Source organism: Vitis vinifera, chromosome 18 (genome assembly GCF_030704535.1).
Source record: "Vitis vinifera cultivar Pinot Noir 40024 chromosome 18, ASM3070453v1".
Taxonomy (NCBI): domain Eukaryota; kingdom Viridiplantae; phylum Streptophyta; class Magnoliopsida; order Vitales; family Vitaceae; genus Vitis; species Vitis vinifera.
In genome coordinates this window covers 3643413-3874488 of record NC_081822.1, presented here as the reverse complement: position 1 = coordinate 3874488, position 231076 = coordinate 3643413, and the positions used below count along the sequence as shown (strand labels likewise).

Below are 231076 nucleotides of genomic sequence, written 5' to 3'. Positions count from 1 at the left end.
TCACCTAAAGCATCTCCAAAAAATCACAAAGTAATAGATTTAAATTATGTTTCACATTATCTTTATTCAAAGTATTTTTAATGGTTAAATGTTTTCTTTAAAAATATTTTTAGGAAGATCACCTATTAAAAATAAGTTTGAAGTTGATTTTAAAAAACGTTTCTAATTTTTTTAATATTACAAAAATAAAAAATTTCAAATATTAAAAATATTAGAAACGTTGGTTATATTTCCTATGATTACTATCAAACATATCTTAAAATAAAAAGTATGTGAGACAGTCATTTTATGAAATATTTCTAATTTTTTTAATACTTAAATAATAAAAAATTTCAAGTGTTAATGCTTCTTAAAATCATTATCAAATGGATTCTTAAGTGTTTTTATTTTTTTAATACTACACGTGGTTATTTTCCAAAAACTCTATGCACTCTTATGATCCTGGTGCAATCTATGCAATTATACTTGTATAATTCTTTATTACATGATTAATACAACCAATGCAATGATATAAATACAAATGTTTATTATATGATTAATTAAATCCTTTAGTAATTATATTTGAATTAGATTGAGTTGTACCAATAATCTTGCTAACTTATGTATAAAATATAGTTTAACTAATTTAAAAAAATTAAATTAAAGTAATTTTTTTAAAAAAAATATAAGTTAATGAAAATTACTAATAATAATTCTATTTTTTTTTTCAGTTCTGAAAATATAATAATGATATCCACGTGGTCACTAGGTTGAGTTATCACAAGTTGTGCAGCTGGATGGGCTCGTTCATGGGCTTAGGGTTTAAGCCCATCCCAGCCCAGTCTTATAAAATATCTCTTTCTGAGAGCCCACTGAATTATGAAGTTGGCCCTGATCAATCTTGGAGCCCAACCTTCCTTTTGGGTCTTCGGGTATAATGGATTAATACGGCTTTATAATAATTTTATAAATAAATTTAATTCAAAAAATAATATAAAAGATACAAATTGCTTACTATTTAAGGATTGAATTAAGTTTGGTATACTTAGTGGCATTAAAGGTCCACGAAGGTGACCCAGAAAAGTGGTTGCCTTGCCCTTTTTGGAGACGTGGGGTAATCAGATTGCATGAGTGAGTAAGCGGAAGAAGCTCATAGATTTTGCAATCATGAATAGTGAGCCACAAAGGTGAAATTGAAGCCTTGATGGCACCCCCTCCTCTGTGGGAGCGCAGAGTATTGGGCTATTGGGGTTGTTGAGAGTGACATTTCAGTGGAAATATCGATCCTTCCCTTTGGAGCGGTCAGCTTTGAAGTTGGGTCTCTCCAAGAATAAAGAACAGCAACTCATTGCTCTGAAAAGGCCACTTTGGCCGCCAGTTTTGAAATTCGTCTTCTCCTTTAGCAAATTAATCTCCCAGAAGGGTAGTGAGAGGATATTTAATTCCACCCATGTTTGATTGCAAATGTTGTATGGAATCACATCCCAAAGCCACCTTTGGGACCCCCAAATTGAGACTCTACTAAGTGGATTACCCACTTTAGAGTGCACCTTAGGCCACTCCCACGTATGGGAACAAAAGCAGGTTGATTTGAATGGCTCCTAACGTTTCCTTCTCCGTCACCACCAAACTCGGCATAATCATATAAAAAAAAGATTACCCAACTAGAATATGTACATGAATACACGACCCAAGAATATGATAAAGAGAAAAATGATATGTCCATCAGAAATCAACCAAACATTGATTACACCAGACTTCACATTCCTCATTTGCACCATCACTTCCTCGAATAATGCATCTCTAGATCCCTACACTGTCCTACTACCACTCAACTACTCAAAACTGCTATTTCTATATACATATTATCTGTCTATATTCACTTAACAGAATCATCACGTCAAGACCTTGGCGAGCTCACCTTGCCGTGGCCTCTAGTGGCGGTGGGATGGGATCATCCCTGGAGTTAAAAAGAGTTCTTTCCATGCAAGCAAAGCCCTCTCCTTTTTTCCCACCCCAGGAAAGCCAGTTAAAGTAAAGTACTTGGAATGCATATAGCATATTAGCATGGACACAAACCGTAAATATTTTGAAGGCTTTTTCCACAGTACCCCCCTGTGAACTTCTTGGATGACCACCTCTCTCTTCAGCTCAATTATTTCACACGACATGGGACCTGATCAATGTGTATGATCTTATCTAATTTTCTTTAGTGCACTTTGCGTGTACTTTGTGAAATCTAAGGCCAAATACTTGATCACACACCATCTGAAACTAGAAAAGTGTGTCGGGACAAAACGCCTTTTTATCAACCGCGTTCTAATAAGATTCATTTTACCATTTTAAAAGTTTATCTCTTGAATGGGGAGTTGGATGATGAGCAATAAAGAAACTGCTCAGATTCTGTGAGTGATGGGAGTTAGGAAAGATTATGCCATTAACTCGATATAAAAAAATTGAGGTGAAAGATTCCAAATGCCCCACTTGAAAGCTTTAAAGCAAAAGCCAAACTCTCCTCTTATATAACCTGTTTTATGATGGTGGGTATCTTTTCCATCTACATAAAGATTCTATTTTTGCGCACACACACAGATTCCTGAATCACATCTTTTCACCTTGGGCCAATTTGGCTTAACATGACCCAAGCAGTCGTATGTTAAAAGGCAGTAGTGAAATATTAGTCTACTCATTTTGGGGGCAATTATAACGCCATTGGTGTCGGGAAATCTTAGTTGGAATCATTGTATAGCGTCATTGTTTTCGATCAAAATTCCATAATTTCCAAGTGGTGATCATGTACGAAAAAAGCATGCCAATATTTTCAAATGATGAAGCCCAAATCACACGCTCACCACCACCCACTATTTTTTCTTTTTCCTCCTTCCTTTCTTTCTCAAGTCGGAGTCGCAAAATTTCACATAATCCACAAATTTTCTAAGTTTTCTTTACAGGTAGGAAGAGATGAAAAAGTGTGGAGAATGCAGAGAAAGTGAAGGAATTTTGATGTGTTGGTGATAAGGGGTGAGATCTTGGAGTTTCATTTCACCCTCTGCTTACACGCGTGCATAGCGTGGCGCGAGTTACCCACACGCAAAGGCAATAAAGTGAAAATAAAATAATAAAAAAGGAAGTCGAATTGAGATTTAAGCATATCCACAATTCATTCCAAGCAAGCATGTGGAGGGCAGAGACGACACGGACTTTTCCCTCTACTCTGACAAACCCTTCTTCAATTTTACCTGCACTACCAAGTACCATCCCTGGCTCCCAACTGCTTTGTACTACCCTTTAATTTTCTTTAATTTTCCACTTTTTTTTAAATATATATATAAATAAAACATGGTTGTGGTAGATGTTGTTACTATGAAAGCTACTAGGTAATCTTATCTCCTTATCAACGTGTTTAATTTTTATGATTAATTTGCCTTACTTTATTTAAATGCTATATTATTATCTTTTTACCTTCTGATTTTGGGTAAAACATGTTGTGTATATTATGAAATTACTACTTGTGGGATGTCTCAGCAAGGTGTCCAACAACCATTCATGCTTGTGACCGTATGTCAAAAAGGCCCTAAGATCGTATGATTGGTCTATCCTAAATTTAGGATGTAGATGAGCGATCTTAAATGAAAACAACAAGATTGACCTCCGATTGACCTTCAAGCATTTACTCACCTTCAAAGTGCAAATTGTGCACCACGTAAGCTCTATTATAAATGTAGTCATTACGAGAAAACATTTCATTGTTGATTAATCATCAGGGCAAGACAATTGTTATACATTGACATTCAATACCATAATATCGCATAATAAAACGTAATTAAAGTATTATTAAGATGTTTGAAAATGCGTTACATTTGAACAAACACAAATAACCATGCAAAATCCAAGAAATGTATGTTGTCTTCTTTCTGCAAACACCCTTTACTTGCTTAAGACAATTATTAACATAAACATTAGAGGAGTATGTTTGAACCATCTATCTGAAACATCATTTGTTTAGAAAATAAAGTCATTTGTATCTTGGGTGGGTTAGATGGAGAGACACAATCGATCGTTCTATCTAGCCCTTGAGGTCTAGATGACATATTATGTATGGACCGTACACGAATACTATTTGTAAATTAATTATTTTATTTTATGAAAGTGTTTAGTATGCTAATAAGATACCTTTCTCTTTTATATTACTGAATATGTTTGATTTGTTTAGTATCCATATATTAATGAATTAATTATTATAATTATCTTAATTAATAAAGTTTACTTTATGACTTAAGGAGTGTTATAATTACCATTTATTATTGTACTTTTTTGATAAATAATTTGACTTCGAGATTAAATCTAATTTTTTTAAATTTGTCTTTTTTTTATAAGAAGTGATATTTAGGGTTATTTTATTTTATTTTTAAAATAAAATAAAAATAAGTGGATGAATTTTTATATATTTTACGTTACAATTGCGTTAAGATTTAAGATAAAAATAAATAAAAAAATACAAGCGGAGATAAATGATTGTGGTTTCAAGATACTCGAAGGAGGCAGAAAAATGAAGTCAGCGAAGTGGTTAAGCGTGACGACAGCAGTGGCGTAGGTTAAGCGGAGGTAGTGACTAGTGAGTGACCTGGTGCGCATTTTTTCCTGAACCATACTCTTATTTTCTTTATTTATTTATTATTAGTGGAAACATGACGACGTTAACGGTTGACTGTAGCATTCAAAAAGTTGTTTCTATTTCCCCTTTTCTTTTCTTTTTTCCTCCTTTCTTGGTTTTTTGTTTCGTGTTTCTTATTATTAAGGTTGTGTTGCCTGCTAGTCTTTGATTGGTAGAAGCCAGGGTTTCAGTTGTTAGAATTAGGGTTTACTGGACTGAATAATTGCCGGATTACTGGGACTTTAGTTGAAATTTGGGCGAGGCTTCCTGTCTTTTCATCAGAAGGTTAGTTTTCTGTTTGGTTGCTGGGAAACGGGGAAAGGGACTGGAAAAGAAATTTTCTCCGTTGTCTGTTGTTTTTGGTCTTAAAAGGTGAAAAGCACAGCCACCTAAGTAAAGGAGTTGTATTAGGCTTAAGTTGAGTCCATAATACAAATAAATTCGAGATTTTTTATTTTATTGTTTTTGCTTTGGGTTGTACCTGGCCAGTTTCTTTCTCTGGGAGCACCCTTCTTTAGGACATTTATTTGGAAAAACACTTGCTAATTCGATTCTGTCTTTTTTCGTTTTCGGCGTGAAGTTGTTGTTCCTTCGATGCCATTTTTGCAACAGATTTGTTGAAGCATGTTGCAAGAGGTAAGATAATCTTAGCTGAGAGAATTGAATTTTTGGATGCTTTTAAGACACTTATGATTTTTAGCTATCCTTTCCCATATGTTTGTTCGATTAGTTTCCAGTGCAGTCTGTGAACTAGTTCACTTGATTCTTTATCTAAACTGCTTGGTTCTTTAGGAGTGGAGTTGCAATTTTTCTCATTTCTGTTGCTGTATAAGGGCCATAATTTTCACATGTTCTCAAATTTGCAGGTTGTATAATAGGCTAAAGAAGTTGGAGGTAGAGCATCGAAAACCTTTGCCTCATCTTGCCTTTCCTTCTTTCCTCCCCCACTCCTGCCTTCCCTTTTTATTTTTTGGTTGTGCGTTGATTGGTAGCAGCAGAGCCAATCTTCTTGGAAATTTGGTGGTATGAGTAATCCTCATAAGTCATAATTGGTCCAGCTTGTCCTGGCGTGGGCTTTGCTGATGTTTCATAAGAGAGCTTATTTTATTGGAGGTTAGAAGCTTGGAGGCACTATATAGACATTTGAGTAAATACTAAGTATGGGTTATAATGTAAGATAGACCTCTAAATGCAGAGTTGACAAAAGCCTCATATTTAATTTGGGTTTATTTCCAGTTTTCAGGAGGATAAGCTCAAATAAAAATTGATGACAACTTAAAGGAATTTGGAAACTTATTTCAGTTTTATGTCATTCTAGTCTGTATCCACCACCAATCTTGTTTGTTAGTCTGGTTTCTGAAATGGAGTTATGCCATCATATTTGTTGGCTTTACTCCTGGTGGAACTTTTAGAGAGCGATATATCTACATATCAGGAGATGATTAGATTTTTCATATTGATTCTAATCTAGTGAGTATCTCAATCTATTCACAAGTAGTCTTAAGGTGGAAATAGGCTTCAGAAATTTTAAAGAGATTTCATTTGGTTTGAGATGGCGGAGAAAAAAAAGAAGCAAATGTTCTATTGCTAATTACAGTAGCTTTTGTATGATTTTGCGGTCTCTAGTAACAAAGTCATCAACAGAGAATTACCTGCTGTTATCAACCTGTGCAGTCAACAGTCATTTTAATCCAGTATGAAAGTTGCCCTTATGGGAGCTGGGGAGGGGGTAGGTATTCAGATATTGTAACTAAGAATGGAGAGCCAACCACTGGTGCCCCATGAAAGTCTTTCATTACTCTTCATGTTTTCTTCCCTCGTGTTCAGTAAAATGTGGGTCTTAGCTTGAATGAGGTATTTATGCATAGGCTTCTTTCTTCAGCCTGTTTTGTCAGTCTCAAATTGCTGCCACTATTGTTGCTTCACAGAACAACTTTCTTCAGCCTGCTTTGTCAGTCTCAAATTGCTGCTACTATTGTTGCTTCACAGAACTTTAATGTTTTGATTTCAAATTAGGTTTTACAAGTCATGAAGTTCTTACGTTAGGTTGAGGTAAAAAAAGTGCGCAAGCTTAATACAGATTTACCTTTTGTGTGGTTCTATTTACAATCACTATCTAGATCTAGCAAACAATGGTAGGTTTTTTTTTTTTTTCTTTCAAATAACATCATTCCCAATGTTTTTATTGATTAATTGTAATTTGATCAAAGCTAGCCATTTTGTAATTTTTCTTGAAGTTTTGTTTTATATTGTTTGGTAGCTGCATGCATTGAAATTTTTAGTGTCCAATTTCCAAGTATCTTGATTTATGTCATATTTGTCAATAAATAATCTCGTAACTTTATTTGCTTTCTTGTTTCAATCTAGGCTGACAATCTTCTGAAAGTTTAGAGAGAAAAATTGTTCCGCTATATCTTTGAAGTTTAGGATTACAACACTATATATATATATATATATATATATATATATATATATATATATATATATGATTACTCTTGAATACCGAATACCTGCGAAAGGAAAAAAATAAAAAGATACATCCGTGCGAGTAATCACTACCCTGAAAACAGAAAAAAAAAAAAAAAATCTAAATTAGAAACATTGAGTCAGCTGGTTTTATCCCCTAATTTACTCCACCAAATTAATTCACAACATCCTATTTACAGCACTAAATCAAATCTCCCACATCTTCTTTATCACTGCATTTGTGTGATCTATCAACTTGGTAATTATGTTTGCCTTTTTCATTAGTCAATAGAATATGAGCTCTTCATCAACTCAATTTGCCACCTCAAGAAGGATCGGCATGCATGAGCCACTCCACCAGATTAGCATGTGGAGAGATACCTTCAAAGGTGATAGTAATCCAATTACGGGTGCATCCACAATCATGCAGGTGGATACAATGCTAGACAACAAGGTGAAAATGCATGAATTTGCTGTCTTGGCTTTTTGAAAATTGTGTTATTTCTTTTGATTGGTATGCTGTAACTGATTATCACTTTTTTATCTTCTTCAGTCGGAAAGTACCTCTCATGACTCACTAGGGCCTTCAGGAAACAGTCAACCAGAAGACAGAACCACTGATAAGGTGATCTCCCACTTTCTCTCTGTATGTATGTGTGCCTGTGCTAGCTAAGGTTCATGGAATGCCCCTGTTGCCTGCAAGGAAATTGGCAAGAGTTCAGAAAAAGGTTTGATGTGATGCTGAGAACTGGTTGTGACATAAATCCGAACCTTGATGGAACATACTCTGATGTATAAGTCATCACAAACCTTGGTGGAACATACTCTAATATATAAGTCTATCTTTAGAATGGCTGGGATTAGGCTGCTTGGTTCTATTGGCTGCCCTTTTTTTTTTCTTTTACATTTTTTTTTCTCAATTTGATTTGGTTATATCTGGAGCCAAAATGTGCTGTTTAAACCTAAAATTTTCTTGAATATTTTGGTGGGAAAAATTGCTTCTAGTTCTGCTTTCCTTAAATGGATCATTATAGGAGTTCAACATTCGTATATTGGTTTTGCATATGCATCATTCTCTCTTTCAAGATTGATATATTGGTTGACACCAACATTTAAAACCTTTTACATATGATATGTGCACTGCTTCTCTCCTCAAGACTACTTGGTACAAGTGGTACCACACATCCTTTTGCAAATGTCACTTTTACACTGTTACTTGTACAAGTTTATGCATGTAGCAGTGTAGTATTACTTTATATTCAAACTATATCAGGATTTGTGGTTTTGTATATAAAGTATCATAAGGTTTGAATTGTTGGTGGATGCTGTTAGGAACCTTAAATAGAAAAGAGTGTCCGCAAAGGGCAAATATATTATATAATTAAATTCTCTACAAGTTTTACTTAATCTAATAATCAATTTCTGTGCATAGTGGTAATTCTAATAGTACTTTATTGAACTTTCCAGTGGTCATGTAAATGATCTTGAATCCTGACCAATACTACCCTAGTACAATTGCTACAACCACCCTAAATTTCATCATCCTTTGATCACTCTAATTTATCACCACTGTAGGACTTAGCCCGCCACCTCCTTTTCTACTACTACCACTGCTGCCATCACCCACAGCACTGCCAACCCAGTACCATCAGTGCCTTTGTGGGTTTGTTATCCCAACCCTCCAACTCCATCTCTTTGATCTTTCACCAACACCCTCTTGTGGATATGCAGTGTGATATCCATTCATCCTTTTACGAAGGAAAAGAACTAACTTGTAGCTACTTGTCTTGAGTGCTTGTCAAGAATTAGTGATTTTGTTTCATCTTAATTCAGTTCCAACTTTAATCATTATTAGGTGAGAATTGACTAGGTTTGGTTTCTCCCACATTTGTATGGTGTTTACTTTGATCAGGGCCCATAGAGGCACCACAATTCAATGTGGTTATCTTGGATATAGATCGTATCTAAGTAGGCTATTTCTCCATGCATCTTGGGTGGATTAGGCATTTTGTAGACCTGCCATTTTTTTATATTAGTGAATTATATAAAATGTATCTATCTATATGCAGACACAAAGGCGATTGGCACAAAATCGTGAAGCTGCCCGTAAAAGTCGTTTAAGGAAAAAGGTAAAAGAAAATGCGAGCCCATGCAAATGTCTACTGATGAAAGATATTTTTATTTTAAATGATATTATGTTAATTATATTTGGATTTTCTTTTATAGGCTTATGTTCAGCAATTAGAAACAAGCAGATTGAAGCTGACAGAACTGGAGCAGGAGCTTGAGAGAGCCAGACAGCAGGTGAGACGAAGACTTTTTTTCTCTCAAAAATAAAAATAAAAATTCAAAAATTCCTTGTTATTATGGAAACTCTTACTGATCAGGCGTTGGGATTTAATTTGTTATCTCATGAACCAGTGAATGTCTCATTGCAGGGTTTGTACATTGGGGGTTCCTTAGATACTACTCGAGTAGGTTTTTCTGGAACTATAAATTCAGGTTTGTTAGTTCAGGTTCTGGCAATCACTATTATTTATTTATTTGATAAGCATGGCAATCACTACTCTTTGTCTCATTGATTTCCTGACCCTCTTGATGCTGTTATTCTTACTTATTGACTTTCTCTCATGGATGTATTGTTTAGCTTATGCATTGCAAAAGCATAATAATCATGACTAGGAGTGAATTCATTAATCGCTTCTTATCTCCCCAATGATTTGCTAGCCTATTTTAGGTGATCTATTATTCCTCAAGTTTCCAAAATCATTAATCGCTTTCACTGAGTGACAAGGTGTGTCACCTTTCCTACAACAACAATAGCAGCTTCCCCACAAAATATTTGATCTTTGCAGACACTTATCAGAGCACACCCGCACATGCATGCACACAAACAGAAGGATTGGGAATCCCCAACGATTTATGAGGAGATCAGGAGACTTATTGTGATGCTTTTAACACACACACCCCCACACATGTGTCCATGCACACAAAGGACTAGGAATCCCAGAGAGATTTATGAGGAGAATAGTAGACTAGTAATCAATCTTTTAACATGATCTAACCTCCCAGGTCATTTTTTTATCTACCGATCTTCCTATTTTCTGATCAATAAACATTCCACAACTCCAGCATGTTTATTTTAATATTCTACTGCATTCTTCAAGAAACTGTTTTACCCTCTCTTATTGTTTGTCTTTCTAGAAGGTGAATGTGCACTTGCAGACATCCTAATGTGTTTTGAAAGTTCATATGCATATTCTTGGATCTAGCTCAGTAGGTAGAATATGACATTTATCTTTTTAATGCCCTCATTACCTGTTTCCTTGTAACATCCTGAGTGTTCTAATAGAGTATTGTGCCTTTTTTTAGTGAAATTTCTTTTGCTTGCGTCTGGTTTTGTTCTTGAAAATAGTCCTAAAGGGTGTATGTTGTAGGGATTGCCACGTTTGAGATGGAATATGGGCACTGGGTTGAGGAGCAACATAGACAGAATTGTGAGCTTAGGAATGCTCTGCAAGCTCATGTAACTGATATAGAGCTTCGTATACTTGTGGAAAGTGCTTTAAATCACTATTATGAACTTTTTCGCATGAAGGCTGATGCTGCAAAGGCAGATGTCTTTTATCTTATGTCTGGCATGTGGAGAACATCAGCTGAACGATTTTTTCTCTGGATTGGAGGATTCCGCCCATCAGAGCTTCTAAATGTAATGCTTATTTCAGTTTAAGTTTTCAAAAACTGCTTATCTCTTAGTGGTTAGTGGTTACTGATAATGGTTTTGGCTTCTCATTTACATCATTATATATCATCTAAGTAAAACTGTGGTATAAATTATGAAATACTGATACTGCACTCAAGTGTGTGTGCATTTCTTGTCAATTCTTTCTCTATAGTGAGTTTCAGTTTCATACTTGGATTGTGTACTTACAGGGAGACTGTAACTGATCTGGGTATGCTATAAATATTGTTTTGTGTAATATGGTCCCTACCAAAATCTGAAGGTCGGTAATAAAACCAAGTCCATATTCTTCAGCCCATGGGGAACTATGCATGACTGGCATGGTAAATTTTTTACTTCGAAGTTTAAGAAGTCCGGGGTGATAGACCCTTTGGATGTCAAAGTTGCCTAATGATTGCAACACCACCTAGTAGGAATTACCTGTTGAAATAAATTGATTCATGAGAATCCCTGCATGCAATTTTTTGGATTATTCAATCCTTTCACCATAATATGTTAATAAATGAAAAGAGTGTGTTAGATTGACCCAATCCTTGAGCTGTTTGCTGAAAATTATCAGAAGGTGTAGTGAGTTTGTCCTACTGAAACAAATATTTCATTGCCATATTTTACAATATCTAAAGTATTCATTCCATTAATCTAAGATTACTTAGTTTGTCATCATATTTTTTATTAAAATCTAGAGTTCAACTTCTGATACATGAATGGTGAGACTGCTTACTGAGTTTTGTCTTTATAGGTTCTTATGCCACATTTTGAGCCTTTGACTGATCAACAACTCCTGGATGTCTGCAACCTACGACAATCATCACAACAAGCTGAAGATGCTTTGTCTCAAGGAATGGATAAACTTCAGCAGACTCTGGCCCAGAGCATAGTTACTGATCCAGTGGGTGCTGGAAACTATAGGTCTCAGATGGCTGAAGCAGTGGAGAAGCTGGATGCATTAGAGAGCTTTGTAAACCAGGTAATACCCTTGCTCTAAATATTGTCGACTCTCCAAGAATTCTTTTCTCCTGTAGTATGTTTTCTTGGTTTTTTGATTGTTGAAGAAAGGAAGACAAAAATTAAAAAAAAATAAAAAATCTGATTCTTACCACTACTTGTGTACAGTGGTTGTTGCAAGACTCTAAAATTTTGTTTCTTCTTATGGCATCCAATTTTAGTGTAATATTGCAAATCTTTTCCCTGTGTGATTATGATTAACAATTCAACTGTATGAAACCCAAAGCAAGAATTTATCCAAAAAGAATGGGCACCTTATGTGGTGGCAATTTTGGGACCTACATTAAGCGTGTATTTGTGACTATGGAATATGGAAGAAGTTTCACTTGTTTCTAACTTGTTTGTTGGACATTGTGTTGCTTCTCTCCAAAACAGGCAGATCATCTTCGTCAGCAAACCCTGCGACAAATGTCTCATCTACTAACAACCCGTCAAGCAGCCCGAGGCCTACTTGCTTTGGGGGAGTACTTTCATCGTCTTCGAGCTCTTAGTTCTCTTTGGGCTGCTCGTCCCCGTGAGCCTGCCTAGTCTGTAAGGGAGAATGAACAAATCCATAATATCTAGGTTGTAATTGCCTCCACCAATTGGCCTCAGCTGCAGAGAGAATTAGTACTTATAGCTCTACCATATGTAGTACAATTTAATCTGCTTATATTTTTTCAAAGCAGCTTGTGAAATTTGAAAAGGTGTAAATATGATGTCTTAATGCTATGTGCATCAAGGGGACTTGGGTGATCAAGTTGATGTTCAATGCATGGTGTATAGTGTATTGGTCAGAAAAGATACTTGATCTGAAATGCAGGCGCCTGGTCTCATGTTTGGGTGGAGAGACATTACTTTCTATTGTAAATTTATTGGTTTAGCTTCTATGCTTGTTAGGCTTTGCTTGGTGAATATAAATACTTGTTTAATAAAAATTATTCGAATATTGGATTATTTACCTCTGAAAATGTTGCAAAGGTTGAGTGATTTTATTGTATGGCTACATGGGCTTCCATGCCCTTATTTTGCAAGTCTTTATGAATTATGACCTGTCTCAAAGCTGTTTGGAAAAGAACACATTTTCCCTTGATGTCTGCCCACCAGATTCAGAAAAAATGAGCTTAATTCATCAGCATAATGATTCTGTTCTCTAGAAATCCCTGTCCTGTAATTAACCTGAAAATATGGTCTATTTTAGTCATAAGATGAAGAAACTCCGAGCAGATCATAGCTCTATAATTGGTAAGTTAGGGCTGCAGTTTAATGTTAGACATGCAAAAGCACGGCGTCGTCCTGATCCTTAGGGTTAGGCGCAAAACGGCGCCGTTTAAAGGTAGAGATCCAAAAACGGGGGAGCATTTCCGAACAGAAAAGTCTTTAGTAAACGGAGAAAGAAGCAACGGAGAAGTTAATGGCTTGGTAGGCAATACGGTGTCGTTTTAGATTAGCGGTTTAAACCGAGGCCAAAGCCAGACCATCCACAAAATTGCAGGTTAAAATGAGAGAAAAGAAAAAAAAAAAAAAAACAACACCAAAACACTAAAGTGTAAATCAAATCAAAAAAATTTCATTATCAAACACACCATTTCGGTTGCTTGACGTCGTCTCCAATCTCTGAACACACAAACAACGTGAACGAAACCCTGATTATTATTGTTTAGAGCTGGAAAAACTATGAGTAATCTGAGAACGATTTGTAGACCTCACATCCACATAGTATTCTTCTCTTCCTTCATATGCTGCAGAAGCCAAGCTGCCAAATCTAGGATTTCTTTTCGAAACCCTAACTCCCAGTCCCGTGTATCCTTGCCTTGTGCGTTCTCTCCTTGGTTTGATTCCAACAGAAATGAGCCGTGGTTTCGTGTGAGTCAGAGGAGAACGCTGGTTAGAGCATCCAAGTGGACCGACGAGAAGTCTCCCTATGAGACTCTTGGTAAATTTTTACCTTATTTTCTGTTTGTTTGCGGTGAAAATTGTTTAGGTAATAATTGGACCGGAATTAATTTGAGTTTATTGTTTTGTTTTCCTGATTCTGGAATAGCGGAAATTATGAGATTTCAAATTTTTTTATCCTTTATTTTATTTTCATTTTGCCTTTTGTTTGTCAGTAATTAAACATTTCTGACGAGTATCAATTGCCTGGAATTTTAGATGCGGGGATCGTATTTACTAATTCTGTTATTGATTTTCTTCTTTCTTCTTCTTGCATAGGTTGTTGCCATTGCTATGATATATAATTCCTCTCCCTTGTCGTGTTATTTTTTATTGTATTTATGTTGATCGTATCCGCTAATATGTCCTGGTTTGTGCTTTTTGAATTTCTTTGTTCTGTTTTATACTTTTGGTTTTCCTTTTTTGACCTGATCAATCTTCTTTTAAGTGCAAAAACATATTTGCAGGTGGTGAGAGCGATTGAGAATTAAAAAATTAGCTGACACTCTTTTGTAATAGTTTGATCAATTTGAATGAGGTGACAAACCTACTCCCTGGCACTTGGTGAGAAATTGAGGTTGTTTTTTCTTTCTTTTTTTTTCATTAAGGCCATGCTTGGCATGATTACAACTCAAGGGCTCTAGAATTGAGAAATCAGGATTAATTTTTTTTTGGATAAAACTAAGTAGAAACCTCTTCTTTATACTCATTTTTTCATAGAGACTTACACTAGAAGCTACTGCACCAAATGGGGCCTAAATATGCTAAGAATTGGGAAGTGGTGTTGTTACTCAGCCAAAAAAACACCAATAGTCAAAAAACAGTAACATTTTTCTGGATTTTCTACCAAATTGGTAAATTTTGTATTTCTCTGGTATACTTTGGTAAACTTAATATTTTTTTTACACTTTTACACATAATTTTTTTTTTTAAAAAAAACTGCATGAATACATATTACATATGTATGAATAGTTGCAAAGCAAAGAATAAAGCCTAGACAGCTATTTGTTTATTGGGAGAAGATGTATTAGCATTAATGTAGGCTATTTCTGAAGTTAAATCATCCATATTCATGTATCATCTGCAGAAATTTTATGGTTTGCAACAGGTTTGGAGGTCAAAATAATTAGAGATGAGAAAATTTTAAAATTTGTAAAGAAGAAAATTAAAATTCGAGCAGGTATTTCTAAATTCTATTTACTTATATTTTATTTTTGGACATTTCTATGTGTATGAGCTTTAGTACTTTTGGAGTGCATGGTGGATTTTCCATGTTTGTTATGAAGTATCATGAATTCCTTTCATTGTTTTACTACCAACATCTTTTAGGAATTCCATGTGAGCCTTAATACTAGTGTTGACAGTTATTGCTTATAAGCATTTCCCTTCTAAGTCAGCTTATGTTTCTCCCAAAAATGTTAAATGCTGTGCTGAATCAGAACATTCATCAAAATTTTGTTCTCAATGGTGCAGAATCTCCCTAAACCCTGAGGGGTAGTTCAGTTGGTCCGGCCTTGGGTTTGCTCCCCAATGGTCACCAGTTCGAGTCCCCTCAGGGCCACTGGAGGTTTACCCGGTCGTTAACTTCAGGGCCTCGTGGGATTAGTCGAGGTGCACGTAAGTTGGCCCGGACATCCACGATTATAAAAAAAAAAAAAAAATGGTGCAGAATCTCCCTAAAATGTGAAACAAAGATTTTGGATTCATGCATGTTTGTATGCACTAGTGATAGGCTTATCTTTTATTGCTGATAAAGGAGAAGACGATTTCTTCCATTTTGTCTGTTGTACTTAATTTGTTATATGATGACTTGATGAGTTATTTACAATTTCCACTGCAATTTTATTTTAAAATACAGAGTTGGACAGGGATGCTGATGAAGAAAAAATAAAGTTGGCTTATAGACGCTTGGCCAAATTTTATCATCCAGATGGTATGTTTCTTCATCTCATCCTTATGATTTTCAAAAGATGAAATCTTTTGTGAATAATATCTGCAGAAACAAGCTTATTTGGGATTTTCCTCCTTCCTTTTCCTACGTTCCCCTCTATAAAATGTTTTTTGTTCAATATATGCACATGCGCATTGATGCACATACTGTTATAGAGGGGAGAGTATGTGTAGGATTTCTTACCTTCTTTGTGTTATTGCCCCTGCAAGTCTCAAGTGGACTAAACTTTCTAACAACAGTGTGCAATATCATTTAAAGGAGGTAATTGATTCTCCAAAAAATTGTCTAAAATTTCTTTATTATCTCCATTTCACTTAATTTATAATTGCCCTCATTTTCTTGCTTCTAAAATCCCTGCTATATAGTTCTCAACATTTTGATGATGTACAAATAAATCATGTATGACCTTTAGTCAATGAGAGTTTCAGTATTCTATTTTCACTCCTCTAAAGATATGGGATTAGTTGAATCAATTTTAGTTATATCCTACGGTGTAGAGAGGCATGAGAGTAATCAACATCTTGAAAATATTATTTTTCATTTTTATTTATCTTTTATCTCTTATACCTCAAAAGTATGAGGAGACTAATAATGAGTTCTTCTTCCTACAACAATGTTGGGTCAGTAACACCAATTTAAGAAATTCAATGGTAAGCCACTTTAGAGTTTGTTAACCATTATCCCACTTATAATAACATTATGCATAAATGGTAGGTTATCTTTTGCCTATCAAAGAAAGAAAGAAAGAAAGAAATTAACTGGTTATATTGTTTCATGGATATGTGAGATTGGAAACTTGGCATATGTATCTTGTATGATTACATTGTATGCAGGTTTTGACAAATCTCATTTCCTTTTTTCACTCTAAGGGGGTGCTATTAGCTTTATGACTTATTGGCATGGAAAGCATGTTAATTGGAGGGATTTCAAAGCTCTTTTCCGATTGTTGCCCAAAAAGAGGGGAAAACAATGAGTTACAACCTTATGGACACTCGAACTGAGCACCTTGTGTATGCATGTATATCTTGACTATTGGGGTTTGGGACTTGACAACTAGTAAGTTCCACATGAGCAACATGCTGAAATGAGAAAAATGATTACAACATGTTCCTATTTTAATTTATTTCTTTATGTAGTGGAACTTGTTTAGATAGAGTGAGTGGGTTCTCATACTGCATTTGTGAAATGGAGGCAATCTTAAATCCAACTCTTATTGCCAATGAGGCTATTGATTCAAGATTAAGAAGTCATAGAGGAGAAGTTGTTTGTAAGTTAGATACTGAAAAAGTCTTATGACCATGTAAGCTGGAACTTTCTCATGGAGGTGATGCAAAAAAAATAGGCTTAAGGTAGAAATTGATTCATTGGATTCAGTTTTGCGTTCCAACAATAAGGTTTTTAGTTTTGGTGATTGGCCCACCTTTTGGATTTTTTCATAGCTCAAATGGTTTGAGACAAGGAGACCCCTATCCCATTTATCTATTTGTTTTGGTGATGGATGCCCTTAGCATTCTCTTGAGAAGGGCAGAGGAGGCTTCATTTTGGTTTCCATGATAGGGGGTGGAGGAGGAGAGGGAGTGGAGATTTCACACCTCCTTGTTTGGAACCTTGCTCATATCAATTAAACCATGAGTTGGGTTTTGCTTCGGTTTGAGGCTTCAGCTTCACCAAGACTGAAAATAAACTTGAATAAAGTGAACTAATTCTAGTAGGGGAGGTCCCTAATGTGGTGGAAGTTGCTTTGGTATAGGGTTGTGGGGTGGGAAAGCTACCTATCACTTACTTAAGCCTGCCTCTAAGAGCTCCTTTTAAGTCTTCAGCTGTTTGGATATGGTAGAGGAGAGATTTTCCAAAAGATTAGCACTATAGAAAAGGTAATTCCTCTCAAAGATGGGAGGGAGGGGTATGATGTTAGTTTGTGGAAGGCGATAGTAAAAGGATGCGGAGCTTTTAAGCACAACACAAGGTTTGAGGTAGGCAATGGGAGAAGAATTAAATTTTGGGAAGTCGTGTAGTGTGGGGTGATGTTCCTTTAAAGGACTCTTCTCCATTTCCATTCTCTTTGCTGCTGTCAAGAAGGCTTGGGTGGTAGAGGGTAAGTAGGTCTTTGTGGACATTGTGTTTCCAAAGAAATTTCTAACATTGGGAGATGGATAGCATTGAGGAGCTACTTCGAATGCTACATGTGTTAGGAAAGTGTAGTAAGGAGGATAGAATGGTTTAGAAGGATAGTAAATTCTCAGTGAGGATTTTGCATTCTACCTTGGAGTTAAAGGGTGTGGTGTCATTCCCCTAAAGGTAATGTTAAGCTCTTAGGCTCCAACTAAAGTGGGTTTCTTCATGTGGGAGGCGCATGGAGAAAGATCCCAACCTTGGAACAACACAAGAAAAGAGGATGATCATTAGCAAGTTACTGTTATATGTGTAGAAATGCAAATAAATCGGTAAACCATCTTCTCATCCATTGTTAGAAGGCTAGGGGGTTGTGGCAGTTTATAGGTTGAAAAATATTTTCACTATTTTTCCCTAATTTCGGACAAAAAAATTAAAATAAATATTTTTTGGGCCCAATTTTTTTTTCCATGGGTTCATATAATTATTATAAAGAGATTCTAAATAAAAAAAATGAATTAAAAACTCTTTTGTAATTAAAAAATGTCATTATGTCTCCTCAAGTATGGGTAATGTCCAATGTTTTAAAAACCGGACCGGACCGGCCGGTCCAACCGGTTCAACCGTCGACCGGTCATAATTCCGGTCCGATTTGCTTATTGAACTGTTTAAGATTTAAACCGGCCACGAATCGCTGAAATCGGCGGTCGGACCGGTCGACCGGACGGTTCAATCGAACCGAACGGTTCAATTTGAACCTCCATTTTAAAGGCTCCCTTGCATAAAAAAGTTTTGGCAAATGCCCATTCTGGGCCTTGTCTCATCAAGACAAAGCCCAAATCCCACTCAACCATATTGTGGGCTTAGTCTTGAGCCCACCCAATGAGGCAATACATAGACCTTCAATGTGGATAGAATTTATAGGCACCCTTGGCATCCTCATTTCTCTTTGAATCCGATGTGGGATTCCTAACCAACCAAATGAATGAAAAAAATAATAACAAGTCCCCCAGCCAAGAGGAATTAAACCTTGGACCCCAGATTCGGAAGACATCCAAGGCACCACTCGGCTACACAGCTTTTGTTAGTTAAGATGCTAAACAAAATAATATATATTAGATTTTAAATTTTTTTTGTAATGTTAAATAAAAATAATATAATATTTTTAAAAATGATAAAATTAGTTTAAATTTTCATTTTTAATATATTCATATTTAAATATTTTACATATTTCATTTAACAAAATTAAAAATATTAATATGATTTAATTTGATAATATTATTGATTTTTAATTTATTCATATATATTTTAAAATTTTTATAATTATTTTTAATTTTAATAATATATAAATTATATATTTATGACGTCACCGGTTCAATAGCGATTCGACCGCCGGTCCGACCAGTGAACCGTGAACCGGTAACTTTTCCGGTTCGATCACCGGTCCGGTTCTGAAAACATTGGTAATGTCTCCTCGAGGCATTTCCAAAATGGCTCAAAATGCTCTTTAAGAGGGGGTGAGGGGGGAGGAAGTGTGCTTGCCTTTGTGGGTTGGCAGCACCACCCGCCTAGGCACGCTACAATGTGTGCTGCCCTTGGCGTGTGGCCGCCCATGCCACCCTAAAGCCCACGACACGCTAATGCGAAGAGAGCACGCCCACGACACTGTTGGGAGCTTTCGCACGCAACTGCAGTCACTCCGTGCCCCGTCCATGCTGCTTCCCCGACGCATCCCATGCCCATGTGGACATGCCTCTCTCCCATGCAATGAGTGCCCTCCCCATGCACTTGGCCCCATCCCTCCCCGTCTCGGCTCGCTGAGGAGCCCTCGAGCCCTCAAGCGAGCATGTTGCCTCGGAAAACCATGCCAATGGCCAATAACGCGGCTCACCCATGCCTCCCACCCAACGTTGCCCATCAAAAGGCACACGTATATCCCTTTCCCCATGCAATGAGTGCTCTCCCCGCGCACTCGGCCCCTTTATCGGCTCGTCAAGGAGCTCTCAAGCCCTTGAGCAAGCATGTTGCCTTGGAAAAACGTGCCAATAACCAACGTCACGGCTCGCGCTAGGGGCTCACCCATGCCTCCTGCCCAACGCTACCCATATAAAGGCACGCGGATGTCCCCCATCCCCGACGTTGCCCATCAAAAGGTACATGGATGTCTCTCCCCCCCATGCAACGAGTGCCCTCCTCATGTGCTCGGTCTTGTCTCGGCTTGTCGAGGAGCCCTCGATCGGGCATGTTGCCTTGGAAAAACGTGCCAATGGGCAATGTTGCGCTCACCTCGGGGGCTCACCCATGCCTTCCGCCCAATGTTGCCCATCGAAAGGCACATGGATGCCCTCCCCTCTCCTCCCGTGCAATGAGTGCCCTTCCCACGCACTCGACAATGACAATTTTTAATTTGAAAATGAATCAACGTGCCAATGACAATTTTTAAAAATATTTTCACTATTTTTTACTATTTTCCCTATTTATTGGACAAAAAAATTAAAACAAGTATTTTCAAGGGCTTTAAAAATAGGGAACCCATTGTTAGAATATGCATGGACCATCTTCTCTTTATTTAGTATCTCATGGATTCTTTCTTTTGTAGTGAAAAAGTTGTTAATAGGTTGGCATGAGAACCATTTAAACAAGAAGAGAAGAAAGGCATGAACAATAGCTCCACTTTTCTTATTTTGGATAATTTTTTAGGAGTATAATCAAAGATTCTGAGGGGGTGCAACGCTCATATCAATCTTTTATGCTATGTTTGGTTCCAAGAAAGTGCTAAAGAAAAAAAGATGTTAAAGAAAACGATTTTCTCATGATTGGTTATACTATGAAAAATATAAAAGAAAATCAAATATAATTAAAAGTAGTCATCTTATTCATTTTTGAATTATTTAATTTTTATATGGAATAGTTAAAAAATGATTTTGAAATAGCATATAAAAATAATTTGTTTCCTTTAAATTTATTTTTTATTTTTCTTTACTTTTCCTTTCCTTTTTCTTTCCTTCTACCGTTACTCTCTATTTTCTTTCCTCAACATTTTCCTTCAAATAATTAGGGAACCAAACATAATCTTAAGGATTCCCTTATTTGTAATCCACACCTATGATCTCAAAGGTCCATTCAATATGGTGTTCAAGCTGGTTTTGTGTCCTTACTAGATTTTGCCGAGTGGTTGTGCTCTAAAGTAATTAGAGTGTGGTTATGGTTCTTAGCTGTATCTCTTTTGGGCCTTTTAGATGTATACTACCTGTGTATTAGGCATGCACCACCTTTTTTTCATTGGTGATTTATATTCTTATTTGCCTATCAAACCAAAAACTTAGGGGGGGAAAAAAAAAAGAAAAAAGAAAAGAAAAGAAAGAAAGACTGGAGATTTGATGGCCTAATAATTGTCTGGTCATGGATTTCTTTTAGAGTAGTGCGACGTTTGAAATATTGCCTTATTCTTGGACCAGGAACTGATGGATCATTTTTCTTGATTTAAAGTTTATGATGGTAGGGGGACCCTTGCAGAAGGGGAAACAGCTGAAGCTCGATTCATTAAGATTCAAGCTGCCTATGAGTTGCTCATAGATGATAAGAAGCGGAGGCAATATGATAATGACAACCGAGTTAACCCAATGAAGGTAAAATCATTTCTAAGTTTAGCTTGCCCACATATCATGAATTTCCAGATTTGTGATCCTCCAGTTTTTGTTTTCTCACTAGATGTCACTTTATTTACCTATCAGGGGAAAAAGAAAAAAAGGGGGTTTTCTCACTAGACCTCAATTTAGTGCAAAAGGAATTTAGTTTGCATGATATCATTCTGAGTCCTGGACCCAGATGGACTTCAGTTTTTGATAGAAACAAGTCCTTGAAAATCTTGGAGGAGAATGGAAAATTCTGGTTGTACAGACATTTTCAAGTGAAAGATATGTATTTGCCTACTAATTTTATTGCCATTCGAGTCACTTAAGGCATGTGGTTGTCACTGGTCTGCCAGGCATCTCAAGCATGGATGGAGTGGCTAATGAAAAAGCGAAAAGCTTTTGACCAGCGGGGTGATATGGCCATTGCAGCTTGGGCTGAGCAGCAGCAGCGTGAGTTGAACCTTCGTGCACGCCGTCTTTCCCGTTCAAAGGTATTGTATTGAATTAAATATCTCGACAAAATAAATCATGCTACAAAATGAGTGCACAAAAAGCTGTTGCATGCATCATCTAACAGCTTATTCACAGATTCCCATTTCATGTATCACTGGAACAAATTAAAACAAATGGAACCCCTGAGTCACAAAATTGTGGTCACATATCTCGATGAAGAAAGTTTTTGAAGTTTGATGCATTTGGAGGAATTTTCAGATTGATCCAGAAGAAGAGAGGAGGATCCTGGCAAAAGAAAAGAAGGCATCCAAGGAGTACTTCTCTAATACCCTTAAGCGGCACACACTAATCTTAAAGAAAAGGGACTTGATGCGAAAGAAAGCTGAGGAAGAAATGAAGAAGTCTATCAGTCAGCTTTTAGCTGCAGAGGGCCTTGAGCTCGATACTGATGATGAAGCATTGTAGCTAAAACTCTTTGCACATGTTGACACATCCGCCTCCTTTCTAATCTACAATACTTTGGAACGTTCCTCTGAAATTCATACCCATATTTTATTGTACAAAGAAACTGTATATATGATTTCTTCCAGATTATAAAGAAATGAATGAAAATTTGTCCTTGACTTATAAAGCTCGAAGTCAGACTTCCGTACAACATACAACAAAATTGTCCTCAAATGTATGCGACTTTGTGCAACATACAAGTTCTTCTCGACAAAAGGTACTTCAAGAAAGAAAAGATGCACCATGTTCCCATTGAACCCACCCTGTGACTTGGTTTAATATTGTTTTAGGTGCCTTTATTGTTTGTTTAAGAAAAATTCGCCTTTCAAGTAAGCTTTCAGGCACCATGGTCTGGGCCAGCTTTAATATAGAGTGAATGCCTATCAACAAGGAGTTTGATCAGATGATTCTCAACATCATCACCAGCCACAGCCTTGTCCCGTTTAACAGATATCCTTTCATTACTTGTAACAACCACAACCTCATCTTTACGAGTTGAAAGCTCATTTGCTACCACAGCATGCATCTTGTACTTCTGAAGAGCCATATCAGCCTTTTGTAAAAGGATATTTGAATCTGTCTCCAGCTGTTAAAAAAATTGACAATGTTAACAAGAAAAATTTGCCCTCCTCTAACTAAACAAACATTGCCATTTCAATCTTACATATTTTTTTGTTTTTTACTCTCTTTTTTAAATATATATATATATATATATATATATATATATATTGGGATTGGGTTTGGGTTTGGGCTTGGGGTGGTGATAAGTGTTGGTTGGTGATAATTGGGGACGAGGGAGAGTTGGTTGGTCTGGTTGGGAACTACAATTTAAGTTAATGTTGCCTGCCATGCAGGCTTACGAGGGCACCCCTCAGGTACTAGGAAGATATTTCCTAATTTAAAGGATAAAGTTGAAACCTATCCATCTCATTAGCAATTTTTAAATTAACGACAAAAATATAACACTATTAATTAAAGGCAGAAAAATAACTAACCTTGAATGATATGCAGAAGGCCAAGGGAGCCCATATTTTCCTCAGCATTGAGAGCATTTTTGGTACTTGAACGAGCCGCATATCTAACGGGCCAGATGCTGACTGAATCTTGTGTTCTGCCTGTACATGTTATGCCTTACTGAGCAAATTCACATAAATGACAATGCATTCAAGTGACTATTTCAGATTTTTGAGTTTCATGAGAATGTGTATGTGCGTGTCCTTCTGCATCCATGACAAATGAGTAGTCTAACATTTAGGAAGTAATTCTATTTTCCAAGTATGGGAACTTCGAAAGTTAAATTCTCTTGGTCTGCCATTTAGTACTTCAAAAAAGTATGTCTAGTTATGATTGCAGAAACTCCCACCATCCACATGCTTTTGTTGCCATTGCCATTGAAATCTCATTGTTACAGGATTACAAGATGAGCATAATTCACCACAGAAGGCAGTAATTTTTCTCATTTTGGATAAAAAGGAATATATATTTAAAAAAGCTTAAATTTCTCTGCTTAAACATTATAGCGGGAGAATTTCAAAAACATTTCTTGGATTTCTACTTTTCACTGACTGCAGCCTTAAGCTCCATTTGTGTAAAGTGTTAATAAATGCAGTTAGAAGATGTGTGTATCCTTATGGTATGCAACTATAATTGTAGTGGTGCATGACATTAGGTGAACATGGAGTGTATCCCTCATGGTCTGCAATTATTACGTTAATGAAGCATGATATTAGGTGATTGTGGAGTGTAATGGCTAGCCTATTTTCCTCAGAACTAGGACAAACTTTGAGGCCTCAACCTTCTTATGCTCCAAACGTACCAAAGAGAGTTCTCATAGAGGCTTGTGAGATATAATCTTATATTTTTCAAATAAATTCAACCATTACCATGCTGTTCCATGGAACATAAAAGTCTGATACTGCAGCTGCAAGGTAAAACATTCCTTGTCCTCCTAGAGTCCTCATTGGTACTGCAATCTTGTGTAAAATCTGCTCCAATGCAAAGATCAAATATTTAATGGACAGAACTACTTGCTGAAAAGGAGCTTCTCATAACTGTTGACAAATATGAATGAAAATGGCAAGAAATTAATTCCCAGAATTCCAAGATTGTATAGTTGTATACTTTCTTGTTTTATTTTTCTAATATGTAGGGTAGAGAATTTCTAGGTGATGAAAAATAAGGCTTCCAGGTTACCTTTTCAAATGCCCAAGAATCCTGATTGGTTGTTTCATTTACCAATTTTTTCGCCTCAAATCATGAATGGATCGATGAATATGAGAATCATTCTTTTCTCACAGTACAAGGGCCTCAAATCTGATTTTTTATTCAATCAAATTATCAGAAAATGTGAGGCTTTGCTCTTCTTTTGGTTCTTCAAGAACTGTGAACTTATCAGGGATTCTTCCTTGTGGCGTTCAAACTTTATACCTTCGGTTCGTGATTCCATTGTAATCATTGGGTCAAGGTCTGTTACTTATACTTTTGGTTCGCGTTTCACTTATAAACGTTGGATCAGGGTTCTATCAAAAATCTGTATTTTAGCTTTCTTGGGCAATTATTCCAATACTGTTTGTTGGGTTTCAAAGCGTGTCAATTGAGGTTCACATCAATATGCTTCATAATTTTTGTTTTTAAAAATAGAAACTTCTACATAAAAAATAGAACTCGTACAAAAAAATATATACTTAAAAATTACTTAAAAAATTAGTCAACTTGCTTAATGTACTTAAAAATTACTTTAGAAAAATTTTAAAATTTAAGGTAATAAAAATTATATAATCAGATTTTAAAAATCATAGTATTTTTAAAAACAGAAAACAAGAGGCATATCCAAATGGATACTTAGTTTCCTAATTTTGTAGGAACTAGTCAACTTACTGAATTTGCAACTTAATTACACAGTTATGATACTTCTTATGATTCAAACTATTCCTCAGAGGCAAGTCAACCATGCAATATACAGGAATATGCCAAAGGGAGCATATGCACAAGAAAAGATGATCACCGATACCAACAGATAAATAAGCCCATAGATGGACACAAGAAAACATGAAAAACATCATGTTGTACCTGCATTTGAGACAGAATGTGGATTTTCAGAAAAACATAAAACGATCATCTGACCTGAAGATACTCAAATATGGTTGTATAGGGAAGTTTCAACAACATGCCTTCCGCTATTGCCTGCACGATAAATGAAAAACCTAAAATGAAACACTGTTATATTGAGTTAATCTTCCGCAATTAAATTATGAAATCGGGAGAGCTAAGACAAAGAAACAAACAGGATCAGGTTTTAAAACTCTAAGAGATTGAATAAAATTTTGGCACTTTACAAATAAATAGGATAAAGATGGATGGCCCATACAGCATGATGATTACTGATGGCCTTCTTCACCACTTCAAAATGTGACTCACTAACTGAAATGTGAGATAAAGCTTAATCAAGTTAGTAAGAATCATCAATAGTTTATGCAACACAATTTGAAATTGATTATAAAATTCTTAAGGAATAGATAGACTAATGTTTATCTACAATGAAGTTGCTACAGAATGTATTTCTAGAACAAGATTTGCTCATCCAATTTATTTCTACAATAAAGTTGCTATGGAATATTCAATGAATATTAAAGGTGTTTTACCCTCCATATTAAGCAAATCATTTAAATAGAATGAAACAATTAAGTTTAGGAAACTAAGGGGAAAAAATTGATCAGCAGATTAGAAAATATATAAAGAAAATAAGTGCCTGACATCATGGTACTTGTACAATGGGAATGTACAAAGAGCACCCAAACGCAAAAACATCAATTACAAGGACACAAAATAAAAATAAAAATTTCTTATGGATAACCAAAGCATGAATCTCAAGCATTTGAATTATTCATAGCAAAGGCCTACATTGTCAGTAAAGTTAATCAAATCAAATTCTCTTCTCAAGGTGCAGTGCAGTTTGCAACTTCTACAAGCATGGACAGAAGGAGTATTCACTTTTCAAGATATCATGTTTCATGTCTATGGATTAAGCCCATGGTTAACAGAAACCACAAACCTTGAACATTGGACTCTTGGGTGAACTCAAAACATTCAAGGAATGGATCATCAGGGAGGAATCTGCAATATGGCTGGCAGGATCCCCTACATATAAGGCCGTTTATTACCCTCAACATATAGATAGAAAAATAAATAAATACAAGGAACGAGCTTCTTTTAGACCATGTTAACTTCTGTAAGGTAAATTTAGAAAATGGTATGAAACCTTCGATAGAGAAAAATAACACCATATCCAGCCTTCAAAAAATACCTGCCATCAGCAAGGCCATCTTGTTAAAATAGGATTAAAACTTGGAATATAGCAGATCAAGTAACCAAAAAGATGTAAAATTACGTACTCTGTTGATGCTGCTCCTCTATGGCCAGAGCTGAAGTTATCAATGAAGCGAACACATCGTCGCTCCAGAGGAACTGTGGTACCACCAGATGTCACACATACAATTCTTCTCTCTCCTAAATTTCCTGCAAATACACATTCCAAGAACTCACATTCAACATTATAAAATCATGAACGTGAAATAAAAAGGGACATAATTAAGGCTAATGAATAGAGGAGAACTTGCCTGATAGTGGAGAATGCCTTTCAATAAACTCAGTTATCTTTCTATCGATATCAATCCCATCCTTTAGAGGAGGAGCTGAGTCAAAGAAGGATGTGATTTCCATATCCAGCAGCATATCTTGTGGAGCCTCTATTTCATTTGTTGAGTCCATGGAAAGTGTCTACAATCAAAACTCCACAATTCAACGATATGCATGTACCTCTTTGGGGACTTCGTAAAAATTCTCAGCCATTGATAAAAAAAAAAAATATAAGGATTAAATAAGAAAATTTAGCATCACAGAACCATCTTTATACTCTATATGAACTCAAAAATTTAACCATCGTCACAGGACTTACTTGAAAAAAGGAAAAAAGAAAAAGAAAAGAAAATGAGGTACTAAAACAATTCCATTTGGTGCAGAAGGATCCACAAAAGAGAGAGACAAAAAGAATAAAGTGAATGAAACCACATCAAATCTGAATTGAATTTCGATCCCTCTAAACATAAATCTATTAACCATTTAAATCCTATGGCCATATCGATCATGACACCTGCGAGATGTCGAATTACTGAAACTCAAGGCCCCGTTTGAATCTCCAAAAGGACAAACGAAATCAAGGAAAATTATTAAATGAATTCATTCCTATCTCAATCGATTTTCAGCATTTTCCTCTCCAAGAATCCAAGCGATAGCCTTACAAGAATTTGTAAAGCGATCGAGTACGCAGATGTAAAGCGATTCCTATCCAACGAACTAGGTTTTCAAGAAGAAAAAGAAAAAAGAATCCAAAACCCTAATTTTTCAAAATTTTCCAAAGGCAATAGAGATGTACAGAGCATACCTGGAAAGCAAAAACAAAAGAGATGGAGACGAATGAATTTGCGAGTGAGAGTAGGTGGCTCCAGTACTTATAGTGGAAAAAGTTGACGGTCGCTGGTTCCCGCCAACACCACACACATTACTGTCGTGCCCCTCACCAGAGGCCGCCATCATACCTTCCGCTTTGTTTCTGAAACAATTAGAAGATTAAAAAAAACAAAACAAAACAAATTTTAGATGCAGAGCTTAATTATATTAATAGCATACAAGTATTAGGTATACCAAAACCTTTCTTCTATTTATTTATTTTAAAATTTAAAAAATTTAATATTTATTATTTAAGTTTATCTTAAATTAAATTATATATAAATTATTTACTTAAAACTTATTATTGAATTTTTATTTTTAAATATTAATATTATTTAATAAAATTAATTTATAATTTATTTTAAATCATTAAATTAATATATTTATCTTTATAAATTATAATTAGGATAAATGGGGTAGAATGTAAAATAGTAAAGAAAATTAAAATAAATAAAAATTAAAAAGTAAAATAAAGATGTAGGTTAAGGACAAATTAATTATTTTTATTTAGTATTTAAAGTTTTTTTTATTTTAAGTTATATTATTAAATTATTTTATTAAATATAGTTAATTTATTTAATAACTTAAATTAAATTATTAGGTTAATTTAAATTATTAAATTGATTTATTAAACTATGTTTAGAATAGAAAATAATAAAAATTTAAAAATAAGAAATTAAATAATTAAAAAAATAGTTTTTGTTAAAATAATAATAATAATAATATGGTAGATATGTTAATGGGCTTGTTCCATACTCTGTATTCCACAAAACCTTAAAATAATGGGGGTATTTATGTAATTTTATTTTTATGGAACGTTGAGGAAAAAAAGAAGTGGATTGGGGGATTTGAACCCGACGTGAATCGAACACGCAACCTTCTGATCTGGAGTCAGACGCGCTACCATTGCGCCACGGATCCACTTGTTATATATTGCTTAATTGCTTTGTAATAAATTATGTTACATTTTTTGAGGTGAATTGAATTCTCATTCTCGAGACACGCATATTATACTAAACCACAAAGATTATATATCAATTTTCTGTTATTCAGAGTAAAATAAAAAATATATTTGATGATTAAAAAATAATATTTCAAGTTTCAAATAAATTTTTATTCTATTAAATATTTTCAAAAAAAAAAAAAAACTAATCTTAAAAATGATTTTACAAAACACTGTCCAGAGAGCCTACAAGGCATCCGATTCTCTCGTTATTATTCCTTTAGCAATTTGGGTTCATTCATGATCCTGTAGAGCAAGGCTCCACACGGTCAGCTAAAACCGACCCAACTAACTAATTCAAAGATTTCCCTCGCTCAGCCCAACGGTTTCTCTTTGTAGATGACACTGATACAGTTATACCCCAAAACTACCAACTTCACTTCTTTGATTCTTGCTCTGCAGCACACAACTCTATCTCTCTCTCTCTCTCTCTCTCGCTTTGTGAAAACTGGAAGAAATCACATAATTGAAAAAATACCCACTTGCATTTTCTTGCAAAATCAATGGCAGAGCAAACCCAGATAGAAATCAAACCTCCACAACCCGCTCACCATTCCGATGCCGGTGATGATCAAGTGCTAGAGCAGCAGGTTCGGTTCTTCAAGTCTGGCACTCGAAAGAGAGAGGACAGCTGGGTCATCTCCCTCTTCGTGGTCCTCCACATTGTAGCCTTCGCAGCCACCATGTTTGTCAATGATTGTTGGCAAAACTCTCACCGTGATTGCGCCATCAAAGTTCTTGGACGCCTGTCCTTTCAGCCACTTTGGGAGAATCCGCTGCTCGGTCCTTCCTCGTCCACGTGAGTCCTTTTCCCTTTCTTTCTTTCTTGGGAATTTTCTCTTCTAATTCTAATTGCTGTTTGGTTGCTGCGAAAGTCTGACAAAAGGAAAAATGAGTGTTGGAGGAGGGGAGGGGGGTTCCTTTTTTTTTTTTTATCTTATATTACAGTGCTTTTGGGTAATTGGTAACGTGATTCTTGAAATTATTGTTTTATTTGTTCTGTCCCGTTGATTCCTAAGAAGGTTTGAAAGAGAAAATGAAAGATTTTGGTTCTCTGATCTTGATTTCCTTTTCCCTAATTGGCCCGTTGATTCTTAGGGTATTTCCTCTTTCTTTCCTGTTATTTTAATTGGTGCCTCTGTTTGCTTGCTGTGAAAACTTTAGGAGAGAAGTCTGGTTTTTGTTTTCACTGGATTAGGGCCTTCCATTGATAATTAGGGTTAGGAGAGAATTTTGTGATCTTATGTTTATCTTATGTTTTTGGTTCATTTCTTTTGCGTCTATGATTCTTAAGAATTTTGAGCATTTCTTTCTGGTTTCCAAGAATGATTGGATTTTTCTCCTCCCTTGCTTTCACATTTGGGACGTATATTATTGTTTATAAATTCAGATTGTCTTGCTTTGATCTTTGTGTGATTTGGTTTTATCTTGAATCCATCTGGTTTGCCTTTCCCTTCTTTTTGATTGCTCTAGAAAACCGATTAAAAGAAAAAGAGTAACAGGTTTTTGCTTTCTTTTCCCAAATTGTTGTTTCTTTTCTTTCCCACACCCTTTTTAGCAACCAAAACTCAGAAATTCCTTTAACTATTTCTTGAAAATTTTGTGTTTACCCATTGGTTATTGAGAAATTTTGAGAAAAGAGAGGAGCAATTTGGTATCATGATATGCTTTCAGTTGATTGTTCTGCTACATATCTGGTATCTAACAATTTGGAGAAGGCAAAATTCTGAAATGTAGTTTAAATGGGATGCTTACCTAGTGTAGAAAATCGCCGTTATCGCCTGGATAAAAAAATTGCCATACAAGGTGAATTTGAGCTATGTTTTTGGATGCTTAAGAAAACAAAAACCTGTCTCTTGTAAGCAATTTAATCCAGAAACATGGTTGAGTTGTTTCATGTAATTTAAAAGACTGTTTTTTATCAGCACAAATGTTCCCTAAATACTTTTCAAGTACCCTGAAGATGCAATTTATAAATGTTGTTTTCACTCATTGGCAAATCTATATTCATGCTGCTGCAGTCTAGATGAAATGGGGGCTCTTCAACAGACATTTTTGGCAAATCATCATCAAACTTGGCGTCTTTTCACGTGCCTATGGCTGCATGCTGGAGCAATTCACCTTATTATTAACCTTTCTAGTGTTATTTTTGTTGGAATTCACTTGGAACAAGAGTTTGGACCACGTAACTAATTCCTTCTTTCTTGTTTTATCTTGAATGAGAAAAAAAAAAGTGTGCAGTGACAGTTTGGATTGTTTAACCAACAACTTACCTTCTTTTTTTTCTATTTCTGCTGGACAGTGAGGATTGGTATGGTATACATACTATCTGCTTTTTTCGGTAGTTTGGTAGCTACCCTTTTTCTTCAAAAGAGCCCTGCAGTTGGTTCATCTGGTGCTCTGTTTGGACTACTAGGCTCCATGCTTTCCGGTCTTATATGTAACTGGAAAGTTTACACTGATAAGGTCCTTGACCCTTTTTCTTTCCCCTAGATTTCTCTTCTCCATTTGTTTTATTAAGTGGGTTATATATTGCTCCTTTCTTTGGTTGCAGCTTGCAGCTCTGTCTGCACTTCTCCTTGTAGCCGTGATCAATTTTGCACTTGGCTTGCTACCTTATGTTGACAACTTTTCAAACTTGGGAGGGTTTATATCAGGGGTCCTTCTAGGATTTGTTCTCCTATTCAGCCCTAGGCTTCCAAGAATGGCTGAAAAAAAAGGTGGCTTCTTTGATTACAGTGTCAAAAAATCCATCAGATTAAAGCAGAAATTGGACAGGCCGGTGCTGAGGAGTGTTTCTTTTGTTCTCTTTGGTCTTGTGTGAGTTTATGTTTCATTTGTATGGCTTGCTATGTTCCATTGCTAATTGTTTAGATTTTAATGTGACGTCTTACAAGGAGAGCTTTTTCCGTATGCAGATTAGCAGGAGCCATTGTTGCTGTTCTTCATGGCATAGACATGAACAAATACTGCAGTTGGTGTCAGTATATCAATTGTGTCCCTTCCAACAGGTGGAGCTGCAATACCAAAGTAACAGCTTGTCAGGTAGAGTTGTGATTCAGCACTTATACATAGAGTTTGAGGTTGTAGCACAAAGACAATGGTTGATGATTGCTAAGAAGACATAAGAAAATACGTGAAAACTCGAATTTTTAGCATTTTGGAATTGGAGTGGCTGAATAAACATCCAACTTTCTTTGCCATTAGTTCTCATCAATCAGACCAAACATTAGATTAACACAACCTCGCATGACTTTAAAAAGATTTCTTGGCATCTATCACTTACTCATGAAATCTACTTGTTTCTAGAGGTTGCCACTAGAAACATGAGTTTTTGTCACTAAATGATTTTCACTGAAATAGAGTCAATAAGGAAAGTGCATAACTAAATAACCAAATAATATTCTTAAACAAACCACTGCAGCAAAAACTTGGAAGTAAAAACTATGTCATGCATAGAATGTTATTTCCTGCAAGCTCATGTAACTTCAACTTGGAAATATAACAGTTCAACTCCATGCTGACTGTAAATATTATCATATGGTAAATGCAGACAATGGAAAATGCAGGACGGCTGACTGTGACATGCATGGGGAAGGACAACTTTCGGGTTTTTCCTTTCACCAGCTTCTCAGAGACCCGCTTACATGACTTGTGTGATTTGATATGCTCATAAAACCTTGTGAATTTTGGTGAATAGAGACAAGAAAACTGTATGCTCTTCAGTGCTGGTGCTACATTGAAATTCATTCATTTTGAATATTTGTGGCATTGTGATCTTGTCATTGATTCATTTATTTCTAAAAACTAGGGACTTGTGCAGTCTGATATAGAAGCTTGGCCAAGTTGGAAACACTGTTTTTGATATGGGAAAGTAATACAAAGTGTGAATATTGACACCGTCTGTTAGTGATAATTCATTTCGAAAATTTTCAGTAGCTTGATCTTCTTTTTCTTCAACCAATTCTTGTAGTACGAAAGAAAGGATTTCATGAATGTGATACGTTGTGCTCATATATGATCATTCATGTCGAGTTTTCAGCATTATGATCTTGTCATTCCCTCAACCACATATTATCTAATAGCACAAAAGAAAGGGTATCATGAGGCAAGAATCAAGAATGGGCATGGGGGATATCTGTTATAGGTAAGAACTCAATTTCATGAACCAAAATCAAACACCCCCCCTTCCCTATGGCTCAGATTTGCAATATGAAGTTGAAATATGCTGGCATGGCTTAGCATTGGCATAGCAGACCCCGTAGTTTTTAGTCAGCTGGGAGGGGCCGGTTATGTGTTGAGACTACAAGGCTTGTGAAAAGTGCTCGAGGTTGAGGGGCTTTAGGCCTCGCTCCTCTCGAATGTGAAGTCGCTCATGAGAGAAGCCTTTTTGTTTAAGCTGAAAATCTTATCCTTTCCTTCTGGTGGTGTTTAAGCCGCATCATGTTACATAAATCAAAGGACAGGAGAAGCCTTTTTGGTCACTCTCTCTCAGCCAATAATCCTTGGACTTCTGAGAATAAGGATTGCCCGTCTTCCATCTTGCTGTGCCCTACACAATGTGATATTCTGAAGCAGTTGCGACTTGGGAGTATTTGTACCCACAGGAGAACTAAAACAAGGACATAACTTTTTGATGCAGTTATGGTCATTGGTCAATGGACCACACTACAATGAATCCCCACCAACCAGTGCCCCCAGGTTAATGTTAGCTTTGAATTCATCAAATGTTTCAGCTTCTTATTTCTTGCTTCAAATCATGTCTTTCTGCCAGGAAATGAGATGCGTAATTTGGCTGCTTTTTTCTGTAGCAACCATTTTGGTGGTTCCTGTCTCTGTGTCTGCATCAGCTCTCAACTAGTTCCCATGGATAAAATAAAGACAAAAAATTTAAAATAATGTACAAAAAACTATTCAATAATGGTTGGTGAGGCCAATGAATTAATGTACAGGGACCCTGGTTTGACTCGTGGATTTTATCGTATATAATTTATTTCATCGGTTCCTGAACCACGTCATCTATACAGCTAAGATGCAAATGAACTTAAAATCCAACATACACTGAATTCATGATTCCACTTGAAATGATTTTATTACAGGTAGAATCTTGACAAATTAAAGAGGCATGCAGCATTGTGTAACACATATTCAAGCTATTATCATTGAAGTGTTGGCCAGCTTAGCTTGAAATCCCTTGACGTGTGCCCACTTGTGTGTTTAGACTTTAGAACACTAGTTGAAAACAATAAGAAAATAATAAAGTTCCAATTTGGATCTTCCATCATGAAGCGCCCGTGGCCTAATGGATAAGGCGTCTGACTTCTAATCAGGCGATTGTGGGTTCGAGTCCCACCGGGCGTGATCATGGTTATCAAACTATTTTAAAATTTAAAAGTAATGGGCTTTTTGAATTTTTAATTTCAGAGGCCCACAACTGCAAGGCCCATGAGAGATCGATAGAGTGGCCTACGCGCAGCCCAGAATAAATGATTACTAAAAAAACTCGGCCGTTCTCTTTTTGCTTTTTGGTGGTCACAGGGATAATGATGCGGTGCGGCTCTGAGGGAAAGCAGGGCCGTCCGTAGAGGGTCGGCTGCAGCCGCAATAGTTTTAAATGAAAGGGAAGGGGGGGGGGGGGGGACTGAGTAGTTAAAACTTAAAATTAAACCATTTTATTAATAGAGGCATATACCCAATTATTGATTGGGTTGAAAGGCAGTTTGGGACCAGGACCTGGCCCAGAAAGTAATCGAGTTGGTGAGACTCCAATTGCCCCCACCCAGCCACTGTTGCTTTTGTATTTACTAAGTTGGACCCACTTTCTCTTCTTCTTTATTTATTTTGGGGTGAAGGGGGCACTAATTTGAGCACAAGTGTATGAATGACCCCATCCCGGGCCAGTCCACCTTGAGCTAAAACCATTAGTACCTTAGTGCCCATTTTTCATATTCTCCAAACATTGATTCTAAAGTGGCTGCCATTGGGCCATTCCATTCCCCTCTTTACCACTTGTTTCTCACGTGTTTTCAATCAATTGCCAGGTTTTCTCTAACCAGGTGATTTAAGAAACGGGATCATCTTTTTTGTGTTATGCGCACATTCAAACACGAAAACGAGAGAGAGAGATTAGGACCCTTAAAAATGAATGTACTTGGAGGTGATAAGACTTATTAAATACAAATGAAAAAGGCAAAGCAGTAAAAGTGATATGTACATGTGTGGACTATGGAGTGAAGTCATTGTCAATAAATTCAATGGCAGTGAGATGAAACGGTGGACGTGCAAAAATTGACGGGAGACAAAGTTTTTCAAAGAGTTTAGCTGGGCAAAGCAATTGAGATGTGGACGAAGAAACATGTCAGCTGTCAAAATTTATATCGGTTAGCATGGGCACAGCCCACGGGGGCATTGAGCTACGGACATGTGGCATGATCCCACTTGGGCACATGGTGAGGGAAGGGGTCCTAACCCTTTTGGACCTGCAAATTCTAGATCCAAATCATAACCATGAGAAAGGAACTCAATTTCTTTAGACACCAGTTGTGAAAAGCCTACAACCACTACAACAACATTACTATAAATGCTTAGGAGGGGGTGGTTTCCGGTTGCTTGCCAATTGGTATAAATTTAGAGGCATCACCCCATGTTTTTTTATAGGGGCTAAAAGTCATCTATAGTGGGAAGGAATCCTGAAGTGGGTTGTGGATAGTTGAAGGAGAAAAGCAAAAGCTTTGGAACCCTCTCTCACCATCAATGATAGTCAAATTGGGAGTAATGGGTCATATACATATATAGGGTATACACCCCAAACCATACTGTAATGGACTTCAATATGATAATTGGGTCCTTTCTTCTCATATCATCATTTGAAGTTGTCTACTTCTTTTGTTGCTTTATAAAGGCTATGCCAATTGGTTGACTCTCACTCCTCCATTCTCTTATCCTTGCTCAGTTGCTCCTCTACATGGATGTGGTTGACTCTCTCTCACAAACTCTCTCTCTCCCTCTCTCTCTTTCACAACACATTGGGGGAGAATTTTTCCTTCGACAACCATCTAGGGGCTAAAACACATATTCTATGGACAATCACGTCATAAACAGCAGGATTAGCTTCCAAAAATTATATATATATATATAGCAGTATATGAGAGAGAGAGAGAGAGAGAAACTAATTAAATAATGGAAAAAAGAAGTAAACGAAGAGAGAAATGGAAAATCTCAAGCTAACAGTGTGTGCCCAAGAAAAGAACAGAAGGCCCAATGAGGTTGCATGAGATGGATGATATGTCCAATCTTGAGTACCTTTTTTCAATTGAGGATGGGGGTTGTGGGTGGTGTTTGACTGTCCAAAACCTGAGACTTTCAATGCTAGAATAGAAAAGGGCATTAGATGGACCAAATGAAAGCAAAAGTATACTTTAGAAGGTTGAGGAAATGATAATTTTCGAGTTGTGTAGTTATTGGTATGCCACCTGTGATAGAATATCTAGGCATATAGCATTAATCTAGCTTTCTCTCTTTTTACTTTTCCTTTGCCTTTTCCTGAGCAGGTTCTGTGATTGGATGTCCAAGTTGATGACAATTAGGAGCACCCTCCTTCATTGAAAGACAATATTGGCCTTTTATTTTAAAAAGCCTATTAGTTTGGGTCTTTGGTAAACGATCAAACCTCAGTTGTAGTTTTCATATCTAGTCACAATTATTATAACAGAAGGGTGTGCCAAATGTGAGACCTCTTCTCCGTGCTATTGTGCTTTTGCTTGAGGGCATTCAATCATGGGAGGGACAAAAGGACCAACACTGCTAATGAGGCTTGCCATATTTTGAAAACCCTAGTGTGATTATTCTTCAAAATGCTCATCCTCTTAAGGAAACCATATTAATCACCATCTCAGCCCTTTCCATTTTTCATCATTATTTGACCACTAGCTAATCCAGAGAAGCCATTTTAAGGTTTCACTATTCTCCTGAGTTGTAATAACTTCCCTCATGCCTTCAAACATAGAAAGTAAAATACTTTTCCACTACAAAATATACATATATATTTTCATCTGAAGAACAACCCAATTGGAAAAATTAAAAACTAGATCAACTGACTCCTGCATTGGCTAGCCCTGATCATCAAGAGGTGGTGCCCAATTATCAAAGAGGGGGAGGTTCCCAAACCACTTCCATCTTAAAAACAAAGCAGGCTTTTAGGGGTTCCTTTTATCTTCATTAAACATAAATCTGAATGATGAAAAGAAGTGTCAGTGGTCCCCTAGAACCCAAATTTAATTGGGAATTAATATGATAAGCAACTTGTCAAAACTAGGCATTGCAAGGCCGTCCCCCCACCATCCTCACTTGCTCAGCTGATTGGAATGGACATGCCTTTTTTTTTTTTTTTCCCTTTTTTAAATTCTACTTAAACAGAGTATAATATATATAATACAATATATAAATAATATTTTCTGAACCATTATTCTTCTATATCATTTTCATTTGTTGGGAGGCTCTGGACCATCCAGTTGTATCCATCTAAGATAATTAAGAGGAAAATGAAACATTCTCCTAAAGAGAAGTTGTGGAGTTCTAGCTGAGAGCATGAAAAAGATGTGGCTGCATCAATCTGGCCCTTCAATGCTTTTACTTTCATTTCAATGAATGGACCCACTTGAGCATAACCACACATCCTCTCTTTACCCCCATTCTAAGCTCTTCCACTGGGTGTCTTCCTGGTTTAAGTTCTAGCAATTTTTTTTTCATCAATGCCTCTTTCTGGGAATATTTTTATTATTATTATTTTCTGTTTGGTACTTTTTGTTCTTGTACTGCACATTCATAAACTATCTTCATCTCACCCTCCAACCCTCTTTCTTTTTCTGGGGGGGTAAGAAAGAAAAAAGTTACAGCCAATGAAGTAAACAGATAATATTTTTTTAATATTTTTTAATAATTCCAAAAGGATTCACTTGTTTGCCACTCAATACCAATTTTTATGATTTCATATATTCCACATGATGATAACTACTTAAAATTTTATTTTATTATTGCTGTAGGTGTACTCTAATCAATCAATTATGTCTCCTTCAAAAAGATAATGGGCTGTCAATTACATTTAATTATAATTATGTCCATGTACTTTTACTAGAAATTTCACCATTCCTATAGACCTATTTTATGTAGAATTAATTGATTTAAAGGAATAAAATTATTCCTATGAATTTAATATTTTTCATATTTTTATTTGAAAAATAATTAATTTTTTATATAAATATCCTTGATTATTTTAAGCATTTAAGTATGTTTTGAAAAAAAAAATTTATTTTTACAAAAAAAAAAAAAACATAAAGGGTATTTTTGTTAAAATAAGATTAAAAAAAGACAAAGGGTTATATCTCTAATATTAGATTTTTAATGATTTTTTTAATCAAATAAATATTAGATTTTTCTTTAAATTCCCATTTTTTAAGGATTTCAATTTGGCCAATGATTCTCATTCATGAATACCCTAGAAAACTAGGTATGCCCTCTCAACAATAATTGGATCTGTAGTCCATTTTCTTTCATTTTCTCTCTGTAGTACTTTACTTTCACAAAAAGGAAGTATATACAAATAGTAAAAAAGATCAAAAATAAAATCATAGGGATACCATGGTTAAGGGCCTTTAGGATTATTTTTAGTAAGAAACCACCTTTTACCATAGATAACCAAACAACCCCCACCCACCACATCCTATATGGCTCAATTCACAGCTACCCCATATCCTCTTTGCAAATTTTGGATTCATAGAAATTGATTAGCTTGTTGGGCTACAATGGGAAGTTCTTCCTCAATTTCCAGCTACTTTTCTTTGAACTCTTTCTCTCTTTTTCTTTTTCTTTTTCTTTTTCCTTTTTTTTTTTTTGGCCCTAGACAGAAATTGTTTACCAGTGTTGAGTCATAAAATATGTATGTATTTTTTAATTTATTTAAAATCTATACGATGAAATTTAATTTATTTTGTATAATTTTCTTTAAGAAAAGAAAGAAAGAAAGAAAAAGTGTCGGGTCCCATCTATTAAACGAATTATTGCCTTGGTACACTGAAACCCACGTCATATTAAAATTACCTCATAAGGAGGTCGTCCATTTGATATTCAAAAATTATTCAATAACAATGGGATAGGCAAGAAATGTATATTATGAAATTTAAAAATTTTTAAAAATCTATATGATGAAATTTAATTTATTTTGTATAATTTTCTTTAAGAAAAAAAGAAAAAGGAAAGAGTGTTGGTCCCATCTATTAAACAAATTATTATTTTAGTACACTGAAACCAACTATCACATTAAAATTATCTCATAGGAAGGTCCATTTGATATCCAAAAATTGTTCAATAACAGTGGGATAGACGAGAATTGTATATGATGAAAATTTTAAATTTTTAAAAATTGATATGATGAAATTTAATTTATTTTGTATAATTTTTTTAAGAACAAAAAAAGTGTTGGGTCCCATCTATTAAACGAATTATTGCTTTGGTACACTGAAACCAACCGTCATATTAAAATTACCTCATACGGAGGTCTATTTGATATCCAAAAATTACTCCGTAACAATGGGATAGGTAAGAAATGTTCGGAGAGAAAAATTTGGGTAGAGCCCACTTTTTTCACTTTATAATAATACATAAAAATAATGTAGGGATTCCATATTAGTTCTTAATGTGAAATTAATACTGACTCTCTGCTGTGGCGACAAAAGTATAATACACTCATCTTATTGAGTTAGGTTCCTATAGTCCTATGTCTAATCTTAAGAATTAGATTTGACACTCCACTCAAAACACTTTTTTTCCACTTTTCAATAATTCTCCAAACCATAATTAATTTAGAGGCATATACGTATCTTTGTAATTATATTTCGACTCATCCCATTCATACCATTTATTTTTTTCAAAAGGGGTTTTATTAATTTTTGACATTTTGAGGTGTTATTTTCTTTACAATTCTCATCATTTATTTTAATTAGGTTAAATGGGTGGATTTTTTTTTTTTTTTTGAAGAATAACTAAAATAATAATAAAGTAAAATTATTCTTAAAACAATTTTTGATTTAAGTGCTTGTACTCTAAACATAGCCAGTACATTTCATATATTTTAAGTTAAAAATTATCTAGACCCCAAAAAAAAAAAATAATGGGAGGGATTTTAGATAAAATATTATCTAAATTTTAAATTTTGAATAAAAGTTTTTTTTTTCATTCAAATAAAATATTTAAAAATAAAAATTAAAGTTAATTTCATTGACCTCTCTGAAATTTTAACTAAATACTCGTAATTTCTGTTTATTTGAAATTTCATCAAATATGTTTTCTCTCATTCTGTTGTTTTCGCTTACCTTTTCTTTAATTCAAAATAAGGAAAATATTTGATGGATTTTTGAACCAATAAAACTTGTTGTATTTAGCTAAAATTAGAAATTAACCCTTAACCCTAAAAATTACCGAATAAAAAGAGGGTAGAATTATTAGAGTAATAAGCGATGCACTAAAAATCAAAACATTTACCTTTGTATTAAAAGTCTCTCAACCTTAATCTATTATAGTAATCTTGGTACAAGTATTTTTACCTAGGCTATAGTGAAAATCCCAGAGTTACCAGATGAGTAAACTTATAGAAGCCCAAGATGAAAGGTATAATAAATAAAGGGAAACAATATCAAAATTAGGCAGACAAAGGCAACCTTATCTTACAATTAGGTGGGTGGATCTGTACATAGAAGATAAGGGGAGGAGGGTGGGGGGCGCCCAAATCAATGCCCTTAAATTATGGTCCTTAGGTTCTTCTTCACTTTCCAATGAGATCTCAAAAGACCAACATACTCTCAAGTGTCCCAATCTCCAAAAACCCACGAGCACCCTACTAAACCCAATTAATAAAATCAAACATAACCAATATAAATAAGATTTCATGGTCCCCCAACCTCAGCGACAAAAAAAAATAAAAAATTAATAAATAAAATGACAGTTTGTATAAAGAAATAAATACTAGGACTTTGCTTTTATCTTAAAAAAATTAAGGGCAAAAATATAATGCTCACTAAGACCATAAAGCAAAATGGTCCCTTGGCTTTGTAACATTCCCTGGCCACTCATTGGCTACCAAAGCCAAAGGATCATTGAAACCCATTACTAAAGAAAAAATAATAGTAATAATTTTGTTTATTGTTTTTTGTGAAGGAAATTTGTGGAAGGTACCAGATCAAGAATCAAGAAAATAGGGTTCATGGAGTTGATATGTATGAGGATGGGTTTGGTCATTGGAAGGGGGGGCGGAGGGAGTTAACATTGATTTGAAGTCTGAACCCAAAACAAAAAACAAACCAAAAAATGGAAGGAAGAAAATGGAAAAGGGGAAGAATGGCCTAAAAAGACTGGTTTTGCATAGTAGAAAGGTACAGAAACACAAATACAAGGAACCCCCATCATTCCATCTGCCTTTAAAAAAATGAAAACAAAAAAGTCTAGGAAAAATAAACCCACAAATTTCAATAGAAAAGAAGGGAAGTAAAGGAGCAAAGTCAGTTGCTCGAGGAAGAAAAAGAGGAAAGAGGAAGCCAAGGAGCACTCAAACCAAAAGGGGGAACTCATATCAAAATGGAACAATTAGTAGAGAGGAGAAGCAGCAGAATCTCAGTCAATCCAGTCAAACATTTTACAGCCCAATAGTCTACACCTCATTCTACCATCATAAACACCCGGTGCCCTTGCCCACAAGTTTATGAACACACCACTTTGGCCTCTCACCATCCCTATATTATAATACTAATTATCACACTATTCTTTAAAGACACAAAAGCCTCATAGGAGAGAAGATGCAGCAATATTACAAGAGAAAAGCTCAACAAAATTTCCTGGGTTTTAATTTTTGGGTGCTCTCTTTCTTTCTCCCCTTTTCCCTGTTTAGCTAATTTCATTTTCTCTGTTTCTGTTCTTTTTTTTGGTTTGTGATATTTTCCTTCTTCCCTTTTTTTTCTTTCTTTCTGCCCATTAAACAATGAAAATGGCAGATTACCAATCATCCTTTCCCCTCCATAGGAAACACCCATCATTGCTCCCAACAATCCTTTTCAACCTTAGAAACCTGAGCTTCTAAGATATTCCCTCCTCCCATCCTTCTCTTCTTCTTCTCCTTCCTCCCAGCGTTTCTTACAATTTAAATATCACTCTCTTTATAACCTTTTTTTTCTCCCCCCCTCTCTCTCACTCACTCATTCACTTCTCTCCAATCCTTTTTTTTTTTTTTTTTTTCTCCTTTAAGTCTTCTTCTCTATGATGGATCCTTCTCCCACCAACTCTGTGAATGGCTTCTACTCCTTTCTTACTCGAGGCATAGATGACCTTGAACGCGTCTTCCTCTCCACTAACTTCATGTCAATTCAATTCCTTCAAAGAGTCCTTTCTCTTCTAAGATCTTTCCATTCCCAATTGACTCTGCTTGTTCAGAAGCTCCACTTGCCTGTTGGGGAGAAGTGGCTTGATGAGTACATGGATGAGAGTTCCAAGCTCTGGGAGGCCTGCCATGTCCTCAAGTCTGGCATCTCCGGCATGGAGAATTACTACTCCGCCGGCCTCAACATAGCTGCATCACTCGACAGCCACCGCCATCTCAGCCCACAGCTATCTCGCCAGGTCTCATCACAATCTTGGAAACCAACAACAAAAGATTTCAACTTGTGTTTTTTGGAGGGTTTGGTTTGAATCAATGAGTTTGATTGTGTTTGATTGAATTGTTGAAACAGGTGATCCGGGCAATTTCAGGGTGTCGCATAGAAGCGGTAGGACTGGAGGAGGGGAACAGGGCGATGATGGAAACCAGAATCCAACCGCTTTCGCTGAGGTTGGATGAGAAGGTGTCGATAGAATCAAAGCTGAATGGATTCAATGGTTTTAGGGGAGTTCTGTATGCAATGAGAAATGTGAGCTCACTGCTTCTTATGATCTTGCTCTGTGGGTTGGTTTATTGCTGGCCTGAATCCAATTTTCTGAGAGGAGGATATGAAGGCTGCTTGCTGTTCGGATCAGCCTTCATGATATCGACAGCGAGGTTGCAGCAGAGGGTGGCGGCTGAAATTAATCAGATCAATGGACGACCTGGAATTCTGCTATATGAGTTCAGGAGATCAAAGGTAGCCATGGATGAACTGAGAGGAGAATTGGAGAGGAGGTGTTCACAGGGAGTGCTGGACTGGGAATCAGAAGTGGGGATTGGGGAGAGAGTGGAGAACTTGAGGGGATGCTTTGGGGTGTTGAGATCTGGGGCTGAGAATATTATTGGACAACTTGATGATTTCTTTGATGAAATTGTTGAAGGGAGGAAGAAGCTTTTGGACTTTTGCAGTCATAGGTAGGGGATAGAATGGTTGGAAAAAAAGAAAAAAAGAAAAAAAAAAAAAAGAAAAAAAAAAAAAAAACACAAGTAGAGGAATCAGTTCTTGGGGGTTGATTGTACTTTTTTTAACCCTTCTCTTCTCCTTTTATTTTATTTTATTTTATTTCTTTTTTACTCCCCTTTTCTCTCCCTTGTGATTTCTCTGTTTCTACTACATTCACAATAGTTGAAGCTTTGAAGATAGCTTTTCCTTTTTAAGAACCCAAAGTGGGAAAAAAAAATTTGGAGTATAAAAAACTCAATATTGAGAATCCAGGGAAAAGAAAAGGTTCTTTTGTTAAATCCAGACAAGAAACAACAACTGCTAAAAAGGGGAAGTCGATGGCCAAGCCAGCATATAATGTATTATATTGGTATTTGAGTATTTGGAGAGGAGGGGGTTGGGGCTTTGAAGTGAAGTTATTTTTGGGCACATAATAGTGGTGTTTACAAGAGAGGGGGGAGTGGTGGTGAGTTGCTGTAGTAAATGACTAATCATTCTAGTTGTGAAAGAATGATGGAAAAGGGGGGCTTAGGACAATAGGGGGGGTGACTGTGAGATTCCTGGGCTAGCTTTAATTTCAAAAGCAGTTTCTTTGCTCTTAGGAAGCTTTTGTCTGATTCGGTTTACTTTGAAAGCAATGGAGTTGATGATGAAAGTTTCTTAGCACATCCCCCTCTTCCTGACATGTCTCTTCTGTGCTCTCTCTCTCTCAAAGATGATTTTATTCTCTTGTCAAATTTCTTCCCCTTTTTTGGGGGTCTGAAGAAAATATATATATCTAATATATATAGATATACATCTCTTAATAAAATAAAAGAGAAATTTGTAGGGGTCACTTTCTCCACCTTCCAACCGTATCTCATGCTTTTTGTCCCTTGCCGGAAATTCATGCCTTGCCTCCCTCGAAGGGTTTATCTTAGATAAAATACTAAATAAACAATAAGATTAAATAATGGTGCAAAAGCGGTAGACAGGGAGAAGAGAGAAGGCAAAAAAAGGGAAAAAAAAAGAGAATGATAGAAGTGGCAGCGGCAGCTGCAACAAGTCCCTGTGGCAATCTTATTATGTTGTGTTCCAACTTCCAACCAACCGATTGGTGGTGATAAGGCGAAGCATCAGGCACCATTACCCCTGAAAAGGGCACACCATTTTTAATTATTTCCATTAGCAATCATGGTCCTTCGATCCTTTTATGAAAAAAGAAAGGGTGGGGGGAACAAAGCAAAGAAACATCTACAGCTGTAATGGAACGATTACAGTTGGGTGTTTTTCAATTTGGGTTCCTCTGCTGGTGTGTTGAAAATAAAGAGAGAGAGAGAGAGAGTCATGCCACAACATGAGCAGGAGAACCTACAGTACACAAAACAGCTGATTCCAGACATTTCATCATATGCACTGCAACCGCAGCAAAAAAATTTTAAATAAATATAAAAATACTGAAACAACTGCAGCCTCAGCAGTCAAAATAATAACCTAAAATATGCATACTTTTATACAACTAAAGCCAAAGTAATCATTTACCTGTTTGTCCATTTCAAAAACAAAACTGGATGATACAGCATAGGTGTAAAAAGGATTCCAGTTTCACTGCAGTATGGCTAAATACACATGTATTCAAAACGGTAAACAATACAGGTCATGGTCACAGACCTGTCCAAATTCCAAGTTTCCTGTGGCATTTTACACAAAAATATATATAAGAAAAAAATGGATGAAGCCCTCTCTATATAATTTTTACAAAACCTTAAACAAGTTGGCAAGCATTTGGGTGAGGGTGAACGATGATCGTAACATCTCAGCACTATTCTAGTGTATAAACTGGTTCTGCAGTAATAGAACGTAGATGAATGGGGTTGAACAGTGGAAGGGATTAACCAAAAAGGATGGGTCACCAAGCAAAGTGGTAGTAATCCCCTGAAGCAAAATGGTGATGTTGCTTCTGTTAACAAATTCAAATGTCAAACCCTGGCATTGCAAACTGGGAAGCAAATGTCTCCACTTGATTTCGGAGCTCAACAATATCCTTGTTGTTCTGGAGACACTTGAAAAAATCTCGCGGAAACTTTCTAAGTTCTCTTTGTGTAACAACTGCACTTGTAATCACAGCTGCTCTGTAGAGAAACTCTGCAATTGTCTCAAAATCAGCCTCCAGACAACCTCTTGTTGTCATGGCAGGAGAACCTGTAGAAAAACATAAAAAGGGAAATTAAAAAATAGGTCAGATATTCTCAGACCATGGTAATGTTCAATGACACAAATTATTCATCATGAGAATTAATTCAGATTTAAGAATTTATTGGAGAATAATGTGAATAAGGCAAAAGAAATCAAGATTTGAGTTTTGAATTTTGCAATAGAAATGCCTAGCATTCTAATGAAATAGATATATATATATATATATAGCAGCCAAAAACAAATGGAATTTGGAAGAATAAGTATCAATTTGGATACACTTCTTACTTTTTGTTTTTTAAAATAGATAGTAATAATAAATTCCATATAAAAACTAGAACCACCTGTACAAAAAATATAAATTTACCTTGTTTTTAAAAGTCACTTTCAAAACTTTTAAACTTTGAGGTGATAAAAATAGTTCGATACCTCAATTTTTTAAAACAATTTTTAAAACCATTATCTATTCAATGTAATCCTTTAAGAGTTTTTGTATCTTATATAAAAGTTACTACTATTTTTTAATTTTAAAAACAGAATGCTTACAAAGTTGTAAGAATGTCAGGAAGGAAGCTCTAAAGTTTTTTCATTTTCAGGCAAAGGCTATATAACAAGATTGTTACTTACCGATCCTTACCCCTCCAGGGGAAATGGCACCATTGTCACCATATATAGCAGTTTTATTGAGAGTAATGTGGCACAGCTCACAGACCTTCTCATAGTTCTTGCCTAAATGAAAAGAAATTATAGAGGGGGAAAAAATCAGACCAAATGGTGCCAAGTGTTAAAACATAGAAAAATTAGGTACAGTTGCATCAGATTTCCAACCAAAATAGAATAATAAGCCACCAGTAATTTACTTCTTTTTTTTTTTTTTTTCTAATTGATAGGCAAAGAAATTGATTAAATAGCACCAAGGAAAAGGGGCACAATCTACATATATCATAAATATACATAGAGCACCCAAATGAATTTGCTCTAAATACACACATGTAATTCCATATGTAAACATGCACTTACCCACAAGCAATTGATGTGGGCATACTTATAAACAAGTGTTGCTTATATAAGCATCTAGACAAAGACATGCACATGTGTATATATATACATGTACAAGTGAAAATTGATGTTTGAGTATTCCCCAATTCTGGGAATGACCATAATAATGATTCATTATTGCCAATACCTATTATAAGGATATCAGTCCAGATATCACATCCACTATCCAGATTATGTGTTTGATATGCAATACTCCAAAAGCTATATTACTTGTAACAGTTAAATACATATACCACATTATCACTGAAGCAAAAACCTAAGCTACTTTGTCCCAACAACGATAAATAGAATTAGATGTCTAATAAAATAAAAGATATATTCATGGGGTTTTTGAGAAGCGCATAATTTGGCTAAATATGCTTGGCAAAAAAGCTGGGGTCAAAGTAGTGTTATAATTTAAGTTGCCCTATATGACCACTTAACCATTTTGGTTTAAAACAAAATCTAAGACAATAACCATAGTTTTAAAAGATGCAAGGTGCACCTAAGGAGCAAAAGTCTCCTACAATTTAGGCACAAGGCGCAACACAAGGCACACACCTAAGCGAAGTGAAACGTGACCTAGGATGCATATCAATTTTATAAAATATAATCCAAAATCTAAATCTAATCAATACAAAAAAAATTAAGATTCCAAACATTTAAAAGAAATATTCAACAAAAAAGTAATGAAATTATATAAATTTCAATATACAATTAGAAATTTCAAGGATAAAAGTATTTAAAAAGGAAAAGTGAAGTAGACAAGACGTGCCTCCCCAACAAGACGCATGCCTTGGCAAGAGAAGCACTATAACTAGGGTGTGGTTGCGCCTTGGGCCTAGGCATGCTTTAAGCACACCTTTTAAACCATGACAAAAACAAATATATTCATGCAGTTTTTTAGAAGACTTTAAGTTCACTAAATTTGCTTATTACAAAAGCTGGGGCCAAAGTAGTTATGATAACAGAAGCTATACTGATAAGCTATAATCTAAGTTGCTTTAGATGACCATGTAACTAAGTTAGCTTTAAGTAATTTGGATGATACCTAGAGACATATGTTTAACAGGGTTTCTGTTGAGAAGTAGATGACAAGTGATTTGGACAAGATGTGGTTTGTGGAAAAGTAAGGAACAGTCATAGGATTGTCTTCCAATTAAATGTAAGAAGCCTAGAGACACTTGGGCTTCTTTCTCCCTGTCGCAGGAATTTTGTGGTTTTTGCCCAGAATGAAGAAGTTCCTTGCATGTTGGAGATTTAAGGGAGGGAATATGAATAGCAAGGCCCTATCAACAATATGAATTGCAAGGTCATTTGAAAGGTGACCTACTTTATCTCATATGATGTTTATGGAAAGACAGGGACAGAATTTTTTCAGGATGAAAAGTTTTCCTCTTTGAGATCATAGGATATTTTTCTCAATTTCTTTTTCTTATAACTCCTCAATTCATTTTTGTGGCCTGCTCTTTGAGATCATAGGATATTTTTCTCAATTTCTTTTTCTTATAACTCCTCAATTCATTTTGTGGCCTGCTCTGTCTTTAGTTTTTGGGCTGTATACACAGGTCTTCACATTTGTCTGCACACACACACACAAAAAAAAAAAAGAAGAAGAAAGAATGAATACCTGTTATGTGTAGATCTGTAAGATCCCAGAGCAACAAATGGTTGTCAGTACCTTCTGTCACCAATTTGCAACTTTTTCTGAGCAAAGCAGCTGCTAAAGCCTGAGCATTTTTTTTCACCTGTTGCATATATGCTTTGTACTCTGGTGTGGCCACTTGTTTTAAGGCTATGGCAAGAGCAGCTATGTGATTATTGTGAGGGCCCCCTTGTAATGAAGGGAAGACAGCAAAGTTTATCCTCTCCTCAAAATCATATTGGTTACTATCATCTCCTTGGCTAAGAAGCATGCCAGGCTTCCTTGCCTTTGCACCTTTTCTGTAAAAAATAATACCTCCCCTAGGACCTCGGAGATTTTTGTGAGTTGTCGAGGTAACAATATCACAATAATCAAACGGACTTGCACACTCCTGCAAACATCAAAAGAAAAACACAATGTTAAGAGAGGATTTATATATATATACCTTCTAATTTAAAGAAGACATAAAATTGTAGAAACAGTACAGCATGGTGCAGAATCAACTTCAAAGGCCACAAATCACAGAGATTAAGAACCAAAATCATCCTCTTAATCACAAAATCTAACCCATGAGACTAATCCCCTTGAAGAACAGCTTAATGTTTTGATGGATGATTTCAAATTGGGATGATTGAGGTCCAAAAAACCTATAGCTTAACACAGAAATAACAGCCTAAGTATAGTTTTGCGATAAACTAATGCAAAATCAAAACCATTAAGCAATGAGATATTAAAACCTGGAGTTTCACAAACAGAACGAAGGGAAATATTGCTTCAATGGGAAAATGCAATAACTACAAACATATGTAACTTTTGTTACTCATTGAAGAGAACTACCTCTAATTTTTATTTTTATTTTTTGATAACCGTGGGTGTCCGGGCCAGCTTACGTGCACCTCGACTAATTAGAGAACTACCTCTAATTGTTTGGATTTTATCTCATTTGTTACTCATCCATTAAATTAAATGAAAAAAATCATTCATAAACAAAAAAACATGACATAATAGATGGAAGAGTTATGATGCCTAATTTCAAATAAAGCCTGATCAATCTAACTTTTCTCCAAAAATCAAAGAGTCTAAAATAATGCCCCTGATGTTGGTCATGTGTCTCATAATTAAATGGATCAATCAATTCACTGTGGTGTTCATCCTCCTGACTGGTTTCTTCTGGCTTTTGTTTGTTTTGTTTTTTTCTTTTTTCTTTTTCATGATAGGCAAAAGAATAATTTATTAAAAACATGGTCATAAGGGCAGAACCCAAGTGGAGTATACAAAGGTTGCCAAAGAGCTGGTTTCTTCTGGCTTCCTGATGGTTACAAATCACAACAACTAACGTTATATTTTATTACAGATCGCTTTTTAAATTTTTTGCAGAATTGTTCTTAATCCATGATCAAATTTTTCTTAACCTGTGTACTCTGGGGGGCTTTTTAGGCGTTTCTTTCTTTTTAATGTATTCTTTCTTTATCCATCAAAAAAAAATGTTGCCTGAAGTTAGAATGAAAATGGATAAATAAAATGTCCATTAACTTTATTTCATAGAATTGGGGGAATATATATGCAGGCAAAGGGAAAACTAGCATTAACAAAGGGTGGCGCAACCCATCTAACCAAATAGAGAATTGTACTAGGGAATCCACAATTGCAGCCTCCCAGTCTGTCAGTGCTGTGTTAAGCATGCTCATGATATTAGGTCAACCGCATTAAGAAACAATGCCTGTAACTCAATGGAAGTTTGGGACTCAATATTAAGAAAAACACTCAACAACCCTAACCGAATACCTCATTTCATCAGTATCACACTTCATAATCAATTAAAAAAATGGGTTTCCGTAATCCTAAAATTATTGTTCCTATCCAAACAGAATCATTTAGCACAAAAATAAAAAATGTCAACTGCCCCAAGTAACCAGAGCATAGGATTAGCATGAGCAACAGCATGTGGGTGAACATTTTAGAAATGGCGTTAGTCCATCTGAGAGTAGCTGCACCATCTACCTTGGTAGATAAAAAACCTAATTTAGCATAAACCAGCCTATAGAAATGGTATACAACATACAATGCATTGAAAATATGCATAAAACAGTAAATAAAACATCTAATTTATAATGGAATCAAATAAATTGTTATAAATCTTAAGATCAAAGAATAAAACAACTAGAGGTATTCACACCTTAGCCGCCACAATACCGCTAATCTGAGCCATGTCACACATTAATACTGCGCCACATTTATCTGCAATCTGCCTGAACCTTGCGTAATTCCACTCCCGTGGATATGAACTCCCACCACAAATAAGTATCTTGGGACGGAAATCAAGAGCCTTCTCCTCTAGTTTATCATAATCAATATACCCAGTTTGTGGGTTCACTTTATAAGGGAGACTCTCAAAAAATATTGATGTACCTGAAACCTTTTTCCCGCTTGGCATGTAATACCCATGACTCAGATGACCACCAGAGGGCGAATCCAAACCCATAATCCGATCCTTGGGAAGTAAAAGCCCAGTGTACACAGCAAAATTAGCTGATGTACACGAATATGGCTGGACATTTACACCCCATTTCTCAGAATCAAGATGAAAAGCCGCCAAGGCACGCCTGCAGCAAAGTAATTCAATCTGATCAATGTAGTCATTACCCGTGTAATATCTTGCACCTGGCATTCCTTCTGAATATTTGTTTGTCAAATGGCTCCCAAGGGCTTCCATCACAGCCCTACACACAAAATTCTCAGAAGCTATAAGCTCAATTCCTTTAAACTGCCTCTTCTTCTCCTTCTCCATTATTTGGAAAACATCAGGATCAGCAACACTAAGCGGCTGGTTTCCCCAAGCCCTCACCGCTACTCGCCTCTGCTCAAGCCCGGACTCAACCAAAGCCACCTTAGAAGGGCTAGAAGACCTCGAAAATTGCTCGTCTCTCGGCCTCTTCAAACACATGGGATGCCCCAAAATATGAAACTCCTCATCCTCTCCGTCTTCAGACTGTCCTCCACTTCCATTAGAAAATTTCTCGCATCTTTGCTCAAACAATTGCAGTGGAACGGATTGAATAGGATTCCCCAGACTGCTAAAATCCGAAGCAATCTGCAGCTTCACCGAATCGTCAGCGAGCGGCGTCATGGGAGCTAGCGATGAATGCGAATGAAACCCTAGAGAGAGACCCGACTGAGCATGAGACGCATCCATAAAACCCTCGAAAAACAAATGAAAATTGGGCGCTAAGGATAAGAATAGCAACAACAAAAACAACGACAACAACGCCGAAAGCAACTGCAATACAAGTAGCGAAGAGGCGATCGATTACTGCGAGAATTTGAAGGATTTACAGGGGTTTCCATGAAGGTGCCACAAACCCTACACGGGAGGAGAACGACAGATAGGTGAAGCGATCGTCCCCAAGAAAAAGGACTGGCAGCTGTGCAGTTGGGGAATGAACCTGGATGCGATATCAGCCACAACCATATGGTCACCGGGACTGGCCGGTAGCGTAGAATATCAGGCAGTGGAATACAAGCCTAGCTGTGCAATTAGGAAATCCCAATGTTTTATTCCCATCGGCTGAAATCACGACTAGATTCAATCAAAGGATTGGGCCCCACGGAGATGGAGACATCGGGTTTGGCTTAGTTGTTGGTCCAGAGGCATGACGCGGGACCCACTCCTCTTGAGATTATGATGGTGATTGGCGAAGATAATGGACTGGTCCACGTGTCGTATGACAACCAGACGTGGAGGCCTCTTTCGACGCAGGATCATCATTTGTTTTTTCTTTTTTTTCTTCTTTTTTTCCAGAAAAATATCATTCGCAGTATGGCGGTTACCCAAGCATCACGCGTTTGGCATGCTTGTCTTATCGGTTACCAATTTAAGTATTAATATTTTCTTTTAAACAATAAAGTAATGAGCTCGTGCCCTGCGGATGATCTCCACTATTGCCGATTTAATTCACAACCCTTTTTTTTAAATAATATTTTGGTTTATGAACCAGCAATTGTTTAGATAATAAACTAGCCAACTCGTGTTCCATGGACAATCCCTTACAATATTGCCACTTTATTTTATGATACTAAATTACTAATTGCATAATCAACAATATTTGACATGATTTATTAATCAAATGTTTTATGAATTACAAACTCACGAAGTCATATTCGAGTTTAATTTTGCTTATTTGAATGGGAAACAACTTTGTATAATGTATTTTTATTATTATTATTTATGTTGAAGCTATTATTTAATTCATTTATTTAATAATAAAAGAAGTAAAAATAAAAATAAATATGTACATACATAAAAAAGTTTCAACTTAAGCTTAATCTTTTATGTTGCACCATATCATTTAATCTATTGATTTAATAATAAAAGAAGTTTGTATGTAGAAACACTGTCGTCCTGTTTTTTTATGAACATCCAATTTGTTTCATTCGGATTTGGGTTTGGTACCTTCATTGTAATTAAACAAAAGCATTTAAAATGAGCATCTTGTTGAAAATAACTATTGACATCCAACAGTGTATAGAATATGCGCTCTATAACAAGTTGGGACATGTCATAATTACAAAGGCATAAAACTAAATGTGTATTTAAAACACATAATTAGAATGTGCCTTCAAGCGTGCACAAAAAAGTCGAGATTATCGTTCATGATATCATAAATATTTGCTTATAAAAAAAATAAAAAATAAAAAATCGATGAAAGAGGGACATAATTTCATTATCTCTTATCCAACATTTTGTGTGCTAACAAAGTTGAAATAAAAATAATTATTCTGTGATACTATTATTATCGTTATTATACTAAGAATACAAAACTATCAAGTTATTTTTAAATTTGACAATTATATGTAAACTTTAATATAGGCTTGCCACATCCTATTTATTTTAAAGACTATAAAATGTGTATGTAATTTTATCAAATATTTAGAACCTTAATATACTTCTAATTGTGGTTGTTAATTTTTTCTTTAATTTATAAGATTGTGCATATAATTTTATGAAATCTTTTATATATAAGCATGTATATTTTGTTGTTATTATTATTTGTTAGTTTGGTTAATTTATGGGATATTTCAACTTATTTTAAAATTGAGAGACAATGTATGAGCATTTAATGTGACACATAGATTCATCGAAGTTATAAAAAGGGGTATATTAAAAAGTGACACATAATTTATACCTTGTAGTGATTTTATTAGCTTTTATTTAAGGTAGTGTTTGTTTTTTTAATTGAATCAAATTTAAGATTAAATAATATTTAATATAATTAATTTATTTTTTTTAATATTTTATTTCTATTAAGTATTAAAAGGTAAAAATAAAAATTTATAAGTTCACTTTAGTTATATCGTTTAAAGCTGAGGGTTGGGTCTTTAAATTGTGTTTTGTCAATTGATTTGTTATGTTGGTTATTTTCAACAAATTACTTTTAACATTTAGAAAGAAAAAAAATATATTTTGATTTTGTCCTAGATAATTAAAAAAATTAAGAAATGAGGAATAAGTCAATAAAAAATAAATATTCCAAAATGAAAGTAAGTCAGAATTTGTTTAGTAGTGATTTTTAACCTAAAAAGTGTTTCTAACAAAAAATTAAGTAATTGACAAAAAAAAAAATTTAAATCCCTTGTAGTATTAGAAAATCATATGTAGTGATTTTTTAGAGAAATACTTGATATATAATTTTCCTAAAAACACTTCTAGAAAAAATACTTCGAATAGAATCACTATCAAATACACTCTTATTTTCAGGATAAAGTTACAAAAACAAAAAACACCTAAGTCTTATTTCTCCATATCTATAGATTAAAATTTAATCATATACTTCAATATTAGATATTTGAAGTTCCATGAATTACCTAATTATAACATTTTTCAAAATAATATAATTTTTTTATTTCTAATAAAATTACCATTTAAGTTACATTTTCAAAGTATTGATAAAATACAACGCATCTTGCCACATAGACACCACTATAAACCTGTAATTTTGTCTTAGTAGCACATGCTATTTTATGTTTTCTCCTTCACTTCTTGTTGTTCTACAGTCATCCAGGGTGATCCATTGTCACTCATTTGATTTATTATTTTTACGCCACCTTTAGAGATTCTTTATCCAGATATTTTTATGGATCTCAAATGTGATCCTATTTAAACCTTAGTTGAAGTCACTTAGTTGCATTTCTAGGTTTAGTTCACCTAATTACATTTTCATCTTAGCTCACTTAGTGACACCTTGACTTAGGTCACTTAATTGCATTTTTATGTTTAGTTCATTTAATTGCACCTTAAATTTAGATTACTTAGTTGTACCTTAACTTAATTCACTTAGTCGCACCTTAAGTTCGGCTCACTTAATTACGCTTTAGTTTATCTCACTTTGATGCACTTTAGTTCAATTTGCTTAGTTGTATTTTAGATTTAACTCACTTAGATGCACATTAAGAAGTTATATATTAATTTAGGTGAGATGCATATTTAGTTTTTTAAATTTAGGTACATTTTTAAGTTAGTTCATTTGGGTGCATTTTATGATAATTTATCTAGATGCATTTTAGGAATTTTTTTTTTTTTTTTTTTAAAGGTACACTATGCATGGAGTTGGAGAGTTGGAGTTATTTGGCATGGCATGTGCATGGAGTTGTTTGGGAAATTAAAACTAGAGATTGAGGAGGATTTTCTAAGGTGTACATGACTTGGAGAATTGGAGATTGACATTTGAGATTTTAGATAGGAAATGAAGACTCATCGGAAGATGGCTTTTGGAATTTTACAAAGGTTAGGACCCTTGGATATTCATGCATTGGCATGAAGATTGAAGTCCACGACTTGGAAAGTTGGAGGGAAGGAAAACTCTTTTGGGATATACATTGTTTAGGAAGGAAAGGAAGATCACGCATAGAGGATTCGTAAAACGTGATTGCCATTAGGAGAAAAAGGAGTGGGTTACCATATTGGATGAAGATGGAGTTTCATGCCAAAGGAAATAAGATATACACGAGTTGTAATATTTGATTTAGAAAGAGATTGACATTGGAGGAGAGATTTGCAGCCATAGAAGTCTTGGATGATTGAAACTCACAGTTGGGGATTTTTTTGGAAAGGTTGAAAAGAAGACTTAAATATATACATACACAAAAATAGAGTTAAAAAGGAATTAGATTTTTTTTTTACAAGTATAGATTACAGGGATTAAGATATCACACCATGAGCATGAGAAAAGGAGAACCCTACTTGTTGTCGCCTCGCGTATCCGGTGATCCACGTTGCTGCTAGAGGGATGGACACGTGATTCTCAACACACAAGGGGTTCTTGATTCAGCGATTACACCTGCAAAAGGCATCCGGACAGGGTGTCCGGACGCACCCTCCGATGGTTTTGTTAGCCATGGTGAAAGAGAGATATATAAATCAGTTGGCCTTTTACTAGGTATCAAGAGGTTACCAGGGGATCTCCCCTTCTTCTTCGTGCGAAGGTATATATATCCAGCTTCAGGGGTACTGTTCCTCTCATTAATGGTGAGGAGATCTTTTCTGTTGTGATGATGACAATAGGTGTTAGTAGGAGCACTATCATCCTACGAATGGCTGTCAGAGACCATGGTAGGTGATGCGGCTGTCAGAGATCGTGGGAAGCGATTATGCAGAATGATCGTGGGAAGTGACTTGCTGTCACTTCCTCTTGTCTTCTCATTCTGCAGGTGATGGGATGTGGGCCATGGCTACTTGTTGTGATTGCGTGTAAGACTCGCTTCACTTTAATTGACCATCCAGAAGATTTATATCCGGATGGCTCATGCTGATTATCCGGATGTGTTGTGGAGACTATCCGGATGTGTACGCTCTGCCAGCGTCGTTTGCTCTTCCTTGGATAGGAGAAGACGAAACGTCGTTTGCCTTTCCTTGAGGCGGTCCGGATAGGATAACTGCACCATGCGTATCCTTAGGGGAATCCGGATGATGATGGTCCGGCTGATAACACGTGCCACGTGTCACTATGAGCTGCGTGCCACGTGTTTCCCAAGGGGAGGGGTCCCTACATTGCTCCCCTTTTTAACTTGCCTATTTTGCCCAAAAGATGGGCGGGTTAAAAATAACTGGCTTTTGAAAACTGAAGAAGTCCCTTCGTCTGACTGGGCCACGTGGCGAGTGGGGGTGCGGAAGCCAAAAAGGCATTTATGACGAGCCGCCGACCCTGCGTATCCCCAGACAATATGTCGTTTCAATGATAACATGGCTGTTGGTTTGGCTTTCCGAGGGGCTGTCCTGCTATAAATAGGGCACTGTACCTCTTTTTGTATTTTTTCTACTGCATTCTCTTGAGAGCCTTCCTTCTTCTTACTTTTTCCTGCGTCCTTTGCTTTTCTGAGAAAAAACTTCGAACGACCTCGCTTGTTTGTTGCCGGTGATTTTATACCGAGAGAGTAACCGTTCTTCTTCTTCAGAGCTCTATTTGGTACGTACCTCTTTGCTACTGACATTCCTTTGGTTGCATTTGCTGGCTCTTTAAATTTGTTTTCTGGCTTGCTTGGGCGTTGTTTTGGACGAGTCGTTTCCAATTGTTGTTGAATGTCGGTACTTTGTTGTTGTTTGGAGGGGTTTTTGAGGGGGTTTTTTCTGACTCTTTTGGGTTAGGGTTTGCGTATTTTCTGACTGCTTGGTTTGATTCGTTGTATTGCTTTTGTATGTAGATTTTGATTTAGCTTTGTGGTGAAAAATGGTTCCAAAAAAAGCTGTTTCATCTGTCCGGGTTAGCGAAGCTAGCGAAAAGGCGATAGACAAATTAAATGCGAAGGAGTTCTGGGAGCGATTCCGCATCCCCCATGACGTATTGATAGACCTGGTGAACGAGGAGGCGGCTATGCCTACTGAGAAAGGTGGAAAAAACGCTATCCTCTTCACAAAGGAACAATTCAACGCGGGGCTCCGGTTCCCTCTGCCAGCCTTGTTCAAGGAATTCCTCCACTTCTCTCAGATTCCACCCATTTTCATTCATCCCAACCTTGTCCGGGTGCTGATGGGATGCAGCATTATCAACATGCTGTACAGCCTCGACCTTACGCTACTGGAATTGTTCTTTGTCTATTCCCTGAAGAAAGCAAAGAATGATATCTTCAGTGTGTCCGCTCACCTGCCCTCCCTTCAAATGGTGACAGAACTGCCAGATTCGACAAAGGGAGGGGCGAAGGGGCTGGTGGCAGTCTGGGGTGGATGGGCGGGGCTATCGCAGCATCCGTCGAGGCCTTTTTCTCCGAATTATACCTTAAAAATTCCGGGTAATCTTGTTTTGCGATTTTTTATCCGGATTTTGCTTTGCTGATTTTTTCTGATTTTTCCGGACGGAATTCTCACCTTTTGTTGCTGACAATGCAGGTTTGGAATTGAGGGGCCACCTTGTGGATTGGGTGGAAAAGGCGTCCTTTGCCTGTGTCTGCAAATTATTTGAAATAGATCCCAAGGAGAGGGCCTACAAAACATTGCTTTCCGCGCGGAACTTGATAGAGGTCGTCCGGGAGCCCCAGGAATATGTTATCAATATTCTTCCTCGGAAACTGGCAAAGGATGAGATAGTGCCTGGGGAGCATTATACTGTGAAGGAGCTCCCCCTCTATCAGGAAGCTAAAGAGGCTGACGCTGAAAGGCGGCGAAAGCTCCTGGAGGATAGAGATCAGAAAAAGACTGAAGGCACTATCCGGAAGGCTCCCGGACAGAAGCGGGGTCCGGACTCTCCTCCGAAGAAAACTTCAGGAAAAAGGGGGAAGCTGGTGAAGAAGCATGGGAAGGATGCGAAGGAACCCACTCCTCCCAAGGAGTTTCCTCCTCCACAAACTACCTATGAAGGGGAAGTAATGATAGAGGAGCCAGTAAATGCTGTTCCGCACTCTATCTCGAGCGGCCCCGGACGCATGTCGGGGTTGAATCACTCAGGTCCCTCCTTAGTCGCGGCTGCGCGTCTGGCCAACGTGGCTGAGGAAGCTGCATCTATCAACCATCCGGGCAACCTTAATCCGGATGATGATGCAGCTGAAACGGCCCCGTTGGAGGAAGCGGGGGCAGAAAGCCAAAGTCAGCCTTCCGACGACCCGGATCGCTTGGCCATAGTCCTGGTGAAAGGGCCTCCCCTCAAGAAGCCGCGTTTGACGCGCGATCTACAGTCCGGACTCTTTGAGCGGCTTCAAGAGCGGCAGCAAGAGATTGAAATTAGCTGCGCTTCTTCCCATGACGCTCGTCCGGATGGAGGCGAGGTGGAGATGGCTACTGAAACCTCAGCCGCTCCGACAATAATTCCGGCTGAGGATGCATCCGGACCTATGTGCCCGGACGAAAATATGGGGGTTCCGATTCCGGGACACGAGCTACCCTCTCCTTCCTCATCCGAGGAGGAATCTGCTGACGATGCCGCTCCTGCTAGCCCTTTCAACTACGCGGAGTTGGAAGTTAAGTTAAAGCAGATTACTTCTGACTGGAAAGCCATCAAGCCCTCTGCTAAGATGTTTGATATGATAGAAACGGTACACCGTTGTCTTGTGTTTTTGCTTTTTGACTTTTTGTTGCATTGATGTGTTTGTTGTAGTATGATTTATGTTTTTGCTTTTCTTGTTTGTGTGTCAGCTGGTGAGGGGCCTCCGCAGCATGTCTCAACAACACGATCTTTTTACTCAGCTGCTGCAGACTGCAGACTATATGAGGACCTTCTCCTCTCGGCGCCAAGAGATTGAAAATCAGCTGCGTCTGAGAATGGAGGAGGCTGAGGCCAATTTATCCACCATGCGAGAGGAAAATGAAGCCCTCCGAGCGGAGCTGGCTGAGGCGAAGAATCGCGAAGAATCGACTGCGGGTCGCCTACATGAGGCGGAGGGTGAGGCAGCCCGGCTGAGGGATGAAGTGAGTCAACTCCGGACCGAGGTTTCGAATGAAAAGAAACAGAAGGAAGACTTGCAGCTGCGTCTGGAAGTGCAAAAAGAGGAACTTGAACGGGAGTTTGCTGTGGAAAGAGAGGAACTTGCAGCGGATTACCAGCAACAAGTGGATGATACGTTTATTTTTGGGTATCGCTACTGCATGAAGAAGAACGGCATTAAGCGAGATACCCCTTCAATTCCTCCGGGTGAAGAAAAGAAGCTCCATGAGAAGCCCGCTCCCTGATAGTTTATCCCTTTTTGCAACTTTTCTGCTGTAATTTTTCCTTCTGTATTTTTTTGTGGTCCGGAGATCTCTTTGTAATTACATTTATTCATATCAATAAAACATACTTCTTTCTCATTTGCACTTGTGTATACTTTTTACTGATAGTACTGCTTTAAATTGGACACATTCCATGGTCTGAGTAACGGAGTGCCATCTAGCTTTTGTAAATGATAGGATCCATTTTCGTTTGCCTTAGACACTATGTAAGGTCCTTCCCAATTGGCTTGGAACTTTCCCGCGCCTACTTCAGCAGTATTTTCAAAAACTTTTCTAAGTACTAGCGTACCATTTTTGAAGTTTCTGGGCCTGACTTTTCGATTGTAATGCGCTGATGCCCTTTGTTGATAATCTGCCATCTGAATGGACGCGCTTTCTCTGACTTCATCTGCCCAGTCCAAATTTCTTCCTAGTTCCGTGTTGGCGTCTTTTTGCTTTGCTGCATCAGTCCGGATAGTAGGAAGACCTATTTCGGTGGGAATGACTGCATCCATTCCATATGTGAGGGCAAAATGAGTATTTCCTGTTGGTCGTCCGGGTGTGGTTCGATAGGCCCACAGGACGCCGGGTAGTTCCTCCACCCACTTCCCTTTGGCTTGCTCCAGCCTTTTCTTTAAGGCATTGACTAGAGTTTTGTTTGTGGCTTCCGCCTGGCCATTGCTTTGAGGATAACGTGGCGTGGAGTATGAATTCCGGATATTCAATTCCGAACAGAAATTCCTGAATGCAATGCTGTCAAATTGTGGACCATTGTCAGCTATGATGATTTGGGGAATCCCAAAGCGGCAAACAATGTTCTTCCATACGAACTTGGTAACATCTTTATCTTTGATGCTTGCATATGCTTCAGCTTCTACCCATTTACTGAAGTAATCAGTGGCGACAAGAAGGAATTTCTTTTGGGCAGGTGCTGCTGGGAGGGGTCCCACTATGTCCATGCCCCACTGCGCGAAAGGCCATGGGCCTGAGACCGATTTTAATGCGGCTGATGGCATATGTGGAATGGGAGCGTATCTTTGACATTTATCACATTTTTGGACATATGCTGCCGCGTCTTTCTTCATTGTTGGCCAATAGTATCCTTGTGAATGAGCTCTATGTGCTAGGGATCGTCCTCCCGTATGATTTCCGCATATTCCTTCATGTAACTCAGCTAGCACATACTGGGCCTCTGAATGCCTAAGACAGCGAAGATAAGGCCCTGTGAAGGATCGCTTGTACAGGTGCCCCCCAATCAGGGTGAAACGGGCAGCTTGCACCCGGATTTTGTGCGCTCGTTTAGGATCTTCGGGTAAAGTTCCTGTCTGGAGATATTCTGCAATATCATGCGTCCATTCTTGATCATCCGCTTGGTCTGCCTCAATGGTGTTGCAAGTGGAATTTTCTGCGATAGAGGGACTGGCTTGTACATGGATAGGCAATAGAATGGCTTCTCTGATGGGGAGGGAAGCAGCTATACCGGCCAAGGCGTCAGCGCGCCCGTTGTCAGCTCGCTTAATTTTTTCAATTGTCCACTCGGTGAATTGCTGTAAGGTGCTTCTTACTTTGGCCAAGTATCGCGCCATGCGTGAGTCCTTAGCCTCATATTCTTTTTGGACATGTCTTACCACTAGTTGCGAGTCGCTGTAGATTCGGAGTTTGGAGACGGATAGCGCAAGAGCGAGGTCCAATCCGGACAGGATGGCCTCGTATTCTGCTTCATTGTTAGACGCGGAGAATCCCAGCCGGATGGCCTGCTCCAGATGTTCCCCAGTTGGGGACTGCAATAAGAGCCCAACTCCAGAGCCTGATGAGCGTGAGGCTCCGTCAACTCGTAGAGTCCACCACTCCTGTTCACCTGATTCGTGGTGCTGGTCGGGTCTTCGTGAATATTCGAGCACGAAGTCGGCCATTACTTGGCCTTTTTTGGATAATCTGGGTTGGAATTCGATTCCAAATTCGCTCAATTCGATGGCCCATTGTAGCATTCGCCCAGTTAAATCTGGTTTGTGTAGAATGCTACGAAGGGACTGGTCGGTCAGTACAATCACTGGGTGGGCTTGAAAATAGGGGCGGAGCTTTTGAGCAGCACTTCGAAGAGCTAAGGCTGTTAGCTCCATTTTTGAATACTTGGTTTCTACATCTGCCAAAGCTCTGCTGACATAGTAGACAGGTTTCTGCTCCTTTGGCGAAGGGCAACGGAATAGAACGGCGCTGATTGCCCATTCTGAGACAGCTAAATACATATATAGCTTCTCCTTTGGGATGGGGCTGCTCAAGATGGGCGGATGCATAAGACAATGTTTAATTCTTTCCAACGCGTTTTGGCAATTGTCCGTCCATCCCTGCGTTCCAGCTTTTTGTATCGCTAAGAAGAAGGGTCGCAACTCATCAGTGAAGCGGGCTATAAAACGTCCTAACGCAACGAGCTTGCCTGTGAGGCGTTGTAACTCCTTTTTGTTCCTGGGAGGAGGTGTCTCCATGACTGCTTTGACTTGATCCGGGCTGACTTCTATGCCTCTTTGGCTGACCATAAATCCCAGAAACTTGCCAGCACTCACGCCAAAGGCACATTTGGAAGGATTTAGCTTCATGTCATACTTTCGCAAGAGGTAAAATACTTCTTGTAAATGGAGGATATGCTGCTTTCGAGTTTTGCTTTTAACCACGATATCGTCAATGTATACCTCGACCGAGCGGCCTATCAGAGGTTTGAAGATTTTAGTAATCAATCTTTGATGCGTGGCGCCAGCGTTTTTGAGTCCGAATGGCATGACTTTGTAGCAATAGAGGCCGTGTGGCGTTATGAATGCTGTTTTTTCTTCGTCATCCGGAGACATGGGAATTTGGTGATATCCGGAGAAGGCATCCAAGAAAGAGAGCATCCCTTGCCCGGAAGTGGAATCCACAATTTGATCTATCCGTGGTAAGGGAAAACTGTCTTTTGGACATGCATTATTGAGATTGGTGTAATCAACACAGACTCGCCATTTGCCCTCTTTCTTTGGTACCACTACTACATTTGCCAACCAATCCGGATAAGATACCTCTCTGATGAATCCGGCTTCCAACAATTTGTTAATTTCATCTTGGATAACTCTTTGTCTATCCGGGTGAAAACGTCTAATCTTCTGTCGAATGGGTCTGGCTGCTGGAAAGACGTTAAGCTTGTGAGAGGCGATAGAGGGATGAATTCCCTTCATATCCGAATGTGTCCATGCGAAGATGTCATGGTTGCTTCGAAGGATATTTTGTATGCTCTGGGTTTCTTCTTGTGTCATGAGGGAACTGATGTTTGTGAGGTGATCATTCTCTTCTGAGATTTGGATTGTTTGTAAGGGATCTGCTACCGGGGGATCCTTGTCCACCGGACCCAATAATTGCTATTGGTCGCGCGCAATGCTAGGTTCAGGGGGAGATGCATCATCCTGGTTAGCGACTGCTTCACGTGCTATTTGGTAGCACTGGCGAGCGGCTAACTGGCTGCCATACAAGTCAGTTTGCCCTTCATTGGTGAGGAAACTCACCATTTGATGATATGTGGAAGGGATGGCTTTCATGTAATTAAGCCATGTGCGTCCCAAGATGACATTGAAGGGTGACAATTCTTGCACCACCGAGAATTGCACGTTGAGAGTGACTGGTCCAGCTCGAACCGGCAGTATAATGTCTCCTAAGGATGTTGTTGATGATCCGTTGAATCCGGATAAGATTCGTCCGGGGTTTTCGAGACCCACGAGACTATGTCCCATATGGCCAATGACTGATGCTTGTACTAGATCGGTTGAACTGCCTGGATCAACCAAGATACGTCTTACATCAAAATCTCCTATTTCTAGAGAGAGGATGAGGGCGTCGCGATGTGGCTGTAGCGTCCGGGTGGGATCTACTGGTGGGAAAATGATTGTCCCATCTATGGGGCGAGGGCCCTCTCCAGTAAGACCCGACCGGATGGAATTAATGCGCTCGCGTATTGACGCGGCCCGCAGCAATTTCTGCCTTTTACGCCTGGAATCGTATTCCTCGTCAGACGGGCCCCCATTGATATAGTTTATGACAGCCTTGGGGGCGACTGGGGCCCTCGGGGCCTCAGAGTTATGATGCTGAGATACGTCCCTTCCTCCAGTATCTGAGCGGAGGTACTGTTTTAAATGTCCTGTTTTGATGAGGCTTTCAACTAGATACTGGAGGGATCGACATGTCTCTGTTGTATGACCATGGTCTTTGTGGAAGGCGCATTTCTTGCTGCGGTCTCTTATGGATGGGTCCGTTTCGAGGGGTCTAGGCCACCTGAAGTCGGACAACCCTTGGATCATTAGGAGAAGTTTTTCGTATGATACGGATAGGGGTGTGACGGGCGGCCTATTCGGACGACTCGGCCCGTCCTGTCTCCGGTCAACTGGTTTTGGACGGTCCGGAGGCTTGGCATGTCTGTCCGCGTTATCTCTAGAAGCCCGTCCGGCAACCAAAACTTGCTGAGTGGCTGCACGCACGTCATCTTCGAGCATTGAATATTTGTTAGCACGTCTGAACAAATCGTCCATCGTTGTAGGAGGCTTTTTTGCCAGTGATTCAAAAAATGGAGTGCCTGGACAAATGCTTCTCTTGAAGATTTGTAGGACAGCATCCATGCTGCAAACCTCTATTTGGAGTACGGCTTGGCTAAATCGTTTCACAAATTCCCTCAAGGATTCGTTGTCTCTCATTTTTATGTTCTGGAGGGTGCTGATATTCTGCTTGTGTCGAGCAGAGCACAAGTACTGTCCCACGAATGCTTCAGAGAGGTCCCTGAAATTGTCAATAGAGTTAGGAGGTAGGCGATGAAACCATGAGAGGGCCTGCCCTTGAAGGCTGGCGGGGAATACTTTGCATAACAATGCATCGTTGCCAATATCGAGCGTCATAAGCTGTCGATAGTGCATGATGTGATCGAAGGGGTCGTTGGTCTCATCATATGTGGAAAACTTTGGTACGAGGAATCCCCTTGGGGGTTCGTAATGAGTGATATGAGAGCAAAAGGGCGTGGAGAGCATGTCATCCAGCCTTTTGCTGATGGAGCCAATGGGTGGCTCGTTTGGGAGGTTTCTCCCAGCTGGTCGTTCCGCTAGGTGTGAGTGAACGTTCCGCATCGCTGGGGTGACCATGGGGTCACGATGCGGAGGTACATTCTGCACCATGGGAGCGATCATAGGATCGGGGCGTGGCGCCCGGGTTGTGGCTGCTGGTGGCCTTGATCTCCCAGGCTCTTGTGGGCCTAGTCTTGCGCGCATAGAACTTGACAACTGTGATTTTCTATCACGTTGTCTTTTTGCTGAGAAATGAGTGGAATCTGAGCTTTCCTCACGGGTAGCTCGAGGCATGGGTGTGCGTGGCTCATGGGGCCTTGCGTTGTACGTTCCTGGGACAGCTCCTGTTGACCCAGGATATATTGATTCTGGCTCTGGCCTTGAGTTTGCCACCTGGCCTTTTGAGCGCTGACGACGAGGAGGTCCTGATGTTGAGGCTTGAATGCGTAACACAGCGTTTTCTTCCCTTAACCTCTCCGTCTCCTGGAGGAGAGCTTTTAGCTGTTTTTCGCTCGCCAACTGTCTTTTTTCGATGGCTTGACGCCATTCGTGATTATCTTCTTCCTCTCTACCAGATGATCGACTTTGGGAAGGTGTGGCCATCTTTGCTAGTGACTGAATCAAAATAAAAAGTAAAAGTTTCCCACAGACGGCGCCAATGTTGTCGCCTCGCGTATCCGGTGATCCACGTTGCTGCTAGAGGGATGGACACATGATTCTCAACACACAAGGGGTTCTTGATTCAGCGATTACACCTGCAAAAGGCATCCGGACAGGGTGTCCGGACGCACCCTCCGATGGTTTTGTTAGCCATGGTGAAAGAGAGATATATAAATCAGTTGGCCTTTTACTAGGTATCAAGAGGTTACCAGGGGATCTCCCCTTCTTCTTCGTGCGAAGGTATATATATCCAGCTTCAGGGGTATTGTTCCTCTCATTAATGGTGAGGAGATCTTTTCTGTTGTGATGATGACAATAGGTGTTAGTAGGAGCACTATCATCCTACGAATGGCTGTCAGAGACCATGGTAGGTGATGCGGCTGTCAGAGATCGTGGGAAGCGATTATGCAGAATGATCGTGGGAAGTGACTTGCTGTCACTTCCTCTTGTCTTCTCATTCTGCAGGTGATGGGATGTGGGTCATGGTTGCTTATTGTGATTGCGTGTAAGACTCGCTTCACTTTAATTGACCATCCAGAAGATTTATATCCGGATGGCTCATGCTGATTATCCGGATGTGTTGTGGAGACTATCCGGATGTGTACGCTCTGCCAGCGTCGTTTGCTCTTCCTTGGATAGGAGAAGACGAAACGTCGTTTGCCTTTCCTTGAGGCGGTCCGGATAGGATAACTGCACCATGCGTATCCTTAGGGGAATCCGGATGATGATGGTCCGGCTGATAACACGTGCCACGCGTCACTATGAGCTGCGTGCCACGTGTTTCCCAAGGGGAGGGGTCCCTACACTACTGCCACATTAAGGAGGAATCCACGGATTGGAGAGATTTAGAGAGAGTAGGAAAGTTTTCTTGTCCAAATAAGTTGATTATTGGAAGTTATGAAAAACTAACAGAAAAGGCTACATTTTATCTATTGACAACTTTTCTTGAATCAATTATTCTCAAGGAGTAAATTTTGTGACAAGGTTCGGGTGAACTTTCTAGTCATATGTTGGACAAACTTTCATTATAGATATCCAAATAAGTTGATTCTTGAGGTAATGAAAAAACTCACATAAAATGATACACTTCATCTGTTAACTGTTTTTGAATCAATCGTTATCAATGAGTAAATTTTGTGAAAAGGTTTGGGTACAAGATTAACCTAAAGAAGGATCACAACCATTTAGAGATTTTGGGAAAGGTGGACTAATGTTCGAGATACCCACAACCACAAAGAGAGGCGGCCTACTGTTGGAGATACCCATGACCATAAGAAGAGGTCTTTTCGAGAGTTAAACTGCCATTGGAGACTTGGAGAAAGGAGATCAAACCATAAAGCGGTTGCATATCAAATTTTTGGAGACACACACGCATAAGAGAAAAGGTGAAGTTTTGAGAGCTTTTTGGAGGAAGAAAAAGACACCCATGACTTAACCATTAAAAGAGGAACATACGGCTGTGAGAAGAGAAGTTGAAGTCTTAACAATTAAGAAAACAAGACTCAACGTATGGAAACAAGAAAGAAGTAAGCTTGTATCTTTGGAAGAGAAATATGTTCTTTTTATTTTCTTGCCTACATTGATTATGATTATCTTTCCATATATCTTTTTTTTGTCTTCCATCTTATTTAGTATAGAAATTATCTTTGTTTCATGTGGATAGTGAAGGTCACTTTCATTGTTGATAATATATTGATGAAAAGTTAATGGATGATTGATTGATCTTATGTTGATCAATACCTATTAAAATTGAGATTATGGTTATCTTATTTTATTTTTTGGAATTATTTTTACATGTTTGAGGCTTGTTGATAATATATGATAGGTGGCTAAGAGATCTTTTATTTGATTTTTATTGCCTTTGGTCTTATTTTTGGTCATTTGTTTTTTATTGTGATGTTTAGATTGTTCACTTTGTTGTTGTTTTGTTTGAATTGTTGAACCTCTGTAATGAAAAGTCGAAATCTCTCTAAAATTTTTCTTATGATTTCATGATGTAGACTTCCTACATATATTGATAGAGTTTTGTTCGAGTCCAAAGCCATTTTTCAATTAAGAGATATAAAAACATATTTTAATACATTCATTTTTCACTTTGTTTTGGAAACCTGAATTCGATTTGTAAAATTAAATTATTTAATGGCCTCTTTAATTTTATTTTTATTTTTTGATATTTTCCCCTTAATTTAGACTTCTTAAATTTAATTTTAGAGAGCCTAGCTTTGTTGAAAAACAATTTCCCAAATAGGAGAAAATAATTTTTTTTTATACACTTGCTGCACTAATCCATTTTGTAGTCAAGGATAGTTTGACTTATTTGAAATTTTCTCTTTTGTGATTAAATCAAATTGTTATTTTTCCTCTAAATTAGACATATTGGGTTCTACATTTGTTTTCTTTTTTTGCTTGATTTTATCATGCTTCTGAATTAGCCAAATAAATCCGATTTCTACCATGTTTTTTATTAATGTGCTTGTGATTAAATTTGGTATTAATCTAAACATAATTTAATGATTTGGTCCTTATTTTTGTTCTAGACACATAGTAGATATTGTATATTTTTTTCATGGTAAAATTTCATTTCTAGGTTTTTTTTTATGATTTATTTTGCAAGTATCTCTATTCTAACTAGTGTTTCTTAATTGAATTAATCTAGTATTAATTGACACTTAATTAAATGTTTTGATCTTTTGGATTGTAATCTAGACACAGAGATGTTGTCAATTTTTTTTCATGATAAAATTCTATCTTTAGATATTTTTTTGGATTTACCTTATATGTTCCCTTATTTTGCTATGTTGTTGGATGTTCAAAAGTATGATGACAAATTTGATTTAATCTAGAGTGATAGATGATTGATTAAATTATTTTAACACTTGGGTTACATTTTGGACACTTTGAAAATGATTTTTTAATTTTTATTTTGATTAAATATCATCTCTAAATATTTTATTCCAATTTGTTTTATGAACACCTCGTTTTTGCCCTATTGCTAAGTACTTTGTCCATTTTAGATAATTCTACTTTTCTTATGTATAATTGTGAGTTCTTTTAATCTTTAGATATCATTTTTTATTTATTTCATTGAGTACGCTTTGTGGACTTATGCATGTCAAATTCATTGTTGCCTATACATTGTTATACTTTTGATTTTTTATTAGAGTTAACTCATGCTACATATGATGTGGGATATTAACACGATTGTTTATACTGTTAGTAATTATTGAACTAACTTTTATTGTTTTATGAAAACTCTTGATTTATTTTTAAGGTACGCACTTTCCCTTCTTATTTGTTTAATTTGGTTTGATATGTATGCCTCGTGTGAATGTTCTTATTTATTATCAATATTATCACATTCATTCTTTGGTATTTATTAATTTACAAATCAATCGTCATAGTTACTTCAATTTAAGTAATAGAGACATTTATTTAAAACTTAGAAGGGTGTTACCTTATGATACATTCTCGATAGACATTAGATTTCGAGCGAATAAAAGACGTATTGATTTAATTTTATATTAAAATCCTAAATGTTATTTTTTTTCTAACTTATAATTAAAAAATAAATTTGATAAGATAAGAATTAAGTAATAAATTTTATGTTATTAAATTGGTAAGATTGGACAAAAATTAATCGAATACTTAATGAAATAAGTTAATTTTAAATTAGTCTTTTTATTTAAGTTGTTAACTTAAGACAATATTATTTTAAAATTTTTAATTGTCAAGGTTTATTTCTAAATAAAAACTAGGCATCAACGGAAGCGTTGGTAGATTTGTCTCGATCAAAGCGTATTTCTGGTAAAGTAAAATCAAATCCATCGTTTGGATCTCTGATGGAGTCGTCGTCTTCTTCTTCCTTCCAATCTCTCGATTCATCCGAATATGTTATTTCTAATTTGGATCATTTCAATCTATTCATTCTACGCCCGTTCCTCGCTACCACCTTCGTCCTATCCTTCATTCTTCTAGGTACGCCGCTCTCCTCTTTCTTTATTTATTCGTGTGTTGTGTGGTTTATGATATATTGGGAATTTGATTGATGCAGGTTGGTTGTTGGCGTGGAAGCTAGTATTGGTTCATGTTCCCCTTGTGCAAGAGATCTTCGGTTTGCGGAATAAATCCCGCAAACCCAAACCCCAGACTGGCCGCCTTTCTCGATTCTATAGCAACATTAATGCCCGCGACCGTGCTTCTGGCTGGTAATTTCTTTCCTTTATTTCTATTTTTTCTTCACATTTAATTATCACATTATAAAGTTAGTGACCACCATTAGTTGGTAGAATTGATTTTTGTATTTTGTTTGTTTTTGGGCGAGGGTCTTGAATTGTTATGGTGGTGATCTGTTTGATGAAATGTCGAATTGGATTCTTTTAGCTTGGTTGATACATTGTGCCAGTTGTTCAATCTATGCCTTGGGAACTTGGAGTGTATACTTTGTACTGGGTCAATTCAAGTTTGCTGATGTGCATTCATGTATCTAATTGAACAGCTTTTTCCTCCTTCTCCCCTAAATGCTTAATGTTTCCATGAGCAGATAGTGGATTTAATTAGATTCTTGTTTTATGTGTCCGGAATATTGTTTCTCTATTGCTATGATGGAATGAAATATAAATTTGTTATATAAATTGTATAAAACAGCTCGACTGTTAGCTATATTTAGTAGATTATTAATGCGAGTTAATGAACTACACAGACTCAATCTTAGGGAAGCCATACTATATTACTAATGTGTGTTTAAAGCGTTATTCTGTAAACAAAAAAAGGTAATAACTGCTATATTGCAATATAAAAGCGATTGGACCAACTTGGTATGCTACGGTTCAAAACAACATACCTATTGACAGGGTAACGCTTCTCTAATCTAATTTCTTTTCATAACTAGTTGTCCAGGTGCACAATCACCTTCATTATATTACCCTTAAACATGCACCTTGAAGGTGCCAGTGGCCTTAATAGTATGTTTAAAGCTGCTGTCTGTATATGCTTCCTTTGCTTACTTCATTGCATGTGCTCTTTCTTATTCCAAAGTTTGTTCCAACTCTTCATTGGGACATGTTATTTTCATATTTGGAGGTCGGCCTACATGTGCTATGTTATCTACTTTGGATTTAGGTCTTGGCAACCAGACTGTCATGTCAAAGAGGTTGACCTACCCTGATTCAATATTTTTCCTTCACGTATGGACTATCCTGGGATGTAGTCCCACTATGCCATCATAATAGAGGACTGCCCTTGTGCCCATGATGCATTACATTCACAAGAAATGCTTGTCCCCTTCTCATTTTCCCCATAAAAGGAGATCTAAATAGGCAAAGGGCTAGACAAAATTTTACATTCTAACAACAAAGCTAAATCTTGAATATAGTACCCACTCACATTAATACCTACCACAAAACTTTTTTCTAGGTTGATCTTTAAGCCTGATATGTGGCAAAAAACCATTAAGGTAAACTTAAGGTTTTGCAACTCCTCAATGTTAGCTTTTGAGAAAAAAAAAATCATATGATCTACAAACTAAATAAGTGTTACCCTTATCTTGTTCTTCCCTACCAAAAGCTTGTATCTTCAGCTCTTACAACCATCCTACTTAAAACATTTGCAGCAAGAGAAATTTTAGTTAGAAAGGAGATGAACTCAAATCAAGTGGGATTCTGGGACTCCAAGGAGAGGAAAGGGGCCCTTTCTCAAGAGGCAGATGAAGCTAGGAGGATAGCAAGGGAGACTATCACAAGTGGGTCCTTTCCAAAGAAGCCGCATTGAGGCAACAATCTAGGGAGGTTTAACTGGAGGAGGGTGATAGAGATACTAAATTATTCTACAAAATGATTAATACACATATAAGAAGGTATGTTCTGGTTAGGATTAAAATTAATGGGGTTTGGATCTTTGAGGGGAATAGGATAAAGGAAGTGGTGGTATTAGTTTTTTGCAACTTATTATCTAATATAGAAGAGTGGAGACCTAACATTCATGAGTTAACTTTTGAAGCTTTGAGTGGGCAGGAAGCAGGAAAATTGGAGTCGTCGTTCTTAGAGGATTAGGTGTTCGGTGTTTTTCATGGTGATAGAGTCCCAAGTTCGATGGGTTCTCAATGGATTTCTAACAATTTAGTTGAGGTTTTGTGAAAGATGAGGAGATGGGACCTTTTCAAGGAGTTTTATGATTCAGGGAGGTTCGAGAAAAGCCTCAACACTAAGTTTTTAGTGTTAATCTGAAAGAAAGAAGGTGCAAAGGATCTGAAAGACTTTAGACTTATATGCTTGGTGGGTGGATTGTATAAAATTCTAGTTAAAGTATTGGCAAAGAAATTGTAGGAGGTGGTGGGAAAAGTGTTTTACAAGTCATAGAATGCTTTCTTAGAGGGAAGGCAAATTCTTGATACAATGCTTATAGCTAATGAGGCCGAAAGCATGCTTGTGGTGTTATGTGCAAGCTAGATATTAGAAAGGCAGATTTAAATGATTGGGGACTGGACAATGTAGAGAAATTTTTCTCCAGATTGCAAGGAAAGGTGGTGAGTAAAGAAGGGAGGATGGGGTGGTGTGGATGGATTTAAGGAATGATACTTTTTTTGTTATTTCTTTATATGTTGTCTTAGAGCTAGAGAGTTCAATTTTTTTTCAGACAAGTGCTATTTGGAATCCAAGGGTTACATCTAAAGCAAGTTTCTTCTCATGAGAAGCTTGTTGGAAAATGGTATTGACACATGAAAAGTTTCAGAGGAGAGGTTGGTTGTTGGTTGTTGGTTGTTGGTTGTTGGTTGTTGGTTGTTGGTTGTTGGTTGTTGGTTGTTGGTTGTTGGATGCTTTCTATATAAAATCAAAGAAGAAGCTATTGGTCACATTCTCTTTCACGGTGTCAAGACAATGGTCTTTCAACAGTTGTTTTTTTCTTTGTTTGGCATTCCTTGGGTGTTATATACTGCATTAGTGAGATTCTTTTAGGGTGACATGAGTCCTTTATGGGAAGAAGACGTAAGAAGGTTTGGAGATATACTCCTTTGTGCATTTTTGGATAATTTGGAAAGAAAGAAATCAAAGATTGTTTAATAATGAATTGTCTGATCATGTTCTGAAAGGCTCTTTCCTTAGTAATTTTTTTGTGTAAAGTTGTACATAAAAGGCTCAATGCCTTTAATTAAATTTGTTGATTGATTAGGTTTTCATTAAAGGAGGAAGTTGTCTTTTGTGTTATTTCTGTTTTGGTTGTGCCTTTAGTGCCTGTTGTATACATCCTGTGTGCTTTGGTGCACTATTAATCTTATCATTTGCCTTCAAAAAAGGTCCATTTTGTAGCATATGTATGGAATTCCTCGGTTTGGGCTGAAGAAGTAATATGAATTGTTTCACTATCAAAAATAGTAGAGGTTTTTTCCTACTAAGCGATTAAATGTTTGCACTCTAGGAGTTTACAACTTTGATTAGCAGTCATGCATCTAGTTGGACTTTATGTTTCTTTATTATTCATTTCATGATAATTTGTGAGAATATTTACATGTTCGGAGAAGAAATCATGCAGAGCAGTCCTGAATACAAATAAAACTCCTAATAGATGTTCTCAATTTTTAAAATGTTCATTACATGACCCTTTGCTATGGCTAGGAGCAATGGCCAGAGATATTCTGCATTCCAGGGAGAGAAATTTTCACTTTTAACTCATTGATACCTGCAGTCAGGAATGGAATCTCAGTTTATAGAAAATAATAAAAGACTTGAATCAGTACTATCTGCCATCTGGGTGTTGCTGGGGTGAACTTGCTCTACTAATCACCTGCTTAACTCCTTTGGAGTCTGGACATTCATTCCATGGAATACATCAACCCCAGGACATGCCAAAAAATAAAGACAGTATAAATAAATGCCCCAGAGTATTAAAAAACTAGATTGGTAAATGATCCTCTATTTCGGGGCAAAAAAAAGTTACTTACCTCCATGTTTGCATCTGTTGAATTATTCTGTTCTTGCTGTTCCAGAATTGCATGGGTTCTAAATTTTGTTTCCTCTTTCTTATTAAAACATCAAATGGTTTTTTTTTTTTTTATATTATTATTTCTAAATATACCAAAATGAGGAGCATTGTATTGTACAGGGCATCTGATGGTGCCTATCAATTCTCCAGGCTGGACAAGTGATTATATTGGATCACTTATTGGGTATTTATTAAATTAAATGATGCATTTAAAGAAAGAAAGATCCGTATCATCATTTATGGTGGCTTTCCTTACTCGAAAATGCTTTGATACAAAACATATGTGTAAAACATGACATATTGAATTTTCATGTGATGTCCAGATGGCGCCTTTAGCTGGTATTTGTGTTTTAGATTTATTTTTAACTTGTGAAATTTAATGGTGACATTGATGAACATTGCAGAAAGGACAGCTTTGGATTGTAGAGGAAGCCAATTTCTTGAAGTTTTCCTCTTTCAAATGGTGGGGAAGCAAACAAACAAAACCATGGTTCTTTATCCACTGATTTGAAGATTGAGAGAGGATGCTTCTTTGTATATAAACTGCTTTTTTTTTTTTTTTTTTCAAATTATGATATAAATCAGATCTGAGTATTGTTTGATTCATACTAATTTTAATAACAAAAGACAAATGTGTGTAGAATTATTGGGTGACTTAGGACTTTGGGAACCAATATTAGTGTTAGGGCACAGCTGCACCTTTATGAGGCCAGGACATTTTCATATGCAATCAAGATTGTTGAATGCTGATCCAGGTGTAGGTGGTGTTCATTTTTCTTACTTAAATCTAATTAGAACTTAATTTAACTTAATACTAACTACAATTTAATAGTATTAAGTATTAATTTATTTATTTATTTATTTTTGTTAAATCTCAAATATTAATAGGATGAGGGTCATATTGAAATTATGATTTAGTTGTTTCAAAAAGTTATTTTTAGTATTGAATAAAAAGTTAAATATTTTAGACTTTTTTTTGGTCAAAAAATTAAAAAAATAATAATAATAAGTGAAAAAAAAAATCATAAAGTTTGAAAGCAAATAAAAAAAATAAACACCAACATAGTTTTCTTCTATGAACTTGATTTACCATCTCTAGCCCTGATTTATGATATGCAGCAAATTCCAAGTTCCAACTAATTAGCTGAATTTAAAATCAAATTGTTTTAGAATTGGGTGGCAAAACAGGAATTCTAGAAAATTAAATTTTGACATAAATAATTTTTTGATAATTTATTTTTGTTTTGATGGGAAATAATTATTTAATAATTTATTTTAAAATAATTAAAAAATAAATAAATTTAAGTGTTTTTATTTATTTTTAGACTCCTTTAAGTAATAATTAAAAATATTAAAAATACATTAAAAATAAATAAGTGCATAGGAGCTTATGAAAAAATTTTCATATTTGAATTCCTCAAAAAAAATTACTCTAGATAACTTTCGGAGTTTGTAGCCAAAACAAGCTATTAAAAAAAATAATAATAATAGAAATAATCCTTCTTTGAAAATAATTACCAACTAGTGCTTTTTCCTCCACAGTAAATCATTTTGGCTTTTTCCTCCGCTTCATCGGCAATATTTTGACCACCCTTTTTTTATCCCTACAGTAAACTTTAACATAGACACAAGTTTATGAATGATTTGGTTGTATTTAACTTTTAATTGGTCTTAGTTGGCTTTGGATGTTGACATTGCATATTAATATTTTGCTTAATTAGATTATTGTATTTTGGACAATACCTATATGATATAAAGGAGATTTTGCATATATTTTTAAAATTGTAATATTAACAATTATTAGTTTTTGATGTTGGTATTGCTTGTAGATAGATATTTTAATTAATCAAGTTTTTTGCATTTTGGAAAATACCCAATTTATAGGAGAAACTGTCCAAATTCTTAAAATTCTAATGTTAACATTAGTTTATTACATTTTTCTTTTGTTATTGGCGTTGGATGTGCATATTGTATAAAGATATTTTGATTAATCCAATTATTTATATTTTGGAGAATACCCATGTGATAGGAAAGATTCTGACAAAAATTTTAGAATTTTAATATTACATTTAATTGCTTTATTTCTTTATTTTTCAATTATAACAATATAGTAATAGAACACGGAGGAGGCAAATATCATTTGGATTTACTAAATCGCTCCATTATAGTTCTATAGGATAGACATAGGTCTCAATTAGTGGACTTAAGGTATATATATTAATACATAATCATAAACCTTAATTAAGTTCTTGTTTAACTTACATTTAATATTTTGTAGTTCAATTTGGTATTGACATGTCGACAATGTTTATGAACATTCATGCGAGAATGGGAGATAGACCTTCATGCTCGCTCATATGTCACACTGTTTGGTTTCTACATGTATACCATGTTAGACACATTTCACTAGATTGTCCATTAATCATAAGTCTTGTTGAGAGATGGTAGCCCAAGGCACATACCTTCAATCTACCTATTGGAAAGATGATTATTACTTTATAGGATAAATCTATAATTTTAGACCATCACATCATCTACTCTCCTTCTATTTCCTCCCTGATGCATCCATACTAGCCCCTTCACCTCAACCTAAGACTATCATACCATCTACCCTTACCCTTATTGAGCATATATACCTACCTCTTCATCTTTACCCATTTATGTTACATCCATATTGACCTCTTCACACTCACCTCCACCCGGGCCATCTAAATCAATGGATGAACCCCCACTTGAGGCTTTTATACTAGCTCCTACACAACACACCACCTTAGCATCCATTGTACATATTATAGAGTCCACTGCACCTCCATATTTTCTTAAGGGAATATCTCATGCTACATGACTACATGTACAAGTATCTAGGGGACATCAGTCTCCAAGTATTCGTCGAGTTCTACCTCCATCATTTCTATCTTACTCAACAACGTATGTAAATGATTTATCACAATTTTTAAAGATGAAGACTTTTTAGATAGCACAGGTGGATCCAACAAATATGGTCATGTACTGCAGATGTTCAAAACAAAATAGAAAGATTTCATCATGTGATACACATTGAGACCTCGTATCATATTTATAGAATTATAATAGTTTGGTTGATACATCTAAGTTTATATAAAATATCAATTTAAATTAGTGATGTTATGATATTCACCCATTTCCTTGATAATTCGAACAAATAAGCCTCAAATGCATCCCAAGGTGTAAATAAAAATTCTTAACTAAGCAAAATGTTATAAGCACAACCATTTTTTTTTATATAATTAAAAAATTATAAATTATAACCAAAACATAAATTAAAACCACACTTAAGCTAGATTCATAAGAAAAAACTTAAAATCATGATCATTGGCTTTAATTTTCATAAGAAAATTTAAAATTTTTAAATAATATAAAAAAAATTTATTTAATTCATGTGACAAAATTTATAAAATTGATAAATATTTTATTTTCCACGAATATATAAAAGTTCATAGGAGTGCATGTGGGTGAGACAATTATTTCAAAATTTTAAGGAATTTTTTTTTGAAAAAAAATTAAGGATAATTTTAAAACTATAATTATAAATTGTGGTTTTATGGATAATATTAAAATAATTTTAAAACCATAGTGAGTAATTCCGGTTTTTTAAGATGTTTTTAAAACCACGGCGATTAACTCTAATTTTTTAAGAAAGTTTTAAAAGCACAGTAGGTAACTCTGATTTTTTGAAAAATTTAAAAATCATATTTATGAATTATGGTTATAAGGTTAGTGGGAAAATTTTAAAACACACACACAAGTTTGGCAAATATGTTGGGAGGGATCTATTTTCATTATTTTTTCCTTAAAAGCACTATTTTTGCCACAAACTCTAATTTTTGTACATATGTCTTGAGGCTTTTTTTGTTGGGGAGAATTATCTTTTGGGGGTAGATGGGCCCTTAAATTAACAAAAGGTCCATATAACTCTTGAAATTGAGTTGAAGGATATGAAATAGTAATGGACAAATATACCCTTTAAGAACACATATAAAATATTTTATAAAATTAAGTTAAATAATTTTTTTTCAATAATTTTTTTTTTCAAAAATACTAAATTAAATAAAAGTAGTTTTCAAAAATATTAAATTAAATATTTTTTTTTTCAAAAATATTAAATTAAATTAAAGAATTTAAAAAAAATATTAAATTAAATATTTTTTAAATGTTAAATTAAATAAATTTATTTTAAAAAAATATTAAATAAAATAAATTTATTTTAAAAAAATATTAAATTAAATAAAAGTATTTTAAAAATATTAAATTACATAAAAGTATTTTTTTAAATATTAAATTAAATAAAAAATATTAAATTAAATAAAAGTATTTTTCAAAAATATTAATTTTTTTTTCTCAAAATCAACAAAGGGCATTTTTAGAAATACTGAAGGATGATATCCTTCAACTCAATTTTCATACTTTTATTGGGTTTTGGGTTCAATTTGAAGAGTTATATGAACCTTTTGTTAATTTGGGGCCCACCTACCCCCAAAACATAATTCTCCCTTTTCGTTGTACGTCTAATTCCGTCATCACGGATAAGCAAAATCCGTAATCCCCATTGTCGAGTTCGAATGCCAAGGAGCAAGCAAGCATGATATCTGAATTTCAAATTTTCAAGAATTTCGTAGGCAGATAATTAAATGATTTGCGCTGCCATGGAAATTCTACACAGTGGTTCTCTTCCTCCTCATCCTTTTCCTTCGAGTCCCTTTCCCGACACTTGTTTCCTTCACCTATCACCACATAACCGCAACTTCTTCCCATTGCCCAAATCTAAATTTCGAGTTTCTACGCCTAGGATTATTGGTTTCAAACACTCAACTGTCTCAAATCACATACACCCACAAACCCTTCTCCCTTCATTTGTTGATACTCTGACCAATTCTTCTCCTACTGAGATTGGTGACTCTATTTCTCTACTGAACCGATGCAGCACACTGTCTGAATTCCGGCAAATCCATGGCCGGATTGTGAAATTAAATGCTTTAAAATGGAAGAGTTCTATTGGAAATAAGCTGGTAGTACTCTATTGCAAGAATCAGTGGTCGCTGGAAGATGCTCGAAAGTTGCTTGATGAAATTCCCAACAGAACAGTACCTGCTTATGCTGCATTGATCAGATCATATTGTCGGTCTGAACAGTGGGATGAACTTTTTTCCTTGTTTCGGTTGATGGTTTATGAGGGGATGCTCCCTGATAAATATCTTGTGCCCACGATTCTAAAAGCATGCTCAGCTATGCTGTTATTGAGGATTGGTAAAATGGTTCATGGGTTTGTGATAAGGAAGAGTGTAGAGTCAGATGTTTTTGTTGGGAATGCACTCATTCACTTTTATTCAAATTGTGGGGATTTGGGATCTTCAAGAAGTGTTTTTCACTCCATGCAGGAAAGAGATGTAGTTTCATGGACTGCCCTAATTTCTGCTTACATGGAGGAAGGTCTTCTGGATGAGGCAAAACATATTTTTCATTTGATGCAGTTGGATGGAGTTAAGCCTGATTTAATTTCTTGGAGTGCACTTTTATCGGGCTTTGCTCGGAATGGAGAGATTGATTTGGCTCTTGAAACTTTGGAGGAAATGCCAGAGAGGGGGCTGCAGCCAACCGTTAATTCTTGGAATGGGATTATCTCAGGTTGTGTTCAAAATGGATATCTGGAAGATGCTTTGGATATGTTTTCTAGGATGCTATGGTATCCCGAGGATCCAAACATCATAACGATTGCAAGCATCTTACCAGCTTGTACAGGTTTGAAAGCTTTGCGTTTAGGAAAGGCAATTCATGCAATTGCCCTTAAACATGGAATTGTTGGGAATGTTTATGTGGAGGGATCGGTAATTGATATGTATTCAAAATGTGGGAGCTATGATTATGCAGAGAAGGTTTTTGTTAAGGCAGAGAACAAAAATACAGCCATGTGGAACGAGATGATTGCAGCTTATGTAAATGAGGGAAAGGTGGAGGATGCATTAGGCCTTCTTAGATCAATGCAAAAGGATGGATGGAAACCTGATGTAATTACCTACAACACTATACTTTCTGGGCATGCAAGAAATGGGCTTAAGACACAGGCATTTGAGTTATTGTCTGAGATGGTCCAGATGGGTTTAAAGCCAAATGTCGTTTCGTTTAACGTCCTAATATCTGGTTTTCAACAATCTGGGCTAAGTTACGAAGCTTTGAAGGTGTTCCGGATCATGCAATCACCTTCTGATGGTTGCAATCCTAATGAAGTTCTAAATTTGTCAATGAGACCTAACCCCATCACTATTACTGGTGCTCTTCCAGCTTGTGCTGACTTAAACTTATGGTGCCAAGGGAAAGAAATCCATGGATACACTTTGAGGAATGGTTTTGAGCCCAATATCTTTGTTTCAAGTGCATTGGTTGACATGTATGCAAAGTGCCATGACATGGATTCAGCAAATAAGGTATTCTTCAGAATTGACGGTAGAAACACAGTTTCCTGGAATGCTTTAATGGCGGGCTATATTTACAATAAGCAGCCAGAAGAGGCTCTTAAACTCTTTCTTGAAATGTTGGGAGAAGGCCTTCAGCCTAGCTCAATTACCTTCATGATACTTTTCCCTGCTTGTGGTGATATAGCAGCCATAAGGTTTGGGCGAGGATTACATGGCTATGCTGCTAAGTGTCAATTGGACGAGTTGAAAAATGCCATTGCAAGTGCTTTAATAGACATGTATGCAAAGTGTGGTAGCATTTTGGATGCGAAATCAGTGTTTGACTCTGAAGTTGAAAAAGATGTGCCTCTATGGAATGCCATGATCTCTGCCTTTTCAGTTCATGGGATGGCCAGGAATGCTTTTGCCGTGTTTGTACAAATGGAATTATTGGGAATTCTACCTGACCATATTACCTTTGTTTCACTTCTTTCAGCTTGTGCTCGAGATGGGTTGGTAGAGGAAGGGTGGAAATATTTCAATTCAATGGAGATATCCTATGGGGTTGCTGCTACTTTGGAACACTATACATGCATGGTTGGCATTTTAGGTGGTGCCGGTTTACTAGATGAGGCTCTTGACTTCATTAGACAAATGCCATATCCTCCTGATGCTTGTATGTGGGCTACTCTTTTACAAGCTTGCAGAGTTCATTCAAATCCAGAAATAGGTGAAAGAGCTGCAAAAGCTCTTTTTGAGCTTGAACCAGATAATGCTACTAACTATATGCTCCTGTCCAATATCTATGTCTCATCAGGGATGTGGGACTTCGCAAAGAACTTGAGGAGTTTTATGAGGGGCCGTAAGTTGTTAACTATAAAGGAGTGCAGCTATTTAACCGTTGGTTCACATATATGCACATTTAAAGGGGGAGAAAGCTCTCATCCAGAGTTGGAGGAAATTCTAGAGGCATGGGACAAATTGGCCAGGAAAATGGAGCTTTCTGGGTATTTTCCTCTTGATCCTGTTTTTGATGATGAAGAAAAAGAGCTGGATCCATTCTCTTGCCTACACACTGAAAAGTTGGCTATATGTTTTGGCATCATCTCATCAAATACTTACCGTCCCGTCCATGTCTCAAAGAATATAAGGATGTGTATCGACTGTCATACATCAGCTAAACTCATATCTAAAATTGATGGAAGGGAAATCTTTGTGAAGGATGTGTGCTTTTATCACCATATGAAGGACGGGATATGCAGCTGCCAGGATAGGTGGTGACTCAAGACTGATCAAATTTGGTGTGCACCCTAATTTTTTTGTTTGTGACTGGAGATCAATGAAGATAGATGACCCTGTTCAAAGGGAAGCTGACAGCATACAGTTAATAGGAAGAAAGTCAACTTGGTAGAAAGAGAACTGAATATTGGTTAGGTGCGCAAAGGTGTGTGCTCAGAGCCTTCTTGTTTTAATCATCTGTAGACATTTATTTAGATGTATATAATATCATTTCACTCCCCAATACTTGGGATAAGCCTCTCTTGAATTCAAGTTTGTCAAATGAGTATAGTAAACATCATCCCCATCTTTGAACTAGGGTGAATATTTACAGATATGAAAGCAAATTTCACTTCATGACAGATCTATAAATTCTAAAAATTAACAGATGAAGGGTGGTGTCACAATGGGGAAGAGAATTCACCATTTCCAATTTGCAGCTTCTCCCAAAAATCAAGTATTTTTACAGAAGAGAAAAAAGAAAGAATATTTCCTATAAAACTGTTGTGTGGACTTTTTGTCCCTTCTCTTGTGATTTTAACCATCTGCAGACACAATCAAATGCTAGTGTGACAGAAGGCTATTCCTCCATTCAGGATTCTATGTACAGTAATTGGTAAACCATGAACTTGGCCAGCACTGGGTTTGTCTTCATCAATTTTGTTGTTCAGTTCAAGTATTCATCAACAAAAATGTAGTAAATCTTCCACAAATACATCTTATCAGCAACACTCTAAATCTAATTGGTCTTTTAGGAAGCATATAAAAGTCAAACACAGCCATTTGCTGTTAGCGGATGATTTTGAAATAGAAATCAAATAGAGAATCTGTTATAGCCATATTAGCAGATGATTTTGACATAGAAAATCTTCCTGTCTTCTGTTTTTGGTAGTACAAGTACAGCCAGTAGTACTTTTCATCAATATCATCAGCATTTTCAGATATGTGATTGAGATCAAGGGTAAGTAAGATGAAGCAAAATCTTTTGTCTGCCATTTCCTGATATTATGCACATCAAAATTTTCTCCAAATTTTTTAATCAATTTGAAAATTAGCTCCACAATCTACCATATTATAGTATAAATATCCATTGTTATTGTTAATGGTTTTCTCACACAAATAGACATCTACAAGAGCACCCCACATTTTATATGTAGTCTCACAACATAGCTATCAAACAAAGATCTCACCATAGCTTTCAACAAGTCCCCTCCATATAAAAAATTCTCGTCTTTCCTCCTTTTAACAATCTTGTCAACATTATGAGCATTTCATTTTACATATGATTGAGATTTAGTGAACACAAAACAACACAAGATCTCACATTGCCACCTTCTAAAATTTGCTATGTTGGACATACATCTAGTAACCATGTAACTGTCAGATATATCGAAGATATTCATTCTAGTGAAATGTCTTATATAATTCAATAAACAAATGAATAACCTCAAATGTATAATATATAAGGCTCATCAAATTGGTGGTGTCAACTGTTGGACAGGAGTATGGGCAGTAAATACATACAGAAGAAATATTCATTGTAATGGATAATAGAAAATTATCCATATGCCTTTGGCCCATTGAGAGTTTTCAAATGATTAATTACAAAATTGAAATCAAGCTAACAATGCATTAAATAAACAAACTTATTTAACAGTACAATATGGTCTCATGCCAATTGGCAAACCACTAGTGTGATGAATGGTAGATGGCCTCGCCATGAAACAAAATGCACCATATAAGCACCTAGATTCTCACTGACTTGAAATTGTTGGCACTAGGGGTAGTCAAAAGAGAATGCTCTCCCCCCTGCTTTATTTGCCCCCTACTTACCAAATATTACGTATCTATTAAATTGAGTATATCTAGAAGTCTTTACTCCAAAAGCATTCATTTTTCTTAGTTGATAAGTTTTAAACAGGAAAGGCGATAAGTTGAATTGTACTATATTAATTATTAGATATATTCGAATCAAACATGAGCTGAGCCCATAAATGAATATAGCATGACTCATGAGTGAATTAGTTCATATTGAAATTGCAATAGATTTAAGCTCAAGTTGCAGGCTAGGGAGCCTTTAAGGATGTTACAAACAACTATTGCCAGTAGAGATGGGTGGCTAATTGAGTAACATATTGCATTGTAATCATATGATTATGCATTGGAATGCTATACACACTATACCTTAAAAATCCTTGCATGTTAGTGATGTTCCCGGTGCATAGGTAAAATGTGAACACTAAATCAGATATAGAAAGCATCTTTTGGCATGTTAACATGTCAAAAGAAAAAAAAAAAAAAAATGAAATGCAATGACAGCTTACCATTATGTCAAGGACTTGGGCCTTTTTTAAGCTCACATGCGGCACTTAGACAATTCAAGACATTTGACTTTACTAAGTTAGTCATTCCCTCGTAATACTTAGCTAGCTAGGCTAAGTTATGCACACAACTTGGAAGCTAGGATGAGAAGTGAAGGCAACACTTGCTCGATGTCTTGGCCAAATGAGGCCTCCCTCCTATTTATAGGCACTTGTGGAACTCTCTAGAACCCACAAAGGTTCCACTCTATCATAAAATTCTCTATACAAAGGCTATGTACAAGTATTTACAAGAGACCTCTGGAACTCTCTAGATAGCTTCATACTCTTCCCTTGTCTTCCACCTTAGTGTAAAGATGTGTGGACATCTCTAAACTTCTCTAGAACCTTCCACACTACTCCACTCGTGTAGATGACTCCAAGAGGATCTAGAAGCTTCATGTTCTCCTAATATAAACTTAAGGGAGGGTCATTTGAGCAGGTTGTGACAATAAGCTAACTAAGAAACGTGTGCCTACACAATTTCCTTGTATCACTGAAATCGGAAGGTTTTATTAGTCATTTTAGAATTCTAGAGAAAATTTACTAGGAAGGAGCCAAAACCAACTAAACGATTTTAGCAACTGTTGAGGTAATGTAGTAAACTGACACTATGCCTTTTAAAAATAAGATAATTACCTCAATAGAAGCATTCTTACCCATCAACTTGATGTTGAAAGGCCATAGTAACTGCAAGGTTTCTTTGTATGATGTGATCAGTATGTAAACTAGCAAAAAGAAAATATGACTAATATGTTCCACAAGCAATTGCACTCCCTGTTAGTTTCTTTGCTTTCTAAAATGTAGAGAACGGAGTTCAATATGAGAGATGTGAGAAAAACCTATGATTTTTCTTATGCATATTTGAGAGAGAATACAGAAACTGCCCCCTTCAATGCAATCTTATTTTATTTTTGATAGGAAAATTAGGATAAACGTATTAAAAAAATAAGCATCTGGCAAAAGACAATGCAATATTAATAAAATATAGGTCTACTAATAAACGAAGTGAATACAGAAAATGCAGTAGGCACCCAAAAACAGATGTTAACAGAGACAGCCTCACTGTAATGAGTGTTACACAGACTTCCATACCTTAGAAAGATTATTGATAATGCGCAATAAGAAGTTAGAAGAAAAAGAAAAGAAAGAAAATGTTACAGTAAGCTAAAGCATGGAAGGCAATGTGAAGATATAATTTCACATCAAGATTTCTGAACTTTCAAGGGTGTCCCAGTAAGCTCCCAACAAAACAAGGAAAATGTAAACCTCTCATGGGTGCATTTCAGGCATTTAAACATAAAAGGATTGCGTCATAGCACTGGTATCCTAAATAAAACTCAAATAGTCAGAGTTGATCAACTGGATGGACTGAAAAAGAGCACATAGAAGAGAATTTGAAATGGAAAGATAGGATTGCAAATGCCTTTGGATAATAGTTTAACATCAAAGACATGTTGCCTCTCTCTGTTTTCACCTTGTGGAAAGACAACATCAGTTGTCTTATCCTGTAAGAAAGAAAAACGTAGCAGCGAAAACAACTAAAATAAGAATACAATGTAAGCCTGGACCAAGCTGATGTAGAAAAATAGTTTGCCATGGTGAGACATTTTTTTTTTTGTTTCATTTCTTTTCTTTTTCTCATAAGACAAGGGTAAGTACATAAGTCTAGAGATTTTTGGGTATTTACCTCTTCAGTGGATATGATTATTCTGGACTGCCTTTATCCTCAGCTAGGATGGAGACACTGCAGTTTCAATTTCAGGCATTGCCATACGTCATACCACCAACACTCCTATGTTTACAACATATATTCTACCCTTCATTTGTTGACACTTATTTGACAATATCAAACACCAACTTGCACATGCTTGAAGTTGCTGAAAATGCTTTGGGAAACGGCTGTTAACAATTTTAGAGTTGGATGAGAAGCTGACAGTGAAATTACAGTTATTACTGTCTAGATGATATAGAATGGCAACAGCAATATAGAATAGGATCATCTAAATAAGCTGAAACTAAATGCCCTTTCAAATTGGAGCATGGTTATTATGATTAATTTGTATCCCCAATCTTATACAACCAAATTAAAAACCCAGAATTTTTATTGCATTATCATAAGTGGCCCCACACAGCTACATCAGACAGTGCACAAGAACAAGAAAAGTGGACAACCCAACTACAGTGACCTAGTAAGTACTAAACAGCAGCAACCAAAACAGAGTAGCAACACAATAAGGCTAAACAACAATGAGGTCTACGTCAATCCAATCCAGCTTCATAGAAGTAGGAATGTTATAGCAAGAAGCATTGCTACCAAATCAGTAAGAGCACCAAAGATGGGGAACCATCATCAGTATTGACCACCCTGCTTTAGCCCTCAAACATCAACCACCCAAAAATGCCTCAAAAAGTGAATAAGAAGGAACAGTGACCCACACTAGCATAACAAACAGCAGCAGCCAAAACAGAGCACCATAATAATAAGGTTAAACAACAGTGAGGTCTTTTTCAATCCAACCCAGCTCCTTATAAGTAGGAATATCATTAGTAGCAAGAAGCATGGCTACTAGGACATAAACATATAACAAAAGCACGAACCAAAGGGAACCATCATTGGTGTCAGCCACACTGCATCAGCCACACTGCATCAGCCACAACCATCAACCACCTAAAAACAGCATCCAAAAGCCTAACTGAAGTCTGAAAAAGAAATTCACTTAAAAGAATGGGTGGTTCCTACTCTTCAAACAGAAGAAAAAGGGGATATCAACTGGATTAAATTTAGTTGGACTGCCTTGTTTTTTCTGCAAGACAAATGCAGCTACAAAACCCTTCTTGCTATCAGCTAAACAGACCCTAAGTGCTAACCATCCATTTTGAATGATTATTATCACAAAAAGGAAAAATAGAAATATTCTAGAATGTTAATCAACCAACCTTCCTCAAAAAATCTAAATCTTTCCTGGGTGTAAACTGCTTCTTGAAGCAATAAATAGTTACATTTCCGCTTGTCCATCCATCACAGAGTTCCACAAGTGGCAAAATGAGAAAATAATAGAAACCATGCAACAAGTAGAGCTGCCAAAATCACTACAGGTCTTCTCTTGGCAAGTGGACAATGCATCCTAATCATGAGTTTAAGTTATGCTTACACAACTTACCACCCTAACAACAGGTTGCTGGAGGGAGCTTTCTGTTTCTATTCAATGACTTGTATATTTATAGGTTCAGTTCTATAAGGCACAACAGACTATAATAAGAGGGATTCAATGAGGCTAGCATAAATGGTTACCGTTTTGGAGCCTCCCCAACAGAGAAACATGCATCATCAGATGAGAGGATATATTGGTAGCAGAATGTGAAAATAAACAGAGAACATGGTACTCCTTCATTTACTTTTTCAGTTACATGATAGACTTATTCCTTTTTTATATATATATATATATATATATATATAGGCAATAAGAAGAATTTCCATTTGTATAGGATGTGCTATATAATATAATTTAAATTTGACATGGAAACACCCATTAAATATGCACTCAAACTTGAGTAAAGAAAGTAATGCAACAAATATTTCCACAAAAATACTAACTAATATTACTATATCAATATATCATTGTGTAGCTTTAGTACTATAATAGTGTGGAATGATTTGGGGTGACTTATTGTTCCATATGGTTAATTAGCCCGGATGTAAGAACAAAATGCAAATGCTATTTGAAATGCTGAATTATAAAACATCAATTATAACTGCAATACATTTTTTGTGAGCATATATTGCATACTGTCAGGTTTGTAGTCCATATCAGCTTCATAGACATTGGTGATCCACCATTCCCTTACAATTTAAGCTATTAGATTAAATTAGTGGCTTAGTATGGTATTACAACCTTGTTTTTCAGATTGAGTGTTGGGATGCAACAATGCCTACTCTTAATATCCCAAGGATAGGTCACTCGAATGACGACTCTTAGAACAAGCCCACGGGTGTGATGTTAAATGCTATAAAACGTTAGGCCTACCCTCACTGGACACCAATTGATTCTCAAATGAAATAGTCAAAACCCAATCCAAGAATTGATATTAGAGCAAAGAGATCATGGGTTCAAGTCACGAGAGTGCCATGTTAGGGAGAGATTGTTGGGATGCAACAATGTTGCTCTTAAGCCTGAAGATGGGCCACCCAAATGATTGTTCTTAGTATTGCAATATTTAGATTACTCCATTCAAAACCCTGGATTGTTGTCATGCATGCATAACAATCCTAAGGATCTCTAGATCTATGTAACAGAAGCATTCAAAAAATTTTGAACCTTAGATCTAGGTGCTCAGAAGATAATACATGTGATATGGATGTTCCCAAATCAATTCTAGTCAATGAAACTAGTGCAAATAACGAGTACCTTGTGATCTTCTACCTAATGACTCTTTCATGGACCTTAGCACATAAGGATGTGGACCCTCTCGATATGGATAGAGGCTAGTGTTCCTCTTTGTGGAAGACTGAATGACAAAACTACAAGCCTTAAACTCTTAAGGTGGTTTATATAGGCTTTTCTATGGGCCTAAGTGATTGAATACATTTTGGGTTTGAGTTACTTAATTCGAAACCCACTAGGTCCTAATATAGTTATTAGCCTATGTTGAAAGAGAGAGAGAGAAAGGAGAAAAACCTTAATTCTCATTCATGTAATGTCTACTTACAATTGAGATATATATATATACAAGGCTAGGAGTCCTAACTACCATACATGTGACCTATATTAACAAGGAAAGATAATATACTATAAATACATTATATTCAACACTCCCCCTCAAGCTGGAGCATATACGTCATATGCACCAAGCTTGTTACAAATATATTTAATCCTAGGACCTCTGAGAGATTTAGTGAAGATGTCTGCTAGTTGATCATTTGAATTGACAAAACTTGTAGCAACACATCCTGATGCGATCTTCTCTCTAATGAAATGACAGTCAACTTCAATATGCTTGGTCCTTTCATGAAAGACTGGATTGGATGCAATATGTAATGCGGCCTGGTTATCACAGATGAGTTTCATCTGTTCATCCTTTCCAAATCTCAACTCCTGAAGAAAATGTCTCAACCATATGAGTTCACATGTTGCCAAAGCCATAGCTCGATACTCGGCTTCAGCGCTAGATCTGGCCACTACATCTTGTTTCTTACTCTTCCAAGATATTAGATTACCTCCAATAAAAACACAGTACCCTGAAGTGGAACGTCTATCTGTGGGTGAGCCAGCCCAATCTGCATCTGTGTAACCAACAACTTGAGTATGACCTCTGTTCTCGTACAATACACCTTGGCCTGGTGTACTTTTGATATATCGAAGAATACGGATTACGGCATCCCAATGGCTATCACATGGTGACTGTAGGAATTGACTAACAACACTCACAGGAAAAGAAATGTCTGGACGAGTAATGGTGAGATAGTTCAATTTACCTACGAGCCGTCGATATCTCCCGGGGTCTCCTAAAGGCTCCCCCTGTCCTGGTACAAGTTTGACATTCGGATCCATAGGTGTGTCTACCGGTTTACAGTCTAACATACCGGTTTCTTCCAGGATGTCTAAAGCATACTTCCTTTGGGAAAGGACCACACCAGAACTGGATTGAGCTATCTCAATTCCCAAGAAATACTTGAGTTTCCCCAAGTCTTTGGTCTGAAAGTGGGTAAAAAGATGTTGCTTTAGTTTCTGAATACCATCCTGATCACTGCCTGTAATGACGATGTCGTCCACATAAACAACCAGATAAATACACTGCCCCAAGGAGTTATGATGATAAAAAACTGAATGGTCTGCTGTACTGCGAAGCATGCCAAACTCTTGAACAACAGAACTAAAACGGCTAAACCATGCTCGAGGAGATTGTTTCAAGCCATATAGAGAACGGCGTAACCTGCACACTAAACCAGACTCCCCCTGAGCAACAAAACCAGGAGGTTGCTCCATATAAACTTCCTCGGCAAGATCACCATGAAGGAAGGCATTTTTAATATCCAATTGATAAAGAGGCCAAGAACACATAACAGCCATGGAGAAAAGCAAGCGGACAGAAGCAATCTTGGCAACAGGTGAGAATGTGTCACCATAATCAGAACCATAAACTTGAGTATAGCCTTTAGCAACTAAGCGGGCCTTAAGGCGATCAACCTGACCATCAGGACCAACCTTAACTGCATAGACCCAACGACAACCAACTGTAGATTTACCAGAGGGTAAAACAACAAGATCCCAAGTGCCATTAGAGTGCAGAGCAGCCATTTCATCCACCATTGCCTGTCGCCAGCCTGGATGGGAAAGAGCTTCATGGGTGCTCTTTGGAAGAGAAACAGAGGATATAGCAGAAACAAAAGCAGAATAGGGTGAAGATAATCGATGATAACTCAAAAAATTGTAAATAAGATGAGGATTACGAGTAGAGCGAGTACCTTTCCGAACAGCAATGGGTAAGTCATTAGGAGAAGGCAGAGTCGGGGCAGGTGAAGCCGAAGGGATAGGAAGTGAGTCAGCAGGTGCCTCAGGAAAAGGGAGAGGAGCAACGACACGAGGGCGACGATGATAAACCTGAAGTGGTCGAGGGGGCATAGCATCAGGTGGGGAGACAATGGGAATGGGCAAGACTTCAGAAACAGGAAGAGACTCAGAAGTGGTGGAAAAGAATGGTGAGTCCTCAAAGAAGGTGACATCAGCGGAGATAAAGTATCGATGAGTCTCAAGGGAATAACAACGATAACCCTTCTGAAGTCTGGAATATCCCAAGAAGAGGCACTTCATGGCTTTGGCGGAAAGCTTGTCCTGTCCAGAAGTGAGAATATGAACAAAGCAAGTACAACCAAAGACACGAGGAGGAAGGAAATAAAGTGGTTGGTCAGGGAAAAGAAGGGAGTGAAGAATCTGATCGTGTAAGACAGAGGAGGGCATACGATTAATCAAATAACAAGCGGTAAGAACAGCGTCCCCCCAAAAACGAAAAGGAACGTGACTATGGAGGAGGAGAGTACGAGCTGTCTCAACAAGATGTCGATTCTTGCGTTCAGCTACCCCATTTTGTTGAGGAGTATGAGCACAAGAAGACTGATGAAGAATCCCATGATGAGACATAAACGAAGTAAATTGGGCTGAAAAATATTCCCTGGCATTGTCACTGCGTAACACACGAATAGAAATATTGAACTGGGTTTGGATTTCAGTATAAAATTTCTGGAAAATAGAAAATAACTCAGCTCGATTTTTCATTAAAAATAACCAAGTACATCGAGAATAGTCATCAATGAAAGTGACAAAATACTGAAATCCTAAAGTAGACGCAGTCCGACAAGGACCCCAAACATCAGTGTGGACAAGCTCAAAAGGAGACTTTGCCCGATTATTCAAACGCTTTGGGAACGAGACACGAGTATGTTTCCCAAGCTGACATGACTCACACGGAAGCGACGACAAAGTGGAAAAACGAGGAACCATCTTCTGGAACTTGGAGAGACTAGGGTGGCCCAGACGATTGTGAATGAGGAGAGGAGCATCAGTGGAAATGCAAACTGCAGGAGATGAATCTGAGGTGAGGTGATAGAGGCCTTGAGACTCACGTCCTATGCCAATCGTCTTCCCCGTACTCCGGTCCTGCAAGGTCACAAATTTATCAGAAAAGGTAATAGAACAATTAAGAGTACGAGTGATTTTGCTGATGGAAATAAGATTAAAAGGACATTCAGGAGTATAAAGGACAGAAGTGAGAGGTAGAGAAGGCAGAGGAAGGGCCAAACCAATACCTTTAGCCACAGTTTGAGAACCATTAGCTAAGGTAACAGTAGGTAAATCAGAGGTAGTAGTAATAGAGGAGAAAAGATCCTTATTACCAGATAGGTGATCAGATGCTCCAGAATCTAGAATCCAGGGTCCAAGAGAAGATGTGTGGGTAAGGCAGGCAGAGGCATTACCAGGCTGGGCAACAGAGGCAATAGAAGCCTGAGATGTCTGAGATGCGGAGGAGCTCGGAGGCTGAGGCAGCGGAGAATCAGAGGACTGGGCCATATGGGCAGTGCGAGGAGGTCTTCCATGTAACTGATAGCAACGATCGCGAGTGTGGCCAAGTTTATTGCAATAGGTGCAATGAGGACGTTGGCCTCTACCTCGGGTACCACTGCGTCCTCCTCGAGAGGTAGTTTGAGAAACTAACACAGAAGAATCTGAAGCGCTATCAGATGGCAAAGTCTGAGTGGACGAGATACGGAGGAGGCGAGCAAACACATCATCCAAGGACGGAACTGATGAACTACCAAGAATCTGATCACGAATAGGCTCAAGATCCGGACGGAGGCCAATAAGAGTAAGGACCATGAAGAACTTGTCAAGCTGTGTTTGTTGAGCCCCAACATCAGGAGTAAGAGGCATCACAGTCAAGAACTGCTCCTTAAGAGAGGCAATCTGACCAATATAAGTAGATAGATCCAAGTCCTGTTGGTTGAGATGGACAATAGCAGAAGCCACCTTATAAAGACGCTGGATATCATTCGTGTATAATCCTTTGGCCTGAGTCCAAAATTTAAAACAAGTTTTATAGGCCTGAAGATGAAGAAGAATCCGGGGATCAACCGATTGCCATAATACACTACATAACTGTGCATCTATCTTCCTCCACTGTACGCGGTCAACCTCAGGGATATCTGCCTCCTGGGAAACCAAGTGATCCTCATATCCTTGACCCATAAACCAAAGTTCAACAGAGGCAGACCAGGAAAGATAATTTTCACTGCCAACCAATTTCTCTGAGGTAATCATAGGAGATCCAGAGATAACAGAGGTAAAGATCTGATTTTTGGTGGTCATATTCACGTATTTGGATCGAAGAGAGCCCTAATACGGCTTCAGATTGCGGCGTGGCACCACCGAAAAAGGGAGACGGCCTCAGATCGCGACGTGGTACCACCAGAAAGGTAGATGAACACTTCCCAAGGCACGTGCAGGGATTGGGGTGGAGAGAAAGTAGCCGGAACTTCGCCGGAAAGGCTGTTTGGAGGGCTGACGGAGACAAAAAACCCCAAAAGAGGTACGTGCAGGGCTCGGATGGGAGAACCAGGTAGGTAGGGAAGCTGGTCGGCGGCAGGCGAGGCTGGAGGAGGAGGCGCGTCGCTGGAAAAGGCCTCACGCGCCCTCACGCGCCGGCGCGTGAGATGCAGTCGCCGGCCGGAAAATGGAGCGTGGCCGGCGCGTGGATCCTCTTTTGATACCGGTGCCTTCACAAAAGTTGGAGATCTCCTCCAAGCGCTCCTTCTGGTATGGTCAGTGTCGGAAAAATAGGTCGCCGGAAATTTCGCCGGAAAGTTCGCCGGAAAATTTCGCCGGCGGTGAGTGGTTTCTAACGATGATCCGACTGATCGGAAAGTGTTGGGAGATGGGGAGGGTGACCGGAAAGAAACACAGTCACCGGAAGGTTTCCCGGAGTTGATGACACGGGAAACAGGAAAGAATTAGGTTTTCTTCCTTGGCTCTGATACCATGTTGAAAGAGAGAGAGAGAAAGGAGAAAAACCTTAATTCTCATTCATGTAATGTCTACTTACAATTGAGATATATATATATACAAGGCTAGGAGTCCTAACTACCATACATGTGACCTATATTAACAAGGAAAGATAATATACTATAAATACATTATATTCAACAGCCTAATTCGGAAAAGCCATTCATTCATAAGCTCTTATGTAATCTTACGTATTTATCAAAATACCCTTATTCACACATATAAATAAAAAACTCAACTATCCCCTCAAATAATGTGCCGCTAAGGAATATGAACTTGAGCGATAACCACTGGGACTCATAGGAAAATACTAGCTCCCTCATAATTTAATTTTGAAGTTGATTCAACATTCCACTTTAGAGTCAATTGCACTTTAGCATCCTATGATATTAGATCAAGACAGAAAACTCAAGTTTGTGACCTACTAATGATTGCATGCAAACTTCCCATGAATTGATGTCCATAATTTAATAAAGTGAACACTATCAATATCTCAAGTACCTCTATAATCCTTGAGCCTTAAATCTTCTTACTATATAATCAACTTACACAACTCTATAAGAGCTTGTGTCCACAAATTTCATGATCACATATCCTTAGGATTACCCCCAAAGGGATACATTGTCTTAAACCCATGAGATATCATAATATCTATCTTGAGAATATTTGTTGCCACCTACCTTAATCAATGATAGTGTGGTACAATCCATATGAAATATATAATTACCTTAGGGTCTTACTTGTATGTTAAAGCCACTGAAGACCTCAATATTCTCTTAAGGTTAAAAACTCATACACCGTAGTAGCTTGGTGAGGTCATGACTACCCAAAAGCCTATGTCATTACTCACCTTAGGTTATGTCCAATGTGTAATCATACACAGTAGTGCAATCACCATGAGAAACTCATTCTGATGATTAAAACAAGTCATCTCTCTTATTAGGAGGGAGCACATTACAACCTCAGACTAATTGCCTAAATCCATGAACCACCTATGAGCAATGATTTGGGTCTTATGTATAAGTAATACGCCCAAGTCATGTACAATGCAAATGATGTCATGACTTAGAACACTTAGAATAAGCCTTTGGATGTCATAAAAGGTTTTGTCTGCCTTATTAGACACCAATTGGTTTTTCAATGAGATGGTTAAAGCCCGATCCAAGACTGAGTGCTTATTTATTTTTTCCTATTTATTGAGTCCATGAACAAGTAGTGTAAAGAAGGTTGCTCATGAGCTTGGGTGTTAAGGTGGTTGTGACCCACTTTAATTAGGTGTTAGGGTGGACTCAATAAATATTATTGAGTTCACAAGCAAGTTTAAAGGAGGCTACTCATAAGCCTGGGTGTTAGGGTGGTTATGGCCCAAGTTAATTTGGTATATATTGGTTCATTCTCTATTATTAACAATCTAAACTTTTAAGTGTAGGCTTGTCTTGGGCCAACATGGTTTAGTTAAAATTCTTGTTATGTCGTGTCAACATTTCCAACCTAAATGAACAACCTAACACAACCCATTAGTCAACAGGCCTTGTTGCGTTGTGCATTAGGCCAAATTTGGGGTTTTTTTTTTTTTTTACTTTTTAATTAATTTATTATTTCAAGTCATTCTATTATCCTAAAAAAAAAATTATTTTTTAACAAGTTAAGTGAACTTGGTTTTTTGCTACTTAAAATATTTTATATAATTATGTTTTTTTATTCTTAATATTTATCAAGTTTGTAAAGCTAAAGTTTGTAGAAGTTTAAAATTTTTATTTAAAATATAGAAAAAAAATCATATATAATAACAATAAATTTAAAATATTGGAATGTAAAAAATCAAATATACAAAATATAATACTTTTATTCAATATTTCAATAAATTGCGAAGTACATCATCACAAGTTACATAAAAAAAGAATTTGTATTTCTATATTTTAAAACAAAATTTTAAAATTTCTACAATTTTTACAATTATAAATTAGATAAATATAACAAAATAAAAAAGTATAATTATTTAAGATATTTGAAGTAACAAAAATAAAAATTACTTAATAATAAGAATAATAATAATAATGATAAAAATCTAAAACAATAGAATAACTTGAAAAAATAAATTAAATATTAACAAAGTGTAAGGCCATGGGTTGTGTTGGGTCACCTATTTGGCTTGCATGAGCCGATACAACACAACACAATTTTCAAATAAGTTATATCAACTCAACACGTTGGCCCATAAAAAACCCACTAAACATTGGGTCGTACCAACTTAAAACGACCCATTGAATCTCTATCTTTTGGTATGGTCACAATGGGCTAAATTGAGCAACTTGGTCTATTTAGCACTTTTAACCCATTGTGACCCATGCCGTGAGATGTCAAAAGTTCGGGCCAGCAACTTGGTTTGCCTAATAACTTAACAAATAGTTTGAGAAATAAATAAGTAAATCACTCACTATTATTATTTTTTATGTCAAATATCTACATTGTCTCTTCCAACAAATTATAATTTATAATAAATAAATTATGTACTATAATTTTATTTTTATTTTTTTGTTATTGTGTTTTTCAAGCTAAATGTCAAAAATACACTTCCTAACAACTATACAATAACTACATCGAGAGGTAAATTTATAAATGACCCACTTTGAAGTACTACAAGTATTGAACCTCTTGTTAAAATTTCACCTCAATCTATCACTCTTTGATGAATATTGTATAGAACAAAAATGTTCTCCTCTTTTTTTTCATCCTTCTCTATTAAGATGATTATAACTTATAGCTGACCATTCTGATTACCAATCCGACCTACTAAAATCAAAAGACATAAGAGATGAAGCTACTTTCAGCACACTACAACGGTGCAAAACAAAGATCAAGAAGATTGATTAAGACTACTTGGAAGTGATTTTATTTCCCATCAACTCTATTTAGGTGGCTATAGAATGAAACAACCAAGTTCGATCAACAATCTCACCATCCAAAATGAAAAACTACAAGTGATGAGCCAATTGACCAAGTTTCAACTTAAACGAACCATATATCATGGAGATTTATTTCTTGGATAAAAATAGCTTATTCACACTCTTCAATTCTTTTTTCTTTTTTTTCTCTTTTTTTCTCTCTTTTTACTCTCAAAACAAGCAACTGGTCTTTTCTCACTCGGTATTCAGAGAAATGAATCTTTTGCTTTTGGGTTCTCATAAAACCTTACACCAAAAGGCAAAAATGATCATATCATGTGGGCTTTGTTAGGTTTGACATATTTAGGTCATCCTCCACATGAAAGGAAAACCCAACCCAACAAATTTCCTCATTCCCAATCATGTGGAGGGGGCTCACCAACCCGGTAATCAAGCAACAAACTTCAATTCTCTCTCTTATGAATGGCTTTGTCAACATATAAGATCCATGTTGCTTGATTCTCATACTAAGAATCTGCTTTGTTGGCCTTAAGTCTTTCATAGCGAAAGATTCACTCAATTGCTTCTTTAACCTATCAATTCTAAAAGCATTCTTTACAACAATCGACATATCATCAACATAGAATAGTAAAATTATAGTCATTTCCAAAGAATATTTGCACAAATACACAATGATGGCGCTGTCATGAAAAAAACACTTGTTTGGGATGACAAACACATATCTACAAAAGTGTTCTCATTGCTTGGCAAGGAAGCAAAATAAAGTTGCTTTCAAGACACACCATTTTTCTTTAAGAAAGGAGAATTTGCTTAACTCAGTCCACTCTGATTTATATGGTCCAATGAAGGTAAAAACACTTGGTGGTTTACTATAATTCATAACATTTATTGATGACCATTTAAGGAAGATTTTGGCATACACATTAAGGCATAAGGATCAAGTATTGGATATGTTCAAGCAATTTCAAGCTTTGGTTGGGAAAGAAATTGGAAGAAAACTAAAATATATTTGAACTAACAATGGAGAAGGATATTTAGGGTCATTTGATGAGTATTGCAAACAGCAGGGTATCCTTCCATCAAAAGACTCCTCCAAAGACACCACAATCGAATGGTTTGGTTGAAAGAATGAATAAGACATTGGTTGAGAGAGTGATCTTGTCTACTGTCATAAGCAAGGCTACCTAGATCTTTCTGGGATGAGGCTTTGAATACGGTGGTTCATGTGTTGAATCTCTCACCTTCTGTTCCTTTGCAGTTTGATGTGAGTCTTTGGATGTGTGGTTCATCTTTGGATAGGTAAAAATGTTTATTATGATCATTTGCGAGTCTGTGGATGCAAGACCTATGTGACATTCCCAAATATGAAAGATCTAAGCTTGATGTGAAGACACGCCAGTGTGTATTTGTGGGTTATGACCAAAATGAATTTGGTTACAGATTGTATAATCCAGTTGAGAAGAAGTTGATTAGAAGTCGAGACGTTGAATTTATGGAAGATCAAACAATAACAGACATTGATGAGGTGGAGAAAGTAGAAGCTTATAGCAATGACAAGTAGATTGACTTGGAAATAATTCCCCCAACACCAATGGCAAATCAACTTGATGTTGAGACACAAAATGACCAACATGGTACAAGTGATGATTCAGAACATGTAGAGGTTAGAAATTCTAATGATGTTCTTAACCAACCACAAGTACCACAAGCCACTCATATAGTCTCACCTAGACGGTCTATCAGGAATCATCAGTCTTTCACAGGACACTCCCTAGAAGAGTATGTGATGTTCACTGATGGGGAGGAACCTGAGAGCTTTGAAGAAGCTACAGAAAGTGAGCAGAAGATAGACTGAATTGAGGTTATGCAAGATGAGATGAAATCCTTGCATGATATAAGGCTAAGCTAGTTGATGAAGCTGCCCAAAGGAAAAAAAGCCTTGAAAAACAAATGGGTGTATAAGGTGAAACAAGAAGGACACACTTCATGCCTAAGATATAAGGCTAAACTAGTTGTCAAGGGATTTGGCTAGAAGAAAAGCATTGATTTTGAAGAAATCTTCGCTCCAGTTGTGAAAACGTCATCCATTCATGTAGTGTTTGGTCTTGCAACTAGTCTTGACTTAGAGATTGAGTAGATGGATGTGAAAACTGTTTTTCTCCATGGTGACTTAGAGGAAGAGATATACATGGAGCAACCATAGGGATTTAGAGTAAAAAAAGAAAAAAAAAAAAAAGAATTATATTTGCAGAAAAGTCAATTATGGGGTCAGACATCTAGGCAATGGTACAAGAAATTGGAGTTAGTTATGGAGAAGCAAGGCTACAACAAGACAACTTCTGATCATTGTGTATTTGTGCAAAGATTCTCTAGAGATGATCTTATAATTTTACTACTTTATGTTGATGATATATTGATTATTAGCAAGAATGCTTTTAGAATTGATGGGCTGAAGAAACAGTTGAGTGAGTCTTTTGTTATGAAGGACTTAGGGCCAGCAAAGCAAATTCTTGGTGTGAAAATCACTTGACACAGACATGTTAGGAAGTTTTATGATAGTCAAAGTGCTATACACCTTGGTAAGAATTCTACCTTCCATGCACAATCAAAGCATATTGATGTCAGATATCATTGGATTAGAGATATCTTGAATGAGAAACAACTAAAACTTGAAAAAGTTCACAAATATGATAATGGATTCGATATATTGACAAAGTCATGAAAAAGTTCACAAATATGATAATGGATTCGATATATTGACAAAGTCATTGCCAAGGGGGAAAATTGGAGTTTGTTGCTTGATCATCAAGTTGGCGAACCCCTCTACATGATTAGGAAAGGGAAGATTTGTTGAGTTAGGTTTCCCTCTCATGGAAAGGATGACCCAAATATGTCAAACCCAACGAAGCCTATATGATATGAGCATTTTTGTCTTTTGGTGTAGGCTTTTATGAGAATAAAAATAAATAAATAAATTTACTTCTCTAAATACTGAGTGAGAAGAAAACAACTGCTGGTTTTGAGAGTAAAAATAGAGAAGAGTGAGAAAGAAAGAAGAAGAAAGAATTGAAGAGTGTGAAAGAGTTGCTTTCATCCAAGAAATATGTCTCTGTGATCTATGGTCTGTGTTTAAGCTGAAACTTGGTCAGTTGGCTCATCACTTGTAACTCTTCATTCTGGACGGTGAGATCGTTGATCAGTTTTGTTTGTTTCATTCTATAGCCTACTAAACAGAGTTAATTGAAAATATAATCACTTCTGAGTAGTCTTAATCAATCTTCTTGATATTTATTTTGCACCGTTGGATTGTGTTGAAATTTCGTCAATAGCTTCATCTCTTATGTCTCTTAATCCTGATTGATCAAATTGACTATTAGAACAATCAATTGTAAGTTATAATCATTTGAACAGAGTAGGATGAAAAAGGATAGAACATTTCTATTCTATACCGTCTTCATCAAAGAGTCATATTTCCGTGATCCCTAGTCTGATTGAGGTGAAATTGTAACAAAAGGTTCAATACTCGTGGTATTTCAATCTAGACGGTTGGATCATCAATTGAAGTTTTCTAGACAAATTAGTATACCCAAATAGAATACCAAATTTGTGACCTTTCTTTCACTTAGTTTGGTGGTTTGTGAAGCCAAGAATTTTTACTCTTGATAATTGCTACCAGTGATGGTCCCTGATTAATGTTGGGACAGATTGTGTAATCTCACTTTTGTTGATAGTGAAACCTTTTTAGTTGACTCCCGTCTAGTGGTTTTTACTCTTCACATTGAGGAGGTTTTCCACATTAAAAACCCTACATGCGTATGGTTGATTGTTGTTGATAAACATTGTTGTGATATTGTGTTGATTTTTCTCCCAACAATATACCCTTTTGCGCAACTCCTCCACTAGTTTTAATCCTGTTTGCAAAATTTGCTGCTTCAAGCAGAATGGAACCAAAATGCAACCCACTGACTAAGACTCAACATCTGCATCCACTTTCCTCGGCCATCGCATTCTACCTAGGACTACATGAAATATCCCTTACTAGTTGATGAAAATTGAAATTTTGCACATCGCTGCAGAAACTTGAATTTGTACCAATGGCAATATGAAGGAAAAACTTCGCCTTGTCTCACGGGCCAATGACATGCAACCTATTACAAGGTCACCTATTTCCCGATTACAGGATTGAAGAGCTACAGAAGAATGAAGGGAATTCTTCCTTCAATTAATTGGCTGAAAAAATGTATGTCATTGCAAAATCAGGATATAGCATCTTAGCACGCATTCACTAGGATAATTCTAGTTGTAATCCAAACACAAATGAGCGTATCAAAGAACATAGGATATAGAAAAGAACATCGGATCCAGAATTCGAAAAAGGACACCTGAAGCAGAGCATGTGGGGGCCGGCCAAAACACGATCAGCGATGACCCTGATCCCGGATAAAAGACGCGAACGGCATACGCTGCGCTGCAAAAACCCTAAAAACTCACATTCCTTTAGAAGTTACAAGCCCTCTCCGTCTCCACCCTCCTCCAGCCACCTCATCTTGTTTTCTTTCCTCCATGTCTTACAGACAACGGCTAGTTGCATAACGGCTACTTTGGCACTGGTATAAATGTCGAATATTTATAGCAAATCTTGGCCTTTAGGTTCTTTTGAAGAAAAAAAAAAAAACTGTGGATTAAATTTAAAAAGATTCAAATCCAGTTTTTCTTTTCTTTTCTTTTTTTTTTTTTGGAAAAAAAGAAAAAAAAAAGATATAATAAAAAATTGTACGATTGTTTGAAACTTTGAATTACTCGTTCGTTCCTATTATGAAACCATAAAATACAGAATAGTTGGATGAAAATCAATTGGATTTACATTTTTTTTATTTTTGTTACTTTTCCTTTTTAATATTCAGATAAACGGTCAGGATAATATTTATTTTTTTTTAAAAAAAAAACTCTTTTTGTGTAACACCCCAAAATTTAATCTAGGGCAAACTAAGTAATTTATAAAGTAATTAAGTAATTAATTAAATTCATTAAGGATAAAAGAGTCCTTTTATAATTAAAAATCCTAATTATAAATTAGACTTTTCCTCTTGTTTTCTTCATTCAGAAAACCCTATCAATCAAAAGTAGAGAATTGGAGATCGTAGGGCTCAAGGATTATAGATTCAGAGTTGAAGTTCACGTTTTTTTTCCAAGTAAAATTCTAACCCTAAATTAATGTATTATATTCGTTAGTTAGTTCTGAACATGCTAGTTATTCTTTAAAAAAAAAAAAATTTAGATTAGGGTTAGTTTATTTTTTTAATTCATTTTAATATCAAAATATTGGAAATTTAGGATTATTGGTGGTTTCATTGTTAGAAATTGGGAAATCTTAAGTTTTTGAAAAAAAAAAATGATTCTCTGAAATATTTCAATTTAAGCTAGTTTTAACATATATAAAACTTTTAGATCAAAATATTAAAATTAGGAATATAGATTATTCTATTGTTGAAAATAGGAAAATTCAAAATTTCTTAGATAAATAGATCTAAGTAATGATTTTTTTTTAAAATAAAAATAAAAATAAATGAGTAAATAAATATATTGTTATATGTGGCTTAAAGGATTAGAAAATATTAGGAAAAAAAAATGCATGTTTGTGAAAGATGGAGAATGGTGAAAAGAAAAAAAAAATATAGTAATATTAATAATAAAGGAAGATGTGTTCGCATGGTGTTTGGTGGTTTATGTATATATTATGTTAGCAATAATGGAAAATTGTTGGGGATATACTTTATGTTTAGTGGAAAAAAAAAAACTGAAAGTGAGAATAAAAGCTATCAATATTATTATACTAACGATGAGTGTAAGTTAATAAGTGGCATAAAATTTAATTAGTAGAATAAATTGTAGTTTAATTAAATTATGTTGTGTCCTAAGAAATAAATTGAAAATAAAATTTAAGTTTTATATGAATTAGAAATTTATTAATTTTTCTAAAATAGGAATAAATTAAATTATCTTTCATAATTAAAAACATTAATTTGAATACCTAAAATTTTAGGATTGTCAAACCTATAATTTTAGATAAATAATAATTGTTATTTCTCTTATACTTTGTTAGGTGAAGAGTAGATTTTTTATAATTATTTTTCTCCCAAGTTTTTGAGGACTTTTTTTGAGGTAAGGGAAATTAATGCAATTGTTTTTTTTTAGAAACAAATTTTTATATACATCATTTGGAAACGTTTTGAGTTATTATTCGTTTTATGCATGAATCAAATATGTTTTGCATGAAAAGTATGTTAGAACCTTACATTTTGTTTACAACAGAAAAATGTGGAACTATTATGTTTTGCAAATTTGAATAATTGAAATAGGTGTTTGACTATAGTTTGTTTGGCCCTTGTCAATGAGATATAATAATTGACTTTTGACTTTTTAGTCCTTGTCAATAGGATAAAATAGTTGACCTTTACATTTCTTGGTGGGGAATATAATTGATTTGGACCCTAGTCTCTAGGGGTTTGGTTAGAAGTTACTAGTACTAGTAGTGTTTGGTTCCGTCCACCTTAAAGGAACAATTTGAGACTAGCCACCTATTTGAAAAGTCCCACATAACTGGGCATCATTTGATATTTGATGACCAGAGTAAATAAATGATTTGAATGTTTTGACTGAATTTGATATGAAAATGTTTGAATCAGAAATGAAAGTGTACAATTAAAAGTTTTGAATGTATTAGCAAAAATAACTCAAAGGTTTATGAAAATAATTAATTATAATATCTCATATTTTGCAAGTTAACTTGAAATATTTGATCCATGGACTGTATTAATGTTCCTTATTGGGCTTTGAGTTCATTCCCTTTTGTTAATAATTTTTCAAGTACCTTTAGTTTGGGCGAAGAGTGATGGCTAGGTCGAGGAATGGTCATTATTAGGATTTTGCTTAGGATGTTAATTTTGGACATTGTTAGCTTATAAGTTTATGTTCATTGGATTATTTGGTTTTTGGAAGCTATTTAGATATTGAACTTTAAAATTTTTTTTTGATAGTTTGAAGTTGAGATTTGGAGATTATGAAAATTTTTGTTAGCACTTGAATTGTTTGAGTTTGCAATCTATTTGGAAAATGGATTTTGGTTGATGGATGCTTAGTTTTAAAGTTAAGTTTTGAAGATTTTAGAATTTTGTTCCGCTACTCTGAACAGGTATTTGGTAATTAGTAACTTCCAGTTACAAGATAATTTTTTGGGTCAGGTTACACTTTAAGCCTTCGAGTTTGAGGTGTGAAATGAATGTCATGCCCTTGGAGTGGGTCTTAGGCCGTGACAGAGTGATATCAGAGCACTAGGTTATGATCTTGTTGGGAATTTGAATTTGTTTAGATTGGGGATAGATGAGTGACGCATTAGTTTAAGTTTTGGTTTCGTTTAATATAAGTTATAATGTTTGAAGGTTGTCTTATGATGATTGGTTATAGAAAAATGTCAATTGACTTAATACTCCCTAACCTTCAAGATTTTGGTGATAGATTTGTTAGCTTCCTACTATGTCTATGTTGATTGTTTTAGGAAAAGTATGATTTTCCACATTTCTAGTAAGCTTGAGTTCAGTTTTGAGGGGAAGCATGTGGATAGACCACTCCGTATAATATCAGCCGTACGAGCTAATTCTTTGCTTAGGAAGGGTTGTCAAGGCTTTTTGGCTCATGTGGTGAGTAATGAAAGTGATTTAAAGTTGGAGGACATACCCGTTGTAAGGGATGTTTCTGATGTTTTTCCAAACGATTTGCTTGGCTTGCCACCAGAAAGAGAGGTGGAATTTACCATTGACTTGGTACCAGAAACAACTCTTATCTCTAAGACTCCATACAGGATGACACCTGTAGAGCTTAAAGAGTTGAAGGTTCAATGTCAAGAGTTGTTAAATAAGGGTTTTATTAGACCTAGTGTTTCATCTTGGGGAGCTCATGTTTTATTTGTGAAGAAGAATGATGGATCAATGAGGCTTTGCATTAATTATAGAGAGTTGAATAAAGTGATTGTAAGGAATAAGTATCATCTTCCTCGAATTGACAATTTGTTTGAGCGGCTTTAGGGTGCTTGTGTATTCTCTAAGATTGATCTTTGGTCTAAATATCATCAGTTGAGGGTCAGAGGTGAGGATGTACCCAAAACTGCTTTTCGAACTAGGTATGGGCACTATGAGTTTTTGGTTATGCCTTTTGGTTTGACTAATGCACCTACTGCCCAAGACCTATTCCAAGGGTGTGACGGTCATTTCACACCTCAAACCCGAAGGAGTAAAGTGTAACCTGACCCAAACAGTTATCTTGTAACCGGAAGTTATCAATTACTAAATACCTGTTCAGAGTAGCAGAACAAAATTCTAAATCTTCAAAACTTAACTTTAAAACTAAGCATCCATCAACCAAAATCCATTTTCCAAATAGATTGCAAACTCAAACAATTCAAGTGCTAACAAAAATTTTCATAATTTCCAAATCTCAATTTCAAACTATCAAAAAATATTTTAAAAGTTCAATATCTAAATAGCTTCCAAAAACCAAATAATCCAAATGAACATAAACTTATAAGCTAACAATGTCCAAAACTAACATCCTAAACAAAATCCTAATGATGACCATTCCCTAACCTAGCCATCACTCCTCGCCCGAACTAAGGGTACCTGAAAAATTATCAACAAAAGGGAATGAGCTTGAAGCCCAATAAGGAACATTAATACAGTCCATGGATCAAATATTTCAAGTTTACTTGCAAAATAGGAGATGTTATAATTAATTATTTTCATAAACCTTTGAGTCAATTTTGTCAATACATTCAAAACTTTTAATTGTACACTTTCATTTCTGATTCAAACATTTTCATATCAAATTCAATCAAAACATTCAAATCATTTATTTACTTTGGTCATCAAACATCAAATGGGGCCCAGTTAGGTGAGACTTTTCAAATAGGTGACTAGCCTCAAATTGTTCCTTTAAGGTGGACGGAACCAAACACTACTAGCCTCTAACCAAACCCCTAGAGGCTGAGGTCCAAATCAATTACATTCCCCACCAAAAAATGTAAAGATCAACTATTATATCCCGTTGACAATGGTCAAACAAACCAAAGTCAAACACTTATTTCAATTATTCAAATTTGTAAAACATAATATCTCCAGATTTCTCTATTGTAAACAAAATATAAGGTTCTAACATACTTTTCATGCAAAACATATTTGATCCATGCATAAAACGAATAATAACTTAAAACGTTTCCAAATGATATATATAAAAATTTGTTTTTTTTTTTTAAAAAAAAACAATTGCATTAATTTCCCTTACCTTAAAAGAAGTCCTAAAAAACTTTGGAGAAAAATAATTCTAGAAAATCTACTCTTCACCTAACAAAGTATAAGAGAAATAACAATTACTATTTGACAATTCTAAAATTTTAGGGATTCAAATTAATTTTTTTAATTATAAAAGATAATTTAATTTATTCTTATTTTAGAAAAATTAATAAATTTCTAATTCATATAAAACTTAAATTTTATTTTCAATTTATTTCTTATGACACAACATAATTTAATTAAATTACAATTTATTCTACTAATTAAATTTTATGTTACTTATTAACTTATACTCATCATTAGTATAATAATATTGATAACTTGTGTTTTCTCACTTTCAGTTTTTTTTTTCCACTAAACATAAATTGTATCTTCGACAATTCTCCATTATTGCTAACATAATATATATATATATATATATATATATATATATATATATATATATATATATATATATATATATATATATATATATATATATATATATATATATATATTAACCACCAAACACCATCCATACACATCTTCCTTTATTATTAATATTACTATTTTTTTTTTTTCTTTTCACCATTCTCCATCTTCCGCAAGCACGCATTCTTTTTTTTTTTTTCCTAATATTTTCTAATCCCTTAAGCCACATATAACAATATATTTATTTACTCATTTATTTATTTAAAAAAAATTCATTACTTAGATCTATTCATTTAAGAAATTTTGAATTTCCCTATTTTCAACAATAGAACAATTTATATTCCTAATTTCAATATTTTGACCTAAAAGTTTTAAATAGGTTAACCCTAGCCTAAATTGAAATTTTCCAGAGAATCATTTTTTTTTTTTTCAAAAACTTAAGATTTCCCAATTTCTAACAATGAAACCACCAATAATCCTAAATTTCCAATATTTTGATATTAAAACAAATTAAAAAAAAAAAACTAACTCTAATCTAAATTTTAAAAAAATTCAAAGAATAACTAGGGTGTTCATAACTAACTAACGAATATAATATATTAATTTAGGGTTAGAATCTTACCTGGAAAAAAAACCTGAACTTCAACTTTGAATCTCTAACCCTTGAGCCCTACAATCTCCAATTCTCTACTTCTGGTTGATAGGGTTTTCTGAATGAAGAAGACAAAAGGAAAAGTCCAATTTATACCTCGAATTTTTAATTGTAAAATGACTCTTTCACCCTTAATGAATTTAATTAATTACTTAATTACTTTATAAATTACTAGTTTGCCCCTATATTAAATTTTGGGGTGTTACATCCTCTCCTCCTTAAAAAAAAAAGTTTACTCCTCTAAACTTGACATAGGTTTTGAAAAAGATGTGGGTGTTTTTCTCTCATCTTCTCTTCTAATTCCCAAGTGGCTTCTCGAATAGTGTGATTGCTCCATTGGATTTTTACTAACTTGACAACATCATGACGTAGTACTTTGTCAATCACATCCATAATCTGAACGGGCACCTCTTCATAGGTCAAGTCCTTAGAAATTTGAACAGGCTCCAACTCCACAACATGAGAGGAATCATAAATATATTTCCTCAAAGTCGAAACATGGAATACATTATAAATCTTGGATAGACTTGGGGGCAAGACCACTTTATAAGCCAAAGTGCCTACTCTTTCTAATACCTCAAATGGTCCCACAAAACAAGGACCGAGTTTCCATTTTCTTCCAAATCTCATTATAGACTTCATAGGTGAAACTTTCAAGAAAACATGATTACCCACCTTGAACTCCAAATCTTGTATGCGATTATCAGCATAACTCTTCTATCTACTTTGTGTTGTTTTCAATCTTTCTTCAATTAAAGAGACCTTTTCAACAGTCAATTGCACAAGTTTAGGCCCCAAAATTTCTTCTCTCCAACATCATCCCAATAAATAGGAGATCGACATCTCCTACCATACAACGCCTCAAAAGGTGTCATCCCAATGCTAGCTTGAAAGCTATTATTATAGGCAATTCCACTTGTGATGTCCCACATCGAATATGAGAGAAAGTTACTAGTGCTATATATGTAGAGACTCTTCTTAACCAAGTAGACGCATTTTAAAGCCATGAAGGCCCCTTTGGGTCCAAAGTGGACAATATCTACACGATTAGGAATGAGTCGTTACAAATGGTATCAGAGTTAGGTTCCGACCTCGGTGTGGGGGTTTGTTTAGCCCCGTAAGGGTGTTCATCTGTTTGGTCCCGCAATCTCATGGGACACAATGAGGACGTTGTGTCTGCATGGGGGGAGTATTTGTGATGTCCCACATCGAATATGAGAGAAAGTTCTTGGCACTATATCTGTAAAGGTTCTTCTTAGCCAAGTAGATGTGTTTTAAAGCCGTGAGGGTCCCTTTAGGTCCAAAGTGGACAATATCTACATGGTTAAAAGTGAGTCATTATATTTTGTATATGAATATAAAAAAATTTGTTAGATTTTTTTTTTTCTTTTCTAAAACAAAATTTTCTTTTTTCTTTTTATAAAAAAAAGTGAGAGATTAAGATAATGTCATGTAACCAAGGATTAAAAAATTGGGATACAAATGAAATCGATCCCAATTAATAATCGGGTAAAAAATCACCTATACATCAAAGAAATCGATAAAATATCGTCGATACTTTGGTGCTGGGCCAAAATTTCGACGAAAAAATCACTAGTGATCGCATGCATGTGTGAGAGGAGCTCGAGCAAAAAATCCACGATTTTTTTTTAATCATCCATCTATCATCAAATTTTTTAACCATTTTGTCAAAAAGGCCCATTTTTAAAATATTTTAAAAAAAAATTTATATATTAATTAAAGACATCCATTAATTTAAAATTTTCCTTTGAACACCGAATCAAATTTGAAATTTCATCCACAAAATTTCAAATTAATAATGATTAAATGTATTTAACTCAAACCTTAATTACATACAATGAAAATTTTGCATTTAATAATCCGATCATCACAAGCTCAATAAACAAGTGATAATATGATGAAAGTACAAAAGGAAAAAAGTTTTTCTTTTTCTTTTTCAATCGAAATATTTTAAAATTCTATTTTTAAAAATTAAAAAACAAAAAGGAAAAATATGTGGAAGCACACTAAAGATGTTTACCATATCCATGGCCATGGATTACTGTCACAGGGTTCTGATATAATATAAAAGTTATTATATACGAAGCATATCATCTATTAGAGAATAAAGGAATTTCTTTTTTTTTTTCAATTTTATTCCTCGAAAATGATCGCCCATTCTTTCCCAACCGCGGGACAAATAAACCAGAGCAGTTAAATTGAGTTGTTGTCTTCCAGTTTCGTTTTTTTTCCTACAATGGAAACAACAGTATATGTAGTAGTTGAATGCAAGGCAGAAGTAAATTTGCCTGAGGGATTGTGCTAGTCTGTGTAGAAAATGAAAGAAAATATTGAACAAAAACTTCAATAGGAAATGGATACCAGGGTGGTCACCGCAAGTGAAAATTCTCACTTGAAAATTTCAACTCATGTTTGTGCAACTGAACTATCGTTCATCTACTCCAGCAGCTGTTGCAGGTTGGCCTGTAGATTTATCAGCAACAGCAGAAGTTTTCTTCCTACCAGGGCCTGTGGAGACTTTAACCATTGCTGGTCTTAGAAGTCGATCACCAAGGAGGAAGCCCCGGCGAATTTCTTGAATTATAATCCCTTCCTTGAATTCTTGAGACTCCTCACGGGCAATGGCCTCATGCAGCTACATCACAACACACAAGCCAAAGGATGAAGTTAAATGACACACCAAAAGACAAGCCTTAGTCACTACTTGTGAATTCATTGACATGAATCAGTAAGTATAATGAAGGACGAGATACTCTTCCACAAAACAAAAACACTTACACAAGCATTTAACCAGTCCAAAAGTCCACAAAAATAATTGAGACAAATTATACAGCCAAGAGACCAAAGGGAAAATGCACAATGCCCACAAGTTACAACTTGTTATTCATCCAATGTTACTCATCACAAATGCCACCCTCTCTCCCACTTTTTATTGAGCCCACCCCATCTTGACCTATTCCAACTAAAACAACATTGTGCCTTTGATTCAATTGATCAGGAAGCAATCTGACTTATTCATGCACTACATAAAAGTGGGTGACTAAGGTAGGAAGGTGAACCAGGAAATCATCTGAGGGGCATTGTATTTACTAATAACATGAAATAAAATGTTAAAATGAATAACAAATTCAAATATTCAAATATTAACCAACAATGCATTTACATACTATAATTAATCATCACTTTCTTTGGAAAAAACTGCATTTTGAAATATTAGTGTGATAAGCTCATTATAATCAAGCAATCAAGCACTTAATGAAAAATATCTTTTTTATGCATGATATATAGAATTAAACAATTGCAATAAGATATTTAAAAACAATTCAAAAAATAAAAATTGTCAAATTATACACAATCATATGTAACACACCAACTATGAATCTATGTAAATACCAAAAAATGTTAGTTAAAAAAAAGTAAGAATTTTCACCAAAATATTTAATAATTTCACTAATTTTTCTACCACATGTTTCTACCTCAAACTTCTTCTAGATACTTCAATTCCTTACTCCTTAGTTCCATACTAACTTATTTAGAGATCAACATTTTCCAAACCCAAACAAGTTAACACAACAAACCAAAACCACCAAACCCCGCTCTCCTCCCATTTCTTTTCCTCTTCCTGCATCCCAAGCTTTTTCCTTTTTTTGATAGATAACCCTTTCCATTTAAACATGGCACCTACAACATCATTATTCCAACCCAAACCCACTTGCCAACTGAGCCAGGCGTCATGATGCATTGTTAAAGCTATAACTTTGACAATAAAATTTTTATATGACACAAATTTTCCACATTAGATTCCAAAGCTAAAAACAACAATGGTGAGCATACACAATATATCCTTTTAGCATTATCCTTGAAAAGTTTCTCAAGATTTCCAAATCTTATATTATATCACAATGGAGAAAAAACAAGAACAATGAAATTACAAAAAAAGAAAAAAAAAACTATAAAAAAATAAAGAAAATGCAAAACTGAAGCAAGTTTCAAAAGGTTCCACTTACTGCAGGATCAAATGGCTTTCCCACTGTTGCTACAGCAGCCACATGACAACTCCTCATGATCTCCACAAATTGCTTGTATATACCCTGATAGCTTGTATCAATTTTTTTCTCCTTTTCAGTTTCAGGTTTGATTTGTTGTTTGGCTCTCTCAAAATTGTCAATCATGGGCAAAAGGCTCTCAACTACTTCTCCTTGAGCATCAGTTCTTACTGTAAGCCTTTCCTTCTCTGATCTTTTCCTAAAATTATCAAAATCTGCTTGTAAACGAATATATTTCTCCTTCCCAGATGTTATTTCTGCTGATAAAGCAGAAACTTTCTGTGCCAATTCAGCCTTCTCACTTTCAATCGTGTCTATCATTGCTTCAATTTCAGATACAGCCTTTTCATCTCCATCTAAAACAGCATCTTTGTATGCTTTAATAAGCGACTTCAAAACAGACAGAGGTTTCTGATCTGCTTCACTTTTTGATGTTTTAACATCATACCGACTACCCTCCTCTTCATTGTTTGTCTAAGAAAATTCAATTAGAAATGACAAATATCAACTACAAAGGACTAATAGTAATATAAATATTTCAATTTTCATCTATGTAAACAAATTTCTAAGCTATGAAAATTAGACACTTCAGGGAATATTTATGCTTCAGTTCTTCTACAGTTATACTCATCCTTGGAAAGGTAAGGAATTATCCAGTAAATTTTCAAAGCATGTTAATGATAAGAAAAGAAAAAAAAAAACATTTTCTTGGAACCAGCAGGGATTCAAGAGAGCGGAAATACTTCTTTATGGTTATAGCACCCAAAATAGGACCAATTCACCGTTAGGCATGTAATATGTATTTATAAATTCAAATAATACAACATATATATTTCGTCTTGTCCATGTTATAAGTTGGTGCCTTGATGTGTACAAAATCATATAACCATTTCAAAATTCAGATGATGATAAGGTCACTAAGTGTTTTTGTGTATCAATTTTATGGAATTTGCAAATGTGCCAGAATGTGTATATACTGTCAATCAGGTGTAGCTCCACAAATGTGTACACAATCAATATTTTGGGATTGTCAAGTACAAAGCCCAAATGCAACCTTGCTACCTGTCAATACTCACTTTCATTGGCCAAGAGTTAAAATCTCATTGTCAGGAAAATGAAAATGTCAAGGAACAAAAACATTATCACAATCATCAGGTGATATGTCAAGGATTATCCAGGATCATTATTGACAAGATTTTACATATCACTTCAGGAGAAATGAATTGCAAGAAACTTTGGTCCTATTTGGGAACTACTCTTGAAAATAGGTTTCTCTTCTTTAGAGCAGTGCACAGTTTTCAAATTTAAAAAACACATTCACCAACTTTTGGCAGAATTTTGGGAATTTTTTCTAAAAGTAAGTTGATTTTTAGAACAAATTTGAGGTGTTTTCATTTTTCTCTTGTGAAGTATGCTGAACAACAATTGAAAATATGGAGAACACTTACGAAAATTTTAAATTATACATTTGAGTATGGTACCTTTTTGGACAATAAGCTGAGAAAATGAGTTGCCAAACACAATTTTTTTCCTGAAACAAATTGAGAAGTGTTTCAAAATACGTTGCCAAACATACTCTTTTATTCTCCTCCTCGCTTTTCCCCCAGTTATTTTACATAGTTTTACAGAGAATTATTGGAATTACTAGGCAATCCCACTGAACATTTCAATGAAACAACCAGAAATACCGGCATTAGTAACACTGACCAGAAAGTACTAGGGAAATTTACCCTAAATTAGGTGCATTAGGGTTCAGTTGCTAACTACAAATCTGATTTGTATAACAAGTGATTGAAATCTTAAATCAAGCATGAAACTTCAATGCTGTATTTACTATAAGAAATGGCTGAAGCAAAGTGTTAGCCATGTCAAATTTCAGATGAACTTAGAAATGAAATCAAATATATGTAGACAAAAATATTTTTTTTTAAAAATGAAAAAGGAAAGGAAGAACGAAAGAGGAAAATTATATAGAAACTCCATATCCTTAGTATAATAATCAACACAAAAATCAAAATAAAACATTTGAATGGTTTTGACAAGTGAAGCAAAAGTAGGGCAAGAGAAACGTACATAGGGAGTAGAATCTTGGAGAGCGAGAAAAGGCTTGAAGGAACGTCTGAGAATTGGGGAGGAAGTAGAGAGACGAAACCCTAGAATGGGTTTAGAGGGATGAGGAGGATGAAGAGCAAGGGTTTTAGAGGGTTTTGGGGTGAAGAGGAGGTGGTTAGAGAGAGAAAAGGCCATCCTTTTGCACTTTCTTCCTTGTCCTAACAACAGTATGTTGGTTAATGCTTCTCGGATTTTATCGGCCCTCTCTTGCCTGCTGCTCCCAGTCTCGGATGTTCCAGTTATTAATCAAATCTCCCTGAATAGTAGGACCCACCCTAATCCATCCATCAAAGTCACCTTTTACCGTCTTCGCTCATGAATTATTTTTTTGGAAATCTACTTAACAGGGGAAACCGGGGTGAAGATGAGCAGAGGTTCATCCAATGTCATAATTACTGCTCAAGGCCCCAAATTTTTTATCAGACCGATTTGCCCTTTCGACTCATAATTTTAATCTTATTAGAAAATAAATAATAGGAAAAAAGGGAAAAAAAAATCAATTTCCACTTCCCCATTGTGGTGCCCTCGTCGCCTAATAAGGAAAAAAAAACAAAAAAAATCCATTCGACATTGCGAAAATTAAATTCACCTGATTCATTTTATAATAATTTTAAAAAATATTTTTAATTTTTATTATATTAAAATAGCTTAAAAATATTTTTTAAAATCATCATCAATTATTTAAAGGGATTTATCAAACTATTAAAAGTGTATATTTTAGGGAGGGCTCAATCGAAATTATTGCTTAGGAAGCTAATTCCTTGACTGAGTTTGATCGTTGATTTAGGGGTTTCAAGTGGACTTTTGGGTTTCATGCGCCCATGGTTTCAAAATTGAAGTCGTTACTAAAGTTTAAGACAAAGCCTCCTAATGTACAAAAATTTGCTGCACAAATTCACAAGGCAATTAGAGAACCTAGTGAACAGTACTTCAACATTCCTGATAAACTAACCTTGAGCATATGATATCCCAAATTTGTAGCCTAAAACTCTATCAAATCTAGCTACTTTATCTATAAATATTTTATTGGACACCATTCGTGTCTACCAGCCTAAAACTCGGACTATTTTCTTATCGTCTTATTGGGTAATTGTCATTTGTCATTATTAGACAATTAAGCTGGTGGTAAATTATTTTCTTGTTGGTCAAGTGTTATGACCTTTTAAGAAGTTCTAAATTTCCATATTTTTTTCTTTTTAGTTTTCAAATTAATTGAAATTTTGAATATTAGAGGTAAATATCCATTAATATCAACAAAAATATATTTAATATTATTTTATTTAGTAATTTTTATTATCTAAGATTTACTTTACTTTTCTGTTCTCACCGACTTCCAAATTAGAGGTAATTTCATTGTAGTGCAACGGATTTCTGGTATCATTCTCATTTTCCTTTTTTAATATGAATATTTTGAGGAAATAATCTTAGCAATTATGAAAAAATAAAAAATAAAAATTGCATCAAATATCATATGGGCTTGTTTAGACATGTTATATACTTGAAAATATTTTATTATTTTTTTAACTTTTTTTAAAAATATTTTTTTATTTCATAAAAATTATTAAATTTTGAAACAAATTTTAATAACACAACACAACTTTTTGCTTTTTGTATATAAGAATTATAGCAATTTTTAATATTAAGAAAAAAACTAAATTTTTTAGCTTTTTCTATATAGTAAATTTTTTTTAAAAAATAAACATTAAACTAATAAAAAGCAAAAAAGACAAACTATCCAAAAATTGAAAGCAAATTATTTTCAATAAAAAGTTCAAAAACACAAACACCCAAGTGAAGATAAGTGAAAATTCAAATCGATCTACTGTTGTGGGGATCTCACCGTAAGTGAAGCATGGACTTGGTTCAAGTTCTGAATAAACAATTAGATCTACTAGTGGTGAAACAATATATTTCCCTGCATTAGTGTCATCAGAATGGCTTTACAGCAAATTTGAAACTCCTAGACGGCAAACTAAAGTAAACTAGCATAGTGAACAGCAAACTAAAGTAAACTAGCATAGACACTACTTCCTGCAGAAGTCAAAATAGATTGAGTCAGCTTCCTGCCTCTAGCACCTACAGAAAAAAGGGCGTAGAGAATGTCAGACAGGTTGAGAGGGCGGAAACATAAAATTCAATATTAATTCTCAGTACACAAAAGTAAAAGGAACACGGGTTTCCTGATTCGAATCGAAGACAAGGTTCCAAAATAAATCTCCCACCAAACCAAAATTAACCCAACATCTTCTTACAAGTATTTAGTTCCTTTCAGCATCGACTCTCCTGTCATTGCACAGTTTGATTATGATGCAAACACCAGAAGTGTAGATCCCAATACCAATTATGACCGGGATAGGCTATTAACACCAATGATTTATAGTTCCCACAACTCTCAGATGTTTCTACAGCAACCTAAAAGATGCTTGGAACTTGTTAATCTATCCATGGCCTTGGTCTTCCTAGTATTTTTGAATCATAAAATGCAACAGGGTGTAAAATGGGAGTTCATCAAAATAATGTTTAAATAACTTTCAGTCCACCCTATTATCACAACGGTAGATCAGAAATTTTCATGAAGGGTGACATTTTGGCATGAATTTTCCAAGCTAAATACCCACAGAGAATAAACAACTGAACACAGCATATCTATGGATATCAAATTTAAGGTCAGCGAAAAAATTAAATAAATATATTGAGCAGTTGGACTAAGGAAATGGAAGAGGGTTAAATGTGGCCAACCGAAAGGTTTAGATCAGGGCTCATGAGCTGAGATAGTCCAATAGAATCTCTTCCTCTTAAAAGCATATCATGCAAAGATGAATCATAATTTAAATTACGAGCTAAAATTTCCAAAATCATAACAAAATTTTGTAAATCTATTATTTTATGTTGGCAACTTCATAATGATTTCATTTGTAAACATTAGCTTAGATTTTTCCATTTGAGTTCCTATGATCAGAGGTATCAAGTTGATGGGTTCAAGGTTGATGTAGTTCTTCATTATGATTTAAAACACACAACTTCATATCAAAGGTAACAGCCAGGTTGACGTCAATTTTAATCCAAACTTGCACAAAACCCTTATACATGAGTATAGAATGTATTTTAGGTGTCCTTTGAGTCCCTATCAATAGTGTCAAAGTCTGCTGCATGTTCGGTGAATTTAGGATTCATGTCTGGGCAAAAGATGGTTATTTTAGTGTGAGAGGGGGTCAGGAATCCATCTAGGTTCACACAAGTGAACAAAAGGTCATAACATGCTGAAAGCATTGCAGTAAAATCACTTTCAGTTCTGCCCTGGCTCACATGTGGACAGGGAGGCCGCATGTGAGGCCACATGTGTGCATGTGTAAATTCACAGGATTTGCTTATAAATAGGCTCTTGGAGATCATTCTAGAAACTTTTTAGATGGATGCAAGGGAGAGAGTTCACCAGGGCATTTATGAGAGAGATCGAGGGAGAACTTTTTCTTTTTCTAAGGTAGAAGTCTAGGGTATGTTATCAAGTCTTCATGATTTTTGAAGTTTGTAGAAGAATTCATCTCAATGAAGATTGGGTATCGAATCCTCAGACTTTATCATCATCTCTACAGTGCGAGATTTTGGAAGCAAATTCCAATTTGAATTCTAAAGCAGCACTAATGGTTTTATAATCTAAATGCATCAACTCAAATGGATCATATAAATCCATATGCGATAAAACTTAAGTGTCTCACATATCTCTAAGAAGCAAAACAAAATACTATTCAACAAGGAAATGATTACAAAGACTTTTCGAAAAACATTAGTTATGGTATATTTTTAATCTCTTTGCTGGTAAGTGAAGTAAAGGTGCATCACATAAAGATCATAATATCTTACCTGGTTTAAGAGACCAACACGAACCTCAATTTTTACATAGAAATATTTTAAGTTTCCTAAAATTTTTAAAGACTTAACTGAGACCTTTTTACGCTTGAGAATCACTCAAATTACTGGTTATAATGTCTTAAAGACGGACTATAAAGGTCGTTTAAAGTTCCTCAAAGGCGGCAAAACGAGCATGAGTGAATAGATGTGGATGCAGGAGTGTGCAAATGTGGACATATGTGGAAGTCCGGATGCTCATGTATCCATGTCCACATGCCCTGTCCCTTTGCTGCATTTTCAAAAATCATGCTAACATGCTACTGCCCGATAATTTTTTGACAAGCAAATGATAATATATTATACATGTCAATTAAAAGTAGGCACACATAGTAAGGAATTATAAATCTAAGAAAGAAAAAGAAACAATCAATGATTAAAATCCCTAACTAATACTTAGTGTTCAACCACTCAATGAAATCTACCAAGGATGGGGAGCCAATGTGAACACCATCCTCCTCAAGAGACCCACGAGACCACATGTAACTTCCTGTGTACTATGTGTAACTCTTTTTGATTGGCAAATTTAGTATATATGGACAATCATGTGGTCGCAAACTGGACCCCACCTGCCCAAGTTGCAGCCCTAGTGATTAATTTGATTTAATTGAATTTTTTCATTTACGTGTCAATTGGAATATGTCTCAACTTGAGAAAACTTCACTGGGTTTGACAAAAGGCAATTCTGATGACAACTAAATTCAATCCTAAAAGTATTTTTTCAAAATTTAAAAAGTGAACAAGTTACAAACAAGTTATTTAATTTTGAAAGTAAACTAACATTAAGATCCACAAATTCAGTAAAACCTAGAAAGAGGCAAGCATACCTGTACAGCTTCTTATCTGCATAAAATAGACACATCCACTTGAAAAGATGAGGATATTTGGTGGACATCAAACCCATCAAGCAGCTTTGTATAAGAGTACGTCAAAGAAAGATCTAGTGAGTTGTTGACACAGTTAGCTTCATTGTATTTTTTTACTACCATCTTCTGTGCAACCATCAGCGCTGCAATTACCTTCAACAGGCTGCTTTATATGAATGACCTTGCCAAACAACTGAAATGAATGAATACCAACTTTTGTTGAGGAGTTGCCATCCTGATTTCCAACAGGTTTGGTACCAAAGAAATGCACACTGCCCTGGCTATCTGGTGATAAGTTGTCAGACAGTGAACTGCCTATGTTCAGCTCAGTAGACACAGTGTTCAACTTTGTTGCCATGTCATCCAGTGAATTGATGGTGCACATCTGATGGGTATTTTCGCTTGTTAAGTTGGATAAACTGGATACATAGAAAGAATCTTGCCTGGCTCCCTGCATGCCAGCAGGAAAAGTGTTATGATTCAACAATGAGGGGTTCAAGATTCCCATCACTGTATCAGCCATAGGAAAGAAGATTTCTCCCTCTCCATCACTTGGTAGCTCTGGACTTTGAGCAATTCTGAATCTCTTTGCTGGGGGTGGTGTGGTATGAAATGGTGGTGTGGGCATAACCAATTCAACTTGCCAAGGACTCACTCTCATCACATTCTGCAGAACTTCAGGTTCATCCCATGTAACCTTGACATAGAGATCAAGAACAAGCAAACCTTCAGGTCAGACAATTAGGGAGAAACAAGGGAACAGAAGTAGGATATATAGGAAATGGTATCAAATTTTCATCATAATACTTCTTACAGCTTTAAAACAAACTATATACAGATTTATATTCCACCACAATTTCACAACTATAAAGGGGGGAAAAATGCTAAAGTCTTATAAATTGCCAAGTTAATCATGTAGCACCTTGAAAAACATCAACAATGTGCTTTATCAGTCAAATCTCTTCTGTTTTTGATTGAAATTAGACAACACATAGTATGTTGGTGAGACCTGCATGGGCCATTATTTTTATTTTTTTTATTACCTATCAAAATAAAAAAAAAAGTTTGTTGGCAGCAGGTGCTACTAATCATGGTTGCTACAACCATCCCTAAAGGCTAAATCCCAAATCCCAACATTTTCCTCCAGAAAATGAATCTCCTCCTCTGCTATCCTATTTCCACAAGTCATTATATTTATTTCGGTTTTTTTCCCACTCAAACTTGGAACCTCCCACAACTCCACCACAATCCCTTACCACTTGAGCCAAGCCTCAAGATATGTATTGTATCTTTCTATAGTTCAAGTAGACACCAGGCTCACATTGGCACAAGGTGTTTATGATGCAAACCAATAATGCCTCAACTGAGTGGGTAACTAGCCAAATGCAAATTTTTTACACTTGTGCAGCCAGCTACATGCCTTCTCCTGGCAAAATTTAACTGATCACCCCCATGCTTATCCTCTGAATTGTAACATCTATTGCAAAGGGATCTTGCTCTCCGGAAATCTAACATGTGAGTTAAAGAGTTATTAAAAATAAATAAAAATGAAAATAAACAATCAAACACCAATGCTCTATTTCGAGTTTAAAAAATCAATTCTTAAAGAAGAGTACAGAATGTAACATTGCTACATAATGATATATATATATAAAAAAAAAAGCATTGCTTCATAATGATTCACCAGCATATATTGTTTCAGAAACAGATTTTAATCGAGGAATGAAAGACTAGAGAGGAATGAGAATTGCTTCAAATTAGAAATGCTACAATTAAAAACAGGAATAACAACAGAAAAGGGAAAAGCATCTACCAGAGAAAAAGGTTACAATCAGGCTTCTCATTTTTGTGTCTTGTAAGTAACTCCAAGTCTACAGAGCACACACAATGAACAAAGATACAACACAAGATGGGAAGTCTAATGTAGCAAACCATTTTTTTCTTAAAAAAAAAAAAAAAAAGGAAAAGAAGAAAAGAGAAAAGAAAGAAAGAAAGAAACAGACAGTATAAGGACACAGAAATCTGTTATGTGCATTTGACACATGTCTGTGTGTGTGACAAATGCACCATCATAATTATTTTGTTTAAATTTCTTTACTCACAATTTCAGAACTTCGTAGGTGACACCCAACAAATATAACATATAACAATATGTCATATAATATTCCAACAGCCACTGCCCTTATTTTATTTCATTCTAACTTCTTCACGATTCAAACTTCCAAAATATTGGTACGTTGTGCAACATGTGAAAATTTTTTCTAAAATTTCATAATAGAACATTTTTGCAGTATTTCTTCCAAACTTATAAAGGGAGAGAACAACAGGATATCCTTCGGTTAAAAAATGAAGGATTTGGTTTATTATTCAGAATTTTTTTTATTTTAATTGTTTTTTGATAGGCAAACAAAACTGATATTAACAGTGCCAATCAAAAAAGGGCACATCAAATAACACAGAACATACACAGGAGTGCCAAACAACAATTTACTCACCTTCAGAATCTGAAAGCAATATTGCTAGAACCTCAAAAACATGTGAATGTTTTACATATACCACTCAGACCAAAAATAGCCAATAAAACTACCAAGCATCCAAAAGTAAAACCATATAACTTATGCAGCTCATTTCTAGTGAGCTTTGTGTGCACATTTTCCCCCCAAAACCAGAAAAAAGGAAAAAGGAGGGAGAGAGAGAGAGAGAGGAAATGTAATTGCTCATGTGCCACATGTCCAAAAGATCCTCACATGGAGTGGTCCTTAGTCCTTTGACTAAGGAAGCATGGAGAAGGCAGAGATGAAGATTTCAAGGATGAATGAAATCCTATTTGATAGAAATAGAAGTACCAAATTTCACTTGTAAATTTAAATGCTTTTCATTATTGCATTGCATTTCCCTATTCTATTGGTATTTATTAAGTTTTTATTTTGAACAATAAAATACGGATGTCATTTCATATATGCTCACCAAGGAGCAACATTTCCCCATTATTCTTTTGATAAATTTCTACACTTTTCCATCAATTTTTTTTTTCTTTTTTTGATGGGCAAAGAACAAATATATTAAAAGGCGCCAACAAAAGGGACACAAAAGTATGCATGGTGACAATTTTCCATCAACTTTGACATCATCCTCCATACATCTATAACAACTTTGTGTTTACAATCATCAGTTTTGATAAACACTGGCACATAAATCCTTGTCTGGCTTTAGAACCAAAGAACCATATACTTCTTATAAGCTTTTAACTGTTAATCCCAAAAAAAAAAAAAAAAAAAAAAGCAAGGGCAAAATACAGCAAGAAACCTGCTTTTCAAAAAATGCAACACAGAATGGCTACAAACATTTCCTCTTACTTTGAATCTAAAAATCTCAATTTAGTTAGCCATCCAAAGTCCAAACATCGTCTAAAAGAACAACAACAGGAAGGCCACGTAGCCATCTATCCAAAAAAAGGAACAATCATATCAGAAATGATCCAATGTATAATGCATTATCAACAAACCATGGGACAGCTTGTTTACTTCTGGTCATTGAACAAATTAAACTTTGATGAGAGTTAACTTTAAAACTTTACAAACAACTTCAATGGCACGAATAATTGAAATAAGTTTCCTCAAGTGTTGTCTCTCACACTTAATCTCCTAGAAAGGCTTGATTGATATAAAAGCCTTAGTAATCAAATATCTGTTGATATGATATAGGACTTCAAAATTATCAAAACATACCTCCATGGCAACATCAAAGGAGAAAAGCTATAAACCTCCCCCATTACATCTTTTTATCAAAATATATATTCCCATATTATTCTTGCACATCCACAAGCCATCTGGCCAAGCCAAAGGGTAATCTACTAATTATTTATCGAGACACCACAGGAATATGATGAGTGTTAAAATAAGATTAGATAACCTAGACCATAATCTAGACCACTTAAAATCTAAACTAGGTTTAAGATGCCATAAAGGTATCATCACTAGAATTTTTATCTTTCCTGAGGTCCAAATCTGTTACCTCCACAGAAGCTATAAAGGCAATACAGCTTGGATGATTTGGGGTCAAAACTGGTTATTTGTATCTTTAAAGCATTGATTTTGTGGCTATCTATGTATTGGTTTTGGCATCATAACTACACATTCTCTAGAGGTGTCTGAAGCTTCAGAACCAGAAAATGCCTGCAGGCCTCTCAAACACCTGAACTACATAAGATCTGATGATACCTGATATTATTGGCATGACTATCACACACCCCACATAAAATACAATGTTAGGAGGATGGAGAACTCTGATGGTTTGATGATGATGATGATGATATAAATATTCCTAGATACAAGGAAGGGATCAAATCTGTGAAGCAAATCCCCAGCCATCAAGGGCACCGTGAAAAGTGGAGTCACCTTTAGAGGCTTGCAATGGATCACCAGGTCACCGTATTGCAGGATTAAAGAACTTCAGGAGACTGCAGAACTTAAGCATTTATACCTCGATCTTTTGTTAATTAATTAGCCAACAATAAGTATAACTAGCGTATCTACACACATGACACAAGTCACACAACAGCGCCTATTAAACGTTTAGAATAATAACAACCAAAAACAATCCAATTATTCCTATCATCTTGCTCAAATAAGATGATGGTAAATTCCACCCAGGGAAAACAGAACAAAGTATACCTGAAGCATGCGCCAGAGGGAGCCCCTCCAAGGCCCATTATCCATAACCGTAGCAGACGAAACTGTCCCTTGGAACAATGAAGTTTTGGATGAATCCTCAGTCTCCATCGCCATTTTGACCCTCATGCCTCCAGTCCAGAAGACACTCAGCGCTTCCTCCACCACCTCCGCCTTCACCACAAAGTCAGATGACCCTACCCGTGGATAGTAAACAACCTCGAACGGCATGCCCTGCGCTGCCAATTCTGCAGCCACCGCCACTTCCTCCGCCCGAACCCTACCACTGCTGCTCCTTGAGAACCCCTCTATGCTCCCAACCTCCTTCGCTTTCACAGCACCCGCCAGTGCACTCCGAAAGCTCCACCTCTCTCCATTCCTGTTCCATCTCGCGTCCCTCCTCACCCCAATAAACAGTTCGCTGTTCGAATTCCTCTTCATAAATACCACCGAATCTCCTGCTACTAATTTTTTATCATTCACAAACTTGCTCCAACCAGTGGTGAGCAAATGCCGCCTCGGCGTGCCACGATAAATGTGGCGAAAATCCCACTTCGTACCACGAAGATCAGTGAACAACAAATGCTGCACCGGCGGATCTGCCTGAAAATTCAAGGGCGGAAATATATAGTCCGCGCAAAACCTCGGCACCGAGAAACCACCGCCATTGTTGGCGTCGCTCGAAGTCAGAATCTTGACAAACGACATAACCTTATCCTCCCCTTCATCTTCCTTGTCATCATCACCATCCCCCACCCTTCTACGTTCCATAGTCCCAGACTCCCAAGATCGACCAACAGGCTCAAGCCTGATCTTGGCAAAGACCTCATCCGTATCTTGATCCGCGAGGAACCAAACGGCGACAACACGACAGAGGACAGAAGGTTTGGAGAAGACTAGAGGGGAGAGGACGGGAGGGGAAGAGGCTTGTTCGACGTGGCCTTGGGGAAAGTAATAAACCCTAGAATGAACGGCGGGGATGTGAACGGATTTCCCGGCGCAGGCTCTCCATATGGATGGATCCAGCGGACGGAGCTCTGTCGCCGGGAGGGGACACATTGCTTTAGGGTTAGGGTTTTGGAAAGCTAGATGGCTGAGAGACAACAAGATTAAAAAGAAAGCACGCGAGATTGAGATTTAGCATAGAGTGTTTGAAGGCAGTTGGAGAGAGGAGTGCCGTCTCGGGGTCGGAGAAACGGGCAGCGCAGCAAAATCGGAGGAGTGGGGATCGGGGACTCAAACAAACGCCCTTCAACATGTCCCGAATTTACCACTCTATCCCAGACACCCCACGCTCAGTAGGACAGTCTGGTGGAATGACCACCTATGGTGTTGCGCAATGTAGGGAGTCCAAAGACTGACTAAAATCGACGCAGCTCATTAAGTGATGAGAGTAAATCAGTTAAGAGAGAATATCGGAAGGGAGAGAGGAGCTTTGAGTAGACAAGAGACAGAAGACAGAGCCAGTGGAGGAGTGCCAAGTCGGCATTGGTCCAGGGTGTCGGGTTGTTGGGAGTGTTTGTTTGGGCGCGACTGAACCGGTCGCACACCCAGTACTGCACCACTCATCTCAATTTATTTTTTATTTTTTATTTTTTAAAGATATTATTAAAAATTATTAAAGATAAATTTGAACAATTTAAAAAAAAAAAAAAAAATTACATTGGGAGTGCAAAAAACAGACATTCTCCCTAGGGCACATTTTATGGACTTGGACTCCTATTAGGCTATTACACTAAGTTTCTGCTTCAATTCATGAACAAAAAGCATTGTTTATTGAATTCTAAACTCCTTGGTAATAGATAGAGTCTCATTCAAACAGAACATTCTTCGGCATATACAACATTTGTTTCTTACCGTCATAAAAAACTCAAAAATTGAAATAATTGTGTTCCATTCAAAAAATAAGGCCCAAATATCTAAATCTTTCAAAAATACAAATATAAAGAGTTTCTACTAATAATTATAAAAGCAATATGAAATTTTTTTCTATTTTCTTTTTGTTTTCAATTTATTATTTTTTCTAAAAAAATATTAATATAAAAAAAATTCTAAAAATCCAAAACAATTGGCAATATGTAATTTTTAATATTCTTTTTTTGTTTTAATAAAAAAAAAATCAAATATACATATCATACATAAATACTTTACATTCTTTATTCCAATTTGCATGGACACTCTGAAAAAATCTTCCTCCAACTCATGGTATTTTACACCGAATCAAGGAGAAGATTAAATGAAGGAAACATGTAGCCGACTTTGATTTTTGATGCAAGAATAGTTGTACAATGGAAGATGTTACCATAATTTTAAATAATAGTTCTCATCAAGAACTCAGATTGTGTCTATACCTAGGCTTGGAATGAATCTCATTTTCGGAGTTATAGAACTCAAGTTGGTATGCTTTAACCCCACATTTTGATTATTACAAGATTAATAAAATAAATACTCTTGTTTCACCTAAAGTCCTAAAACTAAATTAGATTATAAAAAATTAGGTTTATTTTAGCAAATGCAATTCAATTCTACACATTCTCCGGTTTCAAAAAAATAAGATAAAAATAATAATAATAATTTCCAATTCAAGGAAATACTTGACGTACTACAGAAATCATATTAATTTTATCATCGATTTTTCTTAGTCATAATTATTATGTAATGTAAGTTAAATATTCAAGACAATAGAGATTGACAATCAACCTATAACTAAAGGTTTCTAGTTCGAAATAGAGGGAATAAAAAATTTATTGTCTTTCACCACTCTTTTATTCAAATATTATATAATACCTTATTTATAAATAATCACACTTAGCTAAATAGAAATTCTTAATAACAAAACATAAAAATATTCTTTCACTTGACTCTTCAAATATAAAAAACTGAAGCAACCATTTAAAATAAAATATTCTCCTTGACTTTTATGGACTAAATCTAATTTTATTTTTTAGAAACCTTTTAAATCAAGTATAACTTTCTAACATGTCTCTTAAACTTGATTTATAACTCCGAGAGTCATCTTATCCTTCTAAAATCTTCAAACGTTAAAAGTTTGGTAAAAATATCTATAATTTGATCTTGAGATTTTGCAAATTTTATTTATAATTCTTTCTTTAAAATAAATTCTTTAATGAAATGATATCTTGTATCGATGTGCTTGCTTTAGTCATGAAAAACTATATTTTTTTTATAATCTAATTATTGTTATTCATGTAGATTACTTTCAATTCCTTTTTGTAGCAAATTAAGCTCAATTAACAATTTTTTGAGCCAAATTGCATGACATAAACACAATGTTGCCGAAACAAATATTAAAAGTTCACAATAGATTGCTTCTTTGAGGTCAAAATAAATGTGGTATCTCCCATAAGAAACATAAAGCCAATAATACTCTTTTGATCATTCAAGTCTCCACCTCAATCCTTATTACCATACGAACTTAAAATTGTTAGAAAGAGGATAATATAAACCATAAAGAATTCGTTTTGTTGTCATTATGTGAGTTACAATTAGTGTTTTTATATAATGACTAATAAGTCCAACTTTAAAAAAACTATCCAACCTTGTACAAGTCAAATAGCATATGCTTCTGACTAAGCTTTTGTATTGTATTGGATCTACTTTTTTTCATTTTCATGTCTTACCAATTAACTCCACATTCTATTGATGTGTTCACCAAATTACATATATTCATGTCAAACTTATTGAGAATTTATTTTACATAGCCTTCCTGAGAAATAAAAATATCATTTTTAGGTTGTCTCACTTCTATGTTAAGACAATATGACATGAGACTAATATCGATCATCTCAAACCCTCGAGTCATTACTTCTTTGAAGTCATCAAATATAATTAGTTATTTCCAATGAAGATCAAGTCATCCACATACAAAAACAAGTAATATACCACTTTTTTTTTTCGTTTACTTTTACGTGGAGAGCATGTTTCATAAGGGCATTTAACAAAACTATTATCTTGAAAATATTTGTCGATTCTACTATTCCATGTTTTTTATACTTGTTTTACTCCATACAAGATTCTTTTTAATTTTAGAACTTTGTTCTCATACCCTTTCGTCATATAAACCATGGGTTGTTCCACATACACTTCTTAAAGGTGGTCATTCAAAAAAGTTGATTTCACTTCCATTTGAAAAATCTTCTAATTATTTTGAATGACTGAAAAGATGATTAATCTTATAGTTTCTAAATGAGTAATAGGAGCAAATGCCTCATTATAATCAGTGTCGTGTTGTTGTCTGTAACCCTTAGTTACCAATCTTACTTTGTATCTCTCTATTTTTCCTTTTGCGAATTTGTTCTTCTACTTCATAGAGGGAAGAAACATTGTAGTTGTCATTTTAAACACCACAATCTCATTCTTTTTCTTCTTCATTACACTCGACATATCTGCTAATGATGATATTTTCATTGTTTGGATTGTATAATTTGTAACCTTTACAAGTAGTCATAACCAATTAAAATACATTTTTCACTCATTAAAAGAAATAGCACGTTCATTCAACTCATAAGCAAGAAATTAAAACTTTAAACAGGTGAAACATTCAAACCGTCTAGACTGCACTTGGGGGGATGGGAGGGAGACACCAGACCCCAAAAGCACCAATGACGATACAAACAAAGCATTTGAGAAGCCACAGCTCTTAAGCAAGAGACTATGATTCTTAAGCTTAGTCTAGAAACAAGCACAGTAGCAAAACTACCACTACTACTATGTCTTTTATACTGCAAACAACCAACTGCATTCAGCACCACTCCAAAAGCATTATTCATCACAATGACAAGCCATAATAACATTTCTTGCCTATAACCCTTCTGCAGTATATAGCATAAATCAAGCCCAATTGAGCAGAGAAGTGCATCCAGAATCACTCCTCTTCTGATTCAGACTCGGCACTCTGGAGCCATTCAATGAAAGGCTTGACATTCTTCCAGATCTTAGAGTTCTTATTCCCACCAGCCAAGCCCTGCTTATACCACTCTAGTATGAACTCTTCCTCCAGCAAATCATTGTCATACAGCGCTTTCAGAACCAAGCCCACCTCTTTTACTGCCTCAGGATTTGATTTCCCACAAAAGGACTCAATAGCACGCAGCAGAATGGACTGCGAACGATCTTCCTGGGTGACTGCTGCCAGGTAGGTTTTCTTTTTGGCCACCTCTTTAGCAAGCCCCTTCCCAATGCCCATAAATAGAGCTTCAAACAGGGCATCAATGATTTCTTGGGAAGTCCCTGAAAGGGATCCCAAAAAGTTCTTGAGTTTGACTGCAGAAGGACCCTTCTTCAGATACTCTTTGATTTCATCAACAAGCCTTTCTTGATTATTACCTGATTTAGTCCCATTTTGGGCTCCCTTGAGCTCAGATTTCTCTTCATGTTTCGGGGACTTCTTTGTTGATTTTGCCTTCTCTTCATCCATAGACAGCATAACCATCCCAGCGGTAACAGCACTCAGTTGTTCCTTGATTCGTTGCTGAGCTGCCTCCACAGATGGGTCCGTTTTCCATTGGACATCATCATCACTTTCATCAGCAGGTTCTGTTTCATTCTCATCAGCCTGGCTACCAGTTGGGGAACGATCCTCATCAGATACACTGGTGGTCTTCTTTGTTGATGCAACTTTGGAAGTCACATCCTTGGAACTAACTGAAGAGCCCTTTTTCTTCACAGCCTCTTTTTTCAGCTTCTTCTGCTCCTCATCAGCAGCCTCCCCTTCCTTGAGCCGCTCCTTCTCAGCCCTTCTCATTGCCTTCTTGTCTTTTGATGTTTTCTTTTGCTCAGGAGGATTCTTGAGGATAAATGTTGTGAGCTTATCCCTCATATCGACATCTGAAACAAACCCACATGCAGCACATTTCAGGGTAATCATCTGTGTCTTGGTAATGACTATTTCAGTTTCAGGGTTCCCACAACCATAGCACTGAACATATTTCTTGATAAAGTTTTCAAGAAGCCCAGCAAGCTTTGGAGTGTCATGGGCTCCATTGACATGGGAAGTTCCAGTCCTTTCATCAAATTTGGACTGCGCTCCAAGCTCACAACCAAAATACTTGGTTGTGTAAGATGCAGGTCTAGCCAAGGCCTTTGCAATATCAACCATGTTGACCACATTAGTCTTGATTCCATTCCCTCGACCTTCAATCTTGGTTATCATTTTGGGCATCTTATACCTATAGAAGGCATCATCCCTGTTTCCAGCACCAATATTCTGCAAAGCCATCTTTGCCTTCTAACTGAGCGGATTTATCAAAAGGATAAGATAGCAGCAGTATTCTCTCTTACGACAAAAGATCTTTGTTTAATACCGGACAAGTTCCTTGCAGTAGAAAAAGGCCACATAAACCTGCAACCCTGACTGCTGTTGTAATAGCCCTGAAATGGCCCAAGATGCATGCAGCTAATGCTCTCTGAGTGATGTCTGTACTTTTTTCTGGACGTAGGACAGTACTCTCCAAGCAATCCAATTGATGACAAAAAGAGAGAGGTCCGTTCAGACATAAAAGAAGTCTCAAACTTAACACCCTCCACTTTGACAAACTGCAGATATAGCAGATTACACTGCAAACTTCCTGAAAGGAAACAATCAAGTACATCTGAAATAAATAGACATATTCAGAAGAATACCCATAAAAAGCATATGTTCTCAGCAACAGATCAGGAAAAAAACGGCAGTATCATCTTATATTATAGCAATTAGATCTTGTTCATACATCTCCCAACAGAACTAATAATAAGTAATAAATATGAATAAGCTTTTTTATTGTCAATCACAGCTGTGTCAAAGAACCATGTAGTAAGTATTGAGTATAATCACCGAATTTATCAGAAGGTTTCATCAAGGAAAAAGGAAGTGAAAACATCAAAAGAGAGGAAGGATAAAAAAAAAAAAACGAAAAACAAAGAATATCCAATGACCATTAAACTAAAAGAAAAGACATGATGAGGATCTACTGTGAAAAGATTAATTGGCTCTAAGCTCCCAAAGGATTTTATTAAGTAGATATAGAAATTAATATTTGCAAACAAATTTATTTGAGTTGATTCCAGTATTCCAATTCAGAAGCTGGAAGCTCCTCCCACTCACTAATTTGTTCATGTTCATCACAACTTTGTAAGTACAACAAACCATCCATGTGAACTTTGATTGTTAGCAACCAGTTAAAGGGAAATATCAACAAAAATCTGTTACATTAGAAACTTAAGAATAACTATTTCAACTATTGATCAAATCATTTTCAGACATCCATTCTCAAGGCATGAATGGCATGAATACTTGTGCAGATTAAAAAGGATAAGGCATGAATACTTGTGCGGATTAAAAAGGATAAAGCATGAATACAAACATTACTCGTACTCTAGAACATGTACAAGCACATGAAGATAGATGCAGAGATATTCATAAATGCACCTAGACATGCATGTCATACATTCCTGTGCATCTCCCATGCTAATCCCAGCAGATTTTTTATTCTCCCTTACAAAGTTGGAATGGTACACAAGGTGTGCAAGTGAATACTGAATTCTATTCACATTTTATAGAATAAAAATCCTACAGGAATAGATATGAATTATACAAACAGATGTTGAAAGTAAATTGATCAAATATTCCTCCACAGATCACATCAACATCACATTTTTCAAAAAGGGCTGATTCAAGGCATGTCATTTTAATATCCCACATGCTTATGAACTGGTACAAGTGAATCATCAATACAAAAATAAAAACAGAATTGAAAAGCAAATCAAATTAAACAAAAACAATAATATTTATTTCCATCTTAACAACTACAAATTAACTTTTGCATAAAATCCAGACTACTGGATTTACATCCCGGTCAAAAAATTTACTGCTCCCAATATCATATCATCAGAGTTCATTTTGCAACAAAGTTAACAGCCAGCTTATATTCAATTTCTGACATATTTAAGGAGATGTAAAAGTGGATAAGCAGCCATAGAATTATAATCATCAAAATCAGATGGGAAATTGATAACAAATCAAACCAATAGAAAAATCTCAATATGATTATTACTTATTTCCATCTTAACAATTGCACATTAACGTTTACAGAAAATCCCAACTACTGGATTTACATCCCAGTCAAAAATTAACTACTCCCAATATCATATCATCAGTTGATTATGCAAGCAAGCTTATATTTGATTTAAGAAGATGTAAAAGTGAAAAAGCACCCGTATAATTATAATCACCAAAACCAGATGGGAAATTTCTATCAAACCAAACCAATAGAAGAATCCCAATATAATTATTATTTATTTCCATTGTGACAATGACACGTTAAGTTTTACACAGAATTCAGATCCCAGACATGAGCTTCAACCAAATCTAAACAAGATTAGTAAATCAAGACATGGATTCAGATCCAATTAACAGAACCCGAAATCATTCCAGTGAGACGTATCAGAAACCGGTGCTCATGCTACAACCGAAAGAAATCATATGTATTAATAACCGATCAATAGAAAATTAGAGCAAAACCATACAGAACTCAAGAAAACGAGAAAATTAATTCTAAAACAAGAGAAATAACAGATCTATGCCAATTCAGCATTGAGAAACACAAAATTAAAAATATATATATATAAACTTGAGATCTGAACTAACAACAACTAAGGAATTGAGCATACGTGCAATTACAGAACAGATTAAATTGCAAAAACACAATCAAGTTCAACGCCAACAAAATCGATTAAAATCAGAATATGAATTTCTAGATTGAAACGTGACAATAATAGAAACTTAGGCGATAGGCTATACCTTTCTGAGATTGTCGATGAACCCTATGCCTCCGGTGTTGCGTGATGGAATGGAAAAGATGACCGAAAGACGACAATTTATAGGTGTGAGGAGAGGAAAGAGAAGATAAGAAACCCTACGCGTGAAGAATTGGAGTAAGCCAAACGGATCCTTCTAGATTCCGATATTTACAAGATTTACCCGATTGTTGTTCTGAATTTTCTTTTGAGGTGCTTCAATTTTGTGGTTTTATAGATTTGGCGTACAATTTTTCGTTAATTTCACTTGACTATTTTCTTTCCCTTTGAACATTTTGCGATGATTCTTTTACTTTTTGGAATTTCAAGAACGCATCGTTTGAAACTCAACAGTCTAACTACCGTTAGGTGACATTATTCAATACGGTTTTTAAAAAATAAAAAATAAAAAATTTTGAAATTTGAAAGTGAGCGACCTTGTTTGTAAGAATTTGAGATTTCCTTCTGCGCGTGCATGAGTGTACAATTTTGGTATTACTATCTATTATATGACCAAATTTTATTGAATTAATCAAAGAGATCTGTAGTACAATTTTATTTTTTAAATGAAAAAAATTAACAAAATAAATAAAATAATTTAACACACAAAAAAATAATATGAATATTTTCCAATAATATTGTAATATTATAATATTCTGTCTTTTTCAATAATATTATATTTTTATATTATGAAGTAATTAATTTTAATAAATAAAAATATGTGGTAATTGATTATATCAAAATTGTCTATTATACTATAAAAATAATTAACAGAACAAATAAAAAATAAATTTAATTTAGTTATTTAATTATTTTTTAGATAAATTAGTTTATATCAAACAAAATAAAATACTTGGTTAACTCATTAATTAATTATACTATTTTATTATAGTATTAAAATAAATAATAGAAAAAATAAAATAAAAATAATCATCAAATGAAATTTGATTAATTTTTTGAAGTATTATGTAAAAAAACATTGTTTGATAGAGAAAACTTTTTTAATATTTTAAATAATTTATTTGACAATGAATTTAAAAAGCTCTTTTAACTTAAAGAGTATTTTAAAAAAATTAGGTGTTAAAACATTTTTAAAAATCTAAAAAATTATTTATAGTATTGAAATATTACTTATAGTATTTTTTTTATTAAAAATATTTTATAGGTGATTATGCTAAAAACATTTTTAGAAAATGGTGTTTTTACTCCGTGTTTTTATTTTAATTGTTTTTTTTAAGTGTTTTTAGAATTTTCATAAAATACTACAAATAAATTTTCAACACTATAAATAATTTTTTATATATTTTTTAAAGTGTTTTTAAAAATTTATCAAACACTTACTTAAAAAAAAAAACATTTTTAGGTAAAAATATTTTTTATAATATAATTACTAAAAAACATGTTTGATAACGTAAAAAAAGGTTTTTAACCATTCTAATATTTTAAATATATAAACACTTTTCATAATTACTATAAATTGTAACTTAATAATGCATTAGACATATTCTGAAAAACGTTTATATTATTTCTAATACTTAACTTAAATGATAAAATTTTTTAAGTGTTAAACATATTGAAAACATTTTTTAAAATCACTCTCAAACAGATTAAAATATCAAATAAAGTTTTCTTATTTTCATATTTAAAAAAAAATTGGAACAAAAAAAAAGTTATTTAAAAAATGAAAATAAAAAATAAATATTATAAAAGTTTTTCAAACTACAAGTAAATTAAATTTTTTTTATAAATAATTTTTTTAATATAGTAATATTCGTATATGAAATGTTTTAAACTTTTTTTAATATTTAAAAATTTTTATAATTCAAAATATTAAAAATATCTCCTAAAATAGTTGTAAACACGATTTTAAGAAACCTGATACATGGATAATAAAATCTAATATTCAATAACTAAATTTTATCAGTAAAAGAAATTGTGAATTGACTAGACTATCAACAACATAAATTTCGTTCTCCTTTACAGCGATACTTATTTTATTTCTGTATGAAATTATTTAATTAGCTCGATACGGTCTCCGATGCAATAATTTTCTCCCATCCTCGCTTGAAAAAATGGTGGTTGTGGCCCTTGTGGGGTTGGGAGGAGCGGGCGTGACATGAATGAGCGAAAGCGACGGTTGCCATCCTTCCACGTGTGTGGTTTCTATTTTTTTATTATTTTTATTTTTATTTATATCGTTTAACATAGAGTTGATAAAAGGATCATCAATAGTGTATGAGATTGAATTTCAAAAAGATTGGAAAATAAAAATAAATAAAAAATTAATTTTTATTCAAAATAAATACAATAGAAAAAATAAAAGTTGAATGAAAACTTCACCGTTACATGCTATCATATTTGAATTTATTGGGTGGTATCACATGATATCAAATAAGATATCTTTTCATATTATATCAAATTGAGTGATATGGCAAAATATTTAATAAGACAAGAAAATGTCACGCTTATATTTGATTTATAAAAAAAATAAAAATGAATGAAAAATTATTTATAATTAAAATATTTAAATAAAAAATTTATTTATATTAAGCCATATATATACTAGTATTATTTTATGGTATATTTTAAAATATAAATGTAACTGTTTTTAATTAAAATTATCTGTATTACAAATTAAGTAAAATAAAAAATAAAAAAGGAAAAAAATTAATAAAAAAAATAACTTCTATGGTGGTCTTGTATATATTATTATTTTTATTCTTATTATTATTTAAAATTTCATAATAAGCGAATCAAGAAAACATCGACGACACACTTCCGTGACAACTAGAAAACATCGTTTAATTAGGAGTCGAAGCCGTCACGTTAGAACACTACTGGACGCGTTTTGGGAGTTTAAACGGAAGCTCTGGAGCCTGAGATTATCACTGCGCGTGAACAATCTCGAACAGTTCAATCTCTCTCTCAATTCAGCAGCTCTCTTCTCTCTTCAACGATGAAGAACCGAAGCAGCAAAAAATTCTCTGCGAAATGGATTCCTATTATATGCGTCCTCTGCTTTTGCTTTGGAATGCTCCTCACTAACAGGTCTCTCTAAGTTTTTCGGTGAATCTCTTGAAATTTTTATTTAGTTGGACATGTTTAGCTCATTAGTTCATGAAATTAACATGCGGTTTGGATGATCTTCTCCACAGATCGCAGATCTTTAGTGATTTTCGTTTATTTATTTTTGTTTTATTTTGATTTTTTGCTGTTGTATTTCATCGCACTACGTCGGTGGACATTGATGGCGATTTTGATTGTGTTGCAGATTGTGGACTCCACCCGAATCCAACAGCCAACTGATTTCGAGGCGTCAACATGAACAGGAGCTGCAAATAATTTCCGAGGGTTGCACGACCAAGAAGGTTTGTTTCTATTATCAAAATTCTCAATAAAGTTCAAATATTTTGTACCCTTTATTTGATACGAATTTGATTTATTTATTATCATATCACTACAGAAGCCGACGCAAGAAAGGGATGTAATGGAGGAGGTGCAAAAGACTCACGAAGCAATTCAGTAAGTGAACGATCGAGGTTTGTTCTTTGTTGTTGTTTCAATCGCAATCTTTACTTATAGTCTGGTCCACTGTATGGATTTGTTAGATATCTGGACAAGTCGATTTCAATGCTTCAGATGGAGTTGTCGGCAACCAGGAATTCCCAGGAGATGAGGAGCTCGGACGGATCTGGTGCTATCTCGACTTCATCTAGTGGAGTCTCAGAAAGGAAGAAGGTGTTTGTGGTAATTGGAATTAACACTGCTTTTAGCAGCAGAAAGCGGCGTGACTCTGTTAGAGCAACTTGGATGCCTCAAGGTATAGGATTTTAGATGTCCGTCATGGCATTTTTTGAGTTAATTTCAATGTTAATTGAATGGTTCGCATAGTAATTTGCAGAACTGATATCTTGTGTTCAGGGGAGAAACTTCTTCAATTGGAGCGGGAGAAGGGAATCGTTATCAGGTTTATGATTGGCCACAGGTAATTACTTATCTAATTCCCTCTCCATCATGCGGTTGAATTTATATTATATGGAATTGTGGGACTGCATACACATCTTAAGTCAACAAAGTATAGACACTTGAATGAAGGTAAAGATGTGGTCTTGGAGTGCTGTATGAGATGCAATGTTCAAATTCTGAGAAAAATAAAGATTGTGAATGGTGAAATTCTTAGATTGAAGCTCAGAAATGCCAGGAAAGGAAGAACCAAACATGATTCATGTTTTTGGCAGGCCTAATTGATGATTCTTGGTTAAGATAGTATGGTCACTTGCAAATAAAGCCACCAATGGCACATATAAGAAGGAGCATGTGGCTGTACACACATGGTTAATAGGAGGATACATGTGATCAAAATGTTTAAATCTATGCATCTATCGGTATGATATTTGTATAGCTGTAACAGTATAGCTTTGACAAGACTTTTGACAGTGATGGGAATGAGGATGAAAGACTGAGTGGAGGGGGGTGGTCCAGTTATGATTAGAGACTGCAATAAGGCCGTTACTGCAGCACATTGCCTCTAAACATCCTTCTGTCTTCTTTCAAGCTAAATTGGGCATGTACTGCTATTTCACGGCCTTTGATTGACATCGTATGCAACATAATCAAGCAAATTGTTCATGTACGAGGAGATCTAAAACTGATGTTAACTCATTAGCCAAAAGTTGTGTGGTTTGGTGTTTGGGTGCTTTTCTTTGGGGAATCTACAGAGCAGACTTGTCTGGCTGAGGTTAAATAATTTGCATTACTATCAGTACTGAGCTCTGTTTCCCCTTTCCTATAAAAATGATGAAAGATATAGTGTAAGGTATTATTATTGTCTGGCATCACATGTGCGTTTTATTTTAGTTTTTGGAATTTTGTGAGTTAGGCTGCTTTGAAGCACACTTTTTGATGGCTGTCATTTTGGTAAGATCAGAGTAAGTGTATTTTTTAGAAGAGATTAATGGATTGGTGGATTTGCTATAGAGAAAATGTATTCATCAGGTTTTTTAGGCATCTTTTTTCTTGAGGGATCCTTGTCTCTCTTGGTCTTAGTGGCTGATTGTGATCTTTTCTGCTTCTCCCCATAAAATCTCACGCAACATTGCTTGGTGCCTGGCAACCTCCTATCCAAGATTATGTTAAATTTAACTTTGCTAGCTGTTCTTGGGGTGCACCAGCCAACTGGATCTTGGTGATTTGTTGAGGGGTTATTTTGGTACTTCTCCCAGTTTTTTGGCAGGAAGAAAATCTTTTAAGGTTATTAGAAGGTGTCTTGGTTGGTTTGGAAGAAATGCAAGAAATTTCGACAAAGTTGTCACTCATTATTATATTGTTTTCAGTTAGTTGAAAGATGGTCTAGTAGATCCTTGGAACTTTTTCTAACCTTCTCGAGGTTCTAGATATTTGGGGATTCATGGATTGTTCTTTTGTATACTCATCAAGGTAACTTGGAAAATTACCTCATTATGAAGGGATGTGGGGTGGTGGGGTTTGGGGTTAACTTCCAATAGACATTTCTTTGGGGAATGTTTGCTTCCTCTTCTTAGTGTTTGGTTGAGAGTTTAGTGTTCATTGTTGGTTTTCTTTTTGTGTGAGCTTGATCCAGTTTCTCTTTCCTCAATTATTACCATTTTTTGGGTGGGGGTTGGGGGAGTGGAGGCAAGGAGAATTATGATGAATGGCGTTATGGCATAATTATATTATATCATGCATTCAGATCTTAACAAAATTCAAATTGGGTAATACAGAACTTTGACATTTTATGCTTATCTCCCCTATCTTTCTCTGGTATGCATTTTAGCACTAGATCGCTACATCAAGTCCCAAAAATTGATGAACTAAAAGCTACTGAAGGGGGATCGTTCCAGAAATGCAGATAAAAGCAGGGACTCTGTTTCATGAAAATACCATTTCTGATGGATATGACACATGATGGGAACATATCTATAATAAATGCTATACTAAATCTCTCTACCTCTCTATTTCTACATATATCATAGATCTTATGCATGCAATTGGACATTAATATATTATTAGCATAAATGTTCAGCATTTTACTGAAATAGGAACTGATCGGATGAAATTTCCATTGATTCAGTGCAACACCCAACAGCATCTTAGATCGAGCCATTGATTCTGAAGATGCTCATCATAATGACTTCCTCAGGCTGGTAAGGAAGCATAAATTGAGTTGCTCTATATTTATCAGAAGATTTGAGACATTTTATCAAGATGTTGGTTTCTGTACTACATTTACCTTGTAGGAACATGTTGAAGGGTATCATGAATTGTCCGCAAAAACAAAAATATTCTTTTCAACTGCTGTAGCAAAATGGGATGCTGAATTCTATGTCAAAGTGGATGATGATGTCCATGTCAATTTGGGTAATGAATCCCTCTTTCCTTTTTTATCCTCCACAATACTGAAAATTTGGACAAACCATTGCCAAACTTGGGTTTCTCAAGTTGTTATTCTTGTTGTGGTTTTTTTTTTGGTATAGGTATGCTAGTTGCTACTCTTGCCCACCACCATTCAAAACCAAGAGTTTACATTGGGTGTATGAAATCTGGACCTGTTCTTTCACAAAAGTAATCCTCTCAGGCTTGTAGATTGATTAGAATCTCTCTTCAACTTTCTTTTTGCCTTTCTTTGTCATTCTTTCTTTCTTTCCTTTTTTTCCCCTTACACATTTTTTTCCTGCTCGTCTTCTAGGAATGTAAAGTACCATGAACCAGAATACTGGAAGTTTGGAGAGGAGGGGAACAAGTATTTCCGGCATGCAACTGGGCAGATTTATGCAATCTCAAAAGATCTGGCCACATACATCTCGATCAACCAGTAAGAATTGAGTTTTTTTTATATGGAATTAGCCTGTTTGGCCATTTTCTGAGCTACCATATCAAAAGGTCTTGCAATTCATCCCCTGGGCATGATTTTCACAAAAAAATTTTTTTTTACAGATTTTCATTCGAATATTAAAAATGTTGTGCACAAATTGGTTGACTTGGCCGATATTTTGAAATATTTGAAATAAATTTTGACATGCATCAAAATCAACATGCCTTGAAATCTGTTAAAATCTAAACCCATGGGCCATGACCATTACAGTTGAAACTGGCTGATTTTTAAGTGTATAGTATACCTAACCCGGAGGAAAGCCTGATATGGTGAAGTCTTCCACATTAAATAATCTTCTTTTTTCTGAGACATGGTTAAAGCTCTGGGGGTGTATTGTGAATGCAGGCCCATATTGCACAAATATGCCAATGAAGATGTGTCTCTTGGTTCGTGGTTTATCGGTCTTGAAGTTGAGCACATTGATGAACGCAATATGTGCTGTGGGACTCCACCAGGTAATGTTTTTTTGAAGAGAGATTTAATCAGATATATCCATTTCCTAACACCAAATTGATGCATTCTTAAGAACTGTAAATGGAATTGGCTTTTCTTCATTACTGGAAGATCCACCCTTAGATACCCCTACTCAAGATTGTTAGTGCCAACAATCTGTCATTGGATATTATTTTACCTGTTGATACGGATTTCACTGGCAGTTATTTAAGTGTTTCCAGAATCGAAGTAACTTGATACAATCAGGCAGCCCAATATCATCTGACCATCCTAAGCTATTGCTATCTCACTGATCATATGGCATAGGCCTGTTAAATGTTGGGCAATAATCTTTATTTGCAAGTCTGCGTATCTGATTTTTTGACCATCCTAAGCCAACCCATCCCTAATGTTGTTAATGGGTAGGTTCCTCCTCCTAACATCTATTTTCTCTATCTGCTATTGCAGATTGTGAGTGGAAGGCCCAGGCAGGGAATGTCTGTATTGCATCATTTGACTGGAGCTGCAGTGGAATTTGCAACTCAGTAGAGAAAATCAAAGACGTTCATGCAAGGTGTGGCGAAGGGGATGGGGCTGTTTGGAGTGATTTTTTAAATTAAATATGGCAGGAAGGTGTTTATTGGGCAGTGAGGGGGTGAAACCATTGATTTCCAGTCAGCTAAAAAGATAACAAAGGCAGTTGTGGGAGAGAAAGAAAAGCACGCAGAAATAGCAGTCCAGTCTCTTCCACATTTTGGAAAGCCTTGTAGAGTTGATTAGCAAGATGGAAACTATTTCTTTTACAGACTACTGGCTGTTGATTAGATTCGGCATTGATTTAAGAAAATCGATTTTTTTTTTTTTTTTTTGGGAGCAAATATTAGAGGTTTTATTTATTCTTTATTGTTGGAGTTGAATGTACATGTAATTGGGGTGTTGGGTGTTGTAACATACACAAAAGAAAGATGTCTTTAAATTAATCCCTTCTTTGGACTGCCATCCTTCATGTAGCGGGAGGAAGATGACGTTATTGAAGTCAATTTTCTTCTCTGATTGTAACTTCCATTGGTATTGAAGTCATCAGATTTATAGTTGGTAATCCTTCTATTTCTCCTTGTGATAAATATCATATCTTTTGATTTAGGAAGCTGCTACATCTAATCAAACACCCCACACGTTGTGCTGGCTTGCAAGATTCCTCTTCCCATCATGGTTGCATACCTTTCTATTTATTTCTTTTTTAATTCTTATCTGTAAAACAGGTTCTGTGTTCCACAAGCTCATTTGGAAAGGCTGGATCTAAGCTGTCATCCTGAATTTTGGATATTAAACCTCAAATCAATCATACCACACTAAACACAAGTGCTCTGATTTTTGTTTAAAAAAATTATTTACTATCAAGCATGTATTGTATATTCTTATCCTAATTTTATAAAAGTACATATTTATTTCAATATTATTTGCGGAAAATTTTTGGACGAATTAACTAATCATAGACCTTGGTGTTGAGGGTTGTATAGCAAAAGCTGGGCCTGCGGGGGCCCATTAAGAAATGGGCTTGGCGGGTTTCAGGACAGTTTTGACGGACATACTTCTCTTTCTCTCTCTTTCGGCTTCCAAATTTGTCTCTGATCCAACGTCAGTCAGTCCCATTCCCCGGCTAGTTCATCCCGCTTGCGTCCCCTCGGAAGCTCAGACTCAACAAATTCCTGCAACGGAGGATGGAGAACGCCGACCCGTTCGCCTCATCGACCGCGCCACTGACCTGGCATGACTTTCTGGAGCGCATGCGACAACCCTCCGCCGCTGATTTCGTCAAAGCAATCAAAAGGTCGTTCTCTCTAATTGCTTCAATTCTTTCGTTTTTTTCAGTTCACTGTTAACTTTTGTTCTTGTTTCCAAGAGATCGAAACATTTTTTTTTTTTGGTTATTTTAAGGCAATAATTATTGTATCTTCATTTGGTTACTTGCATTGATTGCGGTTCTACAACTGATTTTCTTGGTTTTATATCAAGATATATTAAAGCTGAAAAAATTGAGGGAAAGAAAATGATAAAAATCCGAGGGAGAGAAAATGAGAGGATAGAAATTTCATCCAATACCCCCTTATTTTGAATTAAATGAGAGGTGAATGAAAATAACAAATTAAGAAGATAATCTTATTTTGAATAAAAGGTGAGGTAAATGAAAATAATAAATAAGAAGGGTAAGGAGGTTTTTATGAAATTTCAAAGTAACATGACTAAGTATATTTAGTCCAAACCCTATATATATATTTAAACCCATTTCACTTCTTTTTTTTTTTCTTTTAAGTAAAAGTTAAGTGTCTTTCTATTTTTTTTTTTTCAAATCAGAAAATAATAGTAAATTTTATATAAAATATAAAAATTCTTAAAATCTTACACTAAAAAAGTAACAGTTTTAAAAACTGTTTAAAAAAATTGGGATATTGATGCCTCAAATTTTAAAATTTTTTGAAGTGATTTTTAAAGGTATAAGGTAAATCTATACTTTTTGTATTTTTGTAGAAGTTTCTGATCTTAAAAATAGAAAGAGTATTCAAACAAACACTAAATAATTTAAATATATACGAGTTTCTAACTAATTTTAATTATATTAATTTTTCTTTCATATCAAATATGAGAAAATAAGTTTTCTTATTATTTTGTTTTTTTTTTAGTACTTTTCGGTAACAAAACATAGTGTAATAGTTATAGCTTGTTATTGGGATTAGTGGATGTATTTTTGTTATTGCCAATGTGCTTATTTGTTTCTTAATTTGAAGAATTCCACAGTAAGATTTTTTTTAGGTGTAATTATTAGGTTTTGATTGATGAAGTTGGAACTATATATGTGGGCATACTAAAATTGCCATGTCTTACTTTCTATACAAACCAATAACAATAAAATTTACAAATTTTGCTATTTAACTGTCATATCTTTGTTGAAGTGGCAATAAATTTTCCTTTGCAAATCAATCATCAATGATGTGCAAGTATTGAGTGACATGTTAATGTGGCAGTTTTATCGTGTCATTCTCAAACAATGCACCAGATCCTGAACGGGACAGTGCTGCTGTGCAAGAGTTTCTTGCCAACATGGAAATGGCTTTCAGGGCTCATCCGCTTTGGGCTGGTTGCTCTGAGGAGGAGCTGGAGAGTGCTGGTGAAGTGAGTTACTTGACATTTTCACTGCATTGCACATTTTTGTAGGTTTTTACTTTGATTAGTGGTGTGAAGACGCAATTCCTCTGTGGCTTTCATTTATTCCATCATGTGGACACCTTTTCTTATTTTATTTTATTTTTTCTTTTCTCTTTGCTTGTATTATTGGTAAAATGGCAACTCATTTGTTTCAAAAGTGCCTAAAATTTTGGTGTTTCTATTTTTATTCATATTTTTCCTACACGTGCACCTTGTAGTATGGCATTGTTTAATGGAAACGATTTATTTTATGTTGTATTAACTTTGGAATATTGATTTCAAGTTGTTCTCAGTGTAGTGCTTGTGTTATGAAAACACATGTGTTGCAAAACTTTCTTTTCTCATTAATGATGGTGTATGGCACTGCATAAGGAAGAGAAAGAATAGTTTAAAGGATGGATAGGAGAATCATTACCAAGAAAGAAAACGTTAAATATGCTCAAGGACTAAGGTGGATCTCATCCCAGTGGGTCACAACTCACTGATTCATGACGTTCGTGTGTTTTCTTTCTCTTTTTACACTTTTATTCTTGAAGTTTCTGATTGCATATATTGAAATTTTTATCACTGCACTAGTTTTTTGTTAGATACTCTTTTTAAATTCTTGGATTCTTGAATTTTTGGATTGGAATTTTGGATCATATTGATATGAGTGAATGATAAATGTTTGCAGATCTAGATTTACAATATTTTATAAAATTGACCTGCACCCTAGATTACATCTCACTTTGGTCAGGCACATGCCTTGGGCTGTGCCTTGTGTGTAGGCCTCAAGAGCCCTTTAGGCTTTAGGTATGCTTTGCGCCTTTGAGAACCATAGGATGATATCTACTCTCTAATTCAGTTTTTTCATTATATGTATTCACTTGTTTTTGTTTTAGGTGTCTGTCTCCTAGTAAACTTATGCTGTTAATGGATAATGCTTCTTGCATATGCTGATGTGTTTTCCTCTACCATTTGACATGAATATATTTCTAAGTTCAGGGGTTGGAGAAGTATGTCATGACAAAGTTATATACTCGCGTATTTGCTTCGGTCCCAGATGATTCAAAGTTAGATGAACAACTTTTTGAGAAGATCGGTTTAGTTCAACAGTTCATTCGTCCAGAACAATTGGATATTAAAACAACCTTTCAAAATGAAACATCATGGCTGGTGAGCATTGGAATATGCATTTCAAGTGAATTTTTGTCTATGATATGTTGAGTACTTCTTCCACGAGATTGTTAGCATGTTGAATTTTTATGGAACATTAACTATCAAAGAATGTTGGACTCTTGTCAAAATTATATGTAGACATATGATAATAGGAATTTGTGATTCCTTTCTACCAAATAGAAAGTGTCATGTTGTTTATTTTGTGTTTGTTTTTGTTTTTTATTTTATGTAATCATGGGAGACAACTTAATTGTTCTTAGAAGAGAACATTACAAAAGGAGGATGAGGGGTCTTTCAGTGGATGATCTAATGATCTCTGTACGGCTTCCCTTTTCACTATGTCTACATTAGTTCTATTTTGATCTTGTACGTCATCGTTTCTATCATAATTCGTCCTACATATGGTATAACTTTTAATTTTCTCTAATATAAGATGGTTCATGCTACCATATCTTCCATTTCCAATTTTGGTTAGGATGTTTTGTTTTAGCTTTTAGTTGGAACAGTGATTTTTTAAGTGCCTAATAATGGTTGTTTTTAATTTTGTCTCAAGTTTCCTTTGCAGAAAGTCTGACCCCTACCCCTCCTACTTTGGCAGCTTGCACAGAAAGAGCTACAAAAGATCAATATGTACAAGGCACCAAGAGATAAACTTGTCTGTATTCTCAATTGTTGCAAGGTCATCAATAATTTGTTGCTTAATGCTTCTATTGCTTCGAATGAGGATCCTCCTGGAGCTGATGAGTTTCTTCCTGTCCTAATTTATGTTACCTTAAAGGTAAGATCATTGCATGATTGCTTGAATCTCTTCTGTTGAGCACCAGAATTCTGGTATTCAACCCATGCTTAGTTGGTCATTCCTCTTTTCTATCTTATTCTTTAATAGCACAGTTGCTTAATCTGTTAAACATTGACATTAATTGTTTAGTCTTTGATAGTGAGTTAAGTGTTAAAAGTTCCTGCTGTTTTTCATTCTCTTTATTGATTTTGGTAACAATTTTCCTCTCTAGACACTGTCCCAGTATCCCAATCTATACCAAATTACTTTGCCCTATTTTTATTGGATTCCTTTAGTAGAATTGCTCTTAATTTGTTTGTTTGTTTTTTTTCCCCAATAAGAAAGAGTTTATTATAAAAGGCACCTAAGAAAGGGAGTGCCACCCACTTACACAGGAGGTATACAATGAATGCCCATTAGGACTCAATAAGCTAGCACTAGAATCTTAGTGAGGGTTTAAACCATCTATGAAACTCAACAGAAACAGAAGATGCAAATTGAAATACTTAGACCACCAGAAGAAAGAATGAATTAAAGACTCCTCTAGAGTCTGAACCGACAGTTCCAAAACTTTGTAAATCCCCTGATTTCTCTCTCCATGTTGTTGAGAAGAATCAAAGGGGAGCTACTCTCCAAACTTTTCTGCGATTTTTCCCAACAGTCTACCATGCGACCCTAATAAGACCTTTTTGGATGACCTAGGAATAATCCAAGAAAGTCCAAACTAAGAGAGCTCAAAATGCTAGAGATTATGGCTAGGCTACATTGGATCAGAATGTAATTGGCTGGCTCTTCCTCTTTTTCACACAAGCAGTAAAAATTTGCTAAATGACACCTCTTTTCATCAGCTGATCCTCGGTCAAAATCTTACCCCCAGCCGCTTCCTAAGCAAAAAATCCCACTGTCATGGGAGCTGGAAATTCCCAAATCACCTTGGCTGGAAATTCTCACATAAATGAATCAAGGGACTGAAGTTAAAAAAAAAAAAAAAAAAAAAATTCTTTTAACTATTAAGTTCTTAACTAAAAAATCAGGGCAACATCTCAATATCTTTTAGTCACTAAATTTACAGTTTTTCTAAGCAGCTCAGATGTACCTCAAGAGGGACTTTTGTTGTGTAATACACATCATTGATAGATTGTACTTGCACACATATAGGTGAATGCCAGAGACAGTTGATGCATCCAAATTTACACGCTGATTAGATAGCAACATGACCATGTCTTTTCTTGCATGAAATATCATTTTTTTTTTTCGTCTCAACAAGTGATAATCATTGGAAACATATTCCAAAAGCTTAATATTGATTGGTTGCAGTTGCACTGTTACAAATGTGACACTGCAAATATATCTTGAGTAAAATATTTCAAAAGTGGTGGCAAAACCTTAAATTTCAACGCTGCTGTCTAATTATACTTCTTATATAGAATATGATTTGAAAAGCATAATTATTTGTTATTGTACTTTCATCATGAAACTGGCTTATTATTTGATAATTTCTTGTGCCAGCATATCTGAATCTTTTTTTTTTTTTCAATGAGCAAACAAGAAAATAAAAACAAATTGAAAAGGCCTAAGTTGCCAGCATATCTGGGTCTTTTTGAATCTCTATCCTATATGTGTTCTTTTAACAGGGTTCCTTACCTCTGAACCTTTTGATTCTGAACACTGTACCTCTTTCCCTGTGTCTAGCCAGTTCATCCATCATTAACATGGAGGACAAAAACTGAAGCCCAACCTTGATGCAATCCCATAGTGAATGACAATCTACTCTTTCTTTCCTTTCTTGTTTTGTTTATGAGCTTGTTCTTCTCTCATTAAGCTTGCTTCCCCTGCTGCGGGTTATTTCATTTTTTTTTCTAGCTAGACTTTTGAAATATTCTGAGTTCCCTGTGCCATGTTGATTGGAACCTATTTAATATGAAAAATATGATCTAACGTACTGTGCCATGTGTAGTCTGTTTAAAATGGTTGAGAAAAAGGTGAGCTCATATCAACAAGTATAAAGGCACCCTCATTCTAAGCAGATTTTGTTTGTTACAATTATGGTGCACAGCAAGTCTTAGTACACTTGTCTTTACTTATTCCTGTGTGGGAGTTTGTGTCTGTTGTGTGTAAATTGCTATTTTCCTAATTATTTTTATCAGTTCATATCAATTTCTAGGGAAATTAAGTTTACAAAAATTCTCCATATAATAAGATCTATCTGTTTATTTGTTGCCTTATTTGTTGGTAATTTACTCTTAACTTAGCCTTTCCCTAAAACTTGGAGGTGATTCAAGCCTTCTCCACTTTGGCATGCTGTAAGCAGTAAAGAATACATAGTAAAATTAAAACTTACATTCGGGATGGTAGTGGGATGGACTCATGTAGGATGATTCTTTAAAATGATCAGCCGTTTCTGACCGATTGAATCTCCATAAAATCCATGCTCAAATTTGGTAACTCCAGTTGGAAAATACTGCATTTCCAGTTAATGGCAACCTTTATTGCCTTTGTTTCTTTGGGCTAATGTCCACTTAAAATCTTACATTTTACTATATTCTTTATACAAAGTTGCTCTCCATGACTGATGCTATGCAGGCAAACCCTCCACAACTGCACTCAAATTTGTTGTATATACTACGGTACAGGCGTCAATCCAGAATGGTTGCAGAAGCAGCTTACTTTTTCACAAACATGCTCTCTGCAGAGTCATTCATCTCAAACATCAATGCAGAATCCCTTTCAATGGATGAAAGAGAGTTTGAAATGAACATGGAATCTGCTCGAGCACTTCTATCTGGCCTCTCGTCTGATTTGGATGGTGTGTTGAAGGAACCTCAACAAAAATCTTTGTACTCTACGAAGGAAAAGGACCCTTCAATAGGATCTGATCTATCATTGCTATCATCTGAAGCAACATCTGGGGCAAAGTTGGAACCTCATGCAAAAGATCAGTTAATAACAAAAGTTCCATCCATTTCTGATTTGGAGAATAAAGGGGCAGCTATGCTTCTGAAAGAGGATCAGGCTAGCCTAGCCTTCCGGGAGTACCCATACTTGTATGCCAATGTTGGTGACCTAACAGTCAATGATGTAGAAGATCTACTAAATCATTATAAACAACTTGTTTTCAAGCATGTTTGCCTTTCCAAAGGATTGGGTGTCCCTGCTCCACCCCTTCCATTGTCCATTTCACAAACTCAAGCCCAAAAGCATGCTGAAACCATGAAGGACTCTGCAGACACCCGAGCTGCTGAAGTGAAGGACAACACCCTTAACGATATTGGTAGCACCAATGATGTTTCAAATCAAGTTTCACTTTTTGAAGTGGAAACCTCTGAATCCAAGTTACCACAAGAGGAAGCAGTTGTACCCCAATAACTGGTATTCATGTTTAATTTAGGAGTTTATTAATTTTGAATGGTGGTCCTCTGGGCAATTTTTGGTTTTTTACCCATTGTAACTGTACTATGGATTTCACTGTATTTCAATTTATTTTCAAATGCAAGAAGCAATACAGTTGAAGTATCTTTTCCATGAAGAGGAGATCCTGTTATACAAGATGCAGGTGCGCATAGAGAAGAACATCAAGAGAATTCATTCTTGATGAAACTGCAATTCTATTTCCTCCCGAAGGTAGGCTTTTCTTTGGTTTTAATTCTTTTTCTACTCATTATCTAGCATTTTTGTTTTGAAGCATAAAGCACAACTCCAAATGTTGGATTAGGTGAAGTGAAATGCTGAGATGGTGTCCCGTGGGAATCTCTCTGATCATAATCTCCCTTTTTGGTTCATCATCAGGTTGCAAGTTGTTGCTAGAGTCCCACCTTTTTCTTTTTTTTTTTTGCAGGTGGGCTAATCAGAATGACCGCATCCGAAAAATTTGGGAGGCATGTTTTAGAAAAGGGCCCCAAAAAATAAGAGAAAATAACTGAGAACAATAAGTTTTTTATGGCAGCATAAGTTCTCAAAAATTTGTCTTTTATCAAATAGTTCTATGGTCAATGACAGAAAAACGTTGCCACCGAAGAAAATGGGTGTATGGGTAGAAAAACCTTGGATAAGGTCATTTTTTAGATTTAACTGAAAGGAGTTTTCCTGGATTTTTCTTGGTGATGTTTGAACAATTGCTCTGAGCTCAACAGACTGAATCAATTCTGATGAGCATTCAAACCTGTTTTTGAAAAATTCTTAAAAGACTTTTCATAGGAGTCCTCGGCCGTTATTATGTTTGGTTTATCTTTGAAGCAGAAAGATTCAAAAGCCTGAGCAATCAAGTCCACCGCCATGTCATCGAACCGTTCAGCTCGTCAGGTATGACCAGGCTGTATTTCATTATCATGATTGAGTTCATCAAAGTATGACTAGAGTGCATTTTCTATTAATTCAAAGCTCTACCCAAAAATATAAAAGAAGTCCTCAACGAGGAGAATGGTCAAAACACCGTGGGCGCTTATTTGCTGGCTACAAAATACAGCTCTACAGTCAAGTAGTTGCCATCAAATTCTTCAATACACAGCCTCATTCTGCAGCTTCGACGTGTAATTCTGAACCATAGTCAACAGCATTTATCTAAATCTGTTACTTCACTCTGCACTGCTTTCCTGAGAGAGGTCTCTATCCATTTTTATTTTCAACGAAATGAATGCTGAAGAATAAAGCAACCCACGAAGGTCTAAAACCAAATCATATTGGATAAGAAGGAACAGGCCCAACCCTTCTCAGTTCTTACTTACTATTCTCATCTTTTGGTCACCATTAGCAAGAGCACCGTTACTTTGTCGCCTTCTTCTATGTTTAAAAAGAGAAGAAAAAAAAGCTACATTTTATAAGCAAGACAACCTGCAAACACAACAAAACAAAGGGCGTCATGTAAGGTATTGGGTGTGATTTCTGTGGATCTAGTTCACCTTAATTTGACTTGTCTAGCCTGGCCTCGCATTATATAGTCAAACCAACAGTCATATGAGCCTTCCATTTCTTGAGCTTTTCAACTTCTCCCATGTCTCTCTCAACATCTCTATATATGCTGGAGCTTTAATAATTCAGAGGATGCATTGTATATAGTGTAAGATATATGCACAACCTTCAATAATTTCAACCAAAGTTAGAAGATATGGCCCCCACACTAAAATGTTTTTAACCTTGGCTGTGCAATCTCTTGCCATAAATATATATATATATTTACATTTATCAAATTTTATTTGATGCCTGAGCCAATAAATGTCAACAAGCTACCATCCTACCCCACATGCTACAAGTCATTGAATTCAACATCACTTTTATGCTCTTGTTCTTATATCAACTTTTTTTTTTTTTTGGGCTTTGTCTTCACAGTATCGTAAAATAATTAATTAAAATTAGAAGGGGAAAAAAATAATTTAATAATTATGTGGGTGTGGTCCAGTTAATAGTGGGTAACAAAGAACATGCAGATCTCTGTAGTGGGGATAGAAGAATAGGAGAGGATACCAAACTCACACACCTTTCACGTGCCTCGCACATGCTTAAATATTTGGTGTGTCGGGCGATTCGTATGCATGATACATCGATATCGAAAGTGAAGAAACCTCACTTGTTTTTTTTGACGCATGTGCTGCCTTTGCCTTCCCCACTTCCATTTTCCACGAATGGACCACTTTAGGTTTTCCTAATTGACGTGTTAGAGTTGTGTTAGGTGAATAATGAACATGTCTATCCTTTTTAAGTATCAAGGAAGATTGCATGTGAATCCTATCATTAATATTACCTAATTAGGTTTTGTCATTTAGTTGGTCTTGCTTACCATGATGCAATTTCTTTTAGTGATGAATTTTAAACTTCTTAAATGATTTTTGATAAAATTTTAAAAAATTTAAAACCGTTTTAAGAGTGATTTTACAAGAGATTACGAGCATTTTCTTATATCTGGAAACATTGTTTTACAAAAATCTAAAAATAAACGTGTGACAATTTAAATATAAGTGAAAAAACTATTTTTTTTTGTAAGGGTTTATATAAGAAAAAAAGTAAGTTTTGAAAGATGCATTTAATATTTAACCATCACTTTGAATCAATTTTAAAATTAAAAAAAGTAATTTTTATAACAAAACCACTTTTAAACATTAGGCATATAGTAGAAAACAATTTTTGCTCTTTCAAATAAATAACACTTTTATTTCCACTTAGTTGTATTTCAATTAAAAATAAAAAAGATTTAAATTGAACAATTTTTCTTTTACTTTTTATTTTTACAAGTCATAGAAAAAAAAACATAAAACAATTAATTTTTTATTTTGAAAATTAATAAATAATTTTAAAATAAAAAATAATTTTTGTAACATGTAAAGATTTAGGGCTTGTTGAGTAACTGTTTGTTAGAACAGGTTTTTGTTCTTTAGAACAAAAAAACACGGGAAACACATTTGACAACCAAAACCTACTTTTTATTTTTTGTTCTTTAAAAGAAGAAAATAAAATGTTTTTAGAAAATATATTTTAGTTGTATTTATATTATTTTCACTTGTTTTGTAAGGACTGTTTTAAAAAATAATTATACAAATATGTAAAATGATTAAAAAATAAAATATTACATATAAAAATTATTTTAAAAATATATTTAAAAATAGTCTTAAAAAATTTTGAGTTTCCAAACAAACTTTTCTTTTAGAATGGTGTTCAAAAATTTTTTTCAAAAACTATTTTAAAAAATTGTTTTTGAAAACACTTATCAAATAAACCTCTAATATGGTGTTTAAAAATAAATAGGATTAATGCTTCCATGCAACATTGAAGAAATTATTAATATTTTTTTTATTAATTCTTATATAGTTAATATAAACATAAATTTAGATGTTTGAAAGGTAATGGAAAAAATAATTATAATTTTTGTTCTTAAAAATAGTAGAAACAACACTGACTATTTTTCTACATCCTTCCAATTTATGATGATCAAATGCACGGTAGGATTGTGTGCATGTGGGAGCAGGATAATTACATAGAGCCAAAGGCCCATGATGCATGATGGGCCTTTGGGTCAGGTGGTGGGGGCCCACTATGATGCAGTGAAGTTGTTAGCTTGAAATTTCCGTCTCACCTTGGAGCGTGTGGGCCCATACTCGTTCGCCCAGTTTGTCCATTGAATTTGAAGGAGAAGTAATCACCCTACATGCACTCCTACCGAAATTATCTTGTACCAACCAATCTCTGCCCAGAAAGTACTCGGTGAACCGGCATATCATTTTGTCTATTCATTGTAGGCTATACATAGCCTATAGCTGCCCATCCAACTTCACACCCTTTATTTATTTTTTATTTTTATTTTTTTCTCATTTAATATTTAAAAAATTAAATTATTTCAATTTTATATCAAATATTAAAATTCATTGTGGCTTTAAAAGAGGAAGATAGTGAAATGCTTGAAGAGGAAGACGAAGGGAAGAGGCACGCTTGGTAATACTAATGAGTTCTGTTCATTATAAGAGTGGGCAGGCTCTATTTGCCTTCGTCATTTCTCAGAAAAACGTGGTTCCACTCTACCTTACATTATATGCCACATTCAAATAAAAAGAATCATATCTTTTGACCCATTTCCCTCTGTTACTATACATGTGGAAATGAGAGGCCTACACTATGGGGACTATGACTATGACTGTGAGAGCCTACATTTAGCTGGCAATTTGAAATTTTTTAAAGAATTTACATTTTTTTTTTCTTCTTTGAAGGCCAAACCCCAGAAACACCCAGATGAGAAGTTGTGACAGTTTCTTGAATTGTATGATTTATTTGGTTTGGAAATACAGGGGTCTGGTCACAGTGCCCTTTGGAAATAGTCTTGGAAAACAAAAGGGGAAGGGCAGTCCGTTGTCTATGAGGACCTGGTCTATAATTTTATTGAAGGAATAAACAAAGGGGGGTAGCGTTGTGACAAAGGTACAACACTTTGATGCGCAATTGACAATCTCAATGATCAATAATCACTTCTCTGTTCTCTCCGCGCTCACAACGCATGAAATGATGTGACTAACCTCATTCCCCTGCTTCTTGTTAACCCCGCACCCACCCCTTCTCTCCTCACCATCTCCATCTCCCTCTCCCTCTCTCTGCCCTTGTGAATATAAAGGAGGAGCAAAATAAGATAAGATCTTCAAGAGACTTGAAGAGAGATCTGTTCAAGAAATTAAAGAGATGAGAAACCAGTTCAATCATCATCATCTCCATCACAAATCCACATTCTTGCCAATCTTATGTTCTAGGCCATGCATCAAAGATGTCGCCATTCCCAACTCCGCTTCATCCTCCAACGACCCTTTGTCCCCAAGAGTGGGTTGCATGGGCCAGGTCAAGAGAAACAACAGAGTGATGGGCTTCCCGGCTTCCCACAGGTTCACCGCCACTGCCAACGCCACCGCCGCCGCCAAGAACGCCAACAGTGTCAAATATTCCAAGCTCAAGAAGTTCTTCTCCAGCAAAAATCTCGTCGCCACTCCTGGCGGCAGTATCAGTGGCAGTAGAAGAGAGCTGATTGTGGGTGGGCGTCGTGGGTCGTCCAAGATTGATTGCCATGAAGATGAGAATTATGCGACCGTCATCAACGTTGTTGATTTGGACCCACCTTTGCCGGTGATCAAGCGGGTGCAACAACGTGGAGATGGAGGAGATTCAGAAAGTCTTTGGAAGAGGAGGTCTGGTGGGGTTGCTTTGAAGACTTTGCAGCTCCAACCCCTTCATCTTCCTCCCCATTCTCTTCAACCCAACTCTGTCTGATCACAAAAACTCCATCCATCACTGGAGACTGGTGACAGATGGTTGTCAATTAATTAATGTAGAGAAAATGTAAATGATTTTTAATTTTTCTTCATTTTCAGAATTGTTTGGTTCTACCATGATTCTGTTTCACTATTTCTTTTTTATATCAATATATACACACATATATGATCATAGATCTAGGGTTTTTTCTTTCAGAAATAAGGAGATCCAACCATGGATTAATTTTTCCATCTATCAGGGCAGTAGCGTTAGGTGGATGTAATGTCATATTATCATGTGGGAGCCAACTGGGCATTTAGATCAACCCCCATTTCCCATCGTACACTTTCATCATTGGCAGAATGGGGGCATTTTTGTCCTCTAATTTTAAGATTGAAAATTTAAAAGCGTGATAAAAATGGTGAGAAGCTGCCAGCAATCTGTTGACAAAGTTCTTTAACTGCACCTACTTCGGTTAGCTTAATCAATTAAGTTGTAACTTATATCTATTAAGCGATGATGGGTTATGGTTGTTTTGTGTTAATTGTCATTGAATCATAAATAATGTCCTAATTAATTTGTCTAGTTCTTGGAAAATCTCCCAACTGAACCCAATTGTGAAATGAGTTTCTATTCCCTAATGCTCGTGTCCCTTTCTAGTTGTGGGACAGAAACCAGAAGTTGCTTTAACAATTCTAGAAATTTGGACCTTCGTTAAGGTTTTGAATGGAGGATAACCAAGAGATTGAACCCTCCCATTGGAGTATACTTGATTAATTTGAATAATGCTGTTTCTCATGCTTTTCCCATTAGAAACAAGTAATAATTATTATTATTTAAAAAAAAAAAAAAAGTTCACCTCATTATGGTCAGTTCATGTAATAAAATGAAGAAACAACTGGGAGAAAGCAGCCTTCCGGATTAAATCAGTGACTGGGATTGTGGATAGTGTCGTAGACATGTATGATTCTTACTTTTGTGAGTAATGGCTCACTGCTGCAACTGACTACTGAGATAGACTGACTGAACCCTATTGATTTGATAAATAAATGGAATCTAAAAGGGGAGATGGCTTTTATTGATGGTCTCAAGGTGGAGGTGGCAAACGGTCAATGGCTAGGCGAGTCCAGCTCTGAGAGGCCCCTGTTGTAGATAGGCCTAAGATCCTGATTCTATGGAGAAAAATCTGGAGTGGCGGAGACTAGAGAGAAGGCACAGGGAGAGGTTGGTGGGGGCCTACTTTCATGAGTTCATTCTGGATGCCTTCCTTCCGCCTCCTATTGAATCAGCATTGTAGTTGGTTATGAATTACGATGGCATTACCTGTCTCGTGCCCGCCGCTGATTGGATGGATTTGGGAAAAACATACCTTGCTTACTGAGAGGTTTGAGAATTTTTTTTAAAACTTAAATCATTTGCCGATTATATATAAAATTAAATACAAATAATTTAATTTTTATTTCCTTTTTCTAATACATATAAAATAAAATTTATTTTTAATAAATACAAATAATCTAATGGTTATTTGGTCGAAAAAGGTGAAGTTTAACAATATTTTTTTTAATAAAAAAAATATATACGATTAAAACTGAGGTTATATTTATAATTTTCAGTAAATAAAAATTATTTTTTTCAAAGACATTCACAACGTTACGCGAAAATCATGAAGCCTAACTATTCGAGTATGATGAGAGAGTCTTTTATTTAGATGCTTCCATCCTTTCATCATCCCCGTCCCACAGGAATGCAATCATTTCATTGCTATCTGACATGGCAAGAGGCCAATCATTTCATTCTTTGTCTTAAATGGCAAGCCAACGAAGAGATTCGAAGAAATTAGACATAAGTGGATTCTGATGGAAGGCACGTTGGTTCCAGCTACGTAAAAATTGAATTTCCATTTTCACCTCCCATCATGCGTAATTGGTTTCAAGCCTCTTACGTTACTGGTAGGATGTGGGACAAATTCAAAAGTGGTAGTAAGAGTGAATTGAGAAGATTCAAAAATCAGAAGTTGCTTGCATCTCTTTTTATGAGAAATATGTGGTTTACTTTCCTTGATTCATATACATCACAAATGACCGAACAGTTAGACTAAAAACTTAGCACTAGGAAGCCATATCTTCTCCAGGTTCCATTACCTAATAATACACTACATTTATACAAGCAGAGTCACACATGAATTTACACAGCCTGAGGCCTGTCTCAACCTTGTTCTTTGTAAGGAGTCCAGATCAATTTGCTAACATCAACCTCTAAACCACCCCGGCCAGCAGCTTTCAGATGCCGATCTAAGACCTTGGGATCAGCACAGATGACATGCTGGCCTTTCCGGTACTGAATCAATTCTAGGCTTTGAAGAGTAGTCAATATATCCTCTGCCTTAATGGCTGTCATGTCACTGAGCTCCTGCAGAAAACAGGTAGTTAGAAGAAAAGGCTTAGCATAGATCTAATGGGGAAAACAACCAGGTGATAAGAAATTCCTCCTGAATAATTTTTAAGCTAAAGAGAATGAATATGATGGCTTTTGGAGTTTGGGCATATCCCATCAAAATATCATTCCATCTTATTTTACATAGCACATCTGAAAGAAGTCAACATGTGTTTTTCTTAGCATTTTTAAGCATCTCTTTCATTGCATATATAGAGAAACAACTCTCCTGATGTCATGAAATGATGCCGCATCAATTTTCATTATTATATTATGATCAAGATGGTCTTTTGCCTATCTAATGCTACAAAAAATAAAAGACATGATAACTTAAATGGGTTGTCCAAATATACTCTACATATATAAGTTCTAAGATCATAACCACCAGGCTTCAAACCCAATGATAAAACTTTCTGTCATATGGGGTGGGCAAGGATGTGAATATGGGACATGAAAAGACTAGGCTTTTAGAGTTCCATATGAAAAAAGAACATGGAAAAAAAACAAAATAATTTGTTCTTGGAGAACTCGACTGTTGGAGTAGAACTAGAGCTTGTGTTCATACCTTGATAGAAATATTGCCCTTGTGTTTTTTCAAGATGTCTAGAAGGACACGGGTCCAGTATCCCCGATAGCTCAACAGCCCTAAGTCAGAAAGGGGTCTTTCAGGTGTACCGACTTTGCCTTCTTTCTTGGAAAGTTCATATGCTGCCAAGTTAAAAATCACATATTAAATAATTTCTTTAAAAAACCTTAAAGATTAATCACAAAGACTAAAGATACTTAAATGCAATGCAGATATGGTCCATTAAAATGCACTACGATATTCATATCTGATGGATAATGAAGCAAGGATATAGTATCGCAGTAGGGATATACTAAGTGGGCTCATTTAACATTTTGTTCCCCTTGTGCCTAAGCGTCATAAGAAGCAAGATGGCAAATATCATGGGATATGGTCCATATCAGAAGAAGAAGCTAAAAACTCCATCATGTCTTGTTTGGCAATGCATAAAACTCTTTCTCAAGCAACAAGATATGAAGCTATAGCAGAAAATTAGTCCATGTTGGTGATATGAGCTATGGACCACACACAGATGGTTGGATTCTCTAGAGGGGTTATGAAGTTTATGGCGTTGGGTTTCTTTTCCTTTAATTGGAAAAAATTGAAATATATTAATAGCAATGGAGAGAGAACAGTATACCAGTTACACCCACATCAAAAGGAAAGGTACAAGGCATTAAGGCATTATAAAAAATATACTAGGTTCTTCTCATACCATCAATGAAATTGAAAAGGAAAGATCTCTCTACACTAAACTTGACTGTCCAAATGCACAATTATCATAAATCAGCTGGGTCCACTACTAAGAAACAACTGATCTTGGAAGGACCCAAGCAACATCAAACAAAAAATTCAAAGACCAAAGGTCTTGGGCCACCAGAAAATGCATCCAAAATGGCTAATAGCTTTCTCAGCCTTCCTAGGCACACAATACTAATCCATAAGAGCTCAGCCTCTCCTTAGAAGCTGGTCGGTGCTTTACAGGTGGGCAACAGTGTTCATGACCATTTTAATGGTCGACAGCTATATGAAGCATATGGATGCTCAACCACGAGTGGGCACCAAATAACTCGCATGTACACCAGGTTTAACCAGTTCGGGCAGTTACAAGAGTCCAACATTACCCCAAAAGTTTATGAAAAGAACTAATGCATTATGACTTATTGTCCTAGGAACTACTGTAGAGTTATTAATTTATTTTTTCACATGCTGGATCATCTTCATCTACTTACAGGTTTATAACCCCTTTAAAATTGAAGGATACTAGCTGAATAGTACAGAATTACCCATTTAATCATTAAAGGGCGATCATTATTCTTTTTTTGTCAGTTGTTGATTGAGAAAGACCCTAATTGATCAATTGTCCAAATGGAGAATTCATAACTATTCTAATTATATTCCGATCAAAACAAAGAAAATAGAAAAAAAAGGTAAATTAAATAGCAGAAAGCTTACAGAATGCAATTAGGAATTTCCCGTAACCTTTCCTTTGATATGGAGGAAGGGTGAGAATGCAGGCTAAATTATAGGATTCCTCTGAATGCTTTTCCTGTATCATCCAACAAAAACAGTTAAGAACACAGAGTTCCAGATCTTCTTGAAAATATAAAAAATTCTAAACTGCTATAGAATTTCATAAATTGTACAAAGAGGTTTCAATGTAACAAAATTTATTCCACACTGCTTTAATTTCTGAACAAACTTTAAGCTGATACTACGATGAAACATGTGCAGATTCAAAGAGTTCTTTAAGCTACTTAAATTTGTGGATTACATACAGAGAGAAGACAAATGATGCTGCATATAATCTAAGGGGAGGGTGGAGGTATTACCAAAACTTCTAGGTAGGTTTTTAACATTTGTCCTAAAATGTCAATAAATTACAAGGGCAAAACATGACCATGCTGCATAAACTACAGGACCATCAATCAGGATTTCTGCATAATTTCCATAGAAACAGTGAATATTAATTAGTCTAACACAATAAACCTTGATCTCTGAAAGCTTCCTTTAAGCCTTTCAGGGTTGTAAATGATTGGAAAAGGAAAAATAGTTTTACGAGTAGATTACACTCCATAATTGACATTATACGGAATGAATGAACAATAATCAAGCTATTTAGTATGACTATAATCAATGATTGTGAATCCACGAATTCCTAAAATTTGCATTTCGGCAAAGCAACAATGTAACAGTCTAAAAGTCCTGTTCATCCCTCCTAAGGAATATTATGGAACACAAGTTTAACTTTCTGCTTGTCAGCTAAGAGTAAAAAATGGAACTCACCCATTTGGACACAATGGATTATAATTTGTACTTGTGCATATCTATGCATCTATGATGGACACTGAATGAAAGGGCACTTGCTGCATTTTTTAAAATTTCCTTCCTTTCTTTTATGGATAAATACAACATATATATTAGAAATGCAAGGAGATAGAACCCCTAGTGCACAGAGTGCAAATGGGAAAAACTTGGGAAAAGCAAAGGGAAACACAGAGAAGAAAAGAAGAAATTCTTTATTCAGCTCAAGTCTTGGGCCCACTAGCACAAGATTCTAAAGGCTCAAAAACCAATTTAATTAGTTTAACAGTTAACCAACACTAAACCCACATTCTTATGTTTAATTTAAGTAAAAATATTATTTTGCCTTTGGGACCAAAATACTTAAATTCTATGGGAAAAAAATTCAATGAGTTCTGCATAAATAAAGGTGTTGTGAGATACTACACAGTCATGCATGCTTCATGTCATAATGGTATTTCAGAAACATGTGCAATGACCATTTATATGCTTCCAAATGTTGGATTGTTGAAGGAATTTCGGGAAACATAAGACGAAATGCATTACCCACATTCTTCTCCATTGCGCCAAGGCAAGGACTCTTTGGGTGATGTTTCAAAAAGGCATTTATATGCTTCAAAAGGGCATCTCTCACTGAAGAGTGCATTACCCACTCTATTCCAAAAAGGGCATAAAACTACCACCATAAAATGACAACTTTTGAGCAATGACAGAGGATGTGATCAACTATTTCCTCTTTTCCTTTGCATGGATAACATCTATTCAATATCCTCTATCCCCTCCTTTTGAGCTGATCCAATGTCAATATCCCAGACCACATAGCTTCCCATGTGAAAAAGCCCACCTTGATGGTACCCAAGAATTCCAAATGATACTATAAGGAAACATCTTTATTCTTCTACATGATAAATAGGAATAAAGAGACTTAACTAACCACATTATCTTTAATATCCCTATTAATAGTTTGCAAATGAAACCTCAAATGAAACCTCCTTAAAAAGGCATCCACCCTTTCTAACTCCCAATCATGAATCTATCTTGTAAATCTAGGGTTACAACAAACTCCTTCCCCATTTTGTTTTCACATCTTAGCTACCCATGCGTCTTTGGCAATGAATATTGTGAATAACTCTGGAAAAACCTTCCTTAACGTCACTACTGCATATCCTTCCAAAATTTCACCTTTCTCCCATTGCCCACCTTGGAGCTAGTTCTACTATTAAAGACCTCTCACCCGCTCTTGATTGCCTTCCACACACCCACCTTGTACCCTCCCTCAATCCTTTAAAGCACCGTTGTCCCTTTTCCTCTTCATACTTCCTAGAAATGACCTATTTCCAAGGGGATTCTCTTTCAATCGTGAATCTCCAACACCATTTTCCAAGAAGAGCCTTATTAAGAGTAGGCATATTTCTAATTCCCAAACCCTTACGCCTCTTATCCATGCAAACCACAGATCAATTCACCATATGCAACTTTCTTCCCAAACCCCCCGCCTCCTAGCCCAAAGGAAAATTCTTTGGATCTTTTCCAGCCTTAAGTCCACCTTTCTCGGGATGACAACTTAAGATATGAAATAAATTGGAAAATTGGACAAAGTGTTCAAACTCTAAGACAATCTGAAAGAGGCTCCTAACAGAAGGCACAGATGGTAGGGAGATTTTTTTTTGGGTAAGTGCAACCGTATTAGAGAGAAAATAAGAAGCATACACGATGCAACATAAGGCATGGATAGCTGGTAGGGAGATTGTCCACCCTACATTCCAGTACCTTAGCTAGTTCCTCCACATTTGTGGCTTCCTTGACTAGGATCAACTCATTTTTGTCCAATTTGATATTTAAACCTGAGATTCCTTAAAACCACGTGAACATCAGCTCAAATGCTCAATATGCTCCTTCTCTGCATCCATAGAATAAGTGTGTTATCAACAAATAACAGATGAGGGGCCTCTGATCTAGTACCTCCCCCAACTGAGAACCTTCTATGAAGTCCCCTTCCATAGCCCTAATCAGGATGCAAGAAAGGTTCTCCAGGGCCATGATCATTCGACTTCAGCTTCAACTGTATGGAATCATACCCTCCCCTCACCAGTATCATGACTCTAAATGATTGAACTTCTAAAGACTAACATAATTGATCTTGCTTTAATTAAGCTTACCGACTACTTCATTAGTTCTCAAGTAGCATTAGAATGAATATTTCTATATCTTTATGTGATGCATTTATATGTCATTGTATTTTTTTTTATAGGCAAAAAAATATGTAATAATATGGTAAAAGAAAGGGCACACAAGATATACACAATGAGCACAATAAAGCAAAATCACACAAGGAAGAACACAAAAAACAATTTTCCCTCTCTTAACAAAATCCTAACCAATCAACAAAACCAATCAAAGACATTAAGTTTACCTTTAAGTGCATCCCTACCCATGTTAAGATGTTACTCAAGAATAAACATTTCAATTTTGGATTCGATATGTCATCATTTTCGAATGTCAGTTTTTTTTCCTTTGTGTGTGTGTGTTGGGGTGGGGTGGTGGTGGGGGTGTTTCCAAACCTTCTTTTCATTTTCCTTTTACAAAAGATCCATGCAAGCCTAAAAGACATTCTTTGACTGTGGAAGGAATTATCCAAACCACTCCAAATAAAGAGAACAACAATTGTCGAAGGACCCTTGATTTGACACAGTGAAGAAAAACGTGATCAATTGATTCCCTTTCAACTTTACAAAGAAAATATCCATTCACCATATAACACCCTTTTCTTTGAAGTTGATCTATCATCAAAACTTTTCCCAAACTGGCCTCCCAAGCAAAAACAACTCACTTTTGGTGGTACCCAAGAATGCTTTAGTTGAGAACTTATAAAGACTACTATAACAAGTCTTGATTTAATTTCTTGACTACTCCATTAGTTCTCAAGTGTCACTAGAAGATGTATTTCTACATCTTTATGTAGTGCATTTGTATGTCGGTGTATAACAGGTTATGCATTCATGCTCAAAGTTTTTAAAGGTGTTCTTTAGGTGCGTGTTGAGGCGTAAGAAAAACGTTAGCCCCAAAATGCATATGCCTTAGGGGGTCAAGGAGTGGCCAAGGCACGCCTCAAGGGCGCTTTCCTCACCTTCAGGGTTGAGGCGTAAGCCTCAACAGAATTGCCAATGTAGCCAAAAACAAAATAAAATCAAACAGAAATAGATCAAGAGAAGATAAGATAGTCCTCAATGTTTTGGTCTACTTTTGCTCTCATTGGGGTCACTACCTTTTTGTTTCTCGGGTTGCAGGCTTTCTGCCTTGTCTCTCTTGTTTCTCTGCCTCATCTCTATCATCTTCTCTCTCTATTTCTGCATGTCCCTCTTTTCTTTCCTTCTTATTTACTTGTTTTGTCTTTTTTTTTTCTTTGTGTGTGCGTTCCTTATTTGTGTGGAAAGTAAAACCAACATCACACCATCACTTGCCTTTTAATTCATCTAGATCATTATTTCCTATTTCCCGATTGAATTTCCATTTTTTTTCCTTTTTTGAATGATTAAATTTGTTGGAAGGTTCTTCCCAAAAAAAAAAAAAAAAATTTGTTGGAAGGCAAATTTTTTCCTTTCCATTAAATCATTATCAGATTTATAAAGATATTATAGTAGAAATAGAAATACATATTACTTCATTAATTATTATTTTTTATATTCTCATTTTATAGTATTTTTTTCCTACATGTCAATCATGTAATAAATAAAAATGATCACATACTTTAATTATTATTATTTTCAAATAGAAATTTTTTTATGAAATCCAATTATTATTATTTTTTCATTTATGTTCTGGAATTATTAATAAGGTTTACGTGACAAATGAATTTATTATGAAATTTATCATTTATTTAATTTTATTTTATATATTTTAAATTATTTTGAATATTTATTAACAATGAAAATTAGAATCTTGAAAGGCTTACACCTCAACGCCTTGAGGTTTATTCTTACAATTTCACCTTTAAAAACTTTGATGATGCTTAGGAACTGGTATATGCCAAGGAAACAAGAGTCAAATGATTTGTACATTTCCTAATAGCAGCTTTTTTTAGGTTCATATATTTGAAAAAGGAATGCAATAATGTTCTAAACAAAAATCATTGTTTTCTCCCAAATAAAATTACCTTAGAAAAATATCCGACCATGTGGCATCCACGATCATCACATTCACACAGCACATAAAATAGAAACAGGTCAACGTCATAATAGAGGGTCTTGTGATCAAGAAACAATTTTGCCAAATAACAGAGGTTCTGCCCATAAACCTTGTTCTTTTTGCCATCAACCTGTCAAAACAAGTTCTATTTTGAGAAAGTAGATTGACTACAAACTCACATCTGTGCAGATACAAAATAATTCCCCTTATAGAAAACAGAGTAATTCTGTATTAGAACAAAACAGATGAATGATAACACACCTCAAACATTGATAATGTGCCACTTCGGTATATCTCATCTCCAGGGGGATGCTTGAGATCACATTTCCTCTACATGCAACAAGAAAAGTTTAAAAATAGAAACAGAAATCAGCTCCATTGCGTCTTAAATATTTTCAAAGTATAAGGCATAACAGAGATGACAAAACTATCCTAAGGAAAATAAATTGATTGCCCAGGAAATAAAATCCAGGCATCAAAAAATAATAACTCTCCCAATTTACCTATAATCATCATAAATGAAATTTTCACTTCTATATAATAACATTATCTAAAATCAGAAATGCTTTGAAAAACAAGTCCCAGCGACGTCCAGATAAAGTTAAGATGACATTCATTTTTTTGACAGCACCTAGGTGCATGAGGGGGATGGTCATTAACCAATACACTAGAAGGAAAAAATGTAATTTTATAATGAAATTAAATTCACCTAACATTGATCACAACTAAATTATGTAAACTGAATCAGCTCTTAAAGAATATAGCCAACTTATTGATTTCAGGCGGCAAGTACACATGCTAACATATTATTTTTTTTTAATAGGTGAAGTGCACATGCGTGGCATGTATCAATATGAGTACCAACCAATATGGCAAACTACTGAAACAGTTATGGAGTGAGTGAAACAATAGAGTTGGGGATTAACATGGCATCAGTTGATTTTGATTATGTTATAAAATTGGCAATAGGACTTGTCTCATGAACTGAAAGTAATGAAGACATAATGAACAAAAAGTTCATGAGAAGAATGAGGAATCCTCCCACAAATACAAAAAACTGATCTCCACCCCTATACAACGAGATTGATACAAAATGGGATAGATCCCAAAAGGATGTACAAAGATATCATCTCCTCAAACCTAGGCTAAGCGCCATAATGAAGACAACCTCTAATCAAACAAGAAAAGGCTGTGCCAAATTCAGCCAGCTCTGCTAGCCAGCTCAACATGAACACTTTACAGACATGCACAGGCTGAGTTGATGAATCAAGAAATAACTTTGAATCAACTAATGAATTATAGGTAGTAATGTAAGCATCTAATCAGATCAAGAATATATCATTCCTTTTTTTTCCCTTTTTTTGCAATAGACAGATGAGGAAATATCAATAAAAGAAAGTCTACAAATATCGCAAGGCCAAACATAGAGGCATGGATTACTCAGTCCAAACAAGAATTTATTTATTTATTTTTTGGGATAGGCAAAATGAGATAATCTATTAAAGCGCTTGAAAACGGGTACAACAAAGCACACATGATGTACACAAATGGCACCAACAAGCGAGCAAAAGGAAGGGAGAAAACAAAAATACTCAGTCCAAACAAGATAAACAATGCTCAGCACAAATTTGACTCCAAACATTTGAAAAAAATAATAATAATGAAAAACACTGGTATGAAGTTGATTAAATTCGACCAAAAAAAGGAAACGGAATGGCTTAAAATGGTAATTCCATAAAGGGAAATATTAATTACCAGCATGCTACACTCATTATTTTAACAATGAAAAAGGAGAAAGGTGATTGAGGAAAAGCTCACCATATGCCTCTGAAGCTGTTCTTTCCGCTTCATGAAATTGAGGCAAAACTCACAGAAGTACAGCTTCAGAGAGTCATTGTATTCTGGTGGAAAGGGAGAGAAATACCATGTTTCGATTTCATATCTCCCAAGTTCTATAGTTGCTATATTTTTCACTTTTGTAAATTCTTCATGCTCACGCAAGCTGGCAGCATCAAGCTCTTCATGGCCCTATATATTTTAAAAAGAACATTATTAGAATAATTTTATAAAAAATTCGGAGTGGATTGAAACAAATTTGATGTCTTGCTATACACTTGTTAGCATTTAACTACTGATTCAATATTTTTCATTTCACACAAAAAACATACTTGTACATGTGTATACAAACACACACTCACACACAAAGCTAGATTTAACATTAGTTGTTTGTAGGCGGTGGATGCAGCCAGTTTGGAGGAGCCGTTTTCGGAGCAAGAGGTGATGGAGGCGCTTAAAGGTTTTTGTGGGGATAAAGCTCCCGGGCCTGATGGTTTTTCTATGGCTTTTTGGCAATCTTCTTGGGAGTTTGTGAAAGAGGAGGTCTTGGGGTTTTTTAGGGAGTTCCATAACCATGGCAGGTTTGTTAAAAGTCTTAATGCCACCTTTATTGTTTTGATTCCAAAGAAAGGAGGGGCAGAAGATTTAAGGGATTTCAGGCCTATCAGCTTGGTGGGAGGTCTATATAAGTGGTTGGCTAAAGTTTTAGCTAATAGATTAAAGAGGGTGGTGGGGAAGGTGGTTTCCAAGGCTCAAAATGCCTTCGTACAAGGAAGGCAAATTCTAGATGCTGTTTTGGTGGCTAATGAGGTTTTAGACTCGGTTTTAAAAAACAAGGAAGAGGCTGTGATGTGTAAGCTGGACATTGAGAAAGCATATGACCATGTGGAATGGTCCTTTTTGTTTTCAGTCATGAGGAAGATGGGGTTTGGGGAAAAATGGATTAGATGGATGAAGTGGTGTATCTCCACTGTTAGCTTCTCCGTTTTGGTGAATGGGTCTTCCTCAGGTTTTTTTCAAAGCTCTAGAGGTCTAAGGCAAGGGGATCCTCTCTCTCCGTATCTTTTTGTGTTGGTGATGGAAGCTTTTAGTAGTCTCCTAAGGAAGGCAGTAGCTGGGGGCTTTGTGTCTGCTTGTAAGGCAAGAAGTAGGGGTGGTGAGGGAGTTAATGTGTCACACCTTTTGTTTGCTGATGACACTTTGGTTTTCTGTGGTGCTTCCAAGGTGCAATTGCTGCATTTAAATTGGATTTTAATGTGGTTTGAAGCCATGTCGGGCTTGAGAATTAATCTTGACAAAAGTGAGCTTATTCCGGTGGGTTGTGTGAATAATGTGGAGGAGTTGGCTGCAGCTATTGGTTGTAAGGTTGGAAGTCTCCCAACCTCTTATCTGGGCTTGCCTTTAGGTGCGCAGTATAGGTCGCGGGCTGTTTGGGACGGTGTGGAGGAGAGAATGAGGAAAAAATTGGCTAGATGGAAGAGCCAATACATATCCAAAGGAGGCAGGATTACTTTGATCCGGAGTACTCTAGCTAATATGCCCATTTACTTTATGTCCATGCTCTCTATGCCTAGAAAAGTCAGACTGAGGTTAGAGCGGATTCAGAGGGAGTTCTTATGGGGAGGTGGGGCCCTTGAGAGGAAGATCCATCTTGTTAAGTGGGAGCTGGTTTGCCTTGAGAAGGATAATGGGGGGTTGGGGGTCAAGAGTCTTTCTATCCTCAATAAGGCTCTTTTATGCAAATGGAGTTGGAGATTTGCTATGGAAAGAGAGGCTTTTTGGAACCAAGTGATTAGGGGAAAATATGGGGAGGAGCAAGGGGGATGGAGTTCAAAGGAAGCAAGGGGGGAGACGCATGGTGTGGGTTTGTGGAAAACTCTTAGAAAAGAATGGGAAGTTGTGAAAAGTAGGCTTGTTTTCGTTGTGGGGAATGGGAAAAGGATAAAATTCTGGAAAGACATTTGGTGTGGGGATGAACCCCTTTGTGTTTCTTTTCCTTCTCTATTTGCATTGGCTGTTTCCAAGGATGCTTGGGTTAAGGATGTTTGGAGGTGCAATGAGGGTGGGGGAAGTTGGAGCCCGTTGTTTTCTAGACCGTTTAATGATTGGGAGTTGGAAGAGGTGTGCAGTTTTTTTGTGGCCTTAAATAGGAAGCAAATTCAGCAAGGGGTGGATGATAGGGTGATTTGGAGAGAGACTAAATGTGGGATGTTTTCGGTTAAGTCTCTCTACAAATCATTAGTATCAGGACATCCAATCTCCTTTCCATCGTCGGCTATTTGGAAAGTTACGGTGCAGCCTAAAATGAGTTTTTTTGGGTGGGTAGCAACATGGGGAAAGGCTCTCACATTGGATCAACTTCAAAGGAGAGGTTGGGCTCTAGCGAACAGATGCTATCTTTGTCAAAAACATGAAGAATCAATTGATCACATTCTTCTTCATTGTGAAAAGGTTAGAACTCTTTGGGTGCTGCTCTACTCAATGTTCGGGGTGCAGTGGGTGCTGCCTGCCACGGTTAAGGAGACGCTTTCGGGGTGGAATGGGTCTTTTGTGGGGAAGAAGAGGAAGGGTGTTTGGAAAGCAAGTCCTTTGTGCCTTTTTTGGACGGTTTGGAAGACAAGGAACAAAGTTGCTTTTGAGGAAAAGGAGTTGTCAATCCAAAGACTCAAGGCTTCTTTTGTTTATTTTCTTTGGTCGGAGACGAAGAGGTCTATAAAAGATGGTCCCTCGACCTTAGTTGATTTTGTTGGGTGGGTGGCTTCCCGTTAAGGGTGTGGATAGGGTGGCTCTTCGTTCCTTGGCAGGCTGCTAGGGAGCGTGGGGTGTTTTTCTTTCTTTTTCTTTTCTCCTTCTTGTACTTTTTGCCACTGCTTCGGTGGTTTTTAATACAATCTCTTTATTTATCAAAAACATTAGTTGTTTGTAATAAGAACTAATTCCTATAGGTTCCAAATCTCCTGAAGCTTCATCTATGCATAACGCAGACTCTTTTAAAGTATAAAAAAATTTCAAGATTTACTTTCCCAGACTCAACAGTTGAGACTTTGCCCCAGTGAACAGTGCGAAAAAGGAGGGGTTATAAAGTATGAACAATCACATGAGAATACTGCTTGGGAAACAATATTTTCCCCCACATTTTTAGCGATCTCAGAATATAGCAACCTACTTAACCAATAGAATAGCAAGCAAGAATTCTTTCCATACTATTAGGTAGATGGGGCCATTCTTCCATGTTATTGATAAAAATGGATATGCATCATTAAAAAGGTGGGTGCAAAGATGAAAATATCGATAGTTGGATTTTATGGATATATCAAGACATATTGAGAAATATCGGTGAAAATTTTGACAAAAAATATCGATACGAGACAACTATTATTGAAAACCCACAAAAATGCTTAAAAAACTTCAAGAAATGATAAAATAAAAAATACTATAGATATTCAAGTTGTTTTAAAAATTTTGTAATAATATACAAAATTTGAAAACACGTTAATATTAAAATTATAATATATTTAATTTGAATATATTGAAGGGTATAAAAAAATAATGATATGTATATAATTATTTTTTATTTAAAAATATTCATAATTTTACTTATAAATTTATATTTGTTTTATATTTAATTATTAAAAAACAAAATAACACAATTAAAATTAATTTAATTAATTTATAATATATTTATAAATAGATGTACATTTAAATGCGCCAATGTCCATCGAACGGCCTTCGGTCTGGTGGTCAGTGCAACCCATCCCATGCTTAAGTACCAGGGTTCAATCCCTAGCCTTCTGGGTGAGCTTTGGAAAACTTTTTATGGGTATAAGATGAGCAATCTCACATCATAAGTGCAAGAGAAAAACATGATGAATTTAATTGCCAACACCTACAGTAGCACCACAAGCAAATGCAGGGCTGGGCCATTAGCTAGGCGTGGAAGGCGTGGGCTCCAAGCCCATTTCACTGGGCATAAATGTTTTGAATGAAAGAAATGTTGATGTGGCAGCGAAATATCCACAAAAAATCAGGAAAATCAGTGAAAAATCAGGAATATCACCAATAAATCAGCAAAAAAGTGAAAACAAACGAAAAATTGGACTGGCAAGATTTCAATGCCACATTTCGTGTTGCACCCTTCCAACACGTGATATTTTGGCGATTTTTCACCAATATATCCCGACATTTCAAACCTTGGGTAAGTGTGAGCATAAGCTGAAACATCAAGCTCCACAGGGGTCAAAAACATAATACATTGGCATGCATAATGGAACTTGTGGTAATTCGGTTGAAATAGAGCACTGGCACATTGTTCTTTTGTGGGTGTCCCAATAGTCCAGATGTTTAACAAAAGGAAAATATAGCCCTAGATATTCAATGCATTTCTAATACCTTCATTTCTTTTCATTTTATTTCTATCTTAATCTTTCTTAACAAGGTTCAAATTATATTGGAGAAAAATAAATATAACAATCAAAGCAAGACAATTAATAACAGTGTTAACTTGTACACACCTCTACATGTGTCTCATCAATCTTACGCTTCTGATGGCGTGTCATTTTCAAGCTAGTTACCTGAAAAACACAAGTGCAATAAAATTCTTACAATCAATAAATTTGAATAATGCACAGAAGGAAAATATAAAAGGAAAATCAATCGAAGAGAGAATCTACTGAAAAAAAAAAAATGTATTTGACAATAAGGAGAGAGATGCAGCAAAAATATCACAGAAATAACTCTAGATTTGAAAAACATATGCTCATGCATGTGTTTAGAGCTAGGGAGTGCATAGACATATTAACACATAAATATTACCTTGTCCTCCACCTTTTCATCAACAACAGCCTCTACGGATTCAAGATCAAGTTGTTCAAGCTTAACCCATTCATCAAGCCTCCTATTGACTGTCAAAGAGAGCAAACAACACAATGATTAAATAAGCATACAGGTTTAAATAGGGAGACCTTATCTTTTCTTTTTCTTTTTTTTCTCAAGAAATGGAAACAGTATAATTTGTACCACTTCTAGCAGTAATCTGCTCATATTATGTTGTAATCAATATAAATAATACCACACATGACTGATAGATAAAATCAATTGGTCTAAAGAATATGATGGCAATGGGGCACCAAGCTTTTGTGGTTGATACAAGAAATTATATGTAGAAAGAATATATACATTTCTAAATTAGCCAAACTGACCAATAAGTCATCAAAGGGTTTCTGTGAATAATAGAATGGTAAGCATTACTCATTTGGAAGTGTCCCATGGTCATATAATGTATATAATGTCTTCAAATATGTACTTTACTTCACTAATTAGCCCAATAAATAGAAAAATGAACTAAGAAGATGTAAAAACTTATTCAATCATTACACAAACTGTAATAACCAAAACCCTGGAAATCCTCAAAGGGGGGATGTAAAGTCAATTGTGCTAATACAGGCATACAGAATATGTCTTCCAAAATATGCCTAAATGGGCTTGGAACGGGCTACTTGAAAGATGAGAGTTTAATGCTGCAGCCTTATAGAACACTATTTGAATATCATAACAAAAGCACACTTCTATTCATATTAACACTCAAAATCGCCACTTCAGCCGCTCCAAAATTTAAAAATTTGGTAATAATTAAAAATGCACCACCTGACCAAACCCTAGCCCAAAACCCCCGAATAGTCAAAACCCAAAACCTAAACCCTACCCCCTGCTTCGTTTCCACGAAAACTAACAAAAATAAAAGGGGGAAAAAAACCCGTTACGTGTCTTCTTGACCTAATATTCTGCATAGAAACACCAAATGTAAACCCTAACCCTAAACATCAAAATTGAACTCAAAAAACAGGTGAGGAATAGATAAACGATCTTACATTCCGTGTAATGAACATAATACTCGTAATCATTGACACCGCCGATATGCATTTTACGGCGTTCAATGACCTTGACGGGATGATATTTTCCGTCCCTCCAACGGCACATGACGCGAGTGCCCACCTCCAGAGGAAGAATACCGAACCTCCTCTTCCTGGATGAGTCAGCCTCTAGTGTCTTTTCCATTGTCATGATGGCGGAATCAGGTACAGGCGGCGGTGGTCCATCGGCGGCGACAGTTGCGTCCGAGCCGTTCTGTGTAAACGTCGGTGCGTCTATCGAACCCATTTGATCCTACTTCCCGAAACGAATGTCCCTGAGTCGATGGTTATAATCTGCCTACGATTTCCCTAAAATACCCCTCTGTTTTTTCATCATCTACAAATTAGTAAATTACTTCGTGATTTATAGAAGCATTTTAAAACTAATATTGGATGTAATCTCCTTTTTTCCACGTCATCATGGATTTTTTAATTTTATTTGGCAAATATTTGTTTACAAAAGTAAATTAAAATGAGAGCAGTCTTGCAAGATAATAAAAATAAATTAAATAATCATTTTTTTTTCAACCAATTTTTTTCATTCAATATCCACCATATTTCAAAATTTAATTTTTATAAAATAATTAACATATAAAATAAAATATTAGCACCTAATATATCTAATTCAAAATTTCAAAATGTAAAAAATAAAATAAAATCGTTAGTTTACTTGTTTTCCATTTCTTAAAAAATATTTAAAAATTATTTTTTTATATTTGATTTTATTATAAAAATATAAAAATATAAAAATATATAATTAAATTATTTTTAAATTTTATATATTTTAAAATTATTAAAATTTCATATAATTAAAAAAATAAGTTAAATTAATTTAAAATTTTATATAAAAATAATTCATTGATTTTAAGTCTATTTTTTTTAACTTTTTATTTTTATTTTTTTTACCCCACATTTTCTTTTAAAATTTTCTTAAACCAAACAAAGTGTAAAACTTTTAAAAATGCATTTATCAAACCAAAAGTCCCCTTGTTGATGGTTATACATCCACATACTTTTTGTTGATACCTGATCAATTGAGGATGGATTCCTCCATTAGACATGGTAGAGAAAGCTCCTGCTTCGGTATCAGAATCTGGGCTTTATGCTTTCTTACACAAAGATGTCCGGATAAGTTGTTCGGACACACCCTCTGAAACTCAAGTTAGATTTTTGAAGTGACTAGAAACCCTTTGAGAGAAAAAGAGAGTGGTTGAGATAACTCCCCTTTTTTTTCTGTTCTATTTCATAATGGTTTTTATAATATTTAAATATAAAGTCAAGCTCCGCTGGGTTAGCACTTGTAGTGATGATCATGCAGTAATGACAAGGCAATCATCACATCTGTAAGCAGTTGGGGGCTATGTCAGACCACGCATCATGTCATAGCTTGTTGTCCTGGGCCGTTCAACAGCGCAAATGGTCTATGTGTCTAAATGCCTTGGAGGTTGTCCGCGTAGATGAAAAACTGAGCCAGTTAGGAAGACGCCACATGGATACAGGGATAGATGTGTGAAGTACTTGGTGGGTAGACTAGTGGGATAAGGCCCCACATTTCCAATTAAAGAAAAAAAGAATCAAATAAAATACCCAAAATACTCTCATCCTCAACCTCACCCACCCCCTCCAAAAGCCTAACCCTTTCATACAGTCATACTCCATTTTCTCTTTCCCTTTCTTCCTTCACTTCCCTCTCCTTTCCCTTCGTCTTCTTCCTCAATTATTTTTTTATTTTTTTTACATTGAATAGAGACGAAAAAAGAAAAAAAAAACAGTTGGGATAAGGTGAGGCTAAGCTATCACCGGTCACTACTGTGTGAGCAAGCGCTACCACTGGTCACCACTACGCGGCCAAGCGCTGCCATCGGTCACTACGCCAGGCCTTGACACCATTGCAACCTGGGCCTAAGTAACCGTGACTGGTTTTTCCCATGTTTTTTTCCGGTGTTAAAAATAGCGTTTGAGGACGAAGATGAAAGCAAAGAAAAAGAAAAAACAGAAAAAGAAACGCAGAGAAAAAGAATGAGTCAAGAGTCTGAGATGAAAGCAAAGAAAAACACACTTTATGATTGAAGTTCATAAACGTAGCCGACTCCAAGGTAAAAAAGTTCATAAAGGTCAAAAAGTTACAAAATAAAGAAAAATAATGATAAAAAAAATTATTATTTTTTTTCTTAGTACTTTCTAAGAAGTGACAACCAAACATGGCAAATTTGGTTAAAATGTAGAATAATTTTAGAACTTTTAGACTGACAAAACTTAGCAATGTACCTAAAATGATGAGTTAAAGAAGAATCAGACAAGTTTGCTACATCTATCAATCAATTGAATTCCCTGTAGACACGAGTGTTGCAAGGGTTATGGTAGAGGGCCTAGAGGCACATCAGTTCTGCATTTAAGGACAACACGCAACTCTCTCAACTGCATAAGCCTCTCCTTACATGATGCTGAAACACGCACAACCATCCTGACGGCTGACGCTTAGCCCCATGCAGTTGACTCGCGAAAAACTCACATCCAAATGGAAACAAAACAAAACTCATTGATCTGGAATATGCACAAAAGCAGCACCGACCACAACCATTCACCTTTCTGTCATCAACACCGCAAGGCCTCCGGGAGACGATGCCCGTCAAACATCCACCATTTCTGCACTAATCCACACACGTATACAAGGAAACACAGCGTCTAACCACCACATGCCATGGCTACAAATAAATCACAAACTAGATAAGCAAAATCATCAACATCCCTAACTTCATAACATTTTCACTCTTTTTTGGATAGAATTTGAGCTCAACCTCCTTTCAAAACATCTACTCGTGAAGCAATAAACATTTATATCACAAAGCAACTTTCATGGTTGTTATTAACATTAAATTCACACAAAATAGCAATCAACTCAAAAACACCTATATTTGGAACCAACAAATCTTTTGTCCCAATGGGGTGTCCGCGCACCACAAAACTCTCGAGTTGCCCAAAGAAGAATCATAATCTGCAAAAATCAGCTGAAGGACACAATGATATTAAATACAAATTTTCCTTGTTAATTTCATATAAGCAAAAGGGAGAAAACATAACAGTAAAATTACTCTAGCCCTGTAAGGGAACTAAAAGAATGCATCTGAAGTTGCATCATGCATAATGATTTTCATTTACATGCAATATTTAGCAAAGAATGAAATAGAACTGTTTCTCCCCCAATATATAAAATAAGTCCAGCAGAAACGAAAAGAAAAAATCATATTTAAAAAAAAAATATATATCTTCACTGCAATTGAATGATGCAGAATATCATTAAATGAAAACCCAAAACCAATGAGAGGCAGGGCTGAAACTTCACTAATGGAGAACAATCAAAAGCACCCACTTTGAACCCACCCTCTAATTAACTAATGTCAGTAAACCTGTGAAACACAACCACTTTTAGAACTGATCGGAACCAATCAATATGGTGGCATTTTGACTAATAATTTAAATGCTCTGTATCAATCCGATGTTGGGGGCAATTGCTCCTGGGTTGATATTGTAACAATATATACACTAACTTTACAGAGCACGCACAGTAGGCGATACCTTCTAACTCCTTGTACAGTTTACAGGAAGCAGAGGCCTCTGTTTCGCCCTTCCACCAGAGACATGCGTCAAGATGAAGTGACTAAAGCCCCTCGCACAAATGCAAGGGAAACACACCCTCAACCACTGTACAGTTACTCTCAGAGTGAATATACAACAATGACGCCAAAACTTCCTTATGTGAACCAGAATGTGAGTCCTATTTATAAGGAAACACGAGCCAGAACCTTATCTCAGGATCAATTCCACCATTTTTTTTTCATCATATTCATTTGACCAAGGCAGTTTCCAGGCAGAAAAATGTACATCCGGGACAGGTGATTAGGCCCCCAGCAGGCAAATCCAAAACCCAAAAGGAGATGCCTTGAGTCTACCCATCACGTTCCACTGATTCACGAGGACATGCATCCTGGTTGATCTGTTTCTCCTTCGAAAGGCAACCAATAGGAACATAAACAAATCCTTTAGGTAATCGTTGATTCTTCACAGATGCTTGATCTGATGTCATTACCAGCTCCTTTTCAAATGTTTCAGTGTGCTGTGTTTTTATGAATAGAATAAACATGAATCAGAGGTTTCCTATTTGAAGAACAATGAGATTAGAAACAAACTAAATAATTCATAGGATAAGAACATTATACCTTTCTGGATTTTGATCTTTTCTCAACCTCACCCGAAACATTCCGAGATGCAACAGATGAAGGTCTAAGAGGGATTTGCTTCCCACAAAATGAAGCCCCCTCTGAAGGCTTTCTTGTACAAAGGTGCTGGGATGTGGAGCTGTCATCTGTCTTTTGGTCACTGTCCATGGAGACAGGAAGCTTAATACAGTGCTTACCAGAAATTGTGCTGTCCACTGTTATGTCATCTGATCTCTGGATAGCTTCACTACTTGATTTGTAGCCATCCATATGCCCTTTAAGAGATGTTGTAGCTGATTCTGAACTAACATCAGGAGGGAAGAAGGGGCTATGGACAAGCACAGACAAAGCAACAGAGTCTCTTTTTGAAGCAAGTATGTCATGTGAACAAAGTATCAATTCCCGCTGCAACAAAAAGGAAAAAATCAATTGTCAAATGAATATATGAAGAAATGAACCTCAAATGTCTAGCACGAGACAGACTGCTTGAATCAAGAACTAATACAAAAACATGGCCAATCACACACATACAAAGACTCGTTATAAGAAGAGACAAAACTCCAAACGTTCAGACAACTGGTCAGGAACAGGATGAAAGAAGCAGCTGGTTTCCGCAAAACACAAAAAACAAAAACAGACGATGACCCATATCACCTACTTGGAAAGTTTCAAATACAGTTCAATAACAGAACTGCAACATTATAAAAGCTATAAACTTAGAAATATAGAAAAACCTATACGAGAGAAGTCTTTAGAGCTCACTTAATATCGGAACCATTCTCCTCAAAATCCAATGACGCATTATCAACATTCTTATAAAGCACAGTTACAAATCCCAAGCAGAAATTTGAGGCATATAGGATCCATGGGATAATCTCTTTAATATTTCAGAATTTGCAGAACTCAGACTACCAATTACTGCATGATAGCAACTAGGGTTTTTAGCATAACAATCTCTTCTGGAGACAGCTTTTTCTTTTTCTTTATCTTTTTTCCTTTTTTACCTTTTCCTTTTGACCCCAATGGAATTCGAACCGATACCTCCCACAATCCCACCCAACCCCTTACCACTTGGGCCAGACCTCAAGGGCTCCTCTGGAGAAAGCATACACTGAATCCAATTTGCAAATTAGCTCATTGATTGAAATGTGTAATTCCTTCTTCTCTTTCTACTTGTTCTACTATTTGCTAATTCATCTTCTCTTCAAACTATTTTGCTAGTAGAAAAAACTCCTGCCTTGAACCACACAATACACCAAACCCAAAATAAATTTATAAATAAAAGAAATCCAAATCATCCGCAGCCCTCATAAATGCTAAACTTATCCTAAAACCCTTCCTTCAAACAATTCATAGACAGCATTAAACTATAGGTATCATACCCTATCCCTAATCCCCTACATTTGGGATTGGACTTTTATCTTTAATTTTTACAAAGTTCTGAACCATAATCAGTTCAATTTAGCCAGCCTCCAGAATATGAGGCTTATAGAAGACGGCCGATCAGTAATAGATCTGCCTTTTGAAGCCTAGTCACATTTGCAGGTGTTGTATTAATATCAGGAAAAATTGCCAGTCTACTTATTCAAAATTCAATTTTGGAGGACATAGTTGGTCAATATACATGGAGAGTAGGATTTGGGTAGGTAATTCCCACTACCATTCTCAGCTTTGCTTCAGAGGATTTTCCACAGTTGCTTTGCAGCACTTGCATTTGGCTTAGTTTTAGCCCACTCATCCAAAAAAAAATGCACCAGAAGCACATAAACATGTTAATTTTCAGAACTGATTTGAGTTGATTCAGAGAATGGTATACCTTCAATTTTTCTCGTTTGATAATTCTCTCACAAAGAAGGCGTAACCTCTCCAGTTCAACCTGCACAAAAGCGTTATGCAAAGATACAATAAGGTAGTTTACAAACAAAACATATACAAAGATGAAAAATTGTAAGACAATCATAAACTTAATCAGCAGCACTAAGCTAAAAATTATCTATCACCAATATCTAACTACTGCATAACATTTGATAAATAATTGCAAAACGAACAATCACATGGCTATAAATTTAAACAAAAATATAAAAGCTAAAGTGTTGTTTGAATATATTTCTTGTTTTCTGGTTTTTGAAAATGAAAATGATACCTTAAAAAGATAATGGCTTTTAAAAACTATTTAAAAAAACTGAGGTATTAAAATAATTTTATTATCTCAAATATTATAAGCAATTTTTTAATACACAAGGTAAATGTATATTTTTTATATAAGAGTTACTATATTTTATATATTTAAAAACAGAAAATAGTAAGTGTATCTAAATAGACACTAAGCATTTGACAAAATATAACCATGGACCAAAAGAGAGAAGGGAAATAACAGAGCCACTGCTTGTAGTTTGATAATAGTCCAACTAAAACTTCCTCCTATAGAACACAAACACGTGTGTGCTGCCATAAACAAATCTTAGATTCTTAATAGTTCCGGAAGACACGGACCTTCTGTAGTTATAAAATATATATCATTACATGTTCTTTTGATAGGAAATATATGCCTTCTAATATCACTGCCCCATTCCACTGATAATGTTAAATGGCAACTTAAGGAATCCTCAAATCTCAACTACTTGGGCCGGCTGCACAAATCCTTCATCTAATATCTTGAATGGCCTAACAAAGAGTCAACTGAGAAACATCTACTCTCTTCTAAGATGCCAGAAAAGGAAAACTCCCAGATCACAGAAAGTCTAGCAAGTATGGACTGCTCCCAAAGGTAGCAAGGAGATGGCACCTATTAGCAGGTCTACCACATTCCACCGGTAATGTCAAAATGAAACTTAAGGAAGCCTTAAATCACAACTACTTGGGGTTGGCTGCACAAATCCTTCTTTATCTTTCTAATATCTTGAACGGTCCAAGAAAAAGTCAACTGAGAAACATCTTCACTTTTTTAAGTAGCCAGAAAAGGAAAACTTCCAGATCACAGAAAGGCTATAGTAGCTAGAGATGGCAGTCCATTAGCAGGTCTTCCAGAAACAGACAAAAGAACAGGAACTTGGAGGTCTTGGAGTAAATGCTTCTATTAAAACAAAAAAAAACAAAAAACAAAAACAAAGAACATGTCACATAAGTACTCCCCCATCCCCCACCATATGCTTGAGAAGAAGCTCAAACTGATTGTCCTCAATACTCTGGCTTACGAAACTTGAAGCTTCTGCAAGGGCCTGCATGATGGATTCAAAGAATGGATCATGGAACTTACAAACAGGATTTCCCTCTCCTGGGTAAAGAGGCATGAAGAATTCAACCTATCTCGCCAGTTGTTGCAACCTGATGAGTCAATGTATGATTCAACAAGGTTTGAGATTATTCTATGATCATTTTGCAACCTGACATTAACCGTCTGATTCAAAGTCAAATCCTTGGAAACTGGTTGTCAGCCAAAGAGGGGCCTGCCATTAACCTTGTCTCAGATCAATTCCTAAAGACATGCTCCCATGCCCCATCAAAGCTGAGTTTGACAAATGAATTCCCCGAAGACAACCAATAAATTGAACCTTTTATCTGCTTCTCTTGAATAGCTTATGGCTGATGGTTATCAAATATTCCATGACAGAATTACTTGAGATATCTAAACAGATATCAATGCAATCAGCTCAGAAGTAGACCATTAATATATTACAGCAGAAGGACCACTTTTCCATAATTTGGGACCATTTTTTTATAGGCAAATGAGAAAAATATAATAAAAGTGCCTAAGATGAGGCCCAGCAGCACAGATCTCTTTTCTATAATTTGGGAATTCTGGATAGATTTTGATCTTAGATTCTTTTCATATTCATCTATTGATTGAAAGAAAAAATTCATTTTCCATACTTGTTCTATTGATTAATAGAAACAAATCATTCCATGGAAAAAAAATAAGAAAGAACTACTTTTGAAGAGGATATGGCAGCACAAGTGATACAACATAGAAAAAGATTGGGAAAAAAAGGTAACAAGAATTTGACTCTATCTCTCATAAAAACGCAACAAGTTAAACACCAACCAGTTCTGAAATTTATTTAATTGGACCACAAATCAGAGAGAGAAGAAATTGACCATCAATTAAAATTCACAATTACAAACCATCAGACTAGAGTAAAAAATATGATATAGGATAACATCCTCACCCTAATTTGTTTAATGTTCTTTAACTCTTCAATTCCAGCTTTTTGTGTCTCGGCCTGTATAAATTCATCAAGGCAAATGAGATAAGATAAAAGACAAATAATAAGCACAGCATATAAAGTTTATGGTACAAATATAAAAGCTGAACCTTTGCCCTCTGTTCCAAGCTATGTTTTTCACAATATGCTTTGTGCTGCAGCTTGCCAGCACCAGTCTTCACATTCATGTATAAACCAGCACTTCGAGCACAAGAAGCATGAAAAGTGCTCTGACAGTGACCATAGTTACACTGCAGATAATAGAACTTGCATTTGATTAATCAACCAAGAATTATATGAATTCAGAAGACTCTTTGCAGTCCAAAGCACAAACAGGTAAACACAGAAAACAAGTGACAACAGTCCCCACCTTTATGCAGACACCATTTTTGCGATGACAGATATAACAAACATCACTCCCCTTTGAAACTGTCTCCTGCAATTCCATTAAATACAATGGCAAGTTTTATATAAGATAATCACAGAGTCTATTCAGATCAACTTTAACAGAAAGCACAAATTACAGGCGTCATGCTAAATTATATTAGTTGGAATATCTTTAAAATACACATGCATGTGCATACAGTAGTGAACTGAATAACTAAGCATCATGCACGTAGCTTAGATCAACCACCTGATACATATACATACCATTCCTTCAACAGGATTTACTTGTCCCTTTCTGAATGTTGATTCAAGCACCCACTATGATAAAACATAGAAATGAAAATTATATTTCAACACAAATAAGAAACTAAGGTAAGTATGCTAACAATTGACCGAGCAGTGAAAGAAGCAAAGTTTTACCTCAGCGCAGAAAGCATGAACCCATTGATCATCAGTTGTCTTTCTAAAAGCACCAGCATTGCCACCACAAAGACCACATTCTACAGCAAAGGCAGGCTTCTCCCAGAAATTGACAGCTGGAGCTCTAGAGCCTTTAGATGACACTAATTCTTCACATAGTTCACAATACCATGGACCTGGAGAATCTGTAACACTACGATAGCAATCCAAGTGAACAGCCACCTGTTAGGACAAGCACATTGTTAGAACTTAAGAAAACTTGTATGTTTTTTGATAGACAAGAAAACTTATAAATGTTCCAGAAGCATTCATGGAAAAGACTAGAAAACCTTGCAACTGGAACAGACTAAAATTGGATTCAAAATTGTCTCAGAGCGTCTGCAAATGTCACACGATCTACCATGCTCTTTAGAAAAATCTAAGTTAGATTGGACAAAATCAGAAAACTTTTCTGATGAAACCCTTGGCGCAGCAACCCTTGAGAGTGTCTCCTTTGCTCGTGGCATTGGCTGAGAGGAAAGCCCAGCCCGTCCACTAGAAGTGTTTACCTTCAACAGATTCTGCAGAGAAAAAAAATAGTAACTAAGGCGATAATGCAATGATGGTTCAAAATATGATATTGATAACAACAACACTAGCGGTGATAATAATAACAATATTAAATAAATCATTAAGTTCAATCACTTCCCATGAGGTTTGGGCTAAATACACTTAGCCATGATTAAGTTTGAAATTTTGTCAAATACCACCCTTACCCTTCTCGCTTGTTAACTTCACTCACTTCAAAGTAAGGGAAGTATTTAACAAAAGTTCAAATGAATGGTTTCTAAATGTATTTAGCTCAAACCTCAAGGGATGTGATTGAAATTAACCCTAAATAGTAACAAAAACAAAGTTAAGAACAAAATTACTATTTTCCTCTATAATGAGCAGAACAATGTTAATTTTCAGAAAACATAGAATTACTCACCTCCTGATGAGCAGATTCATCAATGGCATCTTTCCTAAACGATGAAATCCTAGAGGAAGCTGCAGCAGCAGCAGTTGCAGCAGCAAGCACAGCCTGTGCTTCTTTGTGCCTCCTTTCTTTCCTTCCCTGCTTCTTTGCTTCTTTAAGCTCACAAAGATACTGGTTAACAAGCACAGAGTCCCATTTTTGCTTCCGCACCACTTCAATCTCCTGAGGTAGACTCTTCACAACCTTACAAATTAAATCATCTGCAATGACAGTGTCACAGATATCAAGTAAGATAACAATGTGATGAAGCACAAAGGAAATGGAAGTTATGAACAAAAAAATCTAGCATATGCCTAAAAGATAAAAAGGGAGTGAAGAAGAGACCACTAAGGTTCTTTCTTGCAACGGCATTGCCAAGAAGCCTATTCTGAAAATAAATAAGTTCCCCTACAACTTCGTCTTCAGGAGAAAGTTCTAAAACCCCTGTATTCCTAGCCTTAACCAACTGCTCTAAATTTTCTCCCTCAGATTTACAAATCATTTCAGTGCATGTTGAATGTTGACTTTGGTGATTGCAAGGAACTCTGACATAAGAAGATGTTTCCATAGGAGAAATTTCTGGGCCCCTTGAACCTGCCAAATGAAGTGTTCATCAGAGCTTATCCTATATGGCATGCAGACAACACAAAAGACTTTACCTTCAAACTTACAAATTGTGTTCTTTAAAAGCAACCCACTCTGTGTTTGCCTCAGCTTCTGGTAAATAAGTGGGTGAATGTAAGAACCAGATACTGTTTTTGTGTTTCTGAATCACAAAGAAAATTAATACACTTGTGAGCAAAATCACACTACATAAAAAATTGAGAGTGAAAAGAGATGCTTCCCATAGCATTAACAAGGAAGTCAGTATGAAAATCTTATAAATACAAATAAATCATTTTGTGAAGCTTACATCAGATCAGGAGGAACTGGATCCACAACTGAACAAACAGGATTTTCCTTGTTTAAATTCACCAAAGTATTATCCTCACCACAATCCTCCTCAATTCGGCCACTATCAGAAAGACTGCAGTTTGAAGGTTCACTACCTGTCCAACATTTTCCATTAGTGCTAAAACAGAACAGAAAACACTAATAATATATAATTTGTACAATTCATGATGTCAATTGATTAATCAGTCAGTCACAGACATTAGACATACTGCAAACCAAAGGCGAGGATTTTTTCCCACTTGAATCACTAATACAGACTGGATCCAATATGCAAAATTCATGGGATGGAAGCATGAGAAAACATGAACCCTCGGCCCCCATAAGAACATTAAGAAAAAAAAAAAGGGGGATTAAAGTCATAGGGGAGACAGTGAGAGAGAGAGAGAAAGGTCTTTATCACAGAACACAGCAGTGAGAATAATAATGTATGGAATAAATCATCTACTTCAGAAATAATTTATAGAAAGATCAAGAGTGACAAAGTAAATACAAAAAAGTTAAAAGGAATAATGTAGTATTTGTTAATATTGAGGTATAAGTGGCAGCGGCAGGGTTACCATGCTTACCATTCATTGGGCTAATAGGTACCTAGGCATTGCAGCTAAGTGCGGTAAGACTATAGCAGTTCAGTTGGGTAGCAAACTTGGTGCTTCTCCAGATGACAAGTTTCAGAAAAAGTTAGATGCCTTACAACTAGCTCCTTTTTGCATCTTCAAATCACTGCAAACCAGGTGTTCCTTATATTCACAACACTTGCAACCATTGTATAAGCACAGAAAATGTTCTTTCCTGCTAATTAAGGCAAGGCAGGTGCTTAGCAGCTCATCAGCTAATTAAGTATCAGATCAAGTTAACATGGGATCTCTTATCAGGTTTACTATAAACCTTGCAGAAGATCTTTACACGATAATATTAGATTTATTTTTAGGCTTTACAAAATGCTGCAAAGGAATTTTCACGTATAACATGGGATATGTAGTTAGGTCTCCAATATCATTCCACAAGAAATAGGGGACTCATTCTCCAGTTAGATTTTCTTCAACAAAGGGTTAGGTATCAAATGTGGCTCCAGGAGATGGAGTTGTAGCAAGGCTCCTAGATTTGTTTTGTATGAAAGAAAGCACAGAGCAATGGAGGAAAATATCGAGCATTGGTGTAGTAGTAGAGATCGGAACATGATGTTCATTAAGGTTCTTCCTGACTGCGAAGTGGACAGAGTTAATTGCTTTTCTATCTACCTATGGTCCAAAGATTTTGATGGGAAAGGAAGTTCAAAAGGGCTTCTTTCTGGTGATCACCTACTATTACTCCCCATTGGAGAAGGGGGGAAGGTGCTTCCCTGTATAGGGAAGATGTGGAGAACAATGGTTCTTACAAATGTTGCCTTCTTCATTTGAATAAGGATTCGTAATATTGATCAAGTAGGTTGGGAGGTTGAATCCTTCCCAATTGCCTATCAAAAAAAAAACAAGAAACAAAAGGAGGTTGAATCCTTCCCAATTGTTGTGTCTGTGCAGTAACAACAGAGAATTGGCTGCATCTTCGTTTGCACTGTACCATTCCTAGGCAGCTACAGTCCTGAGCTTTTGAACACTCAGATTTTGCTCACTTTGAGAGGGTGGACCCTTTGAATCTCAAAAATAAGTACTCTATAAAATTAGTTAATATGATAGCAGAGCAAATTTGTCGTTTCTGCAAATTATTTAGATGATTTTTGCATGTACAAAGCCTACTTTGTTAGATGTAGGTTCATTATACTTCACATGGTAACCATTTTTTTTCCTTTGTGCTGCTTACTAATGAATTCATCTTGTAAAAGAAAGTACAGGAAAATTTTCATTCATCCACACAACAATTGCTCAAGCACCAAAATATTCCATCCTCTCTACACTGCTCTCTTTAAGACAGATGAATTCCACACAAGGGCCAGTCCAAAGAAAGCTCACAATGAGATGGAAGGAAATCTTGTTGTCACAGTTGATAAAGGGAGTTCTATCTGAAAGAAAGAACAACTCAAACTTCAAATTATTCATAACCAAAGTATTCTTCCCTGAACTAGAATTTTTTTTTTTTTTTTTTTTTGTGCAAAAAACAAGAGAACAATAGCTTAAAGGCAAACTTAGAAAAATTTAAGGAAATTTACAAAAAGCTAGCAATAAAAATAGCAATTAGAATTATTATCTTAGAAAATGAAAAGGAGATAAAACAATTATCAAATATCCATATATTATAATTTTGTTTACTTCCATGAACTACACATTTGACAAGAGAAGCACTTGCCAAAGACCAACCAGATCAATTTCATAAACCATTTTTTTATAGGCAAAAAGCAAAAAAGAGTATTTAAAGAGCCAAACAAAAAGGGGTGCAACCCATATACACAAAAGGAGGCACAACTTATGTAAACAATTTATACAAGTAGTGCTTTTGAAAACAAATCAAAAGCACACTGAAACTAAATAATCCCCATACCATCAGCAAAGTCCATCCCAAGCAAACAAAAAGTAAAAATAAAACACTGAACCACTGGGGGACAACAAAAACAAAATCTTAAGAAGCAAATACTCAGCTTCCAAGTATGACCATCACACTCTTTCAAAAGTTCTCCTATTCTTCTCTTTCCAATTAGTTCAAAAGATACCTAGAGGAATCGGCTTCCACATTCCCATGCCCTAGTATTCCACAAATGAGTCAAGCTAACTACGAAGACATCGTTGACTGAATAGGAAAGGACCCAAGAAACACCGAACAAAGAGGACTCCATAGACCATAAACAAGCAATCTATTTATAGTGAGTGAGGATGTCATTGATAAATTCATTTCTTCCTTCCAAAGGCAGCAACTATTGACCAATGTCCATGCTCCCATCACAAGTTGGTCAATAGTCACAATTTCCTCCCAAACTAATTCCCACACACACAAAAAAAAAAAAAAAAATTGTAGGGCACCCTTTGCATTCCAAGTTATCTTAGCAGGAAAGATGGAGACTTAACATAAAACCTGACATAACTATAATCCACAAGCTTTTTATAGTGACCATAAACAAGCAATCTATTTATAGTGACCATAAACTGCTTGACCCATACCTCTCCTGGCCCCATCTAGTCTACAAGCTCCCTTCCAATTCCCCATACTTTCCTGCAATCACATTTCATAAGCATTCACACTTAGTAGCAAATCCTATAATCACATAAATAGAGACTGGTCATAAGCCAGCCTGAGAAAGAATATGGTATTTCTGTCCCCTTTTTCCAACCAAATGACTAGAGATTTATATCTTCAAGATAGTTCTTCTAACTCCACAGGTATCCTATATTCTTGCATCTGAGTTCCTTGCTGCCTCCTCATCAAACACCAAAACGTCCTCTCTTTCTTTCATTACCTGGTATCAACTCCGAGGAAAAAGCTTTACGGGTAGCAATATTACCAAACACCTCCATGTTCCATCACTTCAAATCCACTTTGACTGCTTTTAGCTTATGTGGAATCATATGACCAGCAATTCCCCAAGTCTAATAGCTGATCCACCAGCCAGCTACCAAATCCCTAAACCCCTCCTCCATAAGCCGTGTATTTTAAAACTTGAAAGGATGTTTTCCTTCTCTTAAACCACCAACGTCCAGCATAATTGGGTAATGATCGGAAAAGGTTTGGTAAAATGTTCCAAATGGAATTAGAGAAGTGCACTTCCAATCAGCAGAAAAAAGAAACCTGTCAAGATGCAACAAAACTTTACTATTCAAACCTCTAGTCTATGTAAAAGCATCCCCAACTAAAGAGATATTAATTAGATTAAACCTCCATAAAATCATTGAAACTTCTCATAGATGAAACAGAAAACCACCATTGTTGTGCTCATATGGAAGTGCACCAAACTAAAATCCCCCCATGCACCAGGGCTCTTCCCACAGCCAACAATCACACCTAATCCCTCCTGAAAATCCCTTCTTTCAATCCCCAAACTATTAATTTCACCACGCAAAACTTTTCAGGTTGCACTGTCAGGAAAAAATATCATTGCTATCATCCCTGTAAGCAATTGATACTGAATGCATGATAGAAGTGTCCAACACCACTCTTTTAACCCTCTACAATGTAAAAGCCATGTAAAGCATCAGAATGAGCTGATGGGAGATTCCATTCAAATCTATTTCAACACCCCACCACCACCACCCTCACCAATGAAATCCCGTGTATATAAGACAAAATACAAATATTCATGAGTCCATAAGAATTGCATCAAAAAGCCCACCTGTTGTTGCACCATATCTTAAGTTCTTTCCAAATTCTATCTGTCCAGTAGTGTGCGTGTGTTGTTGTTCTCTTTTATTCATATAGAAGACAATTATTGATTTCAGATTACTAAAACTAAAAGATGAAAACAAAAAGCACAGTAAATGGCTTATTTCTTTTGATAAATCATAAAGGAAAAAAGTTAGGCTCATTTTTACAATTCTTTAAGGCTTGATGAAATTCTTATAACAAGCTTCGGGACAAAAAATGTTTCTCTTTTTCTGATAAGTGACAAAAACTATGAGGTGCCATAAAATATCTTGGCTGCAATAAAACAACAAAAGTACAGAGCAAACAATTAATACAATAAAAGCTTCAATAAGTGAAACTGACAACAAATTACATCTACTGCATGATTGTTTAAGAAAAATTTTCAGCCTCCATAGCTAAAAGGAAAGAAGCAAAGGTCTAGAAAAGTCAGATTTTCCGATTACATAGTTCAAGAAAATATCAAACAGAAGTGTGAATTAATATGACAAAAAAAGCAAGTGCCAATTCAATGAATATGCATTTAAAACAAAAAATAAAAAAATACCATGCAAGCCTTAATAACCAAAAATATCGTAACTATTGAACACAATAAGGCAATATAATAAAATAAAAAAATAGCTCATAAAACCATACTTTCAAATTTAGGTGAATGCCTTTCCAAAGAATCTTGAAACCCAACAGGCTTGGTAAAAGGCTGCACAAACAAATACCAAGGGTTAAAAGAGTTGGAAGCAAAATTTTGGATTGAAGAGCAGAAACCCAAACAAGGAACCTAACTTCAGTGACACGTACTTGCAAAAACAAAAGGACAGATACAAAAGAACTCACTTTAGATGCAGTTATCATCGTGGTCCTACAAATGTTTTTCCTCCTCTCACATTAGTTTTAATTTTACAAGCCAAACATAGAGGAAAAAAGTGAAAAAGAAAAATTCTTAAAAATCTAATAGGTTACCCTTTCACAGAAACCACCATCCTAACCAGCTCAATCTTAACATATTGAACAACCCATCACCTTCATTGAAATCTTAAATTCATCAATCCAAAAAATGGTTGCTGATGCAACATTGCTGTATATAACAAAATATCCCAAAATAGTTGCAAGCCGAGGATGCACAAACAATTCATACCACTAACCATGAAAGCATGAGTGAAGATTTTCATTTTTTTTTTTTTTTTGATAAGTAAACAAGATATGCATTAGAAAAGGCTAAACGCCACAAAGCATATAGGGAGTATACAAGACGGCTACAGCCTCAAAAAGAGAAAAAGGACCAAAAAGAACTACCTCCCCTTAAGTGGAAGCTATCCACTCCAAAAAACCTATAAGGGAGAAAGACTCCTCACCTAAATACACTTTGGCCCAATTCCATAAGTTACAGACAAAAGAATTCTTTAATTTCTGAATGTTCAACGCACCCCCCGTAAAGGCTAACCTATTCCTCTCCTTCCAAACCGTCCAAAAAATACACAACGGAATGGATTTCCAAATCTTTTTCCTTTTCTTCCCTACAAATGAACCCCTCCAGGAGATTAAAGCCTCCTTTACAGTTTATGGGAGGACCCACTTAATATCTATCAACCCAAAAATAATATCCCATAGAGCTCTAGTCACTATACAGTGTAAAAGAATATGATTTACATTCTCTTCTTCACAACCACACAAAAAACAACAATTTGGGAGTTGCACCCCTCTTATCTGGAGTCTATCCAGAGTGAGCACCTTCCTCCACGTAGTCAAGATTTTCATTTTATGAGCAAGGTACTTTAATCATTAGGAAATTAGAATATGAATCCACAAAATTTGCAGGGTTCCAATTCCCATCATAGAAGACTAAAGTTTCTATATCCCATGCCTAATGAATTATATGGGATGGTTATCTAACCTAATTAGAACTGGCGGCAGGATGGGATTTATGTTGAACTAAAATTTTAGACCACTAAGAAGCTAATATTAACTTTATAAAAAGAAATAATGTGAAACCATCTCAAAATGCATACAAGTTATAGAAGATGTTGCATTTGAATATTGTACATGATATATACCCATTTTTTGGGAAGCTATAACCGCATTAAGTACAAGGAAGAGGAAAGGCCCTTCAGAAAGACAATGTACATGGACACGAAAAGGCTAAACAAAAATAGAGCTCCCCACAAAGACAACAAAACCATAAACACAAATCTCACTGCCTGGCCACAACCCCTTCCCAATCACAAAACAAGGTTTCCCAAATGAAGGGAGTCTACCAAATCTCAAATGGAGCATAAGATCCCCAATAAGAATATGCTTGTATTTCAGCGCCATTAGATGATATCAAAACGTTGACATTAATGTATGAATGTATTTATATTCATTTGTCTCCTGGCCACAATCCCTTCCCAATTTTTCCCAAATGAAGGGAGTCTACCAAATCTCAAATGAAGAATAAGATCCCCAATAAGAATATGCTTGTATTTCAGCATCATTAGATGTTATCAAAACGTTGACATTAACGCATGAATGCATTTATTTTAATTCGTCTTCCATAAACATCCACAAGCATCCAACTTTAGCACCCTAACACATGCTATTTACACACATATCTAATTACCACATTTGCACACTAAATTATTGTGCATTAATGTCTTTACATAATTTTGTAGAAAATTACCACATTCCCCACTAATTTTCTTAATTTTATCAGAAAAATTTTTTCCAGGTTATGAGATTGGAGCTGGAATTTCCCCATCCCCACCCAATTATATACCATCTGCACTAAGCCTTAGGGGTAATTTTCGTATTTCAAAGTAACATAGCTATCTCTTTCAATATCTTGCATGTTTTCATCAAACCAAATGACAATCCATTGAAAAACCTTATGATGTAAAATCTAATATATAAATAGAAAAAAGTTTGGTTCAAACTTTGGCTGATTGGCTCATTTCATTGGTTCTTCATCCTCAATTTATATAGTTGTTCTGTTTTCTTTTTGGCCTGACTTTTGCTGGTTTGACTTCTACTTCTTCAAATACTAGTCCTTTTACTCATAAAGTCCGTGTCACTATTCCCCCAACCAAAAGAAAAAATAATAATAAGTAAATAATAACAATTACGTTGTTTTCCAGGCATCCTTGAGAATGGCATGGTAAAGAAGGACAATTATTTTCAGTCAATAAATGGTAAAAGCAAATAATGCTCAAAAAGTTATATATAGATTACATATATTTTATAACTATATAGAACTTTGTTTGTTAATAGTGAACATTCTAATTTCAAAATATAAGTCAAATACATCCATGGTAAGAATGATTACTTCTCTTTTCCTTTCACAATTGTTTTGAGTGCATTCCACACCCATATATATGATAAAATCATAGAATAAATAAACCATCAACATAAAGCACATACAAAGTGCATTTTATATAGGCAAATAAAGACGATGGATTAAAAGCCCCTCATAAAAAGGGGGTGCATCCCATGTACACACAATGAATACAACCAGTGGACTAGGAAACGAAACCAAACAAAACTACTACCTAGCTAAATAATCCACATACTATCAACTCACTCCAAAAAAAAGACAAACAAGTAGAACCAAAATCAAAACCAGACCATAGTTTTAAAGGCGTAAGGCGCACCTAAGGCACAAAAGTATCCTATAACTTAGGTGCAAGGCACAACACAAAGCACGTGCCCGAGTAAAGTGAAACCTAACCTAGTATGCATATCAATTTTATAAAATATGATCCAAAATCCAATCCGGTCAATAAAAAATTGAAAATTTCAAACATTTAAAAGAAGCATTCAACAAAAAAAAGTAATAAAATTATAAAAGTTTCAATATACAATTAGAAATTTCAAGGATAAAAGTGTTAAAAAATGAAAAGTAAAGAACCCATCAATAAAAATAAAAAAAAAGTAAGATAGACAAGGCAAACAAGACGTTGTAGCTAGGGAATGGCTACGCCTTAAGCCTAGGCACACTTTAAGTGCGCCTTTTAAAACTATGCAACATACAACATAAGCAAAGTTTTAAGGACACATTTCATCACCAAGCTTGACTAATCCTCACCTTCAAAGGTACTCCTTCCAAGTGATTTAAAAAAAACAAAGAAATCAGCTTCCACATTGCATTGAGCTTGGTTCCCATGAAATCACCATGCCAATTTTATTTTTATTTTTTATTATTAGTAAAGAAAAGTATATATATTGCAAAGAGACACTAAAATAGCGGCCCGTGATATACAAGATAGATACTCACCATGCCAACTTAGGATAGCATCTCAAACTAAATAGGAAAAAACACCCACGAAACACTCACCAAGAAGAACACCAAAGACCATAATCTAGAAGTTCATACACAGTTGATGAGGATGTATCAAGAGTGTTATTATCTTCATTGCAAAGGAAACACCTATTTACCATACTCCACGTTTTCCTCATAAATTAGTCACAATAGTGATTCTCTCTCTCACACTACTTCCCATACAATAAAATCTTAACCTTGGAGCACGCTCTTGAATTCCAAGAGCTTGATCGGGTATGTGGAGACTTCTACCAAAACACAAGACAAGTAATAGGTGTTGATGGAGAACAAGGCTTCCTCAGCAATCTTCCAAGCCAATGTATACTTCAAGTGACTAGAAACAGAGAAAGGGTTCGGAAGTTGCAGCAAAGAATCTACCTTAATCAACTCCTTATCCAAAAAGATCCTTCTAAATCTAAAATTCCAGCAATTCCCATCACAAAAACCAGCCATCGAACCCTCCCTATTGACCTTAATATCGAAGAATATGTACAAGGTGGATATATGCAAATTTAAAAAAAGACAATAATAATAACTAGATATATCTGTCACAATAACCTTCTAAAAAAAGGGCTACAACATAGGCTCCAGTGCACTCCTATATACCCCCTTCAATGCATGTGTTGCACTCCTTTGGTGCTTTTCCTATGACCTATGGGCTTATACAAGTCCATGCTCCATGAAAAGCAAATATGCCTCCAACTTTTCTTTGTAGAATAATTTATAAAAGAAGTGATCCATTTTCACTCCACACTATGCTCATTCACCCCAAATTTCATTTTAATTATGTGGGATATGTTGTGATGGAGGACTATAAAACAAGTAGCAACTCCAAACCCATCATCATCGTCATCATTAGCATTATTGTTTTTCTCCTTCTTTAAGAAAGGCTTACAAGCTTATATGTAGACCGATAATTTGACAAAGGGGAAAAAAAATTTGGTAAGACAAATAAATATAATGGATTAAAAAGCACCTAACAAAGAGGAAGCACATCTCATGTACACAAAATGCGTACAAGCAACCAATGAGAATACAAACAAAGGAAAGCAAATGGATGGAACTAACCTCAAACCAATCCTAATAGAATAAGGAAAAAGAAACAATTAAACTAAATCTCAAATTGAATAAGGATCAGTAACTTCGTTACCTATAAAATTCTAGTATTGGACCATTGGATAAGTCCATCTTAACTCATATATAGAATTTAGGAATGGAGATTCATTTGCTATCTCATATCTCGTAACAGAGTGGACAAGCAAGTGGCAAAGTGCAAATGGGCCCACCCACATAAAACAATTTTAAGTTGTCTTGCACATGCTTGGTTGGATTCTTCAATTTGGTTTGGGAAAAATTATAAAATTACTTTTTTTGGATCAATAAAAATGACATGGTAAAGCACACCTAATTTTGTGTAAATTTTATAAATTTTAGTAACAATGAAAGCATTGTTTTGTTAATCACAATTCTGATTTCCTAGCACATTTATTAAACAAAAAGATTATGGAAAAACATATACATGTTAAGGATTTTCAACTTCGATTCTGCTTCACATATATTTACACTTTGAACTTCCTTTTCGTGCTTGCGATCTTCTTCCTTTCTTTCCCTTGTTGTAAGGGAACAAATCTATTTTATTTACCAATGAAAGAAGAACAACCAATGAAATCATACTCCACAATATCGCACTTTAGGGATAAAGACACCCAAGCTAAGAAACCAAAATTCAATGGGTAAAATTCATATGATGTTTGTGCACCAATTGAACAGTGGAAGAAAAAGCTGATCCCGAAAAGGGTCAATACCGCTGTGGAGAGGACAGATATCAGATATGCATATGGAGGATTAGATCTCATGGAAAGACAAATCTTTGCCAGATTTGGTCTCTAGCAAAGGTAACAAGGGGAAAAAATAAAAATACAATTTCCAAATAAGCAGTTTCCCATTGCAAATATATATAAGTTTGCTATGAAGTCTCTTTACAATGCCCTGGAGCCGGGAAGTGCCGTTCCTTTTCCAATGGGAAGCATTTGGAACTCAAGGGTACGACCTGAAGTTCACTTTATTGCTTTGGAAGCAACATGGGGAAAAGCTTTAAACTTGGATCAAGTTCAAAGAAGTGGGTGCACCTTAGCAAATGGATGTTATCTTTTCCAGTCAGATAAAGAATCCATAGATCATCTCCTTTATGGGAGTTGTTTTTTGCTCTTTTTTGGGTGTCTTAGGTGCTTACCTTGTTGGGTAAAGAAACTCTACTAGGTTGACATGATTTGTTTATGGGAAAAAAACGCAAAAAGGTTTAGAGAACAAGCCCTTAATGCATCTTTTGGACAGTGTGGAAGGCAAGAAACAGAATTACTTTCAATGCTGACGTGCTTTCAATCCAAAGGCTAAAAAGTTCTTTTGTTTGCTTTCTTTACTTGAAGGCTGAGGCTAAATTGTTCATAGATGATTGTCCTCAAACTCTAGTTAGTCTTTTTTACAGGTTGAACTCTTGCTGAGGCTGTTGGAGCCCCTCCTGTTTTGTAGATCTTTCTCCCATTTTGAGCCTTTTTGGCTGTGGGTGTATAGGTTTTGTATACCTTGAGTCGCTTTTTTGGCATCTCTTTTTAATTTAATATATCATTTTCTTTATCTATTAATATATATCATTTTTTTTATCTATTTTTTTGATAAGTAAAGGATATGCATTAAAAAAGGCAAAACGCCGCCCAGCATACAGGAAGTATACAAGGCAGCTTAGGCCTCAAAAAAATAGATTACATTATATATCAATATATATATATTTTTTTTTTTTGATAGATATTATATATCAATATATATAATTTTCTTTATCTATCAATATATATATAGATTACATTAAATCTCATTCTAAATGAGAATGCAAGCATGGGAACATGGAAGGAAAAGACCACTCGTCAAAAGTGGATCAAGAGTAAGTCAAAATCAAGTCAGATAGTTCTTTCCGTCACCTTAAATTTATTTCCAAAAAGTTATTTTCAGCAAAATTCCACCATTTCACATAAAATAAGCTTGTGACTGAGTGATTGTGCATTTTAGTGAACGCATAAACAGGTTTTTACGTGGGTTTTGCTTTACATAGGTCATTTTACAGCAAACCTTTATTTGTTAGACAAAGATTATTACAGTCTACTTAACACAAGTAGAATAGCTTTTCATGTGGATTTCATTTTCAATAGTTCATTTGGCAATAAAACAAGTGGCCATCAAAGAAACTAACTACACACCCTTTTTCACCCAAAACCAAAAACAAAAGACACAACTAGGCCTACATATAACAACAAGAGTATCATATCTAGACTAGGCAACTTCCCAATATCAAGAATATCAAGCTAAGGGAGAATAGTTGTGTGAGCGTGGTTCTAAGTTTCTTAATGGAACATACGATTCTTCTTTGTTTTAGTCAGTAAATGTATGGTAAAATCATAGCAAACAAAAGAATAAATTTATATTAAGTCACGTAACATTAAGGTCACTTATCAGGAAAAAAAAGTCAAGTAACATAAAGGCACAATCATTTGTTGAAGTGCACAAAAATGGACTCTCTAGAAGTGTCTAAAAGATGGCAAGACACAGGAAAGGTAGGTGTTTCTGCCCTCTACAGAACAACCATGATCAACTCGGTTCCTCCTCCCCCTTATCTTGCTCTCTGTCAACCCTTAAAATAAATTCACCATGATCATTGAGATTGTTTTCAGGGCTTACGAAATCATCCTGGTATCTTTTACCGCTTATCATAGAAGACCCATGTATATTTCTCTTGCAGGTTTTCATCACCTTATGGCTATTTAGATTTATTAGTTTTGCTAGTCCTTTTCTTATTTGTGCTAATTGGTAAGTGATAAAAACCTTTTATCAGCACTCTGGAAAAAAATTTTGTTAAACAAAAAGTTGCTTAACATCACATTAGTCACTGATTTAGAGATAAGACATATGCCATGAAAATGTCTTACATGAAATATATATTAGGCAGTTGCCTTCGCGGAGAGGGGCAGAGGGGGTGAAAGAGAGAAGGCATCTCACTTCTTGTTTGTAGATGATACTATTTATCTTTTGTGAGGCTTCCCAAGATCAAATAGTGCATCTAAGCTAGCTGCTTATGCAGTTTGAGATTTTGGGTCTGAAAGTTAATTTAGAACAGAGCAAGCTGATTCCAATTGGAAAAGTGGAGAATACAAAGGACTTGGCCAACGAGCTAGGATGCAGAGTTGGAAAGTTGCTTTCTACTTACCTGGGTCTTCCTTTTGGTGCTCCTTTTAAATCAGTGGTTGTATGGGATTGGGTGGAGTGTTTTTGTTAGAGGATGTCAATGTGGAAAAGGCAATATATCTAAAAGAGGAAAGTTCACGTTGATTAGGAGCACTTTATCCAGCCTTCCCATATACTTCATGGTCTTGTATAGTATTACAAGAAAAGTTAGATTGAGACTTGAGAAGATTCAAAGTGACTTTCTCTAGGGTGGGTGTCAAGTAAATGGAGAAAAAAATTGCATTTAGTGAAGTGGTTGATTATTTGTACAGAGAAAAAAAAAAAGGGAGCATTCTAGAAACAAGTCATAAGGGGAAAATATGGGTAATATGGAGGGTGGAAGTCTTGCGAAGTAAGAGCAGGATATGGGGTTGAATTATGGAAATCAATCAAAAAGGACTGTGACACCTTTTGCAGCAGAATATGCTCTGACATGGGAAATGGAAGGAGGGTGAATTGTTTGAAAGACAAGTAGTGTGGGGAGGAACTTCTAATCATTTTACAAGTACAATTTGGAATCCATGCATTCCTTCTACAAGAAGCTTCTTTGCATGGGAACCTAGTTAGGGAAAGATGCTAAACTTAGACCAGCTTCAAAGGAGGGGTCAGTCATTGGCTAACACATGTTATCTTTGGAAAGTTGAAGAAGAATCCATCAATCATATCCAACATCACCGAGGCAAGCATCCTTTAGCGATTCCTTTTAGCTTTGTTTGGTGTTTCTTAGGTGCATTCTTCCATACTAAGAGACTCCTTGTAGGGTGGCATGAATCCTTTGTGGGTAAAAGACATAAAAGGATAGCAGGGCAGCTCCAATGTTCATTTTCTGGACTATATGGGAAGAAAGGAATCCAAGGTCTTTTGATAATGAAGAGCAATCCAATCATGCCCTAAAAAGTTCTTTTATTAGTAACTTGTTCTCATGGGTGAAATCGTTCATAAATGTAGATGTTATATATCTTTATTCAACTTTGTTGATTGGTTGGGTTATCACTAAGGGAGGGGAGTTGTTTTTATGGACTCTTTCTTGGTTGTGCCTTTTGGCTTCCATTATAAACATCCTGTGTCCTTTGGTGCATTGCATTTTTTTTAGCGCTTTTTATGCAATTTTATCATTTACCTGTTAAAAAAATAGATTATGCAGCCACATAGGTATCTAGGGAACAAAGAATCACCAACAACCTGACTCACAAAAGCATTTTAACAACTCTAGTTTAGCACTGTTCTGCTCAAGCTTGTTGCAGAGTACTTAGCAAACCACCAATTTACAGCAATGGTTCTAGCTTATCAAGCAAAAAGCACAGCCACACAAACAGAAACTTGGAAATGAAATATGAATGCTAAATATAGCATACCAGTAAAATATGCATAAAATTGCTTCAATTCTTAAAATACACACATTTAGTAATTTCCAATCAGTATAGTGTCAATATTGATGTTATATTGAAATGTGACAAACAACCACCCCTCCCTCCTTCCCTTTTTTTCTTTTCCAGCAGGAAAAGATAAACTCCAAATGAGACATTTGACATAAACATAGACATTAATGAGCTGGCTTCAGTTGTTCTGCCCCAGCAACAAGTGATAAATCACTCGGTTACTCCAACTATGGAAAGGGTGCTTAGTAGACTGGTGCAGTGATGACCTAAATGAGCCAGTTGTTCTTTTGCAAAAATTTGTGTTTTACACCAAACAAAATGACAGCATCACCTTCAAACTACAATGTACCTAAAGTAGAAAATGTGAGAAAGTTTGAAAGATCAACACAGCACGATTTCTAATAACACTAATATGGGTGGACGAGTTCCTGCCGATGACAGATCAGATTTCATAGGAAGAACGATACCTGGATAAAATGAGCTCCAACAAACCAACTTTCCAGAGGCAAAACAAATTCTATACCTACAATATTCATGATATACAAAAAATCAAAATTAAGACCTTTCTTGTTGAATAAAGATAAGATTTTACTATGAACAAAAAAATTTCCTTAATTTTGGTGGTAAGCATGAACAAAAATAGGATTTTACTGAAAAAATAGTTTGATAGGCATGAATGAAAAAATGCTACTAAGGAAAAAGGTTTTACAAATAAAGGAAAATAACACTTTACTAAGGAAAAAGATTTTACAAATAATGGAAACCCTGAACTGAGATGACTAAAAGGAGAGTGTAGGCTGTCAAACAAGCCGTAGAGTGAAAAAAGGAGAAACTAGAAGATTAGAACCAAGAACAACTTCTCCTCGACCTCTCCTTTGGAAGTTATAAATGTGGTTTTACACAGAGGCGGAAGGACAAACACACAGTGGGAAGAATTAGAACAGTCATAGTACTTGACTCTGCTAGAAAAGGAGGGAAATTGACTGAATCAGAAAAATGAATCTACGTAATCCACCATACTGATAAAAAGAAAAATTCTCTGCAAGGCTGGTACACAGGCACCCAAATCAACATACCAGGTAATGGGAGTTATGTGGAAACCATTAATCAACTACTGATACTCGTCAAGAGCACAAGTCAATCTTCCATCAGAGGATAATGAAACAAGTAACAAGAAGCAAGTTTAAACACCAAAACTGAAATATGAATACAACATTAGTTGATTTCTTTTTTCTATAAACAAGACAGAAGACAAACTTTTAAGTCTCAAGATCGAAAAATCTATCTCTTGGAAACTACTTAAATTTCACCGGCTACAAGATATTGACCAATTAATTATAATATGATAAGCTTACCTTTTCAGTGGCACTAGGAAAAGATCCTTTGCTTGAATTTTCAAGTTCACCAGCAAGTTGATCTGTGTTAACTTCATCCATTACTGTTCCATTGTCACTAAATGTTTCTTCAGATGAGCATATTAATCTGTTATCCTTCAAAATTCTAATGTTGCTTTTGGTTCTTCTCCGTGGGGGAACTGACTTCACAGGAACTGGTTCTGGAATATCAGTCTCAGAGACAAGCACAGCATTAGAACCATCAACTTCTCCAATTTCATCCTTTGATGAAATTGCAGATTTTATTTTGACTTTCAAATTTTTTTGCAAGGTACCCATGTAAGCATGATCCTTAAGCCATTTCAGTATTTTGCATTGCAAGTCAGGGACCAAGTGATCATCCTGCAGTGACCATGTTCACAAAAGAAGAAATAAAATGATGACATGACAAAAGAAAAGCAACCTTGAAGGTAGAACTACTTTCAGATGCTATAACTTAATGGAAGAGCTTGGGTATTTTATGCATTACAGCAAGTGTTGCAGCCAACGAATCAGGTGAAACTCCAATATCCAGTGCTACATCTTTCACACTGACTTTCCCCCGCTCAATTAACTGTAGAACCAGAAATATGAAACTTAAAAAAGCTTTAAGTAATATTTTTATTCAACTGAATTGCTGAGAAAATGGTATGGAAGCTCATAAACAGATAAAAAATTATAACACTACCTTCTTTAGAATCAGTGCAAGATTTATCGAGTCAGATGGATTAACACCTTCACTGTTAATCGTCTCTAGCATACGCATACCAATGAGTTGCTGTGCATCAGCACATCCTGACATAAGTTCAGCCTTTGATCTGGTATTTGGCAATCCTGTTTCTTGAAATTCACCATCACTCAATTTATTGGAATTGTTATCAGGTGTTTCCATATGAACAGCAATTTTATCACCATTTCTGAGACCAATCTTTAACTTTTGTGGTTTGTTAACTGATGTCACTGGTGGGTGACTTGAAGTGTTGCTGCCATCAGCTGCAGAAAAATCTCCTAACTGTTGGGTGCTGCTAACATCCTGGACTTCTGAATGCTTTAAACAAAAGGCCCGTAGCTCAAGCTATAGAAGTGCCAAAGCAAAATGGTCATTGTAGTCAACAAGCCTCACTATCAAAAATTAATGACGACAAATAATTCTAAATTTCATTCTAAAATAAAAAAAGAAAAGGCTTACATTATCACAACCAAATTTTCCCCAAATCTCCATTCTGTGTCTTGCTTCCCTTGCACATATGGGATGGAAAGAAGTTCTGCAAGCTCCTGAATTACCAGTAGGAGAACCATTAATACATTAAACCCCCCCCAATTAAGAAAAGAATGAAAACAGCAGCAACAAGCACCTATACTTCAAGACATCAAGCACTCCAGCATTATAGGAGCAAACCATCTAAGGTGAAATATGGTACTAACACATGAACTGAAGACACCAAATAAGAAAAACAGGAAGAACTGCACAGACTGCAGATACCACATCAAACAGAATATTTAATGGATGGACCCAATAAAAACAAGCATATCAAAGAACAGATGCCTGCTCAGCAACACAGCATGATAATCATTTTTTTTATAGGTAACACAGTATGATGATCATATAGTTAGCTTCTTCTTTTTTTAATCAGAAACAGGCACATTTTCATTAAAAATGAACATACAAGAGAAGGATGAGAATTCCTTCCCTACAATACAAAACCTGATAAAAATAGAGGAAAAGTAGTACACCCCAGAACCTGATCATATAGTTAGCTTTATTAGCAGTGACCTTTTAAAGCAACCTCAGTTCCATAGAGTGCAGAAAGAGCCCTAACAGCCAAGAACTCTGATTGAATAACAAGAGTCCATGTATACCTCAATAGACTCCTCACCAAAATAGATCTTAGCCTATTAGCACTTAAGGTAGGACATTCCACAGGCTCTAGAAAAAGAACAAAAATTTTATCATTTACAAAGAGAATACACAGATGACAAAAATACAATTGCCCTTGCTAGACTGTGATGCAAACATAAAAACCTTGATGCCATTAAATTTCCATACAAGGGCATGTGCTGCAAATGTAGCATCAGAGAAGCTTATTTTTTGTGGTGAAACCATACATCAGATGCTGACAGAAAACAATAGGTGGAAATCAAACAAATATACATGGAGATTTGCCTCATTGACAGTTAAGGTCCTCTTCCTGCCTCCCACTCTCTGAAATCATAATGAAAAACCATTCATTCATAAGAGCTTTGCATCCTATCACCTTCCTAACTAATGCTTTTTTTTTTCTGATAGGTGCGACTTTCCTAACTAATGCTCTAAAGTAAGCATGCTTTCTCTTTTTCATTAGGCAAATAGGTCTCATATTTCAAATGCTCGACTAAATGGGGGTGAAACCTAGGCACATACTCTCCTTGTAAAGCAAACAACATCAGGACAACTGCCTTCTTAAGGGATTTCTAATTTATGTTTCTTACCAATATTGTACCGAAGCCGACAAGCTACTATTTTGGAGACCATGAATTAACAGAGTGAAATGATCGCCTATATCTCATATTTTCAATTCTTCTTTGTTTTCTTTGCTTAAGATCCTTCATCACATCATAATGAAGTGCAGTCATCCTTCAAGACCAACACAAGGACACAGCGACATGTTGAACAAATTAGGCAAAAAAAGGTGAAACGAAGCAGAGAAGTTCCTTCTACTTCTGAGAAACTTTGCAGATATGGCATCAACTCCCCCAATCACCTTCAAAACTATAAAAGTCAGCACTTTTCCACACCATCAACAAGGACAAGAATACAAGAGGTAAAACCATTTAAATTTTGCAAAATTAATCTCTTCATTCAACCATTAGGATTGAACTATGATTCACCACAGAATCAAAAATTCCCAATGATGCCTTAATTGACACTTCACACATGTCCCAAAAAAAAACTGACCCAAAAAAAGGAAGGGTTCAAATCTCTGTTCAAACTCGACTTCATTGGTTAATTGAGTTCTTTGCCCCAGTAACTTAGACATTTTTTACAAGAAAGAAACATATTATTTTATAGGTTTTTTACAAGAAAGAAACATATTGAGCATAACTGTAGGTCCGTAATAGCTTAACAGCTGCTTAACAAATAAAACAGCATTTAGATCTTGTTCTGTAGTATCATATAACAGTTTCAAGCTCCAACCAACCCCCAACCCCAACCAGTGGACCATGACTAATATTGAAAACTAAAAGAACTAATAAACAAAAAATGAAATTAACCAAAGAAGAGAGAATACTTGATGTTAAACATCACAGGATCTAGTACTCCAAGGTAACATCAGTTCAAGTTAGTGATCAGACTGATTCATGAATATAACTTCACTGAACCTCTCAAAATGGCATTTGCCTATCACCGTATAGGAAGCATATTGATTGGAAACTAAGGTGAAAGACTTCAATGGAACTTGATCCAATAACCTCCAATGTAGGGAAATTATGAGGTACAATGATATACAGTCTTCGAGATTAATGGCATCAGTTAATTACTATAGGTGGGAGATCTAATGCACTTGGTACAAGTATTCACACCCATAAATGGAGGTGCCCTGATACAGTAACATCACAGAGGCAGAGAATGCCCTGCTTTCACTTCACAAATGGCTAGCTATTACAGGTATACTCATTGAACTCTGCCAGAAGATAACAGTTTTAATTTATTGCAATTAGTTTCAGAGGGACAAATATAGGGAAAAGGATGCAATGTTATCCCTCGAAAATGAATGACAGTGTCCCCGATAAATGCATAAGGAACTAAAGCTATACATAACTTAGGCAAATAGACCAAGGGAACAACAAACAAATAAGCCTTGTATAATTGTAAAGTAGGTTAACTAATACCACTGCTACTTTCTGGTTGTAGTCCAGTTATACACTCTGTTCAGAGGGAACAAACAAATAGCCAACATTCTTCAAATGCTCATGGGTATAGAGAGAGAGAGAGAGACATAAACATGAAACAAATTTAAACATTTAGCGGTCATATCATAAGATGGCATAATAGAATTCACATTGTCTGAAAAATAACCAGGTTCTGCCACAGATTCAAACTACTGAGATGCAAAATGGTGCAAACTGACTTAAAAAACTAAACATACCATTACTGCATCGAACACAAGCACCATATTTCACCTTACACACATTGCATACCAACTTTTTCCGAGTTTCCTTTATTCCATCAATATTCATAATAGGCTCCATCTTCCTTGTGTCCTCCACATAAACCTCAGGCATCCACTGGCTACAAAACAGATGAGAAAACTCCATAGACTCCTCATCTTCACTCTTATGAAGAGGTTTTAAAGCACCACCCTGCTTTGGGCAAAGCACACAAGGCTTCACTGATTCACCGTTACTGGCATCGTTCTTATCATTCTTATGCCAACACCAAGTACACAACCACGATTCTTCATCTATGTCCTCTTGCACACCATAACACTTTTGGTGCACAGCAACATTACAACAACGGCAAACAATCAATCGGTTTGATTGTTCTCCCATGTCCCCTGTGCAGCAAAAGTGGCACAAAGAAGAATTCCCTTCACATGGTCGAGCGATTATAAGTTTCTCTAACCCCGCATCACTACCCAAAAGTTTTCTTTTCTTATTAGGACGTTCTGAGGTCAGAAGAACTTTATTCTTCAAACCTAAAAGCCACTCCAGACCACTAGATAGAGGGGACTGAGAACAAGCCTTTTCTTCCGGGGGCAAAACTTCAGTTTCCACACTGTCAATTTCCATTAACTGATTGTCCTCTTTCTTGTCCTCTTCTTTAACAACAATGCCATTACCATTTGCATTCTCACCATTCTGAAGTTCACTTGAAACCCCATTAGCCTCGATAGGGTTTCCTATATATGGAATCAAAAAATTCTTCTCGGTAGCTAAAGAAACAGAAGAAGATACCTCAACCAGGGTTTCAATATCCGGAAATGCCAATTCTCTGAAGTACCCCTCTGTCTCCAACCAAATATTCGCACCACGAGACTGCCGGGATGAAGATTTTGTGTCAGAATGAGACTTCTTGTGTCTCTTTCTACTATCAGAATGTTTAGACAATAAACAGGCCAATCCACTCGGAAGTGTGGAAACAGTATTTGCTAAAGCCTCCTCTGTCTCGAATGGGCAGCGATCAGACAGTGCTTTCCGGGCTTGGGCATATAAATCGACGCCCAATGATACCTCTTTTCCTGGATTCCCCGGCTGTTTCGCCGAAATTTTCGCTGGAGCCCTAGAAATGGGACACGGCTTCTCCTCGGTGCCGCAGCCTCTTTCCGCACCCCTACCCATCATCTTCTTCTGCCGGTGACATCGGCCTCCGGTCATCACCACGACGAACCACAACAACGCCCACCCCCACATTCCATCGCAGAAAACCCTAACCCTAACCCTAACCCTAGACCTAACCCTAAACCTTAACCCTAATCTAGTTCTAGTCCTCGCTCCGCAGATGAAAAAAAAAAAAGAAATAGAGAAGCCGCGGCTAGGGTTAGGGTTTTCTGTTATTCTGGTTCTGGTCCTTTCAGATCCGTTTTTGAGTGATTTGTTTTCCGAGTTCGCTTTCGCTTTCGAGAAGAGAGAGAAAGAAACAAAGAGCGAGAAGAGAGAGATTCGCGTTTTTTGCAGGCAGCGAGGGCGGTTTGTTTTTACAGAATTTTTTTTTTTTTATTGGAGGTTTATCTACTCTGTGTGACAGACCAGACTTACGTTTCATTTCGCTACGCTCTGTTTACACGTGTCCTATTCTAACGGGACAAGGCGCATCATCCCATCACCGCCTCACTATTCCAGCTGGCTCTCTTTTCCCATTACTGGCTCTGGCACTCATTCCATTCACTCCTCTCTCCCCCAAATTCAACCTTATGGCGCCATTTTTTTTTTTTTAATTGGTCCTACATTTTCTCTTCTTTTTTTTGCTTTTTTTCGGAAAATATTAATGCTTGCGCAAGCATAAGAGCATCTATCATTTCTCAAAACTGATTCTTTATAATTTATAAAATATATCCTCAGAAATTACAAAAATAAAAAAAAAATTATGCTTTTCAATTTAAAATAGATACTTTTTTTTTCCTTTTCACAAAGCATAGGTATGGTCGCTCACTAGAGAGCTTCTTGGTTTGGTAAGATATGTATATATAGTTATAATATATTTTCTTTTCATTCGAATTTTCTAGATCGGTGTGTGAGTCATACTTTTAGGCCTTTTTAATGCTTTATATTTTTATTAGATATTTAGATGTGCTGTTGTCCATTGTCTATTACCATTTTTTGCTGTGCCACCATAATTCGTGGTATTGGACGTTACGATCGCATCATCCATTTGATTGCTTACTAGTTTTATAAGATTGTAAAGTGGCATCCGATGCATGCAAAGCTATATTTGGGTTAGGTTTTATGATTATCTCCCACGAGAGTATCCTACAGGGAAACATGCATAAAGAATCGCTCAAAAAAAACAAATGAGAAAATCTAAAAAAAAGTGAAAATAATGAATTGAAATTTTCTTTATGACTAATAGTATAAATTCATTTCATTTCACGTTATTTGTTTGTCTCCTGATACGGTTTATTTTAGATAAAGATAAATAGGCTTTGACGAGTTCAAACACATTTTTTAAAAACCCAAATGATTTTGGGTATAGTTTTGTCTTCTCTACCCAGCTTGTCTATAATATTAATAACAAAACATTTTACTTGATTTTTTTTCATTTTCCACCTTTTATCCTATGTATTTGAAAATTTTTATATAAAATAAATGACAGGTTTTATAATATTGTTTCATTTTTAAAATTTATTTATTTAAAGTTTTTAAAAATGAATAAATTGAGAAAAAAAAACACCATGAGTATTTTATGTTTATTTAAATAGATTTAAAATGTTTTAAATGAACAAATTGGAATACAAAAAAAAAATACTAACAGAATGAGACATTTTGATATGAAAATTTGTTATACTTGCTACATTCTTTTATTATTACACATGAATGAAAATAGATATGAATGAATGAAATATGGCAAGGATAAGGATGACCCACCTATTATCATTCATAATAGGTTTAGAAGTTTTCACGTTGTGTAAAACAACCCCGTAATACAAAGATTTACACATTTGATGATGAAAATGATCTATTTTCCTTAATAATGTATTTATAAATAGATAACAACTATATTGATGGTAGTGCAATATCGCCTAAGCTTGTTAGCTTCGACAAACTTAAATAATAGCCACAAACCAAGATTTTTCACATTATCTTATGTGTTTTATATTATATAGGCTCGATCGTCGAGGTGCATGAACCAATTGAACATGTTAAGTCTTACTTCTAACTCATCACACATGAAAATGACTAGGCAAATGTATACCCTCAAAACCCTACAACGACATTTCAACTCCCACCCATCTCTCTCTAATCCCCACTTTATACATGTTTTTCTTTTCTTTTTTTTCTTTTTTTTCCCATCCTTTTCATCCACGCATCATGCCTCTTCCATTATCGACCGCACCGATCACCAAACATCACTGGCAACACCACTCCACTAGCAATAGCCTTACCTTTTTTTTTTTTTTCTCTTTCTCTTTTACTTTGTTTTATTTATTCCATGTATTTTTTCTCATATTTCTCAACTCTCTTATTAGAGCCACAAACTGATATCTAATAACACATATAAGAATAAATTATGCAACTACAAAGGTTCAACTCACCTGACTTCACTCAAATTGTTACAAAGACCCTAACTATGGATTTAACATATATCTTAAAGAAAAAACCTTTAGGCTAAACGATACAAATGATGCAAGTTGAATGAATCATTTTTCAACCATGGTGGAGAAATGACTAAATATGTTAAAAGAAACTCTAAAGTGTGAAGCATGATGAGAGTTTCGATAAATGAAAATGAAGCAATTCATGACATAAGATACGAGAAATGAAGGTTATAGAAATAACGAGAAATCAAACAAAAAAATTTGAAGGACAAAGCTTGAAGTTTCCAACATTTGAAATGGAACTAAAAAATTGGCAACAACATATACTTTGACTTTAAAGTAAGATTTGGAGTATTTCCCAAAATTATTTTTGAGATTGTTATATATCATTTCAAAACTCAGAAAGTCAAAAGTCCAACACTTTAACTATGTGCAAATTAGAGGTGGAACGAGGAAGATATGAGTGATTGAAGTGAACTTCACATAGATAAATGACGAGAAAGCCAAGTTCATATAGTCATGCGAACTGAACTAACAAATGTGAAATTTTAGAGGTTTATGGCAACTAGTTCGTATGCTCACACAAAATTGATCATAATTTAGTTATTTCTAAAGGTTTTTGGCAACCATTTGACATGCTACTTATCATTTCTTATGCCCATACGAAACTCGGAATTTTCATACAAACTTTGTTATTTTTATGCGAAATTGATACATTTCAAGCCTCAAACTCATGGGATTCAAACTACACAACATTGATTGAGAGCCTTTGATTAGAAAGCTTTTACATGCTTTCTAAAATCCTGTCATGTGTCAAGTTAACTTTTGGCTTATAAATAGGGTATTAAATTTATTTTTTAGATGTATTTGAAGTTATTGGGGGAGAAAATGATAATTTTTTAATTTAATTAGGTTTGTTTTAGTAAATTCGAATTTATCCAAATCAATTTTATACATTTTTTATTCAAGAAATTAGGTAAAAAGCAATCATTTAGACTTTATATTTTAAATGATTGTTTTTTTATTCAATAATGAAGTTGTTATGTAAAAAAAAACTTTATATTTTAAACATCAAAGAACTGTAGTCACTCCTCACCAAGGTCACCACGGTCACTATTTCACTCTCCTATCTCCAATCATTATGCTGCCATGACTAGCTCCACCGTGCACAATCACCACTCTCACTGGTAGCGTCCTACCACTGGATTCACACCATTAGCCTTCACCACCATACCAACAAACTCCATCCCAATTCTCCATTCCACAACACACTATGCACAACCTCGTTTTTCTCCATGATTCCACCCCCACCACTCACTTTCGCATGACTTCGCCATACACGCACTATTGTTGATACAACTCGCCATGCTAACATGAACAACCCCATATTTGTTGTTGTCGATGATGGTTTTCTTTCTATGCCACCATGACTCTTTTTTCATTCACCACTAATGGGCTCATCGTCACTACCATTATTGTGTAACTCTTGTTTTCCTTATAGGGTTTCAAAATAAAGATGAGGTAAAGTGCTTATATGATTTGGGTTTCGATCAATTTGGGCTTGGGACTCGGGCATAAGATTTTGATCTTGGGTTTTAGGCTTGAGTTCGGCTTGACATGTTTGGTTTTTGGATTTTAACTTTAGATATTGAGTTTGGGCTTGCATGCATGTTTAGGCCTAGTTAGGTTCATTTAGTATTGGATTCATCTAATTTTTTGTATTTTTATTTGGTTTAGGTTATTTGGTTTTCATGTTCATACTTTGGGTTTGATTTTTCTGTTATGTATAGGCCTACTTCTTGGACTTTGGCCGAACATGGATGACGACACACCGGAGGCTTGATTCAATTGAGAAAATGAGTATCGAGATGATATATTTAAGGGCACTAAACCCTGGGCGGAAGGGAGGGGGAACTCTTACCCTTTCATTCCTCTATTTCCCTTTGGTTTTCTTTATTTTCTGTAATTTTTGTGAGAGAGTGCGTTGTATTGTATTACATTTTAGAGTTTTATTCAGAAGCTGAAGAAAATATTCACTACATTTTGGTACACTTCCCTTTTTTGTCATCTCTTTATTTCTGTTTTCATTAGATTTTCCTTAGTTTTAGCCTATTGTATACTTATTAGTTGTATATTCCGATAATTTTTTTATTTGTTTTCTTCTATAAATATCATGTTCATATATTTTTGGTTGAGTTTTCTATTTTCTCCCATATATATTCTATTTACATATTGATTTGTTGATTTTTTTTTCTATTCTCTCTCACACAGATATATTTATTATAAAAAAAAAAAGTTTGAAAAAACATTTTTAATAAAAAAGGTTAAAATTTTGATTTTTAAAAATTTTCCAGAAAAAATATTTTTGATTGTTTTTTAACAAAAAGTCTAGAAAATTGAAGTTTTTAAAAAGTTCAAGATAATAATTAAAAAAAAATAGAAAATTAAATTTTAAAAAGTTCCAAAAGTGATTTTAAACCTTTCCATAACTTTTTTAAAAATAAAAAATAAAATTCCAGAAATTGTTTTTCATTAAAATCCAAAAATTTATTCTTAATAAATTGTACAAAAATAACTTTAAATAATAAAAACTGTCCCAAAAATAATTTTTTAATAATAATAATAATAACAAAATTAAAAATCCTTTTCTTAAATGAAATTGAGAAGTCTTTAAAAAAAAAAATTAGAAAACATTTTTCTATAAAACGAGGATGAGATCTTCTCTAATAGCTTCTTTTTTCTTAAATAATAAATTCATAATCATTCTTTTAATAAATTGGAAATAACTTTTAGGGAATAATTTGTAGAACTTTTTTGATAAAACTAATGATTTTTATTTTTTTTTTGAAATAAAGTTAAATTCATTTTTATAAAATACCTTTTGGAATCGAATTAAATAAAAATTCCTTTTTAAATAATAAAAATGAATTTTAATTTTCTATGATATTTTTTTATACATATTTCTTAATTTTTTTGTATAGTACTTTTCAAAATATTATATAAGATTTTTTTATTAATTTTAAATCTATTTTTTATTTTTTTTCTTTCAATTTTTTTTCTCAATCACATTTTTTTGGACCAAATTTAGCAAAAATAATTACAAATTAATTATGTCTAATGAATTAACAAAAAATAATTATGTCTAATGAACTCCAAGCTTAAAAACATAAATAAAATTGCTATCTAATTATGTCTAATTTGTTGCAAAAAATTAAACATAAAAAACATATATATTTGAATCTGAAAATAACTTTTATTGAAAATAGACTTTGATTACAAAGAGTTGTTGAATACAGACTTGTTGACAACAGAGCGATGACTAAAATTGATGAATATAAAATAATATAATTTTTTCAACATATAGTATAATGAAAATCATTATTTACAAGGACATCGAAACAAGTCCGAAAATTCTTTCAACAAAATGGTTTAATAATAGAATGTGATCAAATATCGAAGTGAATCTTCTATCATTCCTGTTATTGGTACTTCCACCATGAATACCTCTATATTTTATGACCTATAAGTATGATCACATGCCTCAATGGATAATCAAATATCATTACAATGGTATGATACAGCTAAGGCAAGTTCTACCACTTTCCATTAAAATCAGTTTCCCATATTCAATAATATCATGTGAATCCTATCCATGTTTTCAAATATCACAACAACCTCTTTTGTCAAATCACGTACCTAACTTTCCTAAGAGCAAATTCAACCTAACATTTCTAAAAGCAAATTTTCAGAAAACAGATTTAAGAAGATATATTAAAATACATGCTCTTAATTGTTTTTAAAGAATCAAATATGAAAAACAACCCAATTGTTTTAAAAAACAATTTTTTTGAGCTTCAATTTTTTTTTTAAACAATCCATTTTCATAATAATTTTTTGAAATTATTTTCAATAAACCCAAATTTATATTATAAATAATGCAAATTTGTTTTTAAAAATAGTATTCAAATATACTTTAAAATGATTTCACATAAAACATTTTAAGAAAATATAGGATATGTTTGATAACACTTTCGAAAATATTGTTCAATGACAATTATTAAAGATATACTTCACTTGTTTTCAAAAATAAAATTATATTTCAAAACATAAATATAAAAGACAAAGTTTTCAATTTATTTTTCATTAAAGTACTGTAAACTTATACATAACACAAAGTTCTTAAAATATTTTTTATATTTTTATCCGTTTCTCAAAATTCTTTATAAACATGAAAACATTTTAAATCGTTTTTAAAAAATAATGTATTTTTGAAATAAATTCTCAAAATACTATATTTTCGATATCAATGGCTAAAAAATAAAAGACCAAACTAGATAAGGTGAAAAAATCCATATCCACCATGGTTAAAAAAGGATGAAGAATCTATCCAAATCAATTACATGAGCATGAGGGCAAACACTATACATTATTGTCCTAAGGAAAAAAAAACAATGTTGGAAAAAATTCAAAGCCAAAAACTCAAAATAAAAAATTAATTAAAGGGAATAAGACGATGAAAAAGAAAGCAAGGTTTTACCACAAGAGGATAAAAGATGAGGCTTTTGATTGAGGAAGATGACATATTAATTGTTATTTCATTAAAGTTGATTTATGTCTAATTAAAATTTATTTAAGCTAAATCAATTATACGTGTTAATATTCAAGAGCCAGGGATGACGAGTTGAATTGGGTGATAATTTTTTTTTTATAGTTATTTAAAAATAAATATTAATACAGTGCAAAATAAAATAAATTATATGATTGTTGAAAGATAAAAACAACGGTCTTATAATAATTTTACAAATGTTTGTATCTACTTTTATTTGTCTTGATATGAGTTTGAGGTTCTTTGTACAATTTCAAAGCTTTTTCCAACCCAAAGTTTTTAATTATTATACAATTATATTTAAGACTTCAAGTGGTCTTTACAACTACTTAAGTGATAGCTTGAGCTTAAAGAAAATTTAAAAATAATTAAAATTAAAATTTATGAGCTATGAAATAATAAGTTTAATTTTAAATTAATTTTATCAAATAATCTTAGGAATTAAAATAAAATTAAAGTAATAAATTTTAAAATAATTTATATTAAAATAAATAGGCCTTAAGTGATAAGTTCCAATTAGAAAAAAGATTAATGAAGATTCAGGAAAATATTAATAATTGATTATCACAGAAGATACATTTTGACTTGTACAAGAAGCTATTTTACCCCCAGCCAAAAGCAAAAAAGCTAGTGTAAAAACTAAAAAGGGCCCTGACGTGTTAGACGGTTTAAAATTAATCCTGACTATTAATGGACACATAATCATGTAGATAGAGACACGGTATATAATAATGTGGGCGTAGACAGGAATAAAATAACATGCCATCGTGGAATTGGAGGTGAAGAGAGGCGAAAAAAGGAAAAAGAAACGGTGCGGAAAAAGAGAGAAAAGAGGAAAGTTAGCTTGGGAATAGAGAGGCATACGGAGAGAGAGGGGCTGGAAACAGATTAGCAGAGGCTGTAGAAATAAAAGAAAGTAGTCGTTGGAGTAGATCAGATCCGTCGAGAAAAGAGGACAGATCGAAGTGAGTAGAAGAGAAGGGGGCAATGGATTTGGCGGAGCTGTGGGCAATCTTCGGGCCAGGCATCGCGGGCGCGATCTTCGGTGCCGGCTGGTGGTTCTGGGTCGACGCCGTCGTTTGCAGTTCCGTCAAGGTTTCCTTCGTCCACTACCTCCCTGGTCTGCTCTTATTCTCCTTTCTCTCTACTCTCATATAGTTTTTTAGGGTTTTGTTTTTGATCTTTCACTCTCCTTTTGTTTTTTGCCTGTTTGCAGGAATATTTGCGTCTCTGGCGGCTGTGATGTTCAACTCCGTTAGAAAAGAGGACATTGACTACTCTCCATATGAAGAAGGCGAGTGGAGGTCAGGATTCCTTTCCTCTCTGTTGCTTTTACTGTTTATTTTGTTTGGTTATCTCTTGTGTTTTTTTGTTTGAATCACTTGTCTATGATCGATTTCTTTGTTGGTCATGGGTTTTGTGAATTATGATGCGTATTATTTTTATACTATTTGGATGCAAAATCAACGTCAATGTTTGATTTTTCAGTAGTTTGTTAGGGCTTTGCTGTTCTCAAATATGAATTTTAGGGTAGAGGGAATGAAAAATGTGGAAAGTTCTAAATGAGTTAAATGCACAGATAAAATTAGCTAGTATTATTTTCCCCAGAATTTGGGCTCATTGGCATTTGACGGTGCTGAGCAAAACTAATGGATGCATAGTCATCTTCAAGAATGAGACAAGTGATGAGTTGTTGATGATCAATGGTGGATATGTGCTAACAACCTTCAGTACTGAGAATAATTCCAAGTCTTCTCTGTATTTGGTTTGAAGTGTCTCTGACGCAGGCTTTAAACTCTGGAGTTTCTGTTTGCTGACTGGGGACAACCATTAACTTACTAAATACAGATTATAGGTTGTTCAGTTCATTTAAATGTTTTAGAAACCTTTGCTTGGTTAGAATTAAAACATGCTGTGGCCTATAGCATGGCCTATCTCTTGCAAATGTTCTCTGCTAGATTCTCTTCTTGTGTCTTGCTGCTTGTATGTTGATTTACTAAATACCAATTGTAGGCCCATGATGCATAGCTCAAGTGGTAAAGGGATGGGGAGGGTTTATGGGAAATTCCATGTTCAAGTCCCAATGGGGACAAAAATTTACCTATTAAAAAAAAAAAAAGAAAAAAAAAAGAAAAAAAAAAGAAAAAAAAAAAAAGAAATACGAATTGTAGGTGGTTTGGTTCATTAAACTGTTTTGGCAAATTTTGTTTTGGATACAATTAAACCATATTCTGGTCTATTGCTTATTATTGTTCCAAATTCCAAACATATCTTGCAAAGCGATAGAAGTTTTTTTTTTTTTGATAGACAAAAAAGGACTATGTATTAAAAGCACCTTAGAGAATGTGAAGCAAGTATACACGAAGTATACAATCAAAACCCAAAATAGGCGAAAAAGTGAGGAGCAAAGAAACCTTCTCCATACTAGGGGCTCAATTTACAAAATCTAACATAGAAAAAGTGTGGTCCTCTGTATACACCTTAGCCCAATTCACAAAAGTATATATGAACACAAATTTAATTGCTTGGTCTGATTGCTTAACATCATTAAAGGCCCTATTCCTTTCCTTCCAAATGGACCACCACAAGCACAAAGTAGTCCTCCATGCTTTCTTCCACTTCTTACCCACAAAAGAGTTGTGCCAATCTAATAGGTTCCATCTAATTGAAGAATGCAAAACTCACTCCACTCCAAAAATGGAATAAATCAAATTCCACGATATTCTTGCTTTGGGACAAAAAAGAAGCAAGTGATCTGTGGTTTCCTTCTTTATTTTGCACAAATAACACCTATTTGAGAGATGCTAACCTCTCCTTTTAAGCTGATCAAGAGTTAGAATTTTGCCCCAAGATGCTTCTTAGGCAAAAAAAACTAACCATCATTGGAGCCCAAGTCCTCTACACAATACTAAACGGAAAAGGATCTCTAGGTCTTCTAGAAAAGGAGTAGTAAAGAGATCTCCTTGAGAACCTACTATTCTTGGTTTCAATCCAGTTCAGATTGCCACTCCACATCCCTTTTAGCTACCAAAGGTTGTAATTTCCGAAGCGAAGTTTCTACTTCACCTAGCTCTCGATCATTAAAATGTCTTGAGAAATGAGGGTTCACTACCCCCTTCCTTATCCTTCTCGCAAGCCTCAACCACCCATCCATCTTTGTTGACCACACAAGAGAAAAGATTTAGGCAAACCTCTTTTAAGGTTTGGTTCTTGCGCCACAAGTCTTTTCAAAATTTAACCCTTCTCCCATCCCTAACTAAAATGTGAGATATGCTTCTTATATCCTTCCCATTTATTCTTGATGGGCTTCCACACCCCAACTCCATAACCTTCTCTCATTTTTCCCGAATACCAACCTCCTTCATTTACTCTATACTTCCCTATTATGATTTGTTTTCATAAGGGCTCCCTTTTTGTGGCAAATGTCCAACTTCACTTCCCAAGCAAAGCTTTGTTTAGGAGAATAGGGTTATGAATTTTGAGGTCCCCCTCCTTCTTTCCTAACCAAACTAGATTCCAATTCACCAAATGAAGTTTTTTCTCTAGTGCACCACCTCCCTATTAAAAATCTCTTTGGATCTTTTCAATCCTTGAGCTAACCTTTTTTGGATAAGGAATAATGACATGAAATTAATCGGAAGACTTGATAAAGTGCTTTTAACTAAAGTAGGTCTCTTGCCCTTGGAAAGGTATTGTCTCTTCCACATCGCTAATCTTCTTTTAAATCTCTCTTCCACTATATCCCATACCCTAGAAGATTTAAACAAGGCTCCTAAAGGTAGACCCTAATAGGAAGTGGGTAGCTTCCCTATTCTACAACCCAATACCGAAGATAAATTCTCCATATTAGCTATCCTCCCTGCAGGAATAACCTTGCTTTTTCCATAGGTGCATGGAAAGTGGAAACTCATGAAATCTGACAATTCGCTTGGAAACTAGAAGAGGTGCAAGCCTTCTTCGAGAGGTTGTCAACACGCCCCATCTCCGTGGAGATTGATGATGTCATGGTTCGATTGCCTACAAAGGATAGTGTTTTTTCTGTTAAGTCTTTCTACTCCTCTTTGGCCAATAGGAGAGTGAAGTCGTTCCCCCATGGTATAGTATGGAATTCTTGAGTGTCCTTGAGAATTAGCTTCTTTGCTTGGGAAACAACTTGGGTCAAGATTTTGACTTTGGATCAACTTAAAAAGAAGGGATAGGGGATTCCTAATAGATGTTACTTGTGTAAGGAAGAAGAAGAAACAAGTGACCATATACTCATTCATTGTTCAAAAGCTCGTCTGTTGTGGCAGTTGATCTTTGCGCTCTTTGGTATCCCGTGGATGTTGAACTGTTCAATTAGAAAGGTCCTTTTGAGCTGTCACGGGTCCTTTGTTGGTAAAAAGAGGAAGATGGTTTGGAAGGTTGCTCCATTGTGTCTGTTTTGGGCTTTATGATGAGAGAGGAATAGAAGAGCTTTTGACAAATTTGAAAGCATGGATCAAACAATTAAAAATTCTTTCATGTATCTATTTTGGGATTGAGTTAGACTGTATATTGAGGGAGGCTCTTTATCATTGTTAGACTTTGTGGATTGGGTAGGCTCTTGATAGGGCGCATTAGTGGGTTTTTGTTTTTTTGCGCATTTTTTGTCTTTTGTTTTCTTTGTATATGACGTATATATATATATTATTCTTATTTACTTATAAAAAAAAGAAAAAGGTGTTTATTTATTTTTATTTTTAAAAATATTTTCTCTTGCCTTTCTTTTCCTTTTTTTCATTGTGGGTGTGGGGGTGGGTGGGGTTGGTTTGTGTTGATTATATATTATGTCATTGAGGCTCATTTGTTTTGCCTAAGTTGAGACTACAGGTACAAGGGACTAGAAAAGATTTTGATGGAACTGTGGAATCTAATAAATGGTTTTAAAGTTGTACAGATATGCCAAAATTTTAAAATGGAACTGTGGGCAGAATCAGTGCCTTGACACTATCATGATTGCACAATATAAATGGTGATGAAGAGGGTGGCGATGCTGGTGATAGACTAATGGGGCATCAGAATTCAGTTTCTGCTGTTGTATTCATCTTCAGCCATGATTACACAATACTATGGCCTTTAAAAAAAAAAATTATTTTATATATATATATTTTAAAGTTAGGTTCCTTTTAATACACCTTACCCTCCTTGCCTATCTATCAAAAAAAAAAAGAAAAAAAAAAAAAGGAAAAAGGTCATAGTATTTTGGCAATTGCACAGACTAATGCAGGAGTATGTTGAGATATATGGGATATTTTGGGATGGTTCATGAATTGCTATATCATGAGATATAGTTGGTTACATGCTTACAAATGTTTTGGGAATTACTTGTTGCTTTCAAATAATGAACTTACCTTTTGTGTTTTAGATCCTGTAGCATACATTAGGATTGGTTTAGATCCTGTAGCATGTGTGGATTATTTGCAACTGATGGGGTGTTTTTTCCCATAATGAGCTCCATATTTGTTTTTTTTTTCAATTCTAATGAATTTTGCTCAAATGTTAATGGCATTTCACATGTTAAAACACTTTTTAGTTTTTATTTTTTTGTTACAACTCTATTCATGTCAATTTTTCAGAATAATGTATCTTCTTTCCACCCGTACTTAATGCTGTGAAGATTAACCCATTTTATTTTTGTCTTGAATTATGTTTGAAGAATATATTAGTGTAGAAGAGCAACTTGTGTAGCCATATAAAATCTTGAATATCTATTAGGTCTATGTATAAAAAATTATGCTACTTCTATTATTCCGACAAAATCTTGAATGCCCTGTTTGTCTTGAATATATATAGATATATAGGGGCAGCATCTGGTCATGTTTATGTGTGTGTTTTCTCTCTGCTTCAAAGTAAGGTTGATGCACATTATTGTTTATCAGTGACTCATCATAATAAGTGGTGCTCTAATGGTGAGTATATATAGCACCTTAATTTAATAAATATCAAATTTGAGCTTTTTATTATCTAGATCAAGCATGAACTCATTAGAGTAATGAAATGCATTCCTTTTCCTTTGAAATTGTAGATGTTAGTATTTGCACTACAATGATTAGATCAATAATTTTAAGATAAAATTGAATGGAGTAATATGGGTGGCAAATTTTAAACCTATGAATGTTTTTTTGATAAGCTCATAATAAATAAAATTTATAAATTTGAAAAGAAAAAATACAAAAAGGCTGAAGATAGGGCACACCAAAGTACACATGGGGTATATTAAGGGTGCAAGAACAACGAAAGGAGGGCACAACACCTTACACCTATTTGGCTTCTAACCAGTCAATAAAATCCATCATAGACATGGAAAACGTTCTATATGATGACACTTACATCCCAAAAAGCTATGCATCAAAAAGGATTTGAGCAATTGTTTCAAAGTTGCCACATTTTCAAAACCCTTCAATTCCTCTCTTGTCAAATGGTCTAGAAACGACCCAAAAAGGACAACTAGCCATGCCCTCTTCTGCCTCTTTTCTATGTAGAACTTGTTCCAACTTAGCAACATCAATCTAATTGAAGAATGCCTCACCCATTGTAATCCAAACATAGAAAAAATTAATTGCCATAAAATTCCTGCTAAAACACAATGAATAATCATGTGATCAATGAATTGTTCTCTCTTTTCATAAAAATAGTTTATATTCCCTAAAGAGACTTTTTTTTTTTTTTGAATTAGTTAAAGACACCCCTCTTCTTCTTAATTGGTCCAACGCCAATATCCTTTTCCAAGTTGCATCTCGTGCAGGGAAAAAAAAATTCCACTCTTATTAGGACCTATGAGTTCCAAATAACTCTAGTTGGAAAAACATTTGAATCCTTTAGCGCAAAAAAGGAGTAGAAAGCTTTAATTGAGAACTTTCCACTCCCCATCTTGCTCCCAAAAATCTTCTATCCACAAATCTTTTGAGCTGGATATGACATATAAGGCAATGAACTCTACTTTTAAAAACATCCCACCTTTTCCTGATAACCTTCCGTAATCCAACACCGTTACCCTTTCTTAGCACCTTAGAACACTAACCTCCCTTTTCCACTCTAAGCTTCCCTGTAATCATTGTAATCCAATACCCAAAAGGAGTAGTATTGAGCAACGTTTTCAAAGGCTTTTTTAAGGTACACCTCAAGATGAGGTGTAACAAAAACATGCTAAGATTTTGTAAAAAAACACAAGACTCCAAAAAAGTGTTCGCCTTTAGAGTTGAGACTACCTTGAGGCATGCATTTTGCCTCCTAATGTTTGAGGAGCAAGCCTTCATGGATCTTGGTTGCTCAAGTGGCCTACATGTAAAAAAAAAAAATGAACAATTAAAGAAGAAAACCAACCTTTTGACTTCGAAAATCCTATAAGTGAAAAATCCTAATCCTAACCCTAACCCTTTATGGAACCCCTCACATCACATACGTTGGTGCCATTGTCACCACAACCTCAAACTCTCTAAAAATCAACAACTTCTTAGTTCGATGTTTCATCTCTGTAGCTTCATCGTGGTCTCTCAGGTTTGCTTTTTTTTTTTTCCATTTTTGTGTTCCTTTTCTCTCATTCTATCTTCTTAGTTCTCAACTTCTTACCATAATACATATATATATATATATATTTACTTATTTATTTGCCTTTTTAAATTAAATTAATTTAATTATTATTAGGCATTGATATTTATCATCAATAAAAGTTATTATATCTAGGTTAATATTGAATTTTATTTATTTTGGTAAGGAATTTTAATAATATGAGATCTATAAAATTTTGATTCCATCATATATCTTTTTTTTTTTTTTTTTTTTTGAAATAGCAAAAAAAAAAAAAAATTCTGATTTATTATGCTTTTTTGTGATAGTGTGAAACTAATAGTATGATTTTTATTTTGAATTAATTTGTAATTAGGTTTTAAGTTTATTTAATTTATTTTTAGTTGTTTTATATATTTTAAATTATTTTTAAATATTTATTAATTATAAAATTTAGAGTCTCAAAAGGCTTACTCCTCAATGTTTGGAGGCTTATACCTTGCCTTACAAAATAAAAATGCCTTGTCTCATATTTTCGCGTTTGAAAACTTTGGTGTTGACTATTGAGAACAAAAAGATTCTTGATGCGAAAAGATAGTTGGAAGAAGGTGTTGGTTCAAAGTTGAATCAAAGTCCTTTGAGATTTTGATCAAGGTGATTAAAGGAAATGTGGTTGGTAAGGTCTAGGAGAGCGGATGTGGATTCTCCTCTTAGATCATGTTTAGCGAGAGGGCTCAACGTTGTTATTGGAAGGGGTTGAAGCTTGTTGTGAACCATGAATCCTAACCTCCACATGCATCAAATAAACGCTTATCAAATCAATTAGTATGCACTAAACCTAGGGGAGATGCACCTAAGGATCTTCAATTAGAGTTTGTACATCCTAAACAAAGGAGGTGCATCAATGATCATGATGAATCTAAGGCATGTAATCAATGTATATATGATTGTCAATGACATAACCATAACAATACATGCAAGACATGTGTGAAAGGAAAAAATTGAGGGTCTAAAGTAGGGTTAGGGTTTTTACTCAATTTCTTCTTTATTCTCACTCTATGGGATTTTCGAGGTTAGAAGGTTGGTTTTCTTTTTAATTTTTTTTTCTTATGTGGGCTACCTTAAGAACCTAGATCCACAAAGGCTTATACCTCAAACATCAGAGCATAAAAGGCACAGTTGAAGCGTGCCTCAAGGGAGCCTCAACTTTAAAGGTGAATGCCTTTCCCCAATTTTGTGTTTTTTACAACTCATTTGCACATTTTTGTTATGCATTGCCCTCAAGGCGTGTCTCAAAAATGCCTTTGAAACCTTGGTTTTGCCATCTTATCCAGTTTATGTGGGAAGAAAGCTTTGATGTTTGATTACTTCGCTATGGTGTTTTGGTAGCTTATTTGTAAAGCACAAGACGAGGGGTTTTTCAAGGATTTCTGTAATAATAGTTTATCCAATGCCACTTTCTTAGTTTTGATTCTAGAAAAAGGAGTAGCAAAGGATTTGAAAGACTTTAAACCCATTAGCCTACTAGTTGTATAAGCTCTTGATAAATGTCTTTGATTAATAGGCTAAAAAAATGGTGGTATCAATTTAACACCCCATTGTGGAGGGTAGGCAAATTTTGGATGTAGTTCTCATAACAAATGGAGCCATAAACTCAAGGATAAAAAGTTCCAATAACAAGATCATTTATAAGTTGGACATTGAAAAGGTGTACAATCTTCACCAAAGGCATATAGCCTTCGCCTATGTACACTTTAACCCACGTAGAGAAATTGAAAAAAAAGGATGTATTTTAGTCTTTGATTTGAAAACTCCTCATTTTCAAAACATCTTCAATTTCTTTCCTTGTAAATGATCTAAAAATATACATAAAGGAGTAGCTCTCCAAGCCTTAGCACAACTTCTACCAATAAAAGAGTCGTGCCACCCAAGAAGAGCCTCCTTAATCGACTTAGTGATAACCCATTGAATACCAAAAATGGAGAACACCAATTGTCATAAAATTCCCGTCTTATTACAATGTAGGAGAATATGATCAATGAACTTTGACTCTTCCTTGCACAAGGTACACCTGTTGACCAACGCCCACCCTCTTTTTTGAAGTTAATCCAAAGTCAAACACCTTACCTTGACAAGCCTCCCAAGTGAAGAAACTCATCTTTGTAGGAATCCATGAGTTCCAAATAATCATTAAAGGGAAAGGGGTAACACAACTTATCTCCAATAGAGAGTAAAGCTTTCTTATAGTGAAAACCTCTATGCTATCACCTTTCCAAACCACTCTATCCTCCTCCGAACTGCTCCATGTCAGCCAACTCCCAATCATTCAAATTTCTGACAAAACAAAAGTTACAAGTTTCTCCTTCCCATCTCTGCTCCCAAAAGTTAGCTACCTATGCCTCTTTCAAAATAGATAAGACAAATAAGGAAGGAAAAGTCTCACATAAGGGCTCCTTACTGCACCAACTATCTTTCCAAAACTTCACCCTACTACTACCCACTGCAAAAGAAACCATTGTTTTAAAAAAGTCTCACTGCTTCCCAATCACTTTCCAAACTCCGACCATAGGAATCTCTCACCACACCTGACCTCCAACTTCCTTCTTCCTCTCTAAACTTACCCTTAATGATTTTCTTCTGTAGTGAATTTCCTTCACTAGAGTAAGGCTAACACCACTTTCAAAGAAGGGCCTTATTTAGCAAAGAAACAGAACGAACACCAAGGCCACCTTTCGATTTGGCTTTGCAAACAGTTGGCCACTTCATTAAGTGTAATTTGTTTTCTAAGGCCCCTCCTCCCCAAGGAAAATCCCTTTGAATCTTCTTTAATCTTAACCTTACAATTATTGGAATGGTAAATAAAGACATGAAATGGGGGGGAGACTCACTATGTTTTTTAAAAAAGTACTTTATTCAGTCTTCCTATTCATGTATGTCTTTGTTCATCATTCCAAGAAGGGTGTGCTTAAAATTGGAGTAGATTCAAAGAGATTTCTTTCGGGGTGGTGGGGCTCTTATGAAAACCCCCATTTGGTCAATTGGGTTATTGTTTTCTTGGATAAAAAGAATGAAGGACTTGGCATTAGAAATTTGTCCCTTTTAAATAAGGCCCTCATTGGCAAGTGGAGTTGGAGATTTGCAATAGAGAGATAATCCCTTTGAAAGCAAGTTATAGTAGAGAAGTTTAGGGATGAAAAGGGGAGATGGTGCTTTAGTAGTGTGAGGAATGATTATGGAGTGGGTTTGTGGAAAGTTATTGGTCGAGCACACCCTCCTTCATTGCCTTAAGGCAAGTATTCATTGGTAGTTGATATTTTCACAGTTTGGAGTGGCTTGGGTGCTACATTCTGCTGTTAGAGGAACCTTTGTCAATTGGCAGATATCTTTCATAGGAGATAAACAGAAAATGGCTTGGAAAATCACCCTCTTGTGTGTGTTTTGGACCCTATGAAAGGAAAAAAATAGAAGATCTTTTGAAGACCTTCACCAAACAATCAAATCCCATTGTCATGAGTACTTATTTGGAACTGGTTAGAGTATGTATGGTTGATCGTTCATTAACCATCATAGGCTTTTTTGATTGACTTAACTCTAAGTAGGAGAGAAAGCTTGTTTTTTGTTTCTCACTCTTCCTTTGTTTGCCTATTGGTTCCTATTGTGTACATTGTATGTTCCTTGGTGCACACTCTGTTTAAGCACTGATAATAAAAATATGTTTTTACCTATCAAAAAAGAAAGATTCCTTAAAGCCCTGCTATCCCATAAGAAACCTCTTTGGATCCTTCCCAAATCTTAAGCTTGCTCTTCTTGGAATTACTAAATTGAAATGCAATAGAGTGGCAAGCTATACAATGTGCTTTTATTCTGGCCTGCACCTATGAAGTTGACTTTGTTGCTTTTACATCAACAGGACTCATAATTGAGGTAATCTTTGAAGTTTGCTTTGGCCCATCTAGTGGTGTCCTAAAACTTTTGATTGTGACAGTGACCTAAATATTGCCAATAGTTTTTCTTGTAATCTGTTTTGAATCAATCAGGATCCATGCATACTGGTGACTTGTTTTAGGTAGGTTCTTAGGTGGTGTAGGTCACCGTATGTGGATGATTAGTTGTCTTAACTTGAAGAGGATATTTTTAGGTGAGTTGTTTTGTTTGGGGGGGGGGGGGGGATGGTTTGGTTGGTTATTTGTTGCAGTTGAAGACATGTCAGTACAGGCTTAGGGTTTTTGGGTCTCTCATATTGGACCTTGGGCCCCTGAATCTTGGATATTTGAGCCTTATATAGCGCAGGATAGATGAGCTGTAGCCTTGTCCAGTAGCAGCCCTTGCCACTCCCAGGCCTTGTGAGCAAGGTGCTTAAGGCCAAGGCAGGTGGCTGCTAACTGTGAGTCTTCGTCTCTTTCCACATTCCATGAGCCACGCTAACTGATGGTAGCCTAGGTCTACTGCCAAGCTGTGCTGACTTGCCTAAATCCTCAGGGAGTTATCCTCTTTTGCATCCACCACTAAGGTAGGCTCCCAATGTTATGGACACATGAGGAAGCCTGGGCCGGGCGTCTCTATGGAGGCACCACAATTTCTCAGCATAGAGTTGTCCAGAATCATTCTGTGTATCAATGGTAATATTGCATTAATTAGGTCTGGCCATATCACAGTACTGTGGTCCATGGTGTCTGCTTTGATTGCCTGCACGGTGAGCTAAGATTTTAATCATCATGATCCATTTCTGTAAAGCATGTGTGTGTGTTTTAATTTTAAAATTAGATTACTTTTTCTTTCTTGTTCAAACTGGACTTATGAGGTTCCCGTCCTCTTCATGATGTTTGCTTGTTTTGGGGTGACAAATGTCAATTCTTCTCACAGTTGTAACTTCTTAATATTGCAGATTGAAGCTCTGGCTTTTCTTTGCTTATGTTGTATCCTTTGTCTCTCTGGCTGCATCAGTGGGCCTATTGATACAAGATTCACTTGAGAAATCTGGCCCTTCTGTGTGGACAGGAACTGCGGGTGTCTTGCAGTGTGTGTTTGTGTTGATAAGGTAAATGATGCTTTGGCTTTAAGATTCTTGTTTGTGTATCTTCATCAGTCAAATCTTTTCAAACATGAGCGACATTCTTGCTAGATTATGCATTTGGAACATTCACTTGCCCACATTCCCCACACTTATCAACATAAAGAGAAGCTTTCCTAACTAATAGTGTATTGGGATTTGCCAATTTATTATTTTCAAGGCAGTCAGCTTGACTATGTTCAACAAAAATTCTACTGGATCAACTTCTCTTCAACCTTGTTCTCATGAAGGAGCAAAAAGTTGGTTCTTCCCTGGATTTATGTGTGCAGTACATGTGCTACAAAGCATTTCAAGAACTTCAATTTTAATCAATGAAATATTGGTCTTCCGCCCCTGGAAAAAGTTGATTTTGATCTTGTCAAAGGAGTGCTTGGCATTTGATCCTTCTCGTCTCCCCCAAACAATTCTCTTACACTCATTATCCATACTATTTCAATGCCTTGTATGCATCAATGTAAACTGTTCAATATGTACATGCTGTTTGGATCTTGCATCATTTTCTAACTCAATTCGTTGACTCAAAATTTGTTTCCTGCAGTGGCCTGATCTATTGGACCTCTCATTCAGAGTAGGTTGGGAGTAATCGGAGGCCATTTGGGAAGTTGTCCATGCATGTATCAATTTACTCATTTAATGAATGGGATACAAAAGTAGTTGAACTCTGTAAATATTTCTTCTGCTAAACAATTACCAGCATAAAAGAAATAGACCTATTGGATTGCCACTCTTGTTTATGTTTGATTGGTCCATCTGGTTTTTTTATTTGCGCTCTTGATCATCAGATATAGACCACTGGCTTCACCCTTGCTGGAATTATGACAGTTGATAAAAAGTTAAAAACTTGTTTCCCAGATACATCTGGATCCCAACAACCACTAAGTGTTGGCAAATCATGAATCTACTATTATGAAAAATGGTTTGCATTTTTCAATGACGGGACATAAAAATCTGTGGAAGTAATACATCTATTTCCAATCTCAAAAGCATTTTAAAATGGGTTGCACCACTCTTATGCCAAAAACCTAAACTGGTCACGTTCTATCAAAAGTCATGATTGCAGACCTGCAAAAGGCTGAGAAATGAAGAAATGAAGACCTGCAAAGCCTATGGTCTACCCAATCGACCGCATATACTAGGGTCCATTCTCACATACTTCCTTTCAAGGATGAATTCAAATTCAATTGGATCACAGAGGGCAACGAGGTGGTACCAGGACCTTATTCACAATAGCTCCCTCAAGCTATCTCAAACATCTATAATGCACTCTCTTCTGAGTCACAACCACGGTTGCAGCCACTGTTCTGCTTCCTCTTACCCTCCCTCATCGGGGGCTTTCGTCTCTGAAGCCGCTGGAGTTCTTACTCAGCTTGCCACATTTCTAACCGGCTCAGGCTCACCCCTTATTATGGTCGATTCCTATCCCTACTTTGCTTATGCTTCTTATCCAGCCCAAATTTCTTTGGAGTATGCATTGTTCAATCCAAAGCAACCAATTGTATTTGATGGAAATATCCACTGTTACCATCTATTTGATGCCCAAGTTGATGACTTTTAATTTATGCAGCACTTGGGAAGATAGGCTTTTCCAATGTTTGTATTACCATATCTGAGACGACTTGGCCTAGTGCTGGGAACGCGCCTTATGCAAGTTTGGAGAATGCCAGGGCGTATAATTGGAATCTGTGGAATCATGTGGTGGAAACTGGTACTCCAAGAAAGCCTGACCTTCGGATGGATGTATTTTTCCTTGAGATGTTTAACTATAATAGGAAAGCAATTGGAGTTAGAGCAGAATTTTCGATTCCTCTATCCAAATATGCAAGCCTGTTTAGCCCCCTATGAACTGAAATCATCCTTTTTTTATATCGGTGTAGAAAATACACCAGTGAGTGCTTCTTGGTTGGGATGTGATTTTGTACCATTTGGAAGCATCCTATATGATTTGTTTTGAGAATAATATGAACCATATTATAAGAAAAGTTTCAACTACACCAAAAAGTTAAAACTCAACAATGAAAAGGCTTTTTACTAGGTACTTGGTAATGGCTACTTTTAATCAAGACTTAAAGGTAGTGTTTGTTTTTTACTTAACTCTAAATAAAACCTTAATGCTTAATAGTGTTAAATATTAGGTTGTTTGTTTTTGTAGTATTTCATTTCTATTCAGTATTAAAAAGTAAAAAAAAAAATCAATATATTATTTTTTCTATTTAGAAAAAACTATATATTTTGGTCTTTTCTATTTAGTAAAAAGTTTATAATAAGTAATGAAAAAGTAGAAAAACAAATAACCTAAATTCTAAAACTAAATTGCTTTAAAAAAAAAGCCAAAAAAACAAACACCACCTAACTCTCAAGGAAAAGCAGTAACATAATCAGCATTTTGTTCAATGTTTACTAAATAAATGATAGAAATTCAAAAATCCCATTTCAGCATAAGACTATAAAATAAACTAAAAAAGGGTCCAATTAGAGAAACCCTCTCCTCTGAAGAGATTGCCATTTCTATTTCCTTACCAATCATTCATACATCTATATGTACAGTAAATAAATCATCCACTCTATCCATAGGCCATACAGCTGATCTGGCATGCACACAAGCTTTAGACAAGGTGTGAAAAACGAGAAATGAGATTTTAATAATTAAGAAGCAAAAGCAGATATGCAATGCTATTACAGAGAGTTAATTTGTGAACTAAATTTCTTACATTTCCTTCTTATTTGTGCCAGATTAGTGCCTTCAGCTATCAACATGAACTACTCTATACAAAATCAAATAAAGCCAAATGTAAAACAGTAATATAAGTAACAGAATGTAGTAAACTAAAAATAAAAACTTTTGATTTCTTTTTCCCCGTAAAATTGATCAAAAACATCATAAGCTTTTTCCTGTTGAATTGAACCCTCTAGAAAGAAAAAGAAAAGAAGAAAATTATCTCTAAAGATGCAATTTTGCAAGAATCTTCCACTGTGGACCAAAATATCACCAATCCAACCATCTCCCAACCAACCTCATTAACCTCAGAAAATCCCATCTTGGGCAGGCAGACAGGCGGGTGTAAAATACCTGTAATTTATTTCACTGCAAAATGCAGAGTTCAACCAAACCCACCCTCTTTTTCCATACCCAACTCATCACTTTTCCTTCAAAATAAAAGGACCAGGAAAAGAAAAAAAGAAACAAACCAATCGCCTTCAAAAATTGGAACTTCTCAGATCCAGCATGTTAAGGACTGGTAAATCAAGCTTCAGATTCTGAGTCAGATGAGCTCAATTTGGAAGAAGCTCCACCCAAACTAGTTGTACGAGATCCATGCAGCATCAAAAGCTTTGCTTGCATGCCTTGCTGCAGTTTCAAAGATGGCTTCAATTTCATATACTGCATGAGAAAATAAGCAAGCAGAAAAAGTGTCAACTGCCTGTATGAAAGTCATAATAGTTTTCCCCCCCTTAATAGTATTTCAATAATAATCAAAATCCAGTAGAATTAACTAGGCAAATAATATTACATCTAACAGAATGATATGCTAATGCAATCAACAACAAAAAGAAACCATCTTGATGATAGTTGATCAGAAGTCAAACCAGAATGTAAAGTGAATCACCACAAGTCAATGTGGAGCAAATCTTCACCAGGAAGAATTTGGACTATACAGGCTTTGGAACAGTCATCCCAATAAAGGTAAACCACAGCACAGAGAGTCATTACCTCCTGATAGAAAGCATTTATCTCCTCTTCTGTAAGGCCTTCATCATCTCCAGCACTTTCCTCCCACCCAAGGGACCTTAGGAATGCAGCCTCTTCCTCATCCGGACAAATTGATGCATTGGTACCCAAATGCTTCTCTCCAACAGCAGGACTCTCAACCTCCTCACAGGTGTTGCCACCATTGCCAGTTACCTGGCCACCATTCTCAATAGCATGAGATTTCACAGGAGCACTGGACACTTCACTCTCTGTGTTGGAAGATGAAATCGCAGGGCCTGAATCTGGGAGCACAGCAGAACTGTTCACAGAGGTTTTCTTCCTCATCAAATTGAAAAAATCATGACGGCTCTGGGCTTGAGAAAAGGAAGGTCTCTTTTCTGCGGTAGGTCCAGAATTCAGAGACAAAGCAGCTGCCTTGCGCTCCATGGTAGAAAGCTTTGGGTAGTTTGGACTAATCGAAGGAGCAGATGCAACTGAATGAGCAACACCAAGCTGAATGCTTGCTACTCGGCTGCTAGCATTATTTGTTGGACTGGAAACATCCCTTGATGTAGGAGAGGCACCATTCTCTCGTGCTGGTTTGAGAACAAGAAACTTCCCATGAGATGTTGTTGGAGGATCAGATCTCACATGTCCTCGAAGAGAATGGTTAGCAAGGTGTGATGAAGAGGGCTGCTGCTGCCCAGTCTTGGAAGCAGCAATCATGTCACTGGTTCTGACTACAGTTTTGGGCTTTGATTTATCAGAAGAATTGAGAACCTGAAAAGAAAAATTACTTGAATTCATGAGAAAAATGATCTCATCTAGCTGTGGTGAAAAGGACTGAAATGAATAAACAACAGGATTTGTTAACTCCATGCAATCCAGTCCTTTGCATATGCTCTTAAAAAGATGTTTTAGGATTGTTGCTCACTAACCCAAAAATACAGACCAGGTCACAAGTCCAGGGAACAGGTTTCATAAATTGCAAAATACATACAACTAGAGAAAAATAATTAATACTCACATCAATATGGAAAAAAAAAAATGTGTCCAAGCAATGGCTCAACAATACTCAACAAATCATCATTTTGCAAAAACACGACACAAGAAGATTAATTGATGATCTTCAAAATGCTGGGCAATGGTTTGCTTTTCTTGCTATGAAGGATGGTTTGCAAGGAAATGGTTTGATGTTCAAATGTCAACCATCTCACACTATGCAAATATCTCATCACACAAAATGCCATATCAAAATCATAAAGATAAGTTCTCTTAAAAGTAATGCACCTCATTAGATGCACAATGTCACCTGAGAAAGTCCAAAATTGCCAACAAAAAGATGGGTCCATTTCAATAGAGTGGGAACATCTGAATAGACTCAGGTAATAACATTCTCTTCCCAGCATAATGAATCAAAGCCACACACAATGATATCATCTTAAAAGACTTTGAAAAGCACCAAAGAATCTTCCCCTAAGCATTGTAATTAGTTATTCCCTGAAGAACATACACCTTTAATCCTGCCAGCAAGAAGAATTCTTCCCATCCCAGCAAAACTGTCAGGACAAATTAAGTGGTTTATGAATAAATAAGAAAAGAAAACTCATAATGAGATCCTTAACCTTCTTAATGATGAGAAGAAGCTCGTCTATTTTATCTTCTTGTTGGTGGTGGGCTCAAACAGCATACCCCCCCAGCCATCACCACCACCACCACAAAGTAGATGTTACTTCTAAAGGACCGAATCATTGCCAATGCAACTATATATCGTTATATAATACACTATCCACTCCCCTAGCTTCAAAGTGGGGCACAACCCATTATATACTGGAAAGCTCTAGGGAGGATCCAGCTCGGCTCTGAGAGCTACCTACAAGTTTTCCTCCATACAAAAGGCTCATTACCCCCATATGCAGAAAGAGCCACCCACAAGTGACAGAAAACGGTTCCAGTAATCTTAGTTTCACGACCAAACAGCTCTTCCTCCTTGAAAGTTCTCTCATTCCTCTTTCTCTCTCCACGAGCACCAAAGAATGCAATAAAGGGCCATTTCAAGCTTATGGAAGTCCTCTATCTGAATGAAAGGAACCTGATTTCGGGGAAGGCAGAACTCACAAGAATATTCTCACCAACCTTGGGTCAGCCATCGAATGTCACAAATAGCAAAAAAGTGGGTATCAAAAAATTCCAAACCATATCGAAGGGTATGGCCAAGTGATTACCAATTCCTTTATCCTCCTAGAAAGTACAAACCTACTTTGGAAGAATCTCACCTTGTTGAACTAGTAGATCAATTGTGATATGGTGCACTGGAATCAAAAAAGGTGACATGGAAGGAGCAACACTGTTCAAAATCTCCTTCCAAGGGAAAAGATGATCAGAAGCCTCCATCAAAATCCAGTGGAATAATGTCTTTACCAACATGGCCCCTCTGTTGGATCCCATCATGCAAAAAGACTCATAAATGAGCTCAAGGAAATTCCTACTAATATACATCTAAACCTGCAGAGCCCTGTTGAAATGCATCCCATGATCAACACAGACAATCCCCTGCCATGACTTCTCTGTGCACTACCATGTGAAACAAAGTTGAATGCCTGTAAATCAGATCTTCATCAGTGCACCACATCCTGCTAGAAATGCACTCTCATCCCATTACCAATTTCAGAATAAATCAAGGTGGAAAAGGCTGTCCTTAAGGCCCCTCTGATATTTCACTTCTCCATATTACTATGTCTGTCGGCAATCACTCACTTCCATAAAGTGCAACATCCCTCCTAAAACTCCAAATTCATTTACCTAATAAGGGCTTCTTTAAAAGGCTGCAGTCTTCTATACCTGAGGCCTCAAATTTCCAGTGCATGCACAGCCCCTAAAGAAGGAAGTCCTATCTCCAGGTGCATTAACTTAAATGGACTTTATTAAAAGATGTAGAAACCAATTAAGGTGACCAAAAAGACATTTAATTATTGAATAAAAAACAACTAAAACATTGATGATATATGTGTATGACTGGCCAAGTGAGGTTCATCTTACTCCCCATAAAATACCAAATGTGTCGGGAACTTCTTCTATAAGCAAATAAATTTTGATTAAGACGCCAAAAGAAGAAAAACCCAATATAAAAGAGGTATACACTATACAAAGAACACTAAAAGATGAGAAAGAAAAGAATAAAAGACCATTAAAAAAAACAACAGCTATAACCCAACCCCATCCTATCCTGAATGATCCTGTGTATCAATCAAGTGAGACGCAACTGATAACCTATACCACTATCATGTAAAGACCATTAAAAAAAATAATAACAACAGCTATAACCCAACCCCATCCTATCTTGAATGATCCCATGTATCTACCAAGTGAGACATAACTGATAACCTATACCACTATCATGTCATTCAGGACCCTAGAAAATACCACCTAGAAAGAAAAAAAAAACGTTAGTTAATATTTGAGAATACACATTGCCAGAAATTTGCCAAAACAAGTACAATGTAAAGACCATCATGTATTCAAATCATGAATCAGTAGCTTGAGTGTGACTTCAACATGATTAACTTAGAGAAATGTAGCTCTAAAGACAGCTAAAACATAAAAAATTTTATGTTCCTATCTCCTTTTCTTTTATCTTTCTGTTTATGGGCTTTGCAGGCACAGGGGAAGCCAGTAATACAAGTTTACCATAAGAATGGGGCACTAGCATGTAACTTTTCACCACATCTTTCTTTTCTTTTGACAAAAGCCAATTCAAGTACCACAGAGCCAATTATCAAATGCAGGGTAGAGTTTCCCTTACCTACAAAACTATGCGATTGGAACATACAGACAAGGTGTCTACAAAAAAGTTAATTCTTTAGAGAAGCCTACTCACACAATACTTTTTTGCTATAAAATAAAGAAAATATTGATACAATATATAAGAAGGGCATGGCAAAATACAGAATGTGGCAGGTCTACAATAGAGTAACAATAGAGACAAGTCAACATAGGGTATTAAAAGTGCTCTTAGTTCACCGCCTGTGTTATCAGTAACATAAATATCTTTTCGTAAGTATTTTATTTTTATTTTTCTTTTTCTTTTTCTTTTTTCTTTTCTTTTATTTAATTTTTTTGATACATGGAATGCAACCTGCAACCATCCCCTTTCCACCCCAATCCCCTGCCCCTTGAGCTAGGCCTTGGGGGCTTTGTCAATGATATAATGAGTAACATCAAACAAGAAGAGAAAAATACTAAATGAATATAATAACAGAAACACAACTATGAAGTTATGTAATAAAGCACCAGCCTGCAACAAAGCAATACAATTCTCCATCATGGCAGAACCATTCTCTTACTAGATCATAAGAGTTTTAATTCAAACATGGCATGTTTTAGTGACTCAATTATTCATTGAGAACAAAACTCCACTCATCAGAATCATAATTCAAACATTAGGAATTCTTTGGTGACATCAATTATTGATTGAGAAAAAACAATATGCAAAAGAGAACAAGGATAGATCTACTTTGTTCCTTTCTGAGCTAGATTTCAAGTTTAACTCCCATGAAGGACAAATGCAACAATTGTTCTTAGTCTGAATATTCAAAAATAACAAGAAGACAATTCTTCTAGTGATGCCCATGGAACTTCCTGTTAACAGTGCATCATGTTAAAATCATTAATGACCAACCAAAATGGGAAACTACATCATCAAACTCATATGCTCAACTACCCAAAATAACAAGAATACCAATAAAAACAGAACAACATTTCCAGGTATTCTCAAACATTATTTGGTTAACTGTATCTGTAAATAGACCTTTACTCTCTGCTAAACACTAGAAAAGATCCCCAAAAAAAACCATGGAAAAGAAGCTACCAACTATGTGTTCAAGGACATAAATAAGTTCTCCATTCTTACTTTCCATAATTGAAGGGGGATAACAGATGGGGCTATAGAAATAAAAAAGAAGCAAAAACACAAGAATAAATACTTTGGATTCATTAAGGAACTAAATGCAAAAGAGCCTTCTAACAATTGTCTAAAAAACTCCCAATAATAACTCATGAACATGCAACTTAATCAAGCTCTTACAACGACCAAAAGCAGTCCTCTTACCGAAGATTTAGGCATTGAAGGTGTCACAGGTATTAGTTGCCTAGATTGCTTAATTGCCAATTCCTCAAGTCGCTGTGTGTTAACAGATAGCTACAAATAAAAACAAAAAGCAAAGTCTTATTAGTAATTCAACCATGATTATCAATCAAACACTTAACAAGTGGCACCGCTTGGGTACCTGTGGTGTAGTGCGAGCCCGTGATGGGGCCTGTGCCAATGCTTCAGCCATATTAAGACCAGCTGTAGTACTTGGAAGCCCAGATGCTGGAGCAGAAACAACAGTCTGTTGAACAGATGAGGATCCTGTGCTATTGCTTCCAGTTATCATGGGCACCTCTGCCAGAGCTGAAGTCCATCCCTCCCCACCAATCAAAGATGAATTACCAATGGGCAAACTCTGAACAGCCATGCTCAACCCAGGTGATGGAACTCTTCCAATATCAGGTTCAGTTCCAAGTGAAGGGAAATCCTTATCAAACACAGCCTTGTGGATGCCACCAATGATACTGGCCCCAGAAACCATGCCATTGACATTGTTGTGTTTGTTGCTATCGCCATTTCTTGAGTCTGATGCAACTCTTCGAGGCAACACGTCAACCTGCTTCCTTGATACCACTGAATGAGATCGCCTCAGCACATCCTTTTCAACCCTATTGATTAAGATGTTTGCCAAAGGATGAGAACTGCCATGATCCCATTGGTCTTCAATGACTAACCTATCTTTCTCCCTATCACGGTCCTTATCACGGTGACTTCTGGAGAAACTACTATATGCGCGAGCATTAGATTCCTTGTCATGCTTTGGAAAACCATTACTGACCAAATTCCTCCGTGAATTGGATGAGGAGGTCCGGTCTAAAAATGCCGAACGAGGGCTTTCATAATCACTTGTATTCTTAGAAGATCTATTTCTTGTGGAGCGTGGAGAAATATCTATAACCATAAAACGACACCATTCAAACTAGAAACTACATAAATAAGGAAATACAATTGCAAAGAAAAATAGACAGTGCTGAAAACACTTAAAAGAATGCCAACCTGTGTGCGAAGATGATGTAGCAAAATGGTGGGCTGAGTTGCCACCCCCAGTAACACTTCCAGTACTTCTCAACCATTCTGGAACTAACGTGGGTTCACTTCTTTCCATAAGGAGTGTTGCACATCATCAGATATAAAAGAAAAACACTACTTATCTTTCTTTACTCTCTCCACCCCTTTCTCTACAAAATCACTGGGCTTCCACCCAATGTTAATGATGCATAACCCTAACCCTAGTTTTATTTTCTCAAGACAACCAATCTTGCTTCACAGTCACCACTATTCAGGCCCAAAATTGCAAAAACCAAAATGGCTCACCAATGTCCAAAAGAATCCTAAGGGTTCTTTTCTTCCCCGAAACTAATGCTTGTGCTTTCAATACATGGATCACCAGAAGCAGATTCTCATACATGTACGAATCCAAAGGGAAAAAACAAAGGCAATGGCGAGAACAAAAGGCATAGCTGCTGACTAAAACACAATGATATTATGAAAAAAAAAAAAAAAAATCTACGCCTCCATCTTCTATTAAAGATGGATTTGCAGATAACAACCACTCAGAGGACCCTCATCTCGGCAAAATCTCAATTCAGCCCACGAAAAAATATATCAAAACGACAAGAACAAAGTAAGACCCACAATTCTAGAACAATACCTCACGCACATGAACCAGGTTATTTAGGGAAACCCTAGAGGATAAGCGAAACCGATAATGAAAACCGCGCAAATGGCTCGATATA

At 35.7% G+C, this 231076-nt stretch overlaps 18 protein-coding genes, 1 long non-coding RNA gene, 2 other non-coding genes and 1 pseudogene across 34 annotated transcripts in view; 11 read left to right on the top strand and 11 right to left on the bottom strand.

Annotated features, from left to right (window-relative positions):
• The first annotated feature begins 4665 nt into the window (after positions 1-4665).
• LOC100255706 (transcription factor TGA4) lies at positions 4666-12786 on the top strand. Of its 8 annotated transcripts, none has more exons than XM_059734258.1 (11): positions 4666-4918; positions 5214-5269; positions 5500-5527; positions 7392-7553; positions 7653-7724; positions 9169-9228; positions 9326-9403; positions 9538-9601; positions 10537-10808; positions 11581-11808; positions 12222-12786. In XM_059734258.1, the coding sequence occupies exons 4-11, from the start codon at positions 7395-7397 to the stop codon at positions 12372-12374; spliced, it is 1086 nt and encodes a 361-aa protein (XP_059590241.1). In that variant the 5' UTR covers positions 4666-4918; positions 5214-5269; positions 5500-5527; positions 7392-7394; the 3' UTR covers positions 12375-12786. The 8 variants fall into 8 exon arrangements, with proteins under 8 accessions (XP_059590241.1, XP_002285820.1, XP_010664273.1 ...); XM_002285784.5 differs by having other exon boundaries at positions 7385-7553; XM_010665971.3 differs by lacking the exon at positions 5214-5269 and having other exon boundaries at positions 7385-7553.
• A 315-nt stretch (positions 12787-13101) lies between these two features.
• On the top strand, positions 13102-22542 carry LOC100250529 (ER-phagy receptor 1). Its single transcript, XM_002285785.4, has 5 exons — positions 13102-13761; positions 15619-15693; positions 21313-21452; positions 21812-21949; positions 22170-22542. The coding sequence occupies exons 1-5, from the start codon at positions 13503-13505 to the stop codon at positions 22374-22376; spliced, it is 819 nt and encodes a 272-aa protein (XP_002285821.1). The 5' UTR covers positions 13102-13502; the 3' UTR covers positions 22377-22542.
• Positions 22514-28059, bottom strand: LOC100264408 (phosphopantothenate--cysteine ligase 2). Its single transcript, XM_002284265.5, has 10 exons — positions 27856-28059; positions 27032-27191; positions 26807-26930; positions 26674-26718; positions 26467-26552; positions 25783-25835; positions 25539-25598; positions 24299-24400; positions 23411-23530; positions 22514-23001 (listed from the first exon to the last, which is right to left on the bottom strand). The coding sequence occupies exons 2-10, from the start codon at positions 27180-27182 to the stop codon at positions 22753-22755; spliced, it is 990 nt and encodes a 329-aa protein (XP_002284301.2). The 5' UTR covers positions 27183-27191; positions 27856-28059; the 3' UTR covers positions 22514-22752.
• A 710-nt stretch (positions 28060-28769) lies between these two features.
• TRNAW-CCA (transfer RNA tryptophan (anticodon CCA)) lies at positions 28770-28841 on the bottom strand. Its single transcript has one exon. It is a non-coding gene; the product is annotated as a tRNA-Trp (tRNA).
• Positions 28842-29120: 279 nt separating this feature from the next.
• LOC100259231 (RHOMBOID-like protein 8) lies at positions 29121-32861 on the top strand. The gene is made up of 6 exons (XM_002284267.5): positions 29121-29722; positions 30945-31108; positions 31226-31389; positions 31478-31743; positions 31842-31968; positions 32477-32861. Exons 1-6 carry the CDS (start codon positions 29427-29429, stop codon positions 32597-32599), a joined length of 1140 nt encoding a protein of 379 aa, XP_002284303.2. The 5' UTR covers positions 29121-29426; the 3' UTR covers positions 32600-32861.
• A 1350-nt stretch (positions 32862-34211) lies between these two features.
• Positions 34212-34284, top strand: TRNAR-UCU (transfer RNA arginine (anticodon UCU)). The gene has a single exon. It is a non-coding gene; the product is annotated as a tRNA-Arg (tRNA).
• A 7209-nt stretch (positions 34285-41493) lies between these two features.
• On the top strand, positions 41494-43543 carry LOC100245399 (uncharacterized). The gene is made up of 2 exons (XM_002285786.4): positions 41494-42582; positions 42693-43543. Exons 1-2 carry the CDS (start codon positions 42223-42225, stop codon positions 43299-43301), a joined length of 969 nt encoding a protein of 322 aa, XP_002285822.2. The 5' UTR covers positions 41494-42222; the 3' UTR covers positions 43302-43543.
• A 1377-nt stretch (positions 43544-44920) lies between these two features.
• LOC100267713 (serine hydroxymethyltransferase 7) lies at positions 44921-51760 on the bottom strand. The gene is made up of 4 exons (XM_002285787.4): positions 50357-51760; positions 48166-48571; positions 46125-46226; positions 44921-45506 (listed from the first exon to the last, which is right to left on the bottom strand). Exons 1-4 carry the CDS (start codon positions 51371-51373, stop codon positions 45277-45279), a joined length of 1755 nt encoding a protein of 584 aa, XP_002285823.1. The 5' UTR covers positions 51374-51760; the 3' UTR covers positions 44921-45276.
• Positions 51761-68788: 17028 nt separating this feature from the next.
• Positions 68789-73703, top strand: LOC100249007 (uncharacterized). Of its 2 annotated transcripts, XM_002284279.5 has the most exons (3): positions 68789-69048; positions 69125-69278; positions 73452-73703. In XM_002284279.5, coding segments are annotated over exons 1-3 (291 nt in total). In that variant the 5' UTR covers positions 68789-68912; the 3' UTR covers positions 73453-73703. The 2 variants fall into 2 exon arrangements, with proteins under 2 accessions (XP_002284315.2, XP_059590857.1); XM_059734874.1 differs by lacking the exon at positions 73452-73703 and having other exon boundaries at positions 68800-69048; positions 69125-69716.
• A 4026-nt stretch (positions 73704-77729) lies between these two features.
• Positions 77730-80756, top strand: LOC100265954 (pentatricopeptide repeat-containing protein At1g20230). The gene has a single exon (XM_002284285.3). The coding sequence runs from the start codon at positions 77730-77732 to the stop codon at positions 80754-80756; it is 3027 nt and encodes a 1008-aa protein (XP_002284321.3).
• A 3334-nt stretch (positions 80757-84090) lies between these two features.
• Positions 84091-100213, bottom strand: LOC104882474 (uncharacterized). Its single transcript, XR_788163.3, has 2 exons — positions 99956-100213; positions 84091-85015 (listed from the first exon to the last, which is right to left on the bottom strand). It is a non-coding gene; the product is annotated as an uncharacterized LOC104882474 (long non-coding RNA).
• Positions 100214-106217: 6004 nt separating this feature from the next.
• LOC132253282 (uncharacterized) lies at positions 106218-106909 on the bottom strand (annotated as a pseudogene).
• A 1184-nt stretch (positions 106910-108093) lies between these two features.
• LOC100260744 (uncharacterized) lies at positions 108094-112464 on the bottom strand. Its single transcript, XM_002285788.5, has 3 exons — positions 112118-112464; positions 110006-110518; positions 108094-108633 (listed from the first exon to the last, which is right to left on the bottom strand). Exons 1-3 carry the CDS (start codon positions 112289-112291, stop codon positions 108424-108426), a joined length of 897 nt encoding a protein of 298 aa, XP_002285824.1. The 5' UTR covers positions 112292-112464; the 3' UTR covers positions 108094-108423.
• A 1581-nt stretch (positions 112465-114045) lies between these two features.
• On the bottom strand, positions 114046-123134 carry LOC100255673 (auxin response factor 17). The gene is given in 4 exon segments (XM_002284292.5): positions 114046-114232; positions 116890-117049; positions 117051-117625; positions 121602-123134. Coding segments are annotated over 3 exon segments (1779 nt in total). The 5' UTR covers positions 122658-123134; the 3' UTR covers positions 114046-114232; positions 116890-116901.
• A 2959-nt stretch (positions 123135-126093) lies between these two features.
• On the bottom strand, positions 126094-130757 carry LOC100262554 (eukaryotic translation initiation factor 5). Its single transcript, XM_002285789.5, has 2 exons — positions 130396-130757; positions 126094-128185 (listed from the first exon to the last, which is right to left on the bottom strand). Exon 2 carries the CDS (start codon positions 127834-127836, stop codon positions 126484-126486), a length of 1353 nt encoding a protein of 450 aa, XP_002285825.1. The 5' UTR covers positions 127837-128185; positions 130396-130757; the 3' UTR covers positions 126094-126483.
• A 2384-nt stretch (positions 130758-133141) lies between these two features.
• LOC100257428 (beta-1,3-galactosyltransferase 7) lies at positions 133142-138816 on the top strand. 2 transcript variants are annotated; one of them, XM_002285790.5, is made up of 11 exons: positions 133142-133439; positions 133663-133759; positions 133855-133913; positions 134000-134211; positions 134313-134376; positions 136483-136555; positions 136649-136769; positions 136886-136973; positions 137098-137223; positions 137629-137738; positions 138184-138816. In XM_002285790.5, exons 1-11 carry the CDS (start codon positions 133348-133350, stop codon positions 138333-138335), a joined length of 1194 nt encoding a protein of 397 aa, XP_002285826.1. In that variant the 5' UTR covers positions 133142-133347; the 3' UTR covers positions 138336-138816. The 2 variants fall into 2 exon arrangements, with proteins under 2 accessions (XP_002285826.1, XP_059590435.1); XM_059734452.1 differs by lacking the exon at positions 133142-133439 and having other exon boundaries at positions 133719-133759; positions 134031-134211.
• Positions 138817-139248: 432 nt separating this feature from the next.
• LOC100252293 (vacuolar protein sorting-associated protein 9A) lies at positions 139249-146381 on the top strand. 2 transcript variants are annotated; one of them, XM_002285791.4, is made up of 5 exons: positions 139257-139546; positions 140739-140886; positions 141904-142074; positions 142676-142855; positions 145439-146381. In XM_002285791.4, exons 1-5 carry the CDS (start codon positions 139437-139439, stop codon positions 146219-146221), a joined length of 1392 nt encoding a protein of 463 aa, XP_002285827.1. In that variant the 5' UTR covers positions 139257-139436; the 3' UTR covers positions 146222-146381. The 2 variants fall into 2 exon arrangements, with proteins under 2 accessions (XP_010664267.1, XP_002285827.1); XM_010665965.3 differs by lacking the exon at positions 141904-142074 and having other exon boundaries at positions 139249-139546.
• Positions 146382-150698: 4317 nt separating this feature from the next.
• Positions 150699-151783, top strand: LOC100853421 (uncharacterized). The gene has a single exon (XM_003634420.4). The coding sequence runs from the start codon at positions 151007-151009 to the stop codon at positions 151583-151585; it is 579 nt and encodes a 192-aa protein (XP_003634468.1). The 5' UTR covers positions 150699-151006; the 3' UTR covers positions 151586-151783.
• Positions 151784-153557: 1774 nt separating this feature from the next.
• On the bottom strand, positions 153558-169137 carry LOC100247177 (histone acetyltransferase of the MYST family 2). The gene is made up of 9 exons (XM_002285793.4): positions 168758-169137; positions 167703-167791; positions 167402-167461; positions 162873-163082; positions 161316-161384; positions 161023-161184; positions 156021-156114; positions 154566-154708; positions 153558-153976 (listed from the first exon to the last, which is right to left on the bottom strand). The coding sequence occupies exons 1-9, from the start codon at positions 169044-169046 to the stop codon at positions 153773-153775; spliced, it is 1320 nt and encodes a 439-aa protein (XP_002285829.1). The 5' UTR covers positions 169047-169137; the 3' UTR covers positions 153558-153772.
• Positions 169138-172025: 2888 nt separating this feature from the next.
• Positions 172026-201272, bottom strand: LOC100245365 (uncharacterized). Of its 4 annotated transcripts, none has more exons than XM_019216558.2 (20): positions 199694-199801; positions 198036-198307; positions 196756-196841; positions 196255-196641; positions 196057-196140; positions 195549-195929; positions 184894-184954; positions 179936-180071; positions 179682-179788; positions 179368-179616; positions 178996-179243; positions 178355-178585; positions 178026-178247; positions 177870-177923; positions 177589-177654; positions 177329-177469; positions 177183-177236; positions 174833-174892; positions 173017-173421; positions 172026-172913 (listed from the first exon to the last, which is right to left on the bottom strand). In XM_019216558.2, exons 2-20 carry the CDS (start codon positions 198076-198078, stop codon positions 172746-172748), a joined length of 3183 nt encoding a protein of 1060 aa, XP_019072103.1. In that variant the 5' UTR covers positions 198079-198307; positions 199694-199801; the 3' UTR covers positions 172026-172745. The 4 variants fall into 4 exon arrangements, with proteins under 4 accessions (XP_019072103.1, XP_059590244.1, XP_010664266.1 ...); XM_059734261.1 differs by having other exon boundaries at positions 179694-179788; XM_010665964.3 differs by lacking the exon at positions 198036-198307 and having other exon boundaries at positions 179694-179788; positions 199694-201272.
• Positions 201273-208623: 7351 nt separating this feature from the next.
• LOC100242038 (uncharacterized) lies at positions 208624-221227 on the top strand. Its single transcript, XM_002285794.4, has 4 exons — positions 208624-209025; positions 209122-209209; positions 220318-220470; positions 221042-221227. The coding sequence occupies exons 1-4, from the start codon at positions 208893-208895 to the stop codon at positions 221073-221075; spliced, it is 408 nt and encodes a 135-aa protein (XP_002285830.1). The 5' UTR covers positions 208624-208892; the 3' UTR covers positions 221076-221227.
• A 2095-nt stretch (positions 221228-223322) lies between these two features.
• LOC100262519 (uncharacterized) overlaps positions 223323-231076 on the bottom strand; it is an 8310-nt gene continuing 556 nt past the window's right edge. Inside the window, exons 1-5 of the mRNA XM_010665962.3 lie at positions 230337-231076; positions 229477-230231; positions 229299-229388; positions 224213-224971; positions 223323-223882 (exon numbers count right to left, since the gene is read on the bottom strand). The exon at positions 230337-231076 is cut by the window's right edge and continues 556 nt beyond it. Coding sequence (XP_010664264.1) covers positions 223745-223882; positions 224213-224971; positions 229299-229388; positions 229477-230231; positions 230337-230445 — 1851 coding nt within the window. The 5' untranslated portion in view covers positions 230446-231076 and the 3' untranslated portion in view covers positions 223323-223744. The remainder of the gene's footprint in view (positions 223883-224212; positions 224972-229298; positions 229389-229476; positions 230232-230336) is intronic.

What these genes read in the sequence shown, in the direction of transcription:
- LOC100255706 (XM_059734257.1), top strand. An exon ending in ATACAATGCTAGACAACAAG is followed by an intron (nt 7,554 to 7,652) that starts GTGAAAATGCAT and finishes TATCTTCTTCAG; the next exon opens with TCGGAAAGTACCTCTCATGA. An exon ending in GCCCATCAGAGCTTCTAAAT is followed by an intron (nt 10,809 to 11,580) that starts GTAATGCTTATT and finishes TTGTCTTTATAG; the next exon opens with GTTCTTATGCCACATTTTGA.
- LOC100250529 (XM_002285785.4), top strand. Translation starts at nt 13,503, where the DNA reads ATGAGTAATCTGAGAACGATTTGTAGACCTCACATCCACATAGTATTC. An exon ending in GTCTCCCTATGAGACTCTTG is followed by an intron (nt 13,762 to 15,618) that starts GTAAATTTTTAC and finishes TTTAAAATACAG; the next exon opens with AGTTGGACAGGGATGCTGAT. An exon ending in CAAATTTTATCATCCAGATG is followed by an intron (nt 15,694 to 21,312) that starts GTATGTTTCTTC and finishes CTTGATTTAAAG; the next exon opens with TTTATGATGGTAGGGGGACC.
- LOC100264408 (XM_002284265.5), bottom strand. Translation starts at nt 27,182, where the DNA reads ATGGACTCAACAAATGAAATAGAGGCTCCACAAGATATGCTGCTGGAT. An exon ending in ATGTTCCATGGAACAGCATG is followed by an intron (nt 23,531 to 24,298) that starts GTAATGGTTGAA and finishes TAACATGTACAG; the next exon opens with GCAGAACACAAGATTCAGTC. An exon ending in CCTTCTGCATATCATTCAAG is followed by an intron (nt 23,002 to 23,410) that starts GTTAGTTATTTT and finishes TTTTTTTAACAG; the next exon opens with CTGGAGACAGATTCAAATAT.
- LOC100259231 (XM_002284267.5), top strand. Translation starts at nt 29,427, where the DNA reads ATGGCAGAGCAAACCCAGATAGAAATCAAACCTCCACAACCCGCTCAC. An exon ending in GGAACAAGAGTTTGGACCAC is followed by an intron (nt 31,109 to 31,225) that starts GTAACTAATTCC and finishes TCTGCTGGACAG; the next exon opens with TGAGGATTGGTATGGTATAC. An exon ending in GGAAAGTTTACACTGATAAG is followed by an intron (nt 31,390 to 31,477) that starts GTCCTTGACCCT and finishes CTTTGGTTGCAG; the next exon opens with CTTGCAGCTCTGTCTGCACT.
- LOC100245399 (XM_002285786.4), top strand. Translation starts at nt 42,223, where the DNA reads ATGATGGATCCTTCTCCCACCAACTCTGTGAATGGCTTCTACTCCTTT. An exon ending in GCCCACAGCTATCTCGCCAG is followed by an intron (nt 42,583 to 42,692) that starts GTCTCATCACAA and finishes TTGTTGAAACAG; the next exon opens with GTGATCCGGGCAATTTCAGG.
- LOC100267713 (XM_002285787.4), bottom strand. Translation starts at nt 51,373, where the DNA reads ATGGATGCGTCTCATGCTCAGTCGGGTCTCTCTCTAGGGTTTCATTCG. An exon ending in TACAGATCTACACATAACAG is followed by an intron (nt 46,227 to 48,165) that starts GTATTCATTCTT and finishes CTTTTCATTTAG; the next exon opens with GCAAGAACTATGAGAAGGTC. An exon ending in CCCTGGAGGGGTAAGGATCG is followed by an intron (nt 45,507 to 46,124) that starts GTAAGTAACAAT and finishes GTTTTTCTACAG; the next exon opens with GTTCTCCTGCCATGACAACA.
- LOC100249007 (XM_059734874.1), top strand. Translation starts at nt 68,913, where the DNA reads ATGGAGTCGTCGTCTTCTTCTTCCTTCCAATCTCTCGATTCATCCGAA. An exon ending in CCTATCCTTCATTCTTCTAG is followed by an intron (nt 69,049 to 69,124) that starts GTACGCCGCTCT and finishes TGATTGATGCAG; the next exon opens with GTTGGTTGTTGGCGTGGAAG.
- LOC100265954 (XM_002284285.3), top strand. Translation starts at nt 77,730, where the DNA reads ATGGAAATTCTACACAGTGGTTCTCTTCCTCCTCATCCTTTTCCTTCG.
- LOC100260744 (XM_002285788.5), bottom strand. Translation starts at nt 112,291, where the DNA reads ATGGCCTTTTCTCTCTCTAACCACCTCCTCTTCACCCCAAAACCCTCT. An exon ending in TCCAAGATTCTACTCCCTAT is followed by an intron (nt 110,519 to 112,117) that starts GTACGTTTCTCT and finishes GAATTTTCTTAG; the next exon opens with ACAAACAATGAAGAGGAGGG. An exon ending in GAAAGCCATTTGATCCTGCA is followed by an intron (nt 108,634 to 110,005) that starts GTAAGTGGAACC and finishes GTTGTGATGTAG; the next exon opens with CTGCATGAGGCCATTGCCCG.
- LOC100262554 (XM_002285789.5), bottom strand. Translation starts at nt 127,836, where the DNA reads ATGGCTTTGCAGAATATTGGTGCTGGAAACAGGGATGATGCCTTCTAT.
- LOC100257428 (XM_002285790.5), top strand. Translation starts at nt 133,348, where the DNA reads ATGAAGAACCGAAGCAGCAAAAAATTCTCTGCGAAATGGATTCCTATT. An exon ending in GGACCTGTTCTTTCACAAAA is followed by an intron (nt 136,974 to 137,097) that starts GTAATCCTCTCA and finishes CTCGTCTTCTAG; the next exon opens with GAATGTAAAGTACCATGAAC. An exon ending in GTGCTGTGGGACTCCACCAG is followed by an intron (nt 137,739 to 138,183) that starts GTAATGTTTTTT and finishes CTGCTATTGCAG; the next exon opens with ATTGTGAGTGGAAGGCCCAG.
- LOC100252293 (XM_002285791.4), top strand. Translation starts at nt 139,437, where the DNA reads ATGGAGAACGCCGACCCGTTCGCCTCATCGACCGCGCCACTGACCTGG. An exon ending in TTCGTCAAAGCAATCAAAAG is followed by an intron (nt 139,547 to 140,738) that starts GTCGTTCTCTCT and finishes TTAATGTGGCAG; the next exon opens with TTTTATCGTGTCATTCTCAA. An exon ending in AGCTGGAGAGTGCTGGTGAA is followed by an intron (nt 140,887 to 141,903) that starts GTGAGTTACTTG and finishes TTCTAAGTTCAG; the next exon opens with GGGTTGGAGAAGTATGTCAT.
- LOC100853421 (XM_003634420.4), top strand. Translation starts at nt 151,007, where the DNA reads ATGAGAAACCAGTTCAATCATCATCATCTCCATCACAAATCCACATTC.
- LOC100247177 (XM_002285793.4), bottom strand. Translation starts at nt 169,046, where the DNA reads ATGGGTTCGATAGACGCACCGACGTTTACACAGAACGGCTCGGACGCA. An exon ending in TTATGTTCATTACACGGAAT is followed by an intron (nt 167,792 to 168,757) that starts GTAAGATCGTTT and finishes TCTCTTTGACAG; the next exon opens with TCAATAGGAGGCTTGATGAA. An exon ending in AGGGCAATATTTCTATCAAG is followed by an intron (nt 153,977 to 154,565) that starts GTATGAACACAA and finishes TGTTTTCTGCAG; the next exon opens with GAGCTCAGTGACATGACAGC.
- LOC100245365 (XM_010665963.3), bottom strand. Translation starts at nt 200,957, where the DNA reads ATGTGGGGGTGGGCGTTGTTGTGGTTCGTCGTGGTGATGACCGGAGGC. An exon ending in TTCCTAGTGCCACTGAAAAG is followed by an intron (nt 184,955 to 195,548) that starts GTAAGCTTATCA and finishes TTGTTTGTGCAG; the next exon opens with CCTTTTACCAAGCCTGTTGG. An exon ending in ATGAATCTGCTCATCAGGAG is followed by an intron (nt 178,586 to 178,995) that starts GTGAGTAATTCT and finishes TTTTCTCTGCAG; the next exon opens with AATCTGTTGAAGGTAAACAC.
- LOC100242038 (XM_002285794.4), top strand. Translation starts at nt 208,893, where the DNA reads ATGGATTTGGCGGAGCTGTGGGCAATCTTCGGGCCAGGCATCGCGGGC. An exon ending in TATGAAGAAGGCGAGTGGAG is followed by an intron (nt 209,210 to 220,317) that starts GTCAGGATTCCT and finishes TTAATATTGCAG; the next exon opens with ATTGAAGCTCTGGCTTTTCT. An exon ending in TGTGTGTTTGTGTTGATAAG is followed by an intron (nt 220,471 to 221,041) that starts GTAAATGATGCT and finishes TGTTTCCTGCAG; the next exon opens with TGGCCTGATCTATTGGACCT.